Source organism: Polypterus senegalus, chromosome 4, assembly GCF_016835505.1.
Source record: "Polypterus senegalus isolate Bchr_013 chromosome 4, ASM1683550v1, whole genome shotgun sequence".
NCBI lineage: Eukaryota > Metazoa > Chordata > Cladistia > Polypteriformes > Polypteridae > Polypterus > Polypterus senegalus.
This window is the reverse complement of record NC_053157.1, coordinates 7,311,339-7,599,696: the sequence shown is the minus strand read 5'-3', so window position 1 is coordinate 7,599,696 and position 288,358 is coordinate 7,311,339. Positions and strand designations below refer to the sequence as shown.

Sequence of the window (288,358 nt, the reverse complement as noted above, 5' to 3'; positions counted from 1 at the left end):
ACCAATCCTTGCCAGTCTCAGACCTTAATTCATTTCATTGCTTGATAGCCTGCAATGTTAGGTTCTTCTAATGTAGACTTTTTTTTCCTTTCCAAGGATATCATCCAAGTGATTTGAAGCCTAAAATGGATTATTTTCGGTCTGTCACATGTTTCTATTAAGTGTTTTATTAAAACAAATAGTGCATGATGAATCCACACAGGCGTAAATGGAAACAAATTAGATGGAGAACTGCTGGCTCCTTTGTCATTTGCATAAAAGGAGCCAGTAAAACAGTGAATGCAGCTGTTTAGGACTGAAATAAGCAATCAAGGGTGGGGAACCTTAACAAGTGCGACCACCAAAATGAAGCAGAGAAATGTCACTTAAGCAGTAAGTGCTTCATCAGAAGTAATTGACTTCTCATTAAGAAACTGAGTTGAACCTAAAACCTGCAGCCACTGTGGCCCTCCAGGACCGATATTGTTCACCCCTGGCTTAATGGTGGTAAAACAGACTCTTCATTATGTTCAAATAAAGCAAAAATGATGCTGCAACATTAGAAAATGTGACAAAGGTGATGGGGTCTGCATGCTTTCTGAAAGCCCTGTAGAAGATACACATAGGAAGGAAAAATGTGAGGTTTGAATACTCAATGGCTGGTCTGAAAATTGAGAGTCCACCTTATGAGAAGGATTCAGGAGTCGTAGTGGACTCGTCACTATCAACTTCCAGACAGTGTTCAGAAGCAATGAAGAAAGCTAACAGAATGCCAGGTTGATGTGTGGAGTTACAAGTCACAGGAGGTTCAGCTCAAGCTTTATAACACACTGGTGAGGCCTCATCTGGAGTCCTGTGTGCAGTTTTGGTCTCCAAAAAGACATAACAGCACAAGAGAAGGTCCAGAGAAGAGCAAACAGGCTGATCCAGGGCTACAGGGGATGAGTTATTAAGAAAGATTAAAAGAACTGAGCCGTTATACTCTAAGCAGAAGAAAATGTAATGTAATTAACTGTAAAGAATTACACATGGGAGGTAAAAATGTTAGGTCTGAACACACAATGGGGGTCCAAAAATCAAAAACCCACCTTATAAGAAGGATTTACGAGTCGTAGTGCACTTGTCACTATCAACTGCCAGGCAGTGCTCAGAAGCCATTAAAAAGGCAAACAGAATGTCAGGTTATATAGCGCCTTAATATGTGGAGTACAAGTCACAGGAGGTTCTGCTCAAGCTTCATAACACACTGGCGAGGCCTCATCTGGAATACGGTGGGCAGGTTTGGTCTCCAGGCTACAAAAAGGACATAACAGCACTAGAGAATGTCCAGAGAAGAGCAACTCGGCTGATTCCAGGGCTACAGGGGATGAGGAAAGATTAAAAGAGCTGAGCCTTTACAGTTTAAACAAAAGGAGATGAAGAGGAGACCTGACTAAAGTGTTTAAAATTGACAGTACTGCTTATGAGAAGGACCTGAGAGTCCTAGTGGACTTATCACTGAAGTTCTAGATAGAATGTCGGATTATTTAGAGCCTGATGTGTAAAGTGAAGGGCGGAGTGGTGGCTCTAAGGCTAATGATCTGCACAGGTATCCAGAAGGTCGCCGGTTTGAATCTCCATTACTGCCAAAGGTGATCCTCCTTTGAGCAAGGCCCTTAAGTAGCAATTGGTCCAGGGGTGCTGTACAATGGCTGACCCTGCGCTCTGACCCCAAGATGCAAAAACTAACAGATTCTAAATACAAGAAATTTTATAAGACGAAATAAATAACAAAAAAATGAAAATGAGGTTATGCTGATGCTTTACTGTGTACTATTCAGGTCTCACCCAGAGTACTGTAAGCAGTTTTGGTCTCCATATTACATCGTACAAAAAAGACATAGCAGCATTTGAAAAAGTCCAGAGAAGTGCAACTTGGCTGATTCCAGGCTACAGGGGATGAATTATGAGGAAAGATTAAAAGAGCTGAGCCTTTGCAGTTTAAGGAAAATGAGATTAAGAGACCTGACTGAAGTGTTTAAAATTATGAAGGGAATTTGTGCAGTGGATTGAGACGGTGAGTTCCTCAAGAACACGGGGACACAGTTAGAAACTTCTGAAGGACAAATTTCACACAAACATTAGGAAGTTTTTCTTTACACAGAGAACGATGGACACTTGGAATAAGCGACCAAGTAGCGTGGTAGACAGTAAGACGTTAGGGACTTTCAAAACTCGACTTGATGTTATTTTTTGAAGAATTAAGTGGACAGGACTGGCAAGCTTTGTTGGGCTGAATGGCCTGCTCTTGTCTCGATTGTTCTAATGTTCTAATATCCCAAACCCTAACAGCTGGTGATGCGCACTTGAATATTTCTATGGTATTTTTCAAAAATATGTTGCATGCTTGAGCATCAGTTATTTTTTATCTTCATGACCAGTGCTTGGATTTGCATTTGTCATGAATACGGTTACTTTTGAATGGATATTCATATATGTTAGAGGTTCTTCTATAAACTCGATAGATTTATTTATTTTGGGACAGTTTATGTGTATGCAATATTTTCTGAAAATATCGAAAACCACAGCTGTATTTTGTATCTAAATTAGGGTCATACATTTTGTGAGTGAATATTGAATGATCTCCACATCACGAAAAGCCTTTTCTTCTGGTTATGCTGCTCTAAACATGACAATAAAACAAATGTGAAAACAACAAGTGCTGCGGGAGGCATTGCTCAAACTGTCTTTCTCGCTGTGAAGGTCTTCATGCATGTGGTGTTAACAGGCAGCCCCCTGTCCATAATGCTGCTGCTAAAGCCCAAACTCTTGTCAAATGTCATAACCATGGCTGTCATCAGCTGGCCCACCTTCTCGAGGGTCCTCTTTTCTTTATTGGGGCCTTCAAAGTCCTGCGGCGTACATAAGGCACTTTAAAATCTTTTCTTTAGTGTGGCTGATCAGAGTCATTTTAAAAGTGCCAGTGGTGTGATAAGGAAAGAGAGGAAAAGGGAGAACAAATGAGAGTACCATTAGGTTTAAATGAGTAATTAGACAGAGGGATTAAGGAGCAGAGAGAGAATAAGCAAAACAAACAGTCATGTGAGAAAGTAAGTGCACCCTCTGGACCTTGTCACCTTTTTTTAGCACATCAACAACAATAACATTTATTTATTTAGCACATTTTCATACAAATAATGTAGCTCAAAGTGCTTTACATGATGAAGAAAAGAGAAAAAAAGACAAAGTAAGAATTAAAATAAGACAACACTAATTAACATAGAATAAGAGTAAGGTCCGATGGCCAGGGAGGACAAAAAAAACAAAAAAAAAACTGCAGACGGCTGGAGAGAAAAAATAAAATCTGCTGGGATTCCAGACCATAAGACCACCCAGTCCCCTCTGGGTATTCTACCTAACATAAATGAAACAGTCCTCTTTGTATTTAGGGTTCTCATGGAAGGACTTGATGATGATGATGGTCACGTAGACTTCCGGCTTTTAATCCATCAATGTAGGAACATCACGGCGCTTTGATTAGGTGGTGATGGTTTCAGGTCGCCACCACAGAAAACTGGGAAAAGAAACAGAAGAGAGTATAGGGGTCAGTACGGATTTTAGAGCCACCATGATAATGAATTGAATATACAGAGTATCAGGATTAAATTAAAATGAAGTTATGAGAAGGCCATGTTAAACTAATGTGTTTTCAGCAGTGTTTTAAAGTGCTCTACTGTATTTGCCTGGTGAATTCCTATTGGCAGGCTATTTCAGATTTTAGGTGCATAGCAGCAGAAGGCCGCCCGCCTCACCACTTCTTTTAAGTTTAGCTCTTGGAATTCTGAGCAGACACTCATTTGAGGATCTAAGGTTATGATTCGGAATGTAAGATGTCGGACACTCTGATATATAAGATGGAGCAGATTATTTAAAGCTTTGTAAACCATAAGCAGAATTTTAAAGTCAATTCTGAATGACACAGGTAACCAGTGTAGTGACATCAAAACTGGAGAAATGTGCTCAGATTGTCTTTTCCTAGTTAGGATTCTAGCAGCTCCATTCTGCACTCGTTGCAAACGATTTATGTCTTTTTTGGGTAGTCCTGAGAGGAGTGCGTTACAGTAATCTAGTCGACTGAAAACAAACACGTGAATTAATTTCTCAGCATCTTTCAATGTTATAAGAGGTCTAACTTTTGCTATGTTTCTTAAGTAAAAAAATGCTGTCCTAGTGATCTGATTAATATGCGATTTAAAATTCAGATTACAGTCAACAGTTACCCCTAAGTTATTTACCTCCATCTTGACTTTTAATCCTAATGCATCAAGTTTATTTCTAATAACCTCATTATATCCATTATTGCCAATCACTAAAATTTCTGTTTTCTCTTTATTTAGCTTGAGAAAATTACTATTCATCCAATTAGAAACACAAGTAAGACATTGTGTTAGTGAAACAAAAGAGTCGGTCATATCTATTGATAAAGGTGGTATAATATAACAAAACATCAGGCCATATATACAGTGGGATGCAAAAGTTTGGGCAACCTTGTTAATAGTCATTATTTTCCTGTATAAATCGTTGGTTGTTACGATAAAAAATGTCAGTTAAATATATCATATAGGAGACACACACAGTGATATTTGAGAAGTGAAATGAAGTTTATTGGATTTACAGAAAGTGTGCAATAATTGTTCAAACAAAATCAGGCAGGTGCATAAATTTGGGCACCGTTGTCATTTTATTGATTCCCAAACTTTTAGAACTAATTATTGGAACTCCAATTGGCTTGGTAAGCTCAGTGACCCCTGACCTACATACACAGGTGAATCCGAGTATTTAAGGGGGTCAATTGTAAGTTTCCCTCCTCCTTTAATTTTCTCTGAAGAGTAGCAACATGGGGTCACAAAACAACTCTCAAATGACCTGAAGACAAAGATTGTTCACCATCATGGTTTAGGGGAAGGATACAGAAAGCTGTCCCAGAGATTGAAGCTGTCTGTTTCCACAGTTAGGAACATATTGAGGAAATGGAAGACCACAGGCTCAGTTCAAGTTAAGGCTCGAAGTGGCAGACCAAGAAAGATTTCGGATAGACAGAAGCGACGAATGGTGAGAACAGTCAGAGTCAACCCACAGACCAGCACCAAAGACCTACAACATCATCTTGCAGCAGATGGAGTCACTGTGCATCGTTCAACCATTGGCACTTTACACAAGGAGATGCTGTATGCGAGAGTGATGCAGAGGAAGCACAAACAGAGCCGCTTGAGGTCTGCTCAAGCACATTTGGACAAGCCAGCTTCATTTTGGAATAAGGTGCTGTGGACTGATGAAACTAAAATGGAGTTATTTGGGCATAACAAGGGGCGTTATGCATGGAGGAAAAAGAACACAGCATTCCAAGAAAAACACCTGCTACCTACAGTAAAATATGGTGGTGGTTCCATCATGCTGTGGGGCTGTGTGGCCAGTGCAGGGACTGGGAATCTTGTCAAAGTTGAGGGACGCATGGATTCCACTCAGTATCAGCAGATTCTGGAGACCAATGTCCAGGAATCAGTGACAAAGCTGAAGCTGCGCCGGGGCTGGATCTTTCAACAAGACAACGACCCGAAACACTGCTCAAAATCCACTAAGGCATTCATGCAGAGGAACAAGTACAACGTTCTGGAATGGCCATCTCAGTCCCCAGACCTGAATAGAATTGAAAATCTGTGGTGTGAGTTAAAGAGAGCTGTCCATGCTCGGAAGCCATCAAACCTGAATGAACTAGAGATGTTTTGTAAAGAGGAATGGTCCAAAATACCTTCAACCACAATCCAGACTCTCATTGGAACCTACAGGAAGTGTTTAGAGGCTGTAATTTCTGCAAAAGGCAGATCTACTAAATATTGATTTCATTTCTTTTTTGTGGTGCCCAAATTTATGCACCTGCCTGATTTTGTTTGAACAATTATTGCACACTTTCTGTAAATCCAATAAACTTCATTTCACTTCTCAAATATCACTGTATGTGTCTCCTGTATGATATATTTAACTGACATTTTTTATCGTAACAACCAACGATTTATACAGGAAAATAATGACTATTAACAAGGTTGCCCACTGTACATTTTGCTGTCCATTACTTTATGTAAATTAACATACATGCACATTTCTCAAGTGAAAATGTAAGTGAACCCCTCCATTTATCACTACCTCAAATGCCTCAATCTAGAATCAGGTGCCAATGATTGGCACTTCATTCAAGACAATCTGGTATGATGCCGTCATATTTATAACCTCAGACTTTAGTTTGCTGTTTGCTGCTGAAGTGTGTGTTCATCACAATACCGAGATCACAGGAGATCTAGGAGGCCTTCAGAAAGGAGGTTCTAGATGCCCATGACTCTGGGAAGAGATTGAAAAAGATCTCCAAACTATTGAAAATCAACCATTCCACTGTCCAGAAGGTCATCCACATGTGAAGAGGATTTCAAACTACTGCTGACTTGGCCAGGCCAGGCCAACCCAGCAGGTTCATCCAAAGGGCAGAATGAGAGATGTTGAGAGCCCAGAATTTCATCATGGGACCTGTAGGTATCAAAGTGCATGAATCTACCAGGAGGAAGGGGCTGCAAAAATGAGATTTACATGGGAGGTGCACCAGGAGGAAACCAGAGAGAACATCAGGGCAAGACTAAAAATTTCCCATGAATACCTAGGCAAAGACCAGGGGCCTCATGTATAAATGGTGCGTATGCACAAAAATGTTGTGTAACCCCGTTTCCACGCATAAATCGCGATGTATAAAACCTAAACTTGGCGTAAAGCCACACACATTTTCACTGCAGCTAAAACTCTGGCATACGCAAGTTCTCCGCTCGGTTTTGCAAACTGTGGCATCCAGCGTCAAAGCAGTGCTTTTGTTCCTGTGTGGTTTCCTTTTCATTTTTTAGATCCACATCCCTGACACAGCTTTATAAATACACTGAAATTAACTGCAAATTGTTTATTTGTTTAAGGCATCTGATTGTAATTAACCTGTAACAATATAATGGTCCACGGAATGGTCAACCTATTCCAAATACAATAGCTGCTTTAGTGTTGTTACTCTCACTGCACCTTCTTGTTCTTCTTCTTTCAGCTGCTCCCGTTAGGGGTTCCCACGGCAGATCATCTTTTTCCATATTACTCTCACAGCACCACTTGGAGTGTTTATATCACTGTATCTGAGTGTGAATCACAGCTCTACAGCAGGTGACTGGAAAGAGAATTATCAGTATACAGCATCAAGCACACGCTGCCTCAGCCATACTGTCTATTTGAACTTCTCCCATACACCAAACACTTCGGAGCCTTTCCTGTACGGACCTTGCAGTTCAGAAAGAGTTTGATCCCAAGAGCTCTAAATGCACTCAATCAGTCCATCAAGTGCTCCTTGTAGAACTGTCTGTACAATCACCTCATTGTAAACTGGCACTACAGTTATAATATTGTACAACCTGAGCCACTTTATAAAGCGCGTATTTACATATGATGACGATATCATTTTTAAGATGAAATGCGGCAAAATATGTTTATTACATTATACAGATTAAATGTTAACATCATTTAAATGATCTATATTGTTAATAATTAAACATGTGAGGACACGGTGTCGCAGTGCTAGCGAACAGATTGTTCCTGCCTTGCACTGTATTCTTGCTGGGGCTGGCGCGACACTGGAAGGATAGATGGATGGAATAATTAAACACGTACTACGAAGATATTTCAATGTTCCTTAAATGTTTTGAAGTATTGGCGTTCTAAGCTTACAGATGGCTTAACGTCTATTACAGAGCTGATTGTGTGGCGATTGGTTACTTGGAGAAGGAAAAGGAAGGACAGGAGTTTGAGAGAGACAGTACTGCTGCAATACATTATTTCATCGAAGGCTGCGCACGGTGCAAACCCGGGTCCCCTAACTGCGAGGCAGCAGTGCTACCCACTGCGCCACCGTGCCGCCCCATGTTTGTTTGTTTTTCTTTAAAAAAATTATGGTCAAATTTTCTTTTTTTCATCTGTAACACCTTCATCTAAAGATTCTGTTAAAGTGAAGATCAAATCTTGAGATGTCCACTTATGTTAAAAAAGAAAAAACACGTTTTCACATGGCTGTAAATTGTGAGCCAGGTACAGGTTGTGGCCTGACGAGGGTGCTCTCCAGCTGTTCCCGAATCTGGAGAAGCTCCAGGTAAGCCTAGATATGAAAACAAAATCCATTTATTAATACAAACTAAAGTTTCTGGGACAGGCAATGGAAAAAAAAATTAAAATGAACTACTAGTTGTAATGCATTAAACAACAATGACGTTTGTCTCTAAAGCACATTTTCATAAAATTAGTTCAAAATGCTTTAGTAGAAGTTGCAAAAAAATGACAATTACAAAGAATAAATAATGAAATGCAGTAAAACCTCGATTATCCGTCAATCAGTTAACCGTTGGTCTCCATTAACCGACAGGGCAAAAAAACATCTACCTGTTACTACTGACACACGATACACTGTGAGCTCTGCACATTGGAACAACTCTCTCTTGTATGAGCCCATGGCGTTCTTCCCCAGCACCACGTGTCAGGCCACATTTTGAAATCACAGCGTCAGTTACGTGCCTTCAGTTTTAATATTGTTTTGTAGCTTTTGTCTTTTGTTATAATTAAACTACTATACATTGTTATGTTAAACGTATGTGTGTGGTGTTGGAATTGTCACAAAAACCGAAATTATTAAACGTTCACAAAGCGGCATAAGTGCTTGAAGTATCGCTTCAATTTAGAGAGTAGGAAGAACAACAGTGAATGATATAAAGTGTGATGGCAACTAAATTGAAAAAGTGTCGAACCTGTAAAACACTTATGGTAATGTTACAATGCTACAGGCTTCTCGCGATGCGCTGTGCGGGGACAGAAAGGGTGGAACGAAAGGTGTAAGTGATGGCGCTGAGGGAGGGGCTTCTATTCTGGAAGGGGTGGACACGCCTCTTAGGAGATGAGTGACAGGAGAAGTTTGGAGAAAAAGGAAGGCGTGGTGGAAGAAAGGCTTGAGTAGGGAGTCAGGTGATAATAAGCAGGAGTGCTAGCGATATATAAAAAAGCAGAACGTGAGGGTCGGGAGATAATTATTGATAGGCAAAGCTTTCTTTTATTGTTTTGGTGATGTGCTCTGAAACCCAGATAGCGGAGTATAAGACAAAGCACCGTTTGTTACAGAATGAAGACTCCAAGTAAAATGTAGAAAGCAAGAGTACCTCTGAGTTGCATTTTCTGGTCATTACAATATTATACTCATTTATTACAATATGATACAAATTAATTCATTTTTTAATACTATATTATATTTTGTTAATGTATTTTTTTTTAATAAACACGTCTATTTGCTAAATTAATCTACTGCATATCATTTTTAAAGTAGCTGTTCTTTTCTCTTATCTGTCACGGCTTTGGTCCCGACCCCATGGATAATCGAGGATTTTTATATATATCTATATCTATAAATATATATATCTATATCTACAGTATATCTATGCAAACTGCTCAAAAAAATTAAAGGAACACTTTGAAAACACATCAGATCTCAATGGGAAAAAGAAATCCTCCTGGATATCTATACTGATATAGACTGGGTAATGTGTTAGGAACGAAAGGATGCCACATCGTTTGATGGAAATGAAAATGATCAACCTACAGAGCCCTGAATTCAAAGACGCCCCAAAAATCAAAGTGAAAAAATTGTGGCAGGCTAGTCCATTTTGCCAAAATTTAATTGCAGCAACTCCAAATTGTACTCAGCACTTTGTATGGCCCCTGTGTTCTTGTATACATGCCTGACAACATCGGTGCATGCTTCTAATGAGATGACAGATGGTGTTGTGGGGATCTCCTCCCAGATCTGGACCAGGGCATCACTGAGCTCCTGGACAGTCTGAGGTGCAACCTGGTGGCATTGGATGGACCAAAACATAATGTCCCAGAGGTGTTCTATTGGATTTAGGTCAGGAAAGTGTGGTGGCCAGTCAATGGTATCAATTCCTTCATCCTCCAGGAACTGCCTGCATACTCTCACCACATGAGGCCAGGAATTGTCGTGCACCAGGAGCCACTGTACCAGCATAGGGTCTGACAATGGGTCCAAGGATTTCATCCTGATACCTAATGGCAGCCAAGGTGCCTTTGTCAAGCCTGTAGCGGTCTGTGTGACCCTCCATGGATATGCCTCCCCAGACAATCATTAACCCACCACCAAACTGCTCATGCTGAATGATGTTACAGGCAGCATAATGTTCTCCATGGCTTCTCCAGACCCTTTCACTTCTGTCACGTGCTCAGGGTGAACCTGCTCTCATCTGTAAAAGCACAGGGCACCAGTGGTGCATCTGCCAATTCTGGTATTCTATGGCGAATGCCAATCGAGCTGCATGCTGCTGGGCAGTGAGCTCAGGGCCCATTAGAGGACATGGGGCCCTTGGGCCACCCTCATGAAGTCTTTCTGGTTGTTTGGTCAGAGACATTCACACCAGTGGCCTGCTGGAGGTCATTTTGTAGGGCTCTGGCAGTGCTCATCCTGTTCCTCCTTGCCCAAAGGAGCAGATACTGGTCCTGCTGATGGGTTATGGACCTTCTATGGCCCTCTCCAGCTCTCCTAGAGTAACTGCTTGTCTCCTAGAATCTCCTCCATGCCCTTGAGACTGTGCAGGGAGACACAGCAAACCTTCTGGCAATGACACGTATTGATGTGCCATCCTGGAGAAGTTGGACTACCTGTGCAACCTCTGTAGGGTCCAGGTATCGCCTCATGCTACCAGTAGTGACACTGACTGTAGCCAAATGCAAAACTAGTGAAGAAACAGTCAGAAAAGATGAAGAGGGAAAAATGTCAGTGGCCTCCACCTGTTAAACCATTCCTGTTTTGGGGGTCATCTCATTGTTGCCCCTCTAGTGCATCTGTTGTTAATTTCATTAACACCACAGCAGCTGAAACTGATTAACAACCCCCTCTGCTACTTAACTGACCAGATTAATATCCCATAAGTTTCATTGACTTTATGCTATACTCTGATTAAAAAGTGTTCCTTTAATTCTTTTGAGCAGTATATATATCTATAGATATAGATTGTAGCAGTAGGGGGCGCTAGCGCTCCCTTGAACCCTCAGGTACCACGGCAAACACCTGGTGAAAGTGCTACAATTATTCTTTTTATTATAATAATGCGCACTAAGCACCCTTCACTTCACACTATTCATAAATCAATACACAATACTCCAATAATAAATCAATAATCACAATCCTCCACTCCCAGATGCGTTGCCCTCCTACCACCCAGCTCAGCTCATTGTCTGAGAGTTCCCATGGTCCTTCTATACTCCCTGACCCGGAGGTGTTCCTGCCCAACAGTCAACAAGTCCTTATTCCTTCTGGGTCAGTGTAAATAGTCCTTTTTTTCACCCCGGAAGTACATCATCCCTTCTGCTCATGTGACTTAGAAGTACTTCCGGGGCATAGTGCAAAAAGAAGTCTTCGGCCCTCCCTGCAGCTCCATCTTGCGGCCCCTGTGGTATCCCGCAGGGCTGAGGATAAAAACTACAACGTCCATAAGGCCCTGCTGGTCTTCGGGCACCTCCATACTGCCGGGAGGGCTCCATCTGGCGGCTTGGAGGACATGGCCGGGATAAACTGCCGGGCACCGTCCACAAGATATATATATATATATATATATTGTGGTAGCCAGCCTGGACACAGATAGGCAGACACGTTGATGTCACCCAACACACGTTTATTTAACATATTTACAGTCACAAGTGCACCTCAAAACCCCCAAAGTCCTGGCCACAACACAAATGCCTTTCTCTTCAGGCCGCCTCCTTGTCTCTCCTTCCGAGCTCCGTCCTACTCCACTCCCGACTCTCGCTCCTGAATGGAGGGAGGCGGCCCCTTTTATATGCACCCAGTGTGGCGGAAGTGCCAGCTGCGTACCCGGAAGCACTCAGAGTGTCCCTGCTCCTCTTTCCTCTTTGCTGAGGTCCAGGGCTCCCAAAGCATCGGGGCGCCCCCTGGCAGTGACCACGGGCCCCTACAGGGTTGAGCTTCTAAGCTCTGTACCCGTGGTCGTCCCCACGTGGTCTGAGGTGGGTGTAAGCCCTCTTCCGGTCCTCTGGGGTGTCCCGGCTGGGTCGCCCCTCCAGCCACCTGCGACAATATATATAGATGTACGATTGTAATTTATAGGCTGCTCTTATTTGCTATCCCCCAAACTCCATGTCTACCTCACCTAGAGCTGCCTTTTGAATTTGTTATTAATTTAGAGAACTTTGCAGAGAGCCCTTTTCGCTTTGTCATTCAAGAGTCTTTTTCTGTTGATTATTGTCATAAAAAGACAAATCCCTGTGATTCTATGTTGTATAAAAATAAAATTGGTGAGCCCTGACCCCTGCTGGATACCACTTGTAACATCATTTGATTCTGAACATGGTCTCCTCACCATAACGCCACCGCCTATCCCTTTCTATTCAAAACACTGGAATGCGCCGTCAGTCAGTCGCCTCCATTCTACAGAACGGACTGCTTGATCCTAACCAGTCAGGCATTAAGAAGGGCTGTTTCACTGAAATGGCTCTACTTACTGCTGTCGACACGTCACAGCAGGCTACAGCTACCACCATGTCATCTGTCCTCATCCTGCTAGATCTCTCCTCTGCCTTCGACAGGGTCAACCACCAGATCCTTCTTGCCTCCCTCTCTGACCTTGGCGTCACCGGCACTGCCCTCAGGTGGTTTGTGTCCTAAATCTTTGGGCAGATGCTACTGTGTGGTCTGGTGTGGAGAGATATCAATTAGTTCAACAGGTAAGCACGAGGTGCCCCAAGGATTGGCACTGGGGGTCCTCTTCTCTGCTCTTTTTACATCTCCTCACTAGGCCATATCATCCAGACCCCTTCTTTCTCTTATCACTGCTATGCCGGTGACAATGTGCTGTACCTGCCATTCCCTCCAGAGGACCACACGGTATTAGCTTGAATCTCTGCATGTGTCACCGATTTTTGCAACCTGGATAAAGGGACACCATCTGAAGCTCAACCTGGCAAAGAGTGTTTTCAGCACTCCGTCTCTGTTCAGCTTCACTCATCGTCGCTAACACAACCTTGATGTGGTGATCGATGACCAGCTGTCCTTCAGGGACCATGCTGTATAGCAGAAAGCCTTTTTGGTAACCTGTTTAGCCTACTAAGCTTTATAGTTCTATTCCCTTTTGTTCAACTGCTATAAGTAGGATGAGATCATTCTAGTATGCTGACCCCAAAGCCGCCTCTAACCTTGAAGCAACGCATCATGTATCTGTCTGTGTAACCAAATACAGGATGACCTAATGTCTCATACTGTATATGGACCTATTTAAGTAGATTGACATGTGAGCATCTATCTGCTAAATATGCTTTTGTACATCCACATGGGGAAATATTTTTAGTAATGTCCAACTGGGAGGAGACCTCAGGACATACTGGAGAGATTGTACAGTTGTGCTTGAAAGTTTGTGAACCCTTTAGAATTTTCTATATTTCTGCATAAATATGACCTAAAACATCATCAGATTTTCACTCAAGTCCTAAAAGTAGATAAAGAGAAACCAGTTAAACAAATGAGACACAAATATTATACTTGGTCATTTATTTATTAAGGAAAATGATCGAATATTACATATTTGTGAGTGGCAAAAGTATGTGAACCTCTAGGATGATCAATTAGTTTGAAGGTGAAATTCAAGTCCGGTGTTTTCAATCAATGGGATGCCAATCAGGTGTGAGTGGGCACCCTGTGTTATTTAAAGAACAGGATCTATCAAAGTCTGCTCTTCACAACACGTTTGTGGAAGTGTATCATGGCACGAACAAAGGAGATTTCTGAGGACCTCACAAAAAGAGTTGTTGATGCTCATCAGGCTGGAAAAGGTTACAAAACCATCTCTAAAGAGTTTGGACTCCACCAATCCACAGTCAGACAGATTGTGTACAAATGGAGGAAATTCAAGACCATTGTTACCCTCCCCAGGAGTGGTCGACCAACAAAGATCACTCCAACAGCAAGGCACACGTGTAATAGTCGGCGAGGTCACAAAGGACCCCAACTGAAGGCCTCTCTCACATTGGCTAATGTTCATGTTCATGAGTCCACCATCAGGAGAACACTGAACAACAATGGTGTGCATGGCAGGGTTGCAAGGAGAAAGCCACTGCTCTCCAAAAAAACATTGCTGCTCATCTGCAGTTTGCTAAAGATCACGTGGACAAACCAGAAGGCTATTGGAAGAACGTTTTGTGGACGGATGAGACTTTTTGGTTTAAATGAAAAGCGTTACGTTTGGAGAAAGGAAAACACTGCATTCCAGCATAAGAACCTTATCCCATCTGTGAAACATGGTGGTGGTAGTATCATGGTTTGGGCCTGTTTTGCTGCATCTGGGCCAGGACGGCTTGCCTTCATTGATGGAACAATGAATTCTGAATTATATCAGAGAATTCTAAAGTAAAATGTCAGACATCTGTCCATGAACTGAATCTCAAGAGAAGGTGGGTCATGCAGCAAGACAACGACCCTAAGCACACAAGTCGTTCTACCAAAGAATGGCCACAGAAGAATAAAGTGAATGTTCTGGAATGGCCAAGTCAAAGTCCTGACCTTAATCCAATCGACATGTTGTGGAAGGACCTGAAGCGAGCAGTTCATGTGAGGAAACCCACCAACATCCCAGAGTTGAAGCTGTTCTGTACGAAGAAATGGGCTAAAATCCCACCAAGCTGGTGTGCAGGAATGATCAGAAGTTACCGGAAATGTTTAGTAGCAGTTATTGGGGGGTCACAGCAGATACTGAAAGCAAAGGCTCACATACTTTTGCCACTCACAAATATGTAATATTCGATCATTTTCCTTAATAAATAAATGACCAAGTATAATATTTGTGTCTCATTTGTTTAACTGGTTTCTCTTTCTCTACTTTTAGGACTTGAGTGAAAATCTGATGATGTTTTAGGTCATATTTATACAGAAATATTGAAACTTCTAAAGGGTTCACAAACTTTCAAGCACAACTGTACATCTCTCGGCTGCCCTAGGAACACCTCTGTATCCCGCTGGAGGAGTTGGAGGAGGTGGTGGGGGAAAAGGGAAGTCTGTGCATCATTGCTTAGACTGTTTGATCTGGGAGAAATGCCAGTGGATGGATGGATGGATGGATGTTGCTTGACATGGGGTCAGAGAAAGTGATGGGTCAAGAGAGGTTCAGATACCTGCAGATATTGAGGAAAGGCGCTGAAGGTACAACATAGAGAAAGAGAGACCAACTATTTTTAAATTTATTCTACTATCTGTCTTTGGCTTTATATAGCGACTTTCAAAGCCAGCACCACGCCAAAGCTTTTTTGATTAAAGATTTGATCAAGCCTCGTTCTTTTGCCCATTTGACAACGTTAAGCGCCACAAAGCTGTTCATCGAGATCCCCATCGAGTGAGCGCCATCACAGATCAGTCAATATGGAGCCTTTTCATGGCAAGCCGTCTCAACAAAGCAACAGGATTATAAACACAGCAGGGATGGAATCTTGACAATAGGGGCAAACCCCTCAGGGTAAAAAGTGCGCTATAGTCTCTCAAATAATTTATTTCTACACCGTGACACTGAGGAGTACTCTGTGTGTTCCAAGGTGCAGATCTGAATCTTTCCTTGTGGCTTTTTCGGTTTGTTGCCTTCGTAGCGCGGCTCCCTCGCTGTTCCTCTTTGTCACACAAATATATGACTGTAACCTGAGATGAGTGCTAAATGAGACCTGCGATCCTCATCCTCACCCCTCTTGAGACTCCTCTGTTGCTATGACTACATGGTGGCCAATTCTGCAAAAGTCCTGGCAGCACTTGGCATTGAGAATAATGACTCCTACCTCAGCAAGTGATGCAAGATGGATATAGGGGGGAGATCAAACAGTTAAAGGCAGAAGCCCACCCATCCTCACCACCTTTAGATGCTATATAGAAAATTGGGGTAATGTTTTGGTGGGGGGGCAGTGAAATTGAAGGATTTATACTGTGAGCAAATGGAGTGGGTGGGTACCGCGGTTTGGGGTGCTGTATCTTGTAGTCCACATGCTGGCCTGCCATCTCTTTTTGTGGAGTTTTCCAGTGCTGCCCATGCCATGCCTGGATGGATTTTCACCCAAAAAGCCATCCAGCTTTATTTTATTGGCAGCACTGTGTTCTGATGTGAAGTTTATACAACAAATAGCCCAGATACGCTTTCTGCAATAAACCAAACAATGCAATTTATTCATGACTTAAGGACAGCTAGAGAAAAAAAACAACAAAAGAGATCATAAAGAGTTGGGGGCACCAAAGGTGACCCCCATATAATTGACGTATAAAACAAACAAAAACAAAAGGTTTGCACACAATTCAAGCGGAATCTTTTCAGCCAGGAGTCGTCTATTTACTGCCACCAGATGGCAGTGAAGTCGGTTATGAAGCTGAGCAAATGGAAGGGGGCGGGTCCAGGAGGATGGAAATAAGAAGTGACATCAAAGATTAATACATAGACCTAGAATTACTAGACGCCGCATGACAAGCAGAATCGAACATCAACGTCGCCACCATATTGCGAGTGGCACTGCTGTGGAGTGAAGTAATGGATAAGATGCTTCACACATGTTCTGTTTGGGATTGTACAAACCGCTCTACGCTCCAAACCAGATCCTGGGGAATTACATTTCATAGGTAAGGCTGAACAATTGTTTTGGTTATATTTGGCCATTAGAAAATCCCGTTTTATAATCTTTACTTTAGCTACGCCAGGCTAAGCTAGCAAAGCTATGCATTTATGTGCTGAAGTGAGCCTCCATACAGCGTTTTGGCTAAACGTATTTAGTCACTAACTATGTAGATTGTTGTTAGCTGTTAACATTTCTTAAACTTGATGATGTGTTTTCTCAAGGAGCACATGGAGGAAACACAGTTTGAAACTGACAACCATCATTTCATGCTCATGTCTTTAGTTGTGTCTGTCTTCTACAAACTAAGGCTGCACCGTATTGCCAGACTGAATCCTCTCAAATTACAGGATCTGAGTGAGCGAGAGGAGTGCCAGTCTGGAGGAGATCAGTGAGGTGTGGAGAGCTTGAAATGTTCAGAGTGAGATTTAGTGTTGTATTCAGTCGTGAAGAGGGAGCCAGTGAAGTTGAGAGAGAATCGGTGTGATGTGTTCAGTGGATTTAGAGCAGCAGGTTATTATCCTGGCAGCAGAATTTTGAAGAAGTTGTAAGCGATGGATACGTTTTTGTGGGATGACAGACAGAATAGCATTACAGTAATCTATAACGTGAGGTGACTCGGGCATTGACCGATACTTCAGTACTGTGTTGTGTAAGAACAGGACAAAGTCTAGACATGTTTCAGAGATGGCAGTCCGAGAAATGTTACTTATAAAGCCCATTGCGGCACTTCCTGTGTGATTTTGGGCTATACAAAAATAAACTGTATTGTATTGTATTGTATTGTACTTATATGCAAGGAATTATTTAATAATAATAATTATAATTTTTATTATTTAATAATTGCCATTATTAGTGTATAAATGGATATAAATAATTACATTTAAACAATTCACCAAAATCTGTTGTATGTAAACGATACTGTTTTAAACGGTATTGTTTTTTCATCAAAAAACCCGGTTTCCACGTCTACCTGTATTAATTTAAATGGCACTTTTGCCACTCGCAGTATGGCTGACGCGCTGATGTATCGTGTCGACTGGGCTACATAGTGAATGCTGCGTCTATTTATATATGTCTTTGGACGCTATATATATGTCTTGTGAACGCTGGCCCTGGCACAGACAGACGGACATCATGTTGTCACCACACATCATTTATTATATACACTATTTACAGTTTGCTCACGTGCACCCCCAGTGCCTTCTTGCACCGATTTCCCCAAGTCCAGGCCACACAGTCCTTTTGCCTTCCTGGCCTCTTAAATAACGCTCCCGGATGAGCCCCAGGTGTTCCCGGCATTCCCTCCTTAGCCACGCCCCAGCATGGCGGAAGTGTCGGCTGTCTTCCTGGCAGCTCTCCAGGCGCCACATAAAGTCTTCCCCCCGGCACTTCCTGGTGTGGCGGAAGTGCCGGGCTCCCGGAATAATTAGGCACTGGGCGCCGCCTGGCGGTGGCCACGGGTCCCTACAGGGCTGGGCTTCCAAGCCCTGTACCCGAGGCCCCCTGCATAACCAGGACGGACGCCCCCACTCGGTCTGGAGGAGGCACTCGCCCTCCTCTGGTCCTCCAAGGCGCCCCGGCCGGGCTCCAGCCCCAGCCAAGGGCGTGCAGGGATAAACCGGCATCAGGCGCCGCCTGGCGGTGACCACGGGCCCCAACAGGGCTGGGCTTCCAAGCCCTCCACCCGTGGTCCCCAACAGAACCAGGACGGACGCCGCGGTCTGGAGGAGGCACAAGCCCTCCTCTCGTCCTCCTGGGCGTCCCGGCCGGGGCTGGACCACAGTCTATCAGCCATCAACCCTTTGGGGAGGGAGGAAGAGGAGAAGTAGTTAGATACAGTGCCACCCTCTGGCTCGGAAGTAAAATTAAAATGAGCCCTGAAGTTGTCCTCCAAACACACATGTGTCATAAATGCTTACGGACCTTGGGTAAGCCGAATAACACCATCACCAGGCAGGAAGGGGGTGCTGTTGCTAGCCATATCTCTTGTTTCCTTCATAGGTGCAGTATAAGTCTGGAGCTGATGCCTAGCCATGCCCCTGCATGGCAATCAGAAGTGCCACCCCTTCGAGGATTGGGCTGAAATAAATGGGGAGCCCAGAGATGGAGGTCATCTTTTGACCCAATTGTGCAAGAAAGCCTTGCTGTACGAGTGAGGAGCACATGCTATTTTATGTCTCTTCTATGTCCTACAGGGCTTTGTTTATTTTGTGGGACTGTCTGTTATTAAATGGGAGTTTGGCCAGGTTGGCACCCCAAATATTCTATCACCTCCACAATTCTTCAGTTCACAATATACAGTTGTGGCCAAACATTTTGAGAATGACCCAAGTGTTGGTTTTCACAAAGTTTGCTGCTTTAGTGTTTTAAAATTTTTTTGTCAGATGTTTCTATGGTGTTGACATTTTCTGTCTTCATTTTCTCTTTTCCGTCACTGCTGACGTACTGGCAGGTGCAGCTGCTGCAACCCAAACATTATGACGTGTGCTGCTGCCAGCTGTTATGCTCCGTGACGTGGCTGTCACATTATTCCAGCCACATGATTAGTTCAGTGCTGTTCTCATGATCATTGGCTTTTCGTGTTGTCTGTCAACACTTGGATGGAATGAGTTCTATCGACTTTCTATTGGCCATGTCTTATGTTTCTACTGTATTAAGGAAAAGTTATTTTGCAATAATTATCTCTATCATTTTATCGCCCAGCCCTACATGCAATGCATATCTCTCTGTTATATGCCATCTGGCATTGAATTCATCAAAGCAGTGTTAATGTTTGTAGCAAATATAATGCATTATGTAACTACAAATGTTTTTGATGCACCATCTGTTGGAATGACAAATGCAATGTTTATCTCTCTGTCATATGCCTTTGGTACGGGATTCATAAAAGCAGTGTTAATGTTTGTGATGTACCATCCGTTGGAATGACAGATGCAATGTGTTTTATTAGTACAAACGTACAAACGTACAAGCATCATCTGTTAGAATGAAAAATGCAATACATATGTTTTTGTTTTTGCCATTTGTTATGGGATTTGTAAAACCAGTGTTAATGTTTGAGGCACCATCTGTTGGAATGACAAATGCAATGCATTTTATTGCTACACATGTTTATGTGATTGTCATCTGTTTGAATGACAAATGCAATGCATTAAATGCAATGTGTCTTTCTTACTAAAAGTGTTTGTGATGTGCCACCTTTTAGAATGACAGAGACATTGCAACTGGACAGATACACAGACACTCTTTTAATTAGGTGGATATTAAAAAATAAAAAAAAAATTATCGATAATAATGTCACCAAATTTCAATCAATTCCATCAAGGAATTTTTGAGATTTTGGGGTGTTTAAGTTTTGTATTGTGCGGGACGGTGATTACCCCTAAGTATCAAAATGTCCTTTCTTAGCGGATACCCACTGCCCTGTGATGCACCGTCCTGCCAAACATTTGCTTTTTAACTAAATGGTATTTTTGTTGAGGGAGTGAGTGAGTGATAGATAGATAGATGAAGGGCATTAGCAAACAACACAAAACATAAAGTACTCTAGATTAGTTGAATATGTTGTCTCCTGTAGAAAAAGGCACATAACTTATGAATTCTGATCATTCAATTAATGTTGTCAAATAGATAAATTCTTTAGTTAGTTGTAAAGTTTCTAGTGCCTGCATCTCATCGCCTGTTTACTCAAAGCTAGTTTGTACATTTTTAGCCAACTCCCAACACATACACAGTGTGTGTGTGTGCGTGTGTGTGTGTGTGTGAGAGAGAGAGAGAGAGCTGCAAATCATCACATAAACCTGCCCAGAAACTGTTATGACAGGAAGTCCCAAAGCATGTAAGCCATCAAATGTACTTCCAAAGATGTCCACTAGAGGGGGAAAATCCTTTCAAAACCCCGGGCTAGATCCACATAAGGTCACATAGAATCTTTTTAAAAGATATAAGATTTATTATCAGGTAAATGCTCTGTAAGTACAATACATGACACTTTGTAGAGCACACAAGGCCAAAAGGAGTGGCCAGCAAGGCGGGCAAGTCCCAAAACACAATCCAAAGTCAAAAAAAAAAACACAGAGCAAAATGGTCAAAAATGCAATAAATCAAAATGGGAAAAACAGACGTAACACTCACCAGCTCCCTAGCACATTTGAAATGAACCACCAGGAACTGTGGGAGAGCCTCTGGTTTTACAGAGTGGTAGGTAGTTCCTGGGCAGTGATTGGCAGATAATCCAACCTCTTGGAGGACCACCCACAAAACACATGCAACATCACAAAGACAACTTGTATACATCGACAAAATCCAAAATAAAAAAACAATGCATATCATCAACCTAAATAAAAGAATCAAGAATGAACAAAAGAGACGTCAAACTTAATAATAATAATAATAATAATAATTTACTTATTGTTAGACATTTAGCCAGAAACTATCCACCTTAATAAAAGGATACGTGTCCATGTGTCCATCTACAGTAGTTGCTAGGTTTCTATAATTTCAACAGATGGTCCATCTCAAACATTTGTAGTAATGCAATTCATTGCATTTGTCATTCCAACACATGGTGCATCACAAAACATTATTATAATTTAATAATAAACTTGAATTTAAACACCAGCTAAGGGAGGAGCCCTGGCGAAGGCCAGCTACAGACCCTGCCTTATGCCTACTACTATTGAAATACAGACTGGTGCTCGTGGCCATGAATCTGAATCAGCTGCTTCAATAACGGATGGATGGGCAGAGACAAGGAATCAAGGGGCAACTTCTTTTCTTTTTATTTTTTTTTTGGTTAAAAATGTCTGTATTTTGACCTTCTTTGACCATCTGCCTTTCTGTCTGAGCTCATGTTGAGTCGGCTACAGGGGATGGTTTAAGTTTTGCAATCGGGTCACTTTACCTTTGTAACGTTTTAATTTAGCATCCCTCCACATTCTCCCTGCACAATCTATCTTCCCGTTGTGCCTGACTGCCATGCAGCTTAAGTCTTGAGGGAGCGTGCGGGTAAACATTGATTTCTTGAGAAAATACGACCTTAGGTAAAGCCGGCAGATTAGCCCAGGAGCCGAGTGTCCTTGTCCCAAGGCATTCTAATTCAGGAAATCACGTCTTATTTCAGATTGCTTGGATGTTGCTTGTAGATGAAATGAAATCCTGGTGAATGGTAATGAAGTCCATGCAGGCTCTCGTCTGTGCCAGGGGTGCCATTTCAGAAGTGATAATGTAAGACATCATGACCTTCTCAAATACTTTTAGGACAAATCAGGGTCTTGTGGGGGGAGCCTCTCCTGGTAGTATTGGGTACAAAGCAGCCCACCACAGGGTGGCAGTCCAGCGGAGTCTGCCCCTGAACTTACAGTAATGTAACACACATTAGTTTGGAGGACCAGTCAAGAACCCTGACGTCTCGATGGATGAAAGTGACAGTTTAGATTGCTTAGGGTCATTATAGACAGTGACAGCTATGGACATTTTGGTGGGCAGTGGCTTGAATGTGGAGAAGTGGTTCTTTACAGAATAGGGTTGGTTACATTTTAGTCCTGGACACAAGATGGTTCCCATCTTTATTTCTATGTTTTTAATTTTATTGGATATTTGGGTGTAACTTTAGGGCAAGTATAATATTCTCAAACTCGGCAAAGATTATGTGTCAACAATTGCTGAACATGTTGAATTAACACAAATGACACATTTAAACAGGACAAAAGAGCAAAGAAAAGATTTCAAATTACATGGAACTTTGGAGTAAAAGTTCATATCATAGAATATCAAAATCAAAGACTTTTGTCCTCTTAAAAAAAAAAAAAAACAATTTTGGTTCAGACATTGAGGAAGCCACCAAAACTAATCATCTGGTACCATCTATGACCATTATGGTTTGTGTATTAGACATTTAGCAAGAAGTTATCCTCCTTAATAAAAGGATACGTGTTCGTGTGTCCATCTACAGTAGTTGCTATGTTTCTGAAATTTCAACAGATGGTGCATCTCAAATATCCATCCATCCATCCATTACCCAACCCACTATATCCTAACTACAGTGTCACGGAGGTCTGCTGGAGCCAATCCCAGCCAACACAGGGCGCAAGGCAGGAAACAAACCCTGGGCAGGGTGCCAGCCCACCGCAGATCTCAAACATTTGTAGTAATACCATTTATTGCATTTGTCATTCCAACACATGGTGCATCACAAAACATTAACATTGCTTTTACGAATCCCATATCAAATGGCATATGACAGAGACATATGCATGGCATTTGTCATTTCAGCAGATGGTGTATCACAAACATTTGTAGTAATAAAATGCATTGCATTTGTCATTTCAACAGATGGTGCATCAGAAACATTAACACTGTGTTTGGGAATCCCATACCAAATGGCACATAACAGAGACACATACATTTAATTTGTCATTGTAACAGATGGCAAAACACAAACATTAACGGTGCTTTTACAAATCCCATAACAAATGACACATGAATTGCCCTTGTCATTCCAAATGATTGTGCACAGCAAACATTTGTAGTAATAAAATGCATTGCATTTTGTCATTTCAACATATGGCGCATCACAAGCACTAACACTGCTTTACCAAATTCCTTACCAAATGGCACATAACAGCATCATATGCATTGCATTTGTTATTCTAACAGAAGGCATATCACAAACATTTGTAGTAATAAAAAGTATTGCATTTGTAATTCAAACAGATGGCGCATCACAAACATTAACACTATTTTTCTAAATCCCATACCGAATGGCATATAACATAGACATATGTATTGCATTTTTTCATTCCAAAAGGTGGTGCAGCAAAAACATTGCAGTAATACAATAAAACACTACAAATGTTTGAGATGTGCCATCTGTTGGAATGGCAATACATTTTATTAATACATGCATTCCAAAATACATTGCAATAAATGGATCACTTCAAGTCTTCATGCTGAGGTCTGCACTGATTTACTTAGATATCAGCCTGTCTTGAAGTAAGCCTTTGATTTTTTGGTTTAGAGTTTTTGAGTGTTGGATTTTTTTTCTGTTACTTGCTTCCTGGATGTTTTAATTTTTATGTTTTGCTTTCAATATTTTATTGTTATTTAGCTACATTTTGTATTTTTTTAACTTTTTTTTTAAAATTTTTGAATTCTTTTAATTATTGTATTTAGTATAATAAAATAATTTAATTAGAAAAATAGTGTTTCTTTGGGCCAGGGATTTTGAAATTTCCTCTTTCTCTTATTGCTGCCTTAGGTTTTATTGTGAAGGCTTCAGGCCTTTTTTGAGTTTTTTTAATTTCAGATCATCACATGATATATTAGCAGTGAGTTCAGAAGGTCTTCAGACCCTTCACCTTTTCACATGTTGTTGTGTTGCAGCCTTGACTTAAAAGCATTTCAATTCATCAAGCTACACTCAATACCCCAGAACAGCAAAGTGCAAATGGGATTGTCAGAATTTTTGCAAGTTTATTAAACTAACATTTCTCATTGACACGAGTATTCAGACCCTTTACTCAGTACCTCATTGAAGCCCCTTTGGCAGCAACTGCAATCTTCTTAGATTTGACACGTGTGGACGCTAGATGCACTGTTGCCCCGTGAAACCCACCCACGTTTAAAATCACCAAGAATAATTTCTTTAATATTCTTAAATAAAGTGCACAAAGCGCCGCACGCTCCACAATTCTCCAATCAATAATCACAATAAACACAATCCTCCACTCCCAGCAGCTCCATTACTCACCCTCCCAACTCCGGCTCTCTTTGCTGGGTTTCCCAAAGTTCATTAAATAGTTCATGACCCGGAAGTGTTCCTTCTCCGGGTCAAACGCCACATCATCCTCCTCAAGTAGTCCGGAAGCCCTGCAGGCTTCTGTCCTCGTGCCTCCAAAGTATGTCTGGGTCGTAATCACAGTAGGAGTCCCCAAGTTTCTTGTGAGCACCCCCTGGCGGCACCCATGGCACCCAACAGGGCTGAAGAAATGGACTCCATGTCCCATGATGCCCTGAGGGAATCCGGGGAACCATATCCGTCCAGAGGAGCTGCCATCTAGTGTCCCGGGAGAGGCAGTGTCTTAAAAAATCTACTCTTCCTCCTTCTTTCTGTTAAGGAACGTCCCGGCCAGACTGAAACACAGGCCGGCCATCACACACGACAGACCCTAACCACATACAGTAAGTGCCGAATGAATGACGCATGCACAGCCCGTCACTCTTAAACTAGCACTTAAAAAGACTTACTTATCATTGGCCCGAACAATGTACCATGCTTTAAGATATTAGAACATTAAAACATTATAGACGAGAACAGGCCATTCAGCCTAAAAAAGCTCACCGGTCCTGTGCGCTTATAGGCTGAAAGTCCAACAAACAAGTGGCGCATAAAGATGTGACTTGCTGTCAATAAATAAATACTAGACTATCCATCCATCCATCCTCTTCCGCTTATCCGAGGTCGGGTCGCGGGGGCAGCAGCTTAAGCAGAGAGGCCCAGACTTCCCTCTCCCGGCCACTTCTTCCAGCTCTTCCGGAAGAATCCCAAGGTGTTCCCAGGCCAGCCGGGAGACATAGTCCCTCCAGCGTGTCCTGGGTCTTCCCCGGGGCCTCCTCCCGGTTGGACGTGCCCGGAACACCTCAACAGGGAGGCGTCCAGGAGGCATCCTGATCAGATGCCTAAGCCACCTCATCTGACTCCTCTTGATGCGGAGGAGTAGCGGCTCTACTCCTAGATGACTGAGCTTCTCACCCTATCTTTAAGGGAAAGCCCAGACACCCTGCGGAGGAAACTCATTTCAGCCGCTTGTATTCGCGATCTTGTTCTTTCGGTCACTACCCACAGCTCATGACCATTTCAATTATTTTATATACAAAATATGCAAATTAATTATAATTTTGCTAAAATAATAATAATAATAATCTATTTTTTCCTTTAGATGACATTATTTGCATAACTAATAATGCTTTAATAAGAAATAGGTTTTGCTATTATTATGATTTTGCTATAATGATTGCTTCTTATATTAAATTATCCTTGGGGTCTCCAGAGACCCCAATCGGCAGTTTGTGTATGTAACATATGTCGGTAGGATGAGGGTTAAGATGGCCCTGCCTCCATTGGCAGTTATTCCCAGTAATGCCAGCGCAGAAAGACTTTATTAAATTTCACATCACCATTTATTGATCTCCTTACGGCTCAGCTCCTTTTTCACCACGACAGACCGATGCAGAGCCCGTATCACTGAGGACGCCGCACCGATCCGCCTGTCGATCTCACGATCCATTCTTCCCTCACTCGTGAACAAGACCCCGAGATACTTGAACTCCTCCACTTGGGGCAGGATCTCGCTCCCAACCCTGAGAGGGCACTCCACTCTTTTCCGGCTGAGGACCATGGTCTCGGATTTGGAGGTGCTGATTCTCATCCCAGCCGCTTCACACTCAGCTGCGAACCGATCCAGAGAGAGCTGAAGATCACGGCCTGATGAAGCAAACAGGACAACATCATCTGCAAAAAGCAGTGACCCAATCCTGAGTGCACCAAACCGGACCCCTTCAACACCCTGGCTGCGCCTAGAAATTCTGTCCATAAAAGTTATGAACAGAATCGGTGACAAAGGGCAGCCCTGGCAGAGTCCAACTCTCACTGGAAACGGGCTCGACTTACTGCCGGCAATGCAGGCTCTGACACCGGTTGTACAGAGACCGAACAGCCCTTATCAGGGGGTCCGGTACCGCATACTCCCAGAGCACCCCCCACAGGATTCCCCGAGGGACACGGTCGAATGCCTTTTCCAAGTCCACAAAACACATGTAGACTGGATGGGCAAACTCCCATACACCCTCCAGGACTCTGCTAAGGGTGAAGAGCTGGTCCACAAATACTAGACTATACTAAACTATAAATATTTGTTATTGTGTTACAAGTGGCATTCGCCTCTGATTTAGCATCACGGTCTCCTCTGCAGCCTCGCATGCAGGTATGTGTGTGTACGGATCTCACGCACGACATAATGTAAAAGCGTATATTTTAACTTCACTTCAACTCAACTCTCTGCAAAAAAAAATTGCAAATGTTTGTGTTGAAAATTTGATTAATAATAAATAATTCCTAGTAATTTCCTACTGTGCCATTTCCATCTGTATGGTTTACCAATTGAGTGTCATTTTTGTGTTTTTCAAGGCTCATGTAATTTTGTTCAAACATTTGTGTTGATTCATCTTTGCTGTCCAGCATGTTTTTTTAATGTTCAAACACTGATTTTGTTGGAAGTACCAATACAATAAATAGATGTTTCATTTTATCGACCATGTACTTTTGTATTCCTGTAAGTGGTTGTTATTCCGGCCCTCACCCACAAGCTGCCAGGAGGAGCTCTCCCGAGAGCATGGATGGGTCCCGAGTTCCAGCAGGGCCTCATGGACTATGTAGTTTTTATGCACAGCCCTGCTGGATACCTTGGAGACCACTGGGAGTCGCTGTCGGGAGGCCAGTAGATTCATTTGTGCACTATGACCCGGAAGTTCGTCACATGAAGAGTGACGGGCTTCCGGGGTGAAGGAAAAGGACTATTTACCCTGACCTGGAAGGAACAGACTTGTGGACTGTTGGCCAGGAACACTTCCGGGTCAGGGACTATAAAAGGACCATGGGAACTCCCAGACAATGAGCTGAGCTGGGTGGTAGGAGGGCAACGCGTCTGAGAGTGGAGGATTGGTTATTGTTATTATTATTGTGGTTGATTTATGAATAGTGTGGAGTGGAGGGTGCTTGGTGCACATAATTATTATAATAAAAGAATTATTAGTGTTTTGGCGTGGTACCTGAGGGTTCAAGGGAGCACTAGCGCCCCCTACTGCGACAGCTGTTACCAGTCATCCTACCAACTGGGGTCTTTGGGGACCCCAGAAGTATATATTTTGTCATATCTCACAGGTGCTTTTTTAAATCATTCCCATTTCTTATGACTTTGTCAAGTAGTTGTTTTCCTAATAATGTCACATCATTGTTTTCTAGTGTCTGCTTTGATTATTGCTTTTTAAAAATGCCAATGTCAAAAGTGGCCAATCCTGCCTATGCAGCTTTAAGAAATGTAACTATTTATTCAGTCACTCTTTCTGATTAGTCCTAAGTCAGAGTATCGCACATTATCAAGGGGTGTAGGGACCCTCTGTTAGTCATTTAGAAGGAGATAGACACAGCAGCAGCTAGAGACTTCCACAGCTCCTCTGTTCACGACTTGAGATACTGCTGTTCCTAAGGTTAGATAAGTTGCAAGTCTGAAATACAATGCATAGCTTCATAATGAAATGTTATATAAGTATAAAATGTAATGTTTATATTCTATTATCTTCTTCTTTTTCTGTCGGCTAATCCCGTTACGGGTCACCACAGTGGATCATCTCTTCTTGTCTTCGTCATCTTGTTCTGTTACACTCATCACCTGCATGTCCACTCTCACCACATCCATAAACCTTCTCTTAGGCCTTCCTCTTTTCCTCTTCCCTGGCAGCTCTATCCTTAGTATCCTTCTCCCAACATACCCAGCATCTCTCCTCTTCACATGTCCAAACCAACGTAATCTCGCCTCTCTGACTTTGTCTCCCAACTGTCCAACTTGAGCTGACCCTCTAATGTCCTCATTTCAAATCTTGTCCATCCTCGTCACACCCAATACAAATCTTAGCATCTTTAACTCTGCCACCTCCAGTTCTGTCTCCTGCTTTCTGGTCAGTGCCACCGTCTCCAGCCCATATAACACAGCTGGTCTCACTACCATCCTGTAGACCTTCCCTTTCACTTTTGCTGATACTCGTCTGTCACAAATCACTCCTGACACTCTTCTCCACCCACTCCACCTGCCTGCACTCTCTTCTTCACTTCTCTTCCACAAACCCCATTATTCTGTACTGTTGATCCCAAGTATTTAAACTCATCCACCTTCGCCAACTCTACTCCCTCATCCTCACCATTCCACTGACCTTCCTCTCATTCACACACATGTAGTCTGTCTTGGTGGTCCTACTGACCTTCATTCCTCTCCTTTCTTCCTCATATCTCCACCTCTCCAAGGTCTCCTCAACCTCCTCCCTACTATCACTACAGATCACAATGTCATCAGCAGACATCACAGTCCACGGGGACTCCTGTCTAATCTCGTCTGTCAACCTGTCCATCACCATTGCAAATAAGAAAGGGCTCAGAGCCGATCCCTGATGTAAGCCCACCTCCATCACTCCTACCGCAGACCTCACCACGGTCACACATCCCTCATTCATATCCTGTACAACTCTTAGGTACTTCTCTGCCACTCCCGACTTCCTCATACAATACCACAGCTCCTCTCGAGGCTCCCTGTCATTTGCTTTCTCCAGGTCCACAAAGACGCAATGCAACTAATTCAGGCCTTCTCTCTAAACTTCTCTATCAACATCCTCAGAGTAAACAACACATCTGTGGGACTCCTTCCTGTCATGACACCATACTGTGAATTTCCCCTTGGGATTAATAAAGTACAGTATCTATCTATCTATCTATCTATCTATCTATCTATCTATCTATCTATCTATCTATCTATCTATCTATCTATCTATCTATCATATAGTGCCTTTTATCTATCTATCTATCTATCTATCTATCTATCTATCTATCTATCTATCTATCTACTATATAGTGCCTTTCACTATCTATCTATCTATCTATCTATCTATCATATAGTGCCTTTTATTATCTATCTATCTATCTATCTATCTATCTATCTATCTATCTATCTATCTATCTATCTATCTATCTATCATATAGTGCCTTTTATCTATCTATCTATCTATCTATCTATCTATCTATCTATCTATCTATCTATCTATCTATCTATCTATCTATCTATTGCTCACTAATCATCACCTCTTAACCAAGCTTCCACTACTCTTTCCCATAACTTCATGCTGTAGCTCATCAATTTCATCCCCCTGTAGTTACTGCAGTCCTGCATATCCCCCTTATTCTTAAATATCAGCACCACTCCACTTCTTCTCCACTCCTCAGGCATCCTCTCACTTTCCAAGATTCCATTAAACAATCTGCTTAAAAACTCCACTGTCATCTCTCCTAGACAGCTCCATGCTTCCACAGGTAGGTCATCTGGCCTTTCCATTCTTCATCCTCTTCATAGCTGTCCTTACTTCCTCCTTGCTAATCTGTTGCACTTCATTGCTAATCCATTGCACAATGTTTATATTCTATTATAAAAGATCCATCCATTATCCAAACTGTTATATCCTAACTACAGGGTCACGGGGTTCTGCCAGAGCCAATCCCTGCCAACACAGGGCGCAAGGCAGGGAACACCACAGCACACACATGCACACACACACACACACACCAAGCATAATTTAGGATCACCAATGCACCTAACCTGCATGTCTTTGGACTGTGGGAGGAAACCCACATAGACACGGAGAGAACATGCAGACTCCACACAGGGAGTACCCGGGAAGTGAACCCAGGTCTCCTAACTGCAAGGCAGCAGCGCTACCACTGTGCCACCGTGCTGCCCATTATAAAAGATAATAATGTAAAATAGTCAGAGCATGATGAAGACAGGGTGTGAGTGTGGGAAAAAAGGAAATTGTAATATGTTTTAAGGCTGCAGTAGGGTAAGGTTGGAAGGAGAGATACGTAATCGGATGGAGGTTTCTCAGAGCTCCAAGATGTGTTTGGCTGTAATAAATCTACAATATAACTATTTATGAACATGTTGAATATTGCGGCAATTGTTGCCTTCATCGTCTGGGTGGGGAACTTTCCAGACTGGAAGTCATTATAACGGGGCAGATGTCGCTGGCTCTCATGCCTTGGTCATGCCACACATGAAAAGGAGAGCTGAAACTCCACCATTTTAAGCCCCTTATGGTCTGAGTAAAACTCCTACTGCAGATGTGAGTGTCCAACGTTTGGGTGGAAAATTCTATTCTGAAAATTGTGTCACCTTTGCCCCCGAGACATAGACAGGAAGGCAGCAACTGTTTGCTCCTCCTGTCACATGCCAGCATGCACTGAGCATGGCATGAAGCAAATTGTGTGCTATGACTGCCTGTAGTGTGTTTAGTTTTCTTTTTTTTTTTTTTTACTTTGCACTGAAAGACAAAATACAACTTAGAAGTGTTGAAGACTTTAGTTTTAAAATATAAAAGTGAATATGTAAATAAAAATTGTTGACGTTTGAATGACTGTGTGTTTATTTCAATTATTTTATATACAAAATATGCAAATGAATTATAATTTTGCTAAAATAATAATAATAATAATCTATTTTTTCCTTTAGATGACATTATTTGCATAACTAATAATGCTTTAATAAGAAATAAGTTTTGCTATTATTATGATTTTGCTATAATTATTGCTTCTTATATTAAATTATCCTTGGGGTCTCCAGAGACCCCAATCGGCAGTTTGTGTATGTAACATATGTCGGTAGGATGAGGGTTAAGATGGCCCTGCCTCCATTGGCAGTTATTCCCAGTAATGCCAGCGCAGAAAGACTTTATTAAATTTCACATCACCATTTATTGATATTCTCATAGAGATCAAAGCATCCCCAGAGATGTCTGAGAAGATACTTTAGGAAAGCCTCAAAGTAACCTCTGAGGGGACAAATCATTTCAGATGTTTTGCATAAAAGTAAACTTCAAATTACAGAAGGACAGTAGAACTAATTACGGACCAGGAATATGCAAATGTGCCTAATTAAATGCTCTACCAGGCTGATACTACAAATAGAATTTAATCTTTTGACCACAGGAGGAATACTACAACTAATTTTTTATCCTCGTCATTTTTATTATGAGCATGGAGGAAAAGGCTAATAAGATTTCAATTCAACAAATACATGAAAACGAAGTGCCGAATGAAATTGTAGAACTTAATAACACAATTGGAACTGAAGTCGGTGAACGTAAAGAAATTACGAATATATTTAAAGAATATTAGACGCCTCTATACACATTGGACTGCTGCCCTCCATGATGTTCTGTTTCTGTTGTGTTTCAGCCAGGGTGCTCCCCCTGTTCATGTTTTAGGACTATTTTTGTTCATTTCTGTTTCTTTTATTTGTAATAATGTTACTTTAGTTGATTATGTGAATCGTTCTTTGTTTGTGGTTGTGTTCATGTATGTAAGCTGCCATGTGCTATGTGGGTGGCCCCCCAAGAGGCGGGGCCATCTGCCAATCACCACCAAGAACTGCCCTCCATCTATAAATCCAGAGGGTCTCCCACATTTCCTGGTGGTTCATTTTCAATGTACTTGGGAGTTTTGGTGAATTCTTGTCACCACCTAATCAAAGCACCGTGATGTTTCTACATTGATGGATTAAAAGCCAGAAGTCTACATGACCATCATCATCAAATTCCTTCCAAGAGAACCCTAAATCCAAAGAGGACTGTTTCATTTATGTTAGGTAGAATGCCCAGAGGGGACTGGGTGGTCTCGTGGCCTGGAACCCCTGCAGATTTTATTTTTTCTCTCCAGCCGTCTGGAGTTTTTTTTTTGTTTTCTTTGTCCTCCCTGGCCATCGGACCTTACTCTTATTCTATGTTAATTAGTGTTGTCTTATTCTAATTCTTACTTTGTTTTTTATCTCTCTTTTCTGCATTATGTAAAGCACTTTGAGCTACATTATTTGTATGAAAATGTGCTAAATAAATAAATGTTGTTGTTGGTGTTGTTGTGTTTTTCTGTGCTTTTGTTTCAAGATGCCGGTCTACTTGTGATTCCAAGGATTGCTAAATAACAGTGGGAGGTCGAGCTTTTAGTTACAGGGCCCCAAAGCTGTGGAGTGGTCTGCCTGCTACCATAAGAGATGCCTCTTCAGTTTTCCAGACTGAAGACTGATAACTTCAGTTTGGCACACCCTGACTAGAGCTGCTGATTACCTGTACAAACTGCATCTCTGTTGTTAGTCGAAATAAATTTACAAATAAATTAGCAGTAAAACATAAGTAATATGATATTTATAATTTGTTACTAACCCTCACCTATTCTTTTTCTCTTCACAATATCCTCATGTGGCACTTGGTGCCAGTGCTCTACTGCCAAGTTGAAAAAGTCAGTCATTCATTTTATAACCCACTTAGACCTGAATAGGGTCGTTGGGGTCTGATGGAGCCTATCCCAGCTACTATAGGGCTCAAGGCAGGAACAAACCCTGGTAGGGCGCCAGTCCACCACAGGGTCCTATGGAAAAGTTGTCTCAGATAAAAGAGCGCTTGAATCATCGGGTAGAAGGGATCTTTCGTTTGATTGGCCGTCCCAGCTGTCTAATGGCCAGTAGGGGGCAGGCAGCTACAGTGGTGTGAAAAACTATTTGCCCCCTTCCTGATTTCTTATTCTTTTGCATGTTTGTCACACAAAATGTTTCTGATCATCAAACACATTTAACCATTAGTCAAATATAACACAAGTAAACACAAAATGCAGTTTTAAATGATGGTTTTTATTATTTAGGGGAAAAAAAAAATCCAAACCTAAATGGCCCTGTGTGAAAAAGTAATTGCCCCCTGAACCTAATAACTGGTTGGGCCACCCTTAGCAGCAATAACTGCAATCAAGCGTTTGCGATAACTTGCAATGAGTCTTTTACAGCGCTCTGGAGGAATTTAGGCCCACTCATCTTTGCAGAATTGTTGTAATTCAGCTTTATTTGAGGGTTTTCTAGCATGAACCACCTTTTTAAGGTCATGCCATAGCATCTCAATTGGATTCAGGTCAGGACTTTGACTAGGCCACTCCAAAGTCTTCATTTTGATTTTCTTCAGCCATTCAGAGGTGGATTTGCTGGTGTGTTTTGGGTCATTGTCCTGTTGCAGCACCCAAGATCGCTTCAGCTTGAGTTGATGAACAGATGGCCGGACATTCTCCTTCAGGATTTTTTGGTAGACAGTAGAATTCATGGTTCCATCTATCACAGCAAGCCTTCCAGGTCCTGAAGCAGCAAAACAACCCCAGACCATCACACTACCACCACCATATTTTACTGTTGGTATGATGTTCTTTTTCTGAAATGCTGTGTTCCTTTTACGCCAGATGTAACGGGACATTTGCCTTCCAAAAGTTCAACTTTTGTCTCATCAGTCCACAAGGTATTTTCCCAAAAGTCTTGGCAATCATTGAGATGTTTCTTAGCAAAATTGAGACGAGCCCTAATGTTCTTTTTGCTTAACAGTGGTTTGCGTCTTGGAAATCTGCCATGCAGGCCGTTTTTGCCCAGTCTCTTTCTTATGGTGGAGTCGTGAACACTGACCTTAATTGAGGCCTGCAGTTCTTTAGACGTTGTCCTGGGGTCTTTTGTGACCTCTCGGATGAGTCGTCTCTGCGCTCTTGGGGTAATTTTGGTCGGCCGGCCACTCCTGGGAAGGTTCACCACTGTTCCATGTTTTTGCCATTTGTGGATAATGGCTCTCACTGTGGTTCACTGGAGTCCCAAAGCTTTAGAAATGGCTTTATAACCTTTACCAGACTGATAGATCTCAATGACTTCTGTTCTCATTTGTTCCTGAATTTCTTTGGATCTTGGCATGATGTCTAGCTTTTGAGGTGCTTTTGGTCGACTTCTCTGTGTCAGGCAGCTCCTATTGAAGTGATTTCTTGATTGAAACAGGTGTGGCAGTAATCAGGAAATTGAACTCAGGTGGGATACACCACAGTTAGGTTATTTCTGAACAATTGCAATTACTTTTTCACACAGGGCCATGTAGGTTTGGATTTTTTTTTCTCCCTAAATAATAAAAACCATCATTTAAAAACTGCATTTGGTGTTTACTTGTGTTATATTTGACTAATGGTTAAATGTGTTTGATGATCAGAAACATTTTGTGTGACAAACATGCAAAAGAAGAAGAAATCAGGAATGGGGCAAATAGTTTTTCACACCACTGTAGTTGGCCAAGGTCTCGAGGACTCTGAACAAATCAGTATCCTGGTATGCGATAGTTCTGTATTTAATGAGTGATGAAATCCATTGTTGCATTTTGCCTTGTAGTTTGTGCTGCTGTATTGTATTTCTGAGGTGCCCAGGAAAGATTTCCCATCAAGCTCTGCGAAAAGGACTACCTGTGTTTTGTTTTGTATTTACTCCATTTTTTAAAAACACATTTCACTCCCAACCTACCTGGAAGCCATTGTGGCATTCCTTGTGTGATTTTGGGCTATACAAGACAAAAATTGAAGTTGTGAATTTCTAGATTTTTGACCATTTTCTGGATTTGTAATTTGGGACTTTGTTTGCTTGGATTGCCTTGTGTTTGAGGAGTAAAGTCACACCACCCTGCATGAAGAGTGCTTTGAGTAGTGAGAAAAATGCTATATAAATGTTAAGAAAAGAATTATTACACAGCAGTATTTGGCATTATTTGAGTGTGATAAAACCTCCCACAGCCCTAATCCTAACTTTATTGTAACCAGGTGAGCTCTGGAGGTCTGCAGCTAGGCTCACTTGATGCTCATTGTCGTAAACTTCGCCTACCTTGGGTCGCCCATTTGTTTCAACTCCACCTACCTGGGGCCTTCCATTTCTGTCAGCTCCGCCTACCTGGACTGCCCATTGGTGTCAACTCTGCATACCTGAACCTCCCATTGGCATCAACTCCACCTACCTCGACCACCCATTGGTGTCAACTCTGCTTACCTGGACTGCCCATTGGCGTCAACTCCGCCTATCTGGGGCACCCATTCGAGTCCCCTCCACCCACCACTCCAAATTTTGTTGACTAAATACTTCCTGAAAATCACAGCAGTACCCATAGAGGAAACAAATTTCTCATAGTGTCGAGATTTTGAATTGAAGACCCGCCTCTCCTCCACTTTCATTGGTCAAGAGTCAAAAAGGCACAATCCCATTTGACCATGTTTGTCTGTTTGTGCGCTGCTCTCATTTTCAATATGTGTTTATTTAACAATATTTTAACCAGAGAGGCTTGAGGTTTCCCTGTTCTAAGTGTAGAACTGGATGACTTGCCATGCGAATTACAAGTATTTCTTGTATGGTTTTATATTCATTGGTTTCTATAGACATCCATTCTATCAGACATTTTATGTCCTTTCTCCATGAAAACAAGAGATTAAATTTTTTTTTTTGTCGCCAATCCAAACTACAAACTACATGAAGTAAGTAATGTATAAGAAAACATCATTTTAGGCGGGGTATTCCCTTAATGCAAAACTTAATAAATCAAGTTTATAGCTCATTAAAGGTACTTAAATTATTCTACGTTAACATTGAAAAGTTCCAGAAGATCTGGTTTAGAGAACACGATTATTTGGATAATGGTTCTGTTAGCCTCCTTAGTGTTTGTGTTTATGAGTCCAAAACACTGAATTTTTTTCAACCAGAAAAACTTTTATTATGTGTAACAGAAAGGTGTAAATCTCAAAACATCAACATAAATACAGTAGAAAATGTCTGTCGAGTGTCCACTACTGTACTGAGGCAGACTTAGCACGCGTCTTTCGTGTGACACATTTTGAGACTGTCACCAACGCACTGCCTACCGTCTCAATCAGGACAGTAGACGCGTGTTTCTTTGCACACTTTGTTCTGCTGCTTATGCATGACGGGGGTACATCTGCACGATCGAGACGTGCCCCTTGTATTAATGTCGGCTACCTCAGCACAAGGCTTACTGACGTCAACATTTCCCCCGACACGATCATTGACAATTGCTGCATTGTAAGCAGAGCTTAGGGGTCTAACGTCTTTCTTGCCCTTCCCCTTGATCACAGTCATTTTGCCTTATTGCCACACCGCTATTTGCACCATGCTGAAGCTTCTTGCAACTGAATTCATCAGGCATATCATGGCAGTTTGGTCGTATAGTGTCCATATGCATCACTTTCACCATCCATATCAATGTCTGATGACCAATTCACATTGACATCTCTGTCGCTCGATTCGACTAATGATTCCATTTCAGTTCATTCTAAATCTGGCTTTACAGCTTCTTGTTTACATGACATTGTTTTCTGGTTGAATGCTCCACCCCACTTTTGAATATTAATGAGCCACCATAGTGTGGCAAAATGCATAGAAATATTCATGATTTTTTTACAGCATGACATTATTTCATCCACTAGGTGGCAGCAGAATATTGTTTCGAGAGTTAGTCACTGTCACACTGTAAAACAGGCCATTACACATCACCCCTAGTCTGACTCGGGCTTAACCGTAATTACACACAATTCTGAGCCCAAGTCACACTCAGGGTTAATGCCAAGGCAGTCAATAAGGCAACTAAAGATGATTAAAATTAATGAAAATGTTTTAAATTGTGAAACATGCGGTGCAGCGGTCAGCACTGCTTCCTGACAGACTCAACATCCTGGATCAGAATTCAATGCCCTGTCACTGGCTAAGTGGGGTTTTCTGTGAGTAGTTTGGTTTTCTCACATACTCTCAGTAACATCAGGACAATCTTAATAATAATAATAATAATAATACATTTGATTTTATAGTTTAAGGCGCCTTTCTAAACACCCAAGGACACCATAAAGATAATAGAATTATTATCTTGATGAGAACAGGCCATTTATTTATGTTATAATTTATTGAATGTATTAAAATCAAACAACATTCCATACAAGCCTGTCAAATTTTACAAAAATAGGTTGATGTCAAGTCAACCCCCAACCAGGAGAAAGAGAGCTAGGCCAACAAAATAAAACATTTAATAGCAGAAAAGATAACTAAGTAAATAAATAGAATAAAAAGGGGAAGAGAATCCACTTCCTCAATTTAAATGCTTATTCTAAAATGTTATTAATTAGATCCTGCCAAATTTTAAAAACTTTTGCAGAGATACTCTAAGTGAGTATTTTATTTTTTCCAATTTCAAGTAATATATAACATACTCACTGACTGAAAAGAGGTGAGTTAGGATTCTTCTAGTTGAGCAAGACAAGTCTATGTGCCGATAGTGAAGTAAAGGCAATTATAGTTTGTTTGCCATTGTTGGACCATTCAGCCCCACAAAGCCCGCAAGTCCTGCCCACTTCATTCTCCCAACATAACATCAAGTTAAGTTTTGAAGGTCCCTAAAGTCCTACTGTGCACCACACTACATGTTCTCGCACTCCACGTGTCTGTGGTTCTCTGTGTGAAGAAAAACTTCCTAAGGTTTGTGTGAAATTTTCCCTTCACAAATTTCTAACTGTGTCCCCGTGTTCTTGCTGAACTCATTTTAAAGTCACCGTCTCAATCCACTGGACTATTTCCCTTCATAATTTTAAACACTTCACTCAGGTCTACTCTTAATCTCCTTTAAAGGCTCAGCTCTTTTAATCTTTCCTCATAACTCATCCCCTGTAGCCCTGAATCAGCCTTGTTGCTCTTCTCTGGACATTTTCTGGTGCTGTTATGTCTTTATGGAGATCAAAACTGCATACAGGACTCCAGATGAGGCCTCACCAGTGTTTTATAAAGTTCACCAGTCCTGTCTACAAAACTCCTCTGAAAAAACATCAAGTTCAGTTCTAAAGGCCACTAAAGTCCTCCTGTCCACCACACTATTTGGTCTCTTATTCCACGTGTCTGTGATTCTCTGTGTGAAGAAAAACTTCTTGATGTTTTTGCCAAATTTACCCTTCACAAGTTTCCAGCTGTCTCTACATGTTCTTGATGAACTCATTTTAAAGTCACCGTCTCGATCCACTGGACTAATTCCCTTCATAATTTTAAACACTTCACTCAGGTCTCATCTTAATCTCCTTTAAAGGCTCAGCTCTTTTAATCTTTCCTCATAACTCATCCCCTGTAGCCCTGAATCGTTAAAGTAGTAAATGATTTGCGGGTAAATGCAGACAGAGGCCATTTATCTGTTCTCATCCTCTTAGATCTGAGTGCTGCATTTGACACCATTGATCACAATATTCTTAGAAATCGCCTTAGTCAATGGGTGGGCCTGTCTGGCAGTGTCTTAAATTGGTTTGAATCCTACCTGGCAGGTAGAAAATTCTTTGTTAGTTGTGGTAATCAAATCTCAAAGACACCTGATATCCGATATGGTGTTCCACAAGGCTCTATCCTGGTCCGCTGCTCTTCTCAATCTACATGCTTCCGTTAGGTCAGATTATCTCAGGGCACAACGTGAGCTACCACAGCTATGCTGATGACACACAACTGTACTTATCAGTAGCACCTGATGACTCCGACTCTTTCGATACACTAATACAATGTCTTACTGGTATTTCTGAATGGATGAATAGTAATTTTCTCAAACTAAATAAAGAGAAAACTGAAATCTTAGTAATTGGCAATAATGGATTCAATGAGGTTATCAGAAATAAACTTGATGCACTAGGATTACAAGTTAAGACGGAAGTAAAAAATTTAGGGGTAACCGTTGACTGTAATCTGAATTTTAAATCGCATATTCATCAGACCACTAGGACAGCATTTTTTCACTTAAGAAACATAAGTAAAGTTAGACCTCTTCTATCACTGAAAGATGCGGAGAAATTAATTCACGCTTTTGTTTTCAGTAGACTAGATTACTGTAACGCACTCCTCTCAGGACTACCCAAAAAAGACATCAATCACTTGCAACGAGTGCAGAATGCAGCTGCTAGAATCCTAACTGGGAAAAAAAAATCTGAACACATTTCTCCAGTTTTGATGTCACTACACTGGTTACCTGTGTCTTTCAGGATTGACTTTAAAATACTGCTTATGGTTTATAAAGCTTTAAATAATCTCGCTCCATCTTATATATCGGAATGCCTGACATCTTATATTCCAAATCGTAACCTTAGATCTTCAAATGAGTGTCTCCTTATAATTCCAAAAGCTAAACTTAAAAGAAGTGGTGAGGCGGGCGGCGGCCTTCTGCTGTTATGCACCTAAAATCTGGAATAGCCTGCCAATAGGAATTCACCAGGCTGATACAGTAGAGCACTTTAAAACACTGCTGAAAACACATTACTTTAACATGGCCTTTTTATAACTTCACTTTAACTTAATCCTGATACTCTGTATGTTCAATTCTTCATAATAACTATTCATGGTGGCTCTAAAATCCGTACTGACCCCTACTCTCTCTTCTGTTTCTTTTTCCGGTTTCTTTGTGGTGGCGGCCTGCGCCACCACCACCTACTCAAAGCACCATGATGCACCAACATTGATGGACTGAAAGCCAGAAGTCTACGTGACTATCATCATCAGGTCCTTCCATGAAAACCCTAAATACAAAGAGGACTGTTTGATTTATGTTAGGTAGATTGCCCAGAGGGGACTGGGTGGTCTCGTGGTCTGGAACCCCTACAGATTTTATTTTTTTCTCCAGCCTTTGGAGTTTTTTTTGTTTTTTTCTGTCCACCCTGGCTATCGGACCTTACTCTTATTCTATGTTAATTAATGTTGACTTATGTTTATTTTTTATTGTGTCTTCTATTTTTCTATTCATTTTTTAAAGCACTTTGAGCTACATTTTTTTTTGTATGAATATGTGCTATATAAATAAATGTTGATTGATTGATTGATTGATTGAATCAGCTGAGTTGCTCTTCTTTGGACCTTCTCCTGTGCTGTTATGTCCTTTTTGTAGACCAAAACTGCACCCAGAACTCCAGATGAGGCCTCACCAGTGTGTTATAAAGCTTGAGCAGAACCTCCTGTGACTTGTACTCCACATATCAAGGCGCTATATAACCTGACATTCTGTTAGCTGTCTTCATGGCTTCTGTTCACTGTCTGACAGTTGATAGCGTCAAGTCCACTACGACTCCTAAATTCTTCTTATAAGGGGGACTTTCGATTTTCAGTCCTCCCAATGTGTATTCAAACCTCACATTTTCACCTCCTAAGTGTAATACTTTATATTTAATAACATTACATTTTCTTCTGTTTAAACTGTAAAGGCACAGCTCTTTTAATCTTTCCTCATAACTCATCCCCTGTAGCCCTGAATCAGCCGAGTCGCTCTTCTGTGGACCTTCTCCAGTGCTGTTATGTCCTTTCTGTAGACCCAAACTGCCCACCCGTACTCCAGATGAGACCTCACCAGTGTGTTATAAAGCCTGAGCAGAACCTCCTGTGACTTGTACTCCACACATCAAGGCGCTATATAGCCTGACATTCTGTTAGCCTTCTTAGTGGCTTGTCTGGCAGTTGATAGCTTAGTGTCCTCTACGACTCCTAAATCCTTCTAATAAGGTGTACTCTCGATTTTCAGACCTGCCATTGTGTATTCAAACCTCACATTTTTTCTTGGTATATGTAATTCTTTACATTTACCGACATTAAATTTCATTGTTCACAAATCTGCCCAAGCCTGTCTGTTGTTCAGGTCCCTCTGTGATGATTCAACGGGTTCTCAATTATCTAAGAATCCACCTCACTTGGTATCATCTGCAAACTTACATGTTGTGAACTAGTGCTGCAATCATTGTACGGTCGAGCTGATGACCTGGAAGTCACAAATGTGTCACTTGTGACCCCTTTGTGTTTGTGCTACTCAACTGGAAAAGAAAATATAGCAGGTGTTTGGCTGGTGTTCAACCAATAAATGCTAACTAATCGTCTTGTAGTCCAGATCCAACCACTGAGCACATATCAAGCTAACATCGGTTAGTCCATTACTGTAAATGCTCACTATTACAGATGTAAAGTAAATTCTTCTAATAAACAAATTAAACCTATAAAGTGTTGCTGTACTTACTGTTTGCTGCACACTTTGATTAACATCATAATCAAAAGGGGGACAAACTCAGACTTGAGTGGCCAGGCCCGAATCTGTGAGTTTGGGACACGTTTTCTTTCCATTTTTTTCTGAGTTGGAGTTCAGGAATTCTGAGTTAAAGTCAAGTGCAGCATAAGAGTCCCAAAGCCCGGATTATATTAAGTAGTTCTCTCATTCGCTAGCTAAGCGGAGGTAAGGTACACCCCCGAGGCTGGAGTGTGAGTGAGGAGGGCCACGCCCCCACCCCTCAGTCCGCTGCATCTCTCTCGGATTTACAGAAGTAAATTGGAACCGCAACTGAACTATGATAGTTAGCGGGATAAAAGACATCACCAAATCAACCGGAATGTTCAAGAAAAAAAACCCAATCTAAATCCGTTAAGTAGTTCTCTCGTGAAAAATGGACAGACAGAGATTGGATTATATATATATATATATATATATATATATATATATATATATATATATATATATATATATATATACAGTATATATATTGTGACAGATTTTGGGTTTTCTCGCACCCTTGTACCCTCGGACCACACATCAGACACCAGATAAAAGTCCAAATAATTATTTATTATAATAATTATGTGCACAAAGCACGCACCTCTCCACAATACTCAATAACAATAATCAATAAACCAATCCTCCACTCCCAGATGCTTAGCCACCCTGCCTCCCAACTCAGCTCGCCATCTTGGAGCTCCCACAGTCCTTTTATATCCCCCGACCCGGAAGTGTTCCCAATCCAACAGTCCACAAGTCCTTATTCCTTCCGGGTCAGGGTAAACAATACTTTTTCTCACCCCGGAAGCCCGTCGCTCTTCCTATGACGAACTTCCGGGTCATAGGGCACAAAGAACTCTTGGTTCTCCTGCAGCTCCCTCTCGTGGCCCCATGGCATCCAGCAGGGCGGTGCATAAAAACTCCATTGTCCATGATGCCCTGCTGGTCTTCTGGGGACCTCCATGCTGCAAGGAGGGCTCCACCTGGCTGCTTGGGGGTATTGACTTGTGGTATAAGGCCGGCAGTTTATCCCGCCCAATACCCCAACGCCGCTAGATGGAGCCCTCCCTACAGCATGGAGGTGCCCCAAATTCCAGCAGGGCATCATGGACCTTGAATTTTTAATTCACAGCCCTGCTGGATACTGTGGGAGCTACCAGGGGATGCTACAGGGAGGCTCAGGGACTTATGTCTTCAGTATAACCCGGAAGTACTTTACAGCCACAGGGTCAGAGGAAATGATGTACTTCTGGGTTGAAGAAAAGAGGAGGATTTCATCTGACCCGGAAGTTAAGGACTGAAGTAGTTCCGGGTCAAGAGATATAAAAGGACTGTGGGAGATCCCAGCAGTGAGCCAAGTTGGGAGGAAGGGTGACTGAGCTGCTGGGAGTGGAGGATTGTGTATTGATTAGAGTGTTGTGATTATTATTGAATTATTATTGGAGTATTGTGGAGTGGAGAGGTCTTTGTGCACTTTATTATTAAAATAAAATAGTATTTTGAACTTTTACCTGGTGTCTGATGAGTGGTCTGAGGGTTCAAGGGGACGACAGCGCCCCCAAACTGTCACTAAATATATATATAGAGATAGAGACAGAAGACTAATGCACATAATCAATGAAGTTAACATGAATAAAAGAGTCAAAAACAAGCATGAAACATGAATTTGAATCCCGGCTAGGGAAGGAACCCTGCTTGAGACCTGACCCCTGTGTGTCTTAGGCTGACTGATGTCTCTAAGTCAGCCCCAGGTGGGTATGTTTGTGTGTTCAAGTGGGTCTCTGTGATGATCCAGAGCTGGTTCTGCTGCCCAAGTGCTGTTGTAGTCGGCTCCTTCCTCCTGCTGCTCCCAAACCAGATAAGTAGATTTGAGGATGTATGTATGTACTGTATGCATATATGATCCAAAAAATTTCAGGTATTTTTCACTGTGGTTGTTTTTCCTCTGTAACTTTTCTGTCAGCCATGCCACCTGCACTTCAGAATATGTCATCAAACTGAAACTAAGCATGCCTAGGGCCTGGCCAGTACTTGGATGGGAGACCAACTAGGAAAAAGCTTGGGTTGCTGCTAGAAGAGGTGTTGGTGAGGTCAGCAGGTGACCATGTGAATCCAGGGGGATGCTACACGTTGGCAGTTGATGAAGTGGCTCTCCACTCACTACGTAAAGTGCTTTGAGTCGTGAGAAGTGATATATAAATGCAATGTCTTCTTCTCCTTCCCTTGTCCAGCATTACATTTTCACATAAATATTTTAAAAATACCAAAATAGGAAAACAGAAAACAACTATCTCGGGATGTTGTTCACAGGTTAAGGAAGAATGGAACATGGGATCGACAAGTGGGTAGAGAAATTCTTTTAGATTCTTGCCATCAGGCAAAACCTGTTTTTGACTTTTTTCTAGCTTTGCCTTTTTACTATTCCTATTTTTCTTTAAATAAACTCTTCAATTAAAAAGAAACGTTGCTTTTCTTTTTGCATTGTGTGGAGCTTCAGGATGACTATATTAGATTAGATTAGTTTGGATAGAACTTTATTTGTACCTGGGGGAAATTTAGATAGATAGATAGATAGTGTGAAAGAAAAAAAAAATAACTGCTTGCAAGCTACTTGGGGTTAATAGCTGACAAAGCTATTTTGCTATAATGGCAGGTTATTCAAGTAAGTTGGCCTAGGACAATTTCCAGTTTCTTTAGAAACACGTCTATTTGACAAAGGAAAGATGACCTTTCCTTCTTTAGGGTCTATCTGACAAGTGAAAAAAATAAGAACAGATGGCCCATTATTGTAATAGTAAAATGCTTAAGAAAACAATATTATGTTTTTTTTATAAATAAGGTGAAGGGAGAGGAAGAAGAAATTATAAAAAGCCAATAGAAAAAATGTGACTTTGCTCTTCTGCCTTGCAATTTAGAATCCAGGTACTCATCTGTGACTGAATAAAAGTCAAATTGATTAAAATATTCCTGTCTTCCTCTGGGTTTTCTTCCACATTTGATTGATACAGAGATATATAGATATGAAAGGCACTATATAATAGACAGATAGATAGATAGATAGATAGATAGATAGATAGATAGATAGATATGAAAGGCACTATATAATAAATAGATAGATAGATAGATAGATATGAAAGGCACTATATAATAGATAGATAGATAGATAGATAGATAGATAGATATGAAAGGCACTATTAGATAGACAGATAGATAGGCAGATGGATAAATAGATAACAAAGGTATTATACAGTAACAGATAGATAGGAAAGGCGCTATATGATAAATAGATAGTGTTAAAGAAAAAAAATAACTGCTTGCAATCTACTTATGTGTTAATAGGTGACAAAGCTGTTTTGCTATAATGGCAGGTTATTCATACAGGCGTCTGTTATAAGACACGGTGTAATAAGCTGACCTAGGACAATTTCCAGTTTCTTAAGAAACCCGTCTATTTGACATAGGAAAGATGTCCTTTCCTTCTTTGGGGTCTATCTGACAAGTGAAAAAAATAAGAACAGATGGCCCATTATTGTAATAGTAAAATGCTTAAGAAAACAATATTATGTTTTTTTTATAAATAAGGTGAAGGGAGAGGAAGAAGAAATTATAAAAAGCCAATAGAAAAAATGTGACTTTGCTCTTCTGCCTTGCAATTTAGAATCCAGGTACTCATCTGTGACTGAATAAAAGTCAAATTGATTAAAATATTCCTGTCTTCCTCTGGGTTTTCTTCCACATTTGATTGATACAGAGATAGATAGATATGAAAGGCACTATATAATAGACAGATAGATAGATATGAAAGGCACTATATAATAGATAGATAGATAGATAGATATGAAAGGCACTATATAATAGATAGATAGATAGATAGATAGATATGAAAGGCACTATTAGATAGACAGATAGATAGGCAGATGGATAAATAGATAGCAAAGGTATTATACAGTAACAGATAGATAGGAAAGGCGCTATATGATAGATAGATAGATAGATAGTGTTAAAGAAAAAAAATAACTGCTTGCAATCTACTTATGTGTTAATAGGTGACAAAGCTGTTTTGCTATAATGGCAGGTTATTCATACAGGCGTCTGTTATAAGACACGGTGTAATAAGCTGACCTAGGACAATTTCCAGTTTCTTAAGAAACCCGTCTATTTGACATAGGAAAGATGTCCTTTCCTTCTTTGGGGTCTATCTGACAAGTGAAAAAAATAAGAACAGATGGCCCATTAGCGTAATAAAATAAAATGCTTAAGTAAACAATATTATGTTTTTTTTTATAAATAAGGAGAAGGGAGAAGAAGAAGAAATTATAAAAAGCCAATAGAAAAAATGCAACTCTGTTCTTCTGCCTTGCAATTTAGAATCCAGGTACTGATCTGTGACTGAATAAAAATAAAATTGATTGAACTATTCCTGTCTTCCTTGGGGTTTTATTCCACGGTTAACAGATAGATAGATAGATAGATAGATAGATAGATAGATAGATAGATAGATAGATAGATAGATAGATAGATATGAAAGGCACTATATAATAGACAGCTAGATAGGCAGATGGATACATACTGTAGATAGGAAAGGTATTATGTAGTAAGAGAGAGATAGAAAAGGCACTATATGAGAGTGATAGGAGCCCCTGTTGCATTTCTTCACACACTTCTGCTGAATAATTTGTTGCCTCAAAGTCCTCAGTGTTGTTGTGTCACAGAGAGGATGTGCCGCATTGTTCATAATGGCATTCAGTTTAATCTTTATTCTCTCCTTCACTTTGACCTCCAGGGGGTCCAGAGTGTGTCTCATAACTGAGCCTGCCCTTTCATTGGCTTGTTGATTCGGTGGGCCTCTCTTGAATTAATGTCACCCTCCCAGCACACCACACTGCCCATTATCTGAGTTGTAGAAGATGTGAAGGATGTCACTGCCCACATTAAAAGTACAATGTCTCCTAAGAAAAAAGAGTCATCTCTGCCCTTCCTTACGAGAAGCTCAGTCATTTCGATCACCAACTTCCACTGATTCAATGAGATGGCAGATCCCCTGCCTTATCAACTCTCTGCTTACCTTCTTTCTAAATACAACACACTAATGATTGGACCACCTCTTACCCCAACTGTTGACGCCCCTTGCTCCACCTCTTGATGCTTATTGGTCATTTGATTTTTATTTTTCATTTTTTTTAGTGTTGGCACAATTAAAGTGGGGATGGCACGGTGGCACAGTGGTAGCACTGCTGCCTCGCAGTAAGGAGACCTGGGTTCGCTTCCAGGGTCCTCCCTGCGTGGAGTCTGCATGTTCTCCCCATGTCTGTGTGGGTTTCCTCCCACAGTCCAAAGACATGCAGGTTAGGTGCATTTGGGATCCTAAATTGTCTCTAGTGTGTGTGTGTCTGTGTGCCCTGCCCGGGGATTTGTTCCTGCCTTGCGCCCTGTGCTGGCTGGGATTGGCTTCAGCAGACCCCCATGACCCTGTGTTAGGATTAAGCGGGTTGGAAAATGACTGACTGACTGACTGACAATTAAAGCATGGTCTCCAAGTGAAATGCAATACACACTGATCTACCACTGAGCTAAATGCAATACATCTGCTCTGCTTTTATTTATGACGTGCCAATCTGCGGACATGAATTCAATGTGATACACTTTTACATTGCCTTTTAAACTAACAATAAAATTGTGAGGTGTAGTGAAAATCGTGCAGATAAAACCGTGCGGAATTGATACAGCCCGCGTGCATATGTAGTGCATTTGAATGTTGTTAACACGTTGGATTGCTTTTAATTTTGCAGCACAAATAATCTTCCATGTCTACAAATGCAAAATTCAAGGAGGAGGAGGTTAGAAGCACATGCTGATACAGCGCATTGTCGCACCCAGCACATGACAAACCAACTCAGGATCCTAGATTAGGGTCAGAGTACAGCCATGCAAAAGGTGACACCTCAGCATCACACCAGTTCAGATGGAATGGAACAGTGGGAGGTTTCTGTTGCGGAGGCTGGAGTGCCAGTTCTGCCATCAACCCCCAGGTTTTTCACCTGCTGGTTGTAGGGCCCACATGAAGGGCTGGATATAGATTAATGTCATATCCAGGATGGAGCAATTGCAGGTTAAGAGCCTTGCTCAGGGGCCCAACCAAGTAGAGTCACTTTTGATGCTTATGGGACTCGAACCTGCAACCTTTCGATTGCCAGTGCAGGTCTCTATATATCTCTATAGCCACCACTCCACCCTAAAATTCAAGAAGGAAAAATAAAATTCCAGTGAGATCAATTTAAAGTAAAATGACCTTCTGATTGTGAAATTGGTTGGAATAAAAAACTGCAGCCATGGCGGACCCCTCAAAGCTGAGCGGCTCAACGTGTCAACTGACCTCATTGAAGAAGAAGAATCTCCAGCAAACCCCCATAACTCTCTGTGAAAGGGACATCTTATATTATTTAAAAGTAGAACAAATCCAAATTTTTCTGTGAGTTACACTAGAAAGCCTTTTTTCTGAATTTGGAAAGAATTTCTATTCTAAAATAAGCCTGCTGGGCCTCTGCTCTGTTTTCCTTTTGATGTTTTTTGATAAACACAAGGAGGAACTGTCTCATAATGGGACTTTTGTTCAGATAGTTCCCTAAGCCCGGGTAAGGGTGGCGTGTGATGTGTTGAGTTTGATTTAATGCATCTTACTTTCCTGAAATGCTGTGTTGATTATATTTTGGATTCTATTATATTGTGAACTTGGCCCGGACACAGACAGACGGACATGTTGTTTAAAACCACCACACGTTTATTAAACACAATATTTACAAGTATTGGTCACTCAGACCCAGTCCAATGGTCACACAGACCTTAGTCACGTGCACAAACCCCAAACAGTCACAATCCTGGCCACAATGCCTTGTCTTCGGGCCGCCTCCACAGCTCCTCTTGCCTCGTCCTCCTTCCACCCGACTCTAGCCTCGAATGAATGGAGACGGCCCTTTTATATGGTACCGGATGAGCACCAGGTGTTCCCGGCATTCCTCCTCTGGCCACGCCCCAGCGTGGCGGAAGTGCCGGCTGTCCTCCTGGCTGCTCTCCGGGCGCCGTCATAAATCTTCCCCCCAGCACTTCCTGGTGTGGCGGAAGTGCTGGGGTAACAGGTCCCCAAGGCATTGGGGCGCCTCCTGGCGGTGACCACGGGCCCCTACAGGGTAGGGCTTCCATGTCCTGTACCCGTGGCCCCCAAAGCAACCCAGAAGGCAACCCCCACGTGATCCAGGGTGGGTGCAGACCCACATCCGGTCCTTCCCGTCGTCCCGGCCGGGTCATGGCCCCTGGCATCCCTGACAATATGTAGCGTGTAGTGTTATTTATAGGCTCAAAAAAACAATATTTTTTTATTATCATTAGATGAGCTACCTGGCTTCACCTGGGAAATTTTGTAAGACAATAGAGGTCAGTTATTCCGATATAACAGAAGTGCTATGTAACTAAGTGCTTTTCTATATACAATATCTGTAGGTTTTTATTTACCAAGGGCCTTTTCTATTGGCAGGCAGTGTGGTGTAGGGGTTGAGGCTTTGCCTGAGGTTTTGGATTTGAATCCCACTACTGACACCAATATGTGACCACAAGCAAGTCACTTCTCCTTCTTCCACTTCAATCGGAAAACACAAATGAAATGTAACCAGTTGTTGTCACACAAATAATAACTAATCATAATATTGTTTGGTCGCTGGCCCTGCTTACTCTAGAACACGCCGTCCACGACTGTCCATGAGTCACACATTCCTACGTCAGATCAATTGTTACTTTTTCTAGTGACTTGGCTTTTGGTTGATGTTCATGGCAAAACACAATTTTACTGGAAAAGTGTATTCTTTTGCATTGAAACAGCCTATTAGTAGGAATAATGTGACATAATCTCGCCCCATCTTATATAATCGGAATGTCTGACACCTTATATTCCAAATCGTAACCTTAGATCTTCAAATGAGTGTCTCCTTATAATTCTAAAAGCTAAACTTAAAAGAAGTGGTGAGGCAGGCGGCCTTCTGCTGCTATGCACGTAAAATCTGGAATAGCCTGCCAATAGGAACTCGCCAGGCAAATACAGTAGAGCACTTTAAAACACTGCTGAAAACACATTACTTTAACATGGCCTTTTTATAACTTCACTTTAACTTAATACTGATACTCTGTATGTTCAATTCATCATAATAACTATTCATGGTGGCTCTAAAATCCGTACTGACCCCTACTCTCTCTTCTGTTTCTTTCTCTGTTCCTGCGCCACCACCACCTACTCAAAGCATCATGATGCACCAACAATGATGGACTGAAAGCCAGAAGTCTACGTGACCATCATCATCAAGTCCTTCCATGAAAACCCTAAATACAAAGAGGACTGTTTGACTTGTGTTAGGTAGATTGCCCAGAGGGGACTGGGTGGTCTCGTGGTCTGAAATCCCTACAGATTTTATTTTTCTCCAGCTGTCTGGAGTTTTTTTTTTGTTTTTTCTGTCCATCCTGGCCATCGGACCGTACTTATTCTATGTTAATTAATGTTGACTTATTTTTATTTTTTATTGTGTCTTCTATTTTTCTATTCTTCATTTTGTAAAGCACTTTGAGCTACATTTTTTTGTATGAAAATGTGCTATATAAATAAATGTTGTTGTTGTTGATGTGGGTATATGTTATTATCATTATTAGATGTTTACAACTTTCATTTATGTCGTGCACTCAGTTGCTTCTTTTTGTGTTTTTTATCAATTGTATGTTGTCCCTGCCTGAAAAGTTACAGATGCAAATGTATATGTAAAAGGTTTGGGGGGCTTGGAGGGGCAGACATGCATTGTAATTGTATATGATTTCAGAGGTTGGGTGTTGGAGTTTCCCCTTCCAAATCCACAGATGTGAATGTCTATTACAATGGAGTAGCTCTTGGGGAACCCGTTAAGTTTAAACTATCACAAGCGGTGCAGGGGCATTTGTAATATTTGCAGGTATCAGGGGTCTTAGCCCACTGTGAGATTGTCACACGCAGTCTTATATATGTACTAGCTGTGTAAACCCATGCTGTAAAAAGCCTGGGCTCCTACAAACCATGGATTCTGGCGGTTCTATCACTCAGTTGCATTGGTTAGCGGCTAAGTGAGGTTCTCTCTCCTCTGAGGTTTTGTTTTAATGATGTGCTCGCCTCACTTGTGTATTAGCAGCTAAGCGAGTTTCTCTTTTGTCGACTGTTTCATAGATTTATTTGAGCTTCATGCTGTAACCTTGCACTTCCGGGCCGGGAGAACAGACACACACACTTCCACGCGTAGATATATATATACAGTCATATGAAAAAGTTTGTGAACCCCTCTCAGCCTGCATAATAATTGACTCTCCTTTCAACCAGAAAGATAACACTGGTATGTCTGTCATTTCCTAGGAGTACTGCGGTGTTTTCCGAACAAAGATTTTTAGTGACGCAGTATTTAGTTGTATGAAATTAAATCAAATGTGAAAAACTGGCTGTGCACAAATGTGGGTCCCCTTGTCATTGTGCTGATTTGAATGCCTGTCACTGCTCAATGCTGATTACTTGGTTGGATGAGCTCGTCAAGCCTTGAACTTCATAGACAGGAGTGTCCAATCATGAGTGGTCAAAGGTATTTAAGGTGGTCAATTACAAGTTGTGCTTCCTTCCCTTTGACTCTCCTCTGAAGAGTGACAGACAGCATGGGATCCTCAAAGCAACTCTCAAAAGATCTGAAAACAAAGATTGTTGAGTCTCCTGGTTTAGGGAAGGCTACAAAAAGCCATCTCAGAGGTTCAAACTGTCAGTTTCAACTGTAAGGAATGGAATCAGGAAATGGAAGGCCACAGGCACAGTTGCTGTTAAACCCAGCAGGTCTGGCAGGCCAAGAAAAATCCAGGAGTGGCACATGAGGCAGGATTGTGAGAATGGTGACAGACAACCCACAGATCACCTCCAAAGACCTGCAAGAACATCTCGCTGCTGATGGTGTATCTGTACATCGTTCTACAATTCAGCGCAATTTGCACAAAGAACATCTGTATGGCAGGGTGATGAGAAAGAAGCCCTTTCTGCACTCACGCCACAAACAGAGTCGCTTGTTGTATCAAATGCTCATTTAGACAAGCCAGATTCATTTTGGAACAAAGTGCTTTGGACTGATGAGACAAAATGGAGTTATTTGGTCAGAACAAAAAGTGCTTTGCATGGCGGAAGAAGAACAGCGCATTGCAAGATAAACACCTGCTACCTCCTGTCAAATGTGGTGGAGGTCTCATCATGCTGTGGGGCTGTGTGGCCAGTTCAGGGACTGGGGCCCTTGTTAAAGTCGAGGTTTGGATGAATTCATCCCAATATCAACAACTTCTTCAGGATAATGTTCAAGCATCAGTCACAAAGTTGAAGTTACACAGGGGTTGGATATTCCAACAAGACAATGACCCAAAACACAGTTGGAAATCTACAAAGGCATTCATGCAGAGGGAGAAGTACAATGTTCTGGAATGGCCGTCACAGTCCCCTGACTTGAATATCATCGAAAATCTATGGGATGATTTGAAGCAGGCTGTCCATCAAATTGAACTGAACTGGAGAGATTTTGTATGAAGAATGGTCAGAAATACCTCCATCAGAGTCCAGACACTCATCACAGGCTATAAGAGGACAGCGTCTGGAGGCTCAAAGGAGCAAAAGGAGGCTCAACTAAGTATTGATGTCATATCTCTGTTGGGTGCCCACATTTATGCACCTGTCTAATTTTTTTATGATGCATATTTCATATTTTCTGTTATTCCAATAAACTTAATGTCACTGCTGAAATCCTACTGTGTCCATAAGGCATGTCAGATATTAAAAGGAAGTTGCTACTTTGAAAACTCAGCCAATGACAAACAAAAATCCAAAGAATTAAGAGGGGTTCCCAAACTTTTTCATATGACTGTAGATATATTGGCTGTGTAAGCCCAAGCCTTTAAAAAGCCTGGGCTCCTAGAAACCATGGATTCTGGCACTTCAGTCAATCAATCACATCGGTTGTACAATAACAGCTAAGTGAGTTTCTCTCTCCTCTGAGGTTTAGTTTTGCAGATGTGCTCACCTCGCTTATGTATTAGCAGCAGCGGTTTCACTTTGGTGACAGAGTCGCTTTCTTTGAGCTTCATGCTGTAGCCTCGAACTTCCGAGCTGGACAGACAGACAGACACACACTTCCATGCATAGCTGATTATATATAAGGTAAAATCGAAGAGCAGTGGTGTGTGTGCTCCTTTGGGCTTTCACACATATTCATATATAATGGTGTAATATGAATCAGGGTCTATATTGTATATGATGGACTATAAGATCAGGGGCTCACTGCTACTGATTATGTATAGGTGATTAGGGGCTTAAGCCTCGGAAGCCATCCCAAATGCCACTGACTTGGGCCAGGCTTGTGTTGGATCTGAGGATGCTACTTCCACCTCTACTTCTCTCTCCCATCAGTTTTCGCTTCTAGCAAAGCAACACCCATGGTCCACTCACAGCCAGGGTGCCCGACATCGGCACTCGAGGTTTCTAGCGAGCTTGCTAACCACTGAGCGTCAAATCTTCCTTGAGCTCAGCTTCTCTGAACTTTCTCCTGCCATTTCACACCTCACTGCGCACACCATATGTGTCAGGTCTCTTTTATCCTGTCCAGGACGGCACCCCATCTTCAGTCATCCATCCACCCTAATTAAATTGGGTTTTACATGCAAATTAATTTAAAAAAATACAGTAGAGTTTCAGATCTACAGTAATTAAATAAACTTCTAATCCCCCAAATTGACTGAAGTGCAATTTTATATAGTGGCCTTTTCACAGCAAGAGAAACTGAAGAGGAACGAAGTAAATTGGGATTTAGTTTTGACTTAACTAAAAATAGATTTAAATTAGATAAAAAAATAATAAAATCGGGTTTAGATTAGATTTAGATATGATTAATTATGAAAATAATAATTTGGGATTTAGATTCAAAATAATTATATTAATAAGTAGCGACATAGACTAAAAGTAGTAAGGCACTTTTATATACTGCCTTTTTCAGAACACTTGAAATTTAAACGAGACTAACTAAGCTGGGATTTTATTTTTAACCTAAATAAAAATAATAAATGAGGATCTGAAATAATGAAATTAACAAGTAGCAACTTTGATTTAAAGTAGTAAGGTACTTTTTCAGGACAGGTGAAATGTAAAAGGGACTAACTAAGATGGGATTCTATTTTTAACATGAATAAAAATAATACATTGGGATTTAAACTTTAAAAAACGACATTAATAAATAACACCTTAGATTTAAAATGATAATGTCCCAGGTTGGTTGATTGATTCACATTTTTATGTAGTGCATTTTCCAGAATGGATTAAACTTAAACAGTGGGTGGTAACTAAAACTAGGAGTTACATTTACATTAATTTTTATTTAAATACGGTGGTTTTAGATTTACATTTACAATGAAAAAATAATTTTCTAATCCTCAAGGTGACTGAAGTGCACTGTTTCCATTTTTTACTTACTGGGCTGACACCATTATCTATGGTGGCTTACACCATTTCAGACACGACTGGTTCCGTTTCTTTTGGGAGAAAGAACAGTGGGAGCTCGGCAGGCAGGGTTAGTGCTCGGGGTCACACCAAGTCAGGAGTGAGATTTGAACCCTTGGCCTCCCAGGCTGAAGTCCAGAGCCTGAAGAACTTTACCACACTGGCTTTCTCAGAACTGGTGAAAGTTAAAAGGGACTAACAAATTTGTGATTCAGTTTTACATTAATTCAAATAAAATTGGGATTTAGTTTTAAAGTAGCTTAAAAAACAGTGGGGTTTAGATTTTTTAAATAAACTCCTAATCTGAGTGAGGCACAATTGTACATAGTGCCATTTCCAGAATGGATGAAATTTAAACAGCAAGTGCTAATTAAATTAGGATCTAGATTTAAATTACTTTAAAAAAAATACAGTGGGGTTCAGATTCACATTAATTAGAAAAAAAATAATGTTCTAAACCTCCAAGTGCACTTTTATGAAGTGCCTTTTTCGGGACAAGTGAAATTTAAAGTTAGGATTTAGATTTTAACATAATTAAAAAAACAATATATTGGGCTTTAGACTTAATTAACAATAATGAAGAAGTAATTCAATCAGAGCATAATAAAGTGGGACTTTGATTTCAAAATAATTAGAATAAACAGCAATTTATAGGTTGGTTAATTTACACTTTAATATAGTGCCTTTTTCCGGACAAGTGAACTTTAAAAAGGACTGAGTAAGTTGGGATTTAGTTCATTAAAAACAATAAATTGGGTTTTAGATTTAAATGAGGTAAAAATAATTAATCAGATTTTACATTTAAATTAGCCAAAATGAATAAATCTGGATGCAGGTTCGAAATAATTAGATTAATGGAAAGCGCTTTATAGGTTGGGCGATTCGCGGTTTTATATATTGTGCCTTTTTCCAGCACAAGTGAAATTTAAAAGTACTCACTAAATTGGGATTAAGTTTTACCGTTTTATTAAAAATAATGGATTTTAGATGTAAACCATATAAAAACAATGAATCGGGATTTACATTTAAATTAACTAAACATACTAAATTGAGCCTTGGACTGGAAATAATGAGATGAATAGAGTGCGATTTATAGGCTGGTCGATTCACAGTTGCATATATATATATATATATATATAGTGCCTTTTCAATTCGCCGGCCCCCGCCCTAACCGTTAAATAAACGGCGTATGGAGCTTCCGCATTTCCAGCGCCCACCTCTAATTCCGTGTCGCCCCTTTTTACCCCCGCGTGTGGCACGGAGCGCAGCGCGGCGTGGCGCGCCTCCTCACTCTGCCACAGTCCCTTTGCTGTTGGGCGCGCGCTCCCCGCTGTACGTACTGGCGCGCGCTCCCGTTGCCGCGCGCGCGTGCGTGTGTGTGTGTGTGCTCTGCTGTTGCTGCCCTTTGATCCCTGCATTAGTGTTAGTTAGGGGCTCGGAGACACACACATACACAGAGAGCAGCCATAGTCAAGACACAGCAACACCAGCACCACCACCGCCTCCTCCTGCTGCCGCTGCTCCCGCTACCCACTGCACACTCCAAACCCGGGGACAGCCAGGTGCACGACAAGTCCCTGCCATCAGACACTCGCACATCATTTCCATGGAGAACATCTTTTTTCACCTTATCCCTAAAACACGGAGGAGCATGTAATTAAACAGGGGTGAAAATGCCCAGGAGGAAGCAGGAGCAGCCCAAGCGCCTGCCTTCACGTAAGTCCATTTCTGCTTTTTTTTCTGCTTTTCCTTTTTTCCGGTGGCTCGCTGGGTGTTTGGCGCAGTAGTTTAGGGTTAAAGAGGTGAAACGGACAAAGGCACGGCGGAGGTGATTTCTCCCGTTTGGGCTAGGCAGCCATGTTGGCGAGGAGAAGCTTTCGAGCGCACCGCTAGCCCCCGTCCGCCGCGCCGCTGACTGATCGATCGAGAGCTCCCGTTCCCCTAAAGGTTGCGCTCAACCGCGTATCGGTAGGAAGTCAACGGCAACATTGTCGCCGAGCGGTTTCGTGAATCCGCAGCCATGAGGAGGAGGGGGTGTGGAGTGAGAGAGAGAGAGTGAGTGTGTGTGTGTGTATATAAGAGAGAGAGAGTGCGCGTGTCTGTGTGTCTCGCTCTCCCTCTCCGAAAGGGGAGGAACTCGAGAATGTGGCCGCAATGAAACGAAGGGTCACTCGGATCAGACGAGCCAGGCTAGACTCGGGCTTCGGTGCCTAAGCTGCGATCGTAACCGCTCCGAAAGCCAACCGCCAACTTCGCTTGCCAAACGCCTAACTTTCTTTAGTGGGGTCCTGGGCGGTCGAGGAAAGGGGGCTTAGGAGGTTGGGATTTTTTAACGATGAGGTATTTTTTTCCACCCCTCCCACTTCAGTCGGGTTCATCTGTGTCAAAGCCATGGTCGGTCACCTGAAGTTCAGGGCTGCCTCCCCTTTCTGTGTCCGCGTTGTGGCAGACAAATAGCGATCGATGGCGATCCGGCGAGGTGACACTCGTGCCCTAGAGACCCAGATGGAAAAGGGAGGCGGGAGGGAGCTGGCTGGCTGGCTGCGCCGATGGATTGCCACCCACACCAGGAGTCGTCCGTTAACGTTTCTCCTTCTGACCCTGCACGCGCTGTTCCGTCGCCGCTTTTTTTTTTTCCTTCTTCATCTGCAAAGCGAAGTGGGAAATGGGGGGGTTTGCTCGTGTCGCCGCTAGGGGGCCCCCAAAGGTAGTCGCTCAGGCTTCTTGAGTTCGGCAGATCTCATTGTTCGAGCTCGGTGGGGCCACACGTAGGCACGCTCCATTTCGCTTATTATTTTCTTGGAGAGGAGCTTGCTGGTGACAGATCCCATGTGTACTTCACACTCCCTGTATGGATTTGGCAGGGGAGGCACACCTCTGCGAAGGTCAACAGAATGTAAGCTATAGATAAAGAGGAAGATGCAAGAGTTTTTTGTTTTTTTTCCAGTTGATCCCAATTTAACCAGTGGTCCACATGTCTCAGCAGTTCTCTCTTATGGGCAGGATACTGATTCAGTTACCGGACTGGTTTATTCATTTATCAGACTGAAGCAGTGGCAGGTAGTGAAGGAGCAAACTCTGGGCAGGTTTATTTAGTGATGGTTGCAAGCTACAGTGCTTGTTTTTCAGGGTAAACAGTGACCTGTTTCGAGCTGGACAGGGGCATGGTCACCAGGCAGAACTGCATGTAGGTGATAACTGCTGTCATGACTGAGGAACGTTTGCACAGCCAAGAAATGTACAGTGGGGATGCAAAAGTTTGGGCAACCTTGTTAATTGTCATTATTTTCCTGTATAAATCGTTGGTTGTTACGATAAAAAATGTCAGTTAAATATATCATACAGGAGACACATACAGTGATATTTGAGAAGTGAAATGAAGTTTATTGGATTTACAGAAAGTGTGCACTAATTGTTCAAACAAAATCAGGCAGGTGCATAAATTTGGGCACCACAAAAAAGAAATGAAATCAATATTTAGTAGATCTGCCTTTTGCAGAAATTACAGCCTCTAAACGCTTCCTGTAGGTTCCAATGAGAGTCTGGATTGTGGTTGAAGGTATTTTGGACCATTCCTCTTTACAAAACATCTCAAGTTCATTCAGGTTTGATGGCTTCCGAGCATGGACAGCTCTCTTTAACTCACACCACAGATTTTCAATTCTATTCAGGTCTGGGGACTGAGATGGCCATTCCAGAACGTTGTACTTGTTCCTCTGCATGAATGCCTTAGTGGATTTTGAGCAGTGTTTGGTCGTTGTCTTGTTGAAAGATCCAGCCCGGCGCAGCTTCAGCTTTGTCACTGATTCCTGGACATTGGTCTCCAGAATCTGCTGATACTGAGTGGAATCCATGCGTCCCTCAACTTTGACAAGATTCCCAGTCCCTGCACTGGCCACACAGCCCACAGCATGATGGAACCACCACCATATTTTACTGTAGGTAGCAGGTGTTTTTCTTGGAATGCTGTGTTCTTTTTCCTCCATGCATAACGCCCTTGTTATGCCCAAATAACTCCATTTTAGTTTCATCAGTCCACAGCACCTTATTCCAAAATGAAGCTGGCTTGTCCAAATGTGCTTGAGCAGACCTCAAGCGGCTCTGTTTGTGCTTCCTCTTCATCACTCTCGCATACAGCATCTCCTTGTGTAAAGTCGCTGAATGGTTGAGCGATGCACAGTGACTCCATCTGCTGCAAGATGATGTTGTAGGTCTTTGGTGCTGGTCTGTGGGTTGACTCTGACTGTTCTCACCATTCGTCGCTTCTGTCTGTCCGAAATCTTTCTTGGTCTGCCACTTCGAGCCTTAACTTGAACTGAGCCTGTGGTCTTCCATTTCCTCAATATGTTCCTAACTGTGGAAACAGACAGCTTCAATCTCTGGGACAGCTTTCTGTATCCTTCCCTAAACCATGATGGTGAACAGTCTTTGTCTTCAGGTTATTTGAGAGTTGTTTTGTGACCCCCATGTTGCTACTCTTCAGAGAAAATTAAAGGAGGAGGAAACTTACAGTTGACCCCCTTAAATACTCGGATTCACCTGTGTATGTAGGTCAGGGGTCACTGAGCTTACCAAGCCAATTGGAGTTCCAATAATTAGTTCTAAAAGTATGGGAATCAATAAAATGACAACGGTGCCCAAATTTATGCACCTGCCTGATTTTGTTTGAACAATTATTGCACACTTTCTGTAAATCCAATAAACTTCATTTCACTTCTCAAATATCACTGTGTGTGTCTCCTGTATGATATATTTAACTGACATTTTTTATCGTAACAACCAACGATTTATACAGGAAAATAATGACTATTAACAAGGTTGCCCAAACTTTTGCATCCCACTGTATACATACAAAGTATTCAGTCCCCTTCACATTCTGCACACTATGTTGTGTTGTACATCTAATTTGAAATGATACTTTTGTCGACCATCGGTTGACACCAGTGGTTCTCAAGTTCAGTCTCGAATTGTCCCTGTGGTTGCAGGTTTTTGTTCCAACCCATTTCTAAATCATTCGGTTGTAGTTACCTTCAATGGATCTCATTGTTTAATTAGCTGACACCTTTTTTATTGTGCATTTTGAAAAAGAGAATAGTGTTAGATGCATACACACACATACACACAAACAGGAAATCAATACATATTTACTTTTTCCTCTGTATCAAGTCCTTACTTTCTTTTAATTTTTAAGTCTTCTTTTTCTGAGGAGTTTGCTTTCTTAAATGAATCCGAATCCCACAGGTAATCATGAACAGTGCAGACCCCAGCACAAATGGCACTGAAAGGAACTACTTTAGTGTTACCCACTTAGAAAGAACTTTGTGTCCCCCAGGGGAAATTTGGCTTTTTACAGAAGCTCTTTAATATCTAAATAGACAGATAAATATATATACAGTACAAACAACAGAATGACTAAAAAGAAGAAAATTAAAAAGAAAACTTTTTTCTTGGCAGTCCCAGTGAGGTGCTATACAGGCGTATTGCCTTTTGGTATAAAGGCGCCCACCGCAGCGTTTTGTGACACACGTCTATTGAATAATTTGTTAGCTGAAAGTCCTTGGAGAGAGGATGTGCCACATTGTTCATAATGTCACTTAGTTTTGTTTTAATTCTCTGCTCCACCACCACCACCACCACCACCACCTCCTCCTCCTCCTCCAGGGGGTCCAGAGTTCACCCCATAACTGAGCCTGCCTGTTTAGCTTGTTGATTCAATGGCCCTCTCTTGATGTGATGTTACCATCTCAACACATCATAGTCTGGACATCCCAGAGTTATAGAAGATAGGAAGCATGTCACTACCCACTTTGAAGGAAAAAGATCCCACTCTGCCCTTTCTTCTATTGCTCCTCTGTGTTACACTTGTGTGCTTGTCATATATATAAATGTCTGTTCGTAGATGTATGTGTGTGTGTCTGTCTGGCCCGGAAGTGAGAGGTGGTGTCGAGGTAAGGGCTCCATGTCCGAGGAAACAGAAAACTTGCTTCGCCTCTAATAACACAAGCGAGGCCAGCGCGTCGGCAACACAAAACCTCAGAAGAAAGACAAAGTCGCTTAGCCTCTAATGCACAAGTGATGCAAACACGTCTGCAAAACAAAACTTCCTAGGAGAGAGACACCCAGAGTAGTTCCTTTCAATTACCTGACATCTCTACATTTTAATGTTTCTTTCTGATGATTTCAGTAGTTTCTAGGACCCCAGGCTTTTTATAGCACGGGCTTACACAGCTACAGTAGTTAATACCTAATTGTCTAAGTTATCAGAGCATTAAAAAATAAAATAGGGAAAAAAAACGAATCTTCAGTACTTCCTTCAATAAAATATGGCATAATCAGTACTTCATTTTTGAATGGATGCAATAAAAGACACCTGTGTGGAGAGCACTTTGAGTAGTGAGAAAACGCTATATAAATGTAAAGTATTATTATTATTAGGAAACAATGGCCTACTTAGTTAAGGTATGAGTCCAATCAAGAGAAGAAATGATTTGGCACAAAAATCTGCAGTCACAGGCTGGCCATCAGGACTGAGCTTGAGAACCACTGATTGATGACAAAATGAAAATGTTTTTTAGAAGAATCTGCAAAACAATTTAAAAAATCAATCTCTCATTCATAGAAGTATTCAGATCCCTTTGCTTTCTTCACACTTTATTATGTTGTTGATTTTATTTTCAGTGGATAAATCTGCCATTTTTGTCCATCAGTCTACACTCAGTAACCCCTAATGAAATTATGAAAACATACAGTGCATCCGGAAAGTATTCACAGCGCATCACTATTTCCACATTTTGTTATGTTACAGCCTTATTCCAAAATGGATTAAATTCATTTTTTCCTCAGAATTCTACACACAACACCCCATAATGACAACGAGAAAAAAGTTAACTTGAGATTTTTGCAAATTTATTAAAAATAAAAAAACTGAGAAAGCACCTGTACATAAGTATTCACAGCCTTTGCCATGAAGCTCCAAATTGAGCTCAGGTGCATCCTGTTTCCCCTGATCATCCTTGAGATGTTTCTGCAGCTTCATTGGAGTCCACCTGTGGTCAATTCAGTTGATGTGACCTGATTTGGAAAGGCACACACCTGTCTATAGAAGGTCCCACAGTTGACAGTTCATGTCAGAGCACAAACAAAGCATGAAGTCAAAGGAATTGTCTGTAGACCTCCGAGACAGGATTGTCTCCAGGCACAAATCTGGGGAAGGTTACAGAAAAATGTCTGCTGCTTTGAAGGTCCCAATGAGCACAGTGGCCTTCATCGTCTGTAAGTGGAAGAAGTTCGAAACCACTAGGGCTCTTCCTAGAGCTGGCCGGCCATCTAAACTGAGCGATTGGGGGAGAAGGGCCTTAGTCAGGAGGGGAGCTTCAGAGGTCCTCTGTGGAGAGAGGAGAACCTTCCAGAAGGACAACCATCTCTGCAGCAATCCACCAATCAGGCCTGTATGGTAGAGTGGCCAGACGGAAGCCACTCCTTAGTAAAAAGCACATGGCAGCCCGCCTGGAGTTTGCTAAAAGGCACCTGAAGGACTCTCAGACCATGAGAAACAAAATTGTCTGGTCTGATGAGACAAAGATTGAACTCATTGGTGTGAATGCCAGGTGTCACGTTTGGAGGAAACCAGGCACCGCTCATTACCAGGCCAATACCATCCCTACAGTGAAGCATGGTGGTGGCAGCATCAGGAACTGGGAGACTAGTCAGGATAAAGGGAAAGATGACTGCAGCAATGTACAGAGACATCCTGGATTAAAACCTGCTCCAGAGCGCTCTTGACCTCAGACTGGGGCGACGGTTCATCTTTCAGCAGGACAACAACCCTAAGCACACAGCCAAGATATCAAAGGAGTGGCTTCAGGACAACTCTGTGTATGTCCTTGAGTGGCCCAGACTTGAATCTGATTGAACATCTCTGGAGAGATCTTAAAATGGCTGTGCACCGACGCTTCCCATCCAACCTGATGGAGCTTGAGAGGTGCTGCAAAGAGGAATGGGCGAAACTGGCCAAGGATAGGTGTGCCAAGCTTGTGGCATCATATTCAAAAGACTTGAGGCTGGAATTGCTGCCAAAGGTGCATCGACAAAGTGTTGAGCAAAGGCTGTGAATACTTATGGACATGGGATTTCTCAGTTTTTTTATTTTTAATAAATTTGCAAAAACCTCAAGTAAACTTTTTTCACGTTGTCATTATGGGGTGTTGTGTGTAAATTTTGAGGAAAAAATTAATTTAATCCATTTTGGAATAAGGCTGTAACATAACAAAATGTGGAATAAGTGATGCGCTGTGAATACTTTCCGGATGCACTGTATTTGCAGAAAGGTTTACAAATTAAAACAACAAGCTGAAATTTCTCTTTCATAGAGGTACTCGGACCCTTTGCTGTGGCCCTCCAAATTGCACTCTGGCGCCTCCTGTTTGCTTGAATTCCCATTGAGACTTGACTGATGTCCCAACAAATTCACACTGTATGTCGGGATAAAAAGCCAAGTCTTGAAGTCCAAGGATCTCTCTGTAGACCTCTAGGATTTAATTGTGGTGAGGATAAAGCCATTTCTGATGATTTAAGTGTTCCCAGGGGAATTGTGAAAAATAAGAAGTTTGGAACCACCAGGATTCTTCTTAGAGTTGGCCCAGTGTGTAACTGGGCAAGAGGGGCATTGGTCAGGAGACTGGGAACCCAATGGTCACTGTAACAGAGCTTCAGATGTCCTCTTCTAAGATGGGAGAACCTGTCGAAAAGATGACCATAACAGCAGCACTCTATTAATTGGACATTTATGGTTGAGGGGCTAGGCAGTCAAAGGCAAATAAGGGCAAATAACAGTTTAAAGGTCTCTTAAAGCGTGAGAGGGAAAAGGTCCTGTGATCTGATGAGACAAACATTGAACTGTTTGGGCAGAACTCCAAGCACTATGTCTGGTGAGGACCAGGCAGTGCTAATCACCTGTCTAATACCTAACCCCACTGTGAATTAGCAGGTGGTGGCCGCATCGTGGTATGGGGTGTCTCTCAGCTGCAGGGAAAGGGAGACTGGTAAAAATTGAGGGAAGGATGAATACTTTCTGAAAAGGCTGGCATCCTTCAACATCTGCAGTAAGATGCTGCAGATGTTCTACCAGACGGTTGTGGCGAGTGTCCTCTTCTACGCGGTGGTGTGTGTAAATTTTTTTTTCCAATTTATGCTGGGGTGGCAGCATAAAGATGAAAGACGCCTCACGCCTGGACAAACTTGTTAAGAAGGCAGGCTCTATTGTAGGATTAAAGTTGGACAGTTTAACATCTGTGGCAGAGCGACGGGCACTAAGCAAACTCCTGTCAATCATGAAGAATCCACTGCATCCACTGAACAGTGTCATCTCCAGGCAGAGGAGTAGCTTCAGTGACAGACTTTTGTCACCATCCTGCTCCACTGACAGACTGAGGAGACCCCACACTATACGACTCTTCAATTCCACCCGGGGGAGTAAATGCTAACATTAATTTTATTTTTATTTTTTTCATTTTATTACTATTTAATTTAATATTGTTTCTTTGTATCAGTATACTGCTGGTGGATTATGTGAATTTCCCCTTGGGATTAATAAAGTATCTATCTATCTATCTATCATATAGTGCCTTTTACACTATCTATCCATCCATCCATCCAAATACAGAGAGGCCCTACTCCAGAGTGCACACCATCGCAGACTGGGACGACACTTCACCTTTCAGCACAATAGTGACTGTCCTTGAAAGGCCCGGCCTTAAACCCCATGTGAACATGAGTGGCAAGACCTGAAGATGGTAATTTACAGAGGCTTCCCATCTGATCTAATGGAGCTTGAAAGGATCTGCTGGGAAGAATGGGATCAACCTCCCAAATTCTGGTGTAAAACTAACTGGAAAAGACTGGAACCTATAAATGCTGCCCAACAGGCTTCTACAAAGTACTCAATTAAAGGCCTCAATGCTTATAGGAATGAGAGATTTCAGTTTTTGATTTTTAATCAACTAGGGGGCTTTGCCCCCTGCTCGCTTCGCTCGCCAACCCCCGTATTTGGTTTTCCGGATTTATGCTTTTAAGATTTTTTGTTTTCTTTGAATTGTTGCTATTTCATTAGTTTCACTTTTATTTCAGAACGTCTGTAAAAACAAGATTTGGAATCTTGCGAGTCCCAATATGCTGAATCTTTTTAATGAGGTCAGTGAGACTTGTGTTTAATGACTTTGTACCATAATTCAGGATAGCTTTCTCTGTTTGGAATTTCAGCACAGACAAAACGATCGACATCATCAGCAGTTAATCTTTTTTTTTAACGAAGTAACCAATAAATGCATGTGAGGTAAACTCCGTTTTTGAAATTCTCAAGATTCAAGATTCTTTATTTGTCACATGCATTGTTATACAGGACAACGCCCAGTGAAATGCATCCTGATCCGCTTATCAAAAACTCTACAAAGTTAGAAGAATATCAGCTTGATTAACAAAAAGTCGTAGATTGAAAGATAACAGTATAGTAGAACGTAATAAATACATACAATTATGTGAATAAAGTAGAATTAAATGTTAAGGTGCAATAGTGCAGTGATTATTGTGCAAAACCAGAGTTCAACAGGTGCATAGTTAAATGAGGCAGTTTGTTTGTTTGCACTCCTGCGATCTTTACTTTCTTTTTTTTTTTTATACTTTCTAATTTTCTTACTTTCATATCCTTTAACTTTCTCCACACGTGTATCGCGCAAACTTTTTTTTTGACCCTTTCGAATTCCACTGCTTTCGTAATCTCTAACCTGCTCTGCATGTGTTTAGCACCGACGTTTGTGAATGTCTTTATGAAGTTCTACTTTGTCTTTTACTCTTTGTCTTTTAATTCTGAGCTCGATTGGAGGTGCTTTTTTTTTTTTTTCCAATTCCACTTGTTCCGAGCTGATAATTACTTTCATTATTTTCAGAATTTGCACCTCGATTTTTCTTTTTTGCTCTTTTCTTCTTTCCAAAGCTTTTGAGTCTCTTTTCTCCGCTTTGCCGCCTTTTTTGCTTACTCGTCGACGTTTCATTTATAACGTACTGTCCTTATACGCTTTATATGCGCTGAGAGCCCTGGGTCTGTGTGTACTCGAATCGTTTAGACGACTGAATGCTTTGCTGTCTTTTGGCTTATTTGATATTGGTTGTAAGTAGGGCGTGTCTTGCAAGAATCTCATATTCTACGTCATGGCGAGACGGTCCTGGGTCAGTCTCTTGGCACAAAGTCTCATGTTTGAGGTCCCTGCGAGATGCTCTGTGGCCAATCTCTTTCATCTCGCGGCTTCTTTTAAATGTCTTCCTTGATCTTAACGTGAAGATCACGTCTCGACGCCCTTCTGTTTCTCTCCAGGATTTTTTTTTTTTATAATAGTTTTGCAAACCTTTCTTTTTGTCGTTTTGGGTTATTGAGTGTAGATTGATGGGCAGAATCAGCAAATGTATTCATTTAAAATGAAATCCACAACCCAATAAAGTATTCAGAAAGTGCACGGTCAGAGTACTTTTTGGATTCACTGTAGATGTGCTCACTGCTGGGGACCGGATGTCATTTGGGTGACCTGTCCTAGCAGAGAACAGAATGTCGGAATTGAAAGCAGGCCAGTTCACTGGTGATGCCTGAGTTCTGGTTCAGTGAACAGAGTTGGTGGAAAATCATTTAGTGAACCAGTGTGCTTCACATGGCCAACAGAGTGATGAAGCCCTCCCTGGTCTTGTGGGTACAGTTTGAGTGCTGAAAACTCACAGATCCTGTGGTCAGACTTTATCCTTGTTGAGTTTGCTTGTTCTATCTGTGTCTGTGTGGATTTTTCTCTGGGTTGTCAAATTTTTCCTTCCACATCCCCAAGGACATGCTGATTAAATTAACTGATAATTCCAAAATTCAGAGTGTGGGTGTGTAGTCCCTGTGTTTGTATAATCACCCTGTCTCGTTTTGATTTCTTCCTTGTGCTGTTCAGAATAGGCTGAGGCCTACCATGACCCTGAAGAGGGATAAGTAGAATGTTACGTTATGCAATAAAAAAGTGCAAAATCCTCCAACAAAGCTTTTGTTTTATATTCTCCACTAGCAAAAAACCCGCGCTTCGCAGTGGCTAAGTACTGCCTTAAAATTTTTATTAAGAAGAAAATTAAACCTTTTTGAACTGAGAGATACTATACCAATAATTATTTGTTAAGGATCTCTCTGTATACCACATTGTGAGTTCAGTCCTCCGGTTGTAACATGACCAAGCTGTACGCTGAGCTTACTCTTGAGTATGAGTTTTATGGTTTGTTTCAATTACGACAGTATTTGTAGGACTTGTGTTGAAGAGACATTCGGCATCTGTCAAGCGTTGTAAGCACACAACCGGTTTCATCGATAACTTCACATCCAGCTTTTGAGAGTTTAAACATTTCTAAACATCAAAGTGTCCACTACTGAAATCGTCACCTGTCAATCTAAGATGTTTAAGAGGCATTGGCGGTTGTCAAAAGGTGTAAAATATTTGGCCATTTCAGTAAGTACACTTGAAAGTGACAACCGAACAATTTACCGGCAGCCATCAACTCACATGCAGAACCATAGGTGAAGGGCTTAAGCATTTCACTCTTCTAGTGCTCCTGTGTAGTTTAATTATCTCCTGTACCGTCATCAGTCCACACCTTGAACCTGTCCCAGTCATTCAATACATAAGACACAATGTTCCTCCGGATATCAAGAGTGAGCCTGATATGGCCGTGCAATATGTAACAAAGAGAATGGAAAAGATACTTAATCACTCGGTAAGTGACAGTTCTTTGATCGATGGTGATCACCGCGATAGACATGTAATGGGGGTACGGTTGGAATGATAAAGGAAATGGGTACCTGAACAATGTAAAGTAAGTCTAAAATACCTACACAATAACTATAATCGTAATAAACGAACAATAAAACAGCGAAAAAGCCGTGGATTAAATAAAAAGGCTGTAGTTATCAGTAGGGAGACGAGAATCCCGTGGCGAAGCAAGGAAGGGAATGTAGAGACCTGAGCGACGGACGACCTTATATAGGCAGGCAGCCAACAACGTGGGAGGCGTTGGGATGGGGACCAACGCCCCACACGTGACCGAGCTGCAGGCTATAGGCGATATATATGCGTAAGTAGGATTCAGTTAGCGTTGGGAACCCGCGTACCAAATTTTTTGAAGATGGGCCCATAAGTAACAAAGACCATTGAAAAGTTCAATATGGCTGCTGACAGTGGTATCATACCACCGAAGTAAGTACGTACATTGGTTTCGGTTAGCGCAGGGAAGCCGCCTACGAAATTTCGTGAAGATGGGACCATAAAGAAGTAAGTTCAACATGGCGGACGCTGTCGACCATTATGACCATTACGTGTAGAATTTCAAAATGAAACCTGCTTAACTTTTGTAAGTAATCTGTAAGGAATGAGCCTGCCAAATTTCAGCCTTCTACCTAAACGGGAAGTTGGAGAATTAGTGACGTTGGAAAGTTCAATATGGCGGCTGACAGTGGCGTTATACCACCGAAATAAGTACGTACATTGGTTTCGGTTAGCGCAGGGAAGCCACCTACCAAATTTCGTGAAGATGGGGTCAGCCTTCTACCTACACGGGAAGTTGGAAAATTAGTGACGTTGGAAAGTTCAATATGGCGGCCGACAGTGGTGTCATACCATCGAAATATGTATGTACATTAGTTTCGGTTAGCGCAGGGAAGCCGCCTATCAAATTTCGTGAAGATGGGGCCATAAATAAGAAAGTTCAACATGGCGGACGTTGTCGACCGTTATGACCGTTACGTGTAGAATTTCAAAATGAAACCTGCCCAGCTTTTGTAAGTAAGCTGTAAGGAATGAGCCTGCCAAATTTCAGCCTTCTACCTACACGGGAAGTTGGAGAATTAGTGATGAGTGAGTGAGTGAGTCAGTCATTCAGTCAGTCAGTGAGGGCTTTGCCTTTTATTAGTATAGATTGTCAGATAAGGTAACAAATGCAAGTTGGTAACTGAAAGAATGAGATCACAAGAACAAATGGCCATTGTGAGGTTCTTTTATGGGGATGCTGTCCTTGCTCAGTTAATGCAGTTGGTTGATACAGAAGGACCTCTGAGTAGAACTGCTGCCCAATGGAACAAGAGTGGTGGTTTATTCGTGTAGTTGGGGTGACCTGGTGTGTTTACAAGTCATGGCCAACAGGGAGAAAACCCAAAGGTCCAGGAATCTCCTAAATGGACTGGGAACATCTGGGAGTTCTCCATGTGGAGGCGATGGAGAAAGTTATTTAAGAACTGGTTTGCCAAGCTCAGCATTCTGCCATGATGATGATACTACATGCTACAGGGCTGGAAGAAAATTAGCACTGCATGGTGGTCCTTAAATGACTGGACAGAGTACAGGGCTAGTGACCAGTTAGGAAGCTTCAGTCAGGTGCAATAGTTGGATGCCAAGTATCAGTACTGGGAGGTCCATTTTGAACTGTCATGGCTGATCAGCACTCTGAACCTGCGCTCACTGTAGAGTGCCCTATAAAAATTAATGCAATAACTTGCTTGGCTCAATGGATTTACATGTTTTGGAAGCAGGTACAGCCTTTTCTGAAGATAGGACAAAGCTTCACTGACGAGATGCATCAACCTGCAGAGCCACAGCGCCATACGTCACTGCAGGTCTATGCCGGCAGTTTCAGGGCAGAAGTGACCTCACCGCATGTCTAGACCAGCATTTTGGTAATAAATGTTTATAGCTCATCACAAGTCAAAAGTTCAAGTTCAAGAATATTTATTATCATTTCATCCATATACAGTAGTACAGCATACTGTGAAGCGAAACAACGTTCCTCCAGGACCATGGTGCTACATAGAACACAGGACAACAAAGAATCCACAACACATAACAAAAAGATACATAATGTATAACAAGGTGTGTGTGAGTGAAATGTGTAAACATGTGCAACACTGCAGAACAGACCACATATATCAGATATCAGACCGGACCATGAGTGTTCAGGAATCTGACTGCTTGGGGGAAGAAACTGTTACACATTGTGGTGGTGAGGGCCCGAATGCTTCGGTACCTTTTTCCCAATGGTAGGAGTGTAAACAGTGAATGTGAAGGGTGTGTTGGATCATTCACAATGCTGGTGGCTTTGCGGATGCAGCGTGTGGTGTGAATGTCCATGATGAATGAAGAGAGACACCAATGATCTTCTCGGCTGTCTTCACTATCTGTTGTAGGGCTTTACGATCCCTGACCGTACAATTTCCAAACCAGACAGTGATGCAGTTGCTCAGGATGTTTTCTATGGTTCCTCCGTATAGGGTGGTCCAGATCTAATTATGCAATTTTCATTATGCTATAACTTAAGTTTATTACATATAAAATCACCTGAAAAATCCCGGACCATCGAGAAGTGTGCGAACTGACGACATGACGTCTTTGCACAAAACTGGAATCATCCCCGCATAAATCAAAGTCATCTAGATGATCTGGATCTGCATAATTAGATCTGGACCACCCTGTAGAATGTTGTTAGAGTAGCTGATGGAAGATGGGCTTTCTTCAGCCTACGCAGGAAGTAGAGCCGCTGCTGGGCTTTCTTGGCTGAAGAGCTGGTGTTGTGTAACCAGGTGAGGTTCTCTGCCAGGTGGACACCCAGGAATTTGGTGCTATTGACGACCTCCACAGTTGAGCCGTCAATGTTCAGTGACAGATGGTCACTCTTAGTCTTCCTAAAGTCAACTATCATCTCCTTTGTTTTGTCTACATTCAGAGACGGGCTTTTGGCTTTATACCAGTCCATTAACCACATTGTTGTTGCTGATGAGACCCACCACAGTCGTGTCATCGGCGAATTTTATGAATTTTAAACACCTAACCTTAACATTAACTAACCCCTACACTCTAACCATATTAAACCCTAACCTTAACTGCTGGTGTAGATCTGCGGTAACGTATGGTGCTCTGATTATGCAGTTGGATAGTATTGCCACTGGCACCTCAGGGCAGCATGTAGATTCATTCATGAATGATGATGGAATATAGAATCACTGGACTGGGAGCCAGATTGATTTAAGATGGCAAGATAACACGCGGGTACACTTGAGCCTCAGGGTTACATGCTGGTTCATCCACATGCACAATTCTTCTTTAGTGGCCTGTTCAAGCTAAAAGCAGATATTCTCACCACTAAAAACTGTGGACACAGACTCATTCACCTTGAGTGTGAAAGTTGGTGAACGAGTTTGACTACATGGATGCTACTTGGTTTAGAGCTGATTAAAGGCTTAGGAATTTGGGTGGCACTAGTCTGGACCCCCTGGAGGTGGTAGCAAAGGGGAGAATGAAAACAAAACTGAGTGCCATTATGAACAATGTTGCGCATCGTTCATCTGACACACCAACACTGAGGAGATTCAGCAGACGAATTAATCAGCATAAGTGTGTCAAGAAAAGTGACAAGGGGCTTTGTTTATACCCACAGCATTATGCCTGTATAGCGCCTCACTGGGACCATAAGATCTTAACTTTTTCTTCCTTTTTAGTCATTCTAGTGTGTGTTCACACCATAGTGTGTTTCTGTATTTATTTATTGAGATTCTGTAAAAAAAAAAGTCAAATTTGCCCCTGGGAAATAAATCTATCTATCTATCTATTATATAGTGCCTTTCACCTCTATCTATCTATCTATTATATAGTGCCTTTCACCTCTATCTATCTTTTATATAGTGCCTTTCGCATCTATCTATCTATCTATCTATCTTAGTGTTTTCTGGCTTATTGAACCTCAGCTTTCCTGAATAAAAAAGTCAAATTTGCCCCCGGGAAATAAATCCTCTCTATCTCTATCTCTATCTCTATCTCTATCACAATTTTTGATGTGGTATGATAGCAGCATTTTGTTAATTTTGGAACCACAAATAAATGGTAGTTTTCAAGTACCACATGATTGGAACTCCAAGGAGTATCGTCTACAGTCTGACTTTTAATATACATGTTAAATCTAGCTTGAATCATCAAGGGGCCCACACTGCTTTTCGAACATCGAGCTGAATAGCCCAAAGAGGAGTCTCCTCTTACAGATTTGCAGAGTGCGGTGTAGAAGCGAGGCGCAATTTTGCGGCAGAGCAGGGAGGTGTGCATTAATGCAGGCTGTGGGAAAAAGAAAATAGTAAATGGTAGTGGTCAGACGCCTCAATTTTCTGTCATATTTAAGTGTGGTCCGAACTCCAAGGGGAACCCAATTCAAACCTGTGTTAATGATATCTTGCTGGATAGTCCCAAGAGACGGTCCAGAGTGCAGAGTGTGGTGCAGAGGTGCACAATTGTGCAGCAGAGGATTAAGATGTGCATGAATGCTGGCTTGGCACAACAGGGTAGATGAAGCAGATTCAGCGGTCCATGATGTCTGAATGCAGGGTCATTGACTTGTGTACATGGTGGTAAAGATCTAATTATGCAGATCCAGATCGTCTGGATGACTTTGATTTATGCGGGGACGATTCCAGTTTGGCGCAAAGACGATTCTTCATGTCGTCAGTTTCGCACACATGTCAATGGTCTGGGATTTTTCAGGTGATTTTCTATGTAATAACTTAAGTTTATAGCGTAATAAAAATTGCATAATTAAATCTGGACCACCCTATATTATCTAGCCTTATAGGGAGTGGACACTTGTTCTTTTAGACCTTAGGAGCTGAAATCGGGCTCCATCATAGTCTTAAGGCTACATACATCCGCTACTGTTCTGCCAGCGAAATGAGCAGAGAGAAATATTGGAACACATGGGACCGGGTTAATGAAACAAGACGCAGTCAGGATTCACAGTCAAAACTGTACACCAAAGGTCAAAATGTAATGGAAAATCTGTAGTCTAAAGAAATCACAAATATCTGTAAGCAGAAACACAAAGACATGTATGTTAGAAAACGTTGTGTATTTATTTTTTTTCGGATACTGACCTGTGTGTTGACCTGGCAAGAAATAGAATCACGTTACTGACATCAAATATCATGCAGGGCCCTCTTACCTACAACTAGGAACAATGTCCTAGCCCCAAAGTTCATAAAATGGTGGCACCCATAGAATTAACAAGAGAGTGGAACTTTTAATCAGAACTTGCAGTAATTAATCAATGATGCTGGAAATGTTCTTTGTGGCATGACACAAAATTAATCATTTCTAAGACTTCACTAGAGGCTGGGGAAAAAAAAAAAGTAGAAAATGATTATTAAGGGCAGAGACTCATAAGTGTCACCGTGGACAGGTGTAAGTACCTGTCATGACTGAGGACACAATGCCAGGTCTTTAAGGGTGTACTCACACTAGGCACCTTTGGTCAGTACCGTGCCCAACCACGATTGTTCCCCGATGGCCTGCACTCCCACTGTGCATAACGTTCTGGGCCTGGGCACGCTTTCGTCATGATCAGAAGGCTTTGTGTGAATCCAAAGCAGGATATGAACACTGTGTGACAGCATGCACGTCAAAATGATTTTTCTTATTTTATGGTTGTTTCGGAGTCGTGGAGGGCAGGATAACGTTCTACGCTCATACAGATTTATTGAGTGTTGCTGTTAATCGTGCTGCACGTCCGAGAAGATTTTTATGGTGACAAATGATGTTAAAGGAGGAATTTACAGCTTTTCTCGCCAACTACAATTCACGTTCACATATAAGGTGAAAATAAACACCTGTTTTTATCTCAAAAGCTATTAAATGAAATGAGAATTGCACTATCTGACTTGTCGCATCATTGACGTCATTCGGGCATATTTAGCGATCACACTGTTCCTGAATGCTACTGAACTGTGCTCAGGCCCACCTCTTCCAAGAGGGCCAGGGCATGGTACGGAGCGATCACAGTAGTCAAACGAACCAGAGTTTGCGGGGTTGCATGCCGAGAAATGTGTTTGGTCATGGAACAAAATGCCAGTGTGAGTACACCCTAAATCCTCAAAGGAGAATGGACCTCCTTTGTGTAGGTGTAAATTTGTCTAGTGATGAACTCACTCAACCTTACCTCCTTGTGGTGTGGGGCAGATATTTAAATCAAGATAACAAAAAGATGCATTTTACTAGAAACAAAAACAACTGATTAAACACAGAAGGCTGGAAGGGAAGCTTACAGGCAAGAAGGCTGCAACTTCAGGGCCTAACCCATTCTCAGGGCCTAAGAGAAGCCATGAATATGAGGGTAATCAAACCCCATTTCCATGACCAAGCCCACAAAACCAAAAAGGGGAGTCAGGAGCACAAGAGCTAATCAAATGAACAACTCTGAGCTCCTTCCTGCATTCTTTACCAAGATAAGGCCTGCACAGAAACAATTCTGCTTCGTAATACAATACAGGAAATGGAGGGTGCCTTGGATGTTGGAAGTCCTTACCACTTCCTTCTGGGACCCCTGTCCATTCCAGAGAACCTTTGGAACAGGAGTGTTTCCCAAATAATCAAACCATAGAACTGAAGGTTAAGCTTCGTTAAAGCCAGAAATCTTTATGTGGGTCCATTTATAACTGAGGCAAGAGTGTAACCTTTTTGACCAGGCAGGACTGAATTGGGTGTTTGTGGCTGCAATGCAGGTCCACTCATGTGTCAGGACTTGATGAAGATTCACAGTCCACACCCAGCTTCATTTACAGGTGATGATGGACGATACTATGGTGACCAGGAGCTGAACTGTGTTTTCAGAACATTAGAACAATCTGGACGAGAGCAGGCTATTCAGCTCCGCAAAGCTCGCCAGTCCTGTCCACTTCATTCGTCTAACATAACATCAGGTTAAGCTTTGAGATTTCCTAAAGTCCTAATGTATACCATACTACTTGGTCACTTATGTCTGTGGTTCTCTTTATAAAGAAAAATCCCTAATGTTTGTGTGAAATTTTTACCTTTTACAAGTTTCCAACTGTGAACACCGTGTTGCTGAACTCATTTTAAAGTCACCGTCTCAATCCACTGGACTAATTCCCTTCATAATGTTAAACACTTCAATCATATCACCTCTTAATCTTCTTTTGCTTAAACTGTATAGGCTCAGCTCTTTTAATATTACCTCATAACTCATCCCCTGTAGCCCTGAATCAGCCTTGTCGCTCTTCTCTGGACCTTTTCTAGTGCTGTTATGTCCTTTTTGTAGCCTGGAGACCAAAACTGCACCCAGGACTCCAGACGAGGCCTCACCAGTGTGTAATAAAGCTTGAGCTGAACCTCCTGTGACTTGTACTCCACACATCAAGGCGCTATATAACCTGAGAGTCTGTTAGCCTTCTTAATGGCTTGTCTGGCAGTTGATAGAGTCAAGTCCTCTATGACTCCTAAGTCCTTCTCATAAGGTGGACTTTTAGATTTTTAGACCTCCCATCGTGTGTTCAAACCTCACGTTTTTCCTTCCTATGTTTACCAATTTATATTTCCTTACATTACATTTTCTTTTGTTTAAACTGTAAAGGCTCTGCTCTTTTAATCTTTCCTCATAACTCATCCCCTGTAGCCCTGAATCAGCCAAGTTGCTCTTCACTGGACTTTCTCTAGCACTGCTATGTCCCTTTTGTAGTCCATAGACCAAAACTGCACCCAGGTCTCCAGATGAGGCTTCACCAGTGTGTTATAAAGCTTGAGCAGAACCTCCTGTGACTTGTACTTCACATGTCAAGGCGCTATATAACCTGACAGTCTGTTAGTGTTCTTAGTGGCTTGTCTGGCAGTCGATAGTGACGAGTCCACTACGACTCCTAAATCCTTCTCATAAGGTGGACTTTTTGATTTTTTAGACTCCCATCGTGTATTCAAACCTCACATTTTTCTTTCCTATGTTTAACAATTTACATTTACTTACATTTTATTTTCCTTAAACTGTAAAGCCTCAGCTCTTTTAATCTTTCCTCATAACTCATCCCCTGTAGCCCTGAATCATCCAAGTCGCTCTTCTCTGGACTTTCTCTAGCACTGCTATGTCCCTTTTGTAGTCCATAGACCAAAACTGCACCCAGGACTCCAGATGAGGTCTCACCAGTGAGCAGCACCTCCTGTGACTTGTACTCCACATGTCAAGGCGCTATATAACCTGACATTCTGTTTTCCTTCTTAATGGCTTGTCTGGCAGTTGATAGTGTCGAGTCCACCACGACTCCTAAATCCTTCTCATTAGGTGGACTTTTGATTTTTAGACCTCCCATTGTGTATTCAAACTTCACATTTTTACTCCCGGCTTGTAATTCTTTACATTTACTTACATTAAACTTCATCGGTCACAGACCTTCCCAAGCATGTCTGCTGTCCAAGTCCCTCTGTGATGATTCAACAGATTCTTGATTATCTGCCAATCCACCTATCTTGATATCATCTACAAACTTAACTAGCTTTTATTTATATTTCTATCCAAATCATTTATTTATGTTAAAAATAGCAGCAGCCCCAGCACTGACCCCTGCTGGTCTCCTCTCTTAACTTCACCTGATTCCGATAAGGTTCCTCACCCCATCACTTTCTGCTTCCTGTGTCTGAGAGAATCCTGCACCCGTCTACACACCACACCCTGAACTCCCACTTCTCTTAGTTTGATGCCCAACATCTCATGTAGCACCTTATCAAATATTTTCTGAAAGTCAAGATAAATAATATCATGTGTTTGTCTTTGATCGTATCCTTTAGTTGCTTCCTCATAGAATTCCAGCATTTTATTCAAACACGACCTTCCTCAATCATTCGGTAAAACTCCTGCTCTTACCAGGTGTTTCTCAATCAATAATTCCTTCCATCAGTTTTCCTGTAATGCATGTTAAGCTTACTAGCCTATAGTTATCTGGATCGGCCCTCCTCACTCACACGCCAGCCACTGAGTTGCTCTACCTCTCGCCACATGTAGGAGCGTACCTTGCCACTGCTTAGCTAGCGATACCTGTTTGTTCAGCAGACATTATCATCTATAGGGTGATCCAAATCTAATTATGCAATTTTCATTACGCTATAACTTAAGTTTATTACATAGAAAATCGCCTGAAAAATCCCAGACCATCAAGAAGTGTGCAAACTGACAACATGAAGAATCGTCCCCACATAAATCAGAGTCATCCAGACAATCTGGGTCTGCATAATTAGATCTGGACCACCCTATAGTGATTTGTTAAAGAGTAACGTTTGACATTTGTGTGTGAGAGAGAGAGATCAGAGCTACATGTGTTTTAGAGGGTAGGTGAGATATCACGGCCGCGTGCTCTTCTCCCCACGCGGGGGATGCTCTCCCGTCAGAGCTTAACACATTGAGCTACAGTGGCAACGTTTGACGTTGGAGTGCACCGACCTTCTGCTCAGCCAGAGATACCTCGCCAACTTTTTACATTTTTGCCAAAGAGGTCACAGCTGCATCCTCGCCCTTGATAGCAAAACCAAAAATATTGTATATCAAGGGGCCCTCGGATACGACGGCTATCAATAGAAATTCTTCTCAATACAAATTATTACATTTTTTTTAATTGCTTTTTAAAGTTTGTCCAGTTTGAGTACTGTGCAGGCGGAGCTGCAGGAACATCTAGTTCCTGATTAACCTCACCTTCTCCTAGTTTTGAACCGCCTGGATGTGGTGGAAGGTTCACTCCTCTCTCTGAACTGAACTGAACTGAATGAAGCTTTACTCACTCCTCGGCTGCATGCACATCCATTAATCATGAAGCATAGTGTCTTACATGGGATAGTTTCAGAAAGGAACAGAAAATAGAAGTGAATAAAAAAAATCACAAAGTATAAAATAACTAGGCTGACCCGCCGTTTAAGGTGACCGACTTTTAAGTTGACCACTTCTTAAGGCAATTCAATATGTTGATCAATTTGATATTTTGTACAAACTCATTCATTTGGTTATATTGCATTTGAGCGGTATTACTTCAATACTCGTAGTTTCTGTTATTTTTGTGATGAGATTTAAACTTTTTTTCTACATTGAGGTCGCCCTTTTGAACCCCCCTGACATTGACTACGCGGTGAGGCATTTGTACTCCATCAACATTAATTATTTCCAGAGACATCATTTTGTCTCTTTTTACAGCGCATCGCGCACAAAAGCAAGGGAACGATGAGAGCACCAGAACTCTGCTCACATCATGTTGCTTCGTACCGCAAGCTGCAAGTAGTAAGTCTGTGATAAGTGGAATACCGCTACGCTTTCCATGCACGGGACGGAAGGACAATCCCGACCGCTTTTATGTAGTAAGAAAGAAGAAGAAGATATCGCACAGTCTGGAGTAGAAAATCATCTTTTACCTGGAAAAAACGAAACTACAAATCCCACCGTGCATTGCAAAATGGACGGGGCGTGTGTGAAACTCTGCTACTCGCACAGTCTGGAGTAGAAAATCATCTTTTACCTGGAAAAAACGAAACTACAAATCCCATCGTGCATTTCAAAATGGACGGGGCGTGTGTGAAACTCCGCACCTGTGTAGCACTCACTCCGCTTTTATATAGAAGGATTTGCAGTGTAAATAAATGTTGAAAGAACAAAGTAGGGCAGCAGGCCTCGCAGTTAGGAAACCCGGGTTCGCTTCCCGGGTCCTCTGTGCGTGGAGTTTGCATGTTCTCCCCATATCTGTCTGCGTTTCCTCCCACAGTCCAAAGACATGCAGGTCAGGTGCATTGGCGATCCTAAATTGTCCCTAGTGTGTGCTTGGTGTGTGGGTGTGCTTGTGCCATGCAGTGTGCTAGCGCCCTGCCCAGGGTTTGTTTCCTGCCTTGCGCCCTGTGTTGGCTGGGATTGGCTCCAGCAGACCCCCGTGACCCTGTAGTTAGGATATAGCGGGTTGGATAATGGATGGCTGGAAGAACAAAGTAGCAGAACAAACATAATACCTGAGAAACCGTAAACGACGTGTCCATAAAAGACAGCAAGTCTTTCTTGGTACGTCCTTTCATATTTCAGAGCTGGTTGAAGTTTCACTTCCACCTGAAGTTTGCATGCTGGTGCGTTGACTGTTGACAACAAGACACCAGTTCATTCCCGAGTTGTGGATTTAAAGGAATATTCCATCTGAAATTTGCATTTTATTATATGTCACTTACCCTATGTAGTTCGTAGTGATGACCAGGAAAATTTTAATGTCCTGTTTTAATGCAGAACACATAGCGTTTCTTATAGTATAGCCGTTCATAGAGAGTATGCTGGATGACGGCAAACAACATCAAAACTTTCATAAGAAAAATGTCTCTCTTCTCGTGTCATGTAATCCACATGAGATGCCATCCAGTCATATGTTCAAAATGTCCCAAATGTGTTTTTAGTAAATTATTAAAATATTGTTACATAAATCACTTCTGGGAAACGCTTGACTGAAACGGAACACCCTGAGGCTGTGGGGAAGAGTCTCCAACTTTAAGTTTCTAGGAGTCGCCATTACAGAGAGTCTCTCCTGGGCTGACAGTACTTCTGTGGTGGTAGGCAAAGCACAACAACGCCTCTCTCTACATTCTGAGAAGGCTAAGGAGAGCGAACCTCCCCCCCAGAAGCTTGTGGTCAACTTTTACAGACGCACCATAGAGAGCATTTTGATTAACTGCATGACAGCTCGGTACAACAGCTGCATCAAAGCGGCCAATAAAGCCCTGCAGCGGGTCCTTAGAAATGACATAGGAGATTACTGGCACTGAACTTCCAACACTTGAACATCTACACAAGAGTCGCTGAGTGAGAAGGGTTAAAAACATCAAGGACAGAAGTTGTTTAAGCTGCTCCAATGAGGCAGGTGCTTCAGATCACTCCGTACAAATAGACTGCAAAATGGCTTCCTCTCAACTGCTATAAACTTGTTGAACTCTCCGATATCTCCTCAGTCGGAGGTCGGTTTTCATTGAACATGTACAATACGTTTTGTAGGTAATGTGTAATATGCTGTCTATTAACATGTGCAATAATAATCTGTCCTGGTTACTTGGACATTTAACATTGTATGTGGCATCCTGCTAATACTTTGAACCTATTTTGTACAATTACTCTGTTTTTAGTTCTTTTTTGTATGTATTTATTTATTGCATTGTTATTTATCTCTGATCTCTGAAATCTTGGATTTTAAATGCACCTTGGGGTTGTCGCAAAAGTAACTTTGTTGTGTTCTACAATGACAATAAAGAACTTGAACTTGACCTCCCCAGCCCTTCACTAGTCGCAGGTCCAGCCGAGTAACTGCTTATTGATTGGCTAACATTGCGTGTCACGTGATAAATCGACAGTACAAAGTTCACTGACAGACGAGTACAACTAAAGATCAAAGGGAGTGAAAGCGTTTCCAGCAAGAGAATATGCCAAGTAAGTGTGCATTTCTAAGATGCTTTAACACGCAGAAGGTCAGTTTCCCCAAGGAGTCCCATGGCCTGCCGCTAAATAATCCCGAGGCACTGCAGTTGTTCATATGAATGTAAATGTAACAGGTCTGCAGTTCAAATGCTCATTCGCATCTGGCCGTATTCCATTTTAGTTCACAAAAATTTTTTCCTGAAGTCCGTTATTTCATAATACTTTAGTAAAAATACATGTGTGTGGGATGTTGTGGAATTTTCTGCAGCAGGTCTAACATTTGCAATGTGCCCTCCATTGGAATACATATACATACAAATGCATGTACCAATAAAATGCATTCCCACAGATGGTTCATGTCAAACTTTAGCACTGCTGCAGAGATTACAATGAATATCCAATTACTATTGGTTGCTGGTTGTTATTATTGGTATTTAGATTTGCCTTTACAAAGTTATAGCGCCTTTTATTATCATTAGATTTGTCTTTATTGAGTTAAAGGGCCTTCTTTATTTGTCTGCCTATAGCCCCAATTGTATGGTTTGAAAATAGTCACCACAGATTATTACAGATTTTTTTATTTGCAAAGTGACATTTTATTGCCATTGAATAAAAATGGAGATTTTTAAACGTTGAGACTTTTTTAGCTTTGTATTTATAATTCGTTGAATATTCATTTATGAAAACAGTTCATTGCTTTATTTCTCCTGCAATGTTATTTTAAATTCTGTGTATTTATAAAGTCATCAAGTTGTGCTGTCCATACAAGACGGTTTGAAATCAAAGTAATCGCAGTAGACCTCAATGTTAACTTTTGCAGTGCACCATACAATGCATATGACTCTGCTATGTGCCATTTGGTATGGGATTCATAAAAGCAGTGTTAATGTTTGTGATGCACCATTAATGTGTATATCTATTTTATATGCCATTCAGTATGGGATTAGCAAAAAACATGTTAATGTTTGTGATGTGGCATCTGTTTTAATGACAAATAGTGCATTTGCCTCTGTTGTATGCCATTTGATTCATAAAAGCAGTGTTAATATTTGTGATGCGCCATCTGTTGGAATGACAAGTCAAATGCATATATATGTCTGTTATATGTCGTTTGGTGTGGGATTTATAAAAGCAGTTTTAATGTTTGCAATGCGCCATCTGTTGGAATGACGAATGCAAGGCATAGGTTTCTGTTATATTTGGTAAGGGATTCATAAAAGCAGTGTTAATGTATGTGATGCTCCATCTGTTGGAATGAAAAATGCAATGTATACATCTGTTTTATATGCCATTCAGTATGGAATTTGTAAAAGCAGTGTTAATGTTTGTGATGTGTCATCTGTTTGAATGACAAATACAGTGCATATACTGTATCTCTGTTATATGCTTTTTGGTGTTTGATTCATAAAAGCATGTTTGTTAATGTATGTGATGCACCATCTGTTGAAATGAGAAGGCAAGGCATTTTATTACTAAAAATGTTTGTGAGGCACCATCTGTTGGATTGACAGTGACATTGCCATTGGATAGACACACAGACGCGTACCCTTTTGTGATTCCCCCAAACTTGCTTATTTCTACATCTGACTTCACTGCCAGTAGAAACTTCTGTCTCTCTGTGTATTCTTGAACAAAACTCCTTGTTGTTCTTATTGGTAAATTCTGGAGTAATTAATATCTCATAGCAATAACATTCAGAAAACCTTTTAATCCAGTTTAGGGTGAAAGAGAAAACTCTTTTGAAGAAGTCCTGTCAAAAAATAGCAAACATCTATATAAAAAATTATAATAGCTACTGAAGAAGAGTCCGTCATATTTAAATGGGCCGATTTAGAGTTGGCAGTTATCCTAATAGTACTGAAGGAAGAAAAAAAAAATGGAATAACCAAGGATAACCCAATACAAGAACAACAGTTGATTTTTATATAGTTCAAAATCATACAAAGATGTGCGGTCTTTAACAGGCCTTGTTTAACTGGCAGCCCCCCAGCCTCGGCTTTCTAAGAAGGCTTGACGGAAATGTGCAGACACCATACAGACCTTCTGGCACAGGTTTCAAAGCCCTGACATGAGGTCCCTTGGGGCAGCAGTGCTAACCACTGTGCTGACCACAACTGATGGTGTGTTTCTCACAATCTGGTCCACCTTGAGCCGTTTATATTGTTGTTAATATGGCAGCTGGCAAATCTGTAGGAGACTGCCCTGAATCTGTACCACTCTTCAAATCCTGGGTGTCTGCTACCCCTTGATGTGACTTTTTTTTTCTTTCTGTTACACCACCACGCCGTTAGACTCTCCTCTTCTGCAGTGGAGGGTTATCTGTTGGGGGTCATCTGCTCTTTTTTGTAATCTGTTTGTCATTTGTAGACTGTAAACTGTCGGGCTGGTCAAGAGCAGGCACCATACGCAAAGAGAACCAAAATCAGTCCAGTAAATTGATGAAAGTGGAGTAATTAACAGAAATGTTCATTTTCTCATGGGGTGTTATGCCAGGGTGAAGAAGGCAGACAGGGACTGAAAACCCAAATTGGCAGATGATCTAGAGCAGGGGTCTCCAACACATCGCTCGCAACCCCTTTCCAAATAGCTCGCCAAAGTTTAATGAATCCTACATAAATTTGAAAACTTCATTAGTTAAATTAGAGACGGCCGATCTTTCCAAAAAATCATATCACGATCCTTTTAACACACGATCCACAATCTAAATTTCAATCTCTCTTTTTAATGTGGCAGACACTTAAGAGAATATCCGGACTCAAACTCATGAAGACCTAAGTAACACTTTATTTTAAATTTCAGATAAAGTTGAATTAAATTGTTCTCTCATTCGCTAGCTAAGCGGAGTTAAGGCACACGCCTCGAAGCTGGTGTGTGAGTGAGGAAGGCCCCGTCCCCCTCGGGCCCGCTGCGTGTTTCTTGGATTCGCGCAAATAAATCGGTACCGCAGGCGAACTTTGATGCATAGCGAAATGAGAGAAGTCGCAAAATCAACTGGAATATTCAAGCAAATTATAGAAAAAAACCCAATCTAAATCTGTTAAGTAGTTGTCTCGTGAAAATTGGACAGACATACAGACAGAGAGACATTAGATTTTATATTTTATATGTTTGAAGGTTTACTAAGTAATGTGCAGTAAAAGTCTCAACAGCATTCTCAGCCAGATAACTATAAGAATCTTCACCAAGCAGCTACAACTGGGAGTTATAGGAAGCAATGTGGGGGATGAAAAATGAACAGATCTGCCTGCCAGGGGGATGCACTGCTAAGATTTACTGTTTCCTTTTATGTTACACGTGTGAAACGTTTAATACATTGAAGAGCATCTGCATTAGCGCCACTTTTGGGCATGACCTCCTCCAGCTTCCTGCATCACTGCCCCGGTCAAAAGAGTTATGTCCCACTTTGCAGCCACTGCTGATGGTGTAGGCAGCTCCATGTGACCTGTAACTGATGAATGGATGCCCCTAACCCTCACCCCAATTTTGGAAATTGGTGAATCCAAATCATGGCACAGGAAACTGCAGGCTACCCCAGCAGCACCCAGGCTATGGCTGAACCAATTTATAAAGGGAAACAACTCGCCTTCTATATGGCATGTATCACAATTTGTGTTCAGGCCAACGTTACATAATCACAGTGGTCCAGTCAGGGGAGATCTCAATGCAGCATCTGAAAGCAAATTCCTGAACACATCCATTTATTGAGCTTCTACATTGTACGTAAAATTCTTTGGCTACTATCCCGTATTCCAATTTGACGTACAAGTTGGACTTATTTCAAAGCGGACGTATACCAAGGTACCACTGTATAAGAATCTTCACCAAGCAGCTCTGAGAATGTCTGCTTTGTTTGGGTCTCCATACCTCTGTGAGTTTGACGTGAATGTCACGAAATCAAAGTTCAGAACAAGACAGACAGACGAACATTTAAATGACTCCAGAAGAGAGAACCTGAGTGGCTCCACTCCACCATACACCTCAGTGCCAGTCATGTCACTTAACTAAAAAAACACATCACACGTGCAACTGGACATGTGAATAAAGTGACAAAATGACAAATGGATTTGGAATTGCATTGTTTTGTTTTGACAGCATTCATGTTTTAATTCAATAGTCTGAGATACACTAGAAAATGCATACAGACATACAAAATGAACGTGCAGGTGAACTAAATATTTTTTTGTGATGTTTTAATGCAAAATGTGAGTGACACCAACATTTTATAAATGTTCAGGTAAAACAAGCTTATTCAGTTTGTTTGGGTTGAAATAAGCTATGAGAATAAACGTTAGAAAACATGAGGAGCTCTCGGCCATTTTCATTTTGTAAAAGTAGCTCTCATAGGAAAAAAGGTTGGAGACCCCTGCTTTAGAGAAACACTGGCATCAGAATACAAAGTAGGAATCGCTAACAAATGTATCAGATTGGGAACCTTTTACATAAACCAGAAAACTCGTAACAAATACTCTAAAGTCTAATGAAGGTGCTTTGACCTGTAGGGGGCACATCAGAGACCCAAACCCCAGACACAAGCGCACAGACAAGTTCCAACACAAGATTCCCAGGAGCACAATCCCATTCCTTTTTATTTTCTTTGTCTTTCTCTCCTCCACTCCTCCCAGACACATTTTGTCCTTCCTCTACACCAGAGTCCATCTCAGCTGGGTGAGGCAGAGTTGCTTTCTTTCCATTACCACCACATTATACACTCAGGCAGCACTTAAGGCTTAGGCCAGGTTTATACTTTAAACAGTGCGACGCATGCTCCAGTGGATGCTACTGCTAAACAAGCGTTGTATGGGTTTATACTTGGGCATGTACTTTATGTAAATCAGTAATTCTACCCTCTTAGTCTGTGGTTGTATTTTTTTTTTGTATTTTATTTTACTGTTAGTTTTTTTTGACATTTCATTGTATGTTTTATGTAAAGCACTTTGGCTACAGCATTGTTGTGTTGTATTAAATGTGCTCTATAAATTGACAAACTGAAAACTGACCTAAAAATTTGAATTTTTCAGGTCTAAAGGACCAAAAGGACATTCAGAAAAGCACAGCAGCATGATTTTTACATTTACAGTATAAGACATTTAGGAATATTTCTTCTTTTGCTATAGATTTAAATGCTTAACTCTCTTTTGTTGATGTCATTATATTTTGCCCCTTCTCTGGGCAGTTATTCCCCTTTGTTGTATGTTATTAATGACAATCTATATATATAAAATTCACTAAGTCCATGGCAAGCAAGGCGCACGCAAGACAGAGCCACGCCCACCAGCTCACAGAGTCCCACCCACTAACAATTCACTAAGCGGCCAACCATTGCACGCAAGACAGACCATAGGATATGCATAGCGGAGCCCTGTCCACCAACAGTTCGAGCGAGAGCGAAAGCATTTGCCAAGAATGTTTTCATTAATCAAGACACACACAGGCGCGCACGAGAGACACACACACAGACATAGACTTGAGACGTTGATAATTATGCGGCGTATGCTACGCCGCGGGTTGGCTAGTAAATAATATATATATAAAAAATACTTTTTAAAAACCACACTTATATTAAGTTTAAAAGTGCACTAAACAGTAAAAAATAAGTCTGTCATACATCACTTGTAAAATAAAAGATGGCCGTCCCACTTTTTAGTACACTTTTTAACTTAATATAAGTGTGGTTTTTAAAAAGTATTTTTTTATATACAGGCAGTCCCTGGGTTACGTACGAGATAGGGACTGTAGGTTTGTTCTTAAGTTGAATTTGTATGTAAGTCGGAACAGGTACGTTATTTTAATAAATGCTATTGTTGACCTACTATGACCAAGTGCTCTGCCAATGAATGATGGAGTTTCACCTCTCTGACCTTTTTATTGTTTCTTCTTTATTTTCCCTGGTGATAGTTTCTCTTCTTTACTGTATCACCAGCACTTGCATCACATTTGTATTTCAGAGACATTCTTGAAGGGTGAAGACAAAAGTGAGCTCTTTTGCACAGCACTGTACACACTATCGCAGCAGGAAGGCACCCGTCATCAACGCGTCTGATGAACTGACCAGAAACAACTTCCTGCTATGTGCGTAACAGTACAAGCATACTTGCTATTGAGAATGAATGGGGGCGGCGAGCCCACCTCACAGTCACCTCCACTACAGTATGCTGCCTGCAGCGTCCGCCCACCAAGAACGAACAGGGCAGCCGTGTGTGGTGGGCGGGCAGTGAAACTGCTTGCCGCCAGGAGCCACCCGAGGGACACTACACTTGTGTGAGCAGCGGAATCGCCCCCCTCCAGTCTCCATCCAGCCACTGCTCCGGCTAAGCGTCCCCAGGCTGAAGATGACAGACCGGCAGTTACTAAGGCGCATGCGTGGCAGCTGTGTCACAGTTCATAAGTCATAGGTCGTATGTCAGTAAACCTGGGGACTACTTGTATATATATTATTTTCAACTTTTTAGTCTTGGGTTTGTTTTAGTATAATTTTGTAATCAATAATTTAAACACTTCCTTTAATATTTCTATCTGTTACACAAGAGGAGTTTCTTTTCATGAAAGTTGTTGCGCTGCTTACCTGCATGAATCTAAATTGCGTTTTGTACAGCTTTAATGCTGCAATACCTGCACAAAAGGCGAATGATTTACCAGTCGCTACAGTTTTGCAATAAATCCAGTGGCTGACAGAAGAATTTTTTCACTGATGTGCGCTTGCCAGGTGTAGGCAAACTGCTAAGTTATATGCATTTTCGATTCTTTTGGTGTGGGCAGAGATCCCGTTGTAAATGACATCAATATGCTAGTGTGAACAAAAATCATTTTAGTTTAAAAAGGCCATTTTTAATTGAAAACATAGTACAGTAGTATGGAGCTATCCTTGGGTTAACTGGTGATTCTGAACTAGAACAGTGTAGGTGTGGGTGTACACCCAGTCATAGACTGGCAGCCTTTTCCTGATGTGATTATACAGTGCATCCAGAAAGTATTCACAGCGCATCACTTTTTCCACATTTTGTTCTGTTACAGCCTTATTCCAAAATGGATTAAATAAATTTTTTTCCTCAGAATTTTACACACAACACCCCATAATGACAACGTGAAGAAAGTTTACTTGAGGTTTTTGCAAATTTATAAAAAATAAAAAAACTGAGAAATCCCACATACATAAGTATTCACAGCCTTTGCTCAATACTTTGTCGATGCACCATTGGCAGCAATTCCAGCCTCAAGTCTTTTGAATATGATGCCACAAGCTTGGCACACCTATCCTTGGCCAGTTTCGCTCATTCCTCTTTGCAGCACCTCTCAAGCTCCATCAGGTTGGATGGGAAGCGTCGGTGCACAGCCATTTTAAGATCTCCAGAGATGTTCAATGAGATTCAAGTCTGGGCTCTGGCTTGGCCACTCAAGGACATTCACAGAGTTGTCCTGAAGCCACTCCTTTGATATCTTGGCTGTGTGTTTAGGGTCATCGTCCTGCTGAAAGATGAACCGTCGCCCCAGTCTGAGGTCAAGAGCGCTCTGGAGCAGGTTTTCATCCAGGATGTCTCTGTACATTGCTGCAGTCATCTTTCCCTTTATCCTGACTAGTCTCACAGTTCCTGCCCAACACAGCATGATGCTGCCACCACCATGCTTCACTGTAGGGATGGTATTGGCCTGGTGATGAGCAGTGCCTGGTTTCCCTCAAATGTGACGCCTGGCATTCACACCAAAGAGTTCAATCTTTGTCTCATCAGACCAGAGAATTTTGTTTCTCATGGTCTGAGAGTCCTTCAGGTGCCTTTTGGCAAACTCCAGGCGGGCTGCCATGTGCCTTTTACTAAGGAGTGGCTTCCGTCTGGCCACTCTACCATACAGGCCTGATTGGTGGATTGCTGCAGAGATGGTTGTCCTTCTGGAAGCTTCTCCTCTCTCCACAGAGGACCTCTGGAGCTCTGACAGAGTGACCATCGGGTTCTTGGCCACCTCGCTGACTGAGGCCCTTCTCCCCCGATCGCTCAGTTTAGATGGCCGGCCAGCTCTAGGAAGAGTCCTAGTGGTTCTAAGCTTCTTCCACTTACGGATGATGGAGGCCACTGTGCTCATTGGGACCTTCAAAGCAGCAGAAGTTTTTCTGTGACCTTCCCCAGATTTGTGCCTGGAGACAATCCTGTGTCTGAGGTCTACAGACAATTCCTTTGACTTTATGCTTGGTTTGTGCTCTGACATGAACTGTCAACTGTGGGACCTTCTATAGACAGGTGTGTGCCTTTCCAAATCAGGTCACATCAACTGAATTGACCACAGGTGGACTCCAATGAAGCTGCAGAAACATCTCAAGGATGATCAGGGGAAACAGGATGCACCTGAGCTCAATTTGGAGCTTCATGGCCAAGGCTGTGAATACTTATGTACATGTGATTTCTCAGGTTTTTTTTTAATAAATTTGCAAAAACCTCAAGTAAACTTTCTTCACGTTGTCATTATGAGGTGTTGTGTGTAGAATTCTGAGGAAAAAAATGAATTTAATCCATTTTGGAATAAGGCTGTAACATAACAAAATGTGGAAATAGTGATGCGCTGTGAATACTTTTTGGATGCACCATATCACTGCCATCAGTATTGTGCAAGTTCACACCTCACAAGAACTCGCTCAAAGTTCAGTTCACACATATTAAAATGAATAAATTCACCTCCATAGTTCACCATTTCAGTTCATTTTGTATTTTTTTAAGGAATGAGAATAAATGACCCACAAGTTTGCTTTTTTTCAATTTTGCCTGCCTTGTATTAAGCTATTACAGTGTTCTTGAATAAAATACAATAATTATCAAGACGTTTCTATTTAAATACACTTTATTGAGTTATACCTAGGGACAAACACGTATAACCATATATGCTAATATCCTCCTGGTCCAAAAAAGAAATGCTCGATTTCCAACCATGTGACACAAATGGTGACTGTGGAACCAATGTGTAGGTGAACTAACCTGTTACGCTGCCTGTCAGAGTTCACGTCACATATTGCATGTCCAATGGGGAAAAAAATAAAGTGGCCTTGCGTACAACGTTTTCCTAAAAGCGAAAGCAGAGCTGCACCGGGTTGCCTCTGTCAGTGGGGCTGCAGCTTAAGCATAAACAGGCTGACACAGACAATGCCTATTTGATTTGACGTTATTTTTTCCTGAATACAAATAAATGGCAAAAAATTTGTATGAAATAAATAAAAATCCACTATTTGTGCTTATCTGAATACCGTATTCAGATTTGGCTCCACCCCTACATTACAGGGTAAGGCAAAACATTTAATCTGGATCTAAACCAGATCCAGAATGTCACCTGAAACTGAACTAGGTCATATTCAAGTTCTTCACTTGCAAATACATTACGTTAAGTTCACCGTGAACTTCTTCAATGAACGTGCTCTTTTGAACTCGTTCATGCACAACACTGACTGCCATGGTAGGTTCCAATCCCCCATAACTGAACAAAATTAAGTTTACCAGTGCTTCAGATCTTTCCAAGTATTTTATTCAACCATTTCATGATGAATACACAAAGGTGTGTATGGAAACAAGTTAGAAGGAGATCTGCTGGTTCCTTTGCCATTTTCATCGTACAGTGGAACCTCGGGTCACAACCGTAATTTGTTCCAAAACTCTGGTCGCAACCCGATTTGGTCGTCACCCGAAGTAATTTCCCCCAAAGGATTGTATGTAAATACAAGTAATCTGTTCCAGACCGTACGACCTGTATGTAAATATATTTTTTTTAAAGATTTTTAAGCACAAAAATAGTTAATTATACCATAGAATGCACAGTGTAATAATAAACTAAATGTAAAAACATTGAGAAAACCTTGAACAGAAAAAACTAACATTGCAAGAGTTCACGCTACAGTCTTACGAACCGCTCGCTGTAAACACTTTTTTTAATGAGTTTTAAGCACAGGGAAAAAAATGAAAATTTTAAAAAATCCTTAATTTATACAAAAACTAACCATAAACAACCAAGAAAACTAACCCTGCATGAGTCGAGTTCTGGCATGAAGGAAGTGAGGAGGAAGCTGGGTAGGGAGAGGAGATTACAGTTTTGAGGTAAAGTCCCTCTGCGCAATGCACGTCTGACTGAGAACAAAGTACTGTACAGGGAGAGACTGAGCACGTGCAGAAATCACCGGTGCATACGAACCGGAAGGGAAATGAAATAAAGCACAAACCGTTCACAGCGAATGTACAGGGAGAGACTGAGCACGTGCGGAAATCACCGGCGCATACGAACTGGAAGGGAAACTGGCTTGTTCGTCACCCAAATGTGTGGTCGTAAACAGGTGCAAAAGTTTGCCAAACTTTTTTGGTCGTAACCCGATTTGTACGTGCTCTGAGACGTTCGTGACCTGAGGTTCCACTGTATTGCTAATAAGGAGCAATTAAAAACCGTGCATGCAGCTGTTTAAGGCAAAAATAAGCACTTTTCCAGTAACGTTAACAAGTGAGACAACTACAATGAAGCATAAAAATGTTGTTTGAGTAAGAGCTTCAATAGCAAGAATTGACATCTCATTAAGAAGCTGGTACAGACCTCCAGGGCTGACGTTGCCAACCGCTGGGTATAATACATCATTTGGAAAAAATGATAAAATATTACGTTTGTCTTCTTGCAAGCATTTGTTACAGATTACCAGTTTTCATTAATATTTTAATGGAGTTCTAGCTTTGCCCTCACAGCTCTTTTACCTACTAGAGCAGGTCCATGGACCCCCTAGGGGTCCGTGAATGGGTTTCAGGGGATTAACATTTACATTCACTCTACAGCCTGGTACTGTTGATCTTTCTCACGTGAATTTTTCTTGTGCGTTACGTCTCTCGCTGTTATTTTTCTCGCAAGTATTTATCTCGCCTAAGCCTAATGCGTGTGTTAGATACTTGTAAGAAAGATAATGTGCAATAAAAAAAAACGGCAAGAAAAATTTCACGTGAGAAAAATAGTCTTGGAGAATTCTGGTGTGCACTGACACAAGCCTACCCTTGTCTGGTAAAGCGAGCTATGAGTGCTTCGATTCCCTTTGCTGTTTCATATCTTTGTTTGTCAGGGTTTTCAGCACTTGTTTTTATCAAAACGAAAAGTTGAAATAGATTGGATGTTAAAGATGATATGCGTGTCACCTTGTCGAAGATCTCTCCACAGTTTCATATTCTTATTCAAGGTAAACGAGAACAACCTTCTCATTGAAATAAAGTGGATAACAAGAGAGTAGATGTAGTAATAGTAGTAGTAGTAATGGTAGCAGAACATGTAATAGTAATAGTAGATCTGTTTTAATTTGCACAAGAGGATTGTCTTATATATAAACGTCCACGTGTGAAAGTGTGTTGTGAACTTGAACCCGGACACAGGCAGACGGACATCTTAAGTTCACCACACACTGTTTATTTACAAATATTGTTTACAAATAACGTGCACCACAAACCCCAGTGCCTTCAGCACCGATCCCCCAATGTCCAGGCCTCACAGTCTCAATGCCTCTCTCCTGGCCTCTCTCCAGCTCTGTCTCTCTTCCACCCGACTTCCGCCAATGACTTGAGTGAGGTGGCCCCTTAAATAGGAACCCATTCCTCCGTAGCCACGCCCCAGTGTGTCGAAAGTGCCGGCTGCGCACCCGGAAGCCATCCGGGTGTCCCCTGTCGTCTTCCCCCCAGCACTTCCTGGTGTGGCGGAAGTGCTGGGCTCCAGGGATATCCAGGCACTGAGGCGCCGCCCGCCTAGCGGTGGCCACGGGTCCCTACAGGGCTGGGCTTCCAAGCCCTTTACCCGAGGCCCCCAACATAACCAGGGCGGACGCCCCTCGCGGTCTGGAGGAGGCACAAACCCCTCTCCGGTCCTCCTGGGCGTCAGTGTGTGTGTCTGTCTGTCCGGCCCGGAAGTGCAAGGCTACCCAAGTTAACAAATCGGAAGAAGAAAGCGACTCTGTCACCAAAGTAAAACCGCCGAGAAAAAAGAGAAACTCTCTTAGCCGCAATTACACAAGCAAGACAAACATATCGACAAAACGGTATCTCTTTTACTTTTCCTCCTGCCGCTAATACACAAGCGAGGCGAACACGTTGGCAAAACGAATCCTCCAAGGACAGAGATGCCCAGCGGAATTCCTTTCAATTACCTGGCATCTCTACATTTCAATTTTTTTTTTTCTGCCGATTTTCAATAGTTTCTAGGACCCCCGGCTTTTTACAGCACGGGCTTATATAGCTGGTATTTCATAATTATAAGTGACCTTTGCTTTTTGCATAAAAAAGGAGTGTTTTATTCGATTGTTTACTTTAAAGCTTAATAATACTTTGTGTATGTCATATATGTATGAGGCAATCAAATCTCGATAAATGAAGTACATCATATTCTTTGCATGCAAACCTGTGTTTATGTGAATATTTTTGGGGAAGGGGTCCATTTTGTCGATCCTTGTCCATCCTTTGTCGATTTTCGTAAGGCGTTCGACTCAGTTGATCGAGCTGACCTCTGGGACACCCTGAGGGTTTGTGGGATCCTCTCGAGGTTGCTGGATATCATGGCTGGCCTGTACACTGGTACTGTGAGTGCTGTGCAGAGTGGAGGCAGGACCTCTGCGTTTTTCCCAGTTGATTCTGGGGTTCGTCAGCGGTGTGTTCTGCTCCTACTCTGTTCAATGCTTGTATGGACTGGGTGTTGGGCAGGGCCGTGGGGTCCAGTGGCTGTGGGGCATCTGTTGGTGAAGACTTTGCTGACGATACTGTAATATTCATGAGTCAATGGAGGCTCTGATCGGGGAGCTCAAGAGACTGAGTGAGGAGACTGAGTGTCTGGACTTGTGAGGGCCCTGATGAAAACCAAGAGCCAGGCCTTTAATGACCTCTTCGGCACGGCCATCAGCAGTGTGTCTGTTTGCAGAGAGAGTGTCGACCTTATCGAGAGGTTTACTTACCTCATTAGTGACATTAACGTCTCTGGTGACTCTTCCTATGAAGTCAGTAGACGGATTGGGAGGGCATTGGGGGGTCATGAGGTCACTGGAAAGGGGTGTGCGGTGCTCCTGATATCTCAGCAAAAGGACGAAGGTCCAAGTCTTTAGAGTCCTGGTCTTCCTGTCTTGCTATATGGTTGCGACACATGGACGCTATCCAGTGACCTGAGATGAAGACTGGACTCCTTTAGTACTGTGTCTCTCCAGAAAATCCTTGGGTTCCATTGGTGTGAGTTTGTGTTGCTCATGGAGTCCTGACTGGGGCACATTACTTGCATTGTGAGGGAGCGTCAGTTACGGCACTACGGCCATGTGCCACGTTTCCCCGAGGGTGATCTGGCTCATAATATCTTCAGTGTTGGGGACCCGAGTGGCTGGACCAGGCCAAGGGGTTGCCCACGTAACACCTGGCTGCAGCAGATAGAGGGTCACTTCTGGAGGGTGGGACTAGACCGCTTGTCTGCCTGGTGGGTTGCCAACCGGGAACCTGAGTTGTTTCGTTTTGTAGTGGGTGGGCAACGCGTTGTACCAATGCATGCTCCCCAACTTAACTTGGGTCCATAGCTTTCATCAGATTCTTCAAGGGGTCAGTGACTGAAAAAGGTCACTGGACTAGAGTAAGAGTGATGTGTAAAAAAATGATAATGGTGGACCGAAACGAACCAAGTAGTGATGGGTTTATAGGATTGTTACTGTCTCAAGCTCAGTACAGTGAAGTTCTTTTCTAGCATGTGCTGATGTATGTGCAACATGTCACTATGATCAGTGCAAACTGAGAAAGGACAGGTGGCAAATGAACAGTGAGAGGTGATGGGTAAAAAGCAATGAGCGAGGAGTGTTGAATAATGACTGATTTGACAAATGATATGACAAAGTGGGAAATGCCAAATGAGAGGTGATGAGTGGTAACTGATGTCTGAGAAGCGATGGGTAACAAGTATAAGGCAACAAATAGGTGGCAAGGAATGGCAGGTGATGAGTAAAATATTAACATTAATGACTGGAGAGGAGAAAAAATGACAATGTCATTAAAGGGACACCATACTGGAAAAGCCAGGGAGGCAGAATCCTGTTTTTTTTTACAACTGCTTCATGCTCCCAGTCAGTCCACTTGTAATCTTGTATTTGTCCTCCACCTTTTTTCCACCAGTATTGTTTTGTCCTTGACACTGAGTGAAGATCTCCCCACATTCAGATGTGTTTTTGCCCTGGTACACTAGATTCCTGCCACATTATCTTGTGCAGAGTAGATCAGTCAGTGAATCTAACTTAATTGTGGCTGTAAGCATATGTGCCCTTAATGATGGTCTACCATCTTTATCTCTTTCTTTCTGTCTGTCTGTCTGTGTGTCGCTCTCTTGGCAGTCACCAAAAAACATCCCAAGGCACACCACAGTCCTACTAACCACAAACAGATTATATGCCATACACATGCTCAACTGTGCAAAGGGGCAGAACTCCCCTGGTAAAAAAAAATAAAATAAAAGCAGCTCAAAGATCAGCATTTGCAGACACAGCACTATAGTGATCACTTTGCCCACTCCTTTCTGCCTCAGAGGCAACTCATGTGCCCACTATTCACTGGCCCTGTGAGACACTCTGGCGACCACACACCAAGACAGATGGACTCTGGCATCCTTGAGAAACGTCTGTAGTGCTCTTAATGCTGTGTCTGTAACAGTAGTGATTGCAGAGCTGCTTTTATGCTGGCATCTCCAAGTAGAGGTGTCCTCCTCAGACCGGTCTTGACCGCCCGATGAGCTTGTCCTTCATGGGTTCAGACTCATGTACCCTACAATATTATTTCCATGGCACATCTGGGTAGCTCTCATGGCGCAATTCTGTGTTGCAGCACAATTGTCGAAAAACACAATTCTATAGTATCTGTCTCTCTAGCTATATTTTACATAGTGCCTTTCACCTTTATCTATCTATTTATCATATAGTGCCTTTCACATCTATCTATCTATCTATCTATCTATCTATCTATCTATCATATAGTGCCTTTCACTTCTATCTATCTATCATATAGTGCCTTTCACTTCTATCTATCTATCATATAGTGCCTTTCACTTCTATCTATCTATCTATCTATCTATCTATCATATAGTGCCTTTCACTTCTATCTATCTCTATCTATCTATCTATCTATCATATAGTGCCTTTCACTTCTATCTATCTATCTGTCTATCTATCTATCTATCATATAGTGCCTTTCACTTCTATCTATCTATCTGTCTATCTATCTATCTATCTATCTATCTATCTATCATATAGTGCCTTTCACTTCTACAGTGGTGTGAAAAACTATTTGCCCCCTTCCTGATTTCTTATTCTTTTGCATGTTTGTCACACAAAATGTTTCTGATCATCAAACACATGTAACCATTAGTCAAATATAACACAAGTAAACACAAAATGCAATTTTTAAATGATGATTTTTATTATTTAGGGAGAAAAAAAATCCAAACCTACATGGCCCTGTGTGAAAAAGTAATTGCCCCCTGAACCTAATAACTGTTTGGGCCACCCTTAGCAGCAATAACTGCAATCAAGCGTTTGCGATAACTTGCAATGAGTCTTTTACGTCGCTCTGGAGGAATTTTGGCCCACTCATCTTTGCAGAATTGTTGTAATTCAGCTTTATTTGAGGGTTTTCTAGCATGAGCCGCCTTTTTAAGGTCATGCCATAGCATCTCAATTGGATTCAGGTCAGGACTTTGTCTAGGCCACTCCAAAGTCTTCATTTTGTTTTTCTTCAGCCATTCAGAGGTGGATTTGCTGGTGTGTTTTGGGTCATTGTCCTGTTGCAGCACCCAAGATCGCTTCAGCTTGAGTTGACGAACAGATGGCCGGACATATTACTTCAGGATTTTTTGGTAGACAGTAGAATTCATGGTTCAATCTATCACAGCAAGCCTTCCAGGTCCTGAAGCAGCAAAACAACCCCAGACCATCACACTACCACCACCATATTTTACTGTTGGTATGATGTTCTTTTTCTGAAATGCTGTGTTTCTTTTACGCCAGATGTAACAGGACATTTGCCTTCCAAAAAGTTCAACTTTTGTCTCATCAGTCCACAAGGTATTTTCCCAAAAGTCTTGGCAATCATTTAGATGTTTCTTAGCAAAATTGAGACAAGCCCTAATGTTCTTTTTGCTTGACAGTGGTTTGCGTCTTGGAAATCTACCATGCAGGTCGTTTTTGCCCAGTCTCTTTCTTATGGTGGAGTCGTGAACACTGACTTTAATTGAGGCAAGTGAGGCCTGCAGTTCTTTAGACGTTGTCCTGGGGTCTTTTGTGACCTCTCGGATGAGTCATCTCTGCGCTCTTGGGGTAATTTTGGTCGGCCGGCCACTCCTGGGAAGGTTCACCACTGTTCCATGTTTTTGCCATTTGTGGATAATGGCTCTCACTGTGGTTTGCTGGAGTCCCAAAGCTTTAGAAATGGCTTTATAACCTTTACCAGACTGATAGATCTCAATTACTTCTGTTCTCATTTGTTCCTGAATTTCTTTGGATCTTGCATGATGTCTAGCTTTTGAGGTGCTTTTGGTCTACTTCTCTGTGTCAGGCAGCTCCTATTTAAGTGATTTCTTGATTGAAACAGGTGTGGCAGTAATCAGGCCTGGGGGTGGCTACGGAAATTGAACTCAGGTGTGATACACCACAGTTAGGTTATTTTTGAACAAGGGGGCAATTACTTTTTCACACAGGGCCATGTAGGTTTGGATTTTTTTTCTCCCTAAATAATAAAAACCATCATTTAAAAACTGCATTTTGTGTTTACTTGTGTTATATTTGACTAATGGTTAAATGTGTTTGATGATCAGAAACATTTTGTGTGACAAACATGCAAAAGAATAAGAAATCAGGAAGGGGGCAAATAGTTTTTCACACCACTGTATCTATCTATCTATCTATCTATCTATCTATCTATCTATCTATCTATCTATCTATCATATAGTGCCTTTCACTTCTATCTATCTATTATATAGTGCCTTTCACCTCTATCTATCTATCTATCTTTTATATAGTACCTTTCATATCTCTGTCTGTCATTTATATAGTACTGTTCATATCTGTCTGTCTGTCTATCTATCTTTGTTAGTGTTTTCTGGCTTATTGAACCTCAGCTTTCCTATTAAGAACTTTACAGATTTTCTATCAGGGTTTGATGACATATTGGTTCAGTTTTTTTTCATAATGACCTTGGCACATACCTTTGACTGCATGTTTTTCTTTTGGTTCTTTCTGTCTTGTTTGAGATGGAACACTAACTGCACATTTTTAAAAATCAATTTAAAATAAATATTTTAAGATGTAGACATTAGCATTTGCGATTTTTTTTTCAATTCTTATATGTTTTAGATGTTTTGACATCTTATTGTGAACTGATTAACCCACTGTTTTTTTTTTTTTTTGTTTTTTTTTCCTAAATGTTGAAATCCCCAAATAAAGCAATCGAATGTTAGATTAAACACACACAAGAAGTCTTGACAGAGGCCTGTATAGAAAAGATAAACAGTAAAATCTTATCATACCCTGTCTGGTCATCTCAGAAAGCTCCTACAGGCGACTTTGATTTGAAGGCAACATTGAGAGTGAGTCGGAGAAGTGATTGATCATAACACACTTGGAGCGCATTGGCAACACTCCAGTTGTGCACAGACTCATGTCGTTGAGCGTTTTGTTGATGAACTTTTTAAATGACATTTATTAACCCTAGTGCAATACGTCTCATTGTTGTATCAGACTGGCTTTATCGGGGCATTCATAATAAATCTGATAACGTTCATGTGCATTTTAAACCAATTTATTAAGAATAATAAATATTAATTCATGAGGCTCTGCCCGTTTTTTTAAGTGTCCTTTGTGACTTTGCTTTCTTGGTTGTCCGCTGTGTAAAAGATTGCAAATCAAGCACGTCTTTACTGAGAACTGCAGAAAGTACTGCAGGTCTCCCCTAAAAGACCTTCCAAAGGTTGCAGATTGTGTAAAACAGGGGTCCCCAACCCTGGCCCTGGAGGGCTTCAGTAGCAGCAGGTTTTCATTCTAACCATTTGGTTAATTGGTGACCAGTTTTTGCTTGTAATTAACTCCTGTTCCTTTCGTTTTAATTGACTGTTTTATTAAGATTTGTTCCCCAGAACTTCTTCATCGTTCCTCTGAATCGCTTCATTTCTTTCCTTTAAATGGCACCCAAACAGAAATGAAATGTGAAGGGAGGGAGCCAACAGAAGACCAACTAAATCAGGGCCTCAAACTCCAACCAATTTCACTCTAACCAGTGGCTTAATAAGGTGGCGAGTCGTCTTGTTAATTAAACTCGTTCTTTAATTCCATGGCTCGTTGCTGCTCTTATTGTGTAATAGCAGACATGTCTGAAATGATTGATTTTCTCTTTTCTAAGAGCTCTGATAAAATGTTTAGGGGATCTGAGCAGATCAGCATTCCTGAGACATTTCTTCATTATCAGATATTGTAAGATGGTCACAGTTTGCTGCTCATGTTTTAGCTCATTTTATATCTCATTATTGTTTTGCAGCTAATTAAGGAAAAGAAACAATTCAGGGGTTTGAGTCTTCAAGAGCTGGTCAATTAATATGAACTCAAAAGAAGTTAATTAGCAGCAAAAACAGGTCACTAATTAAGAAAAGGGTTAGAATGAAAACCTGCAGCCACTGCAGCCCTCCAGGACCAGAACTGAGGACCCCTGGTCGAAAATGCTGCCATGGATATATTACCATCTCTTATATATACAAGTCAAATTCCGTTATAGCAAATATCTTTATAACGAAATTTTCATTACAACGAAGTATTTTTATGGTCCCGACTGTTTCCCCATATGACGCGAGTATATAGAAATCTCATTATTACGAAGTACATTCAGCAGATACTTTCATTATAGCGCCCAAAAGACCTTGAAATTCCTGGATGAAACATCTGCAGAGCAGTTAGTTCTGTGGCCGCAGCTCAGTTCTGCACAACGATCCCCAAACAGAAACTGTCATTTTTTTTTCTTTCTTTGTACTGTATTTTTTTTTTTGCCCTTTTTCTTTCCTGCGGTTTTCAGTGACACCTTTTGCTTATTACTCGTCAACATTTAAAAAACATCCATTGGAATTTAATTCATTGTCACCGTCCTAAAGAAACGGCAGACAAGAAAAAACGATAACAGTTGATATTAGGAAAAAAAAATGTACATTTTTACAGCTCTTGATTGTGGCAAAAAAAAAAAGACATTGCTAGTGAATTTGGAATTTCGTCATCAACGCTGTCAACTTTCTTGAAAGACCGAGCAAAAAAAGAAAAAAAAAATCTCGGGTTGCAAACGTATGTGAAGTGCTGCATTTGAAGACATCGAAAAAGCCGTTTTTATTGTGGTTCAGAGATGCTCATTCAAGAAACATTCCTATTAATGCGGCACTCATTCAAGAAAATGTGAGGTTTGCAAACACTCTTGAGACCTGATCTAACTTGACGACATGCAGAAGAGCATCACAAAGTCTGATCTCCGCGTCTACGGAAAACTGTTTATCTGTTGCCGGGGCAAAAGCTGGCTGAAAGATATTCTGCGTCTCTCCGCCAAAACCAACAGAAAAGATATCGATGGGTGATGCAGCCTGACTGCTGTGTCTGTGTATAGCAGAGTGGCAGATCACGCTACAATAAATAAGTGTGCCGTTCCTGTTTCAAGCTGAATAAAGTTGGTTTTCCTAAAGTACTGAGACTCAGCCTCGTGTTTTGGGGTTCAAGACAGGGACTTATAGCACGTCCCCGATCTTTTATGATTTGCTTCTGTGTCACTTCACTGCAGTGCTACGAGCTTGTTTATGCACCCGGCCTTGGCAATGGACAAACAATCTTCCACAGACGCTGCAATCGCGTTTCGGGAAAGTGTATTATCGCAAGGAAATGCTGAGAAAAATTCTCGTCAGCATAACTTGTAGGCAGGAGGAGATTAAAATGAACACAAAAGAAGCTATTGAAATGATTGCAAACGCCTGGGCGAAAGTTAAAGAAAGCAGTATAGTAACAAATACAGAATCTCATTACAATGGAATTTTTGTTATAACAAAATATTTTTTAGGTCCCTGGGAGTTTGTTATAACAGAATTTGACCTGTATTTTCTTCTGGTTCGTCCTGCTTCCTCTTCAAACCCGGTCCCCCCCCACACGCAGCCCACACGGCATTTCTCGATTCCTATACCTTTTCATCCAAACCCTTCCACACGCTGCCTGTGGCCTCCCATACACCCCCACGCCACTTTTCTCGATTCCTTTTCCTCCTTTGGACTACCGCATTCCCTGCTCCTCTCTCATGACCCCATTGGTGTCACGTCACCGCCCTATATCCAGCCTGACCACGTGACCTTTCACTTCGGCCATGTGTGCGCCTGGGAATCTTTTCCGTAGCCTGCTACAGGAAGGTACTTTCTCGACCATTGCAATTGGTTTCGCTTCTTGCTATTTTCGCTATACTGCGACAGTTGTTTCCTAAGCCTTTGTTATAAAATGAACGACAGTATCTTCTTTGTCGATGGGTTTTTGTACAACGTCATCTCTATTCCGGGATCCGGCAACTGCCTGTTCCTTCCTATCAGTGGGTTATTTCTTGACACAAACGGTTGACGAAGGCAATGCACTCTCACTACGACATCGGGCAGTAGATTTCGTTGCATCACACTGGGACAGATTTGTTGTTCTTTCCAACGCAAGTCGAGTTATCACAACAAGTCATGAGTACTATCAATACATGGCAACATCTGGAGTTCTTTCTCCTTGATTTCTGAATTCCTTTTTTACCATTTTCCGTTTCTATTCTTACACCGCCGTATGCTACGACGGGCGTGGGCTAGTTTATACATATTGTATACTCTTATAACCCCTGGTTTTTCTCCCTTTTTACTGGTTGCCTGTTAAGGATAGAATCCTCTTAAAGATTCTGCTCCTTTTTACAGTGTGTATGTGCCAAAGTCTCAAAGGATTGTAAAAAAATAAAAAACGCACAAAGAAACAAAACAAAAAAATAATAAAGACCAGAGGGTAACAGGTTTTCTTGCATAAGGAAGATAGATAGATAGATAGATAGATACCTTATTAATCCCAAGGGGAAATTCACAATTCACACAGGAAGACTACAGCACTAGAAAATGAAGCATATCTCGATTTTCTTTTAACCATTCAATGAACTAATAAAAAAAAAAAAGTTAAGTCACCTAACTGAATTATTCTTTAAAACATTATGCACTCTTTTTGTTTGGTATGGCTCATAGGATGAATCTTGATGAAGAATGAGGACAGTTTAAAATGTTTAATGGTACTGACTGGTATCCTACCAAAGTTTCCGCTCTACAGTCTCATCTTTTGATATTTTCTGTTCTTCGTACGGTTATCAGTGGCCCCACACTACCAGTAGATTGAAATCAATTCACCTACTTTAAAATAGTGCAACAAGAAAGACCTCTTACAGATTACAGATCTCGATGCCATACAGGCAGTGAAAGAGGTTCATGGCCATGCAAAGCTTTTAATAAATAAAACGGCGCAGTCAGACTTATGCAGATGTTCTACCAGACGGTTGTGGCGAGTGCCCTCTTCTACGCGGTGGTGTGCTGGGGTGGCAGCATAAAGATGAAAGACGCCTCACGCCTTGACAAACTTAAGTAGGCAGGCTCCATTGTAGGATTAAAGTTGGACAGTTTAACATCTGTGGCAGAGCGACGGGCACTAAGCAAACTCCTGTCAATCATGAAGAATCCACTGCATCCACTTAACAGGATCATCTCCAGGCAGAGGAGTAGCTTCAGTGACAGACTTTTGTCACCGTCCTGCTCCACTGACAGACTGAGGAGATCGTTCCTCCCCCACACTATGCGACTCTTCAATTCCACCCGGGGCGAACATTAATTTTATTTTAATTCTTTTCATTTTTATTGCTATTTAATTTAATATTGTTTCTTTGTATCAGTATACTGCTGCTGGATTATGTGAATTTCCCCTTGGGATTAATAAAGTTTATCTCTATCTATCTATCTATCTATCTATCTATCTATCTATCTATCTATCTATCTATCTATCTATCTATCTATCTATCTATCTATCTATCTATCTATCTATCTATCTATCTATCTATCAATCAATCAGCTGGTGCACTTGATGATGGGGAAATTGGTCAGCTAGGAACTCCCATGCAGACCTGCGTGGCAGCCTTTTTTCCTCGTTAGCACTCCAGGATCAGTGATTTGAAGTAAACAGATGGAGCCTGAGTATAGCTGCTGGTAAGTAAGGCAGGATCAAGCACGGGTCAGACACATGCAGAAAGAAATCTCTCAGTCCAAAAGTTTGTCTTGAAAGATTTAGTGAAAATTCAAACCAAACAGGCCACGCAAGAATAAAGACAAAGGTTGTTACACGTGTAGAATAAAAGTAAACTTAGCTTTTCTTGTCAAACCTCAGTTGTTTCTATACTTAAAGATGCCTTTTTTTGCCTTCAGTACGAGCTAAACCTACGGCGCTGAACATCCAATAGCACACGTTGCATTACATTCTATTGAGCATGTTAAGGCCTGCTTTAAAACGATGTGCCCTCCATGCCGTGTACTCGGCATGGCAGGTCACTAACTGAGCCTAATCTGTGGTTAGATGGGCAAGCAACAGTTAGAATAGACCAATTCAGTTGAGCTTGTCGGGGGTATGAGAACCTCCCATAGACTATGCACTAATATATAGGCAGACATTTAATATAACTTAAATAACTAGCAAATGGCTCTTACACTGAGCAAGAAACAGGAAGACGAGTAAAGATTGATGAAAAAGTGTTAAACGCAAATGAAAGATCAAAAGAGAACGGAAGGCATGGCTTCCTCTCGAAATACCCAATCACAGTACAGTAAACTTTTTGTGCCATGTGGTTGGGTTTGTTTTGACGTACCAGGAATCTTCAATAAAACGATTATTCCCAGATCCTTTTGTTGTCACAAGTGAGCATCAGAATCACAGAAGGCGCCAATCAATAATCGACAGCTGTCTTGGTTTTAAAAATTGACGTATTTGGCCCTCTTTGATGAAAAGTGCCAGTGTGGGCGAGATGTAGAAAGTGCTTAATTGTAGAACACAGTTCCGTGTGGCAAATTGACCTAAAGCTGTACATTGTTTGAATTCTGGACCTGATTTGCCATATTGGTTAATTTTTGAATGCCAGTACAATAAAATGTTTTAAAAGCTTTTGATTTCTTCTTCATCGATCTATATTACACAAATTACAACTAAAATAAGGGAATAAAATAATTATCGAAAATTGTCCATAACAGCAGAACAATGTTTTCCACTCATACAAACCGGATTTCAAAAAAGTTGGGACACTAAACAAATTGTGAATAAAAACTGAATGCAATGATGTGGAGATGTCAAATGTCAATATTTTATTTGTAATAGAACGTAGATGACAGATCAAACGTTTAATCCGAGTAAATGTATCATTTTAAAGGAAAAATATGTTGATTCAAAATTTCAAAAAAGATTTCACCAAATACCAAAAAGTTGAGACAAGTAGCAATAAGAGGCTAGAAAAAGTAAATTTGAGCATAACGAAGAGCTGGAAGACCAATAAACACTAATTAGGTCAATTGGCAACATGATTGGGTATAAAAAGAGCTTCTCAGAGTGGCAGTGTCTCTCAGAAGCCAAGATGGGTAGAGGATCACCAATTCCCACAATGTTGTGCAGAAAGATAGTGGAGCAATATCAGAAAGGTGTTACCCAGCGAAAAATTGCAAAGACTTTGCATCTATCATCATCAACTGTGCATAACATCATCCAAGATTCAGAGAATCTGGAACAATCTCTGTGCGTAAGGGTCAAGGCCAGAAAACCATACTGGATGCCCGTGATCTCCCGGCCCTTAAACGACACTGCACCACAAACAGGAATGCTACTGTAAAGGAAATCACAGAATGGGCTCAGGAATACTTCCAGAAACCATTGTCAGTGAACACAATCCACCGTGCCATCCGCCGTTGCCAGCTGAAACTCTACAGTGCAAAGAAGAAGCCATTTCTAAGCAAGATCCACAAGCTCAGGCGCTGTCACTGGGCCAGGGATCATTTAAAATGGAGTGTGGCAAAATGGAAGACTGTTCTGTGGTCAGACGAGTCACGATTCAAGTTCTTTTGGAAATCTGGGACGCCATGTCATCCGGACCAAAGAGGACAAGGACAACCCAAGTTGTTATCAACGCTCAGTTCAGAAGCCTGCATCTCTGATGGTATGGGGTTGCATGAGTGCTTGTGGCATGGGCAGCTTGCATGTCTGGAAAGGCACCATCAATGCAGAAAAATATATTCAGGTTCTAGAACAACATATGCTCCCATCCAGACGTCATCTCTTTCAGGGAAGACCCTGCATTTTTCAACAAGATAATGCCAGACCACATTCTGCATCAATCACAACATCATGGCTGCGAGGAGAAGGATCCGGTACTGAAATGGCCAGTCTGCAGTCCAGATCTTTCACCTATAGAGAACATTTGGTGCATCATAAAGAGGAAGGTGCGACAAAGAAGGCCCAAGACAATTGAACAGTTAGAGGCCTGTATTAGACAAGAATGGGAGAGCATTCCTAGTTCTAAACTTGAGAAACTGGTCTCCTCGGTCCCCAGACGTCTGTTGAGTGTTGTAAGAAGAAGGGGAGATGCCACACAGTGGGGAAAATGGCCTTGTCCCAACTTTTTTGGGATTTGTTGACACCATGAAATTCTGAATCAACATATTTTTTCCCTTAAAATGATACATTTTCTCAGTTTAAACTTTTGTTCCGTGATTTATGTTCTATTCTGAATAAAATATTAGAAGTTGGCACCTCCACGTCATTGCATTCAGTTTTTATTCACGATTTGTATAGTGTCCCAACTTTTTTGGAATCCGGTTTGTACATACATACAGACAGTTGTGCTTGAAAGTTTGTGAACCCTTTAGAATTTTCTATATTTCTGCATAAATATGACCTAAAACATCATCAGATTTTCACTCCTAAAAGTAGATCAAGAGAAACCAGTTAAACAAATGAGACACAAATATTATACTTGGTCATTTATTTATTAAGGAAAATGATTGAATATTATATATTTGTGAGTGGCATATTGCACTTGTCCCTTATCTAGTGTTAACTTAGAATGAAGGTGCACTCGGTCAGACTGACCACTTAGCAACATTCATCATGGTGATAGCTGAAGGGTACAAACTGTTTCTCAGTCTATTTGTCTTAGTCTTAGTCTTCAGTAAGGTGGTCCGCTGAGTGTTGACGTAATGGCCACCAAATTTTATGCCAGGTTTTCTCATGATCATTTCAGCATACGTGTTGAAATGAAATGGAGATATAATAAAGTCCTCCTGCACCCCTTTTTCAGATGTTAAACAACTTTTTGCTTATTTGTTATCATGTCACGTCCTGGTCAGTTTAATCAAATGTCCCGGGACCGCAAGTTCTTTCAGAATCTTCCGCAACTTCTCTACTACAACAGTGGAAACTGAGAAAACTAATATCATAGAGTCCATCCTAGTGAACAGTTTAAGACGTCCGACATGAGGCCTGGTTTAAGTGTTACACTTGGGCCACCATAGCCTGGCATAGAAAGGGGGAAGGTTCTATAGAGAAAGAGCAAGAAAATAAAATGAACGTTCGTTGAGAGTTGGGCAGCAGAGTTTTGGAACAGCAAGAAGACTCATGTCAGGTGGTCTTGGTGGTCTGATGGATTTGTACCAGGTAAGCAATATAGATGTGTGTTATGGGTTGTTGATATTGATAGATTTTAAGCAGCACAGATTTCCAGTTGATTTTATATGTGACATTAAGCCAGTGTAGATGTGCTAAGCAGCTTTTGTCAAAAAAAGATTCCTTTGTGCAACTGTGTGATCGCTTGATTTGATCTAAATCACTGCTATTAATAAAAATAAAATGCAAGGTTTATGCAGATTAAATATGCATATAAATCCAAGAGTAAAGTGACACTCTGCTGCTTAATTGGGACATTAACCTGTCAATCCCAGTCTGGTCCTGGCTGCCGTAGAGTCTGCCTCGTTCATTTCAGCATCATTTTCTGCATTAATTTGCGTTTTATGTACAAGGTAATGATTAGGAAGACTAACAAAAATTATTCTATTCCCACAAGGCATGTAGAATGTTGTCTCATTTTTTTCTGTTTTTCCATTTTGATATTTTCCAAATATCTAGGTAGAAGCAGATTATGTGAACATATAATGCTGGGCAAATGGAATTGCTGTGGGGTTGAACAGCAGTCAAAAATACCAGATATGTGGGATTTTTTTTTTTACATATAACATACATACATATATTTTCACAGCTGCTCAATCCAGTTTCAGGACTGCAGGAGCCTATCCCAGCAGCACTTGAGTAGAGGAATCCAAGCTAGACGCGACATCAGTCAATGGCAGTGGCCCACTCACCCGCTCATTCATACCCACATGGACCTGATTCAGAATCACCTCAATCAATCAATCAATCAACCTTGATTTATATAGCACATATTCATACAAAAAAATGTAGCTCAAAGTGCTTTACAAAATGAATAGAAAAATAGAAGACACAATAAAAAATAGACATAAGTCAACATTAATTAACATAGAATAAGAGTAAGGTCCGATGGCCAGGGTGGACAGAAAAAACAAAAAAAAACTCCTAAGGCTGGAGAAAAAAATAAAATCTGTAGGGGTTCCAGACCACGAGACCGCCCAGTCCCCTCTGGGCAATCTACCTAACATAAGTCAAACAGTCCTCTTTGTATTTAGGGTTTTCATGGAAGGACCTGATGATGATGGTCATGTAGACTTCTGGCTTTCAGTCCATCACCTGTCAGCCTAACACACATCTTTGGGAGACGTGAGGAAAACTGAAGTACTTACTTGGTGGATTTGTCATGTAATTCACGGATACACTTGGAGTTTTTCAAGTCAGAGTTATTTCATCACAGTCATGGTATCTATTAATTTGCCAGAGAAAGTCCAGAGAAGAGCGACTTGGCTAATTCAGAGCTACAGGGCATGAGTTCTGAGGAAAGATTAAAAGAGCTGAGTCTTTACACTTTAAGCAAAAGAAAATGTAATGTCAGTAAATGTAAATTATTACACATAGGAAGTAAAAATGTGAGGTTTGAATACACAATGAGAGGTCTGAAAATCGAGAGTCCACCTTATGAGGAGTTAGGAGTCGTAGTGGACTCGACACAATCAACTGCCAGACAAGCCATTAAGAAGGCCAACAGACTGTCAGGTTATATAGCGCCTTGACGCGTGCAGTACAAGTCACAGGAGGTTCTGCTCAGGCTTTATAACACACTGGTGAGGCCTCATCTGGAGTACTGTGGGCAGTTTTGGTCTCCAGGCTACAAAAAGGACATAGCAGCACTAGAAAAAGTCCAGAGTAGAGCAACTCAGCTGATTCAAGGCTACAGGGGTTGAGTTATGAGGAAAAATTAAAAGAGCTGAGCCTTTACAGTTTAAACAAAAGAATATTAAGAGGAGATGTGATTGAAATGTTTAAAATTATGAGGTGAATTAGTCCAATGGGTCAGGACTATGAGTTTAAAATGAGTTCATCAAGAAAATGGGGACTCAGTTGGAAACTTGTTAAGGGTAAATTTCACACAGAGAGCCACAGACACATGGAGTAAGTGACCGAGTAGCGTGGTGGACAGTAGGACTTTAGGGACCTTTAGAATTTGACTTGATGTTATTTTTTAGAAGAATTAAGTGGGGAGGACTGGCAAGCTTTGTTGGACTGAATGGCCTGTTCTCATCTTGATTGTTCTAATGACTTGTGTCTGAATCTTTCTGTTATTACAAGCCAGAGCAGAACATACCCACTGGTGAAGAATGTGATAATTAACAGAAAACAGCCTGGTGAAAGGCGAGTGTCATAACTCCACTCATGGGACCCGTTTTGTAAGCAGAGTAGCCAGCAAGAAGTGTGTCTTTACCTAGAGAAAATAGTACCAGGAATGTGTGGTAAAATGTATTATTTCCAACTTATTTTTGTTATCACAGTGGGTACCCATTAACTCCATTATAAAACACAAGAGCAGGCCACTTATTTTCTAGAAATTATAAGTTTATGCCTCATTTTAGAAGGCAATTTCATGCGTCAAATGCTTCGACACCATGATTGTGAAGAAATAACTTCAACTTGGAAAAAAAAAGAGTTTATTCTGTTTATAAACACAACTGAAAGCACACAATTGCATAACATGCGTCATGTCATCACCAAGTGGTTTCTGACCACCGTCTGTGACGGTTAATTTTAACTGAAGATACCCATAAACCTGCTATGTCTATCTACAGCATAAGCACCAGCACGACCACTTGAGTTTGTATTAGTGATGCAGTTTTATAGTGTAAATTTCTGCTTGTTCTACCTCATATACGCTGTTTTTTATTTATTGTACCCATCCATTTTGAAGCCCATTCATCCCCAGCAGCGAAGCTGGAGTCTGTCCCATCCAACACTGGACAGAAGGAACAAGCAATTCCTGGACAAGGCGCCAGCCCATCTCAAGTAGAACACACACCAACACACGCTAGGACAGGAGTCCCCAACTCTGGTCCTGGAGGGCCCCAGTGGCTGCAGGTTTTCATTCTAACCCTTTTCTTAATTAGTGACCTGTCAGTGATGGTCAGTCTGGGGAGGCATATCCATGGAGGGACGCACAGACCTCTGCAGGCTAGACAACAGTGGGTACCTTGACTGCCATTTGGTATCGGGATGAAATCCGTGGACCCATTGTCAGACCCTATGCCGGTGCAGTGGGTCCCGGGTTCCTCCTGTTTGACATACAAAGTACTGAGTATGATTTGGAGTTGCTGCAATGCCGCATCATTTTTTCCCGTTGATTTCCGGGGTGTGTTTGAATTCAGCCCTCTGTAGGTTGATCATTTTCATTTCCATCCTTTTGTTCCTAACACATTACCATACCAGTCCATAGCAGTAGCGATATTCAGCTGGATTTTTTTCACATTGAGATGTGAAGCGTTTTCATGTAGTATTATGTATTGTTAACACAATGGGTGGTTAACTTATCATTAGGGAATCCATTCCCGGATGGGTTTATCCATTCCCGGGAATTCGGGAATCCCGCATGTCATTCTTGGGAATCCCGGGCTCCCGGGGATGACACAGTGCACGGGCATCTCACATGTGAATGGTTTTAGAACGGCCGACACTTATTTTTAATAAAACTACTGCAATAAGTTGACATCAATAAAAGACTAACCTTATCTACAAGCAGTTCATGCTGTCATATAGGTACATGTATCTAATTCAGGGGTGCCCACACTCTTTCGGCTTGTGAGCTACTTTTAAAATGACCAGGTCGAAATGATCTACCTACATTAAAAATACTATATATATATATATATATATATATATATATATATATATATATAGATAGCATAGTTTTACTGTCAAATAATGCAAAGAGTTTGTGACACGTGTTTCGCCCTAATTCTGGTCTCATCAGGCGTACACACTCACTGCACCCCCTCTCGTGGATCGGACGTCTGCGTCGAAGCCCGTTTACATTGTGCCACGGCATGTGGTTCATTTATTTGACAGCACGTATATCGGGGTAATTACATTCATGGCATTCGTAGTCTAAATCACAATCTGATTCTATGGGTGCATGCGGGATGACCAGTGTGTTAGAAGAAAAGAGATCTCAGACTCGCCGCCCTGTATGTCAATCAAGTGGCAAATGCCATAAGGAGGATATATGATGGACTAACGTTTTAAAAAAAAATTTGAATGCAATGCAATCTACCTGCACTAGATAGATAGATACTTTATTAATCCCAAGGGGAAATTCACATATTCCAGCACCAGTATACTGATACAAAAAAAAACAATATTAAATTAAATAGTAATAAAAATGAAAAAATTAAAATAAAATTAATGTTCGCATTTACTCCCCCGGGTGGAATTGAAGAGTCGCATAGTGTGGGGGAGGAACGATCTCCTCAGTCTGTCAGTGGAGCAGGACGGTGACAAAAGTCTGTCACTGAAGCTACTCCTCTGCCTGGAGATGATCCTGTTCAGTGGATGCAGTGGATTCTTCATGATTGACAGGAGTTTGCTTAGTGCCCGTCGCTCTGCCACAGATGTTAAACTGTCCAACTTTACTCCTACAATGGAGCCTGCCTTCTTAACAAGTTTGTCCAGGCGTGAGGCGTCTTTCATCTTTATGCTGCCACCCCAGCACACCACTGCCTTTCTGATCTACCAGTCAATCGCGATCGACGTATTGGGCACCCCTGATCTAATTAGTTGCGGTAATAAGAGCGTAGAAAGCACAACTTGTCCAGCATGTGGTTGTCCAGCCGAGAGCGCAACTTCGTGCAGAGTGCGCCAGCCACTGAAAAAGCACGCTCTGCCTCTGCTGAAGTAGGCGGCACAGTCATCAGATACTGATACACTTGTTCTAAACAACGCCCACGCTTGCCGTTGCTCTGAAACACTGGCCATTTCAGCTTTTACTGATGCATCCAGTTTCTTGTCATCATTCTGTGATGGCAAGTTTCTTGGCACAGATAATGTGGATGCAACAGACTGACGCATTGCAATTTCAAGTTGTTGTTCAAAGCTGTTGTCTGACAGACGTCAATGAAGTCTGTCCCGCCCCAGCATTTGTGAGCTGCAGAGTGCAGACTCCTCCCAGTCCACTGTGCTCAGTCTTAGTGGGAGCCAGGAAACTGACTGCTGCTGGTCTGTTGTTGACTGAATTAATCGGCAACACATTACACCGTGAGCCAAAAAACCTTGCTACTTGATTATTTTCAACTATAACTCTGTTATTTCTTGATTGATTTTTACACTTGTACACGCTATATATGCGAGCTTGGCCGTTCCCAGTTTCCCAGGAATTACAGCAGTTTCATTCCCGGGAATGCAGGAACGAAAAATGTCCGGGAATCCCGGGCTCCCGTTAGGTGCTTTCCCATTGTGGGAATGTTTTTCAGGAACTAGGGACTTTTTAGAAACTCGAGAACTTTTGTAGTATTCCTGCCGTAGGAACTCTGGTCATTTGTAGTCCCTGATACTTTTTCATATTCTCCTCCAGAGTTTCTTCTTTTTGTTCAACCAGATACTATCGTAGGTGGGGCCTCCAGTGAGAAATGGTGCCAATTGGTTGACCACAAGCACTGGTGGCATCTTACAAACCTGTTGGTAGTTTGGACTTTGGAGAGGCACAGCTTCTCATAGCCCCGCCATGCACCTCGTCAAAGCAATAAGTGGGTGAGGTGTTGGTGTTGGGGTCCCTGTGAACTCCTGAGCACATTTCACTTCGCACTGCATCCCTCTTCACACCGCCTCCCTGGTATTCCACGCCATGAACTACATCAAGGCAATGATCTGCCCTGTGACGTCGTGATCGCTTTCGAATGTAATTAGCAGGAGGGGTCTCCCAAACAAACACACATCGCTTTGCACCACATCACTCTTATTTGCGGGTCACTTTTACAAAATGAAAAAGGCCGATGGGGCGGCACGGTGGCGCAGTGGTAGCGCTGCTGCCTCGCAGTTAGGAGACCCGGGTTCGCTTCCCTGCGTGAAGCTTGCATGTTCTCCCCGTTTCTGCGTGGGTTTCCTCCGGGTACTCCGGTTTCCTCCCACAATCCAAAGACATGCTGCAAAGTGGGACATAACTCTTTTGACCGGGGCAGTGATGCAGTAAGCTGGAGGAGGTCATGCCCAAAAAGTGCCGCTAATGCAGACGCTCTTCAATGTATTAAACGTTTCATTATACACGTGTAACATAAAAGGAAACGGCAAATCTTCGCAGTGCATCCCCGTGGCAGGCAGATCTGTTCATTTTTCATCCCCCACATTGCTTCCTATAACTCCCAGTTGTAGCACTTGAGCTAAAATCAGAATTAGACATTTCAGTCCATTTAGGTCAGGGGTCTCAAAGGATGACTCTGGGAGGCCGCAATGACTGCTAGTTTTTGTTCCAGGCGAGCTTTTAATCAGCGGCTAATTCTGCCCTCTAATTGAAATCCTTTCATAATGCGGCTTCTTCTTTTCCTGCTTCTGCACTCAGCTGGTGGCTTTAAAAATAGCCTGTTAGTGTCCTGCTTAACTAAAATGTCTTTCTTAACAAGTTTAATTTGAGCTCATAAATTTATACTGTGTGTGTGTGTGTGCGCGTCTCTCTCTGTCTATCCAAGGTTCCTGCCGTTCTGTTATTTCAATTCCAACACAGCAGCTCTTCCTTTCAGAGCAAACAGCTTCCAAAACGTGAAGGGGCAACAAAATGTGACGCTGTGATCATCGGCTTAGATGTGATGTCACAAGTCTCTGCACATCATGAGGTGACTCACTCTCAAGGACCATCCATTCACTTAATCCAGGGGGCCGAGCGGGCGCCTTTCGTTGAAGCATTTGCTGATCTTGGATGAGTGGCCACCAGGCCTTTCTTAAAAGTATTAAGCAACTGTGAGTTGAAAAAATAATGTTAGTTGTTAAAAAAGAAGAAAAGAATAACAATACTCATGTATAATTAATTGAACTCCCATCCAAATCTCAATTTGACATAACTCAGTTGTAAGATTTTAATTACTCTATACCTTAGACATGAGACTGTAAACTTCACCCGCAATAGTACAATTCATAATGCGCATCAGACTTCAATACAAAAATCCCACAATATGAAATTTTCATTAATTTCTGAAATTTGTGAAAACTGCTCTAATTTGTGCACGTCATAATGGTTTTGTTATAATAAAATACTTAAAAGTGAAGTATTTAAATTTGTGCTTCAATTTAAAAGCTTAAAGTCTTCTTGATTGTCATTTTTCACCCTCTGATGGAGGTCCGTAGAGGGCTAGATCCCCTAGTACTCCTGGGGAAAAATGAAGTTCTTTGTATCTGTTTGTCTAGTAATAGATCTAAAATAACATTCATAATCACTTACCTTGTAGTAGTCTAAACCAACATCCCATGTGCTTATGTTTGAAATTTGTCATTGTCACCCTATAATTAGAGGAGCACAGAGGGCTTGACCCCCTACAAAAGGGTCAAAAATAAAATCATAATCACTGACCTCTTAATAGTCTAAAGCAGGGGTGTCAAACTCCAGGCCTGGAGGGCCGCAGTGGCTGCAGGTTTTCATTCTAGCTCTTTTCCTGATCAGTGCCCAGTTTCCACTGCTAATTAATTCATTTTCCCTTCATTTTAATAGCCCTGTTTTTAAGGATTCGGTCCTCTGAATTGATTCTTTTCTTCAAAAAATGGCAGCCAAACAGAAATGAGATGTGAAACGAACCAACAGATGAGCAGCTAAACTGGAACTTCAAACTCCAACCAGTTTCTTAATGAGAAGCCAATTCTTGCTGTTATTTTAACCCGTTCTTTAATTCCACAGCTTTTTGCTGCTCTCATTCTGCCATAGCAGACATTTCCAAAACTGTTGATTTTTCCGTTTTTTCTTTGTTTTGGTGACTTTGGAGATCAACCTTACTGAGACATTCACCTTTCATTATTTTCAGACTAGGGGGCTTTGCCCCCTGCTCGCTTTGCTTGCCAACCCCCCCCCCGCCTGCGCTACGTTTCAGCCACTTCATGTCTCTGCCGCTTGTGTATGTGGATTTCACTTTCACCAAACAACAAATCTTTTAATTCTTGTCGATACGCCTCTTCATTGGGAAGAAACACTACTTATCCCTAATGGCAACACGAATTAGACGATCTGCAATTCTCCAACTTAAAGTTTAAAGCCAAACAATCTACATCCTTTTGTCTTATCACCTATGTCCATGTATTCAGTCTCTTTTCACTGTTCCGTTATTTCACCGAGTAATAATTTCCATTTGTTTGCGCTAATGAGATCTTTACTATCAGTTTTTTGAGACTTTCAAATTTTAGTACTTTCATAACCTCTAGCCTGTTCTGCATGTGTATTGCGCCAACGTTTTTGAACCTCTTTACGACGTTCTACTTTGTCTTCTACTCTTTGTGTTTTATTTTTGACCCTTCTTGGAGCTGAAAGCGCAGGAACTGTGTCTGACAATAGCATTCACATGAATGAGAAGTGAGCAGATCGTGGGCATACCAGGCACTTCGCATCTCTGCTGCTCACGTACTGTATGTGGATTTCACTTTCACCAAACAACAAATCTTTTAATTCTCGTGGATACGCCTCTTCAATGGGAAGAAACACTACTTTTCCCTGATGGTAACACGAATTAGCCAATCTGCAAGTCTCCAACTTAGTTTAAAGCCGAACAATATCTACATCTTCTATCATATCACCTATGTTCATATATACGATCTCTTTTCACTGTTCCATTATTTCACTGAGTAATAATTTCCGTTTGTTTGCGCTAATGCGATCTTTACTATCAGTTTTTTGAGACTTTCGAATTTTAGTACTTTCATAATCTCTAACCTGCTCTGCATGTGTATCACTCCAAAGTTTTTGAAACTCTTTACGACGTTCTACTTTGTCTTCTACTCTTTGTCTTTTATTTCCAACCCCGCTTGGATCTTGCGGGACCTGAAATTATCTCTCGCGGGAGTTGAAATTACCTCCGAGAAAGTCACATCCCAGGATTTCCTTTTAGTAATAGAGAGATATTATGTGACGGGCACAGGCGAGCTGGTCATGTGGTGGCTTGTTTTGTGTCTCACTATTGTTTGGCGCTTCATTAAGGAAAAAGAGACTACAAAAGGGGCCTGAGTCAAGTTCATTAAAACTAAGGGCAGTGAAGTTAATTAGCAGAAAAAACTGGTCACTAATGAAGAAAATGGTTAGATGGTGAAAACCTTCCAGGTCCGTCCGGAGTTTGACACCCGTGGCCTAGTAGATCAGAAGAACTATAGAAGAACGGCAGAGCAGGCTGTTTTTCCTTAAGATGCTGTGTTCCTTTAATGTGGTGTAGTGGGTTGAATGATGCAGCAGGGCAAAAGCCACATGCTTAGGGTGCCAACCTGGCAAAGCCCTGTTTAATTCTAACAAAAAGAATTATTTCTTTCTGTCTCTCTCTCTTTGTCTCCGTCATTCGCTACTGTGCTCCAGTCCTATTTATACCAAGTAGACCAGAAGGGGCGGGGCTTCTTGCCTTTACAAGGCTGTAAGGAATAGCACCTCCTCTCCTTCTGTAGCGGATACCACATAATTTAGGTGAGCAGGGAAGGCGACCTACTGGCACGCAAGCGTGACACTCAATAGTGACATCCTTCACATCTTCTACAACTCCGTGACGGCCAGGGTGGTGTGCTGGACCCGGTAACATCACTTCACGTGAGGTCCACTGAATTAACAAGCTAATTAAAAGGGCAGACTCGGTTATGGGACAATCTGGAGGTCGTAGTGAAGGAGAGAATTAAAACAAAACTGAGTGTCATTATGAACAATGCTGCACAACCTCTCTGTGTGGACTTTCAGCCAATGCGTCATTCAGCACAAGTGTGTCAAGAAACGTGATGGGGGCTCCTTTATAGCAAAAGGCAATGCATCTGTAAATCACCTCACTGGGAATGGGACTGGTATTGCCAAATCAGAAGTTCTTTTTAAATTAATTTTTTTGTCATTCTGGTGTGTTTTTAGGCCATAGTGTGTGCGTAGTATTTATTTATTTACCTATTTATGTACATAATTATTCATTATTTATTTTAAACACCATATTTATATTCACTGACCTTTTAATACTCTAAAATGACACCCCACATACTTAATGGTTGAAATTTGTCATTTCTAACTTTTTAAGAATGGCTGTTAGGATCACAAATATGATCAAATTCATGATCTACAACCTCAAAATAACTCCAATAATGACCCCTCATCTCCCAATAGGGGGTAACCCCTCAGGGTCGGTTGATGTGGCCTGCAAAACTTGAAGTCCTTCAGATTATTTTTGCTGAAGACACCTGCTGCTTTGCTCTTTATCAGAAGGGTGTAATGTCCTGCACAAGACATGGTCCAAAAAATGGGATAGAAATGTGGGGTTTTCGGGTCTAAAGGGCTAAAAATAGCTGGGCTTGAAAATAGCTTGACATCGTCAATAACTAGTGTAAGAAAAGAGGCCGAGCCCTGAAAATGGTTTGGGGCATGACTGTGACCCAAATAATGTGAAGCCAAAAAAGAAGGGATACATCTTTTAACAAAGATAGGCGAGACATCTATTCAGATGCAACTCCAACACAACTGATTTGCAGTGTCCCGTTCCCGATTTATAAGGGCTGTTGGCAGGAAGGAATTGGTCCAGGCAGGTGAACAACAGAAGTGACGGCAGCAGTGGAATGGCAGTTTTTCTTCCGTTCCACAGAGGGCGGAAGAGAGAAAGCATTAGAACACAGCGCCAACCTTTGGCTCAGAGGGGTAATTACAGTCCCCAGAGCCCTAAAGCTGACTCACCAAGTGCCATGTGCGTTACACTAGATATCAAACACTAAGTCATACGTGTGGGGGGGCTTTCTCATACTGGTGAGTCAGAAGGTTTCAGACAAAGAAAACCTGAAGTGATTTCAAAGCAGTCAGAAGGAATTCTTATGAACCCAATGGCATAATTGTGTTCCCTTGGACTCCCATCATGAAGCATGAAGTAGGCTGAAACCAAACAAATCACCAGGACCAGATAAGATTTACTCTTGAGTTCTCAAGAAGGTCAGCGAGTCCGTATTTAAACCTTTGATGCATATTTTTAGGAGGTCACTGCACACTGGGGAGGTTCAGGAGGAGGGAGAAATGGCAAATGTTATCTCATTATATGAAAAGGGTGAGTGGGCAGATCCAAGCAATTACAGGCCAGTAAGGTTAATGTACATCAGAGGAAAAATTAATAGGAGGAATTAATAAGGAAAAGATTGAGCAACACCTGGCAAGGACAGAAGTTTTACTGAACAGTCGTGGGAGGTCGTGTTTTACTAACATGCTGGAATTCAATGACAAAACAACAAAGGATATGACTGGAGTGGAGTTTATAAGATTATTTTTCTGGAATTTCAGAAAGCCTTTGATAAGGTACCACATGAAAGGATTGGCATCAAACTAAAAGAAGTGGGAGTACAGGGTGTGGTGTGTAGGTGGGTGTAGAATTGGCTCAGGCACAGGAAGCAGGGGGTGATGGTGTGAGGACTCTTGTGATGTTAAGAGTGGTGTCCAGTAGGGGTCAGTGCTGGGGCTTGCTGCCATTTTTAGTAGATATATATATATATATATATATATACTAGCAGAATACCCGCGCTTCGCAGCGGAGAAGTAAGTTATGAAAAAGAAAAGGAAAAATTTGAAAAATAACGTAACATGATTGTTAATGTAATTGTTTTGTCATTGATATGAGTGTTGTTCTCATATCTATATCTATATATATATATATATATATAGCAAAATACCCGCGCTTGGCAGCGGAGAAGTAAAAAGAAAAAAACATTTTAATAATAATGTAACATGATTGACAATGTAATTGTTTTGTCATGAGTTTTGCTGGCATATATATATATCTATACTAATAAAAGGCAAAGCCCTCACTGACTGACTAACTCACTCACTCATCACTAATTCTCCAACTTCCCGTGTAGGTAGAAGGCTGAAATTTGGCAGCTCATTCCTTACAGCTTACTTACAAAAGTTAAGCAGGTTTCATTTCGAAATTCTATGCATAATGGTCATAACTGGAAGCTATTTTTCTCCATATACTGTAATGGAGTTGAGCTGGATGGCCGTGGGGGGCGGAGTTTCGTGTGACATCATCACGCCTCCCACGTAATCACGTGAACTGACTATCAACGCAGTACGTAGGAAACCAGGAAGAGCTCAAAAAAGCGCTGAAGAAAACACGCATTATATAATTGAGAAGGCAGCGAAACAATAAGAAGCGAGCGAGTGACATATACAACCATATTCATGAGTTCTGCTACTTTGGAAACAAAGCACGATGTAAACCTAAAGTTTAAATTAAGTTCATAGACAGGCTGCCGCTCGCGTTTGTAATTTAGTGCCTGCCCATATAAGGCCGTCCGTCAGCGGCAATCCAATAGAAACACTGCCGCTAAATATTCACGGGTGAAGGACTGTGCTTATGCAGAGGAAGATGAGATGGTCAGGGTGGTGTTTGGCACAAACTCAGCGAAACTGCGAGAGAAACTTTTAAGTGCCGGGTCTTAGCTAACATTACATACAGCCGTGGACATCACACGAGATGGCACCAACACAGCTGGGAACCTTCAATGCAAGAACACCAAGCGGCTCACGTAAACTGACGCAGTGCACAGACAAAAAGCAACAGTTCCAAAGAGTGCTGAACTAAAACCGAATTACACAATTGAAAAGGCAGCAAAAAAATATGAAGCGTCTGATACATACAAGCATATTCATAAGTGCAGCTACTGCGGAAACAAAGCAGACGGTGGAAAAAGTCAATGTCCCGCTAAACGAAGACAGTGTAAAAAAAACCTGTGTATGCAGTGTGTCACATCTCAGATAAAGAAGAAGACGAGCTGTTTATTGATGCAGTAAGAAATGAATCGATGAATGAAACCTCTTATCTTTACAACAATTGACAAACACGAAATGTAACTTGAACACAACACATCGTACAAATACAACCCTAATTGAAAGAAATAATGATAATCAAATCCTTGATGACAGCAACACTCAATAACACTCACAAAACAAATACTGTATATTGACAGTCATGTTACGTTATTTTTAAAATGTTCCCTTTTCTTTTTCATAACTTCTTTAACATACTACTTCTCTGCTGCGATACGCGGGTATTTATATATGTACATATATATACCCCGATCTACATGCTCTCAAATAGACAAGCCACACGCTGTGGCGCAATTGTAGAGGCTTCGCCTCTAGCGCCGACATCCGAGGTTTGATTCACAAGAGGGGATGCACTGAGTGTACGCGCTTCCCGATTCATTTTACCCTCGCATCCCTTGGTTTGAGACGTATGAAAAAATATGCGGTTAACGCAGAATCATGTTACGTTATTTTAAAATGTTTCCTTTTATTAGCACAAGCACAGCTGAGAAGCTTCGATGCATGTACTCCATAATGCGTTAAAAAATAACGATTTAATCACACTTTCAATTCCAAGCAAAGGGGAACTTCTCTCAATGCATGATTTCCTGGTACACCGATTACATTGATGCACACATCAGAGCTACAAAAATGTAATAGTCAGAAGAAAGCGCGTTGCTACGACTGATCGGAGGAAAATTTCATATCAAAAGACTACCCAACGTAAGCCTTGATAAAAGCGTGGTTTTGTGCACACTGAAAAGCAAGCAAAATTCGATGCATTACAGAAAGTGGACTTTGTGGCTCTTACTGGGGATCATTGGACTTCCGTGACCGTTAGTAATTCTAATTACATCTAATTACAAAATGTTCAATGATCACACTGTTTTAGCCTAATGTACAAAATAATTTTGGCTAAGGTTACTCAGAGTTTAAAGGTGAAGCTGGTCAAATTACCTTTTATGTTTCTGACTTATTTTTTAAGAAGAAAAACTGCACTTTATGTTGAAATTTTGTTATTATTATTTAAAGACAATACCATTCTGAGAATGTACTTAAAGTACTTAAACTACCACTTTATTTTTAAGTCTGCCCAATTTTAACCAGGGATGATATTTTTGTTTCTGTTTTGAATTCAAATGCAGTTTAAAAGCATTTTTTTTTTCAGAAATTAAAACAGCTTGAGTTTACAATATTCATGTCCATGTCTATTATTTGATTCTGTCGCCCACTAAAACCCTTTTAAATTTAAAAAAAAAAAATAATTGCAATTTTGGGCAAATTTTCATGTGTGATTACATACGATTAATCAAGATTAATTATTACACAGCCTCTAATTAATTAGATAAATTTTTTTAATCGAGTCCCACCCCTAATATATATATGTAGATATATATATGTAGATTTGTATATATATGTGTATATACAGTATATATGTATGTGTATATATGTAGACATATATATGTGTGTGTATATATGTCTTTATTTGTATATGTGTATATATATGTCTGTGTGTGTGTTTTTTATATATATATATGCCAGCAACACTCATGACAGTGACAAAACAATTACATTGACAATCATGTTACGTTATTTTCAAAATGTTTCCGTTTCTTTTTCAGTACTTCTTAAACACACTACTTCTCCACTGCGAAGCGCGGGTATTCTGCCATCTATACTAATAAAAGGCAAAGCCCTCACTGACTCACTCACTCACTCGTCACTCACTCACTCATCACTAATTCTCCAACTTCCCATGTAGGTAGAAAGCTGAAATTTGGCAGGCTTATTCCTTACAGCTTACTTACAAAAGTTGGGCAGGTTTCATTTCGAAATTCTACGCATAATGGTCATAACTGGAAGCTATTTTTCTCCGTATACTGTAATGGAGTTGAGCTGGATGGCCGTGGGGGGCGGAGTTTCGTGTGACATCATCACGCCTCCCACGTAATCACGTGAACTGACTATCAACGCATTTCGAAATTCTACACGTAACGGTCATAACGGTCGATAACGGTCGACAACGTCCGCCATGTTCAACTTTCTTATTTATGGCCCCATCTTCACGAAATTTGGTTGGCGGCTTCCCTGCGCTAACTGAAACCGATGTACATACTTATTTTGGTGGTATGATGCCACTGTCAGCCACCATATTGAACTTTTCAACGGTATTTGTTACTTATGGGCCCATCTTCAAGAAACTTGGTACGCGGGTTCCCAATGCTAACTGAATCCTACTTAAGTACATATATACATCCATAGCCTGCAGCTCGGTCACTGTGTCAGGCGGCGTTGCGTCCCCCATCCCAACACCTCCCACGTTGTTGGCTGCCTGCCTATATAAGGCCGTCCGTCGCTCTGGTCTCTTTATTCCCTTCCTTGCTTCGCCACGGGATTCACGTCTCCCTGCTGATAACTACAGCCTTTTAATTTAATCCACGGCTTCTCCACTGTTTTATTGTTCATGTATTATGATTATAGTTATTGTGTAGGTATTTTAGACTTACTTTACATTGTTCAGGTGCCCATTTCCTTTATCATTCCAACCGCATTCCCCATTAACATGTCTATCGAGGTGATCACCATCGATCAAAGAACTGTCACTTACCGAGTGGTTTCCATGCCCGGAGATGGCACCAGCCTTTTCCATTCTCTGTGTTACATACTGCACGGCCATATCAGGCTCACTCTTGATATCCAGAGGAACATTATGTCTTATGTATTGAATGACTGGACAGGTTCAAGGTGTGGACTGATGACGTACAGGAGATAGACTACACAGGAGCACTAGAAGAGTGAAATGTTTAAGCCCTTCACCTATGGATCTGCATGTTAGTTGATGGCTGCCGCTGAATTGTTTGGTTGTCGCTTTCAAGTGTACCGAAATGGCCAAATATTTTACACCTTTCGACAACCGCCAATGCCTCTTAAACATCTTAGATTGACAGGTGACGATTTCAGCAGTGGACACTTTGATGTTTATGAATGTTTAAACTCTCAAAAGCTGGATGTGAAGTTATCGATGAAACCGGTTGTGTACTTACAACGCTTGACAGATACCGAATGTCACTTCAACACAAGTCCTACAAATACTGTCGTAATTGAAACAAACCATGAAACTCAAACCGATTATGACAGCAGCAATCCAAGCTGTGAGATTTGAAACAAGATTACTGTTCACATGGCCAACTGTACGTTACATGCTCAAGAGTAAGCTCAGCGCACAGCTTGGTCAGATTACAACCGGAGGGCTGAACTCACAATGTGGTATACAAAGAGATCCTTAACAGATAATTATTGGTATATTTTCCATCAGTTTAAAAAGGTTTACTTTTCTTCTTAATAAAAATTTTAAGGCAGTACTTCGCCACTGCGAAGCGCGGGTATTTTGCTAGTGTATATATATAATATAAATATGATTTGGAAAAATAATGGAAGGGATTATTAAGGATAAGAGTGAGCAGCTCATGGCAAGGAGTGTCAGTGAACCATCAGCTTGGGTTCAGACAAGGGAGGTTGTGTTTTACTAATAGGCCGGATTTCTATGAGGAAGCAACAAAAAGGATACGATCAAAGTGGAGCTTATGAGATTATTTATCTGGAGCTACAGAAAGCATTTGATAAGGTGCCACATGAGAGGTTGGGCATCAAACTAAAAGAAGTGGGAGTTCAGCGTGTGGTGTGTAGATGGGTGCAGAATTGGCTCCGACACAGGAAGCAGAGGGTGATGTTGTGAGGAACCTCATCAGAATTGAGCTGACAGACAGCAACAGATGGAACAGTTCAGAGGATCAAGACTGAGTGAGCTGTAAACGATCTTTATTGTTCCAGAGAAAATACTTCACTTTCATTTAAGAAGCGACAGAACTTTGTGGACATTGTGTGTTGTCAAAAATGTTTTTCATCTCATACTGTACCGTCTATTGAAGTGGTGGGGTGTACGGATGTGGATCCTATTTCTGCCATTTATTTTTGTAATTTATATACACTCACCTAAAGGATTATTAGGAACGCCATACTAATACAGTGTTTGACCCCCTTTCGCCTTCAGAACTGCCTTAATTCTACATGGCATTGATTCAACAAGGTGCTGAAAGCATTCTTTAGAAATGTTGGCCCATATTGATAGGATAGCATCTTGCAGTTGATGGAGATTTGTGGGATGCACATCCAGGGCACAAAGCTCCCGTTCCACCACATCCCAAAGATGCTCTATTGGGTTGAGATCTGGTGACTGTGGGGGCCATTTTAGTACAGTGAACTCATTGTCATGTTCAAGAAACCAATTTGAAATGATTGAAGCTTTGTGACATGGTGCATTATCCTGCTGGAAGTAGCCATCAGAGGATGGGTACATGGTGGTCATGAAGGGATGGACATGGTCAGAAACAATGCTCAGGTAGCCCGTGGCATTTAAACGATGCCCAATTGGCACTAAGGGGCCTAAAGTGTGCCAAGAAAACATCCCCCACACCATTACACCACCACCACCAGCAGCCTGCACAGTGGTAACAAGGCATGATGGATCCATGTTCTCATTCTGTTTACGCCAAATTCTGACTCTACCATTTGAATGTCTGAACAGAAATCGAGACTCATCAGACCAGGCAACATTTTTCCAGTCTTCAACTGTCCAATTTTGGTGAGCTCGTGCAAATTGTAGCCTCTTTTTCCTATTTGTAGTGGAGATGAGTGGTACCCGGTGGGGTCTTCTGCTGTTGTAGCCCATCCGCCTCAAGGTTGTGCGTGTTGTGGCTTCACAAATGCTTTGCTGCATACCTCGGTTGTAACGAGTGGTTATTTCAGTCAAAGTTGCTCTTCTATCAACTTGAATCAGTCGGCCCATTCATTCTCCTCTGACCTCTAGCATCAACAAGGCATTTTCGCCCACAGGACTGCCGCATACTGGATGTTTTTCCCTTTTCACACCATTCTTTGTAAACCCTAGAAATGGTGGTGCGTGAAAATCCCAGTAACTGAGCAGATTGTGAAATACTCAGACTGGCCCGTCTGGCACCAACAACCATGCCACGCTCAGAATTGCTTCAATCACCTTTCTTTGCCATTCTGACATTCAGTTTGGAGTTCAGGAGATTGTCTTGACCAGGACCACACCCCTAAATGCATTGAAGCAACTGCCATGTGATTGGTTGATTAGATAATTGCATTAATGAGAAATTGAACAGGTGTTCCTAATAATCCTTTAGGTGAGTGTATAATTGATTTATTGACTTGACTTGATTGTTTTGATGACGTGTTCTGCACTGTGTCTGTTGCTCGGAGTCATTTTCTTTTAGTTAATTTAATCTTATTGAACCCGTCAGGGGGACTGGGCGGTCTCTTGGTCTGGAATCCCTACAGATTTTATTTTTTCTCCAGCCGTCTGGAGTTTTTTTGGTTTTTCTGTCCCCCCTGGCCATTGGACCTTACTTTTATTCTATGTTAATTAATGTTGACTTATTTTATTTTCTTACTGTGTCTTTTATTTTTCTGTTCTTCATTATGTAAAGCACTTTGAGCTACTTTTTGTATGAAAATGTGCTATAGAAATAAATGTTGTTGTTGTCAGTATCTGTAGGAAGGGGTCCGAGGGTGCTTTAGGGTTGACCTGCTATCACCAAATGCGTGGTGCCTTCTAGCAGTACTTTCCATGACACTGCTTGAATAGATGATTAAGCCAGTTTTCATTCATGAATATCCATGACGTTTCACTTGTCCGGTCATACCAGCTTACTCAAATAAGAGCTGAAAATGCACAACATAACCTTTTCCCTCCCTCTTTATTTTACTCCACAGTTCCGCTCTTTTCAGAGCACAGCAGATTGCATTTTTTTTTCTCTTCCAGTCTTGTTTGTTCAAGGCTGAAGGGAAAGGTGTTGCTCAGACAAACCAAAACCGAAAGCTGGCATTTTACCATTGTGGGCATGTACTGTAGGTTGTGTCCCTTTTTAAATAGGACATTGAGAGAATCGGCGTGTTAGGCTTGAAGAATCATCGTTTTTATCTTTGTTTTCCTTCCTCCTCTCTCCTCATCGCTCCAAGTTTGGCCCGCCTGCTTCAGACCACAGGCACACCTCTCTACTCTTATTTTTTTATTTATTTATTTAATTTTTTTTTTTTTGCCGTCTCTCTTGCTCTTTAACAGATGGCTGATGACCTCTGTTGTCACCCTTTCTGTATCCGCTGTAGTGGAGCGCGACTCCTGGAGTCCACACTGCCTTTCCAACCGTTAGGCTCACCATATTGCAGCTGGAAAGAATGAAGAGAGCGAGATTCCAGAGACCCCTCAGGGTTCAAGGTCTCCTACTTCTGATCGTGGAGTCAGTGATGCGTGAAGAACACAAAGCATGAACTCACAGCTTTTTATCTTTAACCTTATTTGAAATGGCTGCTTTTTTCCTTGCTGCTGAAATCTGTCTTGAATAATTTTCTTGCCATGCAGTGAAAGGGAAGTTAAACCTACTTCATTTAAAAGCTTAGGTGAGATTAGACCATTACGGTAATTGCTTGTGGCAGCAGAGTTGTGTAATCAGTGCTGAGGTGGGAACAATGGCGGGAGAGATCAGGCTGTTCGACAGTGGCGGCCTACTATGGCTTTTAACAACTCTGGTAAGCTAAAGCAGTAGGAGAGTGTGGCACATCAGTGGCAGCAGTTTGGGCTCAGCTGGCGCTGCTGGTATTTTACATTACATTAGTGCAGGTTATTTTATATACAGTGCCTTCCATAATTTGGGGGACAAAGACATATATTTTCTTCATTTTCCCCCCTCTGCTCCACAGTTTAAAACTACAAATCAAACAATTCAGACATTCTGGGAAAAGGTCTTGTGGACAGATGAGACAAAGATGAACCTCCATCAGAGTGTCGTGATGATTGACTGAAGCAAATGGAGATTAAGAGGCACCATGATTGAAGCGTTTAAAATTTTAAATAGAACTGTGGATACTTCAGTAAAATCAAGTTAGTTATTTTTTTGTTACGTGCAAATATACACACAGTACAATATGTAGTGAAATGCTTAGTTACTCAACTCCAAGACTTCCATTAGAAGAATTTAAAAACCAATAAACAATATATATATAACCCTATACATATCAATGAAAACCAATGACACAATAAATGAAAAATAATATAAGAGAATTAACAATAGGGCCTCCTGTAGGTCTGCTCGTGGTCCTCATTTAGGACGCAAGTGGACTGTGGACAGACGCTCCTCCTCTGTCTCTCTGAACTGGCCTTCAGGCAGCCATCATGTTCCCCTGACCACCGCAAAGAGAAGAGGACAACGTTGTGATGGCTGGTGTCATTGATAATCTTCTTTGCCCTGATTAGAACATTAGGACAATGTGGATGAGAAGAAGCCATTGAGCCCAACAAAGCTCGCCTTTCCTATCCACTTAATTCTACTAAAATAACATCAAGTCGAGTTTTGAAAGTCCCTAACGTCTTACTGTCCACCACACTACTTAGTCGCATATTCCAAGTGTCTGTTGTTCTTTGTGTAAAGAAAAACTTCCTAATGTTTTTGTGAAATTTCCCCTTCACAAGTTTCCATCTCTGTCCCCGTGTTCTTGCTGAACTCATTTTAAAATCACCGTCTCGATCCACTGGACTAATTCCCTTCATAATTTAAGCACTTCAGCTCAGGTCTCCTCTTAATCTTCTTCTGCTTAAACTGTAAAGGCTCAACTCTTTTTATCTTTCCTTCATAACTCGTCCCCTGTAGCCCTGAATCAGCCGAGTTGCTCTTCTCTGGACTTTCTCCAGTGCTGTTATGTCTTTATGGAGACCAAAACTGCACCCAGTACTCCAGGTGAGGCCTCACCAGTGTGTTATAAAGCTTGAGCAGAGCCTCCTGTGACTTGCTGGACATCGTTTGGTGAAGATGCCCTGGAAGCTGGAGACCCTGACCCAGTGGTGTGTTCAGCTGACTGCACCACTATCTGTAGAGCCTGCTGTGTATTGTGTTTCCAAACTAGGTGGTACTACTTCTTGTCAGGATACTTTCAAAGTTGGATATGTGCAGTGCTCTACATGAAGTTTGGAACAAAGACACATTTTTCATTGATTTCCCCCTCTGCTCCACAGTTTAAAACTACAAATCAAACAATTCAGACATTTTTATTAATTGGATACTGCAGACTTTCATTTGTAGGGATTTGCAGACATTTCGGTCACACAACATTTTTTCTACACATTCCACTCATTTCAGGGCTCCATAATGTTTTGGACAATTAGCATCCCAGGTGTTTGTGATTCCTCAGGTGGGTTTCATGGCTTCAGCCTGCTTCTACCCTTTGGAGTCTATAGTTGCCATTGTTCAACATGAGGACAAGAGTTGTGCCGATGAAAAAAAGAAGCCAGCATGAGGCTGAAAAATGAATAAAACCGTTGGAGAAATCAGTAATACCTTAGGATGAAAAACGAATAAAACCATTGGAGACATCAGTAATACCTTAGGATGAAAAACGAATAAAACCATTGGAGACATCAGTAATACTTTAGGATGAAAAACGAATAAAACCATTGGAGAAATCAGTAATACCTTAGGATGAAAAATGAATAAAACCATTGGAGACATCAGTAATACTTTAGGATGAAAAACGAATAAAACCATTGGAGAAATCAGTAATACCTTAGGATGAAAAACGAATAAAACCATTGGAGACATCAGTAATAGCTTAGGATGACCAAATCAACTGTCTGGAATATCATGAAGAAGAAAGAACACACTGGTGAGCTCAGTGATCACAAAGTGAGTGGTAGACCAAGGACGACCTCCACTGCTGATGACAGAAGAATCCTCACTATGGTCAAGAAAAAGACCCTAAACGCCTGTCCGTCAGATCAGAAACGGACTACAGGGGGCTGATATGGACGTGTCAGAGAAGACGACTACCAGTCACTACCGGACACACTATCAGTCAAAAGTTTTAGAAAACCTCAGTTTTCCTTCAAATTGAATCAGTTGAAATGCAGTGAAGCACCTTAAATGGTGAAAAGGTAAGCAATAAAGTGCCCAAGGTTTGAATTTTTAAAGTTTAGGTTAGCAAAAGCTGAAAATAAAGGACATTTCAGAATATTACAAACGGGCCTTCTTCAGGGATCAACTAATAGGTTACAACCTACAGATGTTCTGCAGCAATTCAAGTAAATGAAGCCTGGCAAGTTGAAGCAAACAATTTGCACAGGTGTCCCAACTTCTGTTGATTACTACACTATAACACCCTCGGTCTGTCTTGCAGCAGATCTGTATTTCGGATACCGGAACCATCTTGACAAATCTTACAGTTTGCACAGGTGTCCCAACTTCTGTTGATTACTATAAAACCATCTGTCTGTCTTACCTTAGATCTCAATTTCAGATACCACAACAAAAACGGAACCATCTTGAGAAATCTCCTTCAAGATTAAGTGTACCACGTTTCAGTGAACTGGCCGAGTGGGTGCCAAGTTGTTTAATGCAGATAGACAGATGTGACAACGTTGACAACAATAACTGCTTTGATATTTTATGTGAATGTTCCCAAGATGGGTCAAAATGCCCTTCCCCATCCCTGGTGAGTTGGGGTCATCTGTAAACCCTAAGAAGAACCCATCAAACTAGGTAGGAGGACTTTCCATCCATATCCTTCTCCTTTTATTGTCATGCATGTCGATCCATGAAATGTTTGCCTTAGCTGTGGTCTTGGGGTGGCTTGAACTTCAGAACAATAACTGGAAGATTTTATTTTCACCTAACCCAAATGACAGAATGACCATCTAAAAAAGGTGGCTGTTACTTTGACAACTTATTTGTTCATCTTTGTTGGAATATTATTCCATCAGGTGTAGTCGTGATCTTCATTCTGTTTTGTCTGCCATGCAGATCTCTCAGGTTCATGAATTTTAATATTTGAAGTATCTATGAATGACCCGGACTGACTTTCACCCCATGCCCGTTGCCTACCTTGTGAGTTTTTCTTTCCCAGGCTCCATGAATATTAATCAGTTTTCAGGACCTCCACATTAACCCTAATCCTGACTGTCTCGACTGGCCCCTGGGGAGTGGGGGGGCGTCACCATGGCAACTGTTTACTCCAGTCTGTAAACATTGGGAAGAAGGTTGGTAGAAATTATGCCGTGGGCCTAATGGGCCCACTGTAACTTCTTGTGGATTATTCATTAGGGTTTAATCGCACTACTGGAAAATGTAATTGGTCCGTCATCTCCTTTGTGACTCGCAGGGTCATTTCCAAAGATTATCTATGTATAAAATTTAAATGAGTGTTAGGTTAAAGTGGAGAAATTCTAATAATGTCAGAGTGAAAGCACAGAGATCCTTTTTAAAAATAACATCGGGGGATAATAGAAAAAGCAATATTATTTTAACTCACTGAATTAGCGATTCTGTGTTTATTTGCATATATTATGTGTACCGTCCTCTTCCAGAATAGATGCTGCTTTTTTGGTGATAAAGTAGGTTGTTGTAGAATTCATATGTTTGGATTTTAGTTTTCAGTTTTATTATGATGAGCTTTTCCCTGATGTTTTTAGACAGGCTTTTTGAAACTCTGTTTTGAAATGGTGTGATCCAGTGGCGCAGTGGGTAGTGTTCACTCAGGAGCTTGGACTGGGGTTGAAAAGGGGTATGGCTGTCATTTCCTTCATGAAGGACTCAACATCTTTTCTTAATTGAGATGTTTCATTCACACATTTTAAGCATTCAGTGTTCAAATAGATGATCATTCTCAGTTCAATGCGCTCAATAATTTCAGACCATTCCAGAAATGCGCGGGCACATGCAAATCCCTAATGGCGCTGTGATGCAGAGCATGACCTACCAACTCCACCTATTTGTTAACACATCTGTACTAACCTTTAACCTGATTAAAACTAAATGTATTCCTATTACTTTTGTTGAATTCTTGTCACTTGAACACAAGCTACATATCTTAATCTGTCCCTTAATGGCTATCACTAGAAGGCTGATGGACATGTGCACGATAACACTGTCATTTTATTTTTGTTCTAGTTTCAATGAGCAGCTTTATCCAGGATGAAGCATTGACTTCCTGTAAAAACGTTTACTTTCCCAAAGGCTTCAAATGGTCCAATACCAGAAATAATACACGGTTAAATCACCTGTCCTTCTCCACAAATGTTGCCCGTTGTCTCCCGACTCTGACCCCTGATGTAGAGAAGGCAGATCCTTTCATGCTGGCCCAGGGAGTACATCCAGTGCCACAGCAATGCATATCGGATACACTTCCAGGCCAGGCCGGAAACCCCCACAAGATCGCGGTTATGTTCCTGTGCAGATCTCCCTGGTGGCGCCCAAGCAGTCCAGCAGGATTGCCTCTGAGGACTACAACTCCCAAAATGTCCTGTCAGTGTACCAATGGGAGCTCTGCCAGAGGAATGTTACCACACTACTGGGTGGTCCAGATCGTCTGGATGACTTTAAATTTATGCGGGGACAATTCCAGTTCGGTGCAAAGACGAATCTTCATGTCATCAGCTTGCACAATTCTCGATGGTCTGGGACTTTTTGGGTGATTTTCTATGTAATAAACTTAATAAGTTATAGCGTAATGAAAATTGTATAATTAGATCTGGACCATCCTATATATACAGGGTGAACGAATAGATCTGGGAAGCAGTCCCCCTTTGTTCTTCCATTGTGGTCTCCTGACCCTGGTGTTGGTACCTTTCCCTGTCCAGCCATATCTACCATCCCTTGTGGACTCCTTTTTGGGAGGAATTGCCGGCCACCTCCGTTTACTGCATTCACAGGGTCTATACACTTAAATAAACAAGAGTTTTGAGCATTAAATTTGTAAACCTCTCTGAAAACAAGTTCTCACTTTCGTTATACGGCAAGTTAAGTGTAGATTGATGGGTAAATATGTGAAATGCACAACTTCATAAAGTAAAAGGGTCTGAATACTTTCTGAGTGTTGCTGTATGCTGGGGACTGGCACAAAGTTCAGCTACAGACGGGGACCCCATGTTTAGGACCTTGTGATCAGCTTTAATGGTCCAGTGGTGTTAAGAACAAAGTTGTGGTCAATGACCTAAACTCTGGTAGAGCAGGATTTTATTATCCAAGTGTGCTGGGATGGTATGGAGTATAAGGAGTAGGGTATCCCCTCTGTGGACTGGTCCTGGAGATATACAGGGTGAACCAGAATGAAGTGGTAGAGGCAGCCGAGTGGGTTGGGCTGGGGGGGGTCCTTTGATAGGCGATCCCTTGTTAGTTTTCAGTCGGCAACATGCCCTGGTCTGGTGCGCAAGGTGCTTTCGCTGACAAATCGTTCTTCAAAAACAACAAATACATTATCGCTGCACAACACACGCCTTCCGAATGCACTTCAGCATTCCTCCTAATGGTGACATCCAAAATCGGAAAACAATTTTTCAGTGGGTGGCTAAATTTAGACAGATGGGTATAACATTGAACAGAAAACCTCCAGGCCGTCCTCTGACTGTACGAACGCCTGAAAACATCCAAACTGTGTAAGGGCATCCATTTTGCAGTCTCCTAGACGTTCAACGCGCACACCTGCTTCTGCCTTTGGCATTTCCAACACGTCTTGGAGGAAGATTTTGCATAAGGACCTTAATTTCCATTCATTCAAAATGATGGTAGTGCAGGAACTCACTGAGAGTGACTGGGAGAGCCATAGAGAGTTGTGTGCGAATATTCTGTAAACCGTTCATCAAGATGCCATCGTCATGTGCAGCGTTGAGGGACATTTCCATTTGAATGGTTGGGTAAATAAGCCAAACTTTTTACTACTGGACTGAAACCAACCCTCATGACCTTCACCAGAGACCCCAGCACAGTGAGCACACGTGTTACAGTTTGGTGCGTCGTTGCAGAATTTGGCATTGTAGGCCCTTACTATTTTGAGGAGGGAGGAGCAATGGTCACTGTCACTTCAGAATGTTACATTTAAAATGCTAGAGAACTTTTTGCAGCCCCAACTGGAAGAAATAGATGGAGCAACAGCTCATACGGCGCGGAATCCATGCAAGTTTTGCGGGAGATGTTTCCAGGGAAGTGGATCTCCCTGCACGGTGATGTCGGGTGGCCTTCACGTTCACCTGATCTCACTCCGTGCAATTTCTTCTCAAGTCAAAGGTATCCACACACCAACCTCAAAAACCCTGAAGCCCCTCAAGGATGGTATTCACCACTATTCACCTTGAAATGGCCAAACGAGTCATGCGAGCGTTCAAAAATCATCGCGAATAGTGAATCGCTAATGATGGCCACTGCCTTGAAGACATCGTTTTTAAAACACAGTGAATAAAATCTTTTTTTATGTACCCTTCCTTGTGTCGTAATGAAATTTGTTTCATCTTGTAGCGTTTTTGTAGAAAAAACATTTGAAATGTGGTACTACTGTTTGGCTCACCCTGTACAAACTGAAGGTTTCTACTCATTCCATATTTTTCTAATCCATCGTCCTAAAATTCAATGATTGGGTTGATTAGTAAATTTTGTCTTTTGTTTTAAATATTTTATATTTAAAATTACTGTCTGAATGTATTTTCTTTTTACTTTTTCAGATGGTGATCGAGTAGAAGGAATAGAGGAAGCTGAGCCGGTGGAAGATGACGGCTGGTTTGGGAACACATCAGATACCCCGTCGGAGTCGTCCTTTGGGGATATTCAGGATGACCTCAGGGTGTCTCCCATTGGCCATCAGCAGGATGCCGATACTTCTACCGAGAGTTCCCTGGGCTGCCCCACTCCTGTGCAAGGAAACTGCTTGGAGCTGCTGGGGAACGACAGTGATGTGTACAAACCGGGGGTGTTTACTCCAAAGGACCACATCTCCTCTGTGGTGTCATCGCTGTATGGAGACGGTTCTCAGGTGCTCAATAAGCCCCTAAGCAGTAATCTGAGACGTTTACTGGAGGCAGGTTCTATCACCCTCGATGTGAGTGATCTGGCGCTGAAGGGAAGAGGCATCGATTCTCCACCAGTGAACATGGGGTCCAGCCTTGCTCTTTCGCCCTCCTCCCATCATGCCCAGCAGTTAAGTGCCCTTGCTCGGAAGTTGGCCAGTTCAGCTTCTGCGGTTGCCTCACCTACTTCAGCTTCTTCAGATGTTATCAAGCAAGAGCCCTGCGATTTTGTTCCCAACAGTAGCACCAGCAGCAGTCCTGCTGGAAGTGGTTTTGTTTGGGGCAGCCATGAAAAGTGGCCTCCCAGCAGTGCAGCTCCCAACAGCAATAGCCTTTCACCCGATTCTGCCATTCAGAAACTTAAGGCGGCCGCTAATGCAGTCCTTCAGAATAAGAATGTTGCCGTGTCCTCCTCCTCCTCCTCCTCCACAACCTCGCTAGTTGGAGGAAGGCCCGATGAGAACATACGCTTTGATGCCTTTGCTTCCCCCTTTAGCCCACAGTCAGCCAGCTCCACACTTGCAGCCTTGTCAAAAAAGGTAAGCGAAAGGGGCTTTGCATCTGGCCAGGGGGAACATCAGCCCCCTGCCAGCTCCTTTCTCTCCCTGGTCTCCATGACCTCCTCGGCAGCTCTACTTAAGGAGGTGGCAGCTCGGGCAGCAGGAAACCTTCTGGCAGACAAAAAAGAGCCTCCGCTTGTGGGACTGGCAGAGGAAGTCAAGCCACTGCTGGACAAAAACCCGAAGATCACCGCGCCATCACAGACCCTGGAGCTTCTGCTGCCGTCCCCTGCAAAAGGAAGGACTAAAATGAGCAACCAAGGAGGTACCGTGTTGCATACATTATAACAAAGTGTCAGAATTGGACGTCCAGGTATACAAGGCTGTGGAGTCAATTGCAATAAGAACAGGTAGCATGTATTACAGTGGGGCAATCGGGTGTGACTAAAAACAAATGGCAAGCTTGGAACCATTTTGGGTCTTTTGGTGGTATGTGGAACTTTCAGTGGTCTGAATTTCAATGGTAAATGCACCCGGAACACACATAAATAATCTTCTGCTGTAACGTCAAAGTTATTTTTTCACAATCATGGTGTAAATGAATTTGCCTGGCATGGTGTTCTCAAGCAAAACATACTGCGCCTGTGGTTACGGTTTCTAATGTGGTCTACTTGACGTGAAAGCAGAAGTCGTGAAACATACTGAATACGTCCATTTTGAAGCCAAGAATGTTCTCAAATGCTGATCTGCAGCTTGAGATTGCAAATATTAGAGTTGTCAGATCAAATATCAGTTGTTAGGACCTCTTCTCTTTCTTGATCTTTGCCCACTTCTATGTAGAAGTGATGTGCCTGATCAACCTTCTCCAAACAGCTTGGTCCTGCTTCTTCTCCCCAGTCAAAGCTTTTTCTTTCAGATCTTCCCCACATCTGCTTTGGTCTCCTTTGGTTTCTCGTCTCTTGGACTTCCACTCACATCTTCACTGTCTCTCCTCATCACATATCTATACCATTTCATCCTACTTTCTTGTACTTTGTTAGATTTCTCTCCCACTTTTGTTGTACCTCTGATTGTCTCATTTCTTAATCTTTCCCTTTTTGTAACTCCTTACATCCATCTCAATCATTTTCATTTCTTACTTCTCCTGTGCTCTCTTTACTGGCCCATGTCTCAGATCCATACATCATTGCTATTTTTACTACTGTCTTATAAACCTGGTCTCCAACCTTAAACCTAATCCTTCGATCACTCAATACTCCTGATACGTTCTTCCAGTTGTTCCACCCACACTGCACTCAACAGGTTATCTTTAAATTTAACTTTCCATCTTGGGCTACCACAGATCCTTGATATTTAAATGCAACCATTCTTTTCAGTAGCTCCCCCTGCAGGCTATCATCTAAATCCTGGTCATCATTAAATCTCATATATTCTGTCTTCTTCTTCCTATTTATCTTCAATCCTCTGTTTTCCAAGGACCTTCTCCATCTCCCAATTTCCTCTCCACTTCCTCTTTTCTGGTGATGCATAACACAACGTCATCAACACAAAACAAGAACCAAGGTTCAACATATCCAAAGCCAGATCAAAGTGATAAGGACTTCAAGAAGATCTCTGGTGCAGACCTCCTCTAACTGGGATCTTGTCTGTTGCCCCAACACTTCTTTTAATCCAAGTCCTCACTCCCTCTTATGTCTCCCGGATAATCCTTACATACAGTGATCCCTCCTTGATCGCGGGGGTTGCATTCCAGAACCCCCGTGAAAGGTGAAAATCCGCGAAGTAAAAATCATATGTTCATATGCTTATTTTATATATTTTAAACCCTTGTAAACATTTCCCGCACAGTTCTACAGCATAACCCTTTGTATTCTCTTAGATTTTAGGTAAGATTAGTTGAAATTATGTATGTAAACACACTGTTTATATACAGTAAAACCTAAATATTATTTTAAAGATATCAAGTGTCTCCGATATCACATATGTTGCAGCCATTGCGATAGACAGGCCACCAGCAATAAATACGTACATTGCAAGAAAAATTGTATGAAGTAAAATGTGTGTACAGTTACACTAAATGTATGTACATGTATTAAGTACTGTACGTAGAAAATGAATTATGGTTACTCACCAACAATGACACAACGACTTGTCCGATAACGAGGAGTTTAATTTTACTGCACAACAAAGGAGAGCGTTACAGCTCTTCTAAAGGAGCCTCTTCAGGCGACTGTGTAGCACCGCCGTTGTCCTTTTTCCGGCAGTCTTCAATCCAAATCCCTAAAGCAGATTCCATCTGAACTACCGCCTTATTATGTCCACTTACAACTCGTTTTGCACCCTGGTTAAAGGCAACTGCAGCCATAGAGCTTATATTGTTTTCCTCTCTTTTAAATGAAAAGAATCGTGGATTCATTGATGCCTTCAATGTATCCAAAACTTTTACCTTTTCGACAATCTCCACGGCCCCTGAAGCTGTAGCAGGAGCAGATCGTTTTGGAGCCATAACAAAAGGCTTGACTATGCACAAAGATAAACACAAAAGAGCACAAAAGTTAACACTTTACACAGCGAAACACGTTGATGCTGAATGAGCGAGACGAGACTTCCTGGTTAACGCAGCGTAATCGAATTCGGTGCTCCATCACTGAGCCAATCAGCACACAGGAACTTAAATCCATGCTCTGATTGGGTAGCTTCTCAGCCATCTGCCAATAGCGTCCCTTGTATGAAATGAATTGGGCAAACCAACTGAGGAAGCATGTACCAGAAGTAAAAAGACCCATTGTCCACAGAAACCCACGAAGCAGCGAAAAGTCCGCGTTATATATTTAGATATGCTTACATATAAAATCCGCGATAGAGTGAAGCCACGAAAGTCGAAGCGCGATATAGCGAGGGATGACTGTACTTCTCTGGTAATCCTTGTTAGGACCTCTGATTTTCATAAATTTATTATCAGTTTTCTGGACTCCGCTTTTGCTAACCATATATAGAATATGGGGTTTTAACACTCAGAGATTTGGGATTTAGGGTCCATTTTGATGGATATTGCTTAGTTACCAGGTCCAAAATGTTTTTACGTTTTGCCTCAACAGTTATTTGTTTTTGCATTGGATTCTGTTATTTAGTGCTGCGTTCACGTGCAATCGGACTCTACAGAGTTACCACTTGTGACGTTTCATTTTTCAAGTTTTATGCGTTCACGTCAGTTTCCGCTTGAAGTTTTTGTAGAAACACGATGTCACTTGATTTGCTATTTGGTCTGCAAAAAAATGTTTTTTTTGGTGAAAATAAAGACCTTCATTATTTAATGTGTATAACTTCACTCCAAATGGAATTCGACCAAAAAATAGCATTTGTTGTGGTTCAGGTTATAGTTTTACTTTCTTGTATATAAAGTATAGGGAAAGTATTGTAATCATTCAAAAATATGACCTCCAGTTTTTAGTGAATCTCAACATTTTAGACCTCGCTGAATCTCGTAGGGCAAATATTGTAATCGTCCAAAACTTCGATTTTGATGAATCCACATGTTATAGACCTCCCTGAGTATGAAAATACCATTTTTGGAATTGTGTTTATATGTGTGTGTATGTAAACACGATAACTTGAGTACGCTTTCACTTAGGTCAACCAAATTTTGCAAAGAAGTATTAGGTATTAAACGTAGATTTTTATCAACTTCTGGGCTATTTCCGCTAACCTGGAAGTGGTGCTTTTTTATCCATGCAGCTTCAGAGTCTGATTTATTCAACTTTACTTTTATAATAATTGTTCAATCTATTATTAATTTGATTTGTTGTTGATTTGTTCTTTAATCATCATAATATAAAAATATAATCATTGTCTTGCAATTTGCTCTTCAAATATCTATCCCCATACCTGAGCATACAAGAAACTCTAGGGGAGACCACTCCCGATTTTTACCACGCTTATATTAACTTCACCTGTTTGTTTTCTGGTACAAATCTTGTAATCGATATTTAACTTACTTCCTATTGTCCAAATGACTTGAAATTTTGTACACTTACTCACTTCCAATGACAATACATGAATCAATAATCAGTTTCATTTAATTGATCAATTAATCCATGTTAATTAAGAAATGAAATTTTCATATGAAGAATAGTTCAAGATTTCACCAATAGATGACGATAGTAATGGATAGAAATATTAAAGGAAGAGTTAAAATATTGATTACAAAATTATGGTAAAACAAACCCAAGGCTAAAAAGTTGAAAATAATTTAAATATATATAAAAAAATGCTTTTTAAAAACCACGCTTATATTAAGTTAAAAAGTGTACTAAAAAGTAAAAAATAAGTCTCTCATCACATGTAAAATAAAAGCGTGGGCGCTCTTCATCAATCAACATTAAAAAGTGCCCACGCTTTTTTTTTCGAGCGATGTATGAGACTTATTTTTTACTTTTTAGTACACTTTGTAACTTAATATAAGCGTGGTTTTTAAAAAAAACATTTTTTTATATATATATATATATATATTTTTTTTTATTTTATACAATTGACTAAGATGAAAGGTCAGTCAGAGAATTTAGGTAGCCTTGTTTTCTCTGAATTGTCCGACTAGTAGCTCGGAGTCTGTAGCTTGTTCATGTGGAAGTTCCGACTCAGAAACTATTTTTACAGTCTGGCCGATAACACGTGAGCACAGCATTAAGCAATTGTATTAGCCGTTACCATAGAAACCGACCCCAGAATTCCTTGGGGTGTGCTCGTTTGTGATGTCATAAAGGCAACAGGTTAAAGTTTGCTTTCAACAGTTCCAGGACATTCGAGGTTGACAGATACCCTTTGAATAGCTGTGTATCTTTTTTTTTTTTTTTTTTTTAATTTTTATTTATTAATTTTGTTACAATCAATACATAGCAATCAAGTTTTTAAAAAAAAAGAATTATGTTAAGAACAGATCGATCCCCACCCCTGAGAGAGAGAGCAAGCCAAGCGGTGTAAAATTTAAGGCTTTTAAAAATACCTAAATCAACAAATTCTCTGTGCTTTATAAAATCATTTCAAAATATTACTGATTAGATCCTGCCATGTTTTGAAAAAAGTCTGCACAGATCCTCTAACTGAGTATTTGATTTTTTCCAATTTTAAATGGTATAACACATCAGTTTCCCACTGACTTAAAAGAGGAGAGTTTGGGTTCTTCCAGTTTATCAGAATGAGTCTGCATGCCAACAGTGTAGTGAATGCAATCACAATTTGTTTGTCCTTCTCCACTTTAAGACCCTCTGGAAGAACACCAAACACAGCTGTTAATGGCTTAGGAGGGATTGTGAGCTGTGTATCTTTTTAACAAATTTCTGCCCGCTTTTTGATCCTGAATTTTATTTTATCACATTCTTGTTTTTGCCGAAAGATCTTTTCAATTCTAACTACCAGACATTGGCTTGTTCTTGACCCACACATCTTCTGGTCATTTTTTTTTCTTTTTATTCTCTCTGTCAAAATAGTACACCAATGTTTGGGTAAAATTCAAATTTACATTCATGTGAAAAAGTAAGTACACCCCATGGAAACTGTAGAATTTTTCGATATATTTGAACAAGCAAACAGTAGATTTTCATGCAAACAACATCTACAGATAAAGGTGATGTACTTAAACAAAACCTCAAGAAAAATTTGACTTTAATTATTTATTTTTCAAAAATATTAATTGATGTAATGGTCTGCTGGGGAAAAAAAATAAGACCACCCTTGGCTTCAGAAGCCGCTATTGCCTCCTTTAGCATGAATTACGTCTTGTAGGCACTTTGCATGACTGCCCAACGGTCTCCAACATCGATTCAGTGAAAGTTTTGACCACTCATCCATGCAAAATTCCTTCAGATGCAAGATATTTGTGGGTTTTCTTGCTTGTCGTTGCCATTTCAAATCAACCTACGACATTTCAATAGGATTCAAATCAAGGCTTTGACTAGGCTAGTCCATAACCCTCCATTTCTTCTTTTAGATCGATTTACTTTGTAGATTTGTTAGTATGCTTCAGGTCAATTATTATGTTGAATTTCTGGTTCTTCATCAGCTTTTGGTCAGATGGTTTCACATTCTTCCCAAGCACACTTTGATGTGATGCAAATTTCAGAGTTGACCTGTTGACTTTAAGATGTCCAGACCCTGTGGGAGCAAAGCAACCCCAAAGCAGAACATTTCCACCACCATGCTTCATAGCTGGTATGAAGTTCTTCTTGTGAAACGCTCTCTTCAGTTTGTATAGAAGGTGTCTTCTATTACTATAGCCAATCTACTTGATCTTTGAGTCATCTGTGCAGCACACATTGTTCCAGAAGGCCTGCTCTTTGCCTAGATGTTCAATGGCAAACTGTAGTCTGGCTGTGATGTTCTTTTTGGACAGCAAAGGCTTTTTTCCTGGCACACTTCACATGCAGGTCAAAATTGTACAATCTTATTCTGATTGTACAGGGTGAGCCAAAATGAAGTGCCACCTTTCTCAAAGTCATTGCGCGAGTTAGAGGCAGCCAAGTGAGTTGGGGTTGGGGGTCCTCTGATAGGCGATCCCTTGTAGTTTTCAGACGGCCACATGTCTTGGTCGAGTGCGCACTGTGCTTTCGCAGTCGAAGCGTTTTTCAAGAGCAACAAATCCATCATCAATACGCAATGCACCTTCTGAATGCACTTCAGCATTCCTCCTAACGGTGACGTCCTAAATCAGAAAACAATTCTTCAGTGGGTGTCTAAATTTACAACATTGAACAGAAAACCTCCAGGACATCCTTGGACTGTTCGAATGCCTGAAACCATCCAAGCTGTAAGGGCATCAATTTTGCAGTCTCCTAGACGTTCAGCTTGCAAACCTGCTTCTGCCTTAGGCATTTGAGGAGAATTTTTCATGAGGACCTTAATTTCCATCTATACAAAATGATGGCAGTGCAGGAACTTACTGGGAGAGACTGGGAGAGCCGTAGAGAGTTGTGTGCCAACATTCTGCAAACCATTCATCGAGATGCCATCGCCATGTGCAGCGACAAACCACATTTCCGTTTGAATGGTTGCATAAATAAAACTTTTGCTATTCGACTGAAACCAACCCTCGTGAACTTCATCAGAGACCCCTGCACACGTGTTACAGTTTGGTGCGCCGTTGCAGATTTTGGTATTGTAGGCTCTTACTTTCTTGAGGAGGTGGGGAGCAATGGTCACCATCACTTCAGAATATTACATTGAAATGCTAGAGAGCTGGAAGAAATGGATTTGCCGGATGACTGGTTTCAAAAGTATGGAACAACAGCTCATATGGCCTGCGCGGAGATCCATGCAAGGTTTACAGGAGATGTTTCTGGGGAAGCTGATCTCCCTGCGCGGCGATGTCAGATGGCGTTCATGTTTGCCTGATCTTGCTCCGTGTGATTTCTTCTCAAGTCAAAGGTATACACACACCAACCTCAAAAACCCTGAAGCCCCTCAAGGACGCTATTCGCCTCAAAATCACCACTGTTTTGCCTTGAAATGGCCGAACGAGTCATGCGAGCGTTCAGAAATCATCGCGAAGAGTGTATCATTAATACACCCCTAACAGTAATCTGATGGACTTGACGTCGTGATAAATGTAGCGGTGGACTTGCTTTTTTCCGCATGAGAAATCTGCATTTTGACAGTTTAGATGATGACAATGAATACAACTGTGCCAATTTGATGTTTCACTTTTTGTTTTCCTTTTCAAATATTTTGATTAAGTCCACTACTTCCTTGGGGTGCACTTAGTTTTGCACATGACTGTGTAGTGTGGTGGTGCTTCTTCTTTGTATGGCTATGTTTTTCTTTCATATTTTCTTTTATTTTTTTTAATTATTGTATAGTGCACTGGACTTAAAAGTGGAAGTGCACTTAACACAAATAGGAGAAGTTGAATTGAAAATTTAGCAAGGGAAAAACAAGACATAAATACTGCAGAATGTCCGATTTTATACAAGCATGTTAATTTTGTGCTCATTAGCAGTTTTTGAAATGTTGAATGCCTTAAGGCCGTGTCACCTTACACGACTCTTCCAGTGATTTTCAGTCATTTACACAGTCGTAATGAGTCGGAGGTAGCCATGGTGCATTCCCATGAACTCCGTTGTGTAGTCTGACATACCCAGCGACTCGGCCTCACCAGTCTGCAACTCGCCCAGACAGTCTTAAGTCATTGTGGTGGCTCTGTGTGCATGATGGCTGAAAACCAATGAGCGCCCACCCGGAAAAGCAGTGCACATAATGCAGCTATGGAACATGTTGGTTTTCCACCTGACAAGCAGAAGAGATCCTTATATTTCTAATGTTGTGTGTTTTATGGACCAAAAAAGCAGAAAATGGCCAAGATTGAGGCTAAACTTCCACATACCTGTAAAGCCTTCACATGAGCACCAGCTCCATCAGGCATCACGTTGTGGGCTGTCAGAAAAAGGGGACGCACTTGCGATACTTTACAATTGTGAAACTGCTGGAAAGTTGTCATGCAGTCATCTAATTTGACATCCATCCATTTTCCAACACGTTGAATCCGAACACAGGGTCACGGGGGTCCGCTGGAGCCAATCCCACCCAACACAGGGCGCAAGGCAGGACACACACACCCACACCAAGCACACACACTAGGGACAATTTAGAATCACTAATCCACCTAACCTCTCTCAAGACAAAGCCACGAATGCCCACGAGCGTCAGTACGCCATTTGCTAGCATTTAGTGAAAAACCCGCGCTATAACTCTCTGTGAATTTTCATGTGATTTTGTGTTTTTTTGCATAAATCTGAATTGATTGTTGAAAAGTATAAAGGTGGCATGCGTATCCAGGACATGGCTGTTGCATACCGTATGCAGAGGACGACAGTATCTACGATTGTGAAAAACAAACACATTATTAAAAAGTAAAGTGACGTTAAATTTTCATTTATTTCATCTAATTGCTTTTGTATTTATGTATTTTAGTATTAAGCAGTGTTTAAAATATTTTATACAACCCCATCAATGTATAATATGCCAATAACAATAGGATTTTTTTTTCATGGAAATGGAGTAATCATTTTTCCTTTATTTCTTATGGAAAAATTCATTTGGTATATGTCCTGTTTGGTATAAGTCAAAGGATCTGGAACGGATTAAGGATTTATACGAGGTACCACTGTATATTGGTGATAACTTATTGGGGTACAAAGCAAGGAATATAAAGAAGTGTTGCAGAATTGTATTTCTACTGCAGACCAAGCCTGTGTGTGTTCATCTATTTGTGTCCATGTCCAGGTTTTTGTAGTTCGTATATTTGCTGCCCAGTAATAAAATTGAAAGTTAGGTACAGCCATGCCACCTTCTGATTTAGGTCATTGTAGGGTCACCCTTTGGATACGTGGGTGTTTTGAATTCCAAATAAATGAGATTATGGTTGAATCTGATTTCTTAAAAAAATAATATTATCACAGATCAGTTTAAATACCTTGGGGTAAACATCACAAATAAATATAAAGCTCTTTATCAACAAAGTTTTGCCGTCTGTATGGAAAAAATTAAGCAAGACTTGCATAGATGGTGTACCCTTCATCTCACTTTAGCTGGAAGAATTAACGTTGTTAAGATGAATATCCTTCCTAAGCTTATTTTTTATGTCAAAACATTCCAATATACATTTGTGTTTTTTTTGTTTTTTTTTTTTAATGAAATTGTTTTTGCTAATTTCTGTTCTTCAGCAAAGCAGTGTGTGCCAAGATACTAGGGATAATTGGCCTGAAAGATGAGCATATGCTCAGAAAACTGAAGTGTGGGTCAGTTTCAAGAGTCAGAAGAACTGTTGTCAAAAATCAAAATGTTAAACCATAAACACTGCCAAACGGAGAATTTCCAGAAATAAATAACCAAAAGACATACTGTCACTAAAACCTGAACTATTAATGATGTCAAAGGGAAAATTTCTAGAACTGAAAGATGACTGTTGTTTGAAGCACACACACCAAAGTTGTTTGATGTTTGTGTCTGTAATTGTGAACACTTTAATAGTGAATGCGTTGTGAGCACATTGTGCCTTCTGGATGTTGAGCCCCTGGCAGTGATGTGCTGCGTCCTGATAACGCAGCCACTAAATCTTGGATGTTACAAAAAAAAAGAAAAGAAAACAACAACAATGGTGAACTCAAAAAATTAACATCCTGTTTGGTTGCAGCTAATAATCCATGATCTGTAAAGTATCAGAAAGGTGCATAAAAATGTATTTTAGGCAAAAAGGAATTCTCGAAATGCCTCAGTTCTTTTTGTATTCATCTGTTTGTCATTTTTTTAATGTATGACTGAAAAGAGAAGTCCGTATGTTGCACTCAAGGGGACGGGGCCTCTAACAGGATGTGTGCAGCCAGCCAATGAGGTGGTTTGCTTAGACCTGTTTAAGAGGCTAGCAGGCCTCACACTTTTGGCTGAGGCTTTATCTACTTTCTCTGGCTTTTATTTTGTACTTCATTTTTGTGCTTCCCTCTCTTTCCTGTTTTACAATTTCTGGACTAATTTAATTGGCTTTTATTTTGATTTAGAGGACTTGGTTTTTGGAAGTTTGGATCATGTTTTGCTTTGCTGTTTTTTATTGTATTATTGTAGGATGAGTGAGATGAGACTTGCCACATTTGTTCTAGTCTCACACCTTAAGCTAAACACACACACAACAGATTATTTTCACATAAGTGCAGTATGAGTGATACATGCACTGCCAATCACACTCTACTACTCCACAGAGAGACACTCACAATGTATGGCAGTCCCTGAGATACATGAAGCCTCGTACACCTCTTGTATATAAGCCACTTACCAGTCAACAATGTCTTATTTCTACCGCACTTGTTCTTCCTATTGTGATGTGATCTCTCAGCCTTAATAACCCTACAAGTCGGAACAAATGGCAATCTCCCCTATGCCAGGTGACCTTACATTTACTTTATTACTTCAGTCACTCTGGGTAAAACGACAAAATGTAGAAATTTTAAAGCAAGGTGATATCTCTCTATTATAATAAAAAATACTTGGGAAGAGAGATGAGGCATGACTTTCTCAGAAAGACGCTTTCACATCCTGCGAGACAAGACTTTGTGCCAAGAGCTTTAACCACGCCTGGGGCCAGAAAGAAAAGACAAAGAGTAGATGACAAAGTAGAACGTCATGCAGAGCAGGTTAGAGATAATGGAAGTGCGAAAATTCAAAGATCTCATTAGCGCAAACAAACGGAAATTATTACTTGGTGAAATAACGGAACAGTGAAAAGAGATCGAATATATTGTTTGGAGACTTGTAGATCGTCTAGTTCGTGTTGCCATCAGGGAAATGTAGTGCTTCTTCCCAATGAAGAGACGTATCCACTAGATTTAAAAGATTTGTTGTTTGGTGAAAGTGAAATCACGCAAGAGAAAATTTCAGGCCTCACGAGACAAGACTTTATGCAAAGAGATTTGGAAAAGTCCCGCCCACATCTAAAACATTTACAACCACGCACATGGTTCAAAATCATTTCTCATTTGTGTGAATGCTATTGTTAGGCACAGCTTGTGTAGAGAGAAAGAAACAATATTCACGCACGGGCAGTTATACGTTGTGTTGTCACGATGTAATTCCAAATACAGAATCAAAATTCAATGCAATATTGACGAAAAGGTAAAAGAGAAAAAAGATCGAATATATGGACATAAGTGATATGACATAGATATAGGTGATATAGGTGCTGTGACAGAAGCATGTAGATTGTTTGGCTTTAAACTTTAAGTCTGAGACTTGTACATCGTCTAATTCATATTGCCATCAGGAAAAATTAGTGTTTCTTCCCAATGAAGAGGCCATTCCGCGAGAAATAAAAGTTTTGTTGTTTGGTGAAAGTGAAGTTGCTGGCATGTAGCGCAGGCAGGGAGGTTGGTGAGTGACTTATTAAGTATAATAATACCAGTAGAAAAAAGTATAATAGAAAATAATAAGGGATAGCAAACCCTAGATATACAGTAATCCCTCCTCGATCGCGTGGGTTGCGTTCCAGAACCCGCCGTGAAAGGTGAAAATCCACGAAGTAAAAACCATATGTTTCTATGGTTATTTTTATATATTTTAAGCCCTTATAAACTCTCCCACACTCTTATAAACATTTCCCGCATAGTTACACAGCATAAACCCTTTGTATTCTCTTAGATATTAGGTAAGATTCGTTGAAATTATGTATGTAAAAACACTGTTTATATACAGTAAAACCTAAAATATTATTTTAAAGATATCGAGCGTCTCCGATATCACATATGTTACAGCCATTACGATAGACAGGCCACCAGCAATAAATGCGTACAATGCAAGAAAAATTGTATACAGTAAAATGTGTGTACAGTGACACTAAACATACGTACATGTACTAAGTACTGTACGTAGAAAATTAGTTATGGTTACTCACCAACAATGAAATGACGACTTGTCCGATAACGATGAGTTTATTTTTACTGCACAACAAAGGAGAGCGTTACAGCTCTTCTAAAGGAGACTCTTCAGGCGACTGTGTAGCACTGCCGTTGTTCTTCTTCTGGCAGTCTTCAATCCAAATCCCTAAAGCAGATTCTATCCAGACCACTGCCTTATTATATCCACTTACAACTTGTTTTGTGCCCTGGTTAAAGGACACTGCGGCCGTAGATCTTATATTCTTTTCCTTCTTTTTAAATAAAAAGAATCGTGGACTCATTGATGCCGTAATGGTGTCCTGCAGCGGTGTAGCTGTTCCCTTCCTTCAACATATCCAAAACATTTACCTTTTCGGTAATCGTTAGCATCTTCCCTTGGTGCTTGGGCATGGCCCCTGAAGCAGTAGCAGGAGCAGATCGTTTTGGAGAAATAACAAAAGGCTTGACTACACACAAAGATAAACACAAAAGAGCACAAAAAATAATTCTTTACGCATTGAAACACATTGATGCTGAATGAGCGAGACGAGACTTCTTGGTTAACGCAGCGGAATCGAATTTGGCGTTCCATCGCTGAGCCAATCAGCACACAGGAACTTAACTGCGTGCTCTGATTGGGTAGCTTCTCAGCTATCCGCCAACAGCGTCCTTTGTATGAAATCAACTGGGCAAACCAACTGAGGAAGCGTGTACCAGAAGTAAAAAGACCCATTGTCCACAGAAACCCGTGAAGCAGTGAAAAATCCATATAAGCATATATTTAGATATGCTTGCATATAAAATCTGCGATAGAGTGAAGCCACGAAAGTCGAAGCGCGATATAGCGAGGGATTACTGTATATAGTCCTTGAATGCTTAATTAAAAATCAGCAATGTGAAAGGTGGTTGTTGTCCTGGATGGATTTGTGATTCAGCAATCGTCGTGATGCACAAGTTTCTCCCTCCAACGTACAAGATGACATGCTTGACATGTCACAGTCTCTGACGTCATTTTGTCCTGTCGACGATCTCTAGGTCCTACGGATGTGTGCGATTATTTATGTTAGATTCAAATGTGGGTCTCCAGAACACATCACATTGCACAAATATGATTGGCTAGTTATCCTGGTGATGGATGGCTCTGCCCAAAAGCTTTGTTAATCATGTGTATTTGTACATTCTCTTTATTGTCTCCATTTGTTTTTCCGTTTGTGTTTTAAACTGTCCGACCATTAGAAACTAAAAGCACCATAAATTACTTGGATAACAAGACACATGCAGTAAAGTTCTAAATTACTGATACAATAAAACAGAATGTGCAAAAATACAAAAGGAAAGAAAGAATCCAGATGTATTTAGACAAGTTACTTTCATTGTAAATTCCTCCATAAATTAGTTAAGTGAGTTTCCTTCCATAAATTCCTCTGTAAACTAGTTAGGCCTTTTATAATCCATCATAGTTAATTTGAGGAAATTTTAAAAAATAATATAAGCAAACGGGAGTTTCAAAAAAATGATGATTCTTATTGTTTTGTTTTTTGAAATGTATTATTCCTGAATTTTGCATTTTTGAAGAGTTTTACTTTGTTTGATTCTCCTTATTTAATTTAGTAAATTAAAATTATAGGTCACTGTTTTTTTAAGTTGAGCCAGGGGTTTAGTGATTTCCCCCTCCCTTATAATTTTGGAGCCTCAGACTTTTTCAGACTATGTAAGCCCCTGGCTTTTTTTTTTGCGTTTTTAACACTTAAAATCATAAGACCCTGGGACACTTTTAGCCAGGCAGCCACCCATCCAGCCTGCTGATGATCAATTCTTGGATAGAAGTACAGATGTCTTTTTATTCCATTGGTAGATTACAGAATAAGTGAAATGGGTGGAGGTGAGGCTAATAATGAAAGAAGAATCAATCAGACAGCATATTTATAAAGGCGTCTTCTCACTTCCCTTGGCTGGTGACTCATTAATCACGCCTGACCTTAAATTGTCAAACGAGACGGAAGCAAAATCAAACCAAACCTTGCAGCTTTGACTTTTCATTTTGCAAAAAGGTCTTTACTTACTCAGTTTCTTAAATGATGCAGTTTCAGGAGAACTGAGTCTTCATTTAAGTGAATAGAGACTCAAGGTGACTTTTATTATAAAGACTGGTCATCACATGTCAATATATTATCTTAAACATTTCATTTGCTACTTGTCTTTAGATGTTTTTCCCTGCACAGTACAGTGGATATAAAATGTCTACACACATCAGTTAAAATCGAAGGTTTTTGTGATGTAAAAGCCACGATCAGTCATGTCAGAACGTTTTCCACCTTTTTTGTCAAATTGTAATTGTATTATCATGGCATTTGTGAGATTTATCGGATACATTTACTGAGTTCATCTTCTCCCACCCTTGAAGATTAACACACACATACACATTCGCACAGCAACCCAATCCAGCATTCATGTCTGAGGGACACCTCAAAGACTCACCCACAGGTATGTGATACCCCACAGGGGCGAGAGGCAGCACTGCCGCTAACAGACTTATCTCTTTCTTTATCATATTCAGCCCAGAGAAGACGTCCCCTTCAGGGAAACTAATCTCACCCCTTCTGGTGGATCCAGTATATAAGGGACACACCACAAATGTCAGAGTCTCATTTGGACCCAAACCCACAAGTAGGACAAGTAGCTCTGCAGACCCTTTTTGATTGCCATATTAATAGAGAGGAATCTTGTTATTTAAGCAGTTTACATCATACACAAAAATTGGGAGTGGTCTCCCCTCGACTTTCTTGTATACTCAGATATGGGGATGGAGATTAGTGGAGTAAACCGCAAGGCAATGATTATATTTTTATGCTAGCTGAAATCCGCAGCATGGCCCAGGAGAAAAAGAAAGTTTTTTTTTTTTGTTTTTTTTTTAAAATCACAACTTTAAAAATAAAAATTAATTAACAAACAATGAATACTCACTAATGTGTTTGTTCTGCAGCCTGGTATGTACGTTATCATCCAGTTGATGCTCAGAACCAGCCAACTCTATATAATAATTTCAAAAGCAAAAAGGGGCGCAGTGGGCCTCAAACAAAGAATGCTGGCAGTCACCTCCAGTTCGCTCTCTGGTGGTCGTGACGAGTGTCAACTGGATGATAACATGCATACAAGACTGCAAGATCACCCCCCACCCTACCCAGAAGGGCGTGGGTTAGGGTTGATTTCACCCTATTGTATTTTTAGTCGACCAATGAAAAACGTGTACCAAGTTTCATGAAAATCACTCCAGCTGTTCGGAAGTGATGCTGGAACATGCATACATACACACATACAGTACATTGACTTTTAATTATATATATATATATATATACTGTGTGTGTGTGTATATAATATATATATATATATATATATATATACTGTGTGTGTGTATATACTGTATATAGATTATGTACATTAAAGAACCATCAACAACAAATCAAATTAATGATATGTTGATCAATTATTATAAAAATAAAGCTGAATAAATTGGAGTGCAGCTGCTTGATTAAAAGGTAAAGTACCACTTCCAGTTAATGGAATTAGGCAAAAAGTTGATAGATATCTACATTTTGTACCTAATACTTGTATGCAAAATTTAGTTGACCTAACTGATGCTCTGTGTAAGAAAGGTCAGAGCAGACTATACTTTCTGAGAAGGTTGGCATCCTTCAACATCTGCAATAAGATGCTGCAGATGTTCTATCAGACAGTTGTGGCGAGCGCCCTCTTCTACATGGTGGTGTGCTGGAGTGGCAGCATAAAGATGAAAGATGCCTCACGCCTGGACAAACTTGTTAAGAAGGCAGGCTCTATTGTAGGAGTAAAGTTGGACAGTTTAACATCTGTGGCAGAGCGACGGGCACTAAGCAAACTCCTGTCAATCATGAAGAATCCACTGCATCCACTGAACAGTGCCATCTCCAGACAGAGGAGTAGCTTCAGTGTCAGACTTTTGTCACCGTCCTGCTCCACTGACAGACTGAGGAGATCGTTCCTCCCTCACACTATGCGACTCATCAATTCCACCCGGGGGAGTAAACGCTAACATTACTCAAAGTTATTTCTGCTTTTACATGCATTTTTATTTCTATTTAATTTAATATTTTTTTTTTTTTGTATATCAGTATACTGCTGCTGGATTATGTAAATTTCCCCTTGGGATTAATAAAGTATCTATCTATCTATCAATCTGAAAGTGTACTCAGGTTATTGTGTTTATATACACAGACACACAGACATAATTCTAAAATTGGTATTTTCAGACTCTGGGAGGTCTAAAATGGTGAGATTCATTAAAATCTCGACTTTGAATCTTTGGACGATTACAATACTCTCCCTATACTTCTAATGCGAGAAAGTAACAAGAATAAAAGGCGCGACCCGATTGGCAACCCCATCAGTTTGAATGACTAGGAATTTAATCCTTCTTCCACTCAAGAATGTATGAGAGAGAAATATGTCCAATGTGAATAAATTTAGTCCATCCTGTTTTTTTGAGTAAAATATTAAAACTTAATATAAGCAGTCAGCAGTTTAAATATAATTAATTTTTTCCACTCCAGGACAGTAACATATACAAAACAAGCGAAAATAAATCAGAACCTATTTAGAGAAAATAAAAATCAAAAGCACACACCATCCTGGTTGCATAAGTGTGTGCACCCTATTACTGTATAATTAGGGATGTGGCTGTAGTTCAGAATCGACCAATCATGTTCTGTCTTATGCTAAAATATAGTATACACCTGCTATCAAATATAGTTCAGCTAATCCTGTTGGATTATCCTGACATTTTCTTGGCTGTGCCCTACGTAATGCATAAACTGGAAACGCAAGACGTATGGGGCTGAGTTTTCGAATTGAAGAAAAAGTTGTTCGAGGAGCCTAATCCACATGTCAGTTATCCAGCTATATGCTTAAAATGTGCAAAACACTTTATTTTTTGCTAAAATATTGTTAAATAGATATTTCTGGAGTAATCAGCTCACATTATAAATGGGAAACTAAAGCCTCATGGGATTGACTTTTTGAATTGAATAACCTTCCTCCCCCCTCATTTGTTGAAGAGTCCTCTCTTCAATTCAAAAAGCTAGGACCCATGAAGGCTTACATGGTATAGATTGTACTGAAAACGTACTAAAACCCCTAATTTTTAAAATGGTATGCTACCAGCATTTTTTTAACACTAGAATTACCAAAGCCTACGAAAAAACTCATAAACTCGGCCCACATTAAATCTGTTTGCACCTCTCCATCAGCATCTTTTGTGTTGTAAATGTGTCAATACGCGCAAGCAGCCTGCTATCCCATCCTCCCACCACCGCAGAAATGGCAAAAAGCTCTCTCAGCTCAAGCCTTGTTTATCTGTTCGTGAGGCACCGGGAGCTGTAGAGGGTAAATAATATATCATTATTTGGAACACATGAATTTCATATGTGTTCCATGTCTACAAAGATCTGTGTAAGTGTATCATGGCAGAACATATACCTAAAAGTACTAACGACAAAATTTTGACATGAAGTGCATAATGTGTAAAGACTAGAAGTCCAAATATCAAATAAGCACTTTCACAAAAGGTACAAGTATAACAAAACAAGTGCGCTTTTATTCAAGAATATAACTGTAGAAAAAGAAATTGGGTTAGTGTACTTCGTTGTTATGACTGCTTTGGTAGTACATTGGTAAGAACTGTAGACTCTTAATCAACAGGTCGGGGGTTTGAGCTTTACCGCATCACAAAATAAACGTTTTGAGTAGTGAGCTGCTCTTATTGTTACTGTTATACAGTACAATAAAAACATACATTTGATTTGAGTCTGTAACAGCCGGTGGAAATGTGTGGTGCTTGTAAAGGTTAGAGTTCCTTTTTTGTTTAGTTTTATGCTCTCTGCCGCGTTCACATAACACTTCATTAGATCTTCAAAGATCTTTGTAGACATGGAACACACATAGAATGCATGCGTTCCAAATAATAATATATTATTTACCCTATACAGCTCCCGGTACTACACTCTCAGATAAACAAGGCTTAAGCTGGGAGAGCTTTTTGCAGTTTCTGCGGCGGTGGGATGATGGGATAGTAAGCTGCTAGCTGCTTGCTGCTTTTGCTTGTCGACACATTTACAGCAATAAAGACGCTGATGGAGAGGTGCAAACAGATTTAAGGAGGGTTGGATTTAGGATTTTTTTTTAGGCTTTGCTAGTTCTAGTGTGAATTCGGTACAGGAAGTAAATGGTAGTTTGTGAGCACCTCACGGTCAGCCGTTTATTAGTGCGATTTCAACTCGCCTTCTCTCCATCCCCTGGTTTTCATTGAAAGGATCCCCCCAATACCCCCTTTAAATTTCAAACGTATATATAAATGAAATGCACTGGAGACTCTGAGGGAGAACCGTTCCTTGTGTTGATTTGCACTGCTACCATTTTGCAGTGGAGCAAGGAGACTGCTGTGAGCTGTTGTGGGGGATGTATATGGGGAGTTTCACGCATATTTGTCCAAGTAACACCCATTGGACTCTGCTAACCCATTGGACGAGAGGGGGTGCTGCCGGTACCTTTTCTTTGTCTCTCTTTCCCTCTCCATTGCTGAGAAAATGCCCCAATGAGGGATGCTGAGACCCTCTCAGAAATCCTGCCTCTTCCAGTCTAGAACTATAATGCTGTGTTCCATTTACCTCAAAAGTCGGAGCTGGGAATGACATCACACCTGAGTTGACTGCATTCCACTAAAATATTCAGTAAAACTAATATAGACATGTCCAGGAAACTTTTGTTGGGCTTGCTCCATCAGTAATAAATAGCAGTTGATAACAATGCATTATACTTTTTTTTTTTTTTTCACATTCGAACAGTAGCAACTTGTTCACAGATAGAGGTTGGATGGTACTGTGTGTAGTGGTGCTAATAAACAGTTTAATACTACAGCTTTCACTAAAGTTCAGGGGGTACATTGCCATTTTGGAATGATGTCATAATCTGAAGTTGGACAAACTCAAACTTGATGGACCAGCCCTGAGTTTCTGAGTTGGTAATTTGATTTATGGGGACATGTCAGTTGAAAATTCCAACTAGGAACTTTGAAATTCCAACTTCCCCCTTCAAATGGAACACAGCATAAGTACTGATGTCCCCAGAAGGAATGGCATCCGATAAGAAGCAGATCTCCTTTATGCTGGATGTGACCAACTAAGCCTAGCAGGCTAATCGGGCAGTTTGTGTGCCTGTTTCTATTCTTGCACCATTTTGGTCTTCCTGGGCAACCGCTATGACAGTTGCCGGGATTTTGCTGTGGGTGACACTTGGGGCCAGGCATAATGTGAGTAACTAAAAACAAAAAAAAAATCATTATTTTTTTTGATTCATGACATTATTTTTTGTATATTTAATTTTTTATGTAATATTTAGATTTTTAAAATGTTTTTCACAGTGGCTCCAGAAGATGGAGGGAAGCCTTTTCAGTGCCCGGTGTGTGGTCTGGTCATTAAAAGGAAGAGTTATTGGAAACGTCATATGGTTATTCATACAGGTCTCAAGAGTCATCAGTGCCCGCTCTGTCCCTTCAGATGTGCCCGCAAAGACAATCTCAAGTCACACATGAAGGTAACAATTTACAAAATATTCCTCTCTTTTTTTTTTTTTTTTACCTTTGGTTAATTGGAACATAAGTTGATGTAAGTCAGCAATGAGGCCATTTAAGCAATAGACTCCAGCTGCGGAAATCCAGAGCTCCACTTCATTGAGGAGGTTGTTGTTTTATATGATAAGTCGGTGATAACACGCGGTCACACTGTGGTTTAGGGTTGGGTGAGGTGAACCAAGTGACAGAAACCTGCAGTCCAAATGGCTGTCCAGTGGAGCTACTGAATCACAGAGTTGTGGAGGTCTGCAGTTTGACCCATCTCCATATAAGGCCCAGGGTGGCACTGATTAGCACAATCAGAGCTGAGGGACTTCAATAGTTTGGGAAGTAAAGAAGAGAAGATAAATTTAAACTTAGTTATCAGATGAAAGATATATAATAATTTGGCTTTCGGAAACATTTATCATTGAATTTATCTGGAAATGTTCTAATGCGATGATTTAGGTTACTTGCGCAGCAGTCGTTACCAGCCACATTCATTCCACCTTCCAGACAATCTTTTTCTTTTGCTTCTGATAATATTAGCTAACTGAACATGTCAAAGCCTGCATGTAGTTATGGCTAAACCAAGTTCTTTAATTAGTTTAAAACCAAGGATCCAACGATAGAACTCGAGGAAATGTGTACTTCACCCCTACATCATAATAGGGACACAAAAAGTTAGTGATCGAAATCACCAGCATGAGCATACTACCGCATTGGGACAGTCTGACTTCTTTTGGTGAGAAGAGTGCTAACCTGCTGTCCTTGAATGAGCCAACCGAACAAACCATAGTGAGCAAATTTCCTTGTTTCACAAAAATGCCCCATTGTTGCTCCATTGGGATCAACCACTTGGCTGTATGTCAAATCGACTGCGTGTTCACCATAAAGAGTCCAGTTCATTTTTATTGAAGCTCTGTGTGGTCTGGTGTGAGTCACTGGTACACATACTTTTAACTGCCAATAGATACAGAGTAGCACAAACCGATCTTGAAGTCTCGGTGGCTGCACACTGTGTCCCTGAAATGGAATGCAGTGCTGGCAAAGTACATAAGATTTATCCACGTAGAGCAAAACAAACTTTAAAGGGGCCTCCAACAGTCAGAAAATATAAGAGACCCTGTGAAGAAGTAATAAAAACAAAAGATACATCATTACTGTTTACTGCAATGGAGTGGTGCCCTGTCAAGGGTTTATTGCTGCCTTGTGCCCTTCGCTAGCTGGCATACATGACAAAATCCTCCATGACTCTGGTCTGGATTAAATGGGTTAGAAAATGACACATCACTGTTTACTAGCCATTTCTATCTTCTTGATGGAAGAAAAAAGTGCAAAGCATCTGCATGACTGTAAACGAAAAAGATGAGCCAGATGAGTGAGCTGCAATGTCAAAAAATACTGTGTGGCATGGCCAGTCAGTGCCCCAAAAATTGGACCTTTGTGAGTGCAAAGATATATATATATATATATATATATATACATACATACACACACACTAGGGGGTTTCCTCTGCTCGCTGCGCTCACCAGCCACTTCGTGTCTCTGTCACTCGTGTTGTGAAGAGGGGGACTGAATGCACCCCAAGGAAGATGGTGATACAATGGGAAACAAATAGTTTTTTTTTTTTTTTACCTCCTTTTTGCTCGATCAGCTGCTTGATTGCTGCTGCTGCCGCCATGCGACGTGATCTGCATTTTGCATGGCGCTTCAAATATTTAAAAGCCTGTACAGCAGCTGTCCTACTCTTTGTGTTTTATTTCCGGCCCCGGGTGTGGTTAAATCTCTTGGCACAAATTCTCATCTCTCAGGACGTGAGTCATTGATATTTTAGTTTATAATTTAAAAAAGGAATAAGAATCTGCAAATCTAACAACATCACATTAAAGTTCAAAACAAAATCATTGCACTTTTTCTTCTCCATTCATCTCTAGTGCCATTTTAAACTAATCAATTTAGGTATGTTTACAAGCTTTAAATTTTACTCCGTTGGCCATGCTCTCTTTCTTAGGGGTGGGGGTTAATTTGTTTTAATCTTATTTTTTTTTTTTTTAGTAAAAATAAAAATTGATCTATTTGTATGGAATCTATACTAATAAAAGGCAAAGCCCTCACTGACTGACTCACTCACTCACTCACTCATCACTAATTCTCCAACTTCCCGTGTAGGTAGAAGGCTGGATTTTGGCAGGCTCATTCCTTACAGCTTACTTATAAAAGTTAAGCAGGTTTCATTTCGAAATTCTACGCGTAACGGGCATAACTGAATCCTACTTACGTACATATATACGGCCATAGTCTGCAGCTCGGTCACCCCATCACCACGCCTCCCACTTAATTGAGTGCTTGCCCATAAAAGCTGTCCGTCAGCAACTATCCAATAGACAGGCTGCCGGGAGTTAAAATTGCTGGTGAAGGACTGTGCTTATGCAAACAAAGATGAGATGGTCAGGGATAGACTAGTGTTTGGCACAAACTCAGTGAAAGTATAAGAGAAACTTTTAAGTGCCGGGTCTGAGCTAATATTAAATAAAGCCGTGGACATTGCAAGATCGCACGAGATAGCACAAGCACAGCTGAGAACCTTCGATGCATGTACTCCGAGCGGCTCATGTGAACTGACTGTGAACACAGTACGCAGGCAACAAGCAGGAGCTCCAAAGAGCGCAGAACAAAAAACGCATTATACAATTGAGACGGCAGCAAAAGAATATGAAGCGAGTGACGCATACAAGCTCATAAGTGCAGCTACTGCGGTAACAAAGGACACGGTAGAAAATGTCAATGTCTAGCTAAAGGAAGACAGTGTAAAAAATGTGGTAAATTGAACCACTTCGCTAAAGTTTGCAGGACTGGGAAAGTTAAACCCGTGCATGCAGTGTGTGATGTCTCAGATAAAGAGGAAGACGAGCTGTTTATTGATGCAGTAGGACAGGAACAACCCTCTAAATTTGAACAAGCCTTTGTAGACATATCAATAGGAAAGCAAGGTGTAAAGCTTAAGTTTAAATTACGTTCATAGACACGCTGCCGCTAAATATTCACAGGCAAATCCACAACTTAATACCAGGAATGCCTGTTAAACATCTTAGATTCACGAGTACCGATTTGGGTAGTGAACACTTTGATGAATCTTTACAACAGTTGACAAACACGGAATGTAACTTGAACACAACACATCCGCCAAATACGAACCTAATTGAAAGAAATAATGATAATCAAATCCTTGATGACAGCAACACTCACAACAGTGACAAAACAATTAACAATCATGTTACGTTATTTTTAAAATGTTTCCTTTTCTTTTTCTTAACTTCTTTAACACACTACTTCTCCGCTGTGAAGCGCGGGTATTTGGCTAGTGATTACAAAAAAATTAATAAAAATAAAATCATTGCACTTTCAGGCTTAGGATTCGTGTGTATATATATATATATATATATATATATATATATATATATATATATATATATATATATATATATATATAATATGTGTGTGTGTGTGTGTATATGTATATATATGTATGTATATATATATGTATATATATATATATATATATATATATATATATATATATATATATATATATATATATATATATATATACTAAAAAAAGAAACGTCCTCTGACTTTCAACTGTTTTACTTTCAGTAAACTTAATGTGTAAATATTTGTATGAACACTAAAAGAGTCAACACCATAAGACATAAACTAAAAATGTTTCACAATGTGTCCCTGAATGAAGGGAGGCTCAAAATCAAAAGTACCAGTCAGTATGTGGTGTGGCCACCAGCTGTTTGAAGTACTGCAGTGCATCTCCTCCTCATGGACTGGACCAGATTTGTCAGTTCTTGCTGTGATATGTTACCCCACTCTTCCACCAAGGCACCTGCAAGTTCCTGGACATTTCTGGGGGGGAATGGCCCTAGCACTCATCCTGCGATCCAACAGGTCCCAGACGTGCTCAATGGGATTGAGATCTGGGCTCTTCCACTGCGAGGATGATCAGCTGTCCTTCCTGTCTCCCTGTAGCGCTGTCTTAGGCGTCTCACAGTGTGGACATGGAAATTTATTGTCCTAGCCACATCAGCAGTCCTCATGTCTCCCTGCAGCATGCCTAATGCACGTTCACGCAGATGAGCAGGGACCCTGGGCATCTTTTACAGTCGGTAGACAAGTCTCTTTAGTGTCCTGCGTTTTTAGAACTGTGACCTTAAATGCCTACTTTCTGTAAGCTGTTAAGGTCTTCACGATCATTCCACAGGTGCATGTTAATTAATTGATTAGGGTTAATTGAACATGCATGGAAAACATTGTTTAAACCCTTTACAATGAAGATCTGTAAAGTTATTTGGATTTTTAAAACATTATTGTTGAAATACACAGTCCTGAAAAAGGGACGTTTCTTTTTTTGCTGAGTATGTATATATATATATATATATATATATAGATATATATATATAGATATATATATATAGATATATATAGATAGATATATAATATATATTTATTTATTTTTATTTATTGTTATTTTGTGGCCATTTGTTGGTTGTAGCATCAGTAAAGAAAGGCAGACAATCAAGTGACGGTTACCTCTGCAGCTCCACCATCACTTTTCTCACAGCTTCAATGCAGACTGTGTCATTCTATGGCCGCCACTACTGATGCACGAACATGATAAACAAAAGGCATATGGTCTTTGCAGCCTCTAGTGGCTGGTTTTTACAGTTTCTTGAAGGTTATTACTCAGCTGTTTTCCTATGACCCTTGGCCATAAATACAAATGGACTCAACCCAGTCTACTGCAAATCGCCGTGTGACTATGTTTTTTGGATGGGTGGTGCAAGCAGTATCCTTTCTTAGCTTATAGTATCAGGAAGGATGCCATATTTTATCAAACTCCACCCACTTTCAGATTTCTAGCCTTCCTACTGGTGCAGTCATAAGTATATGCCAAATTGTTTTGTTAGCCATCTTATTTAAGGGTGTCATTATCTGTCCAGTTTTAATTTTGTCATAATATAAAGTTTTACACGTGTTCTGAGTTCACTTTTGGTTTTGAATCACCAGGGATCTGTTCTTATTCTTTCTTTTTAATTGAGAAAATTGTTTTGGGTTAATGTCTTACTTTGTATAGTCACATGACTGCGAGGGCCTGGACAATTCCATTACTGTAATAGACATATAATTTGGACTGCAAACTCATTTTCCTTCATCCTTCTGTAAATCAAACAAGTTGGTAATTTTCCTTAGCAGTAGTTAGCTTTTCTCTGAAGTAGATCCTAGCAGTAGGATTGTCATTTTGGTTTTGAGTTCGTTTTAACTTTCACTGTCAAGTTGTCTTGCATGGCCAGACGTGAATCTCAAACGAGAGTACACATCTGGGGTCAACACGTAAAAAAGTGTGCAGTGAATGGCAGCGAAATCTAGCACTGCAAAGTCCACATCCACAGAGCTTCTTCATAAAATATCCCTCCCCAATTTCTTCAGTCCGTGCGTTTTAAAGCCACCACCAGGGTTTCAGGGAGGGAGCAAAAGATATTGAACAAAAGCCTTGACATCGACGCTGAGAGAAAATAAAAAGCTAAAACTGCTGTTATATCTATTCAGGTGTTCAGTAGCTTAAGGTAACTGAAGCTTAGTAATTCATTTGCACATTGTAATGAGAGATGTGACATTGGATACATACACAGAAAAATAGACCACCGCAGCGTCTGGGTTTCACACATTTGAGAAGTGCCTCTGCCTGCTATGATAACTTTCTGCCTTACTAACTATTGCATTACTGTATGGCATAACAACAGCATAGAGAGTTTAGATAAGCGTTATGGCGTTTGTATATACTAAGTGTTAAAACTCTGCGGGTATTATGTCACGGCATGTTTCCATTTCCAAATAGACAGTAATGTTAATTAACTGTTCAGCCTCATCTGTGGTTTTACTGGTGGTGTTAGACAGATTTGTGGATTCAGGTTTTTTGAGTACTGAAATTCGTGTCTCCTATGGCCGTTTGTTATCCACTCTCTTAACGGTAGTCCTTTTCACGAAGTGTGATGCTCCATTTACTTCAAATGCATATTTTGTAGTTCATATTTTCATGAATATAACTGCCAGTTCTTTCAGGCTTACAACGACTCCTACACTATCATCATATCGCTGAACAACAGAAAGCTCTCACAGCACCTGTGACAAAATATCTTTCACATTTAACATCCGTCAATTAGTGCCGTCAAATGCCAATTTATAATCTGATGTTACGTAAAGGTTTTTTCCTTGCAACAGGTTATATCTCTTTTTAGAACAAGTTGTGTTATTTTTAAAAAAGTGCCATGTGGTCTATGCAGAGATGACACGCCTTTATAATGCATGCAGAATATGGTTGGTTTTTTTTTTTAGGAGACTTTTCAACTGTAGACGATTCATCATAAACAGAAGCTTGCTGTCAGACAAGATTAACTAACAAGAGCACCTCTGATCTTTGCAATTCGAAATCCCCACACCTACTCTCAGTGCCACCTTGATGAGGCGTTGGATTAGTTTAGAAAAAGGACCCTTGGTGAGCCGTCTAATTGCCCCCCCATTTTAAGCCACATTCCACTCATGGTTATCTCCAGATGTGTATACTATGTGTAATGTCTTGCTCTGTGGCTCCTGGATACCTGTTTGTCTTTGATCTCGTGATTTTGACCATTTCATGTCTCAGTTTCCATTTATCATTTCCTGGTATTTCAGAAAGTTACTCTAAAAGTACTTGCTAATTACTACAACAACAACAACATTTATTTATATAGCACATTTTCATACAAAAATTAGCTTTACATAATGAAGAAAAATAAAAGACAAAATAAGAAATTAAAATAAGACAGCATTAGTTAACATAGAAAAAGAGTAAGGTCCGATGGCCAGGGAAGACAGAAAAAACAAAAATAAACTCCAGACGGCTGGAGAAAAAAATAATCTAAAAGTGCTTAGAGTAATTCTCAGGCGCTCAGCATGTCCTTAGCAATTTCAGGCTTGTGGGTAGCTGGATCTGTCATGGCAGCACTGTAAAGACTAGACCTACTGAGTCCCTTCTCTGGAAGACTGTACTTGACTCGAAAAAAAATGTAAAGATTAACTTTACCTCAATCTGTATCTTTTCCACCGCAACATGTGACATGTCATGTACAGTATCTCTAATTTGTACTGTTATGCTAATGACATTGTGGCTTTTAAATAACAAGCATCATTGCTATGGTCTGCATTTGTAATTATTTTTTTTTTTGTGAAAAATCCAGGAAGAATTTTAACAATCTATACGTCTTATCTGGGGTTTCCTTACCCAAGGAATTGAATTCTGACAATAATTTCTTTCTGTCATGCACCTGGAAAAGGTCAAAAATTGTTAATGACTTCCCGTAAGAGAATTTAGCCCTGCTGTTTTGCCAAAGTTGTGCAAGCCATTGCTATGGCTATTACCCACAAACCCCTGGGAGTGCACAACACATGATGTCCCTCGGCCCTTGCATTTAAAGACCATCACTTGTGGTTTTGAACTATCTGAGTATTGCGTAATAACACTGTGAGAGTATTTTGCTGCTTTTCAAAACTCTCTTTGATAACCAAACATCCTTTCTAGCTTTTAGGGCCTTTGATTTTTCTACATAGAGCTTCAAATGTGACGATTTTCTGGTTACAACTTTGGCTTCTCTTTGACCTTGCTTTCTTCTTCTGATCCCATTATTCTAGAAGTGTCTGTCTCTTTGAGGCAATGCACATATCTTGCCTTTTCAGTTACTTTGCTGTATGTGTACTCTGCAATACAGATCAAATGTTTTAGTTCATACAATCTGTTTACATACATTAGAACAATTTTGACGAGAACAGGCCATTCCACTCAAAAAATCTCACCAGTCCTATCCACTTAATTCCTGCAAAATTATATCAAGGCGACTTTTGAATGTCCCTAAAGCCCAACTTCTCCACCACGCTACTTACTCCATGTGTCTATAGTTCTTTGCGTGAAGGTACATCTTTGTAACATTTGTGCAACATTTAACCTTAACAAGCTTCCAACTGTGCCTCCATGTTCTTGTTGAAGAATTTATTTTAAAGTAACAGCTGGTATCCACCGTACTAATTCCCTTCATAACCTTTAAACACTTTGATCATCACACCTCTCAAACTCTGTTTGCTTAAACCGAGAAGGTTCAGCTCCTCCGGTCTTTCCTCACACGTCTTAGTCCTGGAATCGGCCCAGATGTTAATGTAGTCCAGAAGTCAAATTTGAAACGAGCTGATTGGCTGTGGCTAGCTGTGTTTTCAGCTCTTTCATATTCATGACAAAATATTTTCTGTTTGGTTGGTGATGGTGCCTCTAGATGGGATGTGGTACCCTGGCTCAGCATAATTACTGAAAACCTTTTGTCATCACCCTCGCTCTCTGCGTGATTTCCCCTGAGCGTTGGTTAACACAGTTTTTTTTCCCTGCTGTGACCCACCAACATTGTAGCTTGTTACCGTCTGACCTCCCAAGCTGTATGATCTATACTAATAAAAGGCAAAGCCCTCACTCACTCACTGACTCATCACTAATTCTCCAACTTCCCGTGTAGGTAGAAGGCTGAAATTTGGCAGGCTTATTCCTTACAGCTTACTTACAAAAGTTGGACAGGTTTCATTTCGAAATTCTACGCATAAGAGTCATAACTGGAAGCTATTTTTCCCCATATAATGTAATGGAGTCTTGAGTTGGAGATGGCCGTGGGGGAGTTTCGTGTGACATCATCACGCCTCCTACGTAAGTACGTAGAGAACAAGGAAGAACTCCAAACAGCGATGAGCACAAAACGCCATTTCAAAATTGAGAAGGCTAGTTTTTTTTTTTTTTGTTGTTGTGATAGTAGAGCAATGTTGCATACTGTAGCCAACATTACAACCTACATTAGCCAATATTCTACTCAAAAAAATGAAACCGGGAAGTATCCAGTGTAAATTAATCATCAAATATTTCCAACTATTTGGGCTGAACGTTAAGAGAGTTCAACTTATTTTATAATTCATAAATGATACATTCTATGACAATGTGCAATTTAAAATATCTAAATAAATAACAACAACAACAACAACAACAACATTTATTTATATAGCACATTTTCATACAAACAGTAGCTCAAAGTGCTTTACATATTAAAGAATAGAAAAATGAAAGACATAATTATAAAAAATAAATCAACATTAACATCGAAGAAGAGTAAGGTTCAATGGCCGGGGGGACAGAAAAAACAAAAAAACTCCAGACGGCTGGAGAAAAAATAAAAATATAAAAATAATAAAATGACTGACATATATTTGAAAGTTTTTTTTGTCAATTCTTTTCTATTTAAAAGCCTAATCTATACACATTTTTGATCTGTTTAACACTAGAATTACCAGAGCCTACGATAAAACTCGTAGATCCGTTCCACCTTAAATCGCTTCTTAAATCCGTCCTCCCCTCTCCGCCAGCATCTCTTGTCCTGTTAATGTGCAGATTATGAGCAGAAAGCAGTCGGCTATTCTATCCCCCACCATCGCAGAACATGCACGAACTTCTCCCAGCTCATGCCTTGATTGATTATCTGGGAGTGAAGTGGAGTTTTAGAGTTGAATTAATAGATCGTTTTTGGAACACATGCATTCCATGTGTGTACCGTTTCTACAGTAATCCATATAAACACATTGTTAAAACAGAAACTTTTTCATATTTTAGTAATAAATGTTACAAAATGTAGGCATAATCTATAGAATATATATAGATTTCTAAAGATTAAATATGCACTTTCACAAAAGGTTCAAGCATGATACAACCTCTCCCGTGAATAGCCCCCAATACTGCCGTGCCTCAGAGACCGGAGTTCGATTCCCAGGTGAGGAGAAAGAGTTTTTTTTTAACCTCAAACGGACATAAAATTTATAAATTGGTATGCACTGTCAACTAATGAGATTGTTATATTTTCATGTGGGATGCTTCTTTTAAAATATTTTTGAACAACTGAGACTGTAATTAACATGAACAAGTGTCCTTATAACTGTTATTTTTAAGATCCGTAACACACAGACAGAGCACTGCGTAACAGACAGACAGGCAGAGAAGTCACTAAATAAACAGGGAAGGCACATGAACTGAAAGAAAAAAAAGATCAACATGTGCGTTGTTCCCGCACTGAATAAGTTCACGCGCTCTAACCCCTCCCCCTCTCCTCCGATCAAGTAACGCTCGCGCTGTCAGCTCAGAAGAGGCAGGCGGGGCGGGGTTTCGAGCGTACAAGAACCGTCTTTCCTACATTACGACGTGTGTATCTGTTGCAATGCGCACACTTTTCTATATGCTGTGGTTTCTATTACATTGAAAGTGCACTTGACACTGACACAGTGTATTTTCCTGGGGACGATGTTGCATCCTCCTTTTTTGAGTTTTATTTTCTCAATGACGATCACGCTCTAACCTCTGCCCACCCGCCTATTTTTCATTTAGTAGTGCTTTCTCTGTCTGTCTATTATACTATGAACTCCGTCTATCTATATAGTAATAACAGTAATTTTATTATTATATAGCAGCTTCCCTGTCTGCCTATCATATAATGCCTTTCTTTCCTATCTATCTATCTATCTATCTATCTATCTATCTATCTATCTATCTATCTATCTATCTATCTATCTATCTATCTATCTATCTATCTAACTATTCCCTTAGCTGTTTTTGAAATATCTATTATACAGTACTTTCCCTGTTTATTTAGAGACTTCTCTGCCTGTTTGTCTGTCTGTCTCTCTATTATGCAGTGCTCTGTCTGTCTGTGTGTTATGGATCTTTTATCAGTCATGTTAATTGCAGTCTCAGTTGTTAAAAATATTTTAAAAGGAGCATCCCACATGGAAATATAACAATATCATTAACTGACAGTGCATACCAATTTATAGATTTTATGTCCGTTTGAGGTTAAAAAGAAAAAAATAACAGATTCTACCCAACGGGGAATCGAACTCAGGTCTCTGAGGCACGGTAGACGTGCTACGCCACGGGAGTTGCTGAGTCTTGTTTGAATATTTTGTAAAAGAGGGTTTGGAAATCAACCCTTACATATTCTATAGTTTATGCCTACATTTTATAACATTTATTACTAAAATATGAAAAAGTTTCTATTTTAACAATGTGTTTACACAGATTACTGTAGAAACGGAACACACATGAAATGCGTGTGTTCCAAATAACGATCTATTTTTTCCACTCTAAAACTCCACTTCATGCCAAGATAATCAATCAAGGCAAGAGCAGGGAGAAGTTCGTGCATGTTCTGCGACGATGGGGGATGGACTAGCCGGCTGCTTGCTGCTCTTAATCTCAACATTAACAAGACAGAAGATGCTGGGAGAGGTGCGGACGGATTTAAGTAGCGATTTAAGGTGGGACGGATCTACGAGTTTTTTCGTAGGCTCTGGTAATTCTAGTGTTAATGGCTTATCCTCACCAGGTGACAGTGGCAGAGTCGACTCGTGGGGATCACAATCTGAGCTCTAACAGTGCTGATTGTGCACAAAAGCTCAACCGTGATTTAATGTTTCTGTTTGCTAATGTTTAATTGTTTGTGTGATTGTTATTGCTTTTGGTACATTGTCAGGCTGTTTGGTGATCATTGGGTGTTGTTTTGTTTAATAAATAATAAACTAAATGAAATATTCTAATATGCTAATATTCTAATATATTTCTAATATAAATGTTAATCGCTGTTATTTTTGTTTTATAGAAAGTTATGAATATGTTTGAAGGAAATATGATTTTACTATGCATTTAATTTTGATTAACAATTTTATTTGTTCAATTAATCACAATTACATTTTTTCTTCGGATAGCAGCCTTGCAATTTACTTGAACAGCTTTCTAAATTAAATTTTTAAACGTGAGTTTGATTTTGTCTGAGTGAGCTGTGGACTAGTTGGTCTGATTTGGGGGTCATGTCACACATCACATGACTGGCTTCATGGAATCCCAGCACCAACTGCCTTTGAGCCTCTAAGATCATATAAATGAATGAAGGCTACTACTGAGCATCCCTGGATGAATGTTCCTAATGTGACATGGCCTTTAGTCACCTCTAGCTCCTCGGTATGTCATTCACTATTCAACAAAGAGAAGTTGGCTGGACTGATTTTATCGTTGACTGAGACTTTTGTAGACCTAGATTAGGCCTTCTTGTAGCCATCCTTGTTCAAGACAATTCTTAAGATGATATTCTGTTTAGCTGCTGTAGTTTCCTTTAAATATTCATAATGTTAAAAATATGGCAGCAATATATTTGGAAGAGCAACAAAATGGAGAGTAATTTAAAGGTTTCAAGATGAGTTTTCTTCAGCATTTGGTTGGTAATAAAATTTGAGTTTGGTAGCCATACCAGCTTTCGAACCTCAGTACTGGTACCAAAATGATATTGGAGCAAATAACCGTTTACACAACCATCTCCCTCCCCAAAGCCCCCTGTCACACATCGGCTTCCCTGCTCCATCAACTCGTGTTATAATATGAAGTTTTAATGTCACTGTCTCTATACACACTGTTATGGATGCATTCATACAGGCAGACCAAGTATGGTACACAGGGACTAGGCTGCATTTAGAAACCATTAGCCTAGCAGTTTGGAGAATGGGACAAACTGCAGTGTGAGCTTTGTGCTGTTCTTGTTAGAGGTGGGGTTTGAGTTTACTGTCCTTGTTTGGAGACCAGAGAGGACCCTGCACGTGGAGAAGACAGTATAAACACATGGAACAAGCAGTCAAACCCTCTGAAGCTGTCGGGCGGAAGATTTTGTCATCCCTCTGGAAAACCCTTTCAGCGTGGTGACGAAAGATGGCAGACTGCTTAGATCAAGACTCCCACACCTTGATAAAGTTTGTCATAAACTTTACGTCTGTAACCGCGTTAAAACCGTCAGTAAAGTAAGCTAAAGTAGATTTGTCCCTCATGTGATGTCTGTACCGCCGTAATCACGATAGGAAGGATATCGCCTTTTCTGTCATATTTCTATATTTTTCGGTTACTTAACATGCCACAATGTCAAAAGAACACATTTCCGGAGAGCTAATGCCTCCTAAGGAAACAACTCGGTGCAAGCATGGTAGGATTTCCCCTTTGGAGTCTCCAGCGCATTTATATTAAAGCATACTTTTGAAGAGTTTGGGGGTCGGGGAGAATTGCAATTGTGCTAATAAATGAGGAGTTTCAAAACGACCATTTCCTTCCAGCACCAAAATTCAGAAAATGCTGGTACCATGCTGTTTTAAAATATCGGCACCTATGTTCATGCCTAGTCGGAATGAGAGTCGATGTGTGCCTTCCATTATGCTGTATTCAACACATCTGTAGTTCTTAATAAGTGAGACGATTCACAAAATTGAATTCTTAAGCAAAGTTTGATGTTTTGCCTTCAAGTCATTTCACAAATCAAGTAGCATTTCACTTCCATAGAAATTTATGCTACTGACACAAGAAGTAGGATATTTTTCCTCAGAGAACCAAAGACACATGGAATAATGATCAAGTAGTGTGGTAGAGGATAGGTCTTCAGGGACCTACAAGGTTAGATTCGATGTTATTTGTAAGAACCTGGACCAGTGAGGTTTGCTGGGCTGATTGGCCTCTTCTCATCCAATTTTTTTGCATTAATGCTCCTGCCTATTAGTATTTAAATGAAACTCTAGTAGAAAAATAATGAACATTTTCAGTCACGTGTAGACATTTTATTTAGTTGCCATATGTCCTAGTAGTACGATGCCCACTTTGCCAATTATGATGGTGATCTTAGCATTTGCAGTCCTGTCAAACATAAGAAATTTGACAAATGAAAGGAGACCATTCAGTCCTTCAAGCTCATTTGTTTAGCTAATAGTTAAGCTGTCCTAATAGCTCATCGGTCCTAATATCTTAAAGGTTGTCAAGCTTTCTGCTTCAACTCCATGTCTCAGTAGTATGTTCTAGAGTCCCACAACTCTTTATGCAATGAAGGGCTTCCTGGCTTCAGTCCTACATGCACTCCCCCTTCATTTCCACTGATGTCCTCGAGTATGTGATTTAGCCTTGTGCTGAAAGACTTCAGGTTAATCGACTTTGTCAAAGGTTGCATTAGAGATAAAAAAAACGAAACTTGGATCTCCATGACACTGGGAGCATACAAATCTTCAACCTGTTCTACAGGAATTAAAGACAGGAATGGGTAATGGTGGGGTGGGAGGAATTTTCTTCCCATGTAGTGGATTTTTATGTGTAAATAACAGTAATGTGCTTGATGGTGTGATTTTGATGTTACTTCATGCGAAGAATGTGCAGCATGTCACATTTTTTAAAAAACACACTGCACTTCTCCAAGGTGATGTGAACGAGGGGCATAAATAGAATTGATTTGGTGGGTATGCTACAGATTATATAGCTACGGAACAGGACACAGGTGTACACAGAAGTGTGAAGGAGAACAATGAAACTCCTTGTTTTCCACCCTTCAATAAAAATTGACAACCCCATATAAAGAGTTTGGTGAAACAAATTGCAGTGTGAATTTCACAAACTTGTCTCACTAATTCTCTGGTTTTATGTCACAGCCCAGAAATGTATGATTCGATTGACTGGGAAAATGAGAATATGAACATGTGAGTGAATGAGAAGATTTGACATTTCTGATCCTGATTTAACAGTAAAATGACTGAAGCCTACGAAAAAGGCCACCTTAAATTCCTTAACACCTCTTCATTAGCGTCTTTGTTTTGCAAATTTGTCGATCAGCACAAGCAGCCTGCTATTTTATCAGCCCCACTGACACAGCTGAAGTTCTCCCACCTCAAGTCATGAAATGTACGTATTCCAAATAACCCAATACAATTACAGACACCTAATAAAGATAAAGAAACTTGAGCTGAGACTTGAGCCACATGAGAGGTTGAGCATCATACTTAAAGAAGTGGGAGTTCATGGTGTGGGATGTAGATGGGTGCAGAATTTGCTCAGACAGGAAGCAGAGGATGATGAAGTGAGGAACCACATCAGATCTGGTGATGTTAAGAGTGGTGGCCAGCAGGGGTCAGTGCTGGGGTCGCTGCTATTTTTAATAAATATAAATGATTTGGATAGGAATAAAAGTAACAAGCTGTTTAAGTTTGCAGATGATATCAAGACAGGTGGATTGGCAGATAATCGAGAATCCACTGAATCATCACAGAGGTACTTGGACAGCAGGCAGGATTGGTGAGGTTTGCAGCAGATGAAATTTAATGTCAGTGAATGTGAAGTATTACATGTAGGGAGTAAAAAGGTGAGGTTTGAATACACAATGAGAGATTAAGAAGGCTAACAGAATGTCAGGTTATATAGCGCCTTGAAGTGTGGAGTTCACATCCAAGGAGGTTATGCTGAAGCTTTATAACACACTGGTGAGGTCTCATCTGGAGTCCTGTGTGCAGTTTTGGTCTCCAGGCTACAAAAAGGACATAACAGCACTAGAAAAAGTCCAGAGAAGAGCAACTTGGCGGATTCAGGGCCACAGGGGATGAGTTATGAGGAAAGATTTGAAGAGCTGAGCTTTTACAGTTTAAGCAAAAGTAGATTAAGAGGAGACCTGAGTGAGCGGTTGTCTGAGGGGATTAAGTGAAGTTGGCTCAGACAGAAAGCAGAGGGTGATGGTGCGAGGCAAGGTTATTATAGTTAACAAGAACTAAAATCAAAACTGAAACTATTATTAAAAAAACATTTTCGTAAACTGAAATAAAATAATTAACAAAACCAAAATTAAAAACTAAAACTAAACGAAACTATTAAAGTAGCTGGAAAGGCGAACTGAAATAAAATAATCATTTACTAAAATATTTTTAGTTTTAGTTTTTGAATGAATATTCTTGCCGTTAGTCTTTAACCCTTGTAAGTTCTGCAATCCTACTCTAGATAAACAGGTTTAGATAATGTATATGTTGTTCTTAATCTCAGACGCTGTCTCTGTTGTTTTGTGCCTGTCCATACTCTTATTACCTGCTCCTGCTCTGCTCATTATGGGTTTACTGTTCTTATGGTGGGCTATTCAAGACTTACCACCCCTAACCTTGACACTACATGCTTGTTGTTCTTTGTTTCCCTCAATACAGCTCGGTGGGGTCTGCACACTGACTCAAGCCTAAGAGTCCTGTTCTTCCTAAGCCCTTGTGATTTTCATGAGAAAATATTTAAAAAATTATAAAATTGTGTAAAATTGTTCATATTCAATGTCTAGTTTTGATTGTTTGTTTTTATTAGACAAAAACAAAACCAGATAGTAAACTAGGCAGTGTAGTAAGCTTCCACTAACATTAAACTCGTATCCAAATCTGTTAAGTGTGCAGTTCTGTCTGATTGTGACACAAAAGTAACTCCGTAGGCGCTCCATACCATAATTACTAAAACTAAAACTGAAACTAATATATATAAAAATAAAATAGAAATACATTTGTGAAATAAAAACTAAACTAAAACTAAAATACACAATGAAGGAAAACTAAAACTAAACTGAATTTCCAAGAAAGGTCAGAAAAAATATAGAAATAAAAACTAATATAAAAAGGCAAAACTATAATAACCTTGGTGCGAGGAACCTTAACAGAATTGGTGATATTAAGAATGGCATCCAGCAGGGGTCAGTGCAGGGGCTGCTGCAATGTTTACTTTCTCGTATACAAAGTATAGGGAAATTATTGTAATCATCCAAAAATTTGACCTTGAGATTTTGATGAATCTCGATCTCAACATGAAATGGATGTATTCCAAAGAACGATATATTTTGTTCACCCTATACAATTCCAGACTCCTATCTCCCAGATAAAGAGATGTGAGCTGAGAGAACATCGGCTGCGTCAGTGCAGGATGGGATAGCAGGCTGCTTGTGCTGATTGATACATTTGCAAAACAAAGACATTGATGAAGAGGTGGGAAGGAATTTAAGGTGGCCCGGCATTACGACTTTTTTCGTAGGCTTCAGGGATTTTAGTGTTAATATATCTACCACCTTGGATAAGGGTATACTGCATTAGAAAATAAGTGGATGAATGGTTAACAAAGCAATATATTTGTTTTTTGTATGTTCATATATTCTTTATGACATTCAAGAAGGCTATTAGGATATCCTCAATAAAACCATTAATGACTTGTGAGCCTCCAAAGAATAAAACTAACACTTAACCCCAGCTAGGGTCATGGCTGCTGCCATTAAATTGATTCAGGTATTTGTCCAAAATTGTCTTTTTTTGTGGCGATATTTGTAGCTTATCATTTGGTTTTAAACTCTGTCACCTAATTCACATTATCCATTTGCAGGTTCACCAGCATCAGGACCGAGGGGAAACCTTTCAGTGTGAACTCTGCCCTTTCACCTCATCTCGGCACTTCAGCCTCAAGTTGCACATGCGGTGTCATCAGCACTTTCCCCGCACAGAGGTGAAGGTGAAGGAAGAGGCGACAACGGACACAGAGGGCGAGGGCTCACTGCTTGGAGACCCAGAAGTGAGATCACAAGGACAGAGCACCCCAGGGCCTGATGGAATGCCACAGCAGCTTCACTCCGCTGAGACGCCTAATCACATTCACGTTTCAATCAAGGAAGAGCCACAAGAAAGAGATATTGCACTTCTGTCCTTCCCCTTGGGCCATGACCGGTCCTCCAACAACAAGAAGCCTCAGGATTCTGCCAGCATCAACACAAAGCTTAGCAGCCCCACTGCCTCCATATTCAATCCGGACATCTCCACAAAGACGGCAACTGATTTGCTAATTAAACTTTCAGGTACAAAGCTTCAGCCTGTCTTAAGTGTAGTACAAGGAAAGCAGGCCTTCACATTTCACTGTTTTATAGTCAAAGCATGTGTGGGTGTCTATACAAGAATTGTATAACTCCTGTGTGAATCATAGGGCATATGGGAGGATGAGGGCAACCGTTATGAAAGATGTTAGGGAAGCTAAATGACATTTAGAGAGGAATATAGCAGACAAGGCGAAAGACAACCCAAAGTGATTCTGTCAGTAGTTTAGTAGTAAAACAACAGTCAAGGACTGGGAGTAGTAAAGGGGAATTAAAAGATACATACAGTGAAACAGCAGACGCTCTAAACTTGCATTTTTCTGAGTTCTTCACATGTGAGGAAGTGGATAACCTCCCAGCGGTAAAAGGGACGATTAAGGAGGTACTGAGGGATTTGGAAACTGTAGAGGGAGAAGAGCTGCGCAGATTAAATAGGCTAAAATCAAACAAATCTCCGGGACCAGATAATATTTACCCTCAAGTTCTTAAGGAGATTAGCGAGTCCGTATTTAAACCCTCGATGCATATTTATAGGAGGTCACTGCACACTGGGGATATTCTAGAAAATGAGAAATGTTATCCTGTTATTTAAAAAGGGTGACCAAGCATATCCAAGCAACTATAGGCCAGTAAGCTTAACATGCACCACAGGTAAAGTAATCGGAGGATATTTTTAAAGAAAAGATCGAGCAGCACATGGCAAGAACAGGAGTTTTACTGAACATTCAGCATGGGTTCAGATGAGAGAGGTCGTGTTTTACTAACATGCCGGAATTCTGTGAGGAAGCAACAAAAGGATACGATCAGTGGAGCTTATGAGATTATTTATCTGGACTTTCAGAAAGCATTTGATAAGGTGCCACATGAGAAGTTGGGCATCAAACTTAAAGAAGTGGGAGTTCAGGGTGTGGTGTGTAGATGGGTGCAGAATTTGCTCAGACAGGAAGCAGAGGATGATGGAGTGAGGAACCACATCAGGTCTGGTGATGTTAAGAGTGGTGGCCAGCACGGATCAGTGCTGGGGCCGCTGCTATTTTTTAATAAATATAAATGATTTAGATAGGAATAAAAGTAACAAGCTGTTTAAGTTTGCAGATGATGCCAAGACAGGTGGATTGGCAGATAATTGAGAATCCACTGAATCATCACAGAGGTATTTGGACAGCAGGCAGGATTGGTGAGGTTTGCGGCAGATGAAATTTAATGTCAGTAAATGTAAAGTATTACATGTAGGGAGTAAAAAGGTGAAGTTTGAATACACAATGGGAGGTTTCGAAAATCAACAAATCCACCTTATGAGAAGGATTTAGGAGTCATAGTGGACTCGACACTATCAACTACCAGACAGTGTTCAGAAGAGATTAAGAAGGCTAACAGAATGTCAGGTTATATAGCGCCTTGAAGTGTGGAGTTCACATCCAAGGAGGTTATGCTGAAGCTTTGTGACACACTGGTGAGGCCTCATCTGGAGTCCTGGATGCAGTTTTGGTCTCCAGGCGGCAGAAAGGACATAACAGCACTAGAATAAGTCCAGAGAAAAGTGACTAGGCTGATTCAGGGCTATAAGGGATGAGTTGTGAGGAAGGATTTGAAGAGATGAGCTTTTACAGTTTAAGCAAAAGAAGATTAAGAGGAGACCTGAGTGAAGTGTTGAGCATGGGACAGGCGCTATATTAATAAAATATATTGTTATTATTATTAAGGGAATTAGTCCAGTGGGTCAAGACTGTGACATTTAAATGAGTTCATCATGAACACAGGGACAGTTGGAAACTTGTTAAGTGTAAATTTCGCTAACAATTAATGAAGTTTTTCTTCACACAGAGAACCACAGACACACAGAATGTGTTTTCCAGTGTTGAAGAGCTGGACATTCAACACTTTGTCAAACTGACAGAGATACAGTATAAAACCTGGAAGCCTTGAAATTAAGAGATGAAGAGATTGTGTCATTTAATTAGATGGCCCAATACGGTCTTGTGGTTGGCCACCGAGGATAGGATGACTAACCAGTTGGTCGAGGTCTCCAAGGCTGTGGCTGTGTATGACTTTACATTATAACCACCTCCGGACCCAGCAGGGGTTTGTTTCTTTCCAGGATGCTGCTGACTACTGGAGTTTTTGTTTTCCCAAACTCCATTGTCAACTGGCTGTAGTATAATAATAATGTTACTAGACAGATGTTGTTAGGTTTCATTTCTGTTAATTCATTTGGACCTGCTTGGTTTTCTTGTATTATAGATATCTGTGGCTACTACATCCACACTACTACATTTTCATTTTGAAGTGCAGACATTAGTCAACATTTTCACCTTTCTTCCACACTCTCCTGACATTTTTTTAACCCCCGTAAAACTGAGACTTTTGGAAGCCACAGCTCATCATTGCATTATGGATGGTTTAAAACGATAGATTTGAAAATGCAGGCTGTATTCTCGCTCTGTTTGATTCTGCTTATTTCATGTCCTTTCCCTGACTAGATCCCCCTCATTACACTTTCACAGCTGCTTTGCTCACCTTATATTTGTGTTTCTCTCTCAGTAGCAATCCACGTCATTATTAGTCCAAACAAAACAATCTGTTTTTCATATTCACCATTGCTGTTCTCTAATAATAATAATTCTTTGCATTTATATAGCGCTTTTCTCACTACTCAGAGTGCTCAGCGATTGCAGGTTAAGGGCCTTGCTCAAGGGCCCAACAGAGCAGAGTCCCTTTTGGCATTTTATGGGATTTGAACTGGCAACCTTCTGATTGCCAGTACAGATCCCTAGCCTCAGAGCCACCTCTCTGTATGTAAATTCAAGCTGCAAATGAATGTCTAGCATGGAGGATACTTCATCTTCCCATTTTGGTCGGATGTGAGAATAACCGCTCTGGATCCAGCAAAAAAAATTTAGGGTGCCAAGCAGGTCATCCATTTCATTGTCCAGATACAGAAAATCAAACAAAAGTTAACCAAAGCAACACTCGTTGGCGTGTGTCCATCCAACGGGGAATTCAAAGTAGCAAGAGGGTGTAGTCTCTCTAGCGGAGCTCCATCCGGCGGGTTGCTCTAGCCAGTAATGGCACTTCCTTCCAGGATGCCCCCAGTTTTATGGTGACTGGACTGGAAGAGGCAGGGACAAATGCATTCACCGGGTGGACAAAGAAGGAGATGTCAATGTTAGCGGCAGCACCCCCTGTCATCTCGGCGGGTTACTACATATCTCGACTGAGCCTGCGAGGAGGTCCATTGACGTGCATTCGTGACACCGTTTCCTCTGATGCCCAGTATAGGTGAACGGCTACACCATTTGTGCTTTTGTTTTAGTGTTGGCGGAGATACTTTTGTAAACGATGTGAAAACGCTAATGCGGGCGAAGATTTTTTTTTCATAAACAACAACAACCTTTCTTTCTATAGCACATTTCATACAAAGGTTTGGAGCTCAATAAGCTTTACATGAAGTCAAAGAGAAATTTATAAAAAAAAGAATAAACAAATAAGATTAAGTAAGAATAATAACGCATGAAGTGTGTACTAAACATAACTAATGCACACTTACATGAAATAGATTTATAAAGAAGAGAAAAGAATCCTTAAATATAGAACTCTTTCTTTAAGTCTCTAAACGGCAGTCCAATAATAAGGTCAGCTGGCCAGGATGGAAGAAAAATAAATGAATAAATAAACTTCAGGTAAGCTGGAGAAAAACCCCAAAGTTGTCCCTTAGCCACTCCTGTGTGGTCTTTGCTTTGTCCTGTTGAAATTTGAACCTTTGGCCCAGTCTGAGGTCCAGAGTGCTCTGGTGCAGGTTTTCATTAAGGATATGTCTGGACTTTGCTTCATGCAGTGTTCCCTTAACCCTGACCAGTCCTGGCATTGAAAAACATCCACACAGCATGATGCTGCCACCGCCATGCTCCACCGTTGGAATGGAGATGCACAAATGATGAGGGCTGTCTGGTATCCTCTAGTCTTGACGTTATGATTTTGGTTTCATCAGACCAAAGAATCTTTTTTTTTTTTTTCTTTCACAGTTGGAGACTCCTTTAGTCCAAAGTTTTGGGGTTTTTTTTTGACTTTTTGAAACCCACTCTCCCCAGCGTTTTGGCACTATAACCCTAGTCTCACCCTTGTGTCAGAGTAATATCCATCCATTATTCAACCCGCTATATCCTAACTACAGGGTCACAGGGGTCTGCTGGAGCCAATCCCAGCCAACACAGGGCGCAAGGCAGGAAACAAACCCTGGGCAGGGTGCCAACCCACTGCAGGGCACCCACACACACACCCACACACCAAGCACACATTAGTATAATTTAGGATCGCCAATGCACCTAACCTGCATGTCTTTGGACTGTGGGAGGAAACCCACGCAGACACAGGGAGGACCCGGGAAGCTAACACTGCACCACCGTGCCGCCCGTCAGAATAATATTTGTTTTTTATTTTTATTAAATGTGAAGATAATTTTGAAAATTCTGTTTGCATTTTGAGATTCTGGAGTATTAGGTGTTGCCGTTAACATAAAAAATGAATTTAAATGATTTTATCACATGGCTGCAACATTGCAAAATGTGGAGAAAGGTGAATACTTTCTGAATGTACTATACATATATAAACACACATACTCACACTAATCTACTCTTTTATTTCGTACTCCTCTATCAAAGCTCCAAGGATCTGGGTTCAAATCCCGGTCCTGTCTCTGTGCCGTTTGCTTGTTCTTTCATTGGTGTTTCAGTAGTTATACTGCTTTCTTCACACATTCCAAAGATAAGAGGATTAGGCTAACTGAGGCCTCTAATGCGAGTCTCCTCAAAGGGACTGCTGTGCCATCCAGCACTGACTTGTGAATGGGAGTTCCTTGTAATGGCTGAAGACCTGGCCTTTGAAGTACTCTGAACTCATTATGCGACCCTGAGAATGTCACTTAGCTTGTCTGTAAAGTAATATGTAAATAATTGTAATGTTTCTTGATGTTACAAGTCACCTTGGTTATATATAGTCGGCCAAAATACAGATGTGGACAAATTTGTTGTACCCCTCATTGAAAAAAAGAAGAGCCCACAATTGTCTCGGAAATAACTTGAAACTGAAAAAAGTCATTGGCAGCCATCGTTGCTTATTCTGCATTTAACAAAATTCAGACTTCAGGCTTAGAGTTTTCATTTAACAGAATATTTCAAATAAGAACATAAATGAAAAAGGCATAGATAAAAATGAGGGGATCCTTCACCTAATGTTCTGATCACTGCAAACAAGCAATTCTTGGTGCTCTCCATGAGACTTCTGTCACCACTTGTCCTGAGCAAACTGTTCCAGCTGGGTCAGGTTCGAAAAAGGGGGTGGGTATGGGTCTTTTCCAGACTGTGTGTTTCAGTTCTTTCCATGGATGTTTGATGGGATTTGAATCAGGGAACTTAGAGGGCCACTTCAGAATAATCCAGATGTTTTGTTGTTTGCCATTCTTGGGTGCCATTCACTGTGTGTTTTGGCTAAAATGTCCTGTTGAAGGATCCATGATCTGTGAATGAGACAGAGCTTTCTGACACCAGGCAGTTTGTTTCACTCCAGAATGTCTTCATAGTTTTGAGAGTTCATAGCCTGGCAAAGCAACCTCAACACATAACCGAGCCTCCTCCAAGTTTTACAGCAGGTCTGGTGTTCTTTTGTTTGAAAGCTTTGTTTTTTCGTCTGTGAACACAGAGTGGATGGGACTTGCCAAAAACCTCCAGTTTTGTCTCATATGTCCAAAGGACATTCTCCCAGATGCATTGAGGCTTGTCAATAAGCATTTTTAGAAAATTTCAGTCTGGCTTTTTTATGTGGAGTCCTCCTGGGTCTTCTTCCTTTGAGCCCACTGTCACTCAAAAAGCAATGGAAGGTGTGATCAGACACTTATGAGCGTTCACCTTGGAGTTCAGCTTGTATCACTTTGGAAAGAGTCCTTGGATTTTTGTCTATCATTCTGACTATCCTTCAGCCCATTTTGGGGTTGATTTTCCTCTTGTGGCTGCATCTAGGGTGGCTGGCTAACAGTCACATGGACCTTAAATGTCTTTCTGTTGTCACTGGAATATCAAGCTGCTTGCAGATGATCTTCTAGACTTTGCATTTCACGTTCTTGTCTGGCAGAGTGACGACTTTTCTCTATTTAAATCAGCTGAATGACTGATTGCACAATTGGAGACGTGTGTGACAGCGAGTTTTAAGAATCACTCCAATCCTGTTGTTGATGATCTTTTCTAGGTGTACCAAAAACACTAAAAAATGTATTTCCTGAACCTCCCCTCCTGGCATACAGACAACCACCAAATGTTCAGCAACGAATTGTCCGAAGCTCCCTAAGTGAACCAACAGAAAATAGCACATCTCCCTGCCTACAGAAAAGATGTAAAGCGTGTGCCTACATTTATAATACAGACTGTATGGTTATACCACACTGCCAAATTGAACATCACATAAAGGGATCGTTTTCCTGCAGATCATCCAATGTGGTCTACCTAATTCTCTGCATGAAAAGTCCTGACACTGCACTCTATGTGGAAGAAACTGGACAAACCGTCCGCCAGATAATGAATTTACACAGGTGCCACATTAAACGTGGCAACACAGATGTTCCTGTAGCACCCCACTTCAACAGCCATGGACACTGTGAGAGGGACTTTAAAGTCCCAGGGCTTAGGGGCTACTTCAAAACGCAGCAAGAGAGAAAAGAATGGGAAGCTAAAATTGAATACATTACAACATGGTTTGAATAGAGACATGGGTCTTATGGCCAGATATGAGGATTTATTACATCTCTCAGACTGACACAGACAACCTGACTACAGACCACATTGTATTGAAAAACTCATCAGAAACTTCAGAAGACTTTGTTGGACGGTTATCTTATCCAAGGATCTTGACCATACATTGTTCTTCTCTCTCTTGTTAAATTAGCCCTAGCCTGAATGAATCTATTCATTTTTTACGTTTAAGATTTCTCATTTAAAGATTTACCAATATTGTTTCTTGTCCTAGTGTGTATATAAACACAGGGAAGTCCAGTTTCTGTATTACATCTTTCCTGAAGAAGGGGCCTGAGTTGCCTCGAAAACTTGCATATTGTAACCTTTTTAGTTAGCCAACAAAAGGTGTCATTTTGCTTGGCTTTTCTGTACATTCATAATGGCTAACACAGTACAACACCCAAGTACAACCCCAATTCCAATGAAGTTGGGACGTTGTGTAAAACGTAAATAAAACCAGAATACAATGATTTGCAAATCCTTTTCAACCTATATTCAATTGAATACACTACAAAGACAAGATATCATATGTTCAAACTGATAAACTTTATTGTTGTTTTGCAAATCTTCACTCATTTTGAATTTGATGCCTGCAACACGTTCCAAATAAGCTGGGACAGGGGCAGCAAAAGACTGGGAAAGTTGAGGAATGTTCAAAAAACACCTGTTGTGAACATTCCACAGGTGAACAGGTTCATTGGAAACAGGTGTTTGTCATGATTGGGTATAAAAGGAGCATCCTCAAAAGGCTCAGTCATTCACAAGCGAGGATGGGGCGAGGTTCACCACTTTGTGAACAACTGCATGGGCAAATACTCCAGCAGTTTAAGAACAACGTTTCTCAACGTACAATTGCAAGAAATCTAGGGATTTCATCGTCTACTGTCTGTAATATCGTCAAAAGATCCAGAGAATCTGGAGAAATCTCTGCACGTAAGCGGCAAGGCCGAATACCAACACTTAATGCCCGTGACCTTCAATACCTCAGGCGGCACTGCATTGAAAACCAACATCATTCTGTAAAGGATATTACCACGTGGGCACAGGAATACTTCAGAAAACCATTGTCAGTTAACACAGTTCGTCGCTACATCTACAAGTGCAAGTTAAAACTCTACCATGCAAAGCGAAAGCCTTACATCAACAACACTTAGAAACACCGCCAGCTTCTCTGGGCCTGAGCTGATCTGAGATGGACTGACGCAAAGTGGAAAAGTGTGCTGTGGTCTGACGAGTCCACATTTCAGATTGTTTTTGGAAATTATGGACGTCATGTCCTCCGGGCCAAAGAGGAGAAGGACCATCCAGATTGTTATCAGCGCAAAGTTCAAAAGCCAGCATCTGTGACGGTATGGGGGTGTGTTAGTGCCCATGGCATGAGTAACTTGCACTTCTGTGAAGGCGCCATTAATGCTGAAAGGTACATACAGGTTTTGGAGCAACATATGCTGCCATCCAAGCGACGTCTTTTTCAGGGACGTTCCAGCTTATTTCAGCAGGACAATGCGAAGCCACATTCTGCATGTGTTACAACAGAGTGGCTTCGTAGTAAAAGAGTGCGGGTACTAGACTGGCATGCCTGCAGTCCACACCTGTCTCCCATTGAAAATATGTGGCACATTATGAAGCTCAAAATGGGACAACGGAGACCCCGGACTGTTGAGCAACTGAAGTTGTACATCAAGCAAGAATGGGAAAGAACTCCACCTACACAGCTTCAACAATTAGTGTCCTCCGTTCCCAAACGCTTATTTTGTGTTGTTAAAAGGAAAGGTGAGATAACACAGTGGTAAACATGCCCCTGTGCCAGCTTTTGTGGAACGTGTTGCGGGCATCAAATTCAAAATGAGTGAAGATTTACAAAACAACAATAAAGTTTATCAGTTTGAACATTCGATATCTTGTCTTTGTAGTGTATTCAATTGAATATAGGTTGAAAAGGATTTGCAAATCATTGTATTCTGTTTTTATTAAGTTTTACACAACATTCCAACTTGGGGTTGTACTATAGGTGTACCAACAAATAAGTCCAGGCCATTTTGGAAGATCTTTGTTGAATAAGCAGCACTTCATCTCTTGTCACACTTGCTTTGCCTTATTCAATAGCATATCAAATGCATGCAGGTATACAGGTGACAACTGCGTTTCATGTCAGCACTTTTTCAATGAGCTGGAAGGGGGACCAACAAATGTGTTCATGTCTACTATTGTGCCAAGTTTTAACAAATCTGGTCTGCCAGGAACTGAATTGTTTCATGTGGACAGACAAACATGATGACAGCAATAGGTGCCTACACATTTTATGTGAACAAACCACAATGGATTTGTGTGAGATATCTGAAGGAGACATTCAGCACTTTTTCAGTGAGCTGTAAGAGGACCGACAAATGTGTCCATGTCATACATAATATGCCATCAGCATAGACCCCAGACCTCCCTTTTCACCCTGAATATCTTCAACAAAAAGAAAAATTATAATTTGCACACAGCTTTTAAAACAATGGAATTGGCTTACATGTGCAGAGCCCTGACTAGCACTGATGTGGACGGTTTTTTTTTTTTTTTTTTTTCTCCTCCTAAACACAGTGGGTTTTTTTTTTTTTTCCTCAAAGAGCTTTGTAACTCCAGGAGTTCATCAGGATGTTTGGCTTTGGGTTAAAACTGTACACAGAATTTAAATTGGATTTCCTTGTGGGAAACGACCTCCTCGTTTGCATTACAATAGCAATGGGGTCAAACCACTACCTCATAAATCTGAAAGGATTTTTTTTAGGCTCATTCAGCAATGAAGGTTTTAATGTCAAGTAAAAAGAGAAACTTGCAAGCTTGATGATTCTACAAATGTTAACAGTTTGTTGAAAGTAACATCTCCGTATCTTTAGACCCTTTAATATGGTGGTCATCATCATCAGAAGAAATTTAAAATTACCAGCATATAAAAACTGATTTTATTTAGCCCTCATCGTCCATCTTTCATAGGGGAAAATTAACACACCTATCTCAAAGACATATTTTGAAGTGAATTGTGCAGGTTAGTTGATGAAGCTCAAGGCACCACACAGTAATTCATTGTATTAATTTGCAACATTTGACCTCGGGCGCGGGAATGCATGACAAACTGGCCATTTTTATATGTAATGCCTTATTTTGACTAGTCATTATCACTGTTATGATCTCATTTGCTTGCACTTTTATTACTCCTTAGTGTTATCTTCATTGTTTTGAACGTTTTCTAAGGAATTTCCAACTCAGAGAATTCACTGGAAGTAAATATTTTGTGCTATGTTGTTCTGCTGGAATATAGTTTTATGTCTTTTGTACATTAGTGTACACTGTGGACACCACCATTTTCTCAGTGTTACCATGTTAAGGTGACCTGGGGTGTGCTGGTTTAAAGGTTGGTGCCAACGATTTCCTGCTCATCCGAGACTGCAGAGTTGTATCTCTGTTTGTTAGTGTATAATTGGCTTAATACGACTCTAGCTGCGGACCTCCAGAGCTCTACTCCATTGAGAAGGTTGTCTGTCGCTTTATATTATAGATCAGTGATAGGTAACACCTGGTTATGCTGTGGTTTAGATTAGGGTTGGAGGAGGGTTTTCTGACGCAAGTACAGTAAATCAAGTGACATAAGCCTGCAATTTAATTGGCTGTCCAGCTGAGCTATGGATTTTTGAAACTGGGCCCATTTCCTGGTATTAAACCTTTTGCTTAGTTTCTTGACTTTGATTTCTGGTTGTCAGATGCACACAGTACTGACCTCCCAAATGTCAAACTTCGAATTGGTTATATCTATTCTGTAGAAAACACTTCCTGATATTGAACTTTGCCTTGGTTGTGTCTGTTGACTGGTTGAAAACATAAAAGAGCTGTACGTTCTTGTTACGGCAGTACAGTTACATTCTGTCAAGTTAAAATTACTTTTTGTTATAAAATGTGTTGCCCTGTCTATTCAGAATTTAAATTTGAGTTATCTACAGTCTCATTTGGATTAGTTATGGCACTGCTCTTCGAAATTAAACATAAAACCGAGGTCCTTCTCCCCTTGTTGCTACATTTGACTGGATAGCCAACTGTTGGAAGAGTCTTGGTTGGTTCAGATTTCTTCCATTTAGGAATTATGGAGTCCGCTGTTCTCTTTGGAGTGTTCAGTACTGCATTAATGTTTTTGTAGTCTAAGCCAGATCTGTGCCTCGACACAATGCTGTCTCTAAACTTTGCAGGCAATTCAGTTGACCTCGTGGCTTGGTTTTTGCTCATCTGTGTGTGTCCTTTCCTAGTCACATGAAATCGATTGAGTTGACTGCAGGTGGAATCCAAACATTTCAATGATGGTCAGCAGAATGGGGTGCACTGGACAAGTGTCCTAGTGCAGGGTCTGAATACTTATGTCAAAGTAATATTTCAGTTTATTCTAAACTAGCTGTCCCCCGCAGCTCTGCCCATGTAGTAGTGGAACAGGACAAACTTTAAAAATCAATAAAAAAAAAGTAATTCTGGCCAGGAGGAAGGGTAAGTACACTCCAACCGCAAATGCTAGCAGTGTATCTGATCATGAGAGCATCCCACGTGTGGAGAGAAAAGCACGTGCCCGTGATATCACTGCCTGTGAGCAGCTACCCTCTAAAAAACACGTAGCTCTGATCTCTCTCTCTCTGAAAAACGTCAAACGTCACTCCTTAACAATCTCTAGATGATAATGTCTGCTGAACAAACCGGTATCGCTACCCCTCCCCTCAGCCCGCAGCCTCTCTCTCGGATTCAAGCAAATAAATCAGTACTGCACATGAACTATGATACTTAGCACGATGAGAGAAGTCGCAAAATCAACCAAAATGTTCAAGCAAATTCTAGAAAAAAAAAAAAACAAACTATCTAAATCCGTTAAGTAGTTCTCTTGTGAAAAGTGGACAGAGAGACAGAGATGGATTTTTATTATATTTATTTATATATATATATATATATATATATATATACAGTCATATGAAAAAGTCTGGGAACCCCTCTTAATTCTTTGGATTTTTGTCTCATTGGCTGAGTTTTCAAAGTAGCAACTTCCTTTTAATATCGGACATGCCTTATGGAAACAATAGGATTTCAGCAGTGACATTAAGTTTATTGGATTAACAGAAAATATGCATCATAACAAAATTAGACAGGTGCATAAATGTGGGCACCCAACAGAGATATGACATCAATACTTAGTTGAGCCTCCTTTTGCAAATCTAACAGCCTCTAGACGCCTCCTATAGCCTTTGATGAGTGTCTGGATTCTGGATGGAGGTATTTTTGGCCTTCTTCCATACAAAATCTCTCCAGTTCAGTTCAATTTGATGGCTGCTGCTCATGGACAGCCTGCTTCAAATCATCCCATAGATTTTTGAAGATATTCAACTCAGGGGACTGTGACAGCCATTCCAGAACATTGTACTTCTCCCTCTGCATGAATGCCTTTGTAGATTTTGAACTGTGTTTTGGGTCCTTGTCTTGTTGGAATATCCAACCCCTGCGTAACTTCAACTTTGTGACTGATGCTTGAATATTATCCTGAAGAATTTGTTGATATTGGGTTGAATTCATCTGACCCTCGACTTTAACAAGGGCCCCAGTCCCTGAACTGGCCACACAGCCCCACAGCATGATGGGACCTCCACCAAATTTGACAGTAGGTAGCAGGTGCTTTTCTTGGAATGTGGTGTTCTTCTTCCGCCATGCAAAGCACTTTTTGTTTTGACCAAATAACTCCATTTGTGTCTCATCAGTCCAAAGCACTTTGTTCTAAAATGAATCTGGCTTGTCTAAATGAGCATTTGATACAACAAGCGACTCTGTTTGTGGCGTGAGTGCAGAAAGGGCTTCTTTCTCATCACCCTGCCATACAGATGTTCTTTGTGCAAATTGCCCTGAATTGTAGAACGATGTACAGATACACCATCTGCAGTGAGATGTTCTTGCAGGTCTTTGGAGGTGATCTGTGGGTTGTCTAACCATTCTCACTATCCTGCACATATGCCGCTCCTGTATTTTCTTGGCCTGCCAGACCTGCTGGGTTTAACAGCAACTGTGCCTGTGGCCTTCCATTTCCTGATTCCATTCCTTACACTTGAAACTGACAGTTTAAACCTCTGGGATGGCTTTTTGTAGCCTTCACCTAAACCAGGAGACTCAACAATCTTTGTTTTCAGATCTTTTGAGAGTTGCTTTGAGGATCCCATGCTGTCTGTCACTCTTCAGAGGAGAGTCAAAGGGAAGGAAGCACAACTTGCAATTGACCACCTTAAATACCTTTGACCACTCGTGATTGGACACTCCTGTCTATGAAGTTCAAGGCTTCACAAGCTCATCCAACCAAGTAATCAGCATTGAGCAGTGACAGGCATTCAAATCAGCAAAATTACAAGTGGACCCACATTATTGCACAGCCAGTTTTTCACATTTGATTTAATTTAATACAACTAAATACTGCGTCACTAAAAATCTTTGTTTGAAAAACACAGCAGTACTCCAATGTCCCTAGGAAATGAAAGACATACCACTGTTATCTTTTTTGTTGAAAGGAGAGTCAATTATTATGCAGGCTGAGAGGGGGTCCCAAACTTTTTTATATTTGGTTACTGCTGCCAAAAATGTCCATCAGCAGTTGGCCACATGTGGGAAACTTTGGTTTGGCTTTGCATTTTGTCTGTCATTTTCTGAGCCTAGAATACATTTTTAGTTTATTTAGGAGGTGTATGTTTTATTTAATTTGCTGACAGTTACTGTGCTGCTCTAGTAATCATTTCTCTCCAGATGGGACTGGGCTGTTCTGTATCTCGTCACACCAGGGCTCAAAGTCGGTCCCACTCTACCCTTGTGCAAGCCTGCTGAAGTACACTGATGACATCACATTGCTTAATTGATTTTATTTATCGAAGGAATTATTAAAGATAAGACTGAGCAGAGCAGTACATGGCAAGAACAGAACAGATGAGTGGGGTCATGTTTTACAAACATGCTGGAATTCTATGAGGAAACAACAAATTGATATCTAATATTATTTACCTGGACTTTCAGAAAGCATTTGATAAGTTAACACATGAGAGGTTGGGCATCAAACTAAAAGTAGTGGCAATTCATGGTGTTGTGTGTAGATGGTAGCAAAATTGGCTCAGACACAGGAGGTGGAGGTTAATTGTGTGAGGAACCTTAACAGAACTGAGTTAAGAACTTGTATGTGCGTATATAAGAGACAGATATGCACGTACAAGTTCTACCGGACACATGTATAACTTGGACACCATTCAGGGCTAATACTAAGAGCAGCAGAGAGCAGGCTGAATCGTAGCTTTCAAATGAAAACACCATTAAAAGACACTTGGACTTAAACCTAACGTATGCAGGCTTAAAAAGAAGAACACTCAAATAATAAAAAAGGCTTTATGACCAACACCCTCTGAACCCCACCTTATTAACCCCCACCCCATTTGTTATATATTGCCTTTGATTCCTGTAAGTCTAATCATTTTCCTCTGATGATGACACCTTGTCAAAAGCTTAGGAATAAAAAAACTGTTTTAAGATATGTAACTCATTTTCTACCATTCTTTTATTTTTATTTATTTATATGTATATATATGTATATATATATATATATATATACTAATAAAAGGCAAAGCCCTCACTGACTCACTCGTCACTAATTCTCCAACTTCCCTTGTTGGTGGAACGCTGAAATTTGGCAGGCTCATTCCTTACAGCTTACTTACAAAAGTTAAGCAGGTTTCATTTCGAAATTCTACATGTAACAGTCATAACTGGAACCTTCTTATGTATATATATACCGGCCATAGCCTGCAGCTCGGTCGCCGTCTGAGGCAGAGTTGCATCTCTCTCTCATCGTCACGCCTCCCACGTAATCACGTGAACTGACTGTGAGTGAAGTACGTAGAAAACAAGGAAGAGCTCCAAAGAGCGCTGAAGAAAACATGTATTATACAATTGAGAAGGCAGCGAAACAATAAGAAGCGAGTGAGTGACACATACAAGCATATTCATGAGTGCTGCTACTTCGGAAACAAAGCATGGTGTAAACCTAAAGTTTAAATTAAGTTCATAGACAGGCTGCCGCTGGCGTTTCTCATGCCCACGACTAATGCGGGATACAAGTTTAATGAGAGGACACAGGATATAAACTAGAGTTTTGATCACTTTGTAACTAAGTTAAAATTGCTGGTGAAGGGCTGTACTTATGCAAATTCCGAGAGACTGTGTTTGTGGGGGGATTGACAGTTGAGGCGTGTGGAGGAGTCACGTCATCATCTCCCCTCCCATTCACCTCATTTCGCTCTGAGCTGAGCTCCGCAGCTAACGCGGTCTTGCGGAAGCAACTTTGTAACGCTGCCACCAAATACAGAAAAATCCACAAGTTAATACACACGCTGTCTCTAGAGTTTCTCCACACTCTGAATCCTCCAGGCACTACTTACAAAAGGTTACATTGACAATCATGTTACGTTATTTTTAAAATGTTTCCTTTTCTTAGCACAAGCACAGCTGAGAAGCTTTAATCCATGTGCTCCATAACGCGTTAAAAATCACGCATTTAATCACACTTTGCATTCCAAGCAAAGGGGAACTTCTCTCAATGCATGATTTCCTGGTACACTGATTACATTGATGCACACATCAGAGCTACAAAAATGTAAGAGTCGGAAGAAAGCGCATTGCTAGGACTGATCGGAGGAAAATTTCATTTCAAAAGACTACCCGACAGGAGCCTTGATAAAAGCTTGGTTTTGAGCAAACTATGCAAAAAGGAGTTTGCATAACACAAAGGTGAAGCTGGTCAAATTAACTTTTATGTTTCTGCCTTTACGTGTGCGATTACATGCGATGAATCGAGATTAATTAATTACAAAGCCTCTAATTAATTAGATTAATTTTTTTAATCGAGTCCCACCCCTAATTAATATATATATATATGTATGTGTATGTATGTATGTATGTATGTATGTGTATATATATATTTTTATATATATATATATGTATGTATGTATGTATGTATGTATATGTATATATATATATATATAATACACAAACACATATATATACATATGTATGCATATATGTGGATGTATATGTATATATACTGTATATATGTGTGTATGTATATATGTTTTGTGTGTGTGTGTATATATATATATATATATATATATGTATATATATGACAGCAACACTCATGACAATGTCAGTCATGTTACATAATTATTAAAATGTTTCCTTTTCTTTTTCATTACTTCTTTAACACACTACTTCTCCGCTGCAAAGCGCGGGTATTTTGCTAGTATATATATATTATATATGTGTGTGTGTATATATATATATATATATATATATATATATATTTATATTTATTGTATATGTGTTTATATATATATATATATATGTATATATATATATATATATACATATATATACACTCACCTAAAGGATTATTAGGACCACCATACTAATACGGTGTTTGACCCTCTTTCGCCTTCAGAACTGCCTTAATTCTACATGGCATTGATTCAACAAGGTGCTGAAAGCATTCTTTAGAAATGTTGGCCCATATTGATAGGATAGCATCTTGCAGTTGATGGAGATTTGTGGGATGCACATCCAGGGCACGAAGCTCCCGTTCCTCCACATCCCAAAGATGCTCTATTGGGTTGAGATCTGGTGACTGTGGGGGCCATTTTAGTACAGTGAACTCATTGTCATGTTCAAGAAACCAATTTGAAATGATTCGAGCTTTGTGACATGGTGCATTATCCTGCTGGAGGTAGCCATTAGAGGATGGGTTCATGGTGGTCATGAAGGGATGGACATGGTCAGAAACAATGCCCAGGTAGCCCGTGGCATTTAAACGATGCCCAATTGGCACTAAGGGGCCTAAAGTGTGCCAAGAAAACATCCCCCACACCATTACACCACCACCACCAGCCTGCACAGTGGTAACAAGGCATGATGGATCCATGTTCTCATTCTGTTTACGCCAAATTCTGACTCAACTATTTGAATGTCTCAACAGAAATCGAGACTCATCAGACCAGGCCACATTTTTCCAGTCTTCAACTGTCCAATTTTGGTGACCTCGTGCAAATTGTAGCCTCTTTTTCCTATTTGTAGTGGAGATGAGTGGTACCCGGTGGGGTCTTCTGCTGTTCTAGCCCATCTGCCTCAAGGTTGTGCGTGTTGTGGCTTCACAAATGCTTTGCTGCATACCTCGGTTGTAACGAGTGGTTATTTCAGTCAAAGTTGCTCTTCTATCAGTTTGAATCAGTCGGCCCATTCATTCTCCTCTGACCTCTAGCATCAACAAGGCATTTTCGCCCACAGGACTGCTGCATACTGGATGTTTTTCCCTTTTCACACCATTCTTTGTAAACCTTAGAAATGGTTGAGCGTGAAAATCCCAGTAACTGAGCAGATTGTGAAATACTCAGACCGGCCCGTCTGGCACCAACAACCATGCCACGCTCAGAATTGCTTAAATCACCTTTCTTTCCCATTCTGACATTCAGTTTGGAGTTCAGGAGATTGTCTTGACCAGGACCACAGCCCTAAATGCATTGAAGCAACTGCCATGTGATTAGTTGATTAGATAATTGCATTAATGAGAAATTGAACAGGTGTTCCTAATAATCCTTTAGGTGAGTGTATATATATATATATACACCAGTAACGGCATACTTCATGATATCATTCAGTGAATACACTTGACTTGAGCATTCCTAGTTTTCATCCTCTTTCTCTGTACGTTTATCATTTATTTGCTCAGAGGTTGATGCACTTGCTGCTTCCTGAGCAGCTCTTCTTTTCTTCGTCGACATCTTTTTACGTTAAAACTGATTGTTAGTATAAAAATAAAAAGAATAATAAAAATCATCACCCTAAGAGTGGATAGTAGACGTCATGTGTACCAAATTTCAAGTCAGTAGGTGAAACAGTTTTGTGAGCTACAGGTGATTTAAAATCCTGGACAGACAAACGAACAGCCACGGTAGCGAATTATATATATGTGTGTGTGTGTACCAGTAACGGCACACTGCACAAATCCACTTGACTTGAGCATTCCTAGTTTTCCTCCTCTTTCTCTGTACGTTTACCATTCTTTGGCTCAGAGGTTGATGTGCTTGCTGATTCCTGATCAACTCTTGTTTTCTCCACCCTAGTGGCGCACTTCTTTTCTTCTTCTGCATCTATTTGCATTAAAACTGATTAAGAATGATTTAATTTATAAAGAGGTAGGGGAAGTGATGGCAAAGGTGATAGGAAATGAGAACGGCGCCCGTTACGCATGCACCGCACAGCCGTCCTGCTGCCCACTTACAAGAGTTGATTCTACAATAAAAATCAAAATAAAAAGAGGAATAAACTTGGGAGCTCAATCATCACCCTGAAAGCGGATAGTAGACATCATGCAGCATATATGCACCACATTTCAGGTCAATACTGCAGGTCAAACGGTTTTGCAAATTACAGGTGATTTAAAATCCTGGACAGACAAACAGCCACGGTAGCGTATTATATATATATGTATACCAGTAACTGCACACTGCACGATAATATGCAGTGGATACACTTGACTTGAGCATTCCTAGTTTTCCTCCTCTTTCTCTGTACGTTTACCATTCGTTTGCTCAGAGGTTGATGCGCTTGCTGCTTCCTGGGCAGCTCTTCTTTTCTCCACCCTAGCGGCCCGCTGCTTCTCTTCTTTCGTCGGCATTTTTTCACATAAAAACTGGTTAAATTTGATTTTGTGTTGCAATTACTTAGTACATTCTCTTGAATTTTTCACTTAAACTGGCACTTAAGTCTTCAATCTGCCTCAAGAATGATTATCGAAGGTGGTAGGGAATGAGAACGGCGCCCATACTCATGCACTGCACAGTCGCCCTGCTGCCCGCTGCCGAGTGTTGATTCTACTATAAAATAAAATAAAAATACAAAAGAATAATAATAAGCGGATAGTAGACATCATGTAGTGTATGTGTACCATATTTCACGTCACTAGGTGAAATGGTTTGCGAGCTACAGGTGATTTAATATCCTGGACAGACAAACAAACAGCCACATTAGCGTATTATACAAGAAAATATATATATTGATCTATATATATCTATATCCTGTCTTTTGTGCCATAATTTTCTTGACTTATTATCTCCACTGTGTATACCAGGAAGGATATACAGTATCAAATATGATTTTTAAGAATCCCATTCCCAGGAAGCATGTGCCCCCTGCTGGACACAGATTTTCTGGCATCTTACCCAATGTTAATTTGAGATTTCTAAAATATGAAGTGCAATATAAATTAAATTTATTATTAGTTTCTCCTTTTATTCTTGATGGCTCCTTGCAACCCTGTAAATTGGGGAAAAAGGTGTGGATAGATTTGTATGCTTGGTGTGACATCTATGGTTTCTATTCTGCCGCACTTTGTAATTTTGCTTCCTTTCCTTGCAGTGACATTACATTTTATTTCAGTTCTTCCAGTTACAGGCTTCTGAGATTTAACACAACGTTAATTTAAATGAAGGCTTTTTTGAGTGATTTAGTGCTAAGTGTTAAAATTGTTGTAAGTTGTGCGCCTTTTTCAGCTGCACTCTTGTGTTTTCCCCCTGCAGCCGCCAATCAGAAAGACATGCCAAAGCCTCATTTCACAGTGAAGGAGGAGCCATTGCCAGAAGCATCCCAGAGTCCTTTGTTGCTACACAACCAGTCTACCTTCGTGCTGTGTCCTGAGTCTGCTGCAGGTTTGCCACCGGAGAGAGCCTTGAAGATGAAAGAGGGCAGCCCTCTGCCCAAGAGCAACCTGCTGAATCAAGATATCAATGTCAAGGTCGCCTCGGAGTTGCTGATGAAGCTTTCAGGTATCTAGATTAGTTGGTCCTATAAAGAGGTTTCCATCCTCTTAACTTCTGTATCAAATTCTGGTTTTCCTCCCACATCCCTACGATGGGCATGTTTGAATAACCGGCCTCTCATAAGTGAGGATGTGTGTATGTGTGAGCACTACAAGGACAGGGAGTGGCTCTCCATGACACAGATCTGGATTAGTGGGTTCAGTGAAGGGATGAATGGACAGACAGATATGTGGGTCAGGCCACATATGTTGGACCAAGCAGCTATTGTCCCTTTTCATTGTAGACCTACCTTTCAGAATGCAATCGAAAGAGACCACCTTCTGTACACACCGGAGCTGAAATTGTAGCGTGAAATGAGTCAGTCAAGCATTTTCTTACCTGCTTATTCCAGAACAGGGTCGTGGGGAAGGGAGTGCTGGAGCCTATCCCAGCTAGCATAGAACACAAAATAGGGACAATCAACTAGACAAGGCGCCAGTCCATCTCAGAGCAAACACACTCACACCCCAACCACACTCTAAAGCTAGTTTAGTATCCCTAATGCTCCTGACCTTCATGTGTTTGGACTATGGGAGGACCCCAGATCACCTGGAGAAAACCCACGCAGACACGGGGGGAACCTGCAGACACTCCTTGTAGGGAGGACTCAAGAGGCAAACCCAGGTCTCCTTACTTATGTGACAGCAGCAACACTACCAGTGCACCACCACCATGCCACCCTTTAAAAAGAATGTTGGTTGTAAAAAGCCATTGCAGCAGATCTTTACCTCATCCCGATATTTGTAACGATTACTTACCGTTAATCAAAGAATTACTAAGTTAAGGTCACATCTACTTGTGTTCTACCAGACAGCTGTATTTAGTCATTGCCACTTATAACACCCAAGTGAAAAATATAATAGCAACAGTTCAGAAAGAAAATAATAACGAAGAATCACTGAGATGGTTAAAAGGATCAATCCTTTCTGTGGAAGTGGATGTGGAGCCTCCAGTCTGCGGGGAAAAGAGCTTATGATATGAATGACATGTCCTGGAGTAGTACTGCAATCATTTCACCAGCCCTGAGCCTCCATCCTACTCACGCGTGTGTGACAACACATTCAGGGTGAACATGTGGTTGGCACACCAATCATGTAGTAACTCGCAGTAAGGAGATCATGGATTCAGATCCCGGGTCTTCCCTGTGCAGAGAGAGCTTTGAGTAGTGAGGAAAGTGCTATATAAATGTAAAGAATTATTATTATTGCCGTCATCATAATTTGACATACAAACCCGTGCGCGAAGCAGATCAGGCATTGTTATAATTTACACTTGCAGTACACATGCATTAAATTTCTGCACATGCCCAATGCACATCAGGCAGGTAGAGCAGATTGGGTAGTGACATTCCCCATCCAACTTGTCTACCACAGCTCTGTAATGTCACGCTGGCCTTGCAAAGCATCAGAAGACACTAGGGGGAAAAAAGAATGGTCTTAAGCTGGCTACACAGCAAATTTTCATGGAAAACATCTGGTGGACAAGGTCACTGGTAACCCAGCAACTTTGCTGTGAGAAATGCTTTGGTGAATGTTGACAGTAAAGCTAACCCCAGCACGGGTCTGAGTAATAAGTGTAACCTTATCACTGCCAAGCAGACTAACCTCAAACTCAGGCTTTGCAGGCTTATGGCTTGCACAGGCCCAATACTAGGTCTAGTACTTCAAAATCAAAGAATACACGAGGGGACGGGGAAAAAATCATCAATATCTCTGGCCTACCAAAACAAAACAACTAAGGATTTATTAAGAATTATATAAGGAGAACACAAGCAGGAGCTGAGAAGAACAAAATTAAAAACACAGTACCTATAAATACAAGCCAGGTGTTGATAATTCAGAGACTTTAATAACAAAAGGCAAAAGCGAAAACCAAAGAACAGAAGATTAGTGCTTTGGAAAAGCAGCCGTATTAAGTGCTGCTGGCCTTAGCTGTAGTGGATGGCCTCCCAGCTGGGGGATCGGGTGGTTCTACCCCCCCGGGCTCCACACAGAAAACGCAAGGGACGTAATTTAAAGGACTAGACATGAAACTGACATCATATATAAAAAGAATATGATTAAACAAAAATAAAAATATTCTATCCATCCCTGCGTACATATTCTACTTATCCAGAGCAAGTTGAAGGGGAAGCTGGAGCCTATCCCATCGAGCATCAGTCAAAAGGCAGGATTAGTGGCTGGACAGGGTGCCAGGCTATCGCAGTTAATGTGTTGCACATGCCCAACGCACATCAGGCAGGTAGAGCAGATTGGATAGTGACATCCCCATCCAACATGCCTGCCACAACTCTGTAATGTCAAGCTGGCCTCGCAAAGCATCAAAGGACATGGGATTGGTTTGGGGGAAGTCTTAAGCTGACTACACAGCAAATTTTCATGAAAATCATCTGGTGGACAAGGCCACTGGCGAACCATCAACTGTGCTGTGAAAAATGCTTTGGCGATTGTTGACAAAAAAGCTAACCCTAGCACAGGTCTGAGTAATAAGTGTAGGCCTTATCACTACCAAGAAAACTAGCCTCAAACTCAGTTTTGCAGGCTTATGGCTTGCACAGGCCCAATACTGGGTCAAGGACTTCAAAATCAAAGATAACACGAGGGGACAGGGCAAAAAATCACAAATGTCTCTGGCCTACCAAAACAAAGCAACTAAGGATATATTAAGAAATCAAGAATTATATAAGGAGAACTCAAGCAGGAGTTGAGAAAAGGAAACTGAAACTGAAGAAATTTTAAAAACTGTACCTTTAAACGAAAGCCAGGAGTTGAAAGTTCAGAAACTCCAATAACAAAATGCAAAATGGAAAGCCAAAGAACAGAAGATATGTGCTTTGGCAAAGCAGTCGTTTTAAGTGCTGCTGGCCTCCCAGATGAGGCAGCAGGTGGCTCTGCCCCCTTGGGCTCCACACAGAAAACACAAGGGACATAATTTAAAGGACTAGACATGAAACTGACATCATATATAAAAAGAAAATGATCAAACAAAAACAAAATTTATCCATCCGTGCATACATATTCTAAACCCCACTTATCCAGAGCAAGTTGAAAGGGAAGCTGGAGCCTATCCCATCGAGCATCAGTCGAAAGGCAGTAATAGTGCCTGGACAGGGTGCCAGGCCATTGCAGTGGGAACACACACACACACATGAACACACACATCAGGGTTCAAGTTAGTATCACCAGTCCATCGAACCTGCATGTTTTTGGACTATGGGAGGAAGCCCATGTGGAGAACATACAAACCCACAGGAAGGACCCGAGACATAAACCCCAGTCTCATATTCTTATATAATAAAAGACTAAAGAAGAAGTGAAATGTAATGGGTGGGTATTGAAACCAAATGCCCTACTTGAAAAGGAAGCATATCGGCCATTACACCACCACCAGCACGGCTTCTCCCTTGATGGATCACGCTGTCACATTTCTTGTTACTCTGTCCAAGCCATCCAACCAAGGGAAGGCAAGGCCAAAAGTTATTAAAACCCCTTTCACTTTCCACACACCTTATCATGTTCTACTTTTAATTTTAAAAGGTAAATTTGCCATTTTGACCTATCAATCTACCCTCAATAACCCATAATGACAAAGTGGTGACCCGTTTTCAGAAAGGTTTGCAAATGCATTAAAAATCCAAAAATGAAATGTCTCATTCCTATAAAATATTCAGACCCTTTTGCGCTCCAAATTGTGTCCAGGTACTTCCTGTTTGCTTTGATACTCCTTGAGATTTGTTAAGATCTTGATTGGATTCCACCTGTGGTAAACTGAATTGACTGGACGTTGTTTAGAAAGGCACATATTTAACTGTGTGTAGAAGGTCCCACAATTCACACTGCATGTCAGGGCAGTAATCAAGCTATTGTAACAATCGCTGGATACAGTATGCGATTACTACACTTCACCACCCTAGAGGGAAGTGGACAATGTTTGAAGGATATAATAGCATTCAAATATTTGGCCCTCAGCCCCTCTTCTCCTTATACGCGCCCCAAATACTTGAAAGAAGTCGGAAGTTGGACTGGTTCAGTATATTGTAATCCATCCATCCATTATCCGACCCGCTATATCCTAACTACAGAGTCACGGGGGTCTGCTGGAGCCAATCCCAACCAACACAGGGCGCAAGGTAGGAAACAAACCCTGGGCAGGGCACACACACACCAAGCACACATTAGTATAATTTAAGATCGCCAATGCACCTAACCTGCATGTCTTTGGACTGTGGGAGGAAACCCACGCAGACACGAGGAGAATATGCAAACTCCACGCGGTTAGGATCCGGGAAGCTAACACTGCCCCACCGTGCCGCCCGTCAGAATAATATTTGTTTTTTATTTTTATTAAATTTGAAGATAATTTAGAAAATTCTGTTTGCATTTTGAGATTCTGGAGTATTAGGTGTTGCCATTAACATAAAAAATGAATTTAAATGATTTTAGCACATGGCTGCAACATTACAAAATGTGGAGAAGGGTGAATACTTTCTGAATGTACTATACATATAGAGTCACGGGGGTCTGCTGGAGCCAATCCCTGCCAACACAGGGTGCAAAACCGGAAACAAACCCCAGGCAGGGCGCCAGCCTACCACATGGCGCACGCACACACACACCAAGCACACATTAGTATAATTTAGGATCACCGATGCACCTAACCTGCATGTCTTTGGACTGTGGGAGGAAACCCACGCAGAGACGGGGAGAACATGCAAACTCCACGCAGGGAGTACCCGGGAAGCGAACCCAGGACTCCTAACTTCGAGGCCGCAGTGCTACCACTGCGCCACTGTGCCACTCTATTGTAATCCAACGTTCATACATTTACATGCCCGGTGACTGGGTGCTCATTACTGATCAGTTTTTCCTCAGACACCCTCCACAGCCTCCCTACTTTCATCGGCCAATTCTTAAAACACACATAAAGAAGATTAAACGTAGTCCATGAAACGGCATAAAATCCTGTAGTGCAGATCTCACGATGCATGATGGAGGGGGAAGAAAAAAAAACAAACAGTCTTCAGGCGAAAACGGCTTCCTGGCTGACTATCCCGAAGAACTTAGACACGAGTCCGACTCACCAACGGGAGCACCTAGAGAACCTCAGGTCCATATACTACAACCCCTGGCCTCTTCCCGAGGATTCGCCTTACTGTTTCAACTTCAGGGTGACCCCTAATAACAGCAGACATCCCTGGGTATAGTCTGATCATGAAATATTCTTTAAGCGTTAAAAGCTGCGCTCCTTGCCCTCTGCTTCCACCCCCTCCTCGATCCATCATTCCCCTTAAAAAGAAATGTTTCCTGCTGAAACATCCTTTCCCTGCTTAGATTTTATACCAACATGACGTCAGCAACTGGCAGCTGGAATCCTTACCGAGTGGTTTAAGAACTTGGTCGTCCACAATCGTGCCTTAAAAGATCTTTCTTAGACACCCATATAATACAGTGACGGTCAGTCTAGAAAGCCAACCCACTTGTCATGTTACGTAGCCGTGCTACACTGTGATGTCCATGGATCTTCCTGAAGACCTCCACAATCAAGCTGTGATAAGCATAGACCAGGACAATGGGATCAAACCATTTCTTAAGCTTTGAGTGTGCTCAGGAGCCCAATGGCCTCATCAATTGTGAAATGGAAGACGTTTGAAACGACCAGGACCCTTCATAGAGTTGACTGTCCGAACAAACTGCGTAACTGGGCAAGAAGGACTTTGGTCAGGCCAGTGATTAAGTAAACCAAATAGTCATTCTAAAAGAGCTTCAGAAGTCCCCTGCTGAGACTGGAGAACCCGTCAGACAGATGACCATCTCACCAGCACTCCACCAATCAGGTGCTTGTGGTACAGCAGTCACTCTCGAGTAAAACGCATACGACAGTTTAAGCTAAGAGCTTGAAGAGAAAGATTCTGCAAAAATTGAACTGTTTAATCAGATCTCACTATGCACTGTGTCTGGCGAAGATCAGTTGCTGCTCATCATCTGCTTAATATCATCCCTGTGGTGAGTCTTTGTGGTGGCAGCATCATGCTATGGAGGTGCAGGACATGGAGAATAGTCAGATTTGAGGGAAGGATGAATGTAGCCAAATCCAGAGAGGGCCTTGAAGAAAGCCTGCGCAGAGTGCACGTCACCTCAGACTGTCGTGACGGTTCACCTTTTAGCACAAAATGGCCTGAAGCTTGATAAAGCTGGACTGACGTCAGGTCGAGTGTACTTGAATGGCCCAAATGTAAACGTCATATGAAAAGTAGTGGGAGACCTGAATATGGCAGTTTACAGACGCTAACGGAGCTGCCGGGAAGACTGAGATAAACTGCCCAAATCCAGACTCTAAGCTGGAATGGCACTGAACTGAGTGAAGGGTCTGAATGCTCCTAGGAATGAGAAATTTCAATTTTTGATTTTTTTTTTTTTTTTAAATAAATTTGCAAACCTTTCTGAAAACATGTTGTCACTTTGTCATTATGGGTTATTGAGTGCAGACTGATGGATAAAAATGTCAAATGTATCCATTTAAAAATGAAATCTGCAACACCATAAAGTGTGCAGAGAGTGAAGGGGTCTTTAAACTTTCTGATTCTGTTGCATATTAAAAAGTACCCATGTCCCAAATTTTGAAGTTTGTGTTTATAAAAAACAACTTTGTGCGTGAAGAACAAACACACGTTGTGCTTTACAGACACAGAAGTGTCTCGCTGGCAGTTTGACACTCCTGTGACAACAGTTGCAAATATCATGAAGAAGTTGATGATCCACGGGGCTGCAGCCAACCTCCCTGGACGCGGCCGCCAAGAAGACTATCGACCCCAGAATGAGCAGAAGGATAGTGAGAATGGGATACAAAAAAGCCAAATGACAACCTCCAGAGAGACCCAAGCTGAACTCCATGGTCCATCAGTGTTTGATCACACCAGATGTTGCTTTTCGAGTGAAAGTGGACTTGATAGAAGATGACCCAGGAAGACCCCACATAAAAAATCCAGACTGGAATTTGTTAAAATGCATATTGACATTGGCCAAAATCGCACAAGGAATGCTGCAGTGGGATTGAGCGGGTCCTATTTATTGACAGCCCCCCAGCCTTGACAAGAAAATAAAAACTCCCAAAAAGAAAAGACCCTTGTAGGGAAAAATAATGGAAGAAATCTTGGGAAAGGTAATTCAAACCCCATCCCAGTAGTTTTTGTTTGTTTTCGAGTTTACATGTCCGGACTTTTCTTCAGGTACTCCAGTTTTTCTACAGATCCCAGAGATGTATGCACTGGATTAGTTGGTTTCTCTAAATTGGCCCTTGTTTGTGTGTGTGTGTGTGTGTGTGAGGACCCTGTGATGAAGAGTTGCCCTGCCCAGGGTAACTTCCTACCTCAATGCCCCGTGCTGCAAGATTAGGCCCCAGCTCCCCTCAACCATAAACTGAATAAACAGGTTAGGGACTGTATGACTGAATGAGTGGATTTATTTTAATCAAATGCTCTGTAACCATTATTGATATTTTTTCTGGCTGCAGTCCTACAGAAAAATCAATAGTGTTTCATGTTTTAAAGTTTAGTTGTATATCATCTTGGGATATTAAAGTTTATTTCCTGCCCTTTTTTTTTTAGCAGAAAACAACAAAGAGATAAATACAAAGAAGACAACAGTGAAAGAAGAGCCCATGGAAGTGGACATTCCCAGTGAATCTCCTGCCCCTCCTCACATTCTTGGCTTTGGCACTTTACCGGATGAAGAGAAAAGCGAACCTGTCCAAGACCTACCTGATGCAATGGTGTGCCCTCAGAAAGACCTTTTCTCCCAAGATATATCAGTTAAGATGGCATCGGAGTTGCTCTTTAAACTGTCAGGTATGGAGTCTACTCCTGTGATTGGTAACGTAAAGATTTTTAAAACGCCCCTTCAATTCAGACACAGCCTTTGTTTCAAGTGCAAAATATAAATAAATAAATAAAACGTAATCGTGGTAGAGTACAATAATGAGCTAGACTCTCATAAATGAAGCAGGAGGACACCATTCAGTCCATGGGGTGTCACAATAACGATCATCAAACATTGAGAAGGTTTGGGGCAGCCACCCATATAATTGTTCCTGGCTGCAAAACTGATTTAAATAACAAAATATGTTCATCCAACTGAGTCCAAAACAGAACTGATCTTCTAGAGACAAGGTGGCGGCTTTAAAGGCCAGCAAAGGAAGTGATGTCATCAATACTGGAACCAGAAGTGACGTCAGTGGCTGCCCCAGAGCCAGGCGGGATTTCCCTAGAATGGTCTGCAAAAGATCGAGAGGGAAAATTAGTGCACTTCGCCACCCCCTGGTCTGGTATGGAATCACAAGTATTCAAGCCCTTTAGTTGTCTCCTGAGCACACGTGTGTGACAGGGGATAATCCGTTTAGCTAGTAGATACGTTGTTCAGGTATCTCATGCAGGTCCATTGTGGTGTATTCATATAAAATTTGAAAGCAACTGTTGCTGCCATCATGTCTGTCTGTCTGTCTGTCTGTCTGTCCGTCCCTCCACATGAAATAATTCCATTTCTAGCTGACCAGAGTCATTGAAATTTAGCACACTCATAGACATGGACACATTTGTTTGTCCCCTTACAACTTATTGATATAATAATAATAATAATAAAATTTGATTTATATAGGGCCTTTTCAATGTTCAGGGCTCTTCACGATGCTGTATTCCTCCCTGAAAAGTGACAAGAGATCAAGTGTTTCTTATTCTACAAAGATCTTCCAAAATGGCCTGCACACATTTCTTGGTACACCTAGATAAGATCCTAAATGATTGAACTGTTTTCTTGAATTCGTATCACACGTTTCCAATCGTGCAATCAGTCATTCAGTCGATTTAAATGGATAAAAGTCGTCACTCTGCTGTTTGGTGTCATCATGTGTCCCACACTGGACATGGACCACAGAAAGCAAAGGAGAGACTTGCCTGAGGAGATCAGAAAGAAAATGATAGACAAGCGCGTTGACGGAAAATGCTAGAAGACCATTTCCAAGCAGCCAGATGTTCCTGTGACGACAGTTGCAAATATTATTAAGAAGTTGAAGATCCACGGGACTCCAGCCAGCCTTCCTGGACGAGGCTGCCAGAGAAAAATCGACCCCAGAATGAAGAGAAGAGACACAAGCAGAACCCCAAGGTCAAAGTCCACTAGTGTCTGATCGCACCATCTGTTGTTTTTTGGGTGACAGTGGGCTTAAAAGAAGAAGGCCAAATGCTGAAATGTATATTGTCAAGCCACAATGCTTCTTTGAGAATGTCCTTTGGACAGATGCCACATAACTGGAGCTTTTTAGTAAGTCACAGCAGCTCGATGTCCAATGATGAAAAAGTGGAGATTTCAAAGAAAAGAACACCAGACCTACTGTGAAACATGGGGGACACTTAGTTGTGTTTTTGGGCAGTTGTGCTGTGTCTGGCACAGGGTGCTTTGAGTCTGTGCTGGGAACAATGACACCTCAGGACCATCAAGACATTCTGGAGTGAAATGCTCTGTCTCAGTCAGAGGTCACGGACCCTCCAACAGGATGACGAGTGAAAACACACAGCAAAAAACACCCAAGAATGGCAAAGAACACAACATTGAACTACTTGAAGTGGCCTTCCATGAGACATGATTTGAATTCCATCAAACATCTATAGAAAGAACTGAAACATGCAATCTGGACAAGACCCCATCAAATCTGACCCAGCTGGAGCAGTTTTCTCAGGACGAGTGGGCCAAACGACCTGTGGACAAGTGCAGAAGTCCATGGAGAGCTCCAGGAATCGCTTGTGTGCAATGACTGCAAACTCGGAAGCTTGTGCCACTAAATATGAGGTGAAGGGTCCCCTCATTTTTGCCCTTGCCATTGACATTAGTGCTGTTACTTGAAATACTCTGTTGAATCCAAACTCTGAAGCAAAATCTGTTTTTTGTTAAATACAGAATAAGCAATGATGTGTGGCAATGACTTTTGGCATTTTCAGGTTATTTCGGAGACATTTGTGGGTTCCTTTTTTTAATTTCTTGTATACGAAGTATAGGGAAAGTATTGGAATTGTCCAAAGATACAATGTCGAGATTTTGATGAATCTCAACATTTTAGACCTTCCTGAGTCCAAAAATACCATTTTCAGAATTATGTCTCTGTGTGTGTAAACATGATAACTTGAGTACGCTTTCATTTAGGTCAACCATTCAAGTATTAGGTACTGGGCAGAGGGGACTGGGAGGTCTCATGGTCTGGAATCCCTACAGATTAAATTTTTTTCTCCAGCCGTCTGGAGTTTTTTTTTTTTGTTTTTTCTGTCCACCCTGGCCATTGGACTTTACTCTTATTCTATGTTAATTAATGTTGATTTATTTTATTTTCTTACTGTGTCTTTTATTTTTCTATTCTTCATTATGTAAAGCACTTTGAGCTACTTTTTGTATGAAAATGTGCTATATAAATAAATGTTGTTGTTGTTGTTAGGTACAAAACATAGATTTCTATCAACTTTTGGGTTATTTCTGTTAACCGGAAGTGGTACGTTACCTTTTATCCATTGAGCTGCAGAGTCCGATTTATTCAACTTTACTTTTATACAAATTGTTCAATATATAATTCATTTGATTAGATTTGTTGTTGATGGTTCAATCATTGCCTTGCGGTTTACTCCTCAAATATCCATCCCCATATCTGAGTATACGAGAAACTATAGGGAAGAAGGAGACCACTACCAATTTTTTCATGGAGGGTTAGGGGTAGGGTTTATCCACGTCTGTATTCCTCCAGGAAATTTGTCAGGAAAGTTCCATTACTGTTGAGACTCTTCACTAAATGTCTGTTTTCATCTGAGCATGTTTCATTTTTGTTCACAAGAGTGTTTTCTGGAAATGGTTAATTTAACAATATTTTTACTAAAAATCCATGTGCTTGGTATCTTGCGAGCATATGACTGGACGTCCTGACATGTGGATTATGCAACATGATTAACATTTTTTTCGTGGACTTTTTAAGAGTTTGCTGCTGTTCAATGTGGTGTTCACGATAGACTCTTTCTCCGATGTAGAACCCTCGTCATCATCGGAGTTCACCTCTGTTATAACACACGTCATTATGTGAAAACAGCAGTGTCTGATTGGGGGCGTGAACATGACTGGGAGAATAAAACAGAATAAAAAAACAAAGCTAACCTTTACAAGTACCATAAATGTACACCGCCGGTTACAGACTCAAATCAAATGTATGTTTTTATTCTAAAATAGTAAGAATAAGTGCAGCTCATTTCTCAAAACTGAGTCGTCCGGGGTCAAACTCGTGACCTTTTGATTACCAGTCAGCTGTTCTTACCTTTATGCCACCAAAGCAGTCACATTAAAGACGTGTCAATGTTGCACCCTAACGTGGGTTCTTTTTCTGCAGTTATATTCTTGAATAAAAGTACACTTGTCTTGTTATACTTGTACCTTTCGTGAAAGTGTTTATTTGATATTTTGACTTCAGGCTTCACACATTATACACTTCATTATACAAAAAATGAAAAACGTTTCTGTTTTAACAATGTGTTTACATAGATTGTAGACAAGGAACACCTGAAAGGCATGTGTTCCAAATAACGATATAGTATTTACTCTATACAACTCTAAGCAACTGACACGCAGGTAAACAGACTTGAGCTGAGAAAACTTTGTGTGGCAGTGGGGGGGATGTGATAGCAGGCTGCTTGCTGCTTATCGACACATTTGCAAGACAAAAGATGCTGACAGAGAGGTGCAAAGGGATTTAAGGTGTAAAATCATCTGAAAATAGCATGTTTTGTAGCACAATGTTATGTTTTGACAATCTATGGTAACTCATCAATATTCATGAGTGGGGCGGAGTCTTCAACCAAAACACAGTAAAGTCAGTTTTAGAACAAACTGAAATTGAACTATTAGCTAAATCACACAACAGAGATAACAATATGAGTAGATGGTCAGACGTTGACATGAATAGTGAAGCTGATGCATACTGTACTGTGTGACTGAACCGCCGTGATGTGCCTGGTGACTTCAGTCACGTAAAGCTGCAGTGGGATGCAGTATCCGCATGGCAAAAAAGAAAAAATAACTGTGATCAGGTACAACGACAAGAAAGATGTTAGCCCCCATCCCCAAGCACTGTTCACATGAGAGGAAATATGGAAGTCACAAAGCCTTGCGCCTGTGGTAGCCCACAATAACACCAGGGGCGCATCGATCTTGTGGATCAGACACTGACGTTCTACCCTCTCGTGCGCAAGCAACAGATAAAATAATATAAGAAAATTGACAGGCATCTGCTGTCCCGATTGTGATTAGGGGCTGTGCATTGGTGACTCTATCAAAACTTATAAGACGAAGGACGTGTACTGAATCTTCATCAGCAGTGGACGATTGACATGCCTTTTCCTACTGCACTTATGTTGATGTTTCCGTATTTACGTGTGTCTCTTTTTGTAATAACTTGTTATATTGTTGACAGAATACCAAGGTTTTGGCTTGTTTTTTTTTTGGGGTAAACATAACATCAAGGAGTTTATTGTCTTTTTCTTTTGTTTTTTTTCAGAGAAAGTGAACAAAGCAAATGACCATAAAGACAACCATATCCTTAACATGAGCAGGTGAGTCATTTGATCATCACGGCTGAAAGCTGTCTTCTCATTGTGTAGTGAAACGCTTGACTTTCTAAGATCATTTGGTCAGGGTCGCCATCAGTTCTGCTCCACAGGTGAGCCGTAAGGATCAGTATTGCGTCCACTTCTTCGTTCTTTAGGCAATGTTACTTCTTCTCATGGCTTCTCCTGCCACCTCCCTGCTGATGATGTGCAGATCTTCCTCCGATTTCCCTCTCACAGCCCACAGATTTCAGCCGAGTTCTCCAGGTGTCTCTCTGCTAGCTCTTCCTTGATGAATGCTCATCACCTTAACCTTTCAAAGCCAGATATCCTGTACTTGCCCTTCTGATTCTCCTTCCTCAGATTTGTCTCTGATAATTGCTCTTGAAGATGTCACCCTGTCATGATCAGTCACGGTCAGTAATCTTAGCATGACTGTGGATTCCTCAGTTTCATTGACCCAATCATGGAGGTTCTATCTTCATAATATTCAGAAGATGTGACCCTTCCTTACTAATCATGCCATGCAACTCCTTGTTTATATACTGGTTATTTCTTGCTTGGACTATTCCAGCTCTCTCTATTGGTCAGGTTTCCTTCAACTGCTCTCTGACCTTTCCAAAACTCTGTTTTCGTCTCTCTGCTAGCTTCCTGTTGCTGTAAAGATCCAATTCAAAACTTGTCTTTTTCTCTAAATGGTGCTGCTCTTCAGTATCTCATGTGTTTGATCTATTCGTACGTCCCTTCAAGAAGTTTCCATTCTTCCTCTTCCTGTCTGCTTGCCATCTCTCCAAAACTGGTGTGACCACCAGAGGGCATTGCAGCACCCTAAACACAACTTCACAGACAGAAGTCCCGGTATTAATAAAAGGGTTACTAACGATAATACCTTACAGAAAAGCACCAAAAGTGGCATAAAGTCAACATAATTCTTCTCTCTCAGTGTCTCTTTTTGTCGTCTCGTCCTCGCCTACCAGCCGAGCTTTGTCTGTCCTCCACACCATAATCCATCTCACCATAATAAGGTCAAGTTTTATCTTGGATCCGGTGCCAGGGCACAGCCCGACGAAAGTATTTCCGGGTCAAGCAGAAGTCCCATAAAATAGGGATCATGAATCCCAGCAGCTCCCCCTGCCAGCACCACGGAACCCAACAGGGCCGTCCTACAGAACTACAAGTACCAGCATGTCCTGCAGGTGTCCGTGTGGGAATCCTAACCCTGAGGAGGTGGCCACCTAGTGCATTGGGGCAGAAAATATTCAGCATTACCCACCTGCCCCAGTCCTTCTGTTGCACTGGGTAGGCATGCTTGTTCAGTCCTTTCAGGGATGCCAGTCCATGTGTGCCGTCTGGACAACGCTTCTCCATTTTTGCTCCAAACCTGTGGGATCTTCTCCCTTTGTCTATTTGAGCCGCACCCAACTTGCTCCTGTTTAGGTGTCTGGACAACTCACCTTTTTATTACTGTTAAGTGTCTCATCTACTGGATCTAAACACTAGCGTGGAGTATTGCTTGCATACTGAAGTGACTTTAGCTGGAGGTGGAAGTCCCATTTTACTTTATAGTGCCAAGCAGAGTTGCAATGCCATGCAACAGTCTATTAGCCAGTGAAAGAGCAGGGAAGAAGCTGTCTATTCTTACGGTTCTGCTTTGGTCCAGAAACGGCCCCATTAACTTTATGACCACAGACTCGGAAAGTCTTTGCTCTGGGTTGAAACTCAAAACACAGTTTTCAACAAAACATTGCCAGATGTCCAAAATTGCAGCAAATCTGTCCTTTTTCACACGTTCTGCATGCGTGTCCTTGTTGTCAAAGCGTAAATGCCACATGATAGTCTGGTAGCAGTCACAGGGCATCATATCTTTGATGGTCTGTACAACAAATACAGTAGTTCTAAACAGGCATCAAGCACAGCACCAATTGTGGTCATCGCTGCTCTTGTGAAGAGAATGGAGATAAATGTCATCAACTCCGAGAGGGAGAGGCAACTTCGTTGTACCACGTGAACGTCACTGACAGAATAAAACTGAATAATAAAAAACAAGTGTTAACTTTTACAAGTAGCCAAAATTTACACTGGGCGTTACAGACTCAAATCAAATGTATGTTTTTATTATATTATAGTAATAATAATAGCAGCTCACTACACACAACAAAGAGCACCCGGACTTAAAACCCGCAGGGTTTGGGTTATAAGTCAGCAGTTCTTATCGCTGCACCATCAACTTTCTGTCGATTGACATTTGAGCTTGGGTTTTTAGCTCATTGACAGCAACATGTCAACTGAATGATTTTTTTTCCTTTGGTTATATTCTTGAATAAAAGCACACATGTTTATTTGATATTTGGACTTAAGTCTTCACACATTATACACTTCATATTATTATTAGTATAACATGGAAAAAGTTTCCGTTTTAGGTATGTGTTCAGCATTTCTTGCATTTCTCGCATTTCCTGTCGTCCTACACTTACTAAGATCGTTGTAGACATGGAACACACATGAAATGTATATATTGCAAATAACGATATATTATTTACCCAGTACAACCCCAGGCACCTCACACCCAGATAAAGAGACTTGTGCTGGGAGATGGGGGATTGGATAGCAGGCTGCTTGCTGCTTGTGCTGATCGACACATTTGCAAAACACAAGACATTGATGGAGAGGTGCGAAGGGATTTAAGGTGGCCTAGGATAAGACTTTTCTCGTAGGCTTCAGGGATTCTAGTGTTAAGTAGGTAGAAGCTCTGGAGCTGACTCCAAGTGTTTTTTTGCCCCCTAAGCTATGCCCTTAGTCTCATGCTGGTTTTTGCTCACCAGAGCTGGTGCCCACCTTGTGCACAATTCTTCAGTGATTGGTGATGCCTGTCACCTTGAATTGGATGCACAAGTTAGAAAATAAGTGGATGAAAGGACAATTTTGACAAGTGCACCACTGTCAGGAAAGAAGGTATAAAGACCTGTGGCCTCTAGAGAATATCCAAATGTCAGGACTGAAAGGTGAGAGCTGTGAGGATAGACTGAAGCAAATGGTGATTAAGAGGCAGCATAATTGAAGCGTTTAAAAATATAAATGGAAGTAGTAGTGTGGATACTTCAGTAAAATCAAATCAGTTATTTTTTTGTTACATACAAATATACACACAGTACAATATGTAGTGAAACATGCATCACAGGATAATTAATGGAAGGAATTATTAAGGATAAGATTGAGCAACACATGGCAAGGACAGGAGTGTCAGTGAACAGTCGGCGGGGGTCAGAAGAGGGAGGTCGTGTTTTACAAACATGCTGGAATTCTATGAGAAGGCAACAAAAGGATACGATCAGAGTGGAGCAGATGATGTTATTTATCTGGACTTTCAGAAAGCATTTGATAAGGTGCCACATGAGAGGGTGGGCATCAAATTAAAAGAAGTGGGAGTTCAGGGTGATGTTTTAGATGGGTGCAGAATTGGCTCAGACACGATGAAGTGAGAAACCTCATCAGAACTGGCCGATGTTAAGAGTGGTTGCTACTATTTTTAATATATATAAATGATTTAGATAGAAATATAAGTAAAAAGCTGGTTAAGTTTGCAGATGATACCAAGATAGGTGGATTAGCAGATAATTTGGAATCCGTTATATCATTACAGAAGGACTTGGATAGCTGACAGGCTTGGGCAGATTTGTGTCGGATGAAATTCATTGTCAGTAAATGTAAAGAATTACACATAAGAAGTAAAAATATTAGGTTTGAATACACAATGGGCGGTCTGGAAATCGAGAGTACACCTTATGAGAAGGATTTAGGATTCATAGTGGACTCTAAGCTATCGACTTTCCGACACTGTTCAGAAGCCATTAAGAAGGCTAACAGACTGTCAGGTTTTATAGCGCCTTGATGTGTGGAGTACAAGTCACAGGAGGTTCTGCTCAACCTTTAGAATGCACTGGTGAGGCCTCATCTGGAGTACTGGGTGCAGTTTTGGACTCCAGTCTACAAAAAGGACATAACAGCACAAGAGAAGGTCCAGAGAAGAGCGACTCGGCTGATTCAGGGCTACAGGGGATGAATTATGAGGAAAGATTAAAAGAGCTGAGCCTTTACAATTTAAACAAAAGAAAATGTAATGTCAGTAAATGTAAAGTATTACACGTAGGAAGTAAAAATGTGAGGTCTGAATACACAATGGGAGGTCTGAAAATCAAAAGTCCACCTCAAGAGAAGGACTTAGGAGTCATAGTGGACTCGACATTATCAACTGCCAGACAAGCCATGAAGAAGGCTAACAGAATGTCAGGTTATATAGCGCCTTGACGTGTGGAGTACAAGTCACAGGAGGTTCTGCTCAAGCTTTATAACACACTGGTGAGGCCTCATCTGGTGTCCTGGGTGCAATTTTGGTTGACAAAATGACCTAACAGCTCTAGAGAAAGTCCAGAGAAGAGCGGTGAGGCTGATTCAGAGCTACAGGGGTTGAATTATGAGGAAAGATTAAAAGAGCTGAACCTTTACAGTTTAAACAAAAGAAGTTTAAGAGGTCACATGAGAGTACAAAAACAGGATGACCAGTTTACAGTTTGAGAAAAAGGACTTGAGAATGCAGAATTCTGGAAAAAGGTCTTGTGGACAGACGGGACAAAGGTGAATCTCATCAGAGTGATGGTAAGAGTAAAGTGTGGCGAGGAGAAGGAACTGCCGAAGATCCAAAGCAGACCACCTCATCTGTTAAACATGGTGGTGCCAGGGGTGTTATGCCTTGGGCATGTATGGTTCTTCATTGTTGATGGAACTGCTGATGGCAGATACACAATGGATTCTGAGGTGTGTAGAAACATCTGATCTGCTCAAGTTCCAGTAGATGCTTCCAAACTTATCCGATGCAAGATAATGACCCCAAATATACAGCTGACAGAACAGAGGAGTTTATCAAAGCTAAAAAATGGAAAATTCTTGAATGGCCAAGCCAGTCACCCAATTTCAGTCCAATTGAGCAGGTCTTCCATATGCTGAAAAGAAAATGTAAGGGGACAAGCCCTCCGAAACAATCAGGAGCTGAAGATGGCTGCAGTAGTGGCTTGGCAGTGCATCACCAGAGAAGACCCTCGGCAGCTGGTGATGTTTGCGAATCGCAGACTTCAAGCAGTCAATTCATGCAAGGGATATGGATGAGGAGGAGGAGGAGGAGGAGGTTGAGCGCGTGAGCTGATGCAGCACCCACCACACACCGGACCGAAAAAGTTCTAAATTTAATAGACCTGCCATTGTTGTGACCCAAACATTATGGTGCCTGAAATGGGGGGACAAAATGGAAAAAGTGTTGGTGTGATCAAAATGTCTGCAAATCCCCTTAAATGAAAGTCTGCAGTGTGCACTTTAATCACAATGTCTGACTTGTCTGATTTCTAATTTGAAGCTGTGGAGTAGTGTTGGAAATTTATAAAAAAATGTGCCTTTGTCCCACACGTTATGGAGGGCACTGTAGTCATTTTTTTGTATCTGGGAGGGCAGCCTAAAAATCAGTGAAGAATCTGTGGCGGTAAAAACATCATTAGATTCGATAAACTTTTATTAATCCCACAGGGAAATTAAAATGCATACAGCAGCAGAATCTTAAAAAAAATAAGAATAGAGACTCTCAGGACAGATAGTACATCCAATCGATCGATAAAGAAATAAATAAAAATAAACTTAACAAGTATATCGGGTAGAAAGATTAAACTGTCTGATAGCAGTGGGCTGAAAAGCTCCCCAGAACACCGTGGTGGAGAGATTTATTGTGTCTTCTTCACTAAGCTGTTGGTGTGCTTGGACCAGGTGTCAGGACCTCGAGGTGTCTAAACCTGCCCACCCTTGTCCACCTTAGTGCTCTTAATACTGAGGGCGTGGTTGTGTCCACAGTCGACTCCCTTTTTCTTGCCGACATTCAGGAGAAGACTGCTGTCCTGACAGCAAGAACATGGGGACACAGATGAAAGGTAGATTTTGCACAAACGTTAGAAATTTTTCTTTTTTGTTCACACGGTGAACCATAGCCATGTGGTGTAAGTGAGCATGTCGTGTGATGATTAATAACATTTCAGTGATCCTCACCCCCACAAAGTTGCTGAATTTCTTTGCCAGGCCTGTACACTGGTACTGTGAGTGCTGTGCAGAGTGGAGGCAGAACCTCTGTGTTTTTCCCACTTGATTCTGGGGGTCCGTCAGCAGTTTGTTTTTGCTCCTACTCTGTTTGATGCTTGCATGGACCGTTTGTTGGGCAGGGTCGTGGGGTCTAGCAGCCGTGGGGCATCTGTTGGTAAGGAGAGATTCACTGATCTTGACTTTGCTGACGATGCTGTGATCTTTGTGAAGTCAATGGAGGCCCTGATCGGGGCACTTCAGAGACTGAATGAGGAGTCTGAGTGTCTGGGCTTGCGAGGGTCCTGATAAAAACCAAAGATCAAGCCTTTAATGACCTCATGGGCACGGCCATCAGCAGTGTGTCTGTCTGTTTGTGGAGAGAGTGTTGACCTCATCGAGAGATTTACTTACCTCGGCAGTGACATTCACGTCTCTGGTGACTCTCCCTATGAAGTCAGTAGATGGATTGGGAGAGCATGGGGGGTCATGAGGTTGCTGGAAAGGAGTGTGTGGCACTCCCGATGTATCTACAAAAGGACGAAGGTTCAAGTCTTTACGGTCGTAGTGCTTCCCGTTTCCTTATATGGTTGCGAGACATGGACGCTGTTCAGTGACCTGAGATAAAGACTGGACTCCTGTATGTCTCCAGAGAATCCTTGGGTACCGCTGGTTTGACTTTGTGTTGCTCCTCACGGAGTCCTGAATGAGGCACATGACCTGTATAATGAGGGAGTGTCAGTTACGGCACTACGGCCAGGTGGTGCGATTACCCAAGGGCGATCTAGGTCACAGGATGCTCATTGTTGAGGGCGCAAGCAGTTGGACCAGGCCAAGGGGATGCCACCATAACACCTGGCTGTGGCAGATAGAGGGTCATGTCAAGAGGGTGAGACTGGATTGTGTGTCTACCTGGGGGTTGCCAACCAGGATCCCGAGCTGTTTCGTCGTGCATGCTCCCCAACTGGACCTGATCCTCAGAACTCAACTGGATGATAATTTTGGAGAAATTTGGTGAATAGGATGGATGGGTTCATTGGGCTGAATGGCCTGTTCTTGTCACAACTGTTGTAACGTTCTGTTTATTTAAGACAAGAGTTATAGGTTATTTAGAGCAAATAAAATTAGCCATTTTTATGTTGCCATATTTTGTTTATATGTTAACCTTTCTTATTTTTATTTTTCCAGTCCCAGCCCTTTCCTTAATGACAGCTTCAGACAATCACCCTTTAACTCCAGTGCAAAGGACCTCTTACCGCATGAACCAGGAAGGACGACTCTCCAAGGTACCCACTTATTCCTCATTATATATTTGCACATTTCTTGTATATTTTCACCATCTGATCAATAAACTAGTTTCATGGTACGCGGCTGCTCATCGCTGCATTCTTTGTAGTCCTCCCTGACCCCCAAGGACTTGTTAATTCAGCACACGATAAACGGAGCGATTGCTCAGTGGTGCTGAGAGCTCGTTGCCGTCATTTCTCCAGCATGGCCAGCAGACGTGCGATAACGCTTTACATCTTAAATGTTATTATTGTTGCCTTGCTTTTATTATGCGAAGGGTAATTAGCATTCCCAAAGGTTCAGGATGTGCAGTTTGCTAAGCACAGTTTAAATCACTGAATCTAATTATTGTATCCTGGGTGTAATGGCTCAGCTGCTGTTACGCTCTTCTTGTAAGTATTGTGGACGATTGGAACGACACTCGTAAACGTCAAGGAAGTGTTGAGCTGCCAGCGAGTGTCAGCCCTTTTAATCCCAACGATAATATTTTCAAACAAAAAGGAATGTTCGATGGCGTTTCCAGAAAATGGCAAACAAAAAGAAAAGGAAACTTAATGACTTTCTCTTATTAGTTCATTGATTGTATTTAAAGAAAACCGCATTCCATTTAATCATATCTTGCTTGACAAACCAGAATTCAATCCCCACCCAGAAAAACCAACAACATGAGCAAATCTTTAAAAACAACAAAGAAGGGAAAGTGTCCTTTTCCTCGATATAAAGATTTGATTCATTAGATGTTTCTAATTAACAGTAAGACTTTCTCTTAACGGTCATCATGGTTGTCTTCGGGAGCTCCATGCTACTCGCAGTTCAAGTCCAATGTGAGACGCCATCCACTCTTTTATAGTCCTCCAGCCATTAGGGGCAGAGTTGATTGCCCACAGAGGGTGTCTTCTCACTGCTGTGGATGACAAAAGAGGCAACAGTGTTAGCGACTGCACCTCCAGTCACCCCAGGGTGGTATCGCTTACCTCCGATAAACCTGGAGGATGAGCCTCTGATAAGCATGCGTGACAATATGTAGCAAGCACTTCATAAAATCTCACTGTATAAGGTTTTAATCCTTTTCGCACCTGCACTTTTCTTGTTCACCTTATCAATGTACCCCCAGAGCTAAACACAGCTGCGAAAACGCAAGCAGCCCTAAATCAGTTTGTATTATAATGACAAGCCGTTCTTTACATCCACAATATTTTTTTGTTTAAAAACACAGGAAATTATTCTCCGTTTCTGCCTTTGCATCCACGTTACCTCAGAGTTTTTAAACCCCCTGAAAACTGAGGCTTTTGAAAATGCTCTCTGGAGCCGTCATGGGGGAAAACAAAGAGCCTTGAAAAACACAGACTCTAATCGCACTTTGATTGGTTCGTGCGTATAACGTGGCCCTTCTTTGATTGGATTCTGCTCATTATATTCCCTCAGCCACCTCGCTTACCTTATACAGTAAGACCCCACTTAATGCTGCTCTGGTGTTACGCGTTTTTTTTTTCTTCAAATTCTAATTTTTCATCGATTCACTTTGTAGTCACATAAAAGCAACATTTTCGCTGCAGTCACACGACTTGATTAGATACTCGCATGCAGTCTCACGGCGCGTTTGATATCAGTGCTGTACACAGTACATTACGTATGCCAGCTGCGTCACTGTTCATTTATGATTGGTCATCAACGTTATCGTTTAAGGATATAAACATAACATTTTATTTTACTGTAATAAATAACAAGTATCCCTTTTTAGTTTTAAAATGAGTGGTGGCAAAGAAAAAGAAAGTAAAGTGACAAGATAAAGCATTTCGCTGGAAACTAAAGTGCAGGTGCCCCGACGATTAGATGCAGGTGAACGCCAAATTAGCGAAATTAGCGTTTCCGAAGATGAGGAACAGAAGAAACTTTCAAGGGATTTTCTAAAAAATAAAAGTTTAGCCACTATTATGGAAATTTATGGATCAGTTTATACAAAAGATCCAAAATTTGCTAGAAGTTCAAAGGCAAGACAAAGTGTCACTGATGCGATGTCTTGCTATCGACAATTGCTTGCTGAACGACAGAGAAAAAGGCAAACGACGTTAGATGACAAAAAGTGTCAAATGAGGAAGAAACTTCCTCATCACAAGCATAAATTGTGTATTTACTTGAATATTTTTGATTTTCATGAATGATTTAGTACTAGGGTGTTGTACCGTGTTAGCCATTATGAATGTAGAGAAAAGCCAAGCAAAATGCCACCTTTTATTGGCTAACTAAAAAGATTACGATATGCAAGACTTTCGAGGGAACTCAGGCCCCTTCTTCAGGCAAGATGTAATTGTGTAATTGATTTGTAATTGAAATTGTTTGTAATTGAAATGTTTGTAATTGAAATTGTTTGTAACTGATGTAATTGACTACATCTTGCCTGAAGAATGGGGCCTGAGTTGCCTTGAAAGCTGGCATATCGTAATCTTTTTAGTTAGCCAATAAAAGGTGGCATTTTGCTTGGCTTTTCTCTACATGAATGATTTATGAATAGAAATTGGTATTAGCAATAAAAATGTCTATAATTAACTTAATAAAAAAAGTATTTAATTATACATGTTACAAAATAAAAAAAAAAATGATACTTTTTTGTTCTCTGTCCTGTTTCACCTACCCCCATTATTTACATGTTAAGATGACCTCGTTTAATGCTGTTTTCTTGGAATGTATCCCCCGTGTGAAGCAGGGTCTTACTACACTCGTATGTTACTCTCAATAACAATTCAACCTTATTATCCTCATTTTTTTTTGTTTGTTTCTGTTTGCCATTGCTGTTCCCTGTGTGTAAGCTCAAGCTGCAAATGAACATCTAGCGTGGAGAACACTTCTGTTTCTCTTCCCGGCAATGTGCGTATGCCTAATGTAGCTGAACGGATACACCATATGCATTTTCGGTCATTTAAGTCACAGATAACGTAAACAACAACAACAACATTTATTTCTATAGCACATTTTCAAACAAACAGTAGCTCAAAGTGCTTTACATATTAAAGAATAGAAAAATGAAAGACACAATTATAAAACAAAATAAATCAACATTAATTAACATCGAATAAGAGTAAGGTTCAATGGCCAGGAGGGACAGAAAAAACAAAAAAACTCCAGACGGCTGGAGAAAAAATAAAATCTGTAGGGATTCCAGACCATGAGACCACCCAGTCCCCTCTGGGCATTCTACCTAACATAAATGAAACAGTCCTCTTTGGATTTAGGGTTCTCACAGAAGGGCTTGATGATGATGATGGTCACGTAGACTTCTGCCTTTTAATCCGTCCATCATTGTTGGAGCATCATGAAGCTTTGAGTAGGTGGAGGTGGCGCAGGCCACCACCACAAAGAAACCGGAAAAAGAAACAGAAGAGAGAGTAGGGGTCAGTAGCGATTTTAGAGCCACCATGAATAGTTATTTTGAGGAAATTGAACATATAGGAGTATCAGGATTAAGTTAAATTAAGATTAAAATGAAGTTATAAAAAGGCCATGTTAAAGTAATGTGTTTTCAGCAGTGTTTTAAAAAACGCTAGTGTGGACGGAGATTAATGCCATTGCGTTTTTTCAAATTACTGTAGCTACCATTTTGGGAGCACATGTTTTTAGTGAGGTTCACTAGAGGTCAGTGACGGAGCAAATTTTAAAATAGAAATGGTGCAGCACAGGCTCTGCGGGTCTTTGTGTTCATGCAGTGCTCCGATGTTTAATGAGGAGGTTGCGGCTGATTGCTCTTGCATGCGAGTGCCTGATTGGTTCCAGTTTCCTTGTTGTCTCTCCGAGGGTTGCAATTAGGACATACAGTGGGTATAGAAAAGAATCCCCCCCTTCAAAATATTCACACTTTGTTGCTTTGCAGCCTGAAATGAAGACACACTGAAATAATGTTTCTCCAGCTGTATTTACTCAGCACAACTTTCTTTTCTATACCCACTGTAAAAAGGAGAACATAAGTGAGGAAAAGGAGAGAAAAAAGAACCACAAAAGAAGAAGAGCAAGGAAGACAACGCATTTAAGCCAACGTAGTGAAGAGGCAGGTGGTATGTGTGGCCCTGCGAGGAACCCCAGGAGTGTGTCGTCTTCCGCTGAGCAATTTTGGAGGATATTCCCCTAAAGGGATCCGGTAGATGCCAGAAGGGCATTTGGAAGACGGAGGGCCTGCCCCCTTCGGCGTTTGCTGTGATGAGTATCAGAGGATGGGACCCCAGCTGCCGGTAGTTTGAGCTGGGGAGACAGAAAGTGAAAGACACACTGGGCTGGCAGAGTGAGAATCAGAAAAATTATTTCTTGTTGATTTTAACATTCACAGACGAGCACTTATATTTTTTTTAATTGGATTGTTTGTTTATTTAGAATGGACTGCACTTTTAATCGATTTGTTTGGAGGACTTTGCTGACAAAATCACTTGCACATTTGCTCCTTCCTTTTGCTTATTTGTGTCCTCATTGCTCGGTTCGTCCTCAGACATGAATACCAATGGTCCTGGGCTCCAGAAGATGATGGCAGCTACAGCCATCCCAGGCCGTCACAATGTTACTGTACTTTCATACTTCTTTCAAACTGGGGGGGAAATGCCGAAACTGGAAGTACAAACGTGCAAAAAACCACCAAACGTGGTCCTCATTTTAATATGGGTGAAGATCCTCAAGGCCCATTGCTCAGCTAGACCTCGCACTTTTCTTCTCACGGTTTCCTCACTCAGGCTCTCCTATTTTTTTGGTCCTCCGTGGGTGTGCTGTCCTAATTGCGATCTGTGGATAGACCGTGCCCACTCGTGTGCAAGTGTGATCAAGACCCACTCTCCGTATTGTACATCTCAGGGTAACAGGAACACAGACACCCACACCATTACACACAGGCATAGTTACAGAGAACACTGCAGGGCCAACAGGCCTGGCACTTCAGCTGGAAACAGGCTGGCCAGAAGTAAGATTCTTCTAGACAAGTAATTACATTGAGCATATTTTTGATTTAATTTGAGGTACTTTATTAATTACAGAAAATTGGAGAAGAATGCATAAGAGGACAAATCTGCATGCCGTTATAAAGAGTTTAATAATAATAAAAGTTACTGAGAGAAACGTATTACTTGTTTTGCCCAACACTAGCCCTTATTGCAGAAATGCCATTTGTCCTAAGGAGTGCTTATTTTCTTGGCAGTGATAAAATGTTTTAAATTGTCTGTGAAGATGCTTCTTTGAATTAAAAAAATAAAAAAAAGGGAATCAAGTGGGTCTTCTGATGGGCTGACACCTCATCCCATCAAGGACTGGTTTCTGCTGTGCACCCGATGCTGCCAGTTTCCTACAGCTCTGACTCTGATTAAGCGAGTTTGCGAATGTTGAGTTCTGTGTCAGCCAGTGACTAAGCAAATGGATACGTGATGGTCTGTAAAGAAGATGTGACAATCCTGGGGACTGAGTTCTTGGAGAAAAGTAGTGGCTTATAAAGTTTTTTTTTTTTTTCCCCATCCAGGTTCTAAATGAGAAGCCAGTTAAATCAACTTCTTGCTTAATATGATGGCTTGTCACAGCTCTTTGTGTCCTAACTCAGTCAGTTTAGTTACTGCTATTCTAGTATTTACTCTGTGTCTGTCACAGAAATGTCAGGTGGCTTCCCTGTAATAAACTGATTGAGATATTTAGTTTCTCCCGAGTCACCAGATACCTGAAAGTTCATACTGGACTACCTGCAAACAAGAAGATGAGAGCAGCTCTGACCATGTAAAAGTGACAGGTGTTGTCGCTACATCAGCTGCTTCAGTGTTGTTTTCTGAATTGCTGCCGGCAATGTTGGTGGGCACATCTTAATCACTCTCGGAGTATCTGCTTCAAAATTAGCATCCCCACCTATTTCTGAAACTGGAAACCGATGAAATAATGAATTCCTCCACTCAAGTCCTTTTGCCAACTCCTTTCGCCAATGTAAAATGGCATGCCATCGTATTCTCTGAAGGACAAGTTTATCCAGCTTTCATGTCACTAGAGAAATTACACAACTGCCAGATGAGGTAATTCTGAACTGCTTCAGGATGTTGGAAGAATAACTAATTAGGCAACTGCGGTCAAGAGCTTGAGGGCAACTGAAGGCCTTAGGGGGTTAGGACATCAGGGCCCACCAGAAATAGCTGTCTGTGTAATAAATGGAGAGCAGCCGGAAAGGCTTGTCTCTGTTTAGTGCCATTTACATTCATCTATCTATCTGTCTGCCTGCCTGCCTGTCTGTGTGTCATATAGTGCCTTTCACATCTATCTAATCCTGTCGACTATACTAAAACTTCTATCTATCTATCTAGCTATGTGTCTTTTATATAGAGCCTTTCACATCTATCTGTCAGTCTGTCTGCCTGCCTGCCTGCCTGTCAGTCTGTCATATAGTGCCTTTCACATCTATCTAATCCTGTCGAATATACTAAAACTATAATCTATCTATCTATGCATCTTTTATATAGAGCCTTTCACATCTGTTTGTCTGTTTGTATGTCTGTCTGTCTATTTGTCTGCCTGCCTGCCTGCCTGTGTGTCATATAGTGCCTTTCACATCTATCTAATCCTGCCGACTATACATAAAACTATCTATCTATCATATAATGCTTTTTATATGCACAGTGGATTAAGAAAGTCTTTAGACTCCTTCCCTTTTTTACACATTTTGTTTCGTTGCAGCTTTGTGCTAAAATCGTTTAAATGCATTTTTCCCTCATCAAAAAACGCTCAAAATCCCCAAATGACAAAGTGAAAACAGGATTTTAGAAGTTTTTGCAAATGTGTTAAAAATAAAAAAACCTGAAATATTCCACTGACAGACCCTGTCCCCAGTACTTACACTGCTGCAACATAACATAATGTGAAAAAAGTGAAGAGGTCTGAATATTTTCTGAATCCAGTGTAGCTATATCTCCCTGTCCATCCATTAATATTATAGTGCCGTTATTTAATCAATCTATACATCTTACAGTGCCTTTCATATCTGTCTGTCTGTCGTATATGACTTTTTATATCTAGCTTCCTCTCTGTGTGTCCTTTAATGTTGTAATGCCTTTTAAATCTGTCTCGTCTGTCTAAGTGCGAAAGGCACTATATAAATCTATCTATCTACCTATCTATCATGTTATAATGCCATTTATATCTGTCTGTGCATTTTTATATAGTGTCTTTTATTTCTAGCCTCCATTTCTGTCTAATTTAGATCGTTTCGTATCTCTCTCTCTTATTTGTAGTTTGTCCAGTCTGTCTATGTTTGACAGTATCTTTCAGTCTGTCTTTCAGTACATATCATAATACTGCGTTTTTATTGTTTAGTTTTTTTATGGTTTTAAATGCAGTATCTTTTTCTATTAAATGCATTTTTCTATTTGACTGGACTTAATCTTAATGGAAATTCCCACAAGAAAAAAATGTGTCAATATATTCTGTCCAGTAAGCAATTCCCCTGAATATTGCCCCAGGTTCATTTGTAAGGGTGCTTATCTCGGCAGTCACCATAGTAGGTGAATGAACTGTTCATTATGGTAGATGATGCACATGTGGGTCCATCCTGTAAACTATGATGGCCCTTGTATGTTGAGCCTTCATGTTTGTAGAAGGGCTCAGCCGATGAATGTCATTAGAGCGTTAATCCTCTTTAGTTTAAACAGACACACTCCTCTTGCACCCATTTGTGTCTCTACCTGTCAGTCATCTCCCTTTCTAAATGGTTTAAATTGCTGACTGTATTTTGCAGACTCTGAAAAGATGAGCCGTGTGTCTGGAAATGGTGTGCCACAGTGGAAGCTGAGCGAGCAGCTCTTTCCGTGCAATATCTGTGGGAAAGTGTTTGGAAGACAACAGACACTTTCTCGCCACATATCTCTACACACTGGTAAGCAGGTTTGTTACTCTTTCTTTATACTGCAGACACTAATGCCCGACTGGTCTGATTGTGTATTGTAGAGTGAGCTGTATAACAGGTAGATGGTGTACACGTTAGATGTTTTCTCACTGATAAACTTTATTTGTTGCTGGGGGGTAAATTTGGCTTATAACAGAAGCTCTTTCAATAAATAAATAGATAAATAAATATATATACACACACTATGGTCTGAACAAGCACCAGAATAACCCCAAAAAGAAGAAAAGTTTAAAAAGAAAGAAAACTTTTGACTGAGGCGCTATACAGGCATATTGACTTTTCCTGTTAAGGAGCCACCATAGCATTTCCTGACCCACTTCGGCTTCTGATTCGTTGGCTGAAAGATCTCAGTGTTAGTGTGTCAGAGGGAGAAATTGCGTATTATAGATATTTAAAAAATGAAATGGAAAAACGAATGAAACTCACTAAACAAGAAAAGAGAGAACAAAAAACTTAAAATTGAAAAATTAAGCCAATGCTTTGTGTAAGATGATGAAGATTTGGCCCACCATGTATTGTTAAGGATGAGCTGTTGACTTGAGAGCGGCACAGCAAGCTTGTCGTTTCAATTCCTACATTTAAAGACATTTTCTGTTAAAGACTCGCATAGCAGATTTGAAGAATAAGTTTGGTGTTTTTCAAATTTATTTCTTCACAAATATGGTATATTTGCATTTACCTAGTAGAAATGTGTTCTAAAGTTAAGCATTTTCTATAAAATAAAAAAAATAAAGTACAGAGCCTGTCCTGACCTTTTATAACGGAATAGAACAAAATTGCCGTAAAAATCGACAAAGAAGTAAACTAACCTGCTTACTAGGAGTGACACCACAAAATAGAGTAAGCAGAAACCTAACAAAATACTCTCTAGTGAATGCAAATTCTAATGTTTTTTTTCTTCTAAGCTTAAAGAGTATTCTAAACTACTATGTCATTTGGAGTTACGTGTTGTTTATTTGAAAGAGGAGAAAGTAGGGTGAAATTACACCTTTTATTGGCTAACTAAATAGATTACAAATGCAAGCTTTCGAGGCAGCTAAGGCCCCTTCATCAGGCTTGCATTTGTAATCTCTTGTATCAGTCTATGGCTAACACGGTACAACACTCTACTGCTATGTTTATTTGAAAGATAATTGTATGAATCAACATATTCCCAAGGGGTTATGTATCATCAGAAAAACATTGTAAAGGTTTGGGGCAGCCACCCGTATAATATGCCCTGGCTGCAAAAGATTGAAGTTTAACAGAGTTGTTCACAATCTTCTTCTTCTTCTTCTTTTGGCTGCTTCTGTTAGGGGTTGCCACAGCAGATCATCTTGTTCCATATCTTCCTGTCCTTGTCATCTTGCTCTGTCACCCCCAGCATGTCCTCTCTCACCACATCCATAAACCTTCTCTTAGGCCTTCCTCTTTTTCTCTTCCCTGGCAGCTGTATCCTTAGCATTCTTCTCCCAATATACCCCTCATCTCTCCTCTGCACATGTCCAAACCAACATAATCTCGCCTCTCTGACTTTGTCTCCCAACCGTCCAACTTGAGCTGACCCTCTAATGTCCTCATTTCTAATCCTGAGTCCAAAACAGAACTGAATATGTGGAGGTAAGATGGCGGCTTTAAAGGCCGGTAGAGGAAATGACGTCATTGATGCCGGAAGTGACATCATCACAGGCCCCCGACCCCCCATTGCCCCCACCAGCGGAAGTGCCGTCATCAGATGATCCTGAAACCGGAAGTGACGTCAACAGAGGATTTCCTGGGAATGGTCTGCAAGGAACTGAGAGAGACACTCAGCACTCTCCGCCACCCCCTGGTCTGCCGTAGAATTACAATTACTCAAGTCCTTTAGCTGCCTCCTACTTACACATATGTGAGAGTATTCAGTGGGTTTTGAGACTTGTTTCTGTGCCTTATGTATGATGTTTTTCTTCCTATATAAAGATAGTTCTTCTTTTATTATAAACTAGCAAAATATCAATCAATCAATCAATCAACATTTATTTATATAGCACATATTCATACAAAAAAATGTAGCTCAAAGTGCTTTACAAAATGAATAGAAAAATAGAAGACACAATAAAAAATAAACATAAGTCAACATTAATTAACATAGAATAAGAGTAAGGTCCGATGGCCAGGGTGGACAGAAAAACAAAAAACTCCAAAAGCTGGAGAAAAAAATAAAATCTGTAGGGGTTCCAGACCAAGAGACCGCCCAGTCCCCTCTGGGCATAAAATACCCGCACTTCGCAGCGGAGAAGTAGTGTGTTATGAAAAAGAAAAGGAAACATTTTAAAAATAACGTATATCCCTGATCATCTCATCTTCGTTGTCAACCGTTGTAAAGATAACAGGTTTCATTCATTGAAGTGTTCACTACCCAAATCGGTACTCGTGAATCTTTAACAGGCATTCCTGGTATTAAGTTGTGAATTTGCCTGCGAATATTTAGCGGCAGCGTGTTTATGAACGTGATTTAAACTTAAGCTTTACACCTTGCTTTCCTATTGATATGTCTACAAAGGCTTGTTCAGATTCAGAGGGTTGTTCCTGTCCTACTGCATCAATAAACAGCTCGTCTTCCTCTTTATTTGAGACATCACACACTGCATGCACGGGTTTACCTTTCCCAGTCCTGCAAACTTCAGCGAAGTGGTTCAATTTACTACATTTTTTTACACTGTCTTCCTTTAGCTGGACATTGACTTTTTCCACCTTGTGCTTTGTTTCCGCAGTAGCTGCACTTATGAATATGGTTGTATGCGTCACTCGCTTCATATTATTTTGCTGCCTTTTCAATTGTGTAATGCGTTTTTGTTCATCGCTCTTTGAAGCTCTTGCTTGTTGCCTGCGTACTGCGTTCACAGTCAGTTCATGTGAGCCTCTCGGAGTACATGCATCGAAGGTTCTCAGCTGTGCTTGTGCTCTCTCGTGCGATCTTGCGATGTCCATGGCTTTATTTAATGTTAGCTCAGACCCGGCACTTAAAAGTTTCTCTCGCACTTTCGCTGAGTTTGTGCCAAACACTAGTCTATCCCTGACCATCTCATCTTCGTTTGCATAAGCACAGCCCTTCACCCGTGAATATTTAGCGGCAGCGTGTCTATTGGATTGCTGCTGACGGACGGCCTTATATGGGCAGGCACTCAATTACATGGGAGGCGTGATGATGCGGGACGCAACTCCACCTCACACGTCGACCAAGCTGCAGGCTATAGCCGTATATATGTACGTAAGTAGGTTCCAGTTATGACCGTTACGTGTAGAATTTCAAAATGAAACCCGACTAGCTTTTGTAAGTAAGCTGTAAGGAATGAGCCTGCCAAATTTCAGCCTCCTACCTACTCGGGAAGTTGGAGAATTAGTGACGAGTGAGTCAGTCAGTCAGTCAATGAGGGCTTTGCCCACCGTGCCGCCCCTCTTATTTTTATATTTTTCTTTTTTCATCTTATAACACACTTTGAGCTACGTCATTTGTATGAAAATGTGCTATAGAAAGAAATTTTGTTATCTGCAGGTTGAGATTACACACATATTGTAAAATAGTTTACGTGTCACTTTCAGACAATGTTGGCACAGCGTCACATTCAAGTGCGTTCGGCAACTAAGTTAACTGATAGGAAAGTTGGAGCATTTCATATTTTTATTTACTTCATCTAAGAGTCAGTTATTACATTTTTGTATGTTAGTTTGGTAACAATGAGTCATATTCAAAATAATAGCGATAATGAAGTGCGATTCCATGTGTTAATATACTGACAACATTACATAGGCCTTTTTTAACAGCACTTTATAATTTAGGTAAAAACAGAGCAGAGAGATCCTTGTGGCAGCTCAATGGCCTTCATACACAACAGACTGCAATTCAAGTGATGTGACATTGGCACCGATTGATGTGTGGTAGTGGTCGAGGGTCCGTGACTAATTGTTCAATTTTTATAATCACAACATTTTTGAAAATATGCCCAATAGAGCTGCATCCATTAATTAGCAATTGAAATATATTTATTAATACAACATGACCAATAATGGCATAAAATCAGTATCAATATTGCTCTATGAAAGGAGAAAAGGAATGGAAATACGTCTCCCATCTGGCTATTAATATTAGTTAAAATACAGTAAGCTGTTAAATTATACTGTATAAATAAATAATAATTTGGAAAGGACCTGACTTATTGTATAACGGGAATACATATGGCACACGGTAGGCAAGAAGGTTAGGGGGCTTCCCTTGATAGTTTATGTATATTTTAGACTGAAAGATCAGGGGCTGGACACTGCAGACCCCCACATCCCAATGCCTCTGTCCGTTTTTAATTCTGTTCAGTGTTTCTATCAGATGCCCCTTTCCCTTGTTACTAATTAATTCAAACGCCATTTAGCTGCAGGTTGATAACGTTGGTTCTTTACAATAATAATCTGCAGATAATATTAGTTCAATCATTTCAGCCTTACTTATATTCACATGATTGTCTTCCCCTTCCATTTATTTCCAGAGAAGTGATTTTCTTTTCCTCTATTAGTTAATTACCTAAAATAGCAGTGGAGGGCGCTGCTCTGTGAGCTGTTTGCCCGTGCTCTCTGCCCGGCATTTGACTTACTGGCATTTGGCATCCAAACGAACTGTCAGACGAGTAAAAGAGGAAAATGCACGAAATCTACAAAATCAAGCAACTGCTCTCAAGGTAAAGTTGAAACAGTAAACTCATTCTTAGTTGAAGTTGCACTGAACGTTTCTCCATTTTAAAATTCGCTAGTGCTTTGCAATGGGAAATGGAGAAATCTTAAAACTTTTTTCAGCGTGATCAGCTCAAGATATCTGAAAGAAAATTGAACTTGTCTCGACAAATGAAGAGAAAGTGTGTCACATCTTAACAAAACTGGTCTACTGGGGGAGGCAAGTTGTTTCACGCAGTTAGACAGGCAGAACGTAACTTTCACAATAGGCGCTTGTGGTATAGCAGGTCCACGGCTCCTGTCAAAAAGGCCAGTTTTAATAAATAATCACCGCACTCACGGCTTAGCGAGGGGGCTTGGTGGTGTGTGGCCGAAGCAGTTCATGATGTGGGCGTTTCTCACCTAAGTGCACAGGTGAGAAGCGGTCTGCATCCGTAATTGTTCCCAGGAGCTGCTGATTGCCACAACTACCACGTCCTCTTCATACATAGAAGTGCAAGTCGGCTAAAGGGAAAAAGAAGAGAACAGGAAAGAACGGGAGGTTACAGGAGAAGGCAGGAAGCAGGAGGAGAAAGTCGGTGCGGGAGAGTGAGCAAGCGAACGAGTGCAGGCTCACGTGCAGCTGAGCAGGGAGCTTTGGGTGTTTGGCCGACACCTGAGGAGCAGAAGTAGTGGTCGCTCCCACTGAGTTTATTTTGAAGCGCGGGAGTGACCGGAAGGCAGATGAGTCTCAGACAGCGGGAGTCGGGACTTGGGATGTGGATTCCCCAGCATGAGAACCCTTGTCGTTGGGAGATCCCAAGTCTTTGTTTGGAGGAGCCTACCAGAGCCAGGGGTCGGTGAGGTGATACGATCAGCTGAAGTAGGCAGAGCAGATCAGCTGCAGCTAAGGTGACTCCTCTGTTGCGGGGCCCGTTTGGGTGAAGCAGTAGTAGAAGGATGCACCGGATTGTTTGAAAGACTGCTTCCAGACTTTTTTTTTCTATATTTTTAACCTCCACAATTTCACCTCTGTTTTTATGGATTATTTAATTATTGACTTTTGGAAAGCACTGCACTATTTAATTTGGACACTGTTTTGTTGTTGTTGTTTTAAATAAAAGCACTTTGCACTTTTACACCATCCCCTTGCTCCATTTGTAGTGCCTCACTGCCATGCTCATCGGTAACATTACCAATGGTGTCGGGTTCAGGGCTCCCCGAACACAAGATGGGAGTATGCAGCGAACCCGCGTCGTCACAGCGCTTTACAACAACAATATTTTTTTTTTTTTATTAATTTTATTATAATCAATACATAGTAATCAAGTTTTTACAAAAAAAAAAGAATTATGCTAAGAACAGATCGATCCCCACCCTTGAGAGAGAGAGCAAGCCAAATGGTGTAAAATTTAAGGCTTGTAAAAAATACCTAAATCAACAAATTCTCTGTGCTTTATAAACTCATTTCAAAATATTACTGATTAGATCCTGCCATGTTTTGAAAAAGTCTGCACAGATCCTCTAACTGAGTATTTGATTTTTCCAATTTTAAATAATATAACACATCAGTTTCCCACTGACTTAAAAGAGGAAAGTTTGGGTTCTTCCAGTTTATCAGAATAAGTCTGCGTGCCAACAGTGTAGTGAATGCAATCACAATTTGTTTGTCTTTCTCCACTTTAAGACCCTCTGGAAGAACCCCAAACACAGCTGTTAATGGGTTAGGAGGGATTGTGAGTCCAAGACTGTCTGAGAGGTAATTAAAAATTTTTGTCCAGAATAATGTTAATTTGGTGCAGGCCCAGAACATGTGACCCAGTGAGGCTGGGGCTTGGTTGCAACGTTCGCAGGTTGGATCATGCCCTGGAAACATTTTGGAGAGTTTTAGTCGAGACAGATGTGCTCGATATATAATTTTGAGTTGTATAATTGTATGCTTTGCGCATATGGAGCTTGAGTGAATTCTCTGCATTGCTACTTTCCACTCCTTTTCTGATATATTAATTGAGAGGTCATTTTCCCAGTGTCCTCTTGGATCTTTGAAAGGAAGGGATTGTAAAAGGATTTTATATATTGTAGAGATGGAGTCTAACTCCTTGAAATTGAGCAATATTTTTCCAGCGTGGATGAGGGTGCAAGATGAGGAAAATCTGGAAGGTTCTGTTTAACAAAGTTCCTGATTTGAAGATAGTGAAAGAAATTTGTAGCTGGAATGTTAAATTTGGAATGTAATTGTTCATAGGATGCAAAGACGTTGTCTATATAAAGATCTCTAAGCAAGTTAATTCCAAATTTTTCCAGATATTAAAACTGCATATGTTTGTGAGGGTTGAAAGAGGTGGTTCTTTTGCAGGGTGCCACAGAAAGAAGCTTCTCCGTCTTAAAATGCTTTCTACATTGGTTCCAGATTCTAAGTGAGTGGAGCACAATTGGGTTATTAGTGTATTGCCGATAACGTGTGTTTATTGGAGCAGAGCAAGGAATACAAAGAAGTACTGCAGGATTTTACTTCTATTGCGGTCCATGCCTGTGTATGTTCTTCTATTTGTGTCCAGGTTCTTATCGACTGTATATTTCCGCCCAGTAATAAAACTGGAAGTTAGGTAGAGCCATGCCACCTTCTGCCTTTTGTCTTTGTAGGGTCGCTCTTTTGATGCGTGGATGTTTAGAATTCCAAATAAATGAGGTTATTGTTGAATCTAATTGCTTAAAGAACGATTTATTAATGTATATTGGTATGTTTTGAAATAAAAAGGAGCCTAGGAAGAATATTCATCTTAACAGTGTTAATTCTTCCAGCTAGTGTGAGATGAAGGGTTGACCATCTATGCAAGTCTTGTTTAATTTTTTCCATGCAGACGCACTAAATTTTGTTGATAAAGAGCTTTATGTTTACTTGTGATGTTTACCCCGAGGTATTTAAACTGTTCTGCAATGATAAAAGGAAGGGTGTCTAATCTAATATTATATGCTTGCGAATTCACGGAAAGAGTACACTTTTATTCAGATTAATTCTGAGACCAGAGAGCTTTTGAAATTCTGTGAGTGCTGCTAAGACTGCAGGCACAGAATTTTCTGGGTCCGATATATACAGTACCATGTCATCTGCATATAATGAGATTTTCTGTTCCAGTCCTTCTCTGCTAATCCCCTTTATCTGATCAGTATTTCGACAATGTATTGCCAGTGGTTCAATGGCAATTGCAAACAGCAGTGGTGACAAAGGGCATCCTTGTCTTGTGCCACGCTCTAGTTTAAAGTAGTCTGAGCAAATGTTATTGATGCAAACTGAAGCTTCTGGGTTAGTATACAGTAATTTAATCCATGCACAAATGTTCGGGCCAAACCCAAACTTCTCCAAAATAGTAAAAGGTATTTCCATTCAATCATGTCGAATGCTTTTTCTGCATCCAATGATAATAATATTTCTGGGGTGTTTGATTTAGTTGGTGAGTATATTACATTAAACAGGCGTCGAAGATTTGAAGATAAGTGTCGGCCCCTAATAAATCCAGTTTGGTCTTGTGATATTACGAGGGGAGCACTTTCTCCATCCTTCTAGCTATGATTTTAGAGAGTATTTTAACGTCGTTATTCAGAAGTGAAATTGGTCTGTATGATGCACATTGTAATAAGTCCTTATTTTGTTTTGGAAAGACAGTGATTAGTGCTTGGCGAAAGGTTTGTGGAAGAGATTGGTTATCTCTGGCTTCTGTAAATGTTGCTAATAGGAACGGAGCTAGCTGAGCGGAGAATTTCTTGTAAAACTCTGCAGGGTAGCCGTCAGGGCCTGCTGCTTTTCCACCTTGGAGTGACTTTATAGCATCCAGTAATTCTGATAATGACAGAGGTTTATCGAGTTCCTCCACACTAAAAGCGCCAATTTGTGGTATCTGTAATTTATCCAGAAATGCATTAGATTGTATATTGTCTTCTTTAAACTCAGTAGTATATAGGGATTTATAGTAGTCTCTAAAAGTGTACATTATATTTTTGTGTTCGATGATTTTATCTCCATTCGTGTTAGTAATTACGAGATTGCGTTATACATCTTGCTTGTGAATTTGTTGCGCTAAAAGCTTATTAGCTTTCTCCATGTTCATAATAATGATGTCTGGATTTGTAAATTAGTTGTTCGGTTTCTTTAGTTGTCAAGAGGTTTAATTCTGAATGTAGAGCCTGCCTCCTCTTATGTAGAGTCTCGCTTGGTAGTCTGGCATGTTCTTCATCTATTTTAGTAATTTCGCTTTTATCTCTGCTACTTTCTTCGCTCGGATTTATTTCTGTGGGAAAGATATGAGATAATCTGTCCTCTTAAGAAGGCCTTAAGAGTTTCCCAGAGTATTCCTGCAGAGATCTCAGGGGATGTATTTGTCTCTAGAAAGAATTCAATTTGTTTGGATATAAATTCAGTACAATTCTCGTCAGCTAATAGAAGCGGATTGAGGCCATCTGCGGGTGAGTGTATGGGGCTTAGTAATTTCAGCTCCAAGATCATCGGAGCATGGTCTGAAATAACAATAGCATCGTATTTACAAGATTTAATCTTAGGCAAGAAGTTATTATCTATAAAGAAGTAATCAATCCTTGAGTAGCAATGATGTACTGGTGAGTAGAAAGAATATGTTCTTGAATTTGGGTTTAAAACCTCCAGGGATCTGATAAGTTGTGATCAGTTATAAACTTTGTAATTATCTTTGCGGTGTTAGTTGCGTTCCCCTGTGGAGGAAGTCTTATCTAAAAGTGGATTTAGAACACAATTAAAGTCCCCAGCCATTATAAGTTTATGAGTGTTCAGATTGGGAATGGATGCAAATAAATTTTGTATAAATTCCTTATCATCAACATTAGGTGCATAAACATTTATCAAAATCATTTTACAGTTAGATAAGTCTCCCATGACCATCACATATCTCCCTGCAGGATCCAATACTACATCTGATGCTACAAATGGTACTGTTCTATGTATGAGAATTCCCACCCCTCTAGTTTTCTTTGTAAAACTAGAATGGAACATTTGGCCAGTCCAGTCTTTTGCAGCCGGAACTGATCCTTACTTAGTAAGTGGGTTTCCTGTAAAAATACTATTTTAGCATTTAGACCTGTTAGGTGAGAAAGTACTTTCTTTCTCTTTAATTCGTGATTCAGGCCTTTAACATTCCAGCTTACGAAGTTAACTGTCCCATCATGGAGACACTGATTCTGAGTTTTTGATGTCATTTTATAGTCTTAACTGGAAGTGAAATAGTTTAGGTCTTAATTTCCTATTCCCCCAAGAGTTGTTGCCATGCAGCTTATTATTACGTTGATAGTTATAATTATAAAGATTGAGATGATAGATTAGATATAGATCAAGCCTGCTCTCTTTCTCTTCCCCCCTTAACCCCCACCCTCCCTTTTTGCCTCCCCAGGTGAGGCTAAAACCCACTTCATGCAGTCCCAGTCCTCTGACATACCCAGAGACAGAGCACGCCCAAAGCACATCAAGCCCCCATGCAGTGGCGCTTTAAGGTTAAAAGATAGAGATATCTGTTACCAATATAGTCTTTAAAAGAGGAAAAAGAAAAAAAAGAAAAAAGAATTTTGCACTTAATATATACATATATATATATATATACATATATATACATATATATACTATATATATATATATATATATACACACATACACATACATACACACATATATACACATATATACATACACATACACATACATATAATCTTCAGCAATTTTAGTGCATTAAGATGATATCCCCAGATAATAAACCCAGGTGATGGTGTTAAAGATGTGTCCAAAACAAGCATAACAAGTCTTAATGCAGTAATAGCAATAACAGTAAACCAAGGGTATGATATTGAACAGTCTCATTTAGGGTACACATGAAATAATTAGAAAAGAAAAAAAGAGGAGGAAAACGTAATTAAGCACAATAAACAATATTTCTTTCTATGGCATGTTTTCATACAAACGACATCACACAAAGTGCTTTACAAGATGAAGAAAGAAAAAATATCAAAGTAAAATTAGGCAATGCTAATTAGCAAAGAATAATGCAAGGTCCGATGGTCAGGGAGGACAGATAAAACAAAATAAAAAATAAAATCTGCAGGGGTTCCACGGCCACGATAAGGCATTCTACCTCACATAAATGATCTCAATCAGTCCTCATGGTTTTCAGGCTTCACATGGAAAAATTAGATGATGATGATCATGTGGACCTCTGGCCTTCAGTCCATCATTTTTCAAATGCCCTTTCTCTGTTCTATTTTCATTCATGAGAGCTTTATCCAAAGGGGATTTATTTAGCAACTAGCTGTGCTACCCATCTTAGATTGACTGAAGTGTAAATAATCAATGTTGACTTCAGCATTAACAATTGCAGTGCACCATCATTTGAGATGTATTTTATAATGCTTTGCATTTGTCACTCCAACAGATGGCACACCTCAATCATTTGTAATAATAAAATGCACTGCGTTTGTCACTTCCACAGATGGTGCATCACAATCATTTGTAATAATAAAATGCATTGCATTTGTCACTCCAACAGATGACAAACTACCATCATTTGTGATAATAAAATTGATTGAATTTGACATTCCAACAGAATGTGCATCACAAGCATTTATTATAATAAAATGCATTGCATTTGTCATTCCAACAGATGGCTCATCACAAACATTAGCACTGCTTTTATGAATTCCAATCCAAATAGCAAATGCAGAGACCTAGCAACCGAATGGAAACACAGATACACAGACATTTGTCCATTTAGTAAGATGGGGTTTTAGTAAAAGTAAATGACACTGTCATTATATGGCTGAAATTTTGTGACATGAGTAATTGGGATTTTATTTTTTATATTTGGTTGCTGTTGTCCAGCATTGCTCTCCATACCTGTTTATTCTATCAGAAAATGTGTTATCTCCATTCTGCATGAAAATGAGATTAAAATTTTTCCTCTGCGATCACTACAAACTACATAAGGTTAGGAACATATAAAATAAAACATTAAATATTCTTTTATGATCACACCTCCTGTGTAGCTGTCATTTGTTAATTTAGTCTGTGGGGTTTTTCTTTATTATTCCAGAGGAGAGGAAATACAAGTGTCATTTGTGCCCTTATGCTGCCAAGTGCCGTGCCAACCTCAACCAGCACTTAACGATCCACTCAGTGAAGCTCGTGAGCACAGACGCAGATGAGATTGTGAGCGCCGTCACAGCAGAAAGTATCGATCGCAAACACTACCCCTACTACTACAGGTAAGAAGAACTGTGAAGGAGCCGTGGTTCACGGCAGAGCTACCTTTTTAGTAACAGTTGGCATTGTCACAATGTAACACTGGCATCATTGGTGGCACTGTCACAATACAGGTGTCTGCACTGATTCAAGCCTTTAGTTAAAGCTAGGCACAACTTTAAATTCTGATCCACAAAACAGGAGCTTTTTAAATGTTTGCCTTCATCACAATGTTTGTTTTAGCCAACAATTGTATTAATGTAGTGTTTGTTTTCTTTCAAATGATAGCATGAAAATGGAGCAAAGTTTTCTAAAATAACATGCTGTCTGTTCACTGCAGCTGTCATGTGTGTGGTTTTGAGACGGAGCTCAATGCCCAGTTTGTCAGCCACATGTCACTCCATGTAGACAAGGAGCAGTGGATGTTCTCCATCTGTTGCAGCACTTGTGAGTTTGTGTGCACCGAAGAAGGGGAGATGAAGACGCACATCAGCGGAGGTCATACAGGTACACTTTTCAGATCATTTACGAATGAATGTTATATGTGTAGGCCAAAGCAGGACTTGGACGTCAGCTCAGCTAACCCCGTCAGATACAGGAGCAAGAACTCCTTTGTAGCTATCCAAGTGAAAGTGGGCCATCACCACTAGGCTGCACTATACCCCATACTTAGGCTGGTGTCACACATACATGACTTTTGAGTTGGAGGGCTTGTCACACTTAATAACTCACAAACATTTGTAGCAATAAAGTGCATTGCATTTCTCATTCTAACAGATGGCACATCACAAATATTTGTAGTAATGTCCTCCCTGGCCATCGGACCTTACTTTTATTCTATGTTAATTAGTATTGCCTATTTTTATATTTTGTCTTTTTTCTCTTCCTTCATCCTGTAAAGCACTTTGAGCTACATCTGCACTGGCAATCGGAAGGTTGCCGGTTCGAATCCCGTTAATGCCAATAGGGACTCTGCTCTGTTGGGCCCTTGAGCAAGGCCCTTAACCTTCAATTACTAAGCGCTTTGAGTAGTGAGAAAAGCGCTATATAAATGCAATAGAATTATTATTATTATTATCATGATTTGTATGAAAATCCATCCATCCATCCATTATCCAACCCGCTATATCCTAACTACAGGGTCACGGGGGGTCTGCTGGAGTCAATCCCAGCCAACACAGGGCGCAGGGCAGGAAACAAACCCCGGGCAGGGCGCCAGCCCACCACAGTTGTATAAAAATGTACTATATAAATAAATATTGTTGTTGTTCTTCATTCCAACAGATGGCACATAATAAACATTTGTAGTAATAAAACGCATTACATTTGCCATTCCAACAGATGGTGCATCCCAAACAGCGCATCCTAAAAATTTGTAGAAGTAAAATTCATTGCTTTTGACATTTCAATGGATGACCCATCCCAAACATTTGTAGCAATAACATGCATTGCATTTGCTTGTTTGGTGGTCCTGAATCAAAATGGAACAGACAGGGAGCTGCTGCTAGCAAAATGCGATATGTTTGCTTTGATTTTAGCAATGGCACACAATCTGTGGGCATTGACAAAATCAATGCACTACACTTTTTGAACTGCATTTTAAACGGACACAAAAGTTGCGTGGTGTAGTATTGAAAAGCAATCGATCATTTGCTTGATATGTTTTTAATTATGACACAATACAACTGGGCCAAAACATACCTTATATTTCAATCTAGTTAACACATTGGATAGCATTTGATTGAGACAATCCTCTCTTCAATTTGAGAGTCGCAAACACAACTTTTCTTTTTTTTTTTGCTTGCATACATATTTGTGTACATTGTACTTCTGGCTATGAAGTCTCACAAACATCAGCAGCCCACCTCTATGACAAGTGACACCATTTTGGCTGTAATTAGTCACAGAGCACCATGGGTATATACCACCAATGTCCATGACTTGCTATGAATGTGTAAATAAATGTCAAAACTAACAAAAATCACAGGAAAATGCAGAAGCATTTCTTAGAAATAGAGAAACAAGGAAGATGGTGGGAGACGGACAGAAGTCAGGAGGTCCCCCGTCCAATCACGAGGCTTCCTGATACCTATAATTCTGGACAGCCTGGTGGTTGCCGGGCCTTTATTTAGGAGCTTTGGTCACAACTGGGCCCAAGAAGGGGGACGACTGTTAGAGGGATGGTCACCAGTAGTTCCAAAGGATATTCCTTATGCTTTGGAATTAAAACCACTGATTTCTTACTTGCCAGCTAAACTTAGACGAAAAGTGGTCCAAGTACAGAGAGAGAGTGCAAAAGGTGTGTGGGCAAATGGACCAGGGACCCCACAAACAGCAGGGCAGAGCGTCCTCATTTAGAAGGGCAAAGGGCAGCCCCATTACTTTGTGTTGATGTCCTGTGATCCACCAGTTTATTCCTACCCTTCCTGTTGTTAATATTTTTGTATTCATTTTTTATGGCCTTGTTGGAATCATTTTAGGTCCAGAAGTGACTCAACAGTGCCAGTGTTCCCAGTTTACACTGAGGCTTTCTAGGATACTGAATGATGCAGGTCGACGGTTAAAAAGTGAAAGTGAGCAGTGTGTGAGGAAGGTCACTTCATGGTTGGTTACCTTCTCTAATCTCTGAATGTAAATATTTGACTTCCTAATCTTTGGTGATAAGCATCCATTTTGGATCAGTATAGTATGTGTATACTTAGTAGGCACTTTATTAGGTCCATCTGTCTAGTACCAGAAGCCCTTCCCCTACCTCCCCATTCCCCTCAACCTTTTGTCTCCATGACAGCTCAAGTTCTCCAAGGCATGGATGCAGAAAGATGCTTTTTGGTCTCCAGTGCCTCAGCAGAATCGCACATCTTCTACAGGTTTTTTAGACACCAGCCTGCTATTCTACCTCATTCTAGTGGTCCTCAGTTTGGACGTGAGATCTGGAGACTGTAAAGCCCATGGAGTAAACAAAACCACTCTCTGTTAAGTTGGATGGATTTTATGGGAAACACCACAGATGCTCCAAGTTAAGTGTGGAGGCTTATAGGGCCTGCATATTGAAAAAGGTCAAACAGCACATTTGTGTTAATCTCACCTCCAAAATAATATACTTACGAAGCATGAGATGATGCACTAAATCCAAATACGATGCATATGGCAAAACAGTGCACCCTTGGAATGTCGGACAAAAAAATATGCATTAAACATCTCCTGCTAGCTGTTGCCACAAGCGGATCATCTTCTTCCATATCTTTCTGTCCTCTGCATCTTGTTCTGTTACACCCATCACATCACCAGCATGTCCTCTCTCATCATCTCTTAGGCCTTCCTCTTTTCCTCTTCACTGGCACCTCTATCCTTAGCATCCTTCTCCCAATATACTCACCATCTCTTCTCTGCACATGTCCAAACTAACACAATCTCGCCTCTCTGACTTTGTCTCCCAACCTTTTAACTTGAGCTGACCCTCTAATGTCCTCATTTGTAATCCTATCTATCCTTGTCACACCCAGTGCAAATGTTAGCATCTTTAACTCTGCCACCTCCAGCTGTGTCTCCTGTGCCACCATCTCCAGCCCATATAAAATAGCTGGTCTCACTACCGTCCTGTAGACCTTCCCTTTCACTCTTGCTGATACCCGTCTGTCACAAATCACTCCTGACACTCTTCTTCACCCACCCCACCCTGCGTTCACTCTCTTCTTCACCTCTCTTCCACAATCCCCATTATTCTGTACTGTTGATCCCAAGTATTTAAACTCATCCACCTTTGCCAACTCTACTCCCTCATCCTCACCATTCCACTGACCTCCCTCTCGTTCACACACATGTATTCTGTCTTGGTGGTCCTACTGACCTTCATTCCTCTCCTCTCTTATCTCCACCTCTCCAGGGTCTCCTCAGCCTGCTCCCTACTATCGCTGCAGATCACAATGTCATCAGCAAACATCACAGTCCATGGGGACTCCTGTCTAATCTCGTCTGTCAACCTGCCCATCATCATTGCAAATAAGAAAGGGGCTCAGAGCCGATCCCTGATGTAATCCCACCTCCACGCTGAATGCATCCATCTCTCCTACCGCAGACCTCACCACTGTCACATTTCCCTCATACATATCCTGTACAACTCTTACATACTTCTCTGCCACTCCCGACTTCCTCATACAATACCACAGCTCCTCTCAGTCACCCTGTCATTTGCTTTCTCCAGGTCCACAAAGACACAATGCAACTCCTTCTGGCCTTCTCTAAACTTCTCCATCAACATCTCAGAGCACCCATTGCACATCCATTTCTAGTCAGAAGGGACGTCAAATTTAACAATGGTAGTTGATGATCTCGCCTGCTATAAATGTCAGATTACAAGAGTAAAAATTGCAAGGCATGACCAATTAGATGCCTCCATGATGACTTTTCCAACAGTTTCATAGTTTCAAAATATTTCGAACCAAACAGCATGCAGCCTAGTAGATGGTGCTTATGAATGCTTTCCAGGTATGCTGAGTTCTGTTGTGGTCTCAGCCCTCGTTTTTTATGTTTTCCATTTTGTCTTGATATGTAAAACATACTCTCGTTAATCTGATTCAACAGACAGCAAGCTTCTGTTTACAACGAACCATCCACAGTCAAAAAGTCTTCTAAAAAATAAAATAAAAACATTAGACATATACCGTATTTACTCACGTATAAGTCGGGTCTTGAAACCCGAAAAATTGATCAGACCCCGACTTATACGCCCGTTTAAAACTATGACATATTTTTTGCCTCCTCCAATCTCACACCAGTTTTCTCAGACTCATTGAATTTTGTTGCAGCAGCGCAGTTACCAATTTCTTTCACCACTTCAATGACTTTTAATTTAAAACCAGCTTCATATTTTCTTCTGATCGAACGCTCCATCATAGACAAGAGATGCTCTTACGATAAAGGTGTATGAGGGTGTGAGATACAAAAAACACAAAACAGTGCCAACGTTGCTTTTTTTATGATCGATTTTTCGGGTTTCAAGACCCGCCTTACATGAGTATATATGGTAAAAGTGGCTCAGGGAACAAAACATCAACATCTTGGGTCCATGGCCAGGAAACTTCCCAGTCCTTAATCCCATGAGAGCTTCTGGTCAATCTTCAAGAGGCTGGTGGACAAACAAAACCCCCAAATTCTGACAAACTCCAAGCATTGATTGGGCAAGAATGGGTTGCCATGAGTCAGGATTTGGCCCCGAAGTTGATTGCCAGCATGCCAGGGCAAATTGCAGAGGTCTTGAAAAAGAAAGAAGGGCCATCACTGCAAATATTGGCTCTTTGTATAAACTTCATGTCATTGTCAATAAAAACCTTTGAAACTTATGAAATGCTTATAATTAGAACTCTCTAGACGAGAACAGGCCATTCAGCCCAACAAAGCTCGCCAGTCCTATCCACTTAGTTCTTCCAAAAAACATCAAGTCGAGTTTTAAAAATCCCTAAAGTCTTACTGTCTACCACACTACTTGGTCGCTTATTCCAAGTGTCTATCATTCTTTGTGTAAAGAAAAACTTTGTAATGTTTGTGTGAATTTACCCTTAACAAGTTTCCAACTGTGTCAATTCTACTTGAGTATACCATAGAAACATCTGATAAAAAAGATCTAAAAACACTGAAGCAGCAAACTTTGTGAAAACCAACACTTGGGTCATTCTCAGAACTTTTGGCCCCGACTGTAGACTAGTGTCAGAGCTCTGGGCTGAGCGTGTTTGAATTACCCATAAGCCATCATGAGTTTGTTTGTATTGTGTCAGCTTCCATCCATTGTGGTTACCGCGTAATTTTCAAACTGCCTTTACTTTTTGATTTACGCTTGTATCACCTTTATTTATAGATACTCTTTAAATGAAGGTCAAATCTTGATATGTCCACATGCAGTCATATGAAAAAGTTTGGAAACCCCTCTCAGCCTGTATAATAATTGACTCTCCTTCCAACAAAAACGATAACAGTGGTATGTCTGTCATTTCCTAGGAACGTCTGAGTACTGAGTACTGTTTTCATTTTCAGTGACGCAGTATTTAGTTGTATTAAATTAAATAAAATGTGAAGAACTGGCTGTGCAAAAGTGTGGGTCCCCTTGTCATTTTGCTGATTTGAATGCCTGTCACTGCTCAATACTGATTACTTGCAACACCAAGTTGGTTGGATTAGCTCATTGAGCCTTGAACTTCACAGACAGGAGTGTCCAATCATGAGTGGTCAAAGGTATTTAAGGTGGTCAATCACAAGTTGTGCTTCCTTCCCTTTGACTCTCCTCTGAAGAGTGACAGACAGCATGGGATCCTCAAAGCAACTCTCCAAAGATCTGAAAAAAAAGATTGTTGAGTCTCCTGGTTTAGGTGAAGGCTACAAAAAGCCATCTCAGAGGTTTAAACTGTCAGTTTCAACTGTAAGGAATGGAATCAAGAAATGGAAGGCCACAGGCACAGTTGCTGTTAAACCAACAGGTCTGGCAGGCCAAGAAAAATCCAGGAGCGGCACATGGGCTTGATTGTGAGAGTGGTTACAGACAACCCACAGATCACCTACAAAGACCGGCAAGAACATCTCGCTGCTGATGATGTATCTGTACATCGTTCTACAATTCAGGGCAATTTGAACAAAGAACATCTGTATGGCAGGGTGAGGAGAAAGAAGCCCTTTCTGCACTCACGCCACAAACAGAGTTGCTTGTTGTATGCGGATGCTCATTTAGACAAGCCAGATTCATTTTGGAGCGAAGTGCTTTGGACCGATGAGACAAGAATTGAGTTATTTGGTCAGAACAAAAAGCGCTTTGCATGGCAGAAGAACACTGCATTCCAAGAAAAACACCTGCTACCTCCTGTCAAATTTGGTGGAGGTCCCATCATGCTGTGGGGCTGTGTGGCTAGTTCAGGGACTAGGGTCCTTGTTAAAGTCGAGGGTCGGATGAATTCAACCCAATATCAACAAATTCTTTAGGATAATGTTCAAGCATCAGTCACAAAGTTGAAGTTACGCAGGGGTTGGATATTCCAACAAGACGATGACCCAAAACACAGTTCAAAATCTACAAAGGCATTCATGCAGAGGGAGAAGTACAATGTTCTGCAATGGCCGTCACAGTCGCCTGACTTGAAGATCACTGAAAATCTATGGGATGATTTGACGCAGGCTGTCCATCAAATTGAACTGAACTGGAGAGATTTGTAATGAAGAATGGTCAGAAATCCCTCCATCCAGAATCCAGACACTCATCACAGGCTACACGAGGCGTCTAGAGGCTGTTAGATTAGCGAAAGGAGGCTCAACTAAGTATTGATGTCATATCTCTGTTGCCCACATTTATGCACCGGTCTAATTTTGCATATTCCATATTTTCTGTTAATCCAATTAACTTAACGTCACTGCTGAAATACTACTGTGTCCATAAGACATGTCAGATATTAAAAGGAAGCTGCTACTTTGAAAGCTCAGCCAATGAGAAACAAAAATCCTAAGCATTAAGAGGGGTTCCCAAACTTTTTCATATGGCTGTGTGTTAAAAAACATTTCAGTAGGTGGTCTTTCTTCTTCATATGACCCTTTCTCCAAATACTTTCTGTGGTTTCGCCGTGTGCTGGTTACTGAACTCCTCAGCTGTTTGTTTTTTTTTTTTTTAAAGGAGTATTTTGCCAACCCCCACTTCCTCCCTTCACATCTTCCGGCTTTGAAACTGAGCCATTTTCTCTCCTCAGGTCACAACTCTAAAAGCCCTTTAAGTGAGACAAAGAGCACATCCTCTGTGCTGTCAGCGCTCAGCGATTCTGTCAACGGCTCCGACTGCAGCGAAGTCGTCCAGGGCAACGAGGAGCTCAAGAGTCTGCTGGCCCCGCCCCTCCCATCGTGCACTCCATCCAGCCTGGGCAGCCAGTCAGGGTCAGGGACGGAGGAGAAATCTGAGAAAGGTAACCATCGACTGCGGGGAGATCACACAAGCCATGGAGAGAGAGAGAGAGAGAGAGAAAAAAAAAACGCACTTTGTGTTCAGAGTGAAAAACCAGCCTGACCGCTAATTCGACGTCCCTGTGACTGTTATTTCTGGCACCACTTCTCAAAGCACACCAATTTAAAGTTTTACATGCAGCAGTGATTTAAAAGAATTGGTTATTTGAGAGCAGATAGCTATTGTAGCTGTATTAAATGAAGCAGCACTGCAAATTTTAGCTTGATGTTGGGATCTCGCAGGTAAGGTCTTACTGATTCACTTTTTGAGTCCCGGCCCTGACAACAAACCATGCCTCCTAGTTTGCGGTATATTTCTAATCTTAACCGTTTAAAAATTCAGTTCTCAAAAATTGTAATTGGCTTAATTTGAACCTTGTGGAAGCCAGCCCCGGACACAGACAGACAGACACCTTCGTATCTTAAACTGCACACGTTTATTTATCCTAATATTTACAAGTCCACAGCACACAGTGCTCCTGTACCAATCACCCTTCTTTCCGGTCCTTTATCAAATCCTTCACCGCCTCCACTCCCCTCCACGGAGCTCTGTCTTCTTCCTCTCGACTGCAGCCATTGAATGAAGGGAGGCGGCCCCTTTTATACACACCAGGGTGTGCTCCAGGTGCCTGATGACCAACTTCCGGCAGCACTCCCCAGTGTGGCGGAAGTGCTGCTCTTGCACCTGGAAACACTCCGGGCATACACCATCCCTGGTTTGGTTAGGGATCAAGGACCGGCCGAGTGTCCAGGGAAAAGAAGCGCCACTCTCCTGGTTTCTCCTTCCTCCAGGCATCCCGGCGGGGCAGGGTTCCTGGCCATCTCTTGCAACCTTTATATTAAAAATCTTTACTTTAGGTACTTAAAACACCTATTTCTCCTTTACTATTGTGTAACAAGACCGTAATAAATACTTCTTTGGGTCTTCATAACACTCACAAAGCATCAGTAAAGTGTTTATCCATCTCTGTCATGTGACCTGCTCAAGAAACGTCACTTTGGAGTGGCCTGAGACACAATTATTCATCCCCCTCTGTGTTTGTCCTTTTTTGTCACATTACAGCCTGGAATTAAATATGAATTTTGGAGTTGTAGGTTAGTACCATTTGATTTACACAACATGCCTACCACGTTAAAGGTGTAAAATATCTAGTTTTATGACGCAAACTAAAAAAATCAGAATTCCTGAGTGTGCATAGATAGGTCTTTGATTCTTTGTAGAGCCCCCTTTTGCTGCACGTCTCTTGTTAAATGTCTCCATCAGCTTAGCACATCTCACTGCTGGGATTTCAGTAATGTCTTCGAGGACAACCTGCCCGACAGCATCAAATAAGATGGGTTGCCTTGGTGTCCAGCCACCTTCAAGCAACACTATTAGATTGAGGTCTGAGCTTTGATGATGCCATTCCAAGTCATTTCAATGTTTCCCTTTAAACCCACCCGTGTCATTTTAGCAGTATGCTGAGGGTCATTCATTGTCCTGCTGGAAGGTAAGAAAATTGTCCTGTATTTAGTGACATCCATCTTTCCTTCAATCCTGACTAGTTATTCTGTGGCCACCACCATGCTTCACTGTGGGTATGGTGTTCTCGGGAAGATGGGAAGTGTTAGGTTTGTGTCACACTTGGCGTCTCACACATTGGCCAAAAAGTTCAATTTTACTCTCATCTGACCAAAGAACCTTCTTCCATGTGTCTGGGGATTCCACCGTGTGCTGTTGGGCAAACTCCAGATGGGTTTTCTTATTTTTTTCTTTCTTCTGGCCACTCTACCATAAAGCCCCGCTCTATGGAGTGTACGGCTTAAAGTGGTCCTGCGAACAGATACTCCCATCTCTTCTCTGGATCTTTGCATCTCTTTCAATGTTATCTTTGGTATCTTTGTTGCAGCCCCGGTTCATGCCTTCCTTGCTCTGGTCAGGTTTGTACTGATGCCATATTCTTTCCATTGTGTTATAATGTATTTGATGGTGCTGTTTGGGAAATTTTTTATAACCCAGCCCTGGTCTACACTTCTCCACCACTTTGTCTCTCACCTGTCTGGAGTGCCCCTTGGTCTTCATGTTGTTTCCTTAGTGGTGTTGCAGGGTTAGGGGCCTTTCAAAATAGGATATCATGTGACTTTTTGGTTGCACACAGGTGGAGCTTAATCAACAAATTCTGTCACTTCTGGAGTTAATTTGTTGAACGAGATTTTAATGTGGGTTGTCATAGCAAAGAGGATGAATACATATGCACGCACAACTCTTCTGTTTTTACTTTTTTACTTTCTCGTATACGAAGTATATGGAAAGTATTGTAATTGTCCAAAGATTCACTGTCGAAATTTTGATGAATCTTGACGTTTTAGACCTCCCTGACTTTCTCGTATATGAAGTTTAGGGAAAGTATTGGAATCCTTGAAAAATTCCATTTCGAGAGTTTGATGAACCTCGGTGTTTTAGACCTCCCTGAGTCTGAAAATACCATTTTTGGAATTATGACTGTGTGTCTGTCTGTCTGTGTATGTGTGTGTGTCTGTGTTTGTCTGTATGTAAACGCAATAACGTGAGTACACTTTCACTTAGGTCAACCAAATTTTGCACACAAGTATTAGGTACAAAACGTAGATTTCTGTCAACTTTTGAGCTATTTCCGCTAACCGGAAGTGGTACTTTACCTTTTATCCATGCAAATGCAGATTCCGATTTATTAAACTTTACTTTTATAATAATTGTTCAATATATTATTAATTTGATTTGATTTGCTGTTGATCAATCTTTAATGTACATAATATAAAAATACTCCTTAAATATCCATCCCCATATCTGAGTATACAAGAAAGTCGAGGGGAGACCAGTCGCGATTTTTATATATGTATACACTCACCTAAAGGATTATTAGGAACACCTGTTCAATTTCTCATTAATGCAATTATCTAATCAACCAATCACATGGCAGTTGCTTCAATGCATTTAGGGCTGTGGTCCTGGTCAAGACAATCTCCTGAACTCCAAACTGAATGTCAGAATGGGAAACAAAGGTGATTTAAGCAATTTTGAGCGTGGCATGGTTGTTGGTGCCAGACGGGCCGCTCTGAGTATTTCACAATCTGCTCAGTTACTGGGATTTTCACGCACAACCATTTCTAGGGTTTACAAAGAATGGTGTGAAAAGGGAAAAACATCCAGTATGCGGTAGTCCTGTGGGTCAAAATGCCTTGTTGATGCTAGAGGTCAGAGGAGAATGGGCCAATTGATTCAAGCTGATAGAAGAGCAACTTTGACTGAAATAACCACTCATTACAACCGAGGTATGCAGCAAAGCATTTGTGAAGCCACAACACGCACAACCTTGAGGCGGATGGGCTACAACAGCAGAAGACCCCACCGGGTACCACTCATCTCCACTACAAATAGGAAAAAGAGGCTAAAATTTGCACGAGCTCACCAAAATTGGACAGTTGAAGACTGGAAAAATGTTGCCAGGTCTGATGAGTCTCGATTTCTGTTGAGACATTCAAATGGTAGAGTCAGAATTTGGCGTAAACAGAATGAGAACATGGATCCATCATGCCTTGTTACCACTGTGCAGGCTGGTGGTGGTGGTGTAATGGTGTGGGGGATGTTTTCTTGGCACACTTTAGGCACCTTAGTGCCAATTGGGCATCGTTTAAATGCCACGGGCTACCTGAGCATTGTTTCTGACCATGTCCATCCCTTCATGACCACCATGTACCCATCCTCTGATGGCTACTTCCAGCAGGATAATGCACCATGTCACAAAGCTCGAATCATTTCAAATTGGTTTCTTGAACATGACAATGAGTTCATTGTACTAAAATGGCCCCCACAGTCACCAGATCTCAACCCAATAGAGCATCTTTGGGATGTGGTGGAACGGGAGCTTCGTGCCCTGGATGTGCATCCCACAAATCTCCATCAACTGCGAGATGCTATCCTATCAATATGGGCCAACATTTCTAAAGAATGCTTTCAGCAGCACCTTGTTGAATCAATGCCACGTAGAATTAAGGCAGTTCTGAAGGCGAAAGGGGGTCAAACACCGTATTAGTATGGTGGTCCTAATAATCCTTTAGGTGAGTGTATATATACTGTATATATGTGTGTACGAGGAGGTATTTTATTTTCATTCCACTTCAACAATTTGGACTATGTTGTTAAGTCCATTTTAGAAAATCCATTTTAATTCCAGATTGTAATTGGACAAAACTGAACAAACACAGAGGGGGTGATCACTTTCACAAGGCACTGTATCTTAAATATTAACGTCTACGCATGGAGTTGTGTCTGTCTGTCTGTCTGTCCGGCCTGAAAGTGTGAGGCTGCAGCATGAAGCTCAAAGAAAGCAATTCTGTCGCCAAAGTGAAACTGCCGTCGCTAATACACAAGCGAGGCAAGCACATCGGCAAAACGAAACCTCCAAGGAGAGAGAAACCTGCTTAGCCGCTGACAGACAACAGAGACGAGCACATCAGCAAAACAAAACCTCCGAGGAGCCACTAATTCACAACTGATGCGATTGATTGATTGAAGTGCCAGAATCCATGGTTTCTGGGAGCCCCAGGCTTTTTACAGCACAGGCTTACACAGCTAGTTTTAATATAAGATCTGTGAATCCTTCTTATTAACAAGTAATTTTACCGTCATGTCAATATGTTGCATTGCACAGAGATGAGTAATCTATCTCCTGATGTTTCAAAGTGTTATGAAGACCAAAAGAAGCCTTGTTACAGCACAGTAAATGTGTAATAGATACATTTTTGCAGTACCTAAACACCTAAAATGTTACCAAAATCTTTGTCCGTCTTGAAGTTCAAGTTGATTGTCAGATGGGGTTGTGGTGGCAGTCTGAGCTGTCCAGATGACAAAGCGCGATACACGTCAATAAACTTGGTATAGTTGCTGGAAGAGGAAAGTCCACCCTCCTTTAGTTCTGTGATTTTTATTACTCAGGGTCTGAATCACAATGGTGTTGTCATCACTAACTTTAAACCGAGAAATCTCACCAAACATAACAGATTTATATTTTCCAAAAAGTAAGTAAACATTAAAAAAACCATGTGGGGGGGAAAAATACATAGCAGCGGAGACTGCGTGGGGACCTAATCCAGGTTTTCAAAATCCTCAATCCTCAGTCCTCGTGTTCACCAAACATGGCACCATAAATGATGACCAAACATCTCCACTTTAGTGTCCTCAGTGCAAATGCTGTCATTCCAGAATTATTGTGGTTGGCTGGTTTGGTTCGTTCAGATGGAGTTTTGTAAACTTAAGGTGTGCTTCCTTATAGATTTTTTTTTTTGGAGAGAGGGGACTTTCCCCTTGTCACCCTTCCATGAAAAACACATTAATTAATTTGTTTTCTAACTATACTGTCAACAACATGAACATATAACATACGCACCATGATCTGTAGGTTTTTCTTAATTTCTCTGAGCATTAAATGGTCAGACCCTGGGCTGAATTTTACTCGGATGACCGGCAGCTGTCATGAAAGTTCTCCATTTAGAAGCCACCCTTCTCACTGTGCAGCCGTGGCCAAAAAGTTTTGAGAATGACACAAGTGTTGGTTTTCGCAAAGTTTGCTGCTTCCGTATTTTTAGATCTTTCTGTCAGATGTTTCTCTGGATACTGAAGTAGAATTACAATCATTTCAGAAGTTTCAAAGGCTTTTATTGACAATGACATGAAGTTTATACAAAGAGTCCATATTTCCACTGTTGGCCATTCTTTCTTTTCCAAGACCTCTGCAATTCTCTCTGGCATGCTGGCAATCAACTTCTGGGCCAAATCCTGTCTGATGGCAGCCCATTCTTCCAAATCAACGCATGGAGTTTGTCAGAATTTGAGGGTTTTTGTTTGTCCACCCGCCTCTTGAGGATTCACCACAAGTTCTCAGTGGTGAGTTTCCTGGCCATGGAACCCAAATGTCAATGTTTTGTTCCCTGAGCCATTTAATTCTTAGTTTTGCCTTATGGCCTAGTGCTCCATCATGCTGGAAAAGGCATGTTTTTGGATGGTTGGGAGAAGTTGCTCTCGCAGGATGTTTTGGCCCCATTCTTTACTCAAAATTGTGAGTGAGCAACTGCCTTGGCTGACATGAATGGTCTCAGGATGCTTTACTATTGGCATGACACAGGACTGATGGTAATGCCACTCACCTTTTCTTTTTTCCGGATGCCCCAAACAATCTCAAAAGGGATTCATCAGAGAAAATGACTTGACCTCAGCGGTCCAATCCCTGTACCTTTTGCAGAATATCAGTCTGTCCCTGATGTTTTTCTTGGCTTCTTTGCTGCCCTTCTTGACAACCACCAGGTCATCCTCTAGAAGTCTTTGCCTCACTTACACCTGCTTGCTGCCATTCCTGAGCAAGTTCTGCCCTGATGGTGCCCCAATCACAAGCCATGAATAAAGAATGGGACCAAAACATCCTGCAAGAGCAACTTCTCCTAACCATCCAAGAACAGTTTGGTGACCAACAACGCCTTTTCCAGCTTGATGGAGCACCGGGCTATAAGGCAAAAGTGCTAACTAAATGGCTCGAAATGTTGGGCTCCATGGCCAGGAAACTCCCCAGACCTTAATCCCATTGAGAACTTGTGGTTAATCCTCGAGAGGCGGGTGAACAATCAAAACCCACCAATTCTGACAAACTCCAAGCATTGATTCTGCAAGAATGGGCTGCCATCAGTCAGACATTGATTGCCAGCATTCCTGGGTAAATTGCAGAGGGCCAACACTGCAAATACTCTTTGCATAAACTTCATGTAATTGTCAATAAAAGTGTTCGAAACTTGTGAAATGCTTGTAATTCTACTTCAGTCTACCATAGAATCATCTGACACAAAGATCTCAAAACACTGAAGCAGCAAACTTTGTGAAAACCAACATTTGGGTCATTCTCAAAACTTTTGGCCACGACTGTAGAAGGGTGATTTTCAGAGTATTTGGAAATGGCCTTATAACTAAACCCAAATTGATGAGCAGCAACAAGTGCTTCTCTGAGGTCAGGGCTGATGTCCTTGCATCTTGGCGTGATGTAAGCAGAGTCCCGAGTGCTCCAGAAGACCAAATTGCCAAAAGTTTTGCTTTTATAGAGGAGGTGACACTTTTTGCGAATTAACAGATCTCGTGCATTTGAGTTGTAACATCTGACTGCTAAATACTCTTGTTAATTATTATGGAAGTTGGAAGGGTCTACTTATTTTTTCCCCACATGGTTTCTGAATGTTTCCTTACTTTTTGGAAATAAATAACAATACAGGTTGTCCCCAAATTACGGAAATCCAACCTATGACAAACGGGGCCGCAGCTGCGACGCATGCACCACAGTAACTGCCGCTCCGTCATCTTCGGCCTGGGGATGCTGCAAGCAGTGTATGGAGGGGGGCAATTTTGCTGCTCGCGCAGTGTAGTGTCCCTCGGGCGGCTCCCACCAGCAAGCGTTGACCCGTGGTCCATAGTCACCGGGGCCACAGCTATCGCTCGTGTGCAGGACGGAGGCTTGATGGGGTGGATCACTGCCCATCCACTACGCCACCGCAGCTACTGCTCCTGACTGGACGCTGGCTGGATGGAGCGGAGGGGGACATTTCACTGCCCGCCCATCACACATGGCTGCTCCGTTCCTTCTCGGGTGGCGGCTGTTAATGTTGCAATTGGTGACCCGGTTGTGGCTGAACAGAGGCTATTAAGGCTGAACAGGGCGGCAGAGGGTAGCATTGTAGTGTGCCTTGGATGGGTGCCTGTTGAATGGGGGCGATTCACTAGCCACCTTTGGCCGCACCATGTTCGTTCTCGGTGGGCGGACGCTGCAGGCAGCATACTGTAGTGGAGGTGACTGTGAGGTGGGCTTGCCGCCCCCATTCATTCTCAATAGCAAGCCTGCTTGTACTGTTACATACATAGCAGGAAGTTGTCTCTTGTCAGTACATCAGACGTGTTGGTGACGGGTGCCTTCCTGCTGTGACAGCATGTACAGTGCTGTGCAGAAGAGCTCATCTTAATCTTTTGTCTTCACCTTTCAAGAATGTCTCTGAAACACAAATCTGATGCAAGTGCTGGTGATACAATAAGAAGAGAAAAACCATCACCATTGAGAATAAAGTTGAAATAATAAAAAGGTCAGAGGGAGGTGAAACTCCATCATTGATTGGCAGAGCACTTGCTTACAGTCGGTCAACAATAGCATTCATTAAAATAATGTACCTGTTCTGACTTACATACAAATTCAACTTAAGAACAAACCTACAGTCCCTATCTCGTACGTAACCTGGGGACTGCCTGCATATTGAAATCTGTCGTGTTTTATTTGTCACTTGCAGTTCCCATGTTTATAGAAGTTAGTGATAACACAATTATGATTTAGACCCTGACTAACAAAATCACAGCACTGAAGGAGGGTGAACTTTCTTTTCCCCATGGTTCTTTTTGCACAGGTGGCACTTCCGTAATGGGCCATCGCTACTGGTCACCCATGATGGAAAGTCAGGTCCAAACTCTTCACACAGAATTGAGAATGACCGCCTCAGGCAGTAAAACTTAAGGGTGATAGCTTTGGTTAAAGTCACTAATGGGGCCTCTGACTGAAAAGAGTGTCATTTCTACTCAGCATGCTTTTCTACTTGAGCTAGGGCTGCCAACTGTCCTCATTTTCCCGGGACATGTCCTCATTTTTAACAAGCCATGGACTGTCCAGGAGGAATTTATAAAATTTTTTAGATGTCCAGAATTTTGGCTCCTAAAATTTTCAAATCTCCATATCCTTATCATTGGTAAAAATTGAAATCCGTACACCAATTAGCATTTCCGGAAGTAGTGCGCACACTTACACCCACCCTACCCCAAATCTAAAATTTCATTCTGGTAGTAAACAACGCAGATATTGATGAAAATATGAAAATAGTCAACGTCTGTCCAACTGGGCTTTTTCACTTGGTCTTTTGAATTCGGCTCTATCTTCTTGATGATTAGACAGTTCATTATAAATGTTGTTCCTTTCCTTAATTATTTGTAATCCTAATTCACTGTATCTAAGTGAATTTATTCAAAATCGAAATTACAATATCATGTTTTCTATGTGAGATCTTATTTCCGATTCTTCTTTCAACAGCTCGGTTAAACAAAAGATTTCATACATCCAGTTACAGTTTGCCATATTTAAGCGCGAGTGAGTACTGCTTTGAAATATTTTATTGGTAAATATTGTTATTACCACCCGTTGTTCCAAAATGGATTTATAATTGTAAATGAATGAGCCAACTGTTAAAGTTTCAGTTAATTAAAAAAAAAAAAAACACACATTTATTCTGTCATATAAATGCAATATCTTTTTACTTATCAGTTGATCAAATAATAAGTCACTTCAAGTAATTTAATATTTTGATAATTCTTTCATTTACATAAATTCACAAATACCCATTACGCCAAAAAGAAAGTGTGAGTTTACAGACGACATGAACAACAAATCTCCTTACTTTCTAAAGGGCAGAACAGACTCAATTGAGGAGCCAAAACTCCCAAGATTTAATTTCAGTAGCAGGCGATGTAAAGATTTCTATTCATTTTTATCCAAGAACCCAGATTTACTGAGAAAAATGGCTTCAGTGGAAAAATATAAAAGAATGTAGATAAATGCAAATAAACTAAATTGAAAAGAGTAATTTTTTTTACAAGAGGTGAATTTACCACTTGTATTATTTTTTACAGCTTTATGACAGTTAAGCTACCCAAATAAGAATGGAAGGAATGAAGTCTGTTAATTTAAGAGGCTTGACGTATTCACAATATATAATGGGTTATTGGGCTCAACAGTGCAGAGTAACGGGGATTGTGGAAGAGAAGTGAAAAAGAGAGTGCAGGCAGGGTGGAGTGGGTGGAGAAGAGTGTCAGGAGTGATTTGTGACAGACGGGTATCAGCAAGAGTGAAAGGGAAGGTCCACAGTACGGTAGTGACACCAGCTATGTTATATGGGCTGGAGACGGTGACACAGGAGACAGAGCTGGAGGTGGCAGTGTTAAAGACACTAAGATTGGCATTGGGTGTGACGAAGATGGACAGGATTAGAAATGAGGACATCAGAGGGTCAGCTCAGGGTGGACGGTTAGGAGACAAAGTCAGAGAGGCAAGATGGCGTTGGTTTGGACATGTGCAGAGGAGAGATGGTAAGTATATTGGGAGAAGGGTGCTAAGGATAAAGCTGCCAGGGAAGAGGAAGGCCTAAGCGAAGGTTTATGAATGTGGTGAGAGAGGACATGCAGGTGATGCGTGTAACAGAACAAGATGCAGAGGACAGAAAGATATGGAAGAAGATGATCCGCCGTGGCAACCCCTAATGGGGGAGGCTGAAAGAAGAAAAAGAAATGATAAACTGTTACTAAAGGTTTATATCATTTTAAAAACCATAAGACAGTATAAAGGCGTATTATGGCATCCTAGGGAAAGGCGTCCTCAAAAGTCCTCATTTTTTGACCCAAATGTCCTCATTTCCAGAGAACGACAGTTGGCAGCCTTAAGCTGAGCTCTGTTTGCTCACACTACTTAGGAGTTCCCTGGCCTTCCTGTCTGTGTCTGTCATGATGTTATTAGCAAAGGCCCTCAATTTTAGCCAACCTCTCATTAGCCTGCATGTAGCTAACTAAAAGCAATTTAAAAATTTGACCTTCACTAATTCAGGTTTCATTAGGCGCCGATCTTAGTTGAAATCAAAAGTAGAAGATGCGATGTTTTTCAGGACCAGAGCTTAAAATGCTGATGTGAATGAGGTAATGGTGTACAACTCTGGTATTTAAATATCACTGAAGGCAACTCAGCATACTTTGATTAAACAGGTTAGTTTATTGGTAAATCTGCAGCATCTCTTAGGGCGCGTTGTGTAAGCAGCAGCCTTTTTACAGAAGCTTTACAAACTGATTTGCTGATAAATATGTTTAGTCCAATCTGTCGACAATTTTCCCCCCCACACACTTTCCTGCTTAACACAATATTTATAGTGTCTTCAGTAAACAGTGCCAGTCTGTCCATTAATAATTGTAATAATAATAATTCATTACATTTTTCATGGTTCTTAAAGCACTTTACACAGTGAATGAGGAGCCACGTCAACCACCACTAATGTGCAGCACCCACATGGATGATGTAAGCGCAGCCATTTTTTGTGCCAGTATGCTCAGCACATGTTAGCTGCTAGGTGGAGAAGGGGTGAGAAATAGTTAGCCAATCAGAGACAAGGGATGATTAGAGGGCCAGAATGACCAGGCCATGGTGGACAATTTATCCAGGACATTGGGAAACACCCAGCTCTTTACGAAGGATGTCCATCCAAACCGGAACAGGAACGGAAATGCGTTTCAGGAAATAACATAGTTACCAGCCTGGGCAGTGAGAGTCATAGTGATCTGTGTAGGGCCCGCATCAACACAGTGCGTAGTCACATTTTTGAAGAGGCGCGCACCAGACTACGCCATACATACACCATAGGAGATGAAGACGACTACATAGGTAAGGCGAAGGCTCAACACAGAAGTATAAATCAGCCTTAAAGCAACACGTATGCAATGTAAACCCATCAGATTTAAAGTGTTGGCTACAAACATAAGTGCTACCATCGTGAATACCGTCATGCTAATCTGCTGATTTCTCGTTCAGTATGCACTGCCCGCTCATGTGCCCGCCTCCAACTCGTCACTTGAGTCGTTGCCGTCTTTGCACAGTCCAGAAGCACCTGTGACTGACGTAGACGTTTCCAGCCCTCCATCTGTTTTGACTACTTGGATTTACTCAAAATCCCACTAGAGGGGCAATACCGTCAAACCCCGGGTACTCATAAAAAGGGCAAACTGCGTCGGTACAACACAAAAGTTGTTCCAGCTAATAAAGGCACAGCATCAGTCTTGAACACTAATTTATATTTCTGTGTGGTGCTGACGCCATCGCTATTAATGGAAAGCAGTTTATATTCGCCTGACCACTAGTTGGCGGTTTTTGTAGCACATAACAAAAGCAAACGATCCATTAAAATGCAGGCAGGTTTTGCCCTTCTTCCTACACATTTTCTTCTGAATGCGAATGGATATGTCCCTCACATTTTTTCACTTTTTCATGCATTTGTCGCCTACATCACCGGATGGCATTGGCTCAACGCAGAAATATAAATCAGCCTTAAGGCAGCACATATGCAATGCTCACCAACTATGGAAAAACCTCGTATGTCACATCTTTCAATTTTTTGGCAAATAGAGAAAATGATGTTGCCTCTCTAATTAATGATCTCTAGATTTCATTTTTCCTGAGCTTCACATACACAATATTGTTGTTTTTTTTCCATGAATCAGTAACACCTGCCATTTAAATCACGCCATTGCAGCATTTAAATCACATGATCGTAATTCAACGTTTTCAATGGTAGGCGGTCTTTCCTCTTTGGTTGGTGGAGGTTTTTGTCTTATATTATGTAAAATACTGTGTCCATACCAAGGTTATTATAGTTAACAAAAACTAAAATTAAAACTGAAACTATTATTAAAAAAACATTTTTGTAAACTGAAATAAAATAATTAACAAAACTGAAATGAAACACTACAACTAAACGAAACTATTAAAGTAACTGGAAAGACCAACTGAAATAAAATAATAATATACTAAAAATGCTTTTAGTTTTCATTTTTGAATGAATATTCTTGTCGTTACTCTTTAACCCTTGTAACTTTAAACTCTAAAACAGAAAGTCATCCCCAATGAGCCACCTGCATATATTCATCCAGTGAATGGCAGCTGGTGATGGAGGGCCGGTGTTGACGCAGCAAAAGCGTGTGAAATAGAAAGCGATTTACTGTAACCGTCGTAACCGAAAAGTCGGTTTTTAAAGACTGCTTACTTCATTGTGTTTTAACCTCAGTTGTAAAGGATTGTTTTAAGGATTCCATGGGATACCCCTCGCAAACCGTTTCACACGCTGCATATGGCGACTCACCTCCGCGAGAAACATGCCTCTATGAACAGTCAATGTGGCTCGGAAGTACATGAGGCCTCCACGACAGACGAATATAAATGACGCTGTTCTTTCTGTGTCATCGCGTCCGAATTCGTGGGCGTGGCTCTACGAGTTGTCGTCATATCCAATGGTCTTGGAGTTGGTGAGCATGGCTCCTCCCTGCGTGCGCCATAGATGTCTTACTTGTAACTTTAAACTCTAAAACAGAAAGTCATCCCCCATGAGCCACCTGCATATATTCATCCAGTGAATGGCAGCTGGTGATGGAGGGCCGGTGTTGACGCAGCAAAAGCGTGTGAAATAGAAAGCGATTTACTGTGCCGCCTTTCTTTGCACTTCTTGTATATCAAGATGTAATTCAAATGCCTGAAATCTAAATGTGGTGGTCAACTAAACCTGCTACCATATGGACATTAAAATCGAGTGAGTAATGTTTCAGTTTATTTCTCAGGTGCTTGCTTTCTGTTGACAATAATTCACCTGCCACTTTGCACAGGAGAAATCCTTTTTGAAAATAAAATGGCGCTGATCGAGAGACTGACTTGGTCATTACACAAGATCATCATATTGTTGCTGACTAATCACCTTTGCTTTAAAAAAGTCGTTTAACAATGAAGCGACACAAACCTTGTAAAATTCCTGAGTTGGCAGTGTCTCTACTGAACCATAGGTATAGGTTGAAGAGAGTCTGCCAACTGGTGAAATACTAAACACAAGCCAACCCGTGGCATACCATACGCCACATAATCAGGCCGTTTTTTTAATGATTTTTAAGCACAGGGAGAAAATTAACATTTGAAAAATCGGTAATGTAATAAATCAGCAAGAAAAGCAACATTGTAACAATGCACGGAACGAACCAACACACAATCGTCCGTGACTGAAAACTGGCGGACTGCCTTCACGTCTTCTCCTGCCAGACGGAGGGATGAGGGTGGATGGCACTCAGGCGCGGAGGGTGGAACGGGAGGAGAGGAGAAGGACGTCCATTCAACTCTCTCCGTCATGCTAGTCTGCCGATTTCTCGTTCAGTATGCACTGCCCGCTCATGTGCCCACCTCCAACTCGTCACTTGAGTCGTTGGCTGCTTTTCTATATATAATCCACCAAGACACCCGACCACGGTAGTAGCGAGGTGGGAGGGGGGTGTGTACAAAGGGTAGGGACGCAACCAGTGGGAGCATATGAGTCGCACTTAATGGGAATTCCACGGTTTGCAGCCCGAATGGGGTTCAACGGCTTACCCACGCATAGACACACGCTCAATCTCATGCATAATTATTTATTGAATGTTAAACACTTCTGGAAAGGCACAGTTGTCTAAAAAGGAAGGGTTTGAGGATACAACAGAAAGTGAATGAAAAGATGGAACTCTGGAGAGAGCAAAATACAGCACAATAGTGAACCCGCGGCATAACAAACGCCGTATAATTATTTATTGATGGTTGAACACTTCTGGAAAGACACAGTTGTCTAAAAAGAGAGGGTTTGAGGATACAACAGAAAGTGAATGAAAAGATGGAACTCTGGAGAGAGCAACATATAATTGTCCATGAGTGTAGAAGACGCATGTTTGTCGCGGATGCGAATTGCTGTATGTAGCGTGTAAAACAGTTTGCTATGGTGCACGAGGTTGTGCGTCGTAACTGAAAAGTCGGTTTTTAAAGACTGCTTACTTCATTGTGTTTTAACCTCAGTTGTAAAGGATTGTTTTAAGGATTCCATGGAATACCCCTCGCAAACCGTTTCACACGCTGCATGTGGCGACTCACCTCCGCGAGAAACATGCCTCTATGAACAGTCAAGGTGGCTCGGAAGTACATGAGGCCTCTACGACAGACGAATATAAATGACGCTATTCTTTCTGTGTCATCGCATCCGAATTCGTGGGCGTGGCTCTGCGAGTTGTCGTCATATCCAATGGTCTTGGAGTTGGTGAGCATGGCTCCTCCCTGCATGCGCCATAGATGTCTTACTTGTCGGCAGCTTAGTGAATCCACACCCCTTCCAGCGTGTTTTCCATGGGTGTCTTGCCTTAGTGAATTATATATATAGATACTAATGTGTTTTTGTATTTTATATTTATTAATTTATCTTTTTTTAGTTTATATTCACAGCTCAAAATACCTGATATTGTGAAAATAATCCAGTAGCAAAATTATATCTTAAAATATTTGTCCCCCTTTTTTCAATTTTTCAGTCTCTCTCAAGCTATAGTTGAACTATCATATTCTTTTTGCATACCAGGGATTTTTTCTGCCTCGCCTCCAAACCTGCTGGGGTAGGCTCCAAGTTTCCTGTGATTCTGCTCTGGATAAACAGGTTTAGATAATGTATATATTATTCTTTATCTCAGACATTTAGAGGAAAAAAAACCTCAAACCTTAAAATTCACCTACATTTCATTACAGATTGGTCCATTCCGGGCAATAAAAGGAAAAGATAAAAAGTGGTAACAGTCTTTGCACATTTGTTCAGCACAAATGACATCAAAAATATTTAAAAAATTATAAAATTGTTCACATTCGGTATCTGGTTTTGATTTATCAGGCAAGAAACATATACAGTAAACCATGTAGAGGTGTAAGCTTCCAGTAACATTAAACTCATATTATATCCAAATCCTATAAAACAAAACCCCATAGTAGATGTTTAACCATACCTTAGATAGATAGATAGATAGATAGATAGTGTAGTTGGCAGATAGATAGATAGTGTAGTTGGCAGGATTAGATAGATAGATATTGATTACATCTTGCTTGAAGAAGGGGCCTGAGTTGCCTTAAAAGCTTGCATATTGTAATATTTTTAGTTCGCAAATAAAAGGTGTCATTTTGCTTGGCTTTTCTCTACATTCATAATGGCTAACATGGTACAACACCCTAGTACTATAGATAGATAGATAGATACTTTATTAATCCCAAGGGGAAATTCACATACTCCAGCACCAGCATACTGATAATAAACAATATTAAATTAAAGAGTAATAAAAATGCAGGTATAACAAAAACTAAAACTGAAACTAATGGATATAAAAGTAAAATAGAAATGTCTTTGTGAAATAAAAACTAAATTAAAACTAAAAATACACGATGAAGGAAAACTAAAACTAAACTGAAATTCCAAGTAAGGTCAGAAAAATTATAGAAACAAAAACTATTATAAAAAGTAAAAACTACAATAACCTTGGTCCATACCAGCTTCTTCCATCGTGCTATGACCAAAATGAAGGCATATTTGGCCATCACCACTAACTTATAACATCAGGAAACTCCAAAAACTAAAAAAAAAAAGTCAACTTTGAAAAATAATGGCAGTTACAGGAGTTGTTCCATCACACGTGAGAATGTGCGCTCATCAGATGTAAAGTGTTGGCTACCACCATAAGTTCTGCCACAGCATATACCAAATTTAGCCCTCAGTCACTTTTTCTTACTTGGATCCATTTTCTTCACTATGTTTCATCATTGGGAAGGTTGTTGAAACTCAGTCAAGGATTGTTATGTTTAGAATTTGAGCAGGGAGGGACATTACAGAAGCTTTTGTTGAGCGATTCTGTCATTGTTTAGGTCACATGAGTCAAACTCCAGGCCTGGAGGGCCACAGTGGCTGCAGGTTTTCTTTCTAACCCTTTTCCTAATTAGTGTCCAATTTTCACTGCTAATTAACTTCCTTTCCCTCTATTTTAATAGCCCTGTTTTTAAGTCAGAAGATTAAGTCTTCTGATTTGATTATTTTCTTCATTAAATGACAGCCAAACAGAAATGAGACATGAAACAAGCCAACAGATGACCAGCTAAATTGGGGCTTCAAACTCCAACCAGTTCCTTAATGAGAAGCCGATTATTGCTGTTAATTAAACCCGTTATTCAATTCCATGGCTTATTGCTGCTCTCTTTCTGCCACAGCAGACATTTCCAAAACTGTTGATATTCTGGTTTTTTCTAAGAACTCTTAAAATGTTTTGGTAACCTGAGGGATCAACCTTACTGAGACCTTCATCTTTATTTTCAGATTTTGTTCAATGAGTACAGGTAAGCTGGACATGTCCTGCTTGTGTTATATCTCATTGCTGTCCGGCTGCTAATTAAGGAAAAAACAACTAAGGGGCCTGAGTCAAGCTAATTAAAGCTAAGGCTAAAGACATTAATTAGCATCAAAAACTGGTCACTAATTAAGAAGATGGTTAGAATGAAAACCTGCAGCCACTGCAGCCCTCCAGGACTGGAATCGACACCCCTGGTTTAGGTGAACCAGAAGAGAGTTTACCCGTCAACATTGCCTCCCAGAAGAAAAAACACGGAAGTGTGAGAAGGGCTAATTGTGTTGCATACTTTAGTTGTCTTGCATGTATTTGATTTGTTCTATTTAATTCATCATGTTTGACTTGTAATTTTTACAGATTTATAGGGTTGTTATTATGACATGTACAGAGTACAGTGAGCAAGTCAAGACCGCGCCTCTTCAACGTGAAATTTCATGGATTTCAGTCCTCTTTTCCTGTCATTACAGTTCAATTCTAATTGTTTTTCATTACTCCTGAGCGCAATTCCAACTCCATTTAACTGAATTTTTACTTGTTGTGCATTCACAATTCAACTCGGCTCACTAGTGAGGCCTCACCCTGGAGTACTGTGTGCAGTTTTGACCTCCATATTGCACAAAAAGACATAGCAGTGCTAGAGAAAGCCCAGAGAAGAGCAACTAGGCTGATTCCAAGACTGAGAGGTCTGAGCTATGAGAAGACATTGTAGAGATCAGTCCTTTTCACTTTAAGCAATGGGAGATTAAGAGGAAAATTATGAAAGGAATTAGTCTAACGGATCCAGGCTGTTACTTTAAAATTACTTCAACAAGAACACAGAAACGCAGTTGGAAATTTCTTAACACTAAAATTCCTGAAGCGTACGAAAAAACTCGTAATCCCGGCCCACCTTAAATTCCTTTGCACCTCTACTATTAGCATCTTTTGGTTTGTAAATGAGTCGATCAGCACAAGCAGCAAGCAGCCTGCTGTCCCATCTCCTGCCTTGACGGAGCTCTGCTCTTCCAGCTCAAGCCAAGGCTCCTTATCTGCGTGTGATGTGCCTGGAGTTTTATCGGGTAAATAATACAGTATATTGTTATTTGGAATACATGCGTTTCATGTGTGTTCGGTGTGTACAACGATCTCGATAAATGTAGGATGAAAGGAAATGCGAGAAATACAAGAAATGCTGAACACATACCTAAAGCAGAAACTTTTTCCATGTTATACTAATAATATTGTGAAGTGTATAATGTGTGAAGACTTTAGTAGTGATGAGTGAGCATGTTCGGCTCGAGCATCGCGCTACTTGAACGAGCACCACATGTGCTCGTGCGCCTTGTTCGAGTCACCGCCCCTCACGTTTCGCGGGTTGGAGACAGCCAATCAAGGGGCAGGTAAGTACTGCCCTCGCTGTAATGCCAGTAGCCATGTCACGTGCTGGCATTACAGTGATTGGCTGGCCGGAACACGTCATCGGGTCCTATATATGCAGGCACTGTCATATAATGTTTTAGAGCATCAGCTCACCTGCAGGCACTGGCATATAATGTTTTTGAGCGTCATTTTTCCTGTAAAATTGATTTTTTTGGGGGGTTTTGGTCTGTAAAAGTGGCGTACAACTCGGACAAACTGGTTCCCAGCAGAGACTTGGGAGTCCAAGATGCATCCAGACATCGTCCCCATGCTGTTCTTGGTCCATTTGGGTGGTGTTTCTGTCACTTTCTGACCTTTTCCAATGGACCAGGCACCCTCCCCTCTTTAGAGCAGGGGGTGCCTGGTTGTCTCCCATTGACGTACATTATACTCGGGTGCTCGGTAGAGCACACAAACATCGCAATGTGTTCGGACCGAACACCCGAACACTTTGGTGCTTGCTCATCACTAGACTTTAGTCTAAATATCTAATAAATGCGTGCGCTTTTATTCAAGAATATAACCAAAGAAGAAAAAAAAGCATTTGATTTACATGTGGCTGTCAATGAGTTAAAAACTCTAGCTCAAATGTCAGTCGACAAGGGAATTTACACGTATTCTTGAATGGTGCAGAGGTAAGAACTGCTGCCTTATAACCTGAAGGTCCCGGTTCGAGACCAGGCACTTCGTGTTTTGAGTATTGAGCTGCTATTATTATTATTATTTCTACAATTTAATAAAAGCATACATTTGAATGCTTCTGTAATTCTAGTGTTAAGGTAAGGTTTTTCACAAATGTTATAAAGTTTTTCTTAGTGTGGCAGACAGTAGGACTGAAGGGACCATCAAATCTGGACTTGATGTTATTTTGGAAAAATCAGGCGGATAGAATTTGTGGTTTTTGTTGAGCTGACAGATCCGTTCTTGTCAATTTTTTTTTTTTTTTTTAATGTTCTAATGTGTATTCGGGGAAGGTTTTGTCAACTTCAAGCAGTTAGCGCTGCTGCTTCACAGATCCTGCATCCAGGGTTCAAATAACTAACTTCATCCTTGTCTGGGTGGGATTTGTTTGTTGTCTCCCTTTCCAAATGAGTTTTCCTCCAGATAACCAAAGTTGTACATATTAGGTTAACTAGCCACTCTAAACTGACTCTGGTGGGACACCTGGCATCCAGTACAGAGCTATTTCATGCCTTGAGCCCGGTGTTGCTGGGAAAGGCTCCTCCAAGTGTGACCCAAAATTAGATTAAGTAGGATTAAGTATGTTAAATTAAAGACCGAGCTGTTGAGATGTTAACCTTTGTGAAATACTAATTGTTCAGTTATAAGTTTAGAGCTGATAAGTTCATATAAAGTATGTTATTTGCTGGTCTTAGTAAAACTGATGTTGTTTCATGTACCTTGAGCCCACTTGCACCAGAAGAGCCAAGAGCACTGACTCATGCAACCGGTTGCCTTCCAGGTTTCGAATGCGTCTTTTGCAACTTTGTTTGCAAGACAAAGATGATGTACGAGAGGCACCTGCAGATCCACTTGATCACGCGCATGTTCGAGTGTGACGTCTGCCACAAGTTCATGAAAACCCCTGAGCAGCTGCTGGAGCACAAGAAGTGCCATACGGTCCCGACTGGAGGGCTCAAGTAAGGAAAGCAAGTACAGCAGATCTCATTTATTGGTTTGTCTTGTTTTTTCTGTCTGCCGCTCTGTTTGTCATGCTTCTAACAATTGCATCTCACCCTGCCCAGCTACTGGTGTGGCCACAATTGGGTTTTTACTCATTTCCTCTTGATTTGCAGCCAGTGATTTTACTTCATAAAATACGCAGTAGAGTGTTGACCATCTGGAATAATTAATCAGCCATCCAAGATGTTGCAGTGTTCAAGCTAATTTGTGCGATTTTCTCTGCCTCTACAAATTAGATAGATAAAAGGCACTATATAATAGATAGATTACAGAAATAACACTACATGATAGATAGATAGATATGAAAGGCTCTATATGATTGATTGATAGATAGATATGAAAGGCACTATATGATAGATAGATATGAAAGGCACTATATGATTGAGTGATTGATAGATATGAAAGGCACAATATGATAGATATGAAAGGCACCATATGATTGATTGATTGATATATATATGAAAGGCACTATATGATAGATAGATATGAAAGGCACTATATGATTGAGTGAGTGAGTGAGTGATAGGCACTTTATGAATGAGTGATTGATGGATATGAAAAGCACTATATGATAGACAGATTTGAAAGACACTATATGATTGCTTGATAGATAGATGGATATGAAAGGCACTATATGATTGATTGATAGATGGATGGATGGATGAATGAGAGGCACTATGTAATAGATAGACAGACAGACAGACAGATATGAAATACACCATATAATTAATAGATAGATAGCTAGATAGACGGATGAGTGGCAGTATGTAATATATAGAAAGAAACGCATTACAGGATAGACATATGAAATACATTATATAAGAGAGAGACAGATAGGTAGATACGAAAGACACTATATAACAGGTAGATAGATACAACTTACAATGCAACTTATTTTTTATATTTTGCCCTTTACTGAGTGCAGGCACATAGCTGTGAACAATTTTCAGTTACAATGCCAGTATAAATGATACTAATTAATAACTGGCACACTTATAAGTGCAGATTTGTTCAAACACTTGGAGAGCAAGGTGTAAACTGATTAAGTATAAATGGAAACCAACAATATCTGCCCATTCATTAACTGATGAACTATGGCCAGTTGACAATGGAGGACATTCAAATTCTGCAAGAGAAAGTCAAAAACAAAGTCACCGCCCTGGAGACCTCAGACAACTGACCGCCTACCCCTTCTGGAGTTTCTGTAGTGGAGCCTGTGCTGTCCATTCAATCCGATGAGAGAATCTTTCAATCTGATGGTTCCAACACTCTTTTACCAAAGATGACTTTTCCATATACAGGAGAGCAGCCTGGCAGTAGAGCAGTGTCACCAAGTGCCACATTCAGATACTAAGAAGAGAAATATAATAGATGAGGTTTACTAATTCTTTATAAATATTGTGATATTTCTATTTCTGTACAAATGACTAAGAAACAGAAATGCCATATGCACGGCTAATCAGCAGGTCTGGTCAGGGTAAGTCACACTAAAGTCGTGCGTCTTCAATCTGATTTAAAGGCTGAGACTGAAGGGGGCATCTTTTATATTAGCAGGCAGATCAGTCCACAGCTTCGGGACCCTGAAACCAAAAACTTGACGCTCCCATTAGATGAGAGGCAGTCAGACAGATAGAGGCACTATATAATAGATAGATAGAGAGATAGATGAATAAAAGGCACTATGTCATGGATAAATGGATAGATCGACAGATGGATGGATGTATAAAAGGTGCTATATGAAAGAAAGAAAGAGGCATTACATGATTGAAAGAAAGAAGCAAACAAATATTGTTAATCCCAAAGGAAATTGCAGGATTACAGAAGAAGACCAAAACGGCACACACATCCATATAACAAGAATCATAAAAAGTGTGCTAACAAGGTACAAATCTCTGTATATATAAAGCAATAAGAGTTCTGTTCAGCGTCTGTGCCCCCTGCTCAGACATAATGTAACGTCCACAAGAGGACAGAAATTTCAAAGGCATGTGGCCGGCATAAGACAAGAAACGGTGTAGAATGCGTTCACATATACTGTACACCACAGGGCTGGAATGCACGACAAAAAGGGCGACAAGAACCACAAAGAGGTTTGTAACGCAGATCCATTGAAAAGAGTTTTGTAAATGTACAATGAGGTTGAAATAGACAAACATACCATTGTACCATAGCTTTTTTATATGTAACAAGAATTACATGGAAGTAAATTAAATGAATTAAGTGTAGATATTTACAAAGTATAAAGTAATTAGAATCGCAAATACTTACAAGTTACAATTTCACAGTACAGGATGTCGGTCACTGGCACAATATATCGCACGATGCATTGTTGCCTATTAAGATCCCCCCAAGACCAGCTCAGTACCATGCAGCACACAGAGGGCCCAATGCCACCTCAAATGAAGGGTGACTCATTATAGAGCCTGATGGCTGAGGGTAAAAGCAACCTGACATAACGCTTCTTGGAGCAGCACAGTTATCTCAGTCTGTAACTAAATGCACTCCTCTGTTTAGCGAAGACCTCATACAGGGGCTGAGAGCCATTGTCCAGCGTAGGAAGCAGCCAGTGAGTCCTGCCTGACTCCCAAGGTTGAACCAGCCTTTTCAATCAGTATGTTTAGTCTGTTGGCATCACCTCCACTAATTCCATTTGACCAGCACACTACAGTATAGAAAAAATGCACTGGCCATCTCAGACGGGTACAAATGCTGCAGGACTGGTCAGCATACACTAAATGGCCTCATTCTCCACAGGACAAAGAGGCGACTCTGCTCCTTCTTCTTGTATACAACCGCTGTGTAGGTACTCCACTTAAGCCTGTCATTCAAATGAACCCTGAGGTATCTGCATGACTTCACCCCCTCTGCACCATCAATGACAACCATGAGACAGAGGTGGTCTTCACACTTCTGAATTCTATGATTGTCTCTTTTGTCTTAGTGATGTTGAGGTTCGAGTGTTTCTACTTGCACCATTCAACAAAGTCCATCACTAGTGTCCAGCATTCATTTTCCTGCCCACCTCTGATACACTCAACTCTGGATGTGTCATCTTAAAATTTCTACAGAGGACGTGATTCAGTATTGCATCTAAAGTTTGCGGTGTACAAGATAAACGGGAAGGGTGCCAGTACAGTTCCCTTTGGAGCCCTTGTGCTATTCATGACCATGTCTGGTACACAGTTCTTAAGCTGTGGTTTACCAGTTAGGTAGTCCATTATCCAGAACACTGTGGTAGCATCAACCCACACTGGCTGGAGCTTCCCTTGCAGCAATTGGCTGCTCTCTGAATCTCGTAAAATCTCCAATGAAAGTGTTAGTTAAGTCGGGGCCTTTCAGCAACTGTTCATTCAGTAAGAACCCTTGGTAAGTGGCTGCACAGTTAAAAACACTCTTAATTGTATTTTTGTTTGGATGATATACTCCATGGTGAGGGATGTACCACACTCTTTCTTCTTCTGTGAGTCCTTTAATAGCATATCCCTTATCTAAAATGTCTTTCATGAAAATTTTGTAATCCTCAAGGAATGTTTGGCTCCTTTTAAGTTTTCTCTTGAGGCTAATAGCACACTGTTCTGCAGGCTTCTCTTGCCTTTATGGTGTTGAACGCACTAGAGAAGGCCCTGTTGCTCCAGAAGGGAGTAGGTTTTATCAGGAGAAGGATGACCTCATCATCCACCCCAATGTGGTTCTCGTAGGCAAACTGCAGTGGGCCCAGTGCTGATCTGACAAGGGGTTATAAGCGAGCCACTATTAGCCTTTCCAAATTCTTCATAATGTGTGAGGTCAGCACCACTGGGTGGTAATCATTTAAGTCTTTCGACTGCACTGTCTTGGGGACTTGAACCATACAGGATGTTTTCCATACGGCTGGCCCCCTTTGTAGGACCAGGCTCAGATTGAAGATACACTTAAAAACACACAGTTGCCCTGCACACTCTTTCAGCTTGTATGTCACTATAGGGTGGTCCAGATCTAATTACGCTATAACTTAAGTTTATTACGTAGAGAATTCACAAAAAATTCTTTTCGTTGCTGATAGATGGCAGCACCTGCACTGCATTCCAAAATGGTGGGGAGATGGTTGTCAGTCGAACAGCGGGTGCAATGTGTTCGCCTTTTCATAATTGCATAATTAGATCTGGACCACCCTGTAGAGACTGACTGATTGATTTAACCGATTCCCCGCCTTTGTTGTCGACAAGCGTCAGTGAGGACACTCCACCCTACAAAACACACTAGAAATGAATTCGGCTCTAGTGACTGAGGCTCAGGACTTGAAATGTTTTTCAGAAAAACTCCTTGAGGATGTTAAATCCCACAGTGGGGATGGTGCAGCCACACGGGATCTCCTTCTCCAATCACTTCTGTCTGCAGAAACATCCGCTGTGAGATCTTGGCTTGCCGTATCCATCCATCATTCCTTCTGCCTGCCACCACTCTGAGGTCTGAACATTTCTGCCTTCACAGTCCTTTTGCCATATTAATTTGCCTCTTTGTTCAGCACATGACTGACCCTCCTCATGCGTACTTCATGCAGCTTATCTGTAAGACAACGCCAGTGTCACTGTGATTGTCCTCATTTCCTTTTTTTTTAATCCTTCAGTGAGGCCCCTAGAAATCCATCTCAGCATCCTCACTTCAGTTCTTTCCATGAATGCCTTCTCTTTTCTTCTGAGTGTCCATGTTTCTGCTCCATAAGTCAACACAGGTCTAATCACCTGCCCATTAACCCAAACTGGCATTTAATTATCACACAGAACTCCACATCAGATCTTTCCAGTTCTGCCAAGCAGCATTAATCCTAATAATAATAATAATACATCCATCCATCCATCCATTTCCTAACCCGCTGAATCCGAAGACAGGGTCACGGGGGTCTGCTGGAGCCAATCCCAGCCAACGCAGGGCACAAGGCAGGAACCAATCCTGGGCAGGATGCCAACCCACCGCAGAATAATAATACATTTTATTTATATAGCGCCTTTCCCATGCTCAATGCACTTTACAGAGTTTAAGAAAGAATGGCAGGGTATACAGTATATAGCTTTGTACAAACCAGATAAATAAATAAAGAAGATTAAGACAGTAAATTCAGAGAAAGCCTAACAGACAACATAGTTGATGGTCTAACACACACACACACACACAGGTTACGTTAACATCTTGACAGAGAAGTAAACTGAAGAAGGGTAATAAAGTCAGGTTGAGCTAAAGGCCTTCCTGAACAGATGAGTTTTGAGTTGTGTTTTAAAAGAATTCATGGAGTCGGCTGATCTGATTAATTTTGGTAGGTCATTCCAGAGTCTGGGTGCTATCAGTCAGGGCTGAAGGCCCTGTCACCCATGGAGTGTAGATTATTGTGGGGCACAACAAGATTACCAGAATCGAAGGACCTTAGTGGGCGGGTGGGCACATAGTGATGGAGAAGGTTACTGATGTAGTTTGGCGCGAGGTTATTTAAGGCTTTGTAGGTTATTAGTAGGATTTTAAATTCGATTCTGTAAGACACAGGGAGCCAGTGAAGACGGAGCAGGATGGATGTGATGTGCTCACTGCTGCTGGTTCGAGTCAGGACTCTTACAGCCGAGTTTTGAATAAGCTGGAGCTGTGATATAAGATTAGAGGGCACCTGCCAGTAGGGAATTACAGTAATCGATGTGATAAAGGCATGGACAAGTTTCTCAGCATTAGAAAAGGAGAGGAAGGAGCGAACACAGCATATGTTATGGAGGTGAAAGTAAGAAAGTTTCTTAATGTGCTTTATGTGAGCGGAATAAGAAAGGGAGGAATCAAAAATGACACCAAGATTCTTTGCAGTAGAGGCAGGTCTGATGAGATCACCGCCAAGATGGACTGAGAAGGAGCTCATTTTATTAAGTTGCACTTTAGTCCCAATTTGCAGGAGGTCAGTTTTGTTGCCCTAACCCTAACCCTGTGTCTCACATCCTCCTTTAGCACTAATCGTTGACCCCAAATATTTAAACACTTCCATTTGTTTCAATGTATTTCCTCTGCAGTTCATAATTGTTTATGGGGCTCCTCTCTTTTTGAGATGTAGGGCACATATCATACGTCCTTGATTTTGGCCATTGGTTGAAACTTTCCTGCAGTTTATTTGCGGAGTCTTCTGCTACAGTCAGATCGTCTGTATACAGCATGTCCTATGGAACTTCTCTTTGGCCAAATTCACTCACTGCACCCATGTCAATGATGAAAGTAATGGACCAAGATGAGACCCCTGATGTACACCAACCTGGATTTCAAAGAATGCCGTGTTTTCCATTTGCACTGCTGACTGGCATACTAGCTCTTTCATACATAGCTTTGACAACCCAAATTCATTTTTTCTGAAATTCGTTTTCTTCTTAAACTCCAATACACCATCTCACTTGGTACTCAGTCCAAAGCTTTCCCTAAATCAATGAAGTTCCAATACCTCTTTATTATTTCCTTCCAGTATTTTCTCTTGGGCTGAGAGAAGACATGCAAATCCCACCGGTGTCCATTAACTGTCACACAGAGAGACGTAGCTGATGGTCTGACCGCAGGGGTCTTAAACTCAGATCCTGTTTATAGATGTTAATGGAATTTGTTATTTATTTATTTACACTGTTTTTTTTTTCCTGCTCTCATTTTGCTACATTAACGAGGACAAATCATTAGAAAGTTTAATAGACTCGAATAAGATTATTACTCCCTCAATCAAAGCAAAATCAAATAAAATTGTTATCTTTTTTTATTTGTGTTTAATTTTTTTCTAGTAAGTTATAATGTCAGTTTGTCTCTTGCTTCAGTTTTACCTTATTTGGTATTGGATTCTCACCTGAAGTTATGTTTGTGATGCACCACCTGTTGAAATGAAAATGCTATACATTTTATTATTATATGCATTGCAAAGCACATTAAAACAGCAGGAATGTTAACACTGAGAGTAAAACTGCCAGACAGACAGAAATCAATTTATATGAAGCATACTTAGATAATTTATTAGTTGTCTTAAAGTTAGTCAGTCCAAAATTATATTTGTGTTCAGCTTGAAATTATATATTATAATCATCAAAATTTTCAGAATGCAAAACCTTTCGGGGGAAAAAAAAATGGTGCTGTCCAGTGTCATGGGTAATGCACGCACGGTCTGTCACTCCTTAGTACTCCACCTTGGGTCTCAATTGCTTTGGTGTGAGGAGCTCAGGGGTGTCCGCGAACCGAGACCGGTGTTGCCCAAAAACAGGAACCCCTTGTGGCTGCAAGTTTTAGTTCCTACCAGATTCACAATTGGTGATAATAACGGATCTCATTTAATCAGCTGGTCTTGTTTTTCTTATTCTGCATTCAGAAAAGCACAACAGTTTGATTTTTACATTTGTAAGACATTTTTTTTAAAAAAAATTCTATTTTTGTTACAGCTTTAAATGCTTAACTCTCATTGGTCTCCCTTCATTGTCTCTTATTAATGACAATTAAGAACAAGCAGAGCAGACACCCGGGCAGATGACACTGAATGATGAAAGGCTGCAACCACTTCAGTGTCGGACCCCCTAATTAGTAAATCATGGATTAAATAACAAGAACACATGGAAAGCAGAATGAAATGAGGAGGAAAATATTGTTAAAAAGTAAAACTAGAGTATCTTCATATAACTGCATAGCCCAATTTAATAAAAATGTACCAAACATACATTTGTAATTTCTACATTGACCCCAAAACACCAAGACTGAGAAATAACAGCTCAATTATTTACACTAGCAATATAATTACAAACAAAAGCTGGCTGAAACCTGCAGCCACAGGGGGTGGGAACCACTGGCCTAGACACTAAAGGCTGGCACACCTTGGTCCCTAAATATACCTTGGGTATATGGAGGCTGACAACAACTACCATTTATTTCTTTTATAGCCCAAAATCTCACAAGGAATGTCTCATTGGCTTTTGACACACCTCGGTTGATGGGACTCGCCAACCAAAAGTGCTTTAATCTTGCTGTGATGTCGTCTATTAAATGCATCCCCACCTACTAACCCTGTGAGAAAAAAAAGTGGCACATCTCCCCATACCAGGTGCCCTGCATCTACTTTTATTACTTGAGTCATGGGGATGCTAAGATTCACAGCATCTGAAGGCTGTGATTTGTTAATTTTATTGCGGGGACCCCAGGAGCACATCCAGCCTTGACCCGAAGCACTCACACGCACACAAAGAGACACTGATAAACAGCTTAATGAATAGTTAGATAAATAATAAAGAATATGTTAATCAAATAATGAAGAGGACAAACACAATATTGCACAAAATCATGGATGTAAAAGCCCTCCCCAGTTTCCTGACAGTGATAATTATTTATATTCACTGCACAGTATACAATAAACACTAACAACAAAGTCCAACACAGTCCAGTATAGCAGAAGCAGATGACGATGGAGAGTGGAATTAAAAATTCCTGTGAACAGCCCTAGGAAGGAAATGTAAAGTTTTGTCCTACCAGGTACCCATTGCAACGTGAAGATTTGTGGTGTTTGGGAGCACACCCCAGACAAAGACAAAGCCGACCAGGACAAATCCACACCAACAAGCAGGTGCAGGACGGCACATACAGCACATTCAGACGGAACTGCAACCCAAGAGAGTGGTAGTTGTAATCCAGTGGCGTGTGTGATGAGTAGATAATGGCAATTATTCTTGGTGTCTTTTTGGCTTCTTTTTAAAAAGCCCACTTGATTGATCTTCTCCCCAGCCACCCCTGCTCCCTGCGAATCTGCCCAATAGTGTAATACCGATGGGGCTGCTGGGAGTTGTAGGCTATTTTAAGTAGCACTGCTACTATATGCAGAAACTTTGTTAAAAAGACGAGTTGCCCATTTTGTCACGGACGGCTCACTTTCCACCAAAACCCATGGGTTGTCTCATGGTCTGACTCCTGCCCTGACGTGCTCCATTCATACTGCAGTTGCTCAGTTGGAAGACGTTAAGCAAATGTTCACGACTCTTATTGAAATAAATGAACAACTGGCATCTACCGCTGACAGAAAAGCAACAGCTGCAAATTCCAAATGTAAGGTACTCGGAGAGAGACTTGCTGCACTGGAAGATGGATGCAGAAGGAATAATACAGTATTAGAATCGAAGGTCTCCCTAAGAATCGTGAAAGTCCAAACCTGGTGAAATTTGTCAACAGTGAACTATTCTCTAAAATAATTGGAACACCAAGATAACAGCCACTTACCGCATATGTGGATCGAATGCCTCAAAACCTAGGACTCTCATCGTGCGTTTTGAAAAATTACAATTTAAATTACATGTTACTTCTCAGACAGAAACAAGCGATTGTATTTGAAAATAACCACATTCGTATTTTCCCCGATTTCTCACCCTCAACTGCTAAACATGCCACACTTTACAACATTAAACGGCACTTACGGAAAGCCAAGATCAGATACAGTTTTTTGTACCCTGCCTAACCGAAAGTGGACATTCAAGGCAAGCTTTGCATTATTACATCTGTGGAGGAAGCAGAAAAAGTGCTAAGAAAACTGATCCCGACACTTTTTTGAAATACAGTCGCGAGTGGCATCCAGTCCTGGCATGGCAAAGAAGATCTTACCTGCTGTTTGATCAGCTTGCAGTAATACTGGTACCGTAATTATACATCCTGTTTCCTTTTCAGCCGCTTCTTGTTTACATTTTAATTACAACTAGCCGACGCCGCCGTAGCATACAGCGGTGTATGAATAGGAACGGAAAACGGTGAGAAAAGAATTCAGAAATCAAGAAGTAAGAAATACTTCTTGAAAGACGCTATTGTGAATTGGTGTCTTGCTGGAGACGACAGATAATGAGTAGAAAGATCTAACCCTAGAAAAAGCCACGTACAACTGACCGTGGCTGAAGCCTGGTTGTTGTAGATGAACGCAAATCTTTGCAAACGTAATGCAAGGCGGGATGTTGGGGTTGTGTTTGAAGTAAATGACAATGGTAGCATGGAGAATCTCGGAAAGAGCTTGAATTTCATCTTCGCCTCCATAAAGTCCAGATGTTGCCATGTATTGATAGTACTCATGACTTGTTGTGATAACTTGAAAGAACAACAGGAAGAACATCTCCAAATCTGTCCCAATATGATGCAATGAAATCTACTGCCCTATGTCGTAGTGAGAGTGCATTGCCTTCGTCAACCGTTTGTGTCAAGAAATAACCCACTGATAGGAACAGGCAGTTGCCGGATCCCGGAATAGAGATGACGTTGTACAAAAACCTGTCGACAGAGAAGATACTGTCGTTCATTTTATAACAAAGGCTTAGGAAACAACCGTCGCAGTATAACGAAAATAGTAAGGAGCGAAACCAATGCCAAAGTTCGAGAGAGTACCTTCCTGTAGCAGGGTACAGAAAAGACTCCCGGCGCACACATGGCCGAAGTGAAAGGTCACACGGTCAGGCTAGATATAGGGCGGTGACGTGACAACAAATGGGGTCATGAGAGAGGAGCGGGGAACACGGTAGTCCGAAGGAGGAATAGGAAATCGAGAAAAGCGGCATGGATGTGTATGGGAGGACGCAGGCAGAATGGGGAAGGGTTTGGAAGAGGAGGAATATGAATTGAGAAATGCTGTGTGGGCTGCGTGTGGGGGGGAGCGGTTTTGAAGAGGAAGCAGGATGAACCAATAGGAATCGAGAAATGCCGTGTGGGCTGCATGTGGGGGGGAGCGGTTTTGAAGAAAAAAGCAGGATGAACCAATAGGAATCGAGAATGCCATGTGGACTGCATGGGGGCCAGTTTTGAAGAGGAAGCAGGACGAACCAGAAGAGAAATATATATAAGAGATCAACTGCAGTATACACGCATATATAGTCTCTACCAGTCCCTGAAGTGTCATTTCACGAGGGACTGCCTTGCCAGTTGTGACAGATAGGGGGCAGTATTGCTCCCTTGAACCCTTGTCCAAATCGGCAGACACCAGATAAAAGTACAAATGTTGACTTTATTAATACAGCACAGTGCACAAAGCACCCTCTCCTCCACAATACTCATTAATTCACTAATCACAATAACAATAAACAATCCTCCAATCCCAGACACGTTGCCCTCCTACCACCCAGCTCAGCTCGCCATCTGGGAGCTGCCATAGTCCTTTTATATTCCCTGACCCAGAAGTGTTCCCAATCCCCAGTCCATGTGATTCTTTATCACTTCCGGGTCAGGCACAAGTTCTTTTCTTCACCCCGGAAGTACGCCACTTCTGTTGTCGCGTCTTCTATGACGCACTTCCGGGTTATAAGGCACATATGACTCTTCGGGCCTCCCTGCAGCTCCCTCTTGCAGCCCCTATGGTATCCAGCAGGGTTGTGTATAAAAACTACATTGTCCATGACTCCCTGCTGGTCTTCGGGGCACTTCTATACTGCAGGGAGGGCTCCATCTGGCGGCCTGGGGGTATTGGCCGGGATGACAAGCCGGCCATATACCACAGCTATGACCACATGAATGACCGTACAGGTTCTTTCATGTTCCAGAAAATCTCAAATTTGCATGTCTGTTTGCCATGACATTTAGCACAGCAATCATTCTTTCATTGGCAGCAGGTGTTTCAGTGGAGAAAAACGACATTTTCTTCAATTTCCAAAACATCACATATGAGGGGTGTCCAAAAACCCCAAGGCTGAATCTGACAGGCATTTTCCATAGTGCTGATTTTTTTTTACTTTTTTGTGCTGAAATACATGAATTACAAGTTGCTGGAACTTAACATACAGAACCAAGTTAACATGGATGGCAAAAACTGCACAGCCCACATCATCATACCACTAAATTTGTAATGCTAGAGAACAATACGCCTTTGCAAATTCATTCTTGACTTGTCACTGATTACCAGGACCGGTTCCCTTTGTACACCATGGGCAATGATGGCATAATACTTAGATTTTTTTTAATTTAATTTACATTTTTTTAAACATTTTTTCATGTTACCTTTATTCTAATCTGGTGGCAGCACCCGGTAAGTCATTTTAAGGCCGGACTCTCTAACTTCTGTTTGGCAGCAGAAGACACTTGGCCATTTGCAGTCCTTTTCTCAGGTGGCATAGATTTGACCAAAAAAAAAAAACATAAATAAATACTGGTAAAACTCAAAAAGAAATATTTGTTCCTCAGACAATAATTATGTGTGACAAATCACTTTGTTCACATATAAGATGGTGCATCACCCAGATTTTGAGCCCTGGAATAAATTTATCTCAGGGGTCAAAATCCAGGCAAAGGTACCACCCTTAAAGCTCACCATCGTAAAAAGGAAAGGTACACCTCAACATTTGAGGATCCAAAGTAATCTCTTCCTGACAAAGAGAGATATGCATGCAAAATGTTTTTGAGATTGGGCCAAGAGTGTAGAATTATATAAGAAACAAACACACACATTGAGCTTTAGATATAAGATGCTTCTCAGCCAAGGCAGTAGGCTCACTCACAACTGTGAATTAAGAACCAAAACATCCTCTGAGAGCAACTTCTCCCAAACATCCCAAGAACAGTTTGGTGACCAACAATGCCTTTTCCAGCAGGATGGAGCACCGTGTCATAAGGCAATAGTGAGAACTAAGTGGCTCAGGGAACAAAACATCGAAATTTTGGGTCCTTGGCCAGGAAACTCTCCAGACCTTTACTCCCATTGAGAACTTGTGGTCAAGAACAAACAAAAACCCACCAATTTTGACAAACTCCAAGCATTGATTATACAAGAGTGGGGGCCCAGAAGTTGATTGCCACCCTGCCAGGTCGAATTGCAGAGGTCTTGGAAAAAGAAAGAAGGGCCAACACTGCAAATATGGACTCTTTGTATAAACTTCATGTAATTGTCAATAAAAGCCTTTGAAACTTCTAAACTGCTTGTAATTCTACTTGAGTATACCAGAGAAACATCTGATGCAAAGATCTAAAAAACACTGAAGCAGCAAACTTTGTGGAAATCAACACTTGTGTCATTCTCCAAACTTTTGGCCACGACTGTACACTGCATGGCCAGAAAGAAAGTCACCACCTGGATTTAACTAAGCAAATAGGTAAGAGTCTTCCATTATACAAGTAATGCAGTGATTAATATGTTTCAGCTGGCAACACGTTACTTAACCCTAACTGATGCAGTGAGTAGCTTCTTATTTGTTTAAATAACCATGTCGGAAGACAAATCCTGTGGTCGCTATTTGAGAAGTGTCACATTATTGGCCTGCTTCAAGCAAAGAAAACAACTAAGGAGACTGCTGAAACTACTAAAACTGGGTTAACAACTGTCCAATACATGATTAAAACCTGGAAGGATAGTGGTGTACCATCATCTTGGATTAAGAATTGTGGTCAGTAATCGGAGATCACTTAAATGTTTGATGAAATCAGATCGTAAAAAAATCAAGAGAAAAACTCACGGCTCAGTTTAATAGTGAAAGTAAGAGAATTTCCACATTCACAATGTGAAGAGAACTCAAGGTATCGGAACTAAACTGCTGTGTAGTCTCAAGAAAACCACATATCAGTGAGGCTAATCTGAAAAAAAGACTTCAATTTGCTCCGAGGCATGAAGATTGGACTCTGGAGCAAAGGAAAAAGGCCATGTTGACTGATGAATCCATATTTCCCCTGCTCCAGAGTGATGGGTACATCATGGTAAGAAGAGAGGCAGATGAAGCAGTGTACCCATCATGCCTAGTGCCAACTGTACAAGCCTATGGGCCTGGTGTTTTGATCTGCGGTTACTTCAGTTGGTCAGGTCAAAGTTCAGCAATGTTATGTGCCCAAAAACTAAGGTCAGCTGACTACCTGAATGTACTGAATGACCAGCTTTTTCCTTCAATTAATTTTTTTTCTTCCCTGGTGGCATGGGCGCATATTTCAAGATGACAATGCCAGGATTCATCAGTCTCAAATTGTGAAAGAGTGGTTCAGGGGAGCATAAGACACCAGTTTCACTCATAGATTGGCCACCATAGAGTGCAGAAGAATGGAGAATCTTTGGGATGTGCCGGAGAAGACTTTACGCAGCAGGCCGACTCTCCCATCATCAGTACAAGATCTTGGGGGAAAATTAATGCAACTCTGAAGGGAAATAAATGTTGTGACAGTGCATAAGCTTATCGAAATGATACCACAGCGAATGTATGCCATAATCAAAGCTAAATGTAGTCCTACAAAAAATTAGAGTGTGTGACTTTGTTTTTGGCCAGGCAGTGTATTTTAGTATGCATGTGTCAGAACACCCAGAATGCACTACACACAAATATAATCCATCACAAATAAGTACTGGTGGGCCATACTGTGTCACTGAGGGTAGTGAGTGGTAAGAGTGAACCTGTTACCTCACCTCAGCCACTAGAGGGCATCACTGTTTGTTCCCTGGCTTAAGTACATTTTTCTTTGTATTGTTTCTGTTGTGTTAGAATTTTCATGTGTTGTTTGTTATGTAGCTGTTTGTTTACTTTAACTATTATTTAAAGTTCATGTATAGCATATATTTGTTGAGAAGCAGAGTCACCGTGACATCACTCTTGAAGGGCCACCATCAACCTTTATATTCAGACTGAGGAGTGAGGACTACTCATTGTTGTGGTTTTACATTTCTGTTTTCTGTGAATTTTGCTTCTGTATTTCAATTTCTGTCAATTGGGTTACGGACTGGGCTTTAGGTTGCCTTTTTAGGCTTATCCTTTTGTTCTATTTTTGCCTTTTTTTCTCTTGTCTTGCCATTTGTTGTGCTTCTTTTCATCATTTAATGACTTCTTTAATAATGTTGTGATCTTTTAAAGCTACCATTTTGGTTCTGTGTAGGACTTGAAAGCTGCCCTTTGAGTTTGGGGCCAGACTACCAGCAGTGAGGCCTTTTTTTCTGTGTCACGGTGCTGTGTTATTCTGAGACAATTTTGTGTTGGATATGACCATACTGTTTGCTTTTATACAAAGAATTTTCACAGTAAAGGTGCTTTATGGTGATAAAGTGTCATAATTTGAGGATCTGTAAATCTAAAAGCAGGCAGGTGACATCAGTTATTTAGTGTCTTACAAGGAGTTGTTATTTTCAGGACCTCTGCAAATCGCCCTGGCATGCTGTCAATCAACTTCTGGGCCAAATCCTGACTGATGGCAGCCCATTCTTGCATAATCAATGCTTGGAGTTTGTCAGAATTTGGGTTTTTTTTGTTTGTCCACCTGCCACTTGAGGATTGACCACAAGTTCTCAATAGGATTAAGGTCTGGGGAGTTTCCTGGCCATGGACCCAAAATGTTGATGTTTTGTTCCCCAAGTCACTTACCATATATACTCTTGTAACCTGAAAAATAGATCATTTCATCTGACCCCGACTTGCACGAATGTTCAAAAATAATGACACTTACATTTTTTTATTTTATTTTATTTTATTTTTTTTACATCTTCTTGCCTCCTCCAATCTCCCACCAGCTTCTCAGAAACATCAGATTTTGTTGCAGCAGCACAGTTACCAATTTCTTTCACCACTTCAACGACTTTTAATTTAAAACCAGCTTCAGATTTTCTTCTGAACGAACGTTCCATTGTAGACAAGGGATGCTCTTACGATAAAGGTATATTTGGGTGCGAGATACAAAAAACACAAAACAGTGCAAATGTCGCTTCGGAATAGTGCGGGTAATACCGTGTGGTCACGTAGGCACAATACAGTGGAACCTCGGTTCACAACCATAATTTGTTCCAAAACTCTGTTCGTAAACTGATTTGGTCGTGACCCGAACTAATTTCCCCCATAGGATTGTATGTAAATACAATTAATCCATTCTAGACCGTACGAACTGTATGTTAATATATATTTTTAAAAGATTTTTAAGCACAAATGTAGATAATTATACCATAGAATGCACAGTGTAATAGTAAACTAAATGTAAAATCATTGAATAACGCTGAGAAAACAACAGAGAAAACTAACACTGCAAGAGTTTGTGCTATAGCTCTACGAACCGCTCGCTAAAAACACTTTTTTTAATGAGTTTTAAGCACAGGGAAAAAAATGAACATTTCAAAAATCTGTAATTTAATAAACCACCAAGAAAAGTAGCATAGTAACAATGCAACAATGCACGCTACGAACCGATCGTTGTAAACAGAAGTCAAGTGGAGGTCAAAATCCAATTAAAAAAAGTCTTCATTAAATACAACAAGGTTAAAACAATGCTTGAAGCAGTCTCTTTAAAAGCAAGCTTTATGCATCCAGCCGTCTCTCTCTCTCTCAAGTGCAAGTGTGTGTGTGTTTGTGTTTGTTTGTTTGTGTCTGTGTGCGTGTCTCTCTGTTGCGCATGCACGTCTTTGTTACTAGCTCAGGTGAGCGTTAGCATATCATAATCTCTTGGACCAATAGCTGGAGTTTTTCCACATTTGACTTATACAACCGACATTATAAAATACTGGAAATTTTACGGTAAAATCAAGCCCCGACTTGACGCGAGTATATATGGTAGTCCACTGGAGCCACACATCATTTGCTTAATATAGGCCAAACATGACTGTCCGCTGTAATAAACAGGAACCCAGGACTGTCGGATGTAGAACGCACCTCCTCTTGATAGCTATAACCCCTCCTCTTTTCCATGCTCCTCCTCCTAACCATCTACATTTTACAGTTCCTGGTGATGGGAAAACACACAATTAAAATCCTTCATGAACCATCATAAGATGCTCTAATGAACTGGTCTGATCCACACACAAAGAGAGGTTTTCAAACCTTAACATATAGTGCAGAGTTAAAAAATGCGCAGAAGAAAGGCTAATGCACATGATTTGTGATAGCATGTCATTGATGTCTAGGGGCTTGCGTGGGCCGCATGTTCAAGCAATCGAGGCTGTAGGTTGAAATCCCTACCATAGAGATTCTGAGAGGAGCTTAGGAATGGACATTAGAGGTTCAACAGAACCCACTCTCACCTCGGAGTACTGCACCCTTCACCCATCCTTCTGCTGATACCAGCCTAGGAGAGAGTTTCCCCCCAGCAACAATTACAGCAGCCCAGGTGAGCAGAGAGCTGAGGTGACTTCATGCCAGCAAAGCAGTGGGTCCAGATGGAGTATCATCTCGACTGCTTAAGGTCTGTGCACTGGAGCTGGGGAGTCCTCTACAGCACATCTTCAACCTGAGTCTGGAACAAGGGAGAGTCCCGAGGCTTTGGAAAACATCTTGTATCACCCCAGTCCCAAAGGTATCACGTCCTGGTGAGCTGAATGACTTCCGGCCTGTCGCTCTGATGTCACATCTGATGAAGACCATAGAGCTGCTACTGCTTCACCACCTGTGGCCGCAGGTCCGCCATGCCCTCGACCCTCTGCAGTTTGTATACCAGGAGAAGGTGGGAGCAGAGGATGCCATCATCTATATGCTACACCGATCCCTCTCTCACTTGGACAGAGGCAGTGGTGTTGTAAGAATTATGTTTCTGGACTTCTCTAGCGCCTTCAACACCATCCAACCTCTGCTCCTTAGGGACAAGCTGACAGAGATGGGAGTATATTCACACCTGGTGGCATGGATCATGGACTATCTTACAGACAGACCTCAGTATGTGCATCTCGGGAACTGCAGGTCTGACATTGTGGTCAGCAGCACAGGAGCGCAGCAGGGGACTGGACTTTCTCTGGTCCTGTTCAGCCAACATACATCAGACTTCCAATATGACTCGGAGTCCTGCCTCGTGCAAAATTTCGTTGATGACACTGCTATGGTGGGCTGCATCAGGAGTGGTTAGGAGGAGGAGTATAGAAAGGACTTTGTTAAATGGTGCGACTCAAACCACCTACACCTGAACACCAGCAAATCCAAGGAGCTGGTGGTGGATTTTAGGAGGACCAGGCCCCTTATGGACCCTGTGATCATCAGAGGTGACTCTGCAGAGGATGCAGACCTATAAATACCTGGGAGTGCAGCTGGATGATAAATTGGACTGGACTGCCAATACTGATGCTCTGTGCAAGAGAAGACAGAGCCGACTATACTTCATTAGAAGGCTGGCGTCCTTCAACATCTGCAATAAGATACTGCAGATGTTCTATCAGACGGTTGTGGCGAGCGCCCTCTTCTACGCGGTGGTGTGCTGGGGAGGCAGCATAAAGAAGAGGGACGCCTCACACCTGGACAAACTGGTGAGGAAGGCAGGCTCTATTGTAGGCACGGAGCTGGACAGTTTGACATCCGTGGCAGAGCGACGGGCGCTGAGCAGACTCCTGTCAATCATGGAGAACCCACTGCATCCACTGAACAGGATCATCTCCAGACAGAGGAGCAGCTTCAGCGACAGACTGCTGTCACCATCCTGCTCCACTGACAGACTGAGGAGACCCCACTATGAGACTTTTCAGTTCCACCCCGGGGGGTAAACGTTAACATTATACAAAGTTATTGTCTGTTATAAATGCATTGTTATCACTCTTTAATTTAATATTGTTTATTATCAGTATGCTGCTGCTGGAGTATGGGAATTTCCCCTTGGGTTTAATAAAGTATCTATCTATGTATCTATCTGTCATATAGTGCCTTTCATATCTATCTATCTATCTATCTATCTATCTATCTATCTATCTATCTATCTATCTGCCCCATACATTATCATCTCATACACTCTGCCTCTTCCCCCAACCCTACTAACAGATTTAAAGATAAGCTGAGAATGAAAACATCTCCATCTGAAAATCTGACTGCTGATATTTAGGGTTTTTATAAATAGCCAGTTTTAACACATATTGTAATCATTTGCACATATAAATTACTCTTTTTTTATATTTTTTGGATATCATAATATATGTAAAATTGATCAAAACTAATGTCAGTCAGTCATTATCCAACCCGCTATATCCTAACACAGGGTCACAGTTCTGCTGGAGCCAATCCCAGCCAACACAGGGCGCAAGGCAGGAACAAATCCCCAGGCAGGGAGCCAACCCACCGCAGGGCAAAAACTAATGTTCTGTATGTTAATAAATTTGGCAAATGAGTCCAATAACTCCATCACTTTATTTTTTTTTTCCATTGCACTGTACATGTGTAAATCCTACTGAACACATGACTGGGTATTTCTGTTTCCACAACCCAGTTGTATAATTGTGGAATCACACCACAGTCCATTCCAGGCTGCACATTTTGCACTGTGGGGACTGTCGGTGGTCGTACACAAACCTGCTACGTTTGGATTTCAAGGGCCCTTAGAAGCAGCTTCCCTAAAGCTGAAGATGATCGAGAACTTTCCTGGCTGTTTGCACAGGGACTGACTGTAAGCAATGCAAAGCAGAGAACTTTCTCTCTTTCTTCCTCGGCTCCCACCATACTGTGCAGTACTAACCTCATCACTCTGCCTGTCCATAGTGCTAATCCTGCCGACTACGCCAAGTGTTTTGTTAGGGAATCACAACACAATCCATCCCAGGTCAGACATTTTGCTCTGTGGTAACTGCTGGTGGTCAGCCGTGAACCTGTGATGTCAGGATTACAAGGGTCCTCAGAAAGCCACTTCCTTAAAGCGTAAGCTAAAGAAGAACTCTCCTGGCTGTTCCTACAGGGACTTGACTCTAAGTATTGCAAAGCGAAGTGCGTCCTGGTGATGTCAGCTGAGCTCTTTCTCTCACTTGGCCCCCATATTTAATGATTTTTGGCATTATCTGCTTAGGTTGCCTCCCATTGGTAATAGCATACGGTTGCAGTGGCTTCTAAGAATTCATTGAAGATGTTGAAATTTCACCATTCCCCAAATCTTTTAATATTATGAGCAGCACTGCATTCTGTGTCACGGGTGCTTGAAATGACTAAAAATGTCACTTCATCGTCCAACAAGCGTCCAGGAGGAGTTCACTGTTTCAGATGAAGGTCTACTGAATTTCAGTCTTTCAGTTTATATTGCATTTAACACAGTTGCTCCGCCTCCATTGGTAGACATTTTGGTAATTTGTCTTTAAATTCCCCACATCGCAACTCAATTTACGACTCCAGTCAAAACCCTTAAATGAAAAGGTCACATGAGTGATGGGTGAAGGGCAGGGTGTTGACCAACGTGATGAATTTCCTGTGGTGGTCCTGCTTGTGCATGTTAATTGTGTTATCCGTGCACATTTCTCTTTCTTATTTGCTCATCTGTATTTTTATTTATTTTTTTTTGTTTTTTAAACCCCAGGTGCCCCTTCTGCATCTACTCAACAAACCGGCCCACCGCAATGGAGTGCCACTTGAAAACGCACTATAAGATGGAGTACAAGTGTCGCATCTGCCAGGCGATGAAGTCCAACCAGCTAGAGCTGGAGATGCACATCCGCGAGCACCGGCTTGGCAACCACTACAAGTGTGAGCAGTGTGGCTACCTGTCCAAGACCGCCAATAAGCTCATCGAGCACGTCCGCGTGCACACTGGCGAGCGGCCCTTTCACTGCGACCAGTGCAGCTACAGCTGCAAGCGCAAAGACAACCTCAACCTGCACAAAAAGCTGAAGCACGCGCCGCGCCAGACCTTCAGCTGCACCGAGTGCTCGTTCACCACAACTCACCCCTTCGTGTTCAGCCGCCACATCAAGAAACACCAGAATGGAGAGTGTCTGGAGGACGAGCAACAGCGCAAGAACAAGGAGGCGTTTCTGGTGAGCAGCAGTGGCAGCAGCAGGAACAGCAGCCCACTCTTGAGCTTGTCCGCCTCCCAGGCGCTGCAGTCGGTCGCCCTCTCTGTAACTGGGAAGCAGCAGCAGCAGCAGCAGCAGGAGGTGGACGTGGACCTTCAAATCCTCCTGGCCAATGGTACCTCCATTTCCTCCCACTATGAGAAGTACAGGAACTGTGATTTGGCGCATCTCATCCCGCTCACCACACTCTTCCCAGCCACGCAGTTAGGCATCAGGAGCAGCCACTCATTCCAGCCTTCTTTGCCTTCCATTCTCAGGCGACAGTCTGCCTCTTCCTGTCCTTCCCCGGCGCCCAGTTCTCTCAAGCACTCCTTTCTGGGATATCTCGGGCTCACGGAGAAGGCTGACAATGCGTGATCCTTCATCCCGGCCACACTTAAACCGCTGCATGACTCCCGAGAAGGGGGAGCTTTTAGGGTCACGTTCTGGACAGAGCGACAGCCAAGCCAAAGGAAAGAAAAGAAACGCAAGCTACAAGAATGGAACCACGTGGGTCTTGGATTCCCATTCAAACGTTGCCGCTTCATTCTGCATTCGCCTCGTCCTGTTGAATCGGCAGCACTACCCAATGACTCGATTTCATTGTTCGTTTTTTTTTTAACCAGGAATGGACGCCATTTTGCCACACAGGTCCTTTTTCACCTTATGAAGGAAGCTAAATGTGGATCACTAGCAGTGGGGTCTCTCGAAGCTGTTCAAACAAATCTCTACAAAACGAAGATTTGTGAAATTCCCTGCATTCTCGCCAGTATTCCGAATCCATGCTGCTTTTGATACGGTGCTATAACCATAGAGCCTGCAGACTCCAAGGCCCATGCGTTCATTGAGATGGCTGCCACCTTCCCGTGTCTGAGAGGCGCTTTGACTTCCATGAGCACTTAGCATCAGTCGGCTTCTGAAGCTTGTCTGTAACGTCCATCGCTTTGAACCGCACACTACGGTGGGCTTCTCGCTCTCTCTTCTACCTTTCCTCCTTGCTGGAAACGGTGAGATGTTGCTTGCCATATGATGGACGCTGTTGAACTGAATGCTGCTGCCTCACCAGGCTGATGGCAGGCGAAAGAAAAGGAACCGTGCAGAAAATGGAAAGCTGCTGTTGAGGATCTAAAAGACGTCCCCAAGCTAAACGTTAAGCACTAGAAAAGAAGGGAAAAACCAAGTTTTCCCTTAAAACGCTGTTATTGCACCCAAAAAAGCCAAGGACTGCTTAAAAAAAACAAAAAAACAGGTACAAGTGCAGCAACTGCTGTTGATCTTTTTTTTGTTTGTTTTTTTAAGCCTTTTTAGACCCCCGTTTAAAACGCAGAAGTTCATATGTATATAATATATATGTTCAGCCCCGCCCCTTATGGAACGGCCGATTCTGTGCCGTGTCTCATGACATTTGAATTGAAGACTAAGGTAAGTTAGTGGGAGATGAAACCTGGGCGTTTGTGCTCAGGCTAAATTAAAACGGCAGTTTTGCACAGTGCTTTAGTCTTGCACTATTTTGTATTTGTCCAGTTTAAAAAAGAAAAAAAAAATGGAAAAAAAGAAAGAGAGAAAGAAAGAAAGCTGGGTTTCCATATTTTAACATTCATAACAAGGGAGACTGATGATGAGCACCACCAACACTTTTTAGTTTTTTTAGCACTTGCCTGGATGGTCTGCAGTCTAAAAACCGGGGTACCCCCACTTTGGGTGGGGGGGGTCACCCCAACAACCTGCTTCTACTTTGGTTGAGGAAGTACATCTTTGTCTGTAAATGCAGCTCCACAAAAAATGTCCCCCATGTGGCCCAATGTCACAGTAGCACTTCAATAGGCTGAACACACCAAACATTCAGAAATACAAGTGGACGCCTCACCCGGGGTACCCGGAGCTGCTTGGAATGGCCTGCGGCTCCCCTTGACCCCGAACTGGGGTTAAACACATTTGGTCATATGTGAATGGATGGATATGCTGAAACACACGCGCTTTAAAACACCCGGTCCATTACTGTGGTCGTGCCATCGTGTTTGGTAATGGCAGTTAGAGACACTCGAGGGACCACAGCACTTTTAGTAGAAGGAAAATGAATGGGCTGTTTGACACGTCGAAGACAGGGGCTTACAAACCTTCATACAACAGAATATAGAAAAATGGGGGCTGTGGCCTGCCCAGTGCTGTCAGGGTGGTCCCTGTGCCCCACCTGACCCTGAAGTGAATTAAGTAGATTTGAGAATGCTATGTTATAATAGAATTTAATAAAATATGAATCATCAATTACAATAACACACATATAATTGCAGTATAATATAATAGCATAAGCTGTTATCTCGTCTACGTTTGTATCCTGCCCTGTGCCCGGTGCTTCTGCATTAGCTCTCCATGACCCTGAAATGGGTTATGTGGGTTTTTTCTTCCAACTCATTAACTTGGGGCCGCCATGCCGGCCCTCTGGGCTTCATGCTGTAGTAGCCTGGCATTTTCGGACGGACAGACAGACAGACAGACACATAGACGTTTATATATTATATTATATTATATTATATTATATTATATTATATTATATTATATTATATTATATTAAGAAGGACTCTTTCCCTCATCTATGTTTGTATTCTGTCTTGTGCCCAGTGCTTCTAGGGTTGGCTGCTGCACATCGTGACTCTGAATTGGATTATGCAGGCTTAAGAATAGTATGGTATAATCCAATTTAATAAAATATAAATCATCAATTACTCTTTAACAGATATATTATTATAATGTAATATAATACAAGTAAAAGAGTCTGTATCCTAGTCTGTATTGGGGCTGCGGCCTGCCCATTGCTGTCAGGGTGGTCTCTGTGCCCCACCATGACCCAGAAATGGATAGGGTAGGCTTGAGAATGCTGTTTTATAATAGAATTTAATAAAATATGAAACATCATTTACAATAACACAAATAGTATTACAGTATAATAGCATAGGCTGTTGCCTCTTCTACGTTTGTATCCTGCCCTGTGCCCGGTGCTTCTGCAGTAGGCTGCAGCTCCCCATTACCCTGAACTGGGTTATGTGGGTTTGAGAAGGGTACGGTATAATACAATATAAAATAATATATAATGTCATTCACCAAATACTCTAACACATATATTATTATTATTATTATTATTTAATACAATTCAGAAGACTGCTGGCCATCTATATTTGTGTCCAGTGTGTTTCAGGGGTCGGCTCTAGCCCCCTATAGCTCTGAATTGGATTAAGTGCATTTGACAAAGTTATGTTATAAGGTGGATATCAAATTCCTCTAACATATATTATATTATATTATAATGCAGTGGACTCTTGCCTCATCTAAATTTGTACCCTGCCTTGTGCCCTGTCTGCAATAGGCTGAACATTTCCAAGGTTGCTTAATGCAATTCCGAGTTGACGGAGGGCTGGAGCCCACATCAGCATTACTGAGCACTAAAGGCCCCGGACTCAGAACGTCTGAAATCGGCAGTTGACCTAAGCGGCATGTCTTTGAGGATGTGCGAGGAAAGCCGACGCAGACATGAGGAGGATACACAAGCCCTGCATGAGTGACATTTGGCTGTGATATTTGATCCAAGTTCTCTAATTCCATGTGGCACTAACACTGCACGCTGCAGCACAGTATTATATAATATAATATATAATCAACTTTACAGCATAATGTATCCATCCGTTTATTTCCTATCCTGCTTAATCCGGTTCACAGCCGTAAGGTCCTGAGCGCATTATAAAATAATGTGTGCCCTGAATGTCACCGCTGTCCTGTCTAGGGTTGGTGCTCGTCATGCTGGGTTGGAGCTCCAATGTCCTGCCACCAAAAATGTATTTACTGTAAGTAGACGTGTCCACCATAATCCATTCGACTCATCTGGCAGCATCAGACACAAGGCAGGAGGGAGGCCCACTGTGACACTGGTTATAAAAATCTCATCCATCCGTGTTCTACACCTGCTTATCCAGAGCAGGGTGTCAGGGAAGCTGGAGCCTATCCCAGCAAACAAAGGGTGCAAGTCAATGGTGATACAAATATGTAATAATGTGACACATACTTCATGGGGGGCAGAGCCTATGCCAGCACCACTGGGTGCAAGGTAGGAAACAACCCTGGAGGGGGCACCCATTCACTGCATGGTCCCTGTGCTCGTACACAACGGTTACTCTAACCTGCCCACCTCTGGGAATGCAAGAGGAGAAAATGTGTGAGGTGGCAGTGCTACCCACTGTGCCACTGTACTGCCCTCACCCCCCACATTCTATTAATAAAACTAAAATCCCAGATTCCCAGTGAAGTCTAAAGGGGTTTTCAGAAGAAGAGGCCTTATTGGGTGGTCTTGCCACTTGATCCATTCATTAAAGTAAGAACTCGTTTGACTTCGCTCTTCCTTTCCGTATTTATTTTGTGTATTTCAGATTGGCTTTTACTGCACTCTAGCACCTCCTAATGGAAGGAAGCAAGGCGTCTCGGTGGTCTCTCTTCAAACTTGTCTCTTAAAGCCCTTCATACCACCTTGCTTTGTTCATTTTACACAAAAAAATAAAAACTGCACCTTTACTGCTCAGTAAAAAGAGGTAACCAGGAAAGGCGGGCATTGCCAAGCACTTGCTGTGACTGACTTGCGTACTCTGCAGCCCCCTTAAGCTCGCACCCCGCTGCATGACACTGCATACTCGACTTCTTAGCACTTCGACAGACACGTACGGCGTTGATCTGGTTTTTGGATTATGTTGGGGCTCCATAATTTGCCGTAGATTTTGCATCATTTCAGCAGTGCCCCCCCTTTGCGTTTCGGTTCGTTTTACGTTTGCCGTTTTGAATTCTTAACTCCAAGGAAGCACCAGAAATACTTTGATTTGTATTGTGATTTTTTTTTTTATGTCATGGAGACTTAACCTTTTTGCACAGTCAAATGTTATGTATTATAAATATATATTTTTTTTTGTTTTTTACGTTTAATCTTCAGACTGTACAGGGTTGTTTGTGAAAATATTTTTTTTTTTGTCATCAATTTATTGTTTGTGCCAGTTCTCAGTGTAACAAGACTTGTAAGTAAAAGCCTACTCTTGAAAAAAGAAACAAAAGGCAGCGTCTGTGCGGCTCATTCTTGACGGTCGCGGGGCTCTGGACACACAAACACACACACACACACACTCACTCTATTATGGTGCCTTTTAGAAAATGCCCACAGGTCAAATGTCTGTTATATAGTGCCTTTCAACAACAACAACATTTATTTATACATGTATAGCACACTTTCATACAAGAAAAATGAAGCTCAAAGTGCTTTACAAAATGAAGAATAGAAAAATAGAAGACACAATAAAAAATAAAAATAAGTCAACATTAATTAACATCGAATAAGTAAGGTCCAATGGCGCGAGTGTACAGAAAAAAACAAAAAAAAAAAACTCCAGAGGCTGGAGAAAAAAAATAAAATCTGCAGGGATTCCAGACCAAGAGACCACCCAGTCCCCTCTGGATATTCTACCTAACATAAATCATACAGTCCTCTTTGGATTTAGGGTTCTCACGGAAGGGCTTGATGATGATGGTCACGTAGACTTCTGCCTTTTAATCCATCCATAATTGTTGGAACATCAAGATGCTTTGAGTAGGTGGAGGTGGCGTAGGCTGCCACCACAAAGAAACCGGAAAAAGAAACAGAAGAGCGAGTAGGGGTCAGTACGGATTTTAGAGCCACCATGAATAGTTATTATGAAGAATTGAACATACAGAGTATCAGTATTAAGTTAAAGTGATCAAATGAAATCTCTATACTTGTCTGTCTGTCTCTAATTTTGTCTTACAGAATACTTTTCATATTTACCATTCTCTCTAACTATTATTCAAGCTGTCTAACTGTATTTTATAGTGCCTTTCATATCCACGTTTCTTAGCTGTCTAACACACAACTTTTTATGTCTGTCTCTTTGTATTATGTAGTGCCTTTTATAACTTGATCTCTTATATAGAGCCCGTCATATCTATTATATAGTGCCTTTCAAGTATAGCCACTGTCTAAACATGTATTATATAGTTTCTTTCATGTCCGTGTTTCTATTATATAGTGCCTTTTATAGCTTTTTTAGTGATATTTATATTTGATATATGCAGTTTTTGTATTTAAATGTATCTTTTAAATGGGCTTTTCATATCAATATTTAATAGTGCTTTTAAAGCCAGTGCCCATCTGTAACTATTTATTATAGCGCTTCTATCATTAATTACTACATAGTGTAGCTGGGTGCAGGAATTACAGGTCACAAAAAAGAAAAGTTGGCACGCCAACCAGGTCGTCCCGTTTAATTAACGAAAATGTCCAACAGAAATAACGCCTCTTGGCATTTAAACTTCTCAACCTCAAGCTTAATGAAACAAACGGGGTCGCCGCAGATTCATGAGCGCCATCAGGCGGCTTGCTCTGTTCACAAAAGACTCCTCCTTACGGGCAGCCAGGTTTGTTATTGGGGTTGGGGGGCGGGACTAAGTGACCTTACTGGGCGGTTCTCTGATGCTGCAGGGAGAGAAGGAAAAGACAAGGTTAGCGACAGCGCCCCCTCTCTACCCGGTGGGTAACTTGCATACCTCGACGGAGCCTGCGTGGAGATCCCCCGACGTGCAACTTTCATATCTGGTACTTAGTGTTTTTAACATGAAGTCTGTAAGTGCCTGTCATATCCATCCACATGTTAGCCAGTGCTCATCCATTATAGCTTCCTGTTATATAATATGCCTTTCAAATCTGTCTGTGTCTAACCAAATATTATGTAATACCTTTCATACCAAAGAGCCCATTATATAGTCTTAAGTATAATAACTTATATAGTTTTTATACTTACCTTTTTAAATAGTTATTTATATCAGCATTATGTAGTGATTTTGAAATCTATATATTATATAGTGCCTTTATTTTTGATATTTATTACAGTGCTTTTATCATTAAGTATTACTGTTTATAGTAACTCTCATGTCTATTATTTAGTGTTTTTAAATCTTCCCCAATGCAGCATATAGTGCCTTTTATATCATCCACCTGTTATGTTGTGTTTTTATAGTCAACAATTACGTAGGGCCTTTCAAATCTAACTTCTCGTCAGAATGTCTACCCGTGTATTATATAGTGCCTTTCTAATCCATGGCACCTTTTACAGCTTATGTAGTGACTTTATATCTTTGTTATATAACATTTTTTATATTTCCCTGTTTTAAGTAGGTCTTTTTATATTTAGTGCTTTTGAAAACTGTCTATTATATAGTGCCTTTAATAGCTATACAGTGACGTATATACAGTACAGTTTTTATATTTATCTTTTTAGGTATTTTTTATATCTATATTATACAGTCATTTTTGAAATATATGTATCATATAGTGCCTTTTCTTTTTGGAATTTATTATAGTGCTTTTATAATTATTACGTATAAGGTAATTTTCACATCTGTTACACAGCGTGTTTTAAATCTGCCCCTATGCAGTATATTGAGCTTTTTATATCATCCACCTGTTAGACACGTCTTATATAGCGCCTTTCAAATCTAACCACCCTTATCAGACTGTTTACTTATCTGTCTATTATATAGCGACTTTGTTTGTTATATAGTTTTGTTTATATTTTTTTTGTTTTAAATAGGGGTTTTCATACATGTATACAGTACAGTGCTTTTGAAATCTACTGTACAGTGTCATATTTATTTTTTTGACCCCATGTAGTACAGTATCTTTTTTTTTATGTCTGCCTACCTATTCCATAGTGGTGATTTTCTCCATTTTTAACCCGCTGGTCTTTTTTCCTGCTACTGCAGGCTTTTACAGCTCCTAGGAGATCGAACTGCTCGTCTGTCAGTTCATTAGGTCGTGCGGGGACCACTTAGCACAGGTAAGGTCAGGTGACTTGGGCCGACTGGCCACTCAGGTCCGTCCCCGCGGGCCGCGCAGTCGATGAGGACGAGCAGCGGAGAGACGTGCGCAGCTGGTCTCATTATAAAATGGCTGAATATCATTAACACGTTTTTACCTTTTTTCCTTCTTAAACCGATTCGGTATTCGCCGTTTTAGAATATATGTGTGTAGTCACAAGACCCAAATTGGTTTAAGGTGCTCCATTACGTTCATCTGCAAAAGAATGAAATTGTCATTTTAGGGTTGCACATCCTGCATTTAAACCTGCTTGTCCCGCAGCGATGGGCAGAGGAAGCCCCCCTGAAGCTCTCAAGGGTTTTTTTCCCCGATTGTGACGAATGAACAGAACTGAAGTTTCGGGGCTGCGGAAAGTGCGACATCTTCTGGCTGACAGAAACCATTGCAGCCATGAGCGCGCCACAAGCTCCACTGAGGACGCTTCGTTGGTTGCGTCGTCAGTCACGTGCACTACAAGCGAAAGAACGCGCGCTGTGAGCATTTTGGCCTCATGACAGTCGGGGTGTCGTTAAAATGCAGCAATCAATATGCACGTCACTGCAGACTGAGCATCCCAAATCTGAAATGCATGGGACCAGAAGTACTTGAGGTTTGGGAGATTTACGGATATTCAGACTCCCGAATTTAGCATTCGCGGCTTTGGTTATGTGCGAGTTAGCCGTGAGCAATTTGATAGGAAAGATCGCAGAAACTCGCAGACGACATGTAAGCTAACAATCTTACAAAAATAATTTGTATTACATACAATCGTATAGATGGATTAGTGTTTATTTAATATTGGTTAGTATAAGTGCATACTATAGCTTTAATATTAAATGTTATTTCTAGTAAAAAAAAAAAGGGATCGCCGGCAGACACCTTGCGCCTTTACTGCTGCCTTATTTGAGAGTTGCTTTTATATATGTATATATATATATATATATATATATATATATATATATATATATTTGATTTGAATTAGAAATACAGTCGAGACAAATTTAACAAATCAATGCAAATAGACTCCAGACCAATAGAAAGAGAGTCAGCAACCGCAGCTACTCAATAAAAGGAGCAAGAAAAGAAGGGGATCCTTTTCCCCAAAATGGGTGCTTATTCTAAAGTATTATTGATTAGATCCTGCCATATTTTAAAAAAGAAAGTTTTGAACAGATCCTCTAAGAATTTCGTTTTTTTCCTGTTTCCAGTAGTACAGAACATCGCTTACCCCACTAACTTTTAAGAGTGCTGGGGTGGGATTGCTGCATTGTGAGCCGCGCTTAGGGGTCCGACGTCTTTCTTGTCCTTCCATTTGTTTGCAGTCATTTAGTGTTTTTGCCAGCAGCTACGGCGCCACAGTGAACCTTCACCGGGAACATCCCAACAGTTTGGTGGTACAGCGCGTATTTATGTCACTGGATCAGGTGGGTTTAACATGTAAATATGAGGGCTGACCTGTCGAGAGGAACAACAGGAAAGTCGTAATTCGTGTAAACACCAAGACGGCGGTCATCACACTCAGGAAGACCTCCTGTGCCACTTGTGCTGCTGCTCTTCTGATGGAGGGGCGCAGGTGAAGGTCACACAGGAGAGGAGGCCGTTGTGGCATCTCCTCCGATCCACAGCTTCATAGAGCAGACTTGACTTTACTTACAGCATTCGGCTTCACTGGTCATTTATGGCTGACCGATAGTCACAAACTCCTAGTTAGCCCAAACACTGACTGCTTATTTAGTCAGTGTGGGCGACTCTCTCAACGTCGTCACAAATTGTGCGTGGGACGTCGCCGGCTCTGACTCGGACCTAAAGTTGCTTTGCTGTTGTAGAATCCCCGGGCATCCATCACTTCAGGTGTTTTTTGAACCCGAGGTCACAGTGATGATCGCAATTTCATCCCCGATCAGGAAGCACTTCTTACGTTTCTCTCCGTCTGATTGTTGTTACGCTGAGTCGCGTGTTTGTTGTGTTGTGCTCTTTTAGGTGACGCTGTGCTGTGCTGTTGGTCTGCCATGTAGCAGTGCGGTGCTCCTGTTCTTCTGTGTTGTTCTGCTACGTCGTGTTGTTTTACGCCAGTTTTGTTGTATTGTATTGTGTTACTATTTTGGGCTGGCTTGTGTTGCTTTGCTGT

The 288,358-nt window shown here is 41.1% G+C and overlaps 1 protein-coding gene across 3 annotated transcripts; it reads left to right on the top strand.

Moving 5' to 3' along the window:
* Positions 1 to 55,313: 55,313 nt before the first annotated feature.
* On the top strand, positions 55,314 to 280,021 carry znf827 (zinc finger protein 827). Of its 3 annotated transcripts, none has more exons than XM_039750210.1 (14): positions 55,314 to 55,744; positions 131,375 to 132,541; positions 152,074 to 152,246; positions 169,607 to 170,072; positions 189,517 to 189,762; positions 197,402 to 197,638; positions 202,366 to 202,420; positions 209,711 to 209,808; positions 217,539 to 217,676; positions 229,463 to 229,634; positions 229,952 to 230,118; positions 237,330 to 237,539; positions 257,478 to 257,655; positions 277,859 to 280,021. In XM_039750210.1, exons 1-14 carry the CDS (start codon positions 55,702 to 55,704, stop codon positions 278,709 to 278,711), a joined length of 4,203 nt encoding a protein of 1,400 aa, XP_039606144.1. In that variant the 5' UTR covers positions 55,314 to 55,701; the 3' UTR covers positions 278,712 to 280,021. The 3 variants fall into 3 exon arrangements, with proteins under 3 accessions (XP_039606144.1, XP_039606143.1, XP_039606145.1); XM_039750209.1 differs by having other exon boundaries at positions 55,315 to 55,744; positions 197,399 to 197,638; XM_039750211.1 differs by lacking the exon at positions 217,539 to 217,676 and having other exon boundaries at positions 55,315 to 55,744; positions 197,399 to 197,638.
* The last annotated feature ends 8,337 nt before the right edge of the window (positions 280,022 to 288,358 follow it).

What these genes read in the sequence shown, in the direction of transcription:
- znf827 (XM_039750209.1), top strand. Translation starts at nt 55,702, where the DNA reads ATGCCCAGGAGGAAGCAGGAGCAGCCCAAGCGCCTGCCTTCAC. An exon ending in ATCTCAAGTCACACATGAAG is followed by an intron (nt 152,247 to 169,606) that starts GTAACAATTTAC and finishes ATCCATTTGCAG; the next exon opens with GTTCACCAGCATCAGGACCG. An exon ending in CCACATATCTCTACACACTG is followed by an intron (nt 217,677 to 229,462) that starts GTAAGCAGGTTT and finishes TTATTATTCCAG; the next exon opens with AGGAGAGGAAATACAAGTGT.